This window comes from Paramormyrops kingsleyae, chromosome 18, assembly GCF_048594095.1.
Source record: "Paramormyrops kingsleyae isolate MSU_618 chromosome 18, PKINGS_0.4, whole genome shotgun sequence".
NCBI lineage: Eukaryota > Metazoa > Chordata > Actinopteri > Osteoglossiformes > Mormyridae > Paramormyrops > Paramormyrops kingsleyae.
The window spans coordinates 10,644,945-10,926,675 of NC_132814.1; the positions used below are offsets into that span (position 1 = coordinate 10,644,945).

The window sequence follows — 281,731 nt, forward strand, 5'->3', positions numbered from 1 at the left end:
GTGTGGAGTTTGCATGTTCTCCTCATGTCATCATGGGGTTTCCTCTATGTACTCTGGTTCCCCCTCCCCCCACAGTCCAAAAACATGCTGAGTTTGACTTACCAAATTGCCTGTAGGTGTAAGTGTACCCTGCAATAGGCTGGCAGGTTGTTCCCTGCCTTGCACACATAGGCTCTGGACCCCCTATGACCCTAATATAGGATTAATGGTTTCAAAAAATGGATGGATGGGTTGGGTAGCCCTGTATTATACAGGAAATTCCACTAAACAAAAACAAACAAAGATTTTAACTGGTAAAGGCTCAAAACAAGATATATAACTACCAATAAATAATTGAAGAAGGTAACCAGATAATCCATGTCAGGGAGGATATTTTAACCTAGGACAGGATTTGTAAACTATCATTTCAATTAAAAGGACCTGAATTTCTCTTAAGCGCTGAATTCTTGTTTTGTGCTGATTAGTCATGTCATGCATGTGTCACCGATGTTAATCTGAAACAGCTGGCTGAGTCTTTAAATCAATCAGTCAAAGCACAAGAGGAATTGAACTATTTAGCCAGGCACTGTAGTGCATGGTCCTTTATTTAACAATACAACAGGTATTATTGAAAAAAACATTCTCTAACAGCGTTTCCCAAACTGTGGGTCGTGGCCCCCTAGTGGGAAGTTAGGGTATTGAAGGTGGGCCGTCACATGTCGCTGCAGAGCTTTTGTAGGTCAATTAATGAGAAACTTGACAGCAAGCTAAACCACCAAAAAATAGATTGATGGCTGTCAATTAAACCAAAAAAGATTTAAAAAAATGAAAAGCAAACAGCAACTTTAAAACGAAAGGTTTGGAGAAAATGCCGTAAGCAGTGAGTATTTAACATTTGATTACATCACCAACCCTTTCATTAGGTAAGTGAGCATAATTATGAAAAAATAAAACGGTACTTTCATCACAGTATTGCAAATATACAAATAAAGTTGATATTTATATTCAGACTTTATTCTTTTCTGTGGCCATCAAACGTCTAGCTAACTGCAAGGCAAATGATCTTGCACCATCAGTTAGATACCATAGGCTGCAGGTGGAGACATCGCCCAATCTCTACCGATTTGTTAAAGAAAAAGTACTTGTGTTGTTACTATGCTATTGAAGACCGAATCAGGTTGACCATGAAAAATGTTACGATTAACGATCGCTGTCAATATAAATAGAGTAAAAAATACATAATTGCTTTATAATTGTAGTTGAGTATAGAAAGTAAAAGTTTCTAATATTGTTCATGCGCAGTAGAAGTAAAAAGTAGCCAAAAGGCTTAAGTACAGTAACGAACTTTCTAAACCGCCTTAAATATCGTATTTGTAAGTCATATAGTTTGAGAAACAAATTAAAATGATCAACATCAATATATAATTTTCTCAAAAATTCAGCACGGGCTGAACAGAATGCTAACCGATGACGTTTACACTAACATTAAACGTCATCAACCTTCGCCGACCGCACTCTCGCTGTAGGTACTCTCGCGCTTTGGAAACCACTTTTTGGCCGAGGTTGGCTTCCGTAGCTGAAGTGAAAGCGCAGCCGACCGAGAAAATGGCTACTACCAGCAGCGCTGACAAGGATTCGGTTCTTTCTAAAGCAGAGTACCTCAAGAGGTATTTGGGAGGTGATAACGATGGCAAACAGTCCAAAGACAAGAAGACGAAACGGAAGCGAATTAAACGCGTTGGAAAAGGGTGCGTGGTACATCAATACACTTCTTATTAAAATGAATGTAATGGAAAGTTTGACAGGTATTTGTTCGTCGCTGTTCCTAGAAAATTTCAAAATGAGAATTTCGTTTTAGGCTAAAAATAGTTGATGACGATGTGGACTGGAAGCAGCTGGTGAACATGGACGAAAAAGAAAACCATGATGAAGAAGACGATGAAGAAGAGGCGCCTGTGGTACTCCCACTTATCTGTTCTCTAATAGTATCCATCGTTTATTTTAGGTTAGATTTTGTTTGATAACTCATGCATTCAAAGTTTTGTAAAAGGCAAATGAATTGCATAATTGTGGATTAATTTATAGAGTGCGATGTCGTTAACAGGTAATCCCATTGCACCTACTCAGGTACATGAACTAACGAGCCATAGTCTGTTCCTTGGACTTAATTGCTCTTGTTGTATTTCAGTTATTGATCAATGTTTGTTACAGTTGCGCTAGTATCATGGACATATTTTGACGCACAGGTGGCAGAAGTTATAGATGAACGGCCGAATGAAATAAAGTGCTTGGAGGAGTTCAGGACTAGCAATAAGTGGCGCCTTCTGGGAGGTGAGAGGAGAAAATACTCCGAATCACTGTTAGCTTGTGCATTATCAGTTTAATGATAATGCTTTCTGCTTGTTATTGAAGTATGCATCTGAAAATATGATCCCATCATTTATAGATACAAATGAAGAATCCCAGGAATCTCAAGAGTCATTTGGCTCCTCTTCTGTGCCAAGGTAGTAAAAATTGCATGGACAGCTTTGGTGTGTAGTAATAATCTGAAAAATAACATAAGTAAATGAAATCCTCATGTTTCTCATTGCTTTATGCAGCTATTATCAGACAATTTTACACAAGTAACTGTGTTTAAATAGTGTGGTCAAATAGTGTGTTAACATGTGAAGTTGGGTTGGTCAAGCCACCGCATGATGCAGTCGTTTTGCTTTGCATGTAGATATAATGGATTCTGTTTATGTCAGACCGCCATGTATTTAACAACTACTAATTTTTGCCTGGCACTCATTTTCTGCACACTCGTCTACTGTTATAATAAGTACTTAATACCAAGGCATTACAGTGCCGTGTTTCAATTGTCATGTGTACATAGTACAGACACTCCTCTACTTACGAACTTTTAGACATACAAACGAAGAGGACTGTAAGTCCAAATTGTGTTCATTGGGCTCCCGTTTCCTGTCCGCAACATCAATTTTTTTTTCTGCGTGCCAATTCCGCCTAGTATGGCTACTCCCGCCGCGCAGCAGCATAGCATGCGTACTCCCAGCATCCTAGTTCTTTGTACTTGCGTATACCCTTAAAATGATGTTGAATAACGACTTACGAACATTTCAAGTTACGAACGGCTGTTTGGAACGTATCTCATTAGTAAGTAGAGGAGCATCTGTATATGAAACTCTTGCATGCCTGCAACCTTCAGACTACTGCCAATAAATGCATGACAGTAAGAACCATAACAAATAATACTGCCGTAGACTCCACATAAACACAATAAGACGGGCAAACTTTAGATTTGGTGTAATTTCTGAACTTTGCAGTTTAAGTTCTGAGTATTCCTAAATCTGCACTATATAGAAAGCAAAAGCCTTTTTGTGTTGTAACTGAACCTTTTTTGCTCTTTTTCTTTTTCAATGAATAAACAAAATAGCACAGAAGCAACATCTCAACAGAAAACCACAGCTTCAAAGGGAATGAGGAAGAAGGGTTCTTCAACTGCCACGACAACAAAAAGGGCTCGCCATGATTCTCCTGATGTTTCACCCAAGAGAAAAATGCGTCACGACTCTCCTGACCAATCGCCAGTGAGGAAAATGCGTCACGACTCACCTGACCAATCGCCAGTGAGGAAAATGCGTCACGATTCACCTGACCAATCGCCAGTGAGGAGAATGCGCCATGATTCACCTGACCAATCGCCAGTGAGGAAAATGCGCCATGATTCACCTGACCAATCGCCAGTGAGGAAAATGCGTCACGACTCACCTGACCAGTCGCCATTGAGGAAAAGTTCTTTGTCATCCTCTCATCCACAAAAGAAGCAAAGCAGTCCCCATTCCAGCTCACAGAAAAAACAAACAAAAGGTACTTGGTTTTGTCATTGTAAATTAGTGAATTTTGTTACATTTCCTCAAAAGGTACACGGCTAAACTCTTAACATGAGTGACACAACAGCAATATCAAATATCAAAGTACAGTGTGATTGGGACTGTGCTTAACGTGGTGGAATTTATCCATGGATAACAAAGTAATTCTTTCTCTTTTAAGGTTCTCCATCTAGAAGCAAGACTCGAGGTCATCCTGTCAGGCATGAGTCTGATTCTGATCTGTCCCCACCAAGACTCTCCGGAAAACACTCCCCAGATCTTTCTCCCCCACGGAAACAATCACAGCATCGAAAGAGGAGAGACTCCGATTCGGACCTCTCCCCTCCCAGAAGGGTTTCGCGCCACCCTTCAGAAACACCAGCGGCAAGTTTCATTCCTTCATACATTCGTTCAGTTGTTTGTTTATTATCTTTTTTGATTGGTGTTCTCTGTATTAATACTCAAATATCAATGAATTTCTCCTTTAAGATCTGGATGATACTCCAGGGTGGTATGACAGTAGTGCAATTATGAATGTAAAGGTGTTCTTGTCCATAACCCAGGGCCCGCAGATGCTTTCCGGAGGTACAGCAGGCCTGGTGTCAGTAGAGGTTCTGAGAAGGGAGCGAGAAGTGAACCGCAAGCTAGAGAGCAAGAACGTGTCTCTGGAAGGTTAGGGGCAGCACCCTCTGCGTACTGGCATAAACACACGGCTGTTATGCTTATGTTTGTCATGAGAGATGCCATAATAATGCCGAATTATTTTCAGATGAGTCTCGCAATGCACAGACCATCTTCAGAGACAAATCAGGGAAGAGACGGAATATTGATCAGGAGCGGGAAGAGCAGCAGAAGAAAGCTGGAGAGAAGGCTGAAAGGGACATGAAATATTTTGAGTGGGGGAAAGGGTAAGTATTTTGTTATTGGTGAATAAAGAGAGATGAATAAGTGGAGTTCTTGAGTCTTCCCTCACTGAAATGATCAAGGTAGGACCAAAATTATCCAGGATTTTTGATAAATGTCTTTATTTTTAAATTGGTACTCGGCAACAATCCGACAAGTGACAAGTAAAACATGAAATGATCCCACATAATCACATAGAAACTCCTTAATACCTCAAAGTGATTTGTTATGTAGAATGAATAATTTTTCTTAATGTGGTAGCTTGATGATTTTCAAAGAGCCAGTCTTATACTTTTCTGTTATTTTGAAAACTTCATTGGTGTAATTCTGTAGGTTTCGCCCAAGTCATTCAACACATTTAACTAACTGGCCCAGTTAAGCTGAGAAAATGAGTTTAAGTAAAAACCAGGGACGTATTCCACAAAGCAGAATTTCCCAGTTAGCAGGAAAGCTTAAGCCAAATGTGAAAACTGTCCAGTAGGAGGAGAGGTAATTAGTGACATTCCTAATGGACAGTTCTTACATTTGGCTTAAGTTATCTGGCTAATGAAGAAATCCTGCTTTGTGGAATTACCCCCCAGATTTCACATCGCACCAGATGAGACCATTAATCAACAAAGTTTATGAGCTACAGCTTAAAGTAAGGTTTTTAACCAGTGTCTGGTGTGTCCCATGAATATGCTCAAGTAAGCTGAGCGACGTTTGCGTGTTTGCGTGGCTGTATCTAGGGTGGCGCAGGGCCAAATGCAGCAGCAGAATGTGCAGGACGCACTGAAGGAGGTGGACAAACCACTGGCGCGGCACATCGACGACGAGGACCTAGACCGCATGCTGCGGGACCAGGAGCGGGAGGGGGACCCTATGGCCGCAATGCTGCGCAAGAAGAAGGAAAAAGACTCACAGCGCAAGGGAGTTAAAGGTCTGCAATGCCTGGCCTGCCTTTGTAGATTTAAAGGGCTATTACTGGAATATTGGTTCTGAAATCTGTTTTTTTTATTTATTTATTTTTAATTACATAGAGAAACCTCGTTACAAAGGACCAGCCCCTCCCCCGAACCGGTTTAACATTATGCCTGGGTATCGTTGGGATGGTGTGGACAGGTATGACCGTCCGATTTTTGCATCCTCCTCTCTGTTTTGTTTCGTTCTTGTTTATAGTGTAAGCCAGATGCATTTAGTAAATTTTTTTATAAATGAAGAATATTCGTGAATGAGATGTGAACTTTGAACAATTCGTACTGCAGGTCAAATGGGTTTGAGAAGCAGCGGTACAGCCGGATGGCGGAGCAGAAAGCTGTACAGGAGGTGGCGTATAAATGGAGCGTGGAGGATATGTGAGCCGGGTGGCACATCTCTGAGAACGCTCCGGAAAGATCATTTTGGTTATATACTGTACAAAAAAAAATCTGTTTTAAAATTTTAATGGACTCTAGCTTTTTTTTTTTTTTTTTTTTTTATATAAATAAAATCCAACAGTTTTCTGCCATCTTTTAATGTATAAGTATGGATTTTTTTTTGCTTCTGTATATTTCCTATGAAATCTGGAAGAGGCGGTTTACCTAATTTCTCATCATTTTCCCTGGTCGGATGATTCTGAAGGTACCGACGCAGTCGACACACTGGGAGGCTGATTGGCCTTAAAAAAAATCCGTGTTTAGGAGGGTTGGGGCTTCAGCGCCGACTCTGTGGTATTTCTGAGTGCAGACTCACCGATAAGCCTCTCGATGTACGGTGCTGAAATCCTGCTCTCCCTGGACGGCCACCATCTCCGGCCGCTTGCAGTTAGTCACCTTTTCTGCCCTCTTTGGCACAAATGTCAGCAAGTTTGTTGTATCACTCTCAAACTTTCCCTTGAAATAAGAAGTTAAGCATCATGTAGTCTAAGGGACAAATGAATTGGTCGGAACACTAGACAAAAATGTTTTTCTACTCAGTTGCAAGCATCTGTTTCCTCTTAATGTAACAGAATCGATATAAGGAAAGCGAAATCAACAAGTTTCAGGACACGGTAATCGATATAATTTGCTTATATAATGTATGCCGATATAGTTCTTCGTACTGCTTGGGTGGTTACAGATTACACCCGTCGTACAAAGCACCTTTGGTGAATGTGTTAATGGTGACTACAGTTATACAGTATCGGTCAAAAGTATCGACACCTACTGAAAATCTTTTTTTTTTCCTTTCCAACTAAATAATGACCCCCCAAGCACACCTTGAGGTTATGTAAGCACTTGTATCTTGTGAACCGGGAAAGAGATGGAGTGTTGTGATAGATGACCTGGCCCCCACAATCCCCCCCCCGATGTAAACCCTGGTTTGGGATAAGTTGGATCGGAGACTTGGTGAAGTAGCCAACTCATGCCAGGAACTTATGGAAACTCTTTCATGACTTGGAGATGCATTCCAGGTAGCTACATCTGGAAGCTGGTTGAGAGAATGCCATGAATCTGCAATGATGTCATTGAAGCCTAAGGGGGCTATTTTACAGAGACTAAAATTTGAGGTGTTGAACACTTCTATCGGTCATTGCAATGTTTAGTATGTGTTACTTCATTGCCTCGGGGTCTTACACTATATCATGAATAACAGCGAAAACAGAGACAGGTGAATTAAAGGCAGGTGTGTCCAGACCTTGGTACTGTATACGGTCATTAAGCATTTCATGTCAAATCTTATTAGGACAGCAGGTTGAAAACTAATGCTGAATATTGCTTCTGCATTAACAGAAAATGCCCTCACCACAGGCTTCGCGTGACCCGTGTCGTAGAGGTCGCCGTGTCGCACCCGCGTTTTGACACCCCAGTCTCTGAAGAAGTCCCTGTTGGATGTCTGTCCATTGAAGGGTCCCTGCAGCAGGTCCAGGTTGGACCCCCGGGTTTTAATAGGCTGCTGGCGGGCACTGACCAGTGGGAGGCGCTGAAAATCCAACTGTACAGAAAGATTTTATGAACAAATGTGCATTATTCTGGAGTGAGAGAGAGAGTGAAGTTTAGGTTGGTTAAGGAACAAAAACCAGTAAAAAAAAAAAATCAAGGTTTCTGTTCCAGTGATAATTCATGAGCTACTTCATTTTTGTGTCAACATTTTAAATTGGTATAAAACAAAATTAGAAATTGATGCTACTTACCTTGGTAACTGTGTCACCCTGGAACTCTGCATCACCATTAACCACCAGTTCTTCTTTGAGTTTGGCTGGCTCAGGTCTGAGGTGCTCAGAGGCATCCCAGCCAGGGTAGGAATCCATCTGTACTGTCCTGAAATCACTCCTTGAAAACAGATGGGGTGCTCTTAGACAAAACCCCTTTATTGCAGTCTTTAAATGGCCTTGATTTTGAAATGGATACCAGAAGTCAAATTTAAATACTTGTCAGAGGATATCATATCATATTTTTTTATTATTATTATTTATGAGTTATCTTTTGCCTTGAAAAACTGAATTCAAATCCGTAATATAAATAGTGGGCTTCATAAATTATCAAATGTGATTTTGTGATTTTGCTTATTCATTTTAAAGGCTATGTCTTTTTTTATTTTACTTGAACTTTTCACTTAACTTTTTCTTTAATTAGACCAGAGTTCTTCAACCCTGGACCTCAGTTTTAAATCTCGACCTTGTTTTCAGTTCTCGCAGATTCTGATTGGCCACAGAGGCTTCACACCCAGCTCACAGGTAAAGGAAGGCTGGGAAATCAGCAGGGCTCAGCCCTCGAGGACCGTGAGTCGCATAGCTCTGAATTAGACCATCGGAAAAAGTACTTAACTATTCATCTTAATTTAATCTGAGCATTTTCTTCAATAATTGAGAAATGCTTATCTAATAAAAAATATATATATATTATATAAAAAATAGAGCTGTGCAATAAATGGCTAAGCTAATTCAGCATTATAAAATGATACTGCTAAACCCTGTAAGCTACTAGCCTATACAGTACATAGCTTATCCATAAATATTATTTTATAACACTGTATCCCTGAGATGAGAGCTGAATGGTCTTACCTCAGCGCTAGATTGATGCCAAGGTTGTCAGGATGCTGCATGGCTGGTGATCTCCTTTGGGGCTTACAGTCTCTCTGGCGGAAATCACATCTGTACTTGGTCAGATGCTCCATAGGAATAGGAGCCTGCGTGGGCTCTGCTCTCGGCGCTGCTCTCTGCTTCCGCGCGGCTGCAGCCTCCACGTGCGGATGGGGTTTGTATTCCTCCTGGTGCGTCGTCACAAACTGTCTCTCTCCTGTAGTAGTAGTTCGTCTTACATTCCATTCACTTTTTATAAGTAAAAATCAAGCAAGAGCTCATAAGGAAGAAGTAGAACATGGAAGATTCTAACCTTCAAGTTTAAGACTCACAGGCATCTGCTTCTGCTCTTGTCTTTCTCCACTTTTCTGGACGAATTCTCTCCTCGATGTCGTTTCCATCTTCTCTCTTTTGTCTGGATAAAGTAATGAGCCTATGTGGGGAAAAAAAGTGATTCTGAACCTTGATTCCATCCATCCATCCATCCATCCATACATCCATCTCCTAACCTTACCCTACAATTTGAACCAGGAAAATCCAAAAAGCTGCTGTTGTGGTTTCCTATACTGGTTCACCTCCCCAACATTTCACATAATTCATATTCCATAATCCCCTTTCATTTTTTCCCCCAATATGTCTGAATGCGGAGCCACTCAAACACTTGCCTACTACAGCAGAAATTTCCCCTATCCTAGGAAAGGAGTTTGAGTACATCTTTTTGTGGCAGTGACAATTATCACCACCAGCGTTGACTCTCAGTCTCCGAGAAGGTGGTTCCTCCTCTGAAGTCACAGGCCACTTCGCTGTTGTATCCGTCGCTTTCATGGATGCTGGCATCCCCTGAAGAGATAAGAAGGTTATAATGAGAAAGAAACACAATGGCATTAGCATCAAAGACCGGATGTGAGGGTGGATTTAACTATGAGGATAAACAAACTGTAACTTACTTTCGCAATATTCTGTGACAGCAGAGGCTTGGTACAACAGTGGACATCTGAAATTAAATGATAAAAGAGGAAGGAGGTTTAGTATTTCTCATTCTATATGTCAACCTTCTATTGTCTGTATAATTTACTGTATAGTGGGGAAATATGCCAGTTGTGGATTTTATATACAGTACCAGTCAAAAGGCTGGACACACTTGCTTTTTATGCAGGCTGATTAGGTTAATAAGGTGAGGTTGAACAGGGAAATCTGCAAAATGTGTTGAATTCTGGCCGCCCAGGAACAGAATTGGGGAGCATTGCCTTCAAGGTAATGAAGTATATTACAGTGACCAAGAGAAGTGATCCATCCATCTATTTTCTATACCTACAGGGTGATGGGGGCCAAGAATCTACAGGCACAAGCCTGGGAATAACCCAGGATGGGGCACCAACCCATCACAGGGCACGAGGCTGGGAATAACCCAGGATGGGGCACCAACCCATCACAGGGCACGAGGCAGGGAACAACCCAGGATGGGGCACCAACCCATCACAGGGCACGAGGCAGGGAATAACCCAGGATGGGGCACCAACCCATCACAGGGCACGAGGCTGGGAATAACCCAGGATGGGGCACCAACCCATCACACGGCACGAGGCAGGGAATAACCCAGGATGGGACACTCACACAGTTCATCTTTACTGGAGTGTTGGGGCAACCCACAATGACACACGCGTGTAGGAAAACTATTTTTCAGTGAATAACATGTGCTTGGTGTGACAATACAGGCAGGATAAACACTAGGAGAGTAAAAGGTACATGTATTCCGGGTCTTTCAGTTCAGTACGCATATGTACCGAATGCAGCAGATTTGGAACCTCTGTGTGTTTGTGTGTCTCCCCCGAACAACATTCGGAAAGGGGTGGATGAAGCCGCACCATTACACATGCACACGTACGTCCTAATGTGAAGCTGGAAGGTGTTCATGTGAATACAAGTACAGCACAGGAATTTTTTTAAATGTTGCACCATAATTGATATTTATTTTATGTTTTGTATTTTTTCAGACAATATTTGTGTTGCACAGTTCTAATATCAAGGTGAAAGCTGGTAATACAGTACAGATCCGGTACAGTTAATTTACCATATTTACTTGAGAGAATATTTATTTTGATTTATTTTTAAGTAAACGTTAGTGTTTTATTAGAAGATTGCAGCAATATTGACAGAGACTTTTTATTTAAGAAAGACAGTCATTCTTTGTTCAGTAAACCACTGCTTAATTAAGAAACTGAGGTACGTACCGTACTGTTACACCCCTAAAAACATATAAGACAATCACCCTCTTTCAGCTGTTAGCAAAATTGCTTCAAGGAAGAATTAGTGTAAATGCCTGTACAGTCCTGTGCATGATGATGCCTATAAAAACATCACGTTACTACAGCAGTGTCTGAGGATTTCTCTGGATGATTTTCTTAGCTGTATAATGGTGCGTTGGGCGTTACCATGGGTGAGTAATTCAGGTCCAGTGAGTAAAAATCCAGACCAAGATTTTGTTTCAACCAACCAGTTGAGCATAAAGAGTCTCAGTCACAGGTGGATAAATGCTGGCTATGCCTTCAGTTGGTAGTGTACCGGGGGGGGGGGGGTTACCGTGGGGGGTTAACATGGGGGGTTACCGTGGGGCCAGGCAAAGCTGCACTTGTAGTCACTAATCAGCTGGTTGTCAAATCCCCAGCCAATCTGCACGTTTCCATTCAACTTTCTGCACCCCTGGTGTCGCTTATGTTTCCTATTACAAAATGCACAGCATTAAAATTACACATACCTCACTTTTAAAATACAATACAGATGGTTCTATTATACATAAACGGTACACATGTATGGACTTAAACTTAATACCATTCAGAGCACTACATGGACTGATAATACACAAGCTGTAAGCATACTGTAGCATAAAGTGCATTTTAGATTTTTAATTCTTAACCTTAACTTCAATTAACCATATAAGACAGAATTATAGCAAAATTATGTGATTTTATTTTCTTGTCAACACATATTTTGCATTTTATATCTGTAGATTTTATCAAATTATTCTTACCCACAGTCGCAGAGCTCACATATACAAGTAAAACTGGGAAAGTCCTTATTTTCCTGGTCCATTATTGAAAGTTTTCATTGGAATCCTCATTCAAATGTTTTTTCAAGAATAAGCAATGACCATAAATTCCAGTTTGCACAGTTTCTCAAGTCAAACAGAAAGAAGGCAGCTGCTGGGTTTGCTGTATACTTGTTGCTATGACACCATCTCTCACTAACACTCAGTGAGTCTTATTCAAAAGAGTTTGGAACAATCAGCTGTTATTAGTTCCAAGGGTGACAGTAGGTGGCCTCCTCATTTGTTTATCCACTGTCGATTCACTGGAACTGTTAAGCAATAAATTAAAGTATTAAAACATAACTGTATTTATGAAAGCCAGCTATTACATAATCAGCTTAATCCAGGCTGGTCATCTGGTATACTGGGCATTTTCCCAGTGAGCTACTGGTTTTGTGGCCTGGCAAAATTTTCATGGGGATCCCCCTGCTTGACAGAATTTATGGTGGGGGACTTCAAAGTCCAGGGTCAGTTTTTAATCATAGTTCAGCCCCGACTTGATCCATTTTTCATCCACTAAGAATTTCCAATGCAGAATTAGTCATTTTAAGAATGGCAGAATTTGCTTAAAATGTCTGCATAGCCTAATGTGCTTGAATTCTGTTTTATAGGCTTGGTCATCAGTACGGGAGCCCATTTTCTGATGCGGGTCTCAGGGAACCGATAATTCTACTGGAGGATCAGAGTCAAGAACAAAGACAGGGAATCATTTCTGAGAGAACTGTTCTCTCAAAAGTGAACTGCTGAAAATATTAGTACCCTAGCTGTATTCTGGCATTTAATCTGTTTATCCAAACAAACAATGCAGACTTTGTAAGACCTTGGATTTAGTAGGTACTTTTACTATAATTTAGTAGCAATGTAGAATTAGCTGTTTGCTATTTTGCAGGCATTATTCTTAATGCACCCTCTGCTCTTCAAATTGACCAGCAAAGTACTGCAGATATTTATTCATTTGTTTCACATCAGCACCTTGATGCTGCTCATTTCACTGAGTTTCCTTTAGATTTACTGACACAGCCATTTCTGAGCACCTAATCTACAGTATTATATAAACGATACTTTATCAATCCCTGTGCGGAAATTGTCTTTACACCTCCCTCAACTTGTTCTTTTTTTGTAGAGTAAGCTCTCCGTGAAGGGCAGCCACCCAGAGCAGCACCCAGGGAGCTGGGGGTTAGGGGCCTTGCTCAAGGACCCACAGACGTGCTGAGGCTGGGTTTGAACCCACAACCTTGTGATTGCATTTTCATCTGTAGTAGTGCCTTACATTGTAATAATGTGTAACACAAATAACACATTTGGTTCAAAGTGAGTGACACTGCTTATGCTGCACGACCCTGATCAAGATAAGCAGATAAGATGGAGGGACTGAGATAAAGTGCTCATTCAGTAGCTTAATCAAAGGAAAAAAAGTGGTTAATTAATTAAAAGCCTTGGTGACGAACTCTATGGAACACCGATACGAGGAACTAGTTTAGTGCTGCATCACACTGATTCACAGCTGTTCTACAATATTAAAATGCTTTTTTAAAAAATGTTTTTTAATGCTTCTTCTATTATTTGTCCTAGAATTCCACCCATGTTGTTATTAGACTGGATTCTTAACACTCATAAAAGGAATGAAGGTTAGATCTGACAAAATATATGCTGGCCTCGGTAAACACTGCATAATTAGTGTGCTCTGGCCACGTGCCTGTCACTTATTCATTAAAGCACTGTAGCAGAAGGCCACACACTTTGAAAGGTTAAATGTTCCCAACTTTTCCAAAATTCTTTCCTAGTGACCAAGAAACTGATGGTAACTTTTTTTGTAAACATTTTCTGAAATAAGTAGTTCAGAATAAATCTAGTGTCTGAAACTGATCAGAAGAATAAAAATGGCTAGTTCATGACAGCATGCCATGCGTTTCACTAGTGTGAGGAATCTACTTTCAAAGCTTCTCACTAATCTGGCCTCAGCAAATGATGTTTTATTATACAGCAAAATAATTCATGCGATACGGTGTCACCACACCCGGTAGTGAAAGGCAGACGAGACACAAAACGGACTTTGCCCCCTTTACAGCATGTGAGACCCTCACCAACCAGGTACTGGGGGGGGGACGCGATACAGGGCACAAGGCTGGAGTTTGTTTGTTTGTTTGTTCCCACATTGTTTTACCCTGCTTTGGGTGAATATTATAACAATGAACAATCCAACATTACATTTTTGAGGATTTGCAAACATTTTAAATCTTATTTGCAAACAATAGTTTACCGAAAGGGCCATTTTTTTTCCTAATACAGCTTGTTTACACAATACAGACTGTTTACACACATACTAGCATTCACTGCATGGTGTACCCCTGTCTTTTGCCCTGTGCTGCCTGAAATAGACTCTAGGTTACCAAGGTACTGACCATGGTAAGAGACTGAATGGATGGACGGACAGACGGATGAAGAGCAGTTTTATAAAAATGTTATATGAATTTAACTTTTAAAATATTAAAGCAGGATCATTTTTTTTCTAAATAAGTCCCACAGAAATTGTGAGGTCATTCTAAATGTTGTGGCAATTCATATGCAATGCATTACTATATAACCACCCATGAAATCACAATGGCAGAAGCAGCTGAAGTACTAACTGTTAAAATTATGTGTTTAAAGCACTACCATAAATTCAAATATTTTATACAATATAATCTGTTACATATATGCCCTGTGTTTAGGCAACTTTCCGAAAAACAGAGTATCTAACAAAAGAGATTTGTTATAACTGCAATAACTGTATTAAAGCAATAACATGGTATAGGTATATGATGGTATAGGATAGTATATAATGGTATAGGATAGTATAGTTATGAGTAAAGATTTGCTGACATTTTATTCTGAACTAATGTACTGTATACATTTTTACTTCTATATTTTTATGTGGGGTATTTTTACGTTTAGGTTAAAGCCAAAAACCAACACAGTAAGACACTTAGATGATATTTAAAATTAAGCAACAATAATGACACCAAAAATATTGAAATTTAAAATCCAGTAAAATGCAGGGACTTTCACTTCTAAACTGCTAGTCATAAAAATTGATTTGAGCCCAAGAACACTAAGCTGATAGCTGCCAGCCAAAATCAATATCCCTATAGACCTGGACCGGAGAGAGGGTACGAATCTGTTAGTCACTGTCCATCTGTCCACCTGTGCCCAGTCTGGCTTTAACTAACCTTTGGTCCATACAGTAGTTTGCTATTAACCAATTTGCTGTAGCAGGCTCTTTGAGCCAAAGCCACTTTCAGTGTTTATCACCTACACGGCTTGCGGTTTAGTAAGCTGACCTGCTGAAGAATTCAAGACGTCATTCTACAAATCCTCAGATGGTAAAGTAACAATATTAGAAGCAGCAGTTACATGGAAAACGAGATGAATCTGGCCAAGGACTGTACCAGTAGTTCATGACTTTTGGAAAAAGCATTTCTGTTTCGTGTCATATCTCACGTTGCTTCTGCAGGTTCTCCTCCTTACTCCAAAACAAGCATAAAGGAAGCAAACAGAAGCGCATCGAGCAGCAAGCACACACGAAAGACGGAGGCGATCAGGCTTCACAATGTTAAAAACTTACAGGTACACCAACCAAGGGCTGGCCCAGCCTATAGGAGCGCATGAAACAATTAGAATATGTGATATTATAGTTATTTACTTTGCTTTTAATGTTTCACTACTTTTCTTGTGAAACAGACACCAACTAGCCAGAAACCCTGTACTACTGAAAGGTTTTTAATATAAATGATCCACTGAGCACCACTGAGTGTATCTGTCTGGCAGCATCACAGCTTGGGTCAGATGCTGTGCTACCCATGGCCAGAAAGTTCAGTGTGGTGTGGGCAGATCAGCACAGTGCATCATCAAGATTGAGCAGCCAGTCATGGAGGACCTTCACAGCCAGCGCTGCAGAAGGAAGGCAGAACACCTAGAGCCAGCCCTGCACCTACTGTACCTACAACACCAGTGCTACCAAAACTCAAAGTATGCAGAGAACATAACGCATTGAATCACTGGCTTTTCCTCTCAACACATTTCCAGTGCAGAGTTCCCTTGTTAGTCCTTGTCTCCTATTGGACAGTCAGTGTCACGGCGCTCATAGAATTCAGCTTAAAATATCCATTGACCTTTAGCTTTTAAGCAGTCGGTCACAACATTTTTTTCTGTTTCCATTTGATAAACACAGTTCGTGCACAGACAAGACCTTAGCATTTTAAAATGCTTTCGGCAAAGGAATTTCCTGTGCAAATAAATTAGCTTTTACATTAAAAATGACGTCCGAACTTATATGCCTTCAGAAAGATCAAGACAATGAGGAGGAATAAATGTTATTTGACTGTGGGAAATGAAGCATAACAACTTAGTCATCATCTGATCCAGCAGCCTCGTTCAGTAAAGGTCATACAATGCTGAAGGAAGGCAGAGAAATCACTCCCACACAGCACGTTAATTAACATCATGGTGCCACAGCAGCCAGTGGGGTCACAACAACATACCTGGGGCAAGAACTGCAACCTAAACTAAATACAACACTCTAGCTAGCTTCTCACGGTGAACTTCCAAGGGAACCTATAATCATAGGCACACGAACAGAACTATGCAGTCATGACATTTTAATACATGTATAAACAGTACCAGGCAAAAGTATGGCCACGCCAAAGCGGCAACAAAGGAGACTGACAGTGACACATCACATGACCTGGTCACCTGACCTAAACACCTCTGAAATGGTTTTGGGGGAGTTTGGCCAGAGACTGAAGGAAAAGCGGCCAATGAGAGCTCAGCATATATGTGGGAACATGTTTTTACAGCTCATTGAAATACATCTTTACTTTGTACACGATATATTATTTACTTTCTTATCTTCAGAAATGTAAAGATCTTACAATCATACTAAAACCAGAACATATATATCAGCCTCAACGGCATCCATTGTAAATTCTAAATTTCAGAAAACAACTTAAAGTTGTTGCAATGAGAAATTGCATTTCTGTACTGTATAATGAAATCTGCGCACTCGAATATTTCGTTATTGTAGCTGTTATTCTGGTTTATTTAATTTAAAAGTCGGCGGGGCACAAATTTGGAAGTTTATTTGATATAATATTTTAGATTTGTCATAATCTAAAAGCACTAGATAACTTTGGATTCGGATACGATGCATTTTATTTAGTAATGCGACACAATTCCTATACTCCAAATAAACAGAATAAAATCATTAGCCACAAAGGAAAGACGCAGTTTGCAGCACTGTAAGGAACATGTTACATAATTAAATACAGATGTGAGCTGACGACCTTAAAATTTAAGCATGTTTTAGCCTCCACCCCCCATACGATTGGTTCAGATCCTGGGAGGATTCTGTCCGTGGAATAAACGAGGCGCGTTTCGCTGTGAATTAAGTCCTTTACTTTCGTTCCTTATTCCCCAATAAATGGCCACAGAGCGCGACAAAGCTGTTCTTCAAGCCATATTCAACCCAACGACGCCTTTCGGCGATGTTGTTGGTTTAAATGAAAAGGAGGATCTGACAGATGATGGTAAATTTCCGTTTTTGTTATTTAAATTAAATGAATACACATTGCTTTTAAAGTTATCCAGTCTTGTGTTGCCGGAAGTCCCTGCGGTGAGGGAGAGTCTCTGTTGTTATTATATCTTATTAATGTACACTCCTGGGCAAGAAAGAAAAAATAGGGCCAAAGCCAGAATTGCAATACATTGCGTTTTTTATGTTCCCATTGCAAACAGCCAGAAGATATTTTGGAAATTTTTGAACACCCAGGCGTGTTTTCATGATTTTATCTTTGCATACAAGAAGACTATGTAAGTGAATTCTCCTTGACAGTGATCAGTGAGGAGCGAATGCTGTTTTTTTAGTTCTTGTTAATTATCTAAACCGTTTTTGTATTCGGCCCTTCTCTTTGCCCAGGAGTGTGCCTTATTTTATTGCCAGTCTTCTTTGAAGTGTGTTATTTCCCAAGTTGTTCATATAGAAGCTTCCTGTGTCACGTTTCGTATAGTCTGCTGTTTGTTGCAGGTGTGGGACTTGCATATCCCCCGTGTCTGAATTACCCATAAAACTTGCTTGTCATTGTGTGTGTCTGGTTGAGTGTGTGCCCTGTGACGGACTGGCATCCCTTCCACGGTGACCCCAATCTCGTGCCATGTGTCGGCTGGGACAGGCTCCGACCCCCCAGCCTGTCTGACTCGGATAAGCAGCTGGAAGATGGAATGCTGTCGCATAACTTTTACCACTTTTATTTGTAAGCTATTAATAATTTTAACGATTAATAACTGAAAACACGTTCTTTTTACTCTTCCAAAGACGGTGCCTTTGACGCAAAGCTCCTGAGACAGGTGAAAGACCTGGAAATCCAAGGGGTGTCGGCTGCGGAGTCCGGCGACATGTCCAAGGCACTAGAACATTTTAACCAGGCAATCGGTTTGTTACCTCAGAGGGCCTCTGCATACAACAACAGAGCACAGGCCCGCAGACTCCAGGGGGACCCAGCAGGTATGTTGCTAGTTAGTCCTTAGGTGAATCTCAATACTAAGAACGCAAAGACCACACCTGTGGTTTGGCAAGACCGGTCTTGCGAACTTGTGTTCCAAGAACTGACTTGGGACACAGTGAATTATGGGATTGGTCTCATTGGGCGAGGATGCAAGTCATGTATCCTTGATATTTGGAGCGGAGACCGACATCCAGGGATTTTTACCATCCTCTGAACTTGTGTTCTTGGTATTGAACTGGTCTTCGGCAGTGGAAGATGACATACTGTAAAACGGGTACACGAGAACACAAGTACGGATATTTAGGTTCAGCCCTTGTTCAGTTTGTCTTCAGTTCCATATTGGTTCCAGCATATACTGTATTATGGCATGGTGCCTTAGTGGATAGTACTACAGCCTCACACCTCCTGGGCTGTGGGTTTGGACCCCATACCCTGACTTTGGTCATTTAAAAATGTAGCCTACATAGTTTTTCTAATGAATTTCTTTTCTCAGTAAAAACATTTTGCCAAGGATGTTTGTCTGCGTACAGACAGTTAGATCAACCCCTGAATTTATATACAGATGCTGGGTTACGATGGTCCATGTTACGGAATTTCGACTTTACGATGACTAAATGTTTTTCACTTTCAGTACATTATTCGATCAATTTCATTAAATATTCAACACATTATTATAAAATAGGCTTTGTGTTAATGATTTTACCCAACTGTAATAATTTACATAATTACATAGTTACATAATTTAATAATGTATTAAAATGCATTTTTACCTTACAATTTTTTCAACTTACGATAGGTTTATCGGAACGTAACCTTATCGTAACCTGGGCAGAGGCTGTATTTTTAAAAGAGTAACTAATGTTTTGATTCAAAGCATGGTATTAGGGTAATTTTTACGTCATTTACAGTTAAGGGCCATGACTGTATGCTTTGAAGTGTGGAGCACTGGGACGGATTGCGGTATTCCTTTCAGGAGCGATGGAGGACCTGCAGCAGGCCATTTGCTTAAGCGGGGGGGCCGGCCGAGCCGCCTGCCAGGCTCTGGTGCAGCGGGGGCTGCTGTTCCGTCTGACTGGCCGCAGCGAGGAAGCCAGGCTGGACTTCGAGCGGGCCGCCGCACTGGGAAGCGCATTCGCCCGGCAGCAGGCCATGCTTCTGAATCCGTACGCCGCGCTCTGCAATCGCATGCTGTCAGAGATGATATGCAAGCTGCGCAATCCAGATTGGCCCGAGCCACCGTCGCAGTAGGCATTTCAAATGCCGTCACCTTAAACATCTGGATATTTCCAGTCGCATTGAATGAATAAAGTGCGATTGTATTTTTGCGGTACACTTCAAGTGTAAAAGTCAGTCACGAGTCACCTGAAGCTTTCTTTTATTCGTTTTATTCTGCAAGCTTTCATATAAACTTAATAAAGCATGGCATTCAGAGCAGTCGACAGCTAATGTTTTTACCCTCAGTCCAAACACACAAACAGGGGTCATTTAAACATATCATAAACATATTTATTTTGTGAAGAGATGAATGGGTTGAATTGTGACCTCAGTTGTACCAATCAGACTGGTGTTTCTTGCGTACATTTTATTAAATTGAAATGAAAATGATTGAGAAAAACATAAAACCATTAACTGCTAAAAAAAAAAAATCTAGCAGTATAGACACACTGTTCTAAGGGGTTTGGAACAGCAGAAAGCCTGAGAAAATACTGTCCGCACCTTGTGTGCCCATGATAGTACTGTCCTCGGTGGGCTGTAATGAGATTACATCATTAACCTCTAATAATTCCACCACTGACCCTGACATCACAAAGTATCCCTTCTGTAATGAGTCACAGAAACTTACCAGAGATACACTGTTTTTCTTTATTTCAAGGCAGGCTTTGGTGCGGCTGGTCACATGGTACGTGAAGTAGTAGTAACCTTTGACCTTGCTAGTGAAAACTCCATTTGTCAGAGTGTTGCCTGCATTAATAGCCTTGTCAAATCTGATTGCCCCATGTTCCTTCCTGGACGGCCTGGATGATGTCTTTTTGTAGGAGAAGGCCGACCTCTCCAGCGATGCGATGCCAGTGGGCATTCCTTTCTCTCCCTTGGCGCCCGGCTGACCCGTTGGGCCCGGCAGGCCAGGTGACCCCGGCAGGCCTGTCCTTCCCGGAGGTCCCATCGGGCCGGGTTCTCCTTTCTGACCTTTCAGAATCCCGCTATTGTCTCCTGCATGTATTCAGCAAAAGCAGACAATGCAAAAACAATGATGGCTTCAGTGCCTATTGTGGCTCAAGACTCGTTTGGGTGAGGAGACCCAAAGAATGCAAAATAATTAATAACTATAAATAACATTTTCAACATATAATGCCTGACACATAAGGCTATATTATTTATATATACAGGAAAAAATTAAGAGACCACAGTAAAATTTTCAGTTTCACTCATTTCTCATTTTATGGGTATGCTTCTGTATAAATAATTAATAATAAACTTCAGTCTGACTCTTCCCTGCTTCTCATTGACGAAGGGCTTCTTCCTTGCTTTATGGGACTTCAGTCCTGGTTATAGGAGCCAGTTATGGATTGCCCTAGCAGTGCACTTCACACCTGCATTTAATGATTCCCAATCTTAATGAAGGTCACTTGAGGTCATCTTCCAATTTATGAGGCACTGCCGGATAAGTCGACGATCATCTCTGCTATTAAAAAGTCACTTCTGCCCTCTGCTGGTTTCTGGTCGTTCCCAGTGTCTCCTGCTTCACCTTATTCTTGTGTACTGCTGTCTTAGAAACTTTGAGCCTGGAAGCAGCCTTCCTCAGTATAACCTTCAGCCAGCAGAACCAGGATTAAACCAGGATTAAAAAATTCTTAAAAAAATATTGAGTGGTCTCAATTTTTTCCAGAGCTGTGCGTCACTAATTAATTAACACATATAAAACATAGAACAAAATATACAATACAATGTATATTATATAATAAACATAAAATATAGAACAAAATTCATATGTATGATAAAATCATATGTGTGTGTGTATATGTATGTATGTATGTATATACATACATACATATACATAGGCACACATACACAATACAGATGGTACTTAGCAAAAACCTACAGTATTGTTCATCTAATTAGAAAGCGTGAGGCGCCGTTACCATTGTCTCCCTTCTCTCCCTTCAGACCATCTTTCCCATCTGGTCCATGAGGCCCTGGAATACCAGGAACTCCAGGATACCCCCTGTAGGCATCGCAGGTCTCAGCGGCTGTCTGCACCGCCAGCGGTATCAGGACGCCAAGCAGAGCCACCGCCGTCACTGACATCTCTACAGAGGACACACCGGGGGAAAACCTCACAAGCACGCTTTATTTCAGGCGTCTCTACGTCTATGTGTGACTCACCATAGAAATAGACATACCTATTATATATTATTACAGTATGTATACGTGTATCTTTAATGGCTACATGTTTATTTTTCGTTGTATTAATACGTTTTAAATAGAAAGGACTTGCATAACGAAAAACAACGCAGAATTAAATCTATTCACGGTTTTATCTTACCAAGTCTTCCACAGGATCTGCTCTTCGGAAGAAATCTAATTTGACATCTGTCCTGGGATCTTAGCTGAAAGAATGAAAATGAGGAACATTACTGTTGCACAATAGAGAAACATAAGAAATTAGTGATTATGAAAAATACAATGATACTGGTCAAGCTTCCCTTTATATCATTTTGCTTTTCACAGCTATTTTCAATTCCGTTATTTTATTTTTCCAGGACAGGAAACAAGTGAAATGTACACTCACCTAAAGGATTATTAGGAACACCATACTAATACGGTGTTTGACCCCCTTTCGCCTTCAGAACTGCCTTAATTCTACGTGGCATTGATTCAACATGGTGCTGAAAGCATTCTTTAGAAATGTTGGCCCATATTGATAGGATAGCATCTTGCAGTTGATGGAGATTTGTGGGATGTACATCCAGGGCACGAAGCTCCTGTTCCACCACATCCCAAAGATGCTCTATTGGGTTGAGATCTGGTGACTGTGGGGGTCATTTTAGTACAGTGAACTCATTGTCATGTTCAAGAAACCAATTTGAAATGATTCGAGGTTTGTGACATGGTGCATTATCCTACTGGAAGTAGCCATCAGAGGATTGCTACATGGTGGTCATAAAGGGATGGACATGGTCAGAAACAATGCTCAGGTAGGCCGTGGCATTTAAACGATGCCCAATTGGCACTAAGGGGCCTAAAGTGTGCCAAGAAAACATCCCCCACACCATTACACCACCACCACCAGCCTGCACAGTGGTAACAAGGCATGATGGATCCATGTTCTCATTCTGTTTACGCCAAATTCTGACTCTACCATTTGAATGTCTCAACAGAAATCGAGACTCATCAGACCAGGCAACATTTTTCCAGTCTTCAACTGTCCAATTTTGGTGAGCTCGTGCAAATTGTAGCCTCTTTTTCCTATTTGTAGTGGAGATGAGTGGTACCCGGTGGGGTCTTCTGCTGTTGTAGCCCATCCGCCTCAAGGTTGTGCGTGTTGTGGCTTCACAAATGCTTTGCTGCATACCTCGGTTGTAACGAGTGGTTATTTCAGTCAAAGTTGCTCTTCTATCAGCTTGAATCAGTCGGCCCATTCTCCTCTGACCTCTAGCATCAACAAGGCATTTTCGCCCACAGGACTGCCGCATACTGGATGTTTTTCCCTTTGCACACCATTCTTTGTAAACCCTAGAAATGGTTGTGCGTGAAAATCCCAGTAACTGAGCAGATTGTGAAATACTCAGACCGGCCCATCTGGCACCAACAACCATGCCACGCTCAAAATTGCTTAAATCACCTTTCTTTCCCATTCTGACGTTCAGTTTGGAGTTCAGGAGATTGTCTTGACCAGGACCACACCCCTAAATGCATTGAAGCAACTGCCATGTGATTGGTTGATTAGATAATTGCATTAATGAGAAATTGAACAGGTGTTCCTAATAATCCTTTAGGTGAGTGTATGTTTTATTGCTGACGCTAGGAGGAATATGAACTATTTTGATTTTAAAATAATGTTTATACCAGTTTGTGTAGTCAGTTCTTTTTTTTTTTTTTTGTTTTTTTAAATGTTGTATTTGGTATACAGTACAGCCCAGAAGTATTTGTTAAGTGACACATTTTATTTTGGCTCTCTACACCATCACTATGGATGCAAAATAAAACACTCAATATGCACTTTAAATGCAGACTGTGAGCTTTAAATAAAGGCTATAGATAGTGCAGGATTTGAACCCGTTTTTATACATAGCTCCCTCCATTTTAAAGGACCAAAAGAATTTGGACAAATTAATATAGTCTTAAAGAAAATTGTCATGTTAGATACTTGTTGCAAATCCTCTGCAGTCCTTTTCAGCCCGACGTCTGGAGTCCACAGGCATCACTAGGCACTGGGTTTCTTCTCTGCCGATGTTCTGCAGCCCCCCCCCATCTCAAGTCTCAAGGCCTTTCACCTTTATTCTTGTCTTCAGCAAGAGATCAGGAATAATCAGTCTGTTTTAGGTCATTGTCCTTCTGCAGTGTAAAGTGCCATCCAATGGCTGAGAAGATACAATGTCTCTGTACCCCCCAGAATTAAACCTCTTCCTTTTATAGCGGCAAACAGCAAACTTACAGTCAGTCCTGCTATATTGTGACTAATGCATTCCTGTAAAACCTTGCATTCACTAAAATCTTACACTAAAATACACTTATCCAATAGGATGAGCAGGGTTAGTTAACTCCAAGTGAAATGAATTAAATAATAAAAACATCAGTGGCCAATAATGTCATTATATGCATTTTAAATAAAGAAATGACAATAATACATTAATAAATGATATGAAACATCTACGCTACACACTGAACCACCAAAACTTTCTCATAAGTTTCTGATGTTGTGGATTCTATCTTCTACCAATGTAGTCCAGACCTATCCACCTACATCTGTTACCTCTTCTCTACGTTCCCTTATTATTACTGTTTGGATAATTTGCTTTGTTTTTTCATGTTTCTGTCAGGGTCGGGGCCCATCTGTCCCTGTCCTACAGTACGTGCCCTGCAGGTGTCGCTGGTCATCCTGCTCCCCTCCCCCCTCTTGTAATCTTCCTGTTTTCTGGGCGACTGCGTAGCTCACAAAGTGAGCAGCTTGGAGGCTGTACCGTCCAGTGGTGGGTTTGGGGTTGGCCGAAGGTCCACTTCACTTGTCATTCAATGTTTATTGGGGTTTTGTTTCCTAGTGTTTATTAGTTAGTGTTTTCATATTTCTAGGTCTTCCGTGCTTCTGCTCTGTTATTATTTCTCTGTAGTCTTATGGTCCTAGTCTCTCTCTCACCTTAGTCTTTGCTAGGTCCCTTAGTTCTGTGTTCATTTAGTGTTACTGCTTCCCACCTGTTTCCTGATGTTCCTGCGCCTCCCTTGATTGGTTAAATGATTATGAGTTACACCTGTCCCTTGTTTTCTCTGGTTTTCTGTGTGTATTTTAGTGCATGACCTCACACTGCTTGTTAGCCGTCGTTGTTATGTACTCATGTTTCTGTGTGTCGTGGTCGTGGTCGTGGTCGTGGTCGTGGTCGTGGTCGTGTTTTGTTATATGGTGGTTCCTTTAGTTTTTTCCTTATTTTTCCTGTCCCTTTATGTTTGTGCTTTTCCCGAGTGTGTTCAGCTTTGTCGGTAGACCCCTGTCTCGGAGATTTCAGTGGATTGTCGCAGTTTTTCCTGCCTGCACCATGCTGCACTGAGACAGTTTTTCCGTAAGGTAAAGCATTCATACGCAGGTATGAATTTTAAGCATTCATCAGAATGACCCTGAACAGAAAAATAAAACTAGGAAAATAAAATAGAAAAAAAAACATAATGACACAAATATCAAAAATAAATGGGTCTCAAGGCTTTATTTTTTATGTATAGAGGTATTTCCATAGTCACCTAAAAATCATTAAAGGTACAAAGCAAATCACACGATGTAAGTTACTTGGCTTCTGGATTCTCACTAATATAGATGGTCCAGTTGAATTAAAGCACTTGGGTTATTTAAAAGCATGTCCCCCAGTAGATCTACGTCAACTATTTTCAGTGTGGGTATAGCAGGAACCCAGAGAAGACACTTTGCTTTCCTGCAGTGCCAGTTAAGCCGTTATATTCGTTCGTCTCCAGCCACACTGATTCGCCTGTCCTGAGATACACCACGAGGCCACCAGAGCTCACCTGGAAGGGGTTGTATGAATGATCGCAGAAGCTCGCTAGAAGCTCCTCATCTTTCTTTAGCAGGACACATAGGGACGAGCGAGCCGAGGTGTGGTAGACAAAGTAATACGAACCAGCTATGTGACAGGTAAACTTTCCGGTGGTTACGTTGAAATGTTTGTTGATGTTGGTAATCTCTGTGTCAAAGCGCACTGGGCTATTTCGAACTGGGTGTTCATAGGTGCGCCTGGTCATGCTAAAGGCAGACTGCAGGGTGCTGTCTTGGACACCGGACTCTCCCCTGTCTCCCAGTTGTCCCATTAGGCCAGGGACGCCCGGCAAGCCCTGTGGTCCACTGGGTCCAATCTTCCCAGGCTGTCCTTTGGCTCCCGCTTCCCCTTTGTCCCCCTTTGCTGCCATTAGGTCTGAGTTAACAGTCATACCTGAAAACAGAGAATCCTGCTCATTCTTAAATTGGCATTTAGAGAAATAACATTGAACAAATTCATGTTGCATTTAAAATGTTTAATTAAAATGTGGCCTTGAAAATCACAGTGCATAATTTTCTTATGCTTGTGAAGGAAGTCTTTTGAAAGTTCCTTTTGATGTTTGAAATTAAAACATCACGATAGGACTTATGTACCAGAACATTGTCTAAATTTTAAAGAAAATTACTCAATGCGTACAAAGCGTACAACACTTCAACATAGTTATATTACAAGCCAAAGAATTGTAATAAAAGATTAGTTTTTGTTAATATTAGACATATAACATGGTAAAGCTAATATTTTTAAAAAGTGCATAGGTTACATTTAACTCGCCACTTGGAAAAAGGCCTTTTCCCTTATAATCTATGTTCATGTGTCCTAATAAAAATGGCTTTGCCTGCTTGCCTGGTTTCCCCTTTTGTCCCATCTCTCCTTTTCTGCCGTCCCGTCCCGGGAATCCCGGAATCCCTGGTAGCCCTGGGTGGCCCGCAGATGGACATGTGTCTGTGGCAGCCAGGGTGACGAAAGCCGCAGCCAAGAGGCTCCCGAAAACGAAGCATGGGGAGAACATGGCGGAAGCTTCTGGAAGGGAGACGTGTACCGTTACAGAGAATGTACAGTATCACCAAAGGCAGCATTATTAAATATAAGCCAAAAAATGTCACCATTAAGTCAGGTGGCTCAGTCGTATAATTTAAGGAACATTTTTAAATAAAAGGTGAATGAAGTTCTGTAATGTACAAAAATGTATACTGTTATAACAAAAACAAATACAATTTACAATACATGCTGCTGAAATGAGAAATTGCAGCTTTGCTGATTTGTAAAATAAATGATAAATAATATGCATTGATATTCATGGTAGTGAACAACAGAGCCTACAACAGAGCTGACAGCTATAAAAAACACTAAAATCAAATAATGAAAAGTTTACTTACATTTGTTTTTCACAACATCGACTGATAAAGGGCAAATGAGAGCTTTAAGGAAGAGGAATATGACTAAAGAGGAACTACAAACAAGAAACTTTTATAAAGAGGAACCTTTAGGAGAAATTGTCATATTTTGCAACCCTGGCCAGTGTAATACATTTTATATTTTATGCATTGCATTACAAATCAAAATTAGCCAATCTTCCAGCTGCTACAGACTGTTGAATTATTATTATTATTATTGTTGTTGTTACATGGATTTAAATCAGATATGGTATAGTGGCTCAGTGCGGAGTACTCTGGCCTCACACTCGGATATCTTGTGTACAAATTCCATGTTCTCCCTGTATTGATGTTGAGTATTATTTTTTACCTACCAGTGTCCAAAAAACATGTGCTTCTGGAGCCTGTATCACAAAGCAGCTTCTGGAGCTGGATAACTTGTCGAATTTAAGTTTACGGCAGACTTCATCTTCATTCACTTACATTTAGTCCAGACTACCTTAAATCCAAGAAGTTATCTGGCTAAGCTTGAAACCCTGCTTTGTGGTACAGACCCCCAGTGAATTGGTGTTTCTGTACTCTATGTGTGAGGCCTTTCCACTGACTGGCCAGGTGCCCCTCTTTACTTGTGTTTCCTAAGATAAGCAAGATTCAGGTTTATGATCCTAAATTTGAATATAAAAGCTATACTGTAAGTCATATCTAAAGAGAGAATGTCCTCAGATCTGGTCCAAAATCCAGTTTGCTGTTATGTGCCACATGTATAGTTGTTCCTCACAAAGATTTCACCATATAATCACACACATTTGCACGCAACATATTTGCGCTTAGTAAGGTTAGTTAATCTGGTCAATGTCTCGGCAGTGTGAGCTCTTGGCTTGAGATTCTGGTTTTCTGATCCTATGTCTGATATGGGTTCTCTGATTTGGTTGTGTGATTGCATTTGTTAGGCTGGTCCTGACTTTTAACTGTCGATTTGTTTTCTGGATCCTTGTTTAATTCTGCATCTTGGATCCTAATTGATAATCACCTTGTTTAGTCGCTCGACTCTGTAGTTACATACCTCATAGTCAGCGTCCTCTGTCCTGTTAGCATTCACTATTCAGATGTCTGCCGGCTCAGTGTTTCCCAACCCAGTTCTCAGGGACCCCCAGACAGTCCAAGTTTTTACTCCCTCCCAGCTCCCTACTAGAAAGTCCACGTTTTTGCTACCAATAACAACAACGATAATAATCCATCCATCCATTATCTACCGCTTTTCCGGGTCGGGTCGCGGGGGCAGCAGTCTAAGCTGGGAAACCCAGACAATAATAATAATAATAATAATGGACTATCTGGTAGGGAGCTGGGAGGGAGCAAAAATGTGCATTGGGGGACAGTGGGGGCCCGACAGTGGGGGGCCCACCAAGGACCAGGTTGGGAAACAGTGGAGCAGTGACTGTGTGGGTGGGCAGTTTCAGGTGTGCCATTCTATCTGGGATAATAAAGTCTGATTTCTGTATTCTCTTTCCTTTTATTATGAAAAACGTTTTATGGGTGTGTAGCCAGTGTCACCTTGTTAGCACTTAATCTGGGTGTGGCACTAATCAAAAGAGTTACATTCCGCCTCGGTGAGAAGCACTGGAGAGTCTTATCCGTCACAGATTTCAAGCCCGAGTGCTGTGGTGCTTGTTGGATGAGCCCAAAATGCTGTAGACTTTGTTGAAGGTTAACTTTTAAGCTGTATGTTAAAGCTCTTTTTTCACGTGATGACATTAGCAGGCAATAATTAGAATGCATTACCATGCCAAGCTGAATTCTACATCACATTAAGTTAAAATTCAAAGTGGACTGTTTAAGTAAGCAATATATTCCATCTATATTATTTTGATATTTTCAGTTTAATTACAAAGTGATTATGTACCAATGAGTACTAGAGAAATGAATGTGTAAACAGGAATGTGATTTGTGTCATGGGTAACAAATATATGGCAGATCCTCTTAACTTAATTCAAGGTCACATAGGTTGATTATCCACTAAGTAACACAACAACCAGGGAGATGCTATGATGTTAGTAAAATATTTATTATATATAGATAGATTATCGATAAATTGTCTTTGGGAAGCATTAATGATGAAGTCAGGTGATCTAAATGGATCTAAATGGATTGCTAAGGGAGGTCAGTTGATATAATAAGAATGTGATAAATGTCAATCCTACATAAAATGCATTTTTAAAGTCATTTTTCACTTAAAAATCTTTGGAGATTGCTATTAATGAATAGCTCACTTTAAATGACTTTAGCTGAGAAAGGTTTCTTTACTACTGCAAGCAAGCACAAAGTACTTTTAAGTCTTGGGGGGAAGCGATGTATTGTTAAAGTAAAGTATACAGGTAAGTGAGCAGGTCTAGAAGTTGGATGGATGGATGGATGGATGTAAAAATAAGCCATACATAAATAAAAAAAAACATTTTTATGAAAACAATCTTTTATTGTGAATAAACTGCAAGAATAGTCTGGTACATGGCACAAGAACAAAATGTCAGACAGGAGTATTTCAGAATGCAAAATTTTAGAACAAAGTTTTCAGCTCTTAAGCATTATGTTGATGTCATTTGTGTAGATTGAGACAGATGACAAAAATATTATATGTTGTGATGATATGTAAATTTAACTATGTTTTTTTTTGTCACTTTGGAAAATCAGGAAGCCATTGAAGACAATAGACTCTACAGAAGGTTGAGTGTTTTCCTCTCTGAAGACCTCCATCCACACCTTCTCATCTTTGTCGAGCTGCAGCACCACTCCTCCCGACAGCACGTGCTTCTCATTCTTGGAGGCGTCACAATAGTCACAAAAGCCAAAGTTTTCTTCTTTCAAGGCATCACTCTTGAGTGATAAGCACAGGTTCTTCTCGCTCATAGAGTGGAAAACAAAATAGTACACCCCCGGCACCCGGCAGATGAACTTTCCCGTTTGATGATTAAAATCATCGTTGATGTTTACAGAGGTACGGGTGAATTTAACAGGCTTCCCGTATTCTGGGTTTTGCGGCTCGTAGACAGAGAATGCAGATTGTTTTAATGAGCCAGTACTGTCACCTAGAGAGCCTTTGAGGCCGGGGGGGCCAGGCAGGCCTGCCTGTCCCACCGCCCCGCTGTAGCCTTTCCCCCCCATCTCGCCGGGAAACCCCTTATGTCCGCTCTCCCCTTTCATGCCCTTCATAGATTCCATTAATGGAGCTAAAAAGAGACAACAATGTTACAGCTTCACTACTTAAATAAGAAACTAAATGAAATTAAAAATGATCTTGCTTTGGCATTTAAACATTTTTATACCACAGCACGTCAACTTGCACAGGCTCTCCTGGTTACGATGGTCCACGTTACGATATTTTGACTTTACGATGGATATGATTATTCAGTAAAATACCTGAGATACTCCACACTTCATTATAAAACAGGCTTTATGTTTGTCCAACTGTAGGCTTATGTAAGTGTTCTAAGCATGTTTAAGGTAGACTAGGCTACGATGTTTGTCCGGTTAGGTGTACTGTATTAAAATGCATATTTTTGGCGTACGATCAAAACGTAACCCCATCATAACCTGAGAGGCGTCTGTACATCTACAAGGTTTAATCATACAGCCGGAAATTCGCTGTTAGATGCCAGCCAGTTACCTGCATCCCCTTTCTCTCCCTTTTCCCCAGGTAGGCCGTCTCTCCCAGAAATGCCCTCCAGTCCAGGTTTACCGTCTTGTACGGTACAGCCGCCTCGACAGAGTTCAGGCATGAGCAGCAAGGCTGAGCCCAGCAAGAGATACCCAGCAGTGAGGGAGAACATCCTGAAGCTTCACGAGGGGGACTGTGGAAACGAACAACGAATTACTGAGATACTGTACATAGCATGCAGTGCTTTGGTTTGAGGGCTAATTTAAAACCAACACGATACCTGTAAAATCTTAAATTCTAATACCAATATTTCTGTGTTTACACAAAATATACCATCTGCTGAAACCATTATCTCAGCACCGTTTCTTTGGAAATTACAACCAATCCATACACAAATAGAAGCAAGCAATGATAGTGTTTACAATACTAACCGTTCTACTGCAATCTTTTTAAGTCAGTTGCTGTTTCACCTACCACGTTAAAAGAACCTCAGTTTGTCGGGTTTTTTTTCTTCTTTTTGTTTTCCCGTGAACTGAATCAATGCAGAAAGTTAGAGACAAGGAAAAGGATCCCACAGTCAAAAAAAAATGATTCAGCAGTTTCATTTCTGCTTTCATACTTTTTTGCATGCATTTATTTTGCGAAATCAAAAAATTGAGAAATGAGAAATGAAGAAGGCACCTGCAGAGGCCAACAGCATATGGTGAAATAGAGATTTTGAAGATGCAATTTTTTGCAAGGACGTGGGATTTAAAACCATAGCCTACATAGTTTTTTTCTTTTCTCAATACAAACATTTTGCCCTGGAATCCGACCCCTTGTCCGGACAGGCTGATGACACAAACGAGTCTTGCCACAGAGATATTTGTCCATGTACAGACAGGTTGATGAAACCTGGCCATAGGAGAAGACACTGTTACCCAAAGTGATGTATAATTGAGAGAGCAGGGTAAGCCAGTCCCTGAAGAAGTTGGGGTTAAGGGTCTTGCTGAAGGGTGCAATAAAGAAATCACTCTGCTGACCACAAGAACTGGTGCAGTGACCTTGCGATCGCAGGCTCAAAGTCCTAACCCACTGCACCAGGCTCCATCCCCCATACTGTAAATATAATATAATAATATAAGGTAATATATAATAGCATGTTCAATTATAAATGTGTAATGGCATGAAAGACTGATTGGTCCTTTGGTGCCACACTCTGCTGTATATAAAATCCATAAACAAAATCATACCCAGTATTTTTTTGATTCGCCACCTGTCAGGCAGTGGTGGAGGAAGTACTGAAGCTTAGTACTTAAGTAAAAGTACAAATATCCTGCAAAATATGTACTCAAGTAAAAGTAGAAGTGCTACATCAACAATCTTACTTACTGTAAGTGAAAGTACTAAGTACTTACTTTTAAATTTACTTTAAAGTATTTTTTTAAGTAAAAGTACACAATGGTTTGTCTCAACGTCTGGGGTGTGCCATTTTGTAAAAGAATAGTAGATATACTGACTTACACCTCTACCGATGTCATTGCTCATAATAATTACAAACAACTAAACAGTATATGTGTATTGGCTCTGGGTCCATGTTGAATGTCTTGTCTTCTTGAAATCAAGCCAGTCTACCAGCTCGTGCTGCTAACTGACGCGCGCTCTGACATCATTGGAGATAATAAAGCCACCTGATTGGTAGGAAATGGCAGACAACACCAGAACGCAATTGACTAACTATTTTTTCATGCAAGATTTTGAGGAAATTGTGTTCATAAAATGTAACGACTAACGGCATAAATTGTAGAAATGTAGTGTAGTAGAAAGTACAGATAACTGCCGCAAAATGTAATGGAGTAAAATAAAAAGTATGCATTATTATTTTTACTTAAGTAAAGTACAAATACGTAAAAATGTACTTAAGTACAGTAACGAAGTACAAATACTTCATTACATTCCACCACTGCTGTCAGGCAAATGGAATTTGCAGCATCTGCATAAACTGTATTCAAGAACTAACTGACAAAAGGTCAAGACAAGTTCGCTTTGGAGTTAAATTATGATATATGCAGCTAAAATGATTTTCTCACAATTTAAAGGTATAAAGAGCATTTATTTCATTTGGAAAAATGTACTGTATACAAATGAGAGAAAGGCTATGATTATAGGGGATACAACATACAGATAGAGTTTAGAATATATAACTCAAAATCAGGATGCATTTTAGTGGGTTATTTTGCATGTATATGATAAAGCAAAGGTTCAAGTGTGGTTTCATTAATTTCCGGCAACCTCCTTACAGTATCTATGTAAAGGGTACAGAAAAGTCACGGTATCAGGAGTAGGAGCTCAATAAGACTTAGTTGGGTACTGCTGAGCTATTTACAATCATCAACCTTCTATAACTACACACAAGCTAAAGATTTGAAAAAAGGTGACATTATCATGTATTATAAACAGGACAATCTATAAAGTAGACAGAGGCTACACTGGCACACAATACAGAATATATATCTCCCTTTAAAACAATCATTTTAAAATGGGAATTCAGTTTCTTCTATAGATTAATACAGTACATATACGATTCCTTTATACCAGGGTTATTCAAATCACGGTCCTCGAGGTCCGAGCACTGCTGGTTTTCCAGCCTTCCTTTACCTGTCAGTCAGGTGTGAAGCCTCTGACCAATCAGAATCAGTAATTATTAAACTAACTACCTGGGAGAACTGAAAACAAGGCCTGGATTTGGAATCGAGGTCCAGATTTCAAGAACCCTGCTTTATACAATCATTATAAAAATATTCACTAATGCATCGGCAACACTTTACTTGGTGGGGCACAAGTAACTTAGCAGCTCAGTTACTATTCACATAAATCACAAATTATTAACAAATATAGGAACTGCATTAAATACATGAACCATTATGATTGATTAATGATGAACAAACATTGAATCAGTATGAAACTTAGTTTCCAGTTAATTAATAGATTACGTAACAGTGTACTACTACACTCAGGTAAAATGTTGCCAATGCACCTAATATAACACAAATATTTTTCATTTAGGATGTTTCATACAGTATTATTTTCCATCATCTTTGTTGCATTGTTTTATTACACAACTTTGTGTAACTCCACCTGAACCACCTGTACTAAGTGTGTAGTATTTAGACGCAAAGTCCCAGCTCTCATGTGTCATTGTACATTGTTTAGGTCGCCTTCCTGGGGATATCCCCACAGTGCCAGTGAAATACAGCCCAGCCTTCAACAGACTTGTATCACTAAACAGACGAACCAAGATTCTCCACATACTTGCAATCCAATTAATTGACTTTATTTCATGTGTCATTGAAGCATTAAAGACTTATGCAAACTTTAAATACAGCACATTTATCTTATATACACACAAGTATTCAAAAACAGCTACTTACAATACTACTTTGATTAGGCAATTAAATACTGTCTGTCCATCCATCCTTTCTCTATTCTCGTTTGTCTTATGTTGAGTTACAGGGGCCCAGAGCCTATCCCGGAGTCTATCCTGGAGTCAATCCCAGAGCCTATCCTTGAGCCTATCCCAGAGCCTATCCCGGAGTCTATCACGGAGCCTATCCCAGAACCTATCCTGGAGTCTATCCCAGAGTCTATCCTGGAGTCTATCCCAGAGCCTATCCTTGAGCCTATCCCGGAGCCTATCCTGGAGCCTATCCCGGAGCTTATCCCGGAGTCTATCACGGAACCTATCCCAGAACCTATCCTGGAGTCTATCCCAGAGCCTATCCCGGTCCCTATGGGCACAAGGCACTGAATTTAGTACAAAGATTACAAATCTTTATGTTGCAAAGGAATATTATGCGACAATCAGATAAAACAATAGTTGTATAAACAGTTTTAATATTGTAGTCTCAAAGCCCAAAATGGTAAGATGTTTGAATCTTTCTCACTTTCCAGACTTTCTAATTCAGCATTTGTGTTTCCTGACCTTCGCCTTAGAACCAAGCAGTGAAACTAATGTTTGATGCTTCGCTTCTTCATTTTTGTCGTAGCCCATGCTAACCAGCGCTACCGGATCACTTTTCCTCTCTGCCTGGTAGAAGGGGCAGAGCTTCAGATGCTCAGCCATGGAGGGGGTGCATCTGAAGCTCCAGCTATCCACCCTGGAGAAGAGGCTGCTGAACTGCCAAACCTGGGGGGTTATAGAAGGACAGAAAAGATAAAGAAGTACAGTTAGAAAGTGCTAACCCAAGAGAAAGCTTAGCAGCACAAGGACCGCGCAGTGATATTCAAACTTCCGTCACACACACACCCATTATTTTTAATATCTCTGAAGGTTGCAGTTTCGAAATTGATCTGTCCCCAGCTCAACCCAAGGATAACCACAGTGCCACTTCTGCGCACTTACACAAGTCAATTATTTTGGTAGGAATTGATCAATTTTTGGGGAAGAATCCATTGCGTGGCCTGGATTCAATTATATTTCGGACTGGATTTGGTCCATTACTCTTATCTTATCTTTACCACATCTTCAGTCCTCTGGGCTTTCAAACAACTCGCGGTAAGACCTGTTCCAGGCAGGAGCTATTTATGTATACAGTACTGGAAAGATATTTAAACTGTAATCATGCACAGTTGCCTTCCGTCTAAGATGGCAAGGCAAAGCATAGTAAACTGGAAACTGAAAAGTGGCAGAAGAGCAAGTTGGGATTGAGTGATAATTCATTTCTCTGCAACTTCTGCCAACTACCAGCTTGGAGACTGATCGCCTTAAATAGCGGTGGCTGAGTTGATTGGGTAGTTGGCAGAGCTAAAGACATGGTCCATGGCAAGAGGATGTGTTCACATAGTGCGGTCACTGGGCTACATGCTTTCCTAATATTTTCTAGCTGACTGCTTTGCATTAAACTCTTTTTCTGGGGCATCGCAGCATTTTTATGTATTCATTTTTTGTAACACAATGCCACATACACTCACTGGCCACCAGAGGTGGAAATTTCAGGTCCAGAAAGTAAAAATCCAGACCATGATTTACTTTCAACCAACCAGTTGAGTACTCTGTGACTGTGACTCTTTATGCTCAACTGGAACTTAATAGGAACACTATTCTGATAATGGGAAGGACCCTGCTTTGCTTTTAGAACAGCCTGAAAACATGGATGCAACAAAGTGCTGGAAACATTCGTTAGAGATTCTGGTCCTTGTTGACATGATCACATCACATAATTGCTGCAGAATTGTTGGCTGCACATCTCCCATTCCACCACATTCCAGTGGTGCCCTTTTGAATGTGATCTGGTGGCTTTGCAGGCCATTGAAGGACCCACAACTCACTGCCACGTCCATGGAACCAGTCTGAAATGACTTGTGCTTTGTGACATGATGCATAATCCTGCTGGAAGATGGGCAAATTTAGGCCATAAAGGGATACACTTGGTCAGTAACAATATTCAGAGCATTAAAACAATGCTCAGATGGTATTAAGAAGCCTGTTTTGTGCCAAAAAAGACAAACACCACCAGACTTCAACTGTCCATTTTTGGTGAGTCTGTACCCACTGCTGCTTCAGTTTCCAGTTCTTAGCTGACAGGAGCTGGACCTGAAGTGGTCTTTGCTGTTGTAGCCCACAGAACAGCTGCTCCCTGGATATTTTGTTGTTGCTGTTCTTTATTGCACCGCTCTCTGTAAACTCTAGACACTGTAGGACTTCAAATGATCTGATGATTAGATGATCTCGTATGATCTCTAGGGTTGGGCATTTGAATCCTGGACCCGTCTACATGTGGAGTTTGTGGGTTCTGCCTGGACTCTGGTTCCTTCTCATGGTCCAAAGATACGCAATTAAGCAAGCAGGGATCTCAAAAACATGTGCTTATCTTAATTAGTATATCACACAATTAAAAGTGTTACCAAAATGTTACTGTTACTGTTAGTAGCTATTTGGATGTATTTTCCTTCAATATAAAAATATATTTAAAGCATTAAGATGAAACATAAAACTGAGTTTTCCATCAAAGCGCAGCTGTTTCACCATTGTACCAGAAACGTACCTTCTTTTTACACTTCCAGCAGGAGCCCCCGTGGGAATACGTCTTTTTCTCCCACTTCAAGGAAACCATCCCCCTCTCTGGGAGCAGGGTGGCACAAACGTCTCTCATGTGATGAGAGACCAAAGCCAGCTGGGATAAGGTGAAGCTGTCCAAAAAGGTCGCGATGTGCACGAGGACCTCGAAAGGAAGTCGGCTGAAGGCATCCAGATTCCGTGCTCGTTTTCGTTCGGTTCTGATGGCTGTCGCTCCCTCAAGGTGTGCCGTGCAGACGTCTGGTTTTAGAGTGAAGGTGCTCAGCTCCTCATTGTATGACACGGTAGCCCTTTGTGTAGAGGGCTGAAACCTCATCTGACTGTAGGTGCAGCCAAGGTAAGCTAGGGGGCATCGCTCCTCAAACCAGCCGTTTAGGCAGGACTGAATATCCGCGTGCACATTTTTGAAATGCGAAGAGAATTCATCCCGCCTAAAATAGTGACCGCAGAGAAAGGTGAAGGCAGAGCTGGCTTTGTTGTGCCTGTTGGTCACGCTTTCAGAATGAATCTGGAGATGTAGCTTCAATGTTCTGGCTGCAGTAACATCAGCCAGTGAGGCGTTTTTCTTGAATGGGGCCGAGAGGAAGTCGTACGTTTGCGTGCCAGAGTCGCAAAGAAGGGCGTCAGTCGAGGCAGCGTTAGAGACCAAGTGGCCTCTGAGTTCCTTTTCTAAACAACAGAGTAAAGTTGCTTGGATCTCATCCCATTTTGGAAGATCTCCCAGTGAGACTCCCAGATCAGATGTATCTACACATTTATTGTCTTTCTTCGTAACTGCAGGATTACGAATGCGTCCGTGTTTCGCTCTAAAGCTGGTGGGAACTTTGAAAGTCCGGACTGTTTTCATTTTCATTGGCTCCAGGGAACCATAAAAAAAACTCTTTCCTTTAGGATTACAAGGAAGAGCCTGGCTATATGATCTTGGCATGTTCACATCTTGTCTTGGGGTCTGATCATTATGAACATCGTTGGTCTTATTGCTGACATCAGTGCTATTTTCAGTCTTCTTGGTTTCCTCAGGTACCGTCTTACTCTGGCTTCCCGATTTTAATAGATTCCCCTCTTCGGAATGCTTTTCAGAACTTTCCAGAACTTTTCCAGTCTGCTTGCAGCCGCTCATTTCCATACTGAACATTTTCTCCCACATGTTAAATTTCTCCGGATTCACAATACTCGTATCTTTAGCTAAAGCCTCACGTTCTTCCTGGGTAAGTCCTTCCATTTCTTCTTCAATTATTCCATCATCCAGTGGCTTAAAATCATGCTCAGCCTTCGCGAAATCTGTACCCCCTACCGCCCCTTCCAACATGGGCGTTTCCTCCTTAGTCACCTCCACCAGCTCCGCAAAAAGGCTCTTCATCTTCAGTGAACTGAACAGATGTTTTTGGTCCCTGAGTGCCAGAGAGAGATCCAGCTGTTTGTCCGAGTAAGGCTCGTTAAGCATGTTGTCATATAAAACAAGCTCCGCCTCTTCAGCAGGCCAGCGGTTCCAGTCCATGGAGCAGTTCACTATGCTGGATGGACACTCCTTCAAGTGTTCACCAAGCTTGTAGCGGCACATGGTAAAGGGGCAGCCAAACTCTGCATTAAGACAAGGCACCACTTCATTGGGACATAATAGCTGGTGCTCCTCATCTTTGCACATGTGGAAAACAGCTCCACAGTACAGACGGCAGCTGATCACCAGACAGGACACAGAAACCTCAACACGAGCCTTGCAGTAGCGATTGAAGCATTTTTCACAGTGCTGGTGCTGTTTTACAGAAACCGTCCTATTCCTTCCCTATAAATAAGGGCAAATACACATACTTATACTTTCAAACAAAAATTACAATTTGAACAAAACAAATACTGAGCAGCCAGTTTTCTAAGCAGATTTCTTAAAGCATTTGGGCTTCTTTTGACTAAATAGGGAACAAAAATACACCCTTTCTATCTCATGTATTGATTTTAAATAGCTACAATTCACTAAATTAAAATGTTAAGAGTAATTCATATTTTAAGTATCCAAACCAAATAAATACAAATACATATGTCAGGAATTATAGTCAGAACTTGAATATAAAAGATCAAATGAAAAGGTCAACTTACCATGTTTCCAGAATTCTTTGTTTACTTAAAAATCATGTAGGATATCCTGGAAAACAATTGAAATTGTATCACTAACAATCACATCACCTGAAAATACCAAAACTATAGATTCCAAATTTAATTGTTTTCATTTTTCATTACCAGAATCCAATTCAGAGAGATTAATGCCTCCATCAGCATGTGCATATTGTCACATAATGACCATTATCTCACTTATTGGTATATACACCATATGTAATACTATTTAATCATGTAATACTATCTTATCAAATGTTGTCAGAATTTTTCACTTATGCACTAAGATATCATTCCAAATACCTTAAACGGCATTACAATAAAAGAACTACTGTAATCTTCCCTGATGATTATTACAGAATATTCATTATTAAGTTACTAAAATAAGTATCACATGTTTTATAACGGACCCTTGAGTTAACAACAGGGTACTTTGAATTATTTGTATTTAGAAATGTAGCCAAGAGAACTAATGCTGTGTCAGCCTTAGCTGGTGAAGAGAACCACATGATATTTCATATGCTGTGTCAGCCTTAGCTGGTGAAGAGAACCACATGATGTTTCATATGCTGTGTCAGCCTTAGCTGGTGAAGAGAACTACATGATATTTCATGATATTAATGAATTCTTTACTGGGTCTGTGTACCATCTCAGTAATTTCTCTGATGTGTAAGATGACAGTGAAGACACAGTAACTGCAGTGTCGCTGCTTACAGGCTGGGCTGGTGGTAAAAGCTGTATCAAGGGCTCACTGTGCCGTCACTTTGCACTAAAACATTAGGAAAGCGCATTTACAGTACATGCCAGGATCCTATACGCTGATTGCAGCTCTGTGTGAAACAGTCAGAGCATCCTGCTTGTCAGAACGTCGCAGACAAACAATACAGGCATCTGCCAGAATGTGACAGGACTTCTGTTGCTCTCTTTTTCTGTAAATTACTTGACTGTACTGTCAAATAGACCTCACTTTCTGACCTGCCCTGCGCTCTGCTCTTTGTTACATCTATCTAACCTAATTTATATCGATAATCAGCTCACGGGCAGCTGAGTCTTGTTGCTCATGACATGTAGAAGGCTCATTTAAGGACAGTTCTAAGCTGTGGCAGGCAGGGCACCAATATATGATGCCAAGCCTTTGAAAGAGCTACTGTCACAGCTGCAAATGGAAGACAGTCACCTTCTGTAACATCTAACGCAGCAGTCACCAAGCAGCCCATCACGATTGTGACAGATCGACATTTCTGGCTGGTACTCAGGTCGCAATTCTATGACCCAGTGTCCTCATTATGTGTGAAAAATTGCAGAAAAGTACTCACCCACATATCTACTTATTTCATGCTGATACTGATAAAACATTAATATAAATTTACCTCCAAGCCACCATACAATATAAGTATAATTTATCGCTATAATTCATCATATAGTCTTAATTTTCTAGGAATTTCACTAATAGTAGGATAAAGTGATATTTTCCCTTTGATGGCAGAATTACAAAGAAAAACAATTTGCGAACTTGCAGAGAAACAAACGAGATCTTGCAGGTTTTCTTGTATTTAATTTAAGGCCATGCTAAACCACGTCATATGTCAGTGCTAGATTGTTACAAATGAATCGTACAAGCGGAAGCAAATCCTCACGTGCAAAAACAATAATATAAGCAGATCACTTCAGCTTTGACTGAACTCCTGCATCGTGTAAGCTGTCCAGACATAACACACAACACACAACCAAATTCTAATTTTTGCAGAATACTTAACAGGATTTGTAAAATAACAAGTGACACAGCAGCAAGCGTGATAGCGAAATGGTACTCGGGTGAAGTTGTTTGATCAGATTGCGAAAAGATATCCTTACCGCTGAGTTAATGAGACATATCAGCTCTTCTATTGCTATTAGTTTGGCCGCCCAGAGTTTGCGCAACCTTGAAAATAGGGTGAAACGGTGATATAAATAGAGCTAGCAGGCAAACAGGATTGTGTGACACATCCCGTCTAAGGCACGGTTCAGGTTGCAACTCTAATAATTTCTGTATAATTCCATGTGCACAATTTCTATGCCACATTTTTTGAAGGCAGAAAAATAGTCATCAGACAGTTAGATTATAGAAATATGGATGGACGTATAACAATAAAATTTAAAGCCATTTGAGTTAGGATCTGACTTCAAGGCATTCTAATCAGTGTTGTTACCACTAAATGATTAAATTTCAGTTTTTTCTAGATTATTTTCAGAATTGTCAGAATTCATTTTTTATTTCACTAAAACACAGGCCCTGTTCATCAGGATGTAGCCCAGCCACGTGCCCTGTGCTGCCTGTGATTGGCTGCAGGGCCCCATGTGACTTTGACTAGGATAAGTGGATAGATAGATAGATAGATAGATAGATAGATAGATAGATAGATAGATCGATAGATAGATAGATAGATAGATAGATAGATGTCAGATTTTTTAGTTGCTCAAAAAGATTTGAAATTGTACAGATATGCTTATTTATTCCATTTTTTTTATGCTGGCTGTAAATATATGAAGTTTTAAACCTGTGTGTCTTTGATCTGTGTGTAATATTTATTTAAGTTGGCCTGGGCTGAACAGAAAATATTGAAGTATAAAGCCTCATTCTTTAAAAAGGGTCAAGTGTGGTTACAGTGTTACTTATATCCCAGCAACATCGATAAGGCTCGACCACACAATCAGATTCAGCTGTTCATCTCTTCATATTCTTGTCACATATATGGATCAGGGCCACAGGTTCAGTCTTCCTCTCAGTCTGGTAGAAAGAGCAGCGCTTTAGATGCTCTGACATGGACAGGGTCTCAGCGAAACTCCATTTATCCACCGTGGAGAAGAGGTTGCTGAACTGCCATACCTGAGCAGTGGTGATACGAAAGACAGAACAGTGTTAATAACTCACTTACATTAGAAAAATTCCAGTCAATCTTTTTGAAAAATTGGTTTAACTCCATTGCGATTTATGATAATATGCATTACATTACAGCAATCAAAGAATAAAGCCATTCTTATTTCATGGAGAGATTTTCCATTTATACAACAAAAGTATTGTCCTTCTCACTTGTGCGCCATTTTGGGCAAATAAAAAAGTGAAAATCTAAAGTAATGTAGCATTTTCTTTGTCACTAAACAATCTCCTTCTACTTTTTCGTTAAATATTTGCAGAATCCTATAGCTTGAGCTTTTCACCACTACGGTTAATGTTTCAATGATAAAGAAGAAAACATGTAATTTAAATGGTGTAATACTAAATATCGTGAAAAGCACAAAATCCATGCACTTGCCTTTCTGGACTTCCAGCGAGATCCGCCATGGGCGTAGGTCTTCTTTGTCCACTTCAGGAAAACCATCCCTCGCTCCTTTAGCAGAGTTGCACACATTTCTCGCATCGTCTGAGAAACAAGAGCCAGCTGAGACAAGCTGAAGCTATCGAGGAAACGCGCAATGTACAGCAGGATTTCAAAAGGCAGTCGGCTAAGCACATCTGTATTGCGTTCACGTTTCCTCTCAGGTACAACTGCTTTCATGCCCTGAGAGAGTGAAGGGGAGACCTCTGGCCTCAAAGATAAGGTACTGAGCTCGTCATTGTATGACACGGTAGCCCTTTGTGTAGAGGGTTGAAACCTCGTCTGACTGTAGGTGCAGCCAAGGTAAGCTAGGGGGCATCGCTCCTCAAACCAGCCGTTTAGGCAGGACTGAATGTCCACGTGCACGTTTTTGAAATGCGAAGTGAATTCATCGCGCCGGAAAGTGTGATTGCAGAGGAAGGTGAAGGCGGAGTTGGTTCTGTTGTGTCTGCCGGTCACACCATCAGTTTGAATCTGAACATAGAGGTTCAAAGTCTGATCAGGAATGATATCCGTTAGATAGGCATTGTGCTTAAACGGAGCAGACTGGAAGTGATAGGTTTGTGTAGCAAAGTCCACAAAAAGACCATCCGTCACCACAGTTTCGCATATTTTATGACCTCTAAGTTCTTTCTCTGTGGAGCACAATAATGTCATATGGAGTTCATCCATTATTGGAATGTCTTCTTCAGAAAATCCCAAATCTGACGTGTCCACACTTTTGTCCTCAGTCTTTGCTCTCACAGAAGGATCTTTCAGATGGATACGTTTCTCCTTGTAACTGGTGGGAACTTTGAAGGATCTAAGGGTTTGAACGGGTATGGGTTCAAGGCTGCCATAAACAAAATCTTTCTCTCTAGGGGTGCAAGCAGATATGTGGCCAAATCGGATTAACATGCGTCCATGATGCACAAGATACATATTATATTCTCTTGGATTTACCTCTTTTCCTAGCCTCTCCAGGACCCCTTCATGCCAAGGGGCAAATCCAGTCTTGCTAGCATCTGTAGTTTCTGTTTCCGGTTCATTTCTGTCCTGGCATGTTTCTTCAGCCTGTTGATGGCCACAGCTTCCCTGTTTTTTTTGTTGATTAGCGGGTGTTTGGCCATCAGCCTTGGCTTTGCCAGCTTGCATGCAGCCACCCTTCTCCTTACTGAACATTTTCTCTGCCAGCTTGTGACTCCTGACATCCATCCCGTCTGTATTCTTAGCCAGTGACATGCACTCCTCCTGTATGAGCTCTTGCATGTCTGACATTGTGCTGCTGCAGTCAGAAAGCCGCGTGGTACCTTCATCATCTGTAGGATCACCCACTGCGCCATCTGCGGAGTCCTCAGCTTCTTCAACGTCCTCCATCAACTCAGGGAAAAATGCTTTCATTTTGAGTTTATTACACACCAGCTTTTGGTCTCTTAGGGCCATGCGGAGGTCTAGCTGTTCAGCGGAGAATGGTTCTTTAACGGCATTCTTGTAAAACGCACCGTCTGTATCCGCAATAGGCCAGCGGTTCCAGTCCATGGAGCAGTTAATTACACTGGCAGGACACACCTTCAGGTGCTGGGCTAACTGCGATCGGAGCATGGTGATGGGGCAGCCGTAGGCCACGTTGAGGCAGGACACCTTCTCTTTGGGACATAGCAGCCGGTGCTCCTCCTCCTTACACATGTGAAAAGTGGCACCACACAGCAGGCGGCAGCTGATGACCACGCAGGACACGGAGATCTCAATGGGTGCTTTACAGTTTAATCGGAAGCATCTCTCACAATGCTGGTGCTCCCTCACCACGGGCCTCCGGTTCCTTCTCTTAGACAAAAAGAACCAGAAAATCAATTACTTTCGAACATTGAAATCTTTAGTTTTCTGCATAAATGCATCTAGAAACATTTCATAAGCAAGTGACATTTCTACTTGGAATTATGACATTGATATTGCAATTTGATAATTAGATAGATAGATAGATAGATAGATAGATAGATAGATAGATAGATAGATAGAGTAGATAGATAGAGTCACCCCAGTATTTTTTTTGATTCGACCACTACTCCACCTATTTGGCTGATCAATACCCTACTTAGTTATTTAATTAATGAAGTTAGTCAATTACTAGAGCTGGTGGTGAAATTTAATGAAAAAATGAAATGCTGTGGTGCCCCTGAGGAAAGGTTTGGGAACCAAAGCAGAATTCTTTTAGCAGTCTAAGTGATTGTTTAACTTTTTGGGTAACGGAAGAAATTCTTTTTCTGTTTTTAATAGTATTATTGTTAATTTGCATTTGTTCTAATGTTACATTATATAATTTTTTTCTGAGAAATTATACAGTTACTACCCAGATAAATAGCTTTAAACATTTTCTTCGACGGCCTAAGACTTTTACACAGTACTGTAGATAGATAGATCTACACTTCACTATCTACATGCTTATCTTGTCAGGATCAGTCCCTGCCCTGTCCTGTTTGCCATTTCCCTGTTTGGCCAGCAGGTGTCACTGGCCATCCTATTCCTAGTGTTTGAGTCCTTAATGTTTAGTAATTATGACCCTCACCTGTGCCTTGCTATTTATTATCCTAGTATTCACTTAAGTGTCAGTAACCCGCACCTGTTTCCTGTTTAATCCTGGTTATCAATCTTTATATGTGCCTGCCTTTGCTCTGTTTTTTGTTGGTCATTGTATGTGTTACCTGCCAGTCCTTCTGTGATTGTTGTAGATGTTTTGGTTCCTGGTCCCTCTGAATTTTCTCATCTGTAGTGCCAGCCTTTATTCATCCACGTTTAACCAACCTGCCATTGTTTTGACCCCTTGTGGTCCTTATGGTTTTGTGTGCATCTGAATGCAGTCTTAATAAAGTTCCCATTTGCTGTGGATCATCCTTCCTCCATGCCCCACCATGACACAGAGAGCCCGGGACCTATTACAGGCAGTCCAGGGAACGCCCCTGTAATTAGAGGGCTGACCTATATGTTTTTGGCTAATTATGCTCTACGCAGTTCTGCACAGTAAAGAAATTTGCCTATATGAACCAACTCTAAGTGCAGTATAGGTGAATAAAACAAAATAAAAATTATAACTGGTGTTCCACACTTGGTGGTCATGGTGGCTGTGTTGCCGGATGCCTTCAGGGTTGGGGGTTCGAATCGCTGCTCTGTGGAGAGTTGTTATGTTTCCCACATGTTGTGCCAGTTTATATGTATATATAACTAACAGCCTTGTCCCTCGTTCTGCCTGCGAGTAGCTGTGAATGGTCGAAACCTGGAGGCTGTATGGAGGATGTCTTACGCTTTGATGCCACATGGATAAAAAATGATGTAATGGAGTTTCACATTCATTCTGATACTATTCATTATGCTGTTTTTTATTCTACATTTGCTGTTTACAGTTAAATTAATAGCTTGTTACTGACCTAACAAACTGGTGAATTCTCATTAATTATACAATGAAATTATACCATGACTGCACCATGTGTACATACACTCATTGATACATACATACGTACAAACACAAATTGAACTTACCATATTTAATTTGATTTTAACAAAGGAATTTCCCTTAGCTCCTGAAAAAGATGCATGAGGTTTAAGAAAATTGATCTATGGTACAATCATTATCTCCCTCCATTATTTGTGTACTATTCTTCAAACACTTATGGCCAATTTGCAAATATTCATTACACAATTACACATTAACATTCATTAATTCTGATGTGTAATTATACTTATAATACATGAATTTATGCTAACCTGTTTTAAAATTTTATTTACACCTTCTGAAATCAAAAGCAGCAACAAAAAAAATCACAAACCTTTTTCTCATAGGTACAATACTAAGGCAACGTAAGTGAGTTCTCTCCGGTGGCACCCAAACACTGTCACTTCTGAACAGAGTATCTCTTTAAGACGACTTGTTGCGTTGAAGTTTTAAAAATAGAAAGTGCCTGATGTCAAGATAATATGACCCGCAAAAAGGTCAAGGAACAAACACCACAATTACCAATGAAAACAACCCACAATGCACAGAAAACAAACGTGTAGCTGAATAAATTACTAAAAGGAAAGATCAGCAAATCAGTCAGGATACAATAATTCAAAAATCATTTATATATTAATATAGTTATATAATTCGAAACCTAGACCTGTACGTGATCAAATGGGATTTCATTTGGACTTCCTTTTTGACAATCAATCAAATAATTGCGAAAATCAAACAACATTCATAAATGGAATCCAGTAATTATTTCACGCTGTTCTTCTTCTGTCCCCTAGATGACAGTATTATCCTTTAAAATCAGGTTCAATGAACCGTTTTCTAACCGTTAATAATAATTTAGCTGCAGGCAATTCTGGATGTCATTCTTATGTCCTCTAGTATCTCTTCATATCTCCTAACACCTGGGCTTAATATTGAATCATTCTGTCTTAATCTTTGTCCTACTGTATGTTAGCTCTCTGTTCCTAGCTCTTATGTTAAACGGGTTGGTGCCGACCCATGTCTTAAATCAGCCATATAATACCCTCAAAACAATTATTTATCAACCAATTTGTTTTTTACCTCTTGGTTACCTTGTTAGGCTTCCTTATCTATGAAAAGATTGGTTTTAATATTTTGGTGTGGCTTTCTGGACCTTTCTTTTAACAGCAGAGGCATACCTCTCGTTTTCAATAAAAAAAATAATGGTAAAATAAACCTCAAGAGAATTAAATAAATAAACTGAATCGGTCTTATTTTGCCTTACATGTAAGGGCTTGCCTTGCCTTGATTTGGTTTAATTTATTTTGTTTAAATAGAGATTTCTGACAAAGTCAAAAAGCCTTGATGCAGTACATAAATTTATGTGGTGCTTTTATGCATTGTAAACTTACAAACGGTTTGGTGCCGACCTTAACACGATAGCAAGGTTAATCATGATGGTCACTATATTTCATTTTATGTATTAATAAGTGCATGATAAAACCAGACCTTCACTGATGCTTCTGCTACATAACAGTATAAATTAATTCACAAGGGCGGTCGTGACATCCTTATTCTAAACCTTGCTACTGTATATGATTTTTAAACAATCATATGGTTACATAAATAATAAGTGCAAGAAAAGCAGAGCTGAAGTACCGAATGAATTGTTACAAGCTCCGAAAGATTTGTTTATCTGAGATGTTTTAACAACTATACTCTCAGGTACGTCTTTAGATCCTAGCAAAACTCCTGCCCAAACTGCAACAGAAACCAGGACATGTGCTGCGTGGGGCACAAGTACCATGTTATCATGCAGCCTTGAGGCTTCTTGACTTCAGCATTGTTCCTGGTTTTTGCTGTTGCTGCCTTGTGATTTGCTTCTGGTTGCTGATTGCCCTGCTTTGACTGTTTTGCCAGTTTTTCTGCTCCCGCTTTTTCACCTGCCCCTTCTGTATGTCCACCTTGAATTTCTGGAATCAGCCTTAGCCTGGACTTCACCTCACCCATGACCCCCCATCAGCTCTTCAACAAACTGACTAACAGGCATAATACATTTATTCATTAAAAAGTTGATAGACAGTGAAAATGATACAGCGCGCGCTCTGAGTCTGAGTCAATTATACACCTCTGTATTACAATTAAAATTAAAATTACTGTACGTATGGACTGTAGGCCTATGTATTCGAGCACCCCCGCAAATCCTTCAACGCCAGGTGCAGCCGAATAATAAAGAAATAAAGATTCCTATTTCGCAGAAATTCAGTTAACGCAGTACAGTCTGGAACGGATTAACCGCGATAAACGAGGGACGACTGTATGGACGATATGTTGATTTGTTCCCCAGGCCTAGCTGAACACCATGACCATGTTTAAACAGGTCTACAGCAACACCAACTATATGCAAACGCAGAGAAGTGTGAGTTCCATAAATCCACTACAGTAGAGCCTTGGAACTCGAACACCGCTTAACTCGACCAACCTAGACGTTAAACGGGTCTGTTTAATTTTTTTCGAACCTCGACTGAAATCTTGGAACTCGACTGTTCCTGCTAAAAGTTGTATGGGTCGAGACACGTTCAGCTCTACCAATTCCGACCGCGAATGGGTTTGTTGAGAAAAATCTAGCCACTACTTGACCGAAAACTCAGAAAATGACAAAACAAAACAGACCTGCTAAAACTCCTCCATCCCTCCTCCTCTCCACCTGCCCTTTCCAGTGTGCCATCAGCTGTTCATAAGTTGTCATAATTTTCATGTTTATTGCTTTTGTATGTATTTTAAATGTGCATGTTGGTTTTATATTGATTGTCAAAGCTTTTTATAGGTAGGTAGATAGGTTTAAACAGCGATAATTTTGGGGTCTGGAACGGATTAAATTCATTTACATTATTTCTCATAGGGAAATTTGACTTGGACCTCGACCAAATCGCAACTCAACTAGCCTTCTGGAACAAATTAAGTTTTTATTTGCATTTCTTTTCTAAGGTATCTGTTGCACAGGGGGTACAGATGGACATATACAGTAAAAGGTTAGAGCTTCCTATGCCTGTGACAGTAAAGAAGATGCAGCATTACTTGGATTTTGCAAATTTTTATCAGTGCTTCATCTGCAGCTTCAGCTGGGTAGCTGCCCCCCTTACAACAATGACTAGGTGACAACCAATGTCGCTAACGTGATCTGAGACGGCTCGTTCTGCATTCTCCCGACTTAAGGATTTATGCACTACAGCGTCTCTGCTCCTGTACAGTAGCCCAACCCAGAGCTGCTGCTTACTGAGGAAGTAGATGTATCTGAGGTAGATAGCAGGACGGTTCTGTCTCAGTGGCAGAGGAATCCTGTTAAGCTTCACCCATGTCCCTATTTTTCAGACAAACTCTCCTCATGATATAGTGAGTGGAGTTGCTAGCACTGGAGAAATTGAGGTATTAGCTTGAGGTTGCTACTCACCAATGTGTAGTGCTTACCGATCACAAGAACCTTGAATATATTAAAGGGCCAAAATTGCTCAGTCATAGACAGGCCAGATTGCTCTCTGCTTTACCTCATTTCAGTTTACAGTCACCTATCATCCTGGGCCCAAGAATGCAAAGGTCTACCAGAGAGTCTACCAGTGCACTGTCATGGTAATTCGCAGCTCCTGAGCAGGACCCAAGCCCTGACACCATTCTCTCTCCATGCTGTATGTTAACAAATACACAATGACACATTATGGAAGATACAGGATGCCCTGTGGGCAGAAACTAGCCCTCCATATACACCCCCAAATAAGCTGTTTGTCCCATCCTTCTACAGCTCTATTCAGGTGGTCCACGTGTCAACAGGAGCCATGAACTCATATCCAGGAAATCTTGGTCGACTATAGTGGATGACGTTCATGATTATGTTCTGTCCTGCCCAGTATGTGCCCAAACAAAGATTCCAAGGCAACGACCATCAGGTGAGTTGGAACCTCTACCAGTTCCCACTGACCCAAGTCTCATACAGCGTTGGACTTTATCGCAGATCTGCCTCCCTTACGGGGGCCCACAGTCATATTAGTTATAGTAAGAAATGCTGCCTCTTCCCTCCTCTGAGTGTCCCCTCAGCTATTCAACTGGCAGAATGCCTTTTTAATAAAGTTTTCCATTTCTTTGGCATTCCAGAGGATTTAATGTCATACCGAGGTTTACAGTTTACCTCTTGACTTTGGCGAGCATTTTGCACACGGCTGGGGGGTGACTGTGAGCCTAACATTGGCATACCATCCCCAGTCCAGTGGACAAATGGAGCAGTTTATCAGGAGACTGGCCATTGTCTCCGATGGTACTGTTCAGCTAACTAGTCTGATTGTAGCCAGCACCTTACCTGGACAGAACAAACTGTCTGGTAAAGACCTCCTTACATTTAACCCCTTTCCAATGCACATCAGGTTACCAACCCCCACTCTATGCTTGGGAGATCGAACCAACCAACAGAGAAGGGGTTTCGGTAGAGCGGACAATTCTGGAGGACTGCCCACGTGCAACTTCAATGCGACATAAAGACACAGAAGAAATTTGCTGACTGCCACTGCCATTCCATGTGTGGCTCTCCACCAAGGATATTAAGCCCAGTTCCCAGTACATTGGTCCCTTCAGGATTTTGTGGTGCATAATCCCAGTAACTTTCCCTCTGCAGCTACCTGCCAGGTACCAGATTTCAGAGGTGGTGACTTGAGTCACTGACTTGCGACTCGACTCAGACTCAAGTCATTAATTTGAGGGCAACAAACAGACTTGGACCCTATGACTCAACGAGATGCTATTCATTAAACCTAACAGCTTGATCCCTTCTGGATAATGTAATGTTAATTTTATAATTTCTGTGTATATTAATTCTCTGCTGTCTGCCTCTTCAATTGGCTGAATGCAAGGTCTCCTGAGATAGTTTGTTGGAAAGATGTGTCACTCCCTGCATGTACACGGATATAAACACTGTGTGAGGACAACTGTGAGTGGAGACTATGAAGTACTGAGGTAGTTTTTGCTGCAACAAGATTTAATCACTAAAGGACATAGGTAGGGACACAAGTTACATAACTCACACCTCAACTTGGACTCAAGTCACAAATTTGATGACTGGTCACAAATGACGGAAAGACTTGGACTCAACTTAGACTTAAGGGCAAATGACTTGAGACTTGACTTGGACTGCAATGTTTTGACTCGCCAAGGAATGACTTGTTCTCATCACTGCCAGATTGACCCTACATTCCATGTGTCCTCTAAAGCTGTAGATGTCAGTGGTGAACCTGGCTACTCTGTCCATGTCTTGTGGGCAGCTGTAAAATTTAATGGACTGTGTGGGCTATGACCCTGAGGAGAAATCTTGGCCTCCAGCAGGGGATATCCTGGACCCCTCACTCATAACCGATTTTTACTGGGACAACCCAGACCACAGAATTCTGGCTGTCCACTACAATGGAGCACCAAGGCATCAGGAGCCACGCATGGAGAAGGGGTTACAATCAGGTGTCAGACTCCAGGAGTCAAGCCAGATCTTCCATATAACCTTCTGCTCTGTCCGGATCACCTCCCTGTGTTAAGTAAAAATCACCTGGTTGCTATTTCCTGTCTCACTAATTATTTACCAGTCATTTTCAGGACCTCATTGTATTGTAAGGTCCATTCTATAGTGACCATTTTCCTAGTGAATTTGTGTTACTCATGTTATTAGACTCTTTACCAGATTACTTGACATTAAACCTTTGGATTTTGATTCTGTTCTTGGTTGTGTCTCCGTTTGGTTTACGGACTACTCTGGCCATTTTATGAATATTGGTTCTGGACATTGTTTTGGTGTATGGTAAAATAAAGCCATCGAGGATTGTTCTGCAGTTGGAACTCTGCCTCGTTCATCACAGATGCCAGTCCATCACAGCTCACCACACACACACACACACACACACACACACACACACACACAACAGCCACCGATCAGTGTGTTTTTTACCAGCTAGATTGCCCAGTAGAAGTAGACATGCAAACTCCATACACAAAAATACAACACTGGAGGTCTGAGCTGATAGCTCTGTGCAGTTCTACGTTTTGAACCATTTAAAATAGATTTCATTCATTTAACATTTTTAGCCTTAGAATCTTCAAGAAACACTATAGTCCACGATCATTAATGTTTGGAACAAAAACCAAAGAACTAACTTGACTATAGTGTGTGAACGTGTGTGTGCCAGAGTGTGCCCTCAGATGGACTGGCATGCCATGGCTAATGTTGCCTGCAATAGGATCCATTACCAACCACCAACCCTGTGCTGGATAGGTATGTAGATGGATTGATGGTGAGGTAGCTGCAATAGGCTTTATATTTAAAAAATGATTTTATTTAATTCCTTTTACTAAAATTTTCAGAAAAGGTTTCGTGCCGAAAATTGTTGAACTTCGCTACCCAAAGATCCAAATACTCTAACGGTGAAGCAGAGGATGCGGTAAACTTCTCTAATAGTCCGCTAGGAGTCACATGGCCACTGCTTAATCCGAGAGTTTTTACTCATTATGCCCTATAAAGCCGCAGAGGAGAATAACTGCCGGAAGTACTAAGAAAAGGGGGAGGTAAAGAAAAGTTCATACAGTTTATTGTAATTCTATTCAGCGGCAACATTTCCAGCGGTGCGAGCCAGGAGAAAAACAGCTGAATTTCTATTCTTCATGTAACAAAGAGTAAATTATTGGCGTCGTTTTGAAGGATTCTGGTTGTATTTCAGTTTACTCTGCTATAAGGAAAATGGGATTGCCAACACTGGAATTCAGCGATTCTTTCCTAGACAGTCCAGATTTCAGGGAACGTCTTAAGTGTCATGAAATTGAGCTCGACCTCACCAACAAATTCATTAAAGAACTGATAAAAGACGGGAATACGCTTATTGCGGCGCTGAAAAGTAAGTAGGTGCTTTTTAAATAGGACTGGTAACTAAGTAACTGGATTGCTGAAGGGCTATTGAATGTTGATGAAACTTTTGTTTAAGCCTTGCTCTTCATTGGGAATTCTTAAAATTGAATGTTTTGCAATGCAACGATGTATTGAAATGTATTGTGTTGTTATTTTAAACTTTCGAAATGTATTCGTTTACTTAATACATTTCTAAAATCAATGGAAAAAAGCAGCAAGCAGACATATTACGTTTATGTGGAAGATATGTAACACATCTCTGTCGTTTCAACCCCTATAACTTTTGAAAATCTGCGGTGATGGTGATTTTATTTAGCCATTGATGAATATAATGGCTGGTTTGTGCCGCATGGCTGCTTCTAATGACGGCTCACTAAGTCCGTTTTTCATATCACAGCGAAAATGATGGGGGTTTCATTTAAGTTACAGTGTGTGAATAATAGCTCTTAAGCACAATCGCTCGAAAGTACCTAACTATACTGCATAACCGGATGATTATGCAGTTACTAGTACGTAACACATATTATATATAAGTTATATATTTTCTCAGTAAAACCTTTATGTTCTCAGCGAAGATATGAAAGTCTTAAGTTCAATGCTCGGAAAAAAGCCATCTGTCTATTTTTTTAAGTAAATGGCTGATTTGGTAACCGGGGTATGGGTGAGCTCTGGTACAGTGAGGCTAGTCAGTGTGTGGAAATAAAAGCACGACAGTTAAAGCCGATAAAATATTTAACTTGGGGATAAGTGGAAATATGGGAAATGCATATATTTAAAGAAACATCTGGAATGGATTGAACATTTTTCGTCAATTATATGAAAAAATCTATTAAACGAATGGTTATAAATTTTTTTAGTAGTGTAAAATTACTCCATTGATTTTCATGAAATTTAAGAACGAACTATTGTTTGTATACAAACTTTGTACTGGCAACAACGTTGAATTTAGTCAAATAAAACGACAGAGCTCTTTTGTCTCTTAAATTGATTATACGTGGAAACATTCTAAGGAAACTGTACAACAAAAGGGTGTAAACAAAGGGTGGACTGCAGGTATTTGTACTTGTATTGGTGACATATTGAAGCCCATATTTGCTTCTTTTATTGGTTGGGAGAGAGATCAGTAACAGAATACCATTAAACATTCATATATACAGTACAGTACATCCATCGATCTTCTAAAAATTTATCCTAATCAGGGTCATGAGGCGCAACTGACAAAATATCACAAGCTGATCGTGAGATCCAATCCCAACATTATGCATGCAATTTGTGACACAGCATTGTCCGATAATATCTTTACCAGTGGATTTCCAGATCTTTCTCTTCATGAGTTATTGCTATGGGAAGTCATATTTCAAAGTCATCTCGTGTGCGCAGTGGCACTGGCACTGAAGGCTCTGCTTGGCAGAGCAGACACAGAGGACATCGTGATAAATGAGTGGGCCAGGTGCGGTGGTGACCATGTGATGTATCTGCATCACATGGTCCTTTTTGAATGGTTCTGCATTGCTTCGTTGACTTCCTCAGTCCTGAAAAGCTCCAGTGACATCTCAGCATCCTGTAAGGCATGAAACAACTGAGCGTTAAGGAAATCTCTCCCCTGGTTCATTAGCTTCAGATGTTCGCTTCAGCCTACCAACCTCTCCAACGGGAATGCCTTCACTATGGCTGCCCACCGCGAAATTCCTGAGTCCAGCTGGGAGGCCTTAGGTACAATTTACCTTCAGACTGTTCTGAATGTATCATTAAAAAAGCAATTAGACTGACACTGCCTTGAGACAGTACATGTAGTAAAGGTGGATCTCTAGAACAGAAATATTAATTTTAATGCTCTAAGAACATTTACTTTGGCCCCGTTATTCACTGTCAGTGCCGCTTAGCAACAAAGTTTGACATTGACACACTTGATGATTTTAAACATTTCAGGAAAAAGCTCCACTTGTTTCGTTATTGCTGAGTAGCACGCAGCACTACACAAATCATGGTTCTGAGACTTAAACATAGTAATGATTTCCAAAATAGTATTTTAATCAAAAGCTACAAGAGGAAGTGACATCATTTCCTGGTGCTCAATAGCCACCAATTTAATAAAGAAATATGAAGTGGTGGCAGGTGATCAGATTTTCAGACTGGCTTTTCTGAAGGATAAATTTGATATTTAAACCATTCATTGTCATATAATCAGGGAAAAGTCATTGTCACACAAATGTAACATCAAAATACTACATAATAATCATTTAAAAGTCAAACTGGAAAAAGCCTTGGCATATTTGGAGAGCAAAAATCATGATTGTCCTTTTGTTCATATATACAGTACATTAATTTAATTGCTTTGGATCCTGTTCTAGAATTCAGGCCTAGAATAATTCAGTTTGGCTACGCTTCAGTTCTGGTTTACAGCTTTTCTCGATTAAGGTTTTGACACATTTCTCAAATGACACTTGACATTTTTAGAACAATGTGTATAACCTCCACACCATGAAGTCACTCATGCTCAGCAGAACATTGTGTCTCATTGTTTTACTTAAACTGCAAACGTTTTACTGCATGTTTGCAAATGATCATGTACTGTACAAGTGTCCTTGTTTCGAAAAATATTCAGTTTCTTAAGGGGCTGCATGGGGGTGCAGTGGTTAGTATTGTTGCCTCACTCCTCTGAGACCAGGGTTCAAGTCTCCACCATGGCTCCATGTGTGTGGAGTGTGAATGTTCTCCCCGTGTCGTCGTGAGGTTTGCTCTGGGTACTCCAGTCCCCTCCACTGTACAATAACATGCCGAGGTTAACTGGAGTCACCAAACTGCCCGTAGGTGTGCATGTGTGAGTGAATGGTGTGTGAGTGTGCCCTGCGATGGGCTGCCCCCCCATCCTGGGTTGTTCTCTGCCTTGTGCCCACAGCCTATAGTATAGGCTCCATGACCCTGAATAGGACAAGCAGTTACAGAAAATACATGGATGAATCAGTTTCTTAAGTCTTGACAGATTATGTAGATTCCCGGTTCATTTTCACCCAAGACGATATAACTAAGTGACTGTCCTATAATCCACCACATGCATAAAAGCTCTTCAAACTTTCAGAATGATTCCAGAATATTCCTTAAATTTTGGTCATATGGCACTGTTGTATTTTTGGTTTTCACGGCACAAGACTTTGATGCCATTTTGTTCTTTTTATGTATAAACTCTTTTGAAAAATGCACTTAATAGTCCTAGTAATGTTATGTATGCTTCATGAAATGTGCCAAAGTAGTTGAGAGAAACTGTATCAGATGGCATTATTTTCTTGGACCCTTCGGAGACTCACCGTACTTTGCCGTCAGCTTTGTATGGCCTATAGGGTTGCCCTGATTTTCGCAGATGCATCCTCTGCATCGGTTGGCACTTTCAATCTGAAAAATAACTTGGTAGGTTTTGCCAAGCAGGGAGGTCCTCCACGGTAGATTTTGGATTTTGGGCCCCCTATGAAGTGTTGGGACCTTGAATCTACCTGGGTATCCATACCCCCGATGCCCCTGGGTGTAGCAGTGGGTAATACTTTTCTATACTTTACTTCCTGTCTCTCTATACTTCACAATACTTCACAATACTTCACTGTCATGTCTGTTATTTCCCGTGGGTTGTCCAAAGTATATAAAGGAGAACAACCCTCTGTATCACAGTTGTTGTAATTATTTGGGGGGTGGGGGGGGGGGTCCTCCGGCTTCTATTACAGTGAGATCCTGCTTCTTAGGGTGGACAGAAACTATCAGTGTTGACCTTACAGTTGAACTGAGACTCAAATTAGTCATTTATTCATAGGACCTGGCCCAGCCTTCTATTGTTGGAGCTACAGAGGTCTATGCAGGGTATTTGCCTCATCTCCTGTAGATTAGAGGACCGCATGAACAAATAGCGATACTGTGCCATGTCTGATGTATTATGTTTGTTTAGAGTCTCACAATTTCAGGCATTTGCAGTCGGATGGTTTTGTCAGTTTCTGTGAGGGCGCGGTCAGCTAAACCTCAGGAGGTAGCTTTAAGTCCAAAGGCCAAGTTATTAAGACAAAAACGTGTATGTAGTATTTAAATACTTCAGTTATTAAGACGTGTTCTCTGAAAGGTCTCATATCAATACTGACGAAAGAAAGAACTGATAATCCATTTTACTGTCAAGGTAAATCCATTCGATATATCTGGTATACCTCAAAATCATGGGATTGAATAGAAAAATAAGATTCCATATTATTAAAACAATAAATTAATTTATTAATTCAGTAAGTCAATAAGTTATACGTTTAAATATTCAAAAAATTGTAATTCACATTATAGAAATACCAACCCCCCCCCCCCCCCCACAGAAACAGAGTAACGCGCCCCCGCTGTATCTCAGATTTTTCCTCGATGCATCACAGTTCTCTGCATATCGCGCACCTTGCTTGAGAGAGAGATGTGTATATACTGTAAATACATATACATTACATATTATGTTACTCATATCCTTAGCCCGACATCCACATATCATATGTGTTTACAAAGTGTGTTTTAATAAGTTTACATGTGTTTAAAGCGTGTGGGAGAGGTATTGTAAGGCTTAAACTATAAAAAAATATATATATTTATATGTCATTATATATATATATATATGACACATGCTCTCTGAGCCCATGCTGCTGAGGCGGATCCGAGGGCAAACACAGGATACAGTAAATATTCCAGAACCGGGTCTGGAATGAACAGAGCAAACTGCTAGTACTAAACCCACATCCACTCTGACTCTATACAGGGCGCAAGACAGAGGTGCCGTTAATGACACTCTTCATTTTGTACTATACAGCATGTAGCGCTCATGAGACAACAAATGTGTCGTGTTACTATCCATCAATGTTACAATCAATCAAAATAATAAGGTAACAAAATTAGCCCTTTGAATTCACCCTTGTCCCCCCTGGTATTTCGTGCTTGATGTACACATTTCTGTACCTATTGGGGGGTGTTTTTTGGGCCTGGGGGGTTACAAGTGTTATTACTATGGAAATGTCTTCTCTGTACTTAGGGCATTGTAATACAAAATGTGATTACAAAAGGCAAAAAACTGCACTGTAAAAGAACAAAGGATATGGCCTGCAGTGTTATGGAAAAGGAAATTGAAGTTGGTGTAATTTAATTAAAATCCCTTTAATGGCAATAATAGAAAGATGCATGGTGCTTAGAAAGTATACTGCTGGCTATTCAGATAGTAATCTGATGATACAGAAACAGAAATGGGCACAAAAACAATATTTGATTGTATTCAGTTGGTCCTGGCCATTTCGTAACCTTGATATTTAAGGTCCCTATAGTCTGCTAACAAACACTTACCATCTGGAATGATCGTGTGCTGCAATAACATTGATTGTAGTGGTGAACTGTGCCTATTGTCCCAAAATCAGATTTTTTGAAGGGTAAATAGAAATGTAAAATACATATAAAAATACTGTATCAAAGTACACGCACATATGCAATAGGAAAAGCTTTTCCTATCATTGTTTATGTAGTTTTTCTAGTTTTTTTTTTTTTCTGTTTTTAAGGTAGAAATATTCACCAGTACTGGATGCATGGTTCTGTAATTTGGACTTCTTTGGAAAACAAGTGTTTTTAAGGTTTTGCAAGTTTTATGCATTCCATGGTATACTGTAAGTACATTACCAATTAGCAGAACTGTTGTCTACTGGCTTTATAATCTGAATTAAAGCTAAGATTGTCTACTCAAATTCATTTATTACACATTCATACTGTGTGACTGTGTAAGTGCTGTGATGGACTGGCATCCATTCCAGGGTGTAACCCTGCCTGCCTGAGGGCCCCCCTCCCCCCATACTGGAGAAACAATTGAAAGAGTAATGGATGGGTGGATAGGTGAATATTCACCAGTATAAATTGTATAAAAATACAAGTCTAGAAAATACCAGTATAAAAAAGGCCTATATATGTTTGTTTAGCACCTCTCTCAACACACCGTTCTATAGGATCATGCAGATTTTCTATGCTTCAGGATAACCGTAATGCTTTGTGGTGAAAAGCAACCAGTATTGTTTGTCAGCTATTAAATAAATCATATTGATGCTTGGTGACGACGTGGCTGAAATTTATTCAAAACTGAAATTAATAAGCACGTTGAACATGAGATTGTCTCTGCCTCCTTAGTTCATCCAGAAGGCAACTATTTGGCTCCGATTATGTAATTTACTGTATTTTGGATTATTTCTCAGAGATTTTCTTTCAGTTTATAGCGGGAAGCCTACAGCCTGCAAGTCACTGTGGTTCCATGCCCTGATTTTTTACTGATTGTTATGGGGATTTGTTCATAAATTTGAGGGAAATTCCACTATTCAGACACTTTGACGCATTGATTTTTTTTTTCCTGGAAAATGGTAGCTAAAGACTTCTGAGCACATAACTGATCTCAGCATCAACAATTTAAAGTAAGTCTAGCCTGAACCTGTTTAATGAGTAAGCACGCCTGGGCATCTTTCAGTCAAGTTTACTACGTACGACATAACACAGAAATAAGACAGCAAAAAGCAAGTATGTTTGATAGCTGGCTGACTATGGTCTCTTAATGGAAACTGCCAATAAAATACAAATCGTCCCCTCAAATACCATTTCACCAAAGGAAACCGTAAAATATAAAAATCAAATTGTAGTTGTAGCGTAGTACTTTATGCATTATTTAAACTCACATTGTTTTGATTTCTGCAGTGGCATTAGTCATAAACTGCTAATAAGAGACAGCAGCCCTAACATGTGTTTGCCTGTTTGCCATTTGGATGAATAACTGTTGCTCATTATGCTCGTGTAGCCTGAGTACAATGACGATGAAACATAAGCAAAGTACAAGAGCATGGGGGGGGGGGGAACTGTTAGTGTCTGTCTACCAAAATACTCATAGTGGACCAGGACTGAAGTCAAGATTCAAGCCATGTCAAGATTTATTATTATTATTATTATCATTATTGTTGTTGGTATTATGAATATATTATTATTATTATCAATAATAATAATAAATTATTATTATTATTATTATGTTTTAAAAACACTATTTTGGGCATTACATACATTGGTCACTACATATATAGCATTGACATCCACGCCACATATTAAAACTTATTACATAATAGACCTTGGGTTTGATGTTCTGTTGCTTGTATGTTATGCTATACCTCCATAATATTTGTTACATATCTTCATAGTAAAAGGTATTATGCTTCTGGTAAGTTTCAAGTTAATATTTCAACAGCTGCATGAAAGACACAATCGCACACTGATTTAGTGATGCCAGTTCCTGGTGCGGCATGTAAGTCAGGGATAAAAGGATTTAATAGAGTCATAGGCTTCCAAACTTGTTTGCTTAAATAATTTCTGACCTAAACCATCTCTCTTCCTCAGATCTTTCTGCAGCAGTACAGAAGTTTTCTCAGTCACTTCAAGAGTTCCAGTTCGAATGCATTGGGGATGCAGAAACGGATGATGAAATTAACATTGGTAAGAATAACAGGGCAAGAGTTTCGTAACGGGAAGATATCCACAGAATGCCATTTACTGGGATGCAGTTCATCCTATTCATTTATGATGATTCATGTGTGCCTCTCTGCAAGAATACAGTCAGACCTCAGACATTTACGAGGTTTGGTTCCAGAATCCGTCACAAATGAGGAGGATTTACGGATGTTTGGTACTAAAAATGTCACTAAAAATGGTAATATGTGCTTATTTCTATAGTTTAAACACTAAATATGACCCCAGTCATGCTCCCAAAACACTTTAATTTCATTTAAAAGGTAGCTTAATACATTACCTTTAAAAAAAAACAAATGTTTGATGTAAAAATAGAGTACAGTATTGCCTAACGGATATTTGTCACACTAGCACATTTACAGAACAGAATACTAATGTTACTGTTAGGATTGACTGAGGCCCGAGGCTTCAGGAACCGGAGAAGGCCATGGAGTTCCAAAACGTGCCAAAATTTATTGTCCTTGCTCACAAAAGTGCACAAATACAAAGTATTAACAACAACAACAAAAAAAGAAGTAATCACCAAAACGGGCTATACCCTGGCAGACCGTGGATCCATAACAACCTCCCTTTAGCCCATTCTCCAGGGTTTATATAGATTTCTTAACCCCTCCCCTTAGGACAACTAATCTAACAATTATCATCCTCAATACAATACATCCCACATACACAATTCTAAAATATACTATCCAAAACCACAATTTAATTCAAATTTATTCATAAAACCAACGCTTTTTTCATCATCCACCCCCAAATAATTAGTTGTGATGTTTCACTCCACGTGATATTTTCAGAAACGCTTAAGCATTATCCGTTTGCTTGGTGGTTAGTCACTGTTTTGTTTTACATATCAGTAGCAATCCTTGGGATAATCACTGTTTTGGGTGCCAAATGATTACTTTGATTTCAGTACTTTTTTAAATGCTGCCCATGGTAGTTTCACGTGGGAAGTTTGGTATCTTAAAGCTACAGTAGCTCTTATCCTGGCTGCTGTCGTGGGACTATTTGGTTAAACAAGTTAAATCACAGTTTAACTCATTTAGTCTTTCAAAAGTAGTCATGGCTGTGTAATTGTATATATGTGCCAATATGTCCTTATTAATTAAGCCATTTTGATTAGTATTTGAATTTTTTTATATTTGAGAACGTTTTGCAAGTGAAGTACTTAAACTGTATTATTATTATTATTATTATTATTATTATTAGTCTTTATGTTATTTTGTTGTGTTGGATTCAGTGCAATTAAATGAATAAAGAATGAAAGACTTGGATACCCTAATGGCCAAATATAAGCAGCTTTATCCCCAAGGAGGTGATTGACCTACAATATAAAGACTCAGATCTGAGATCAAGAAGGTTTCCTGAGCAGGAAGAGGATGAGGAAGGGTAGGAAATGAAGGCGAAGGGGGTTTTGGTTTGGGCAGATGACCAGGAAAATGTGGACATCGCATTAATCCAATAAACAGTATACTTTAATATTCAATGAGTAAATTATTTGAAATTAATAAATTGTACACTGAAAATAACTTTTTTATACAGTTATTTTTATTGTTTGATGTGATGGACTTTAATTGCTCTATATGCATGAAAATTATATTGCACAATGCATCTTATTAAAACTGTATCTGGGCAAATACATTTTTACTGAACTAGCACACTTGGCTAGTAGCAAAAAGTACTTAAGTTTTGCATCTGTGTTTCAGTATAAAAACCAGGAAATAATATGTAAATACACCAGCTACAAAAGTCTTGAGGAAATTAATGGATGTATTAACTTTATTTGTTTCCCCTTAATGTCTTCTTGGTATCACATACATGCTGTTTCATTTTCATTCTCTCACTATTCTGAGTGCTTACGGATATTTTGGAAAAACTATTCAAACCTAAGAAACATTACGATTCTTTTGCATCAAAGGTAATAAGACATGATCAATGTTAAGAGGAATTATATGATTTTAAACAGTCTATCAATACCATATACTGTAAGCTACAATGGTGTAATAGCCAGTCTATACCCTTCACTCACTCCTCTAATTGTGTGTGTGTGTGTGTGTGTATATATATATATATAATATAAAATATGTGTGTGTGTGTTCTAGTACCTTTTATAGTGTAACACTGTCTCTCATGATTCTTCATGAACATACATCCATGGAGAAAACTGAGACTACCCCCTATATTTTTAAACTAATCTGCATTTTTAAATTCTGGTTAAATCATGGTTCTGCTGGCTGAAGGCTAGGCTGAGCAGCAGGATGCTTCAAGGTTCACAATTCCTAAGACAGCAGTACACAAGAATCAGGTGAAGCAGGAGACACTGGGAACGACCAGAAGCCAGACAGATAAAGGGCAGAAGCCACATTATAATGGCAGAGATGAACGTTAACTGACAGTTTCTCATGAATCAGGATGACATCAAGTATATGTGTGTGTGTGTATGTGTGTGTGTATACTTTTATATATATATAATTGAGAAATGAGTGAAACAAAACATTTGCTGCATTTGCTGCTGTCTTCACTGCTGCTTTCCCTCCCACAGCCCAGTCTTTTAAGGAGTTTTCCCAGCTGTTAAACACAGTGGAGGAAGAGAGGAGGCGCCTGGTAAGCATCCACTTTCTCGTCATTTCTCTACCTTTTTATGACTCTTTTCTTTTCCTTGAGATATTAACATTATTGTCAGTCACTGGTTGTAACCTTGTGCTCCAGTTCCCCTCGAATGAGGGGAATCACTACAGAATCCCTGAGGTTGAGTATGAGGTGACCATCGGCTTACACCTCCCAAGCTTAGCTAATGGGTATTGTTGCTAAATATCGAGTAACGTGCTGATGACATGAAGAAAAATTAGCAGGAAAACCAATGGAATGCAATGGAATATTTGTCTTTTTCTGTTTCATCCACGTTCAACACTGGTCCTTTGTGGTGGGAATAAAGTGTTATTTATGTTGTGGTGAAGTGGCCAGAGCCAAGGATTAGTGATGTTCTTTGTTAATGATTATGAATAATGCAATGGGCTCCTTCCGGGGTGATTGTACCCGTATCCCTGTGCTTTTTATTACATTATTGCTGTGTAAATATCTGTAGAGATTATACATCCAGTCACCGGCCTCCTGCTGTCCAGGAATCTTTGCACTTTATGTAAATAAACTCACCGCTTTCAGTATTTCCCTCAGCCAGATCTATCAAATGCTTATTCATTTTGTAGAAACCCAAAACTGTGACAAACCATGCATTATATGATTGTGACATAGGTTATACACACAAATTTCAGAATTTCCCCCTAGGATCAATAAAATCAATCTTAACTTTAACCTTAGTCTTAAATGGATTGTAATTTATATTCAGATTAAAGAATCCGTGTCAGGAAATTGTATTTAGTTATAATACAAGCAGAAAAGACATCATAGCCTAGCAGGTCCAGAGGCCCCGGTGATTCACAGGGGCCCAAGGTGGAATTTTGCATGGGGGGGGGGGGGGGTTAAATTTTGTCAGGTGGCCCAGAATATCTAGCAACATCCCTGCATAAACCTAGTAGGGACAGCAACCAGTCTTCAAACCTGCATGACAAATACTGTAAATCTTTGATTTGCCACATGCACAAGTACAAGTTAAAGTACATTGGAATTCTTCTATTAACCTGCCCCATCTTGCTCTCCACGGCTGGGGGGTCATAGTGCGGCAGCCCAGGAGCTGGGGGGTTAAGGGCCTCGCTCAAGGGCCCACAGACATGTCACTGTTCAGCTGAGGTCGGGGCTTGAACTGGCGATCTTCTGATTATGGGAACTGAGACTTAGACCAGCGAGCTGCCCCACTGCCCTTTACATCTGAATGTAAGCATCGACATTTTAATAATTTCATTAACAAAAACAAACAAAGCTTTAGATAGAGTATGTACTGTATGTGTGTCTATGTATGTATGCATGTATGTACAGCCGTGGCCAAAAGTTTTGAGAATGACACAAATATTGATTTTCACAAAGTCTGCTGCATCAGATTTTATGATAGCAATTTGCATAAACTCCAGAATGTTATGAAGAGCAATCAGATGAATTGCAATTAATTGCAAAGTCCCTTTTTCCCTGAAATCCCAAAAAAAACATTTCCACTGCATTTCAGCCCTGCCACAAAAATTGACATCATTTCAGTGATTCTCTCGTTAATACTGGTGAGAGTTTTTGTGAGGAAAAGGCTGGAGATCACTCTGTCATGCTGATTGAGTTAGAATAGCAGACTGGATGCTTTAGAAGGAGGGTGGTGCTTGAAATCATTGTTCTTCCTCTGTTAACCATGGTTACCTGCAAGGAAACACATGCAGTCATCATTGCTTTGCACAAAAAGGGCTTCACAGGCAAGGATATTGCTGCTAGTAAGATTGTACCTACATCAACCATTTATCGGATCATCAAGAACTTCAAGGAGAGATGTTCAATTGTTGTGGAAAAGGCTTCAGGGCACCCAAGCAAGTCCAGCAAGTGCCAGGACCGTCTCCTAAAGCTGATTCATCTGCGGGATCGGGGCACCACCAGTGCAGAGCTTGCCCAGGAATGGCAGCAGGCAGGTGTGACTGCATCCGCACGCACAGTGAGGCAAAGACTTCTGGAGGATGGCTGGTGTCAAGAAGTGCAGAAGTCTTTTTCTCTGATGAATCCCCTTTGCGATTGTTTGGGGCATCCAGAAAAACGATTGTCCAGAGAAGAAAAGGTGAGCACTACCATGAGTCCTGTGTCATGCCAACAGTAAAGCATCCTGAGACCATTCATGTGTGGGGTTGCTTTTCAGCCAAGGGACAGGGCTCACTCACAATTTTGCCTAAGAACACAGCCATGAATAAAGAATGGTACCAAAACCAATCGCAACTTCTCCCAACAATCCAAGAACAGTTTGGTATCAAGCTGCCTTTTCCAGCGTGATTGAGCACTGTGCCATAAGGCAAAAGTGATAATTAAGTGGCCGGGAAACTCCCCAGACCTTAATCCCATTGAGAACTTGTGGTCGATCCCTAAGAGGTGGGTGGACAAACAAAAACCCACAAATTCTGACAAACTCCAAGCATTGATTATGCCAGAATGGGCTGTCGTCAGTCAGGATTTGGCCCAGTAGTTGATTGACAGCATGCCAGGGCGAGTTTCAGAGGCCTTGAAAAAGAAGGGCCAACACTGCAGATATTGACTTTGCATAAACTTAATGTAATTGTCAATAAAAGCCTTTGACACTTATGAAATGCTTGTAATTATACTTAAGTATACCATAGAAACATCTGACAAAAAGATCTACAAACACTGAAGCAGCAAACTTTGTAAAAACCAATAGTTGTGTCATTCGGCCACAACTGTGTGTGTGTGTGTGTGTGTGTGTGTGTGTGTGTGTGTGTGTTTGGATGGATGGATGTGTGTGTCTGTGGATATATTCAGCAGTGTTGGTGCAAACTTTCTGCTCGGCCTTCTCAGTGATATTGCTGTAATCCCGGATCTTATGTAAAAAGTACATTTTTAACATGTAATTATAGCTAATCTCTTGTTTAGACTGCTGTTCCTTCAAAGAGACATGTGGTTGTGGTGCAGAATAACCTGTGTATAATTTAGGAACTATGGGAAACCCTTTTGTATCACAAGCTTCTTTCGTAAGTCATTCGTAAACTGCCGAATGTTACAATGGGAAAATGATAAAAACATATCAGTATTACAACACCCAGATATGTAGATGGCATTATCTTGTTAAAATGAACTCTTGTAAGACAGACACCCACTAGTTTCGTCTGCTGTGCTTTGACTAATCTTAATTTATAAGATTATTTATAATAAATAGCACTCTAATGTGTAGAACTTGGTTTGCAATTGAGCGACCAATTTTCAAGTACTTTCCCGCTGATATTTCAGATTAGAGTTAAAAAATAACATCAAGGTTGCCTTTTTCAGACTTTCAGCCAAACAATGAAATTGAACAGTATGCTTCTGCTTATTCTGGTATAAGAGCAAATGGTGGAAGAACGAGAGGACACAGAGTCGAGCCTTGTGCAACTAATACTATGAAAAGTTAAAATGTCTATAACAGTCTGCTGAATGTTGAATGGGATTTATTTGGATTTCTGATCTGTTTATACAGGAGTTGAGGATTTTTAGCCTTTGAAAATCTGGGCCTACAGCACACATTCTATTTGATTATTCAGTTACGATTGTCTTTGCATAGGGCTGCAATGGTCATACGGCAGGGAGAAAGAAGGATCAGCCCCACACATCATTTGTATAATTTCAGTTTTGTAGCTGATTGCCTTATTTTGCTTTCATTTTTCTTGTCATCTTTAAAATTACCAAGAACTTTCAGTCTTGTATATGTTTACGTATATAAACTATGCGTATGTATGTCTATGTGCCCAGCGATGAGCTTCAATTTGGTCCCGAATGTTCACCTGTCTTGTTTACTGTGATGTCTGAATAGTTTTCAGGTTCTCCACAACCATGTGATGGATGGATGGATGGATGGATGGATGGATGGATGGATGGATGGATGGATGGATGGATGGATGGATGGATATTCATATAGTTCATGTCATCAGCTGGTTTTGGAAATTTCCAAATTTTTTAAACATTTATGTATTACCAAAATCAGTCTAATCAGCGTAGTGTAAGAGCCCAACCTTGCAGCTGACACAGGGTAAGTTTTCAAAAATTATTAACCTATCTGCTGTTTTCATCCTCTAAGATGTCACATTCTTATGATATATTCATTGTTTTAAAAGACTGAATGAGGTTAGGAATGACTGAAATCATAATAAACTTTATAAAACAGATCTGTTTCCATGGGTTACACCTTGTTATGCCTGCAAAGCTAGTTAGTTATGAATTTATTTAATTAAATTAGTTTAAACTAATTTCATTTAATAATCAGGAACTTTATTAGTGGGATCATAAATTCAGAATTATGCGCCATCCTCGCATTCTGTTGATGTTATGTGATGTGTAATTAGATTAAATTTAGAAACAGTCTAAGATAAGTTAATCCCATTGTCAGGGGGGTGTCTGTTATCAAAGATACAAGCTCAGATGTACCCCCAGATGGGGCTGAGCATTAGGTAGGTTCTCTGCTTTTTTTTTGAGGGGGGGTAGGGGGGTAGGGGGACGTCACAGACAAACATCCTGGAATTAAAGAGTAAATACAGACTTCCCTCTACTGCTCCTCTTTACCGTAACATCTGGACTCAGTTTTTCGGTAGAAAACAAACATAGAAGGGCCTAGACTGATAAGAGGCTTTCTTACCCCCTTCTCAGCCAGTACCACAGGACCGCGGCTTGCATTAAAGTACAATAGTGGTGGGGGGGATTATTAACAGATACTGAAAGTTAATCTCTACCATTAGCCTAGCAGGTACCCTTATTCTTTCACCACTCTTCGCCCTTTATTCTGTTCCGCACTGGCTCTAGGCCAGGCTTAATATTTATGCAAAGACGGGGTCCTGTTGTGTTGTGCTTCCTCGTTGACAGGGCACTGTAATCAGCAGAGGCCTTTGAAGTCTCTTTAGCTCTGCAGTGCTTGGAGGAGACAGAGAACGTTTCAGCTTTTGTTTTCTAATAGCATTTATGAATGGGCACCCACTAAATGCCAAAATAATTATTGTACAGTATTCAGATCCTCATTTAAGCTATTTCTTAGGATGGGCATGTTCCGTGCTTTTAGGTTATTAGGGTTTCAAAGACGACCTGTAAGGAATATATTTATTTTTGTATACTGTTCATATATTTTTAGCTTATAAAGACATAGTTTGCACTTCAAAATAAAGTTGTGGATCAGTAGAATCACACAGTGCTCTAGTGTTTCAACCCTCCCCCATTTTTTTTTTTCCTGCAATGCATCTGTGGAATGTGGCACCAGTCATTGCTGCACTGCTGCAGAGAAAGGAAGTGATTGTTTCCACGGTTAGCAGAGCTACGTTAATGAGCCTCAGGGGAAGGACTCCTCTGTAAAGCGCGGCCATTGGTGGTTTGCTGACCGCTCCATGGAGAGCAGTTCCACGTGCTGCTCCAACACTTCTTTGGTAGCACTTGATTAGCATTTTAATTATAGCAAATGTACTGGAGCCATACATCATGTTTACACATGACAAAATGCTAAGGTTTAAGTAAGCTCAAAACAGCTCCTATTTCTTGTCTTAAAACATAGTCATTATAATGATGGAATAAAACTTCTCCGTTTTTACATCCCTAACCAGGAGTTTACGTTGCGCGTGTAGCAGCTGTGACGCTTTTGTCGTTACATTTTTTTTTTTCTAAATTTTTTTTCTTTCATGGTCTCTCTTGATTTTGACTTTGCTGTAGTACCTATATAATTTTAGGCACTAATCCAGCGAATTCCTGCGAAAGGAGAAGTGTTCCCATGTGCTGGAGGGGAAAAGCATGACGTAAGTAGGGGTTCCTTCAAGACTGCAGTGTGAAAAAAGGAAGTTTTGCCCATTTCATTGTAAAAGTAGATACAAAGAAAGTCCTGCCAGCAAGAGATGACTGTTGTAGTTGTGCGTCAAAGGCGCTGACTGGAACCCAGCAAATCTGTGCTCACCTATTTCCATCTTAGTGACCCATGACAGAGCTGTTTTACAGTCTACAGTTAAATTGTTATTGTATTTAAGTGTTTTTCTAGGTCAAAGTATTTTTTTTCCCACAGCGAGGAGAAAAGAATATTAGGTTAATTTCAGTGGTAAAGGTCACACGTCATGCTTATAAATGACAAAACAAAGAGAAAAGTAGCCTCAAAACTGCTGTGTCTCTGGTCTGTTTGCCTTAAAACTGTTTTTTTTTTTCAATTACTGTCTTAGTTTGCAGTTCATTACGACTGTGTTTTTGCCAACTGAGTTTTAGCTTAGTTCTTTTCGATACTTTTCTGTTAAATCATTCTATTTAGGTAGGATCTATTTAGCATGTTTTTTTGCATGCTAAAGTATTTTTCATGAACAATATTAGCTGGGCCTCACTGGAATAGACACCTACATCACATTCTCTGGACAAAAACACATAGAATTGGTGTGGCATTGTGTGACCACAAGTTCAGTTTGATTCTTTTAAATTTACTGCCTTGACTATATTTGGAGGGGTGGAGGTGGACAGAGCTGTTCAAGGGCATTTGGAACTCATTTCTGGTAGCTCTCTAATGAGACTGTCACGTTCGGGCTTAAAGCGAGCAGGGAAGCAGGCGAAAGCAGCCAGGAAGTCAGGGTAACGGGGTTTATTCCACGCAGACTGACAGGTACGGACAATACAATGACTAATCTGGGGAAGACTGACTCAGACGAGGACTAAATACACAAGACAAGCTAGACTTAACAAGACACAGGCAATCACAATTAGGGCTGAACACGAGGTAACGAGGTGGGCGTGGCACACATCGGGAGCGGACGGAGCGGGGCGTGACATAACCCCCCCCCAAAGGCGCGCACACCGGGCGCGCCCGAGAGGAGGCGACGGACGAGACGGAACCGGGGAACAGGACCTGGAAGACAAAGCACAACATCAACCAAAAACAGGGAACAAGACAGAGACACAGAACAGGAACAGGGACGAGACGAAGGACAGAACCCGACAAAGAACAGGGAAAGCGGACAGGCAGACAAGGAAGGGAGACACAGAAGGGGAGAAAGGCGGAACAAAAGGGCCAGGAGTGAACGAAAGAGCCAGAGAGGGACGAGGAGCAGAGACAGGCGGGACAAACGGAAAGGGAGGAGGAACAAGGGGAGCACGAGGGAGCCCAAGCGGGCGACGGGCAGCGGCCGGAGGGGCCGCAGGGGAGAGGGAGAAGGGAGCAGGAGGGGACCACCCAGGGGCCAAGGGAACGGGACGAGGGAGTGACGGAGGGGACACGGAGGGAGCAGGAGGGAACACCAGTGAAGGCAGGCAGGAGGGGGAAGCCGCGGCAGGCGGAGGCGCAGCCGAAGCCGGGGAAGGCGCCGTCCGACGCCCAGCCGGAGCAGGGGGGCCCGGAGGCGACCGACATGGAGCCGGAGGCGCGACCGAGGACCGGCACCGCGGATCCAGGGGGGGACCCGAAGGCGACCGCCGACCCCGAGCCGGAGGAACCGCAGGCGGCCCCGGAGCCCCAGCCAAGGCGAGCGAGGGCGAGCCAGGGGGCAGGGAGGGCGGGAACCGGGCCCCACGCCTATGACCCCGTCCCTTTCGGGACACTGACAGGCGGGGTCCTGGGGGGCGTCGGCCTTGCCGGGGTAAGGGCGCGGGAGTCAGGAAGGAGGCAACCAGCGGGGCAGTCAGAGCCGCGGGCGTGGCCGCAGGCGGAGCAGCCGGTGCCGCGGGCGTGGCCGCAGGCGGAGCAGCCGGTGCCGCGGGCAAGACGGGAGAGGCGGCCTCAGGCGGGGCCGCGGGCAGGCGGCCAGCAGGGGGCGCCTCGGCGGGCTCCGCCAGCACGCAACCAGCGGGGAGCGCCACAGCGGGCGCCGCCATCACACGGCCATCAGGGGGCGCCACTGCGGCCACCACAGGCAGTTCAGGAGCCGGCAGGACAGGCGAGACAGGCAGTTCAGGAGCCGGCAGGACAGGCGAGACAGGCAGTTCAGGAGCCGGCAGGACAGGCGAGACAGGCAGTTCAGGAGCCCGCAGGACAGGCGAGACAGGCAGTTCAGGAGCCCGCAGGACAGGCGAGACAGGCAGTTCAGGAGCCGGCAGGACAGGCGAGACAGGCAGTTCAGGAGCCGGCAGGACGGGCGCCGCTGTCACGTGGTCAGCAGGGGGCGCCTCGGCGGGCGCCACCAGCACGCGGCCGGCAGGGGGCGCCTCGGCGGGCGGCACCAGCACGCGGCCGGCAGGGGGCGCCTCGGCGGGCGCGGCCTCCACGCGGCCGGCAGGGGGCGCCTCGGCGGGCGCGGCCTCCACGCGGCCGGCAGGGGGCGCCTCGGTGGTTAGTGCCGCAGGCAGAGCGGGGCCAGCCACAGGGACTGCAGGCAAACCAGGCAGGACAGGCGGGTCAAACAGGACAGGCGGGACCGCTGGCAAAGCGGCATTAGCTGCAGCTGGGAGGGCAGGCAGGACGGGCAGGTCGGGTGGTGCTGCTGGCATCGCGATAGCTGCAGCAGGCGGTGCTGCAGGCAGATCGGTGGCAGCAGCAGGCAGCGCAGCCGCGGGCAGATCGGCGGCGGCAGCAGGCAGCGCAGCCGCGGGCAGATCGGCGGCGGCAGCAGGCAGCGCAGCCGCGGGCAGATCGGCGGCGGCAGCAGGCAGCGCAACCAGCAGGTCCGGAGCCAGCAGCTCCGGCATGGATACGCCGGGGTCCATCCCTGGAAGGGCGGCATCAGCGGCGTTTTCCCAGGCGGGGAGAAGGGAGCATGCTCCCAAGAAGAGCGTCGCCGGCTGGGTTTTCCTCCCTTTTCTCCGGCCTCTCTTTTTGGAGCGGGAGAGAGCGGAGCCCTCTGGGACCCAGGGCAGCTCCCCAACGCTGGGGGGTTGAGCGGCAGAAGCCGCGTCACGCTCAGGTGTGCGCCGCTGAAGTGACGTCCTTCGCGGTGGGGTTGAGGCTGGAGTCCTTCCCGGCTTGCTAGCGACCGGGATCGAGGCAGGCGGTGAGTCGGGGGGCGGCTCCCAGGAGGTGTACCCCAAGGGGCCCAGCCAGACTGCCGCTCTCTCCCTCAGCTGCTCAAGGTGTTCTCCCACCTTGTCACGCAGCTGCTCCTCACCGATCTTGTGCCTCTGTCTCAGGAGCACCCAACATTTCTTCACCAGTGGGCGGGCTATCGGATCCCCTTGAAGCTCCAGCATGTTCGTCCACCAAACAATCTCTTCATCAAGGGGAAGCTTTTCCCAGGCAGCGCTGAGCGTGTTCGAGAGATTAGTCATTCTGTCACGTTCGGGCTTAAAGCGAGCAGGGAAGCCGGCGAAAGCAGCCAGGAAGTCAGGGTAACGGGGTTTATTCCACGCAGACTGACAGGTACGGACAATACAATGACTAATCTGGGGAAGACTGACTCAGACAAGGACTAAATACACAAGACAAGCTAGACTTAACAAGACACAGGCAATCACAATTAGGGCTGAACACGAGGTAACGAGGTGGGCGTGGCACACATCGGGAGCGGACGGAGCGGGGCGTGACAGAGACTTTGAGCTGGCCTTAATTTTCCTGGGAAAGTATATAAAAGGAATTGGTTTATATAATTGTATGTTTTTCTAATTGCTGTGCTGGCAGTAGAACTGCTGAGTGTTACATTACTAAGTAAATGGCACTTCCTTGGAATGTCTTCTGCGTGTAGAGCTGCTGGAATCCAGAGACGGTATGAGCTGGGCTGCTGCAAGTAAAAGTTTTTGTAAAACACTTTGTAAAATGTCTATAATTAAAAAAAAAAAAAAAACATTTTAAGTTTAAGCATTTGTGGAGCTCCCCAATGAAAACTGATCAAACAAATCAAGCAAAATCGTCATCTTGAGTCTTTCTGTCACGGCCATTGTCTGTACACAAGCACATGCATTTAATTTATATTAATATAATGCCAAACAGAAATCTGCAAATATTGCTGTATAATTAAATTCAACACTACTGTGTTAAAACTGATTAAAATAATAAAACAATATTAATATAGTTCATAATCCATTTTTATGTATGTTCCTCTAAAAGTAATGATATGGTAGCTATTTATACAGATTTTAGATGAGGTCTCCTTCATGTAAGGCCACTTTCTTCTCTCTGACTCTAGGTGACAGATCCTGTACTTCAGAACCAAATAAGTACAGAGCTCAGAACATCCCTGTTGGAGTGTTTGAGTAACACATAGCAGGAAGTGTAGTGTGCATGTTGTGAGTTATTTGTATATGTATATGTATGGTGCATCATATCTTTTACCATCAAGATAGTGTATATATACAGTGCCTGACAAAAGTCTTGTCACTTAACCAAGTTGTTGGAACGACAAATAATAACTTGACCTGTAGTTAATCAGTTGGAATCAGAAATGGCTTATAAGAAAGGCAAAGCCTTCTAGATTATGCTTATTATACCAAAATAAAGTTTTTCATCATTCATTGAGTTTTGTCATGTAATTAGGACAGAAAGGTCAACTTTTGCCTGGACAAAAGTCTTGTCATATACAAAAATAATGTAGAAATTATACATATACTTTATTTAGAATACACAAACATGCTACAATAACATCAGAACATAAAGTCATGGTGCCTTGGAAGAAAGAATTAATAACATGTATGACTTCCATGATCTTGGACGACCGCATCCATACGTCTTGGCAATGACTGAAATAACTTGTTGATGAAGTCATCTGGAATGGCAAAGAAAGCAGTCTTGCAGGACTCCCAGGGTTCGTCTAGATTCTTTGGTTTTGTCTTCCAAGCTTCCTCCTTCATCCTACCCCAGACATGCTCAATAATGTTCATGTTTGGTGACTGGGCTGGCCAATCCTGGAGCACCTTGATCCTTGTCAGTTTCAGGAACTTCAATGTGGAGGCTGAAGTATGAGAAGGAGCGCCATCCTGCTGCAGAATTTGCCCCCTCTTATGGTTTGGAATGTAATGGGCAGCAAGAATGTCTTGATACTTCAGGCTGTTGATGCTGCCATCCATTCTGCAGATCTCTCGAACACCCCATACTGGATGTAACCCCAAACCATAATTTTTCCTCCACCAAACTTGACTGTTTTCTGGGTGAATCCTGGGTCCATGCGGGTTCCAACAGGTCTCCTGCAGTATTTGCAGCATTTGGTATGCAGTTCAATGGATGATTTGTCAGAAAAATCAACCTTCTGCCACTTTGCCACTGTCCATCCTTGCTGCAAGCTGTGGGCCTTGGCAAATTCAACACAGTTTTTTTGTTGTGTTCTCATTAATGCTGGTTTCTGTGCACTAATTCGGCCATGGAGACCACTGCGTGCGAGAATTCGAGAAACTGTTCTTGTAGACACAGCGGTTTCTGGTGACCAGTTCTGATGTAGCTCTGCTGCAGTTGAAAAAGGGTTGGCCCTGGACTTTCAAAGCAACAAACGGTCCTCTCAAAGAGTTGTCTTACGTGGTCTGTCTGACCTGGGCTTGTCATGAACATCACCAGTTTCTTCTTATCTTTTTTTAATCCTCTCCACTTGACATTTGGATACATTAACGATGTCTGACACCTCAGCAGACTTGGTCTGTGGTTGAATCTTTGGCATGTTGTCAGAAGTCAGGTTGCACTTCAAGTGAAGGTCTGGTTTGCTGGGGTTCTTTTTATACACACCTGGGATTATGTTAATTACAGTATTTGTCACAGGTGAACCTCTAATCTGTGATTGGTTGAATCTTTAAAAGACATGACAAGACTTTTGCCCTTGCAAAAACAGGTGTTTATGGACTTCAACAAGCTGTGAACATCAGGACACTTTTTGACTGTTTCATTTTGCACCCAGTTATTAATGTGAAAGTCCTTGGCATTAAATTGATCCATTTATTGTAACAATTGATTGATTAGAAATAAAGTTATACAGTATGCCTTTTTAAGTTACTATGTCCTTATGTGACAAGACTTTTGTCAATGACTGTATATAGAAACCGAGAGAGAGAAAATGTCTTAGCAAACTAGATTCCTCTCAACGTAGAAATTCAGGGAAATATCTTTTGTCACCAGATCATTCAATTCCAAATAATATTTTGGAGTGTTTTTCAGCGAGCTTGGCCTCTGGATTACAGCTTTTTAAAAAGCAGCCCAAGATGATTGTGTTTCTATAACGAACGTAGAAAAAGCTAAATTATAGCTAAACATTTTCTAATTATCTTCCTAAACTTTATTTTTGTAAGTGAAAATATAGAATGATGATATTGTTTCAAGTGGATACGTTTATACAGGACATGGTGGTAAAGTTCCAATAGATTTAGCTCCTAATTCATGGTTAAAAACAAGCTTAAAAATAAGCCTCCTTTAAAATTTATTTTGACAAGTTCTTGGACTTCGGTTGGTTCAGAGTTACATGTTCTTACACACTAGAATCTACTTTCAGAAACACAAAACTGAATCTTTTGCATAAAGTGTTTTTCCTTAAAAGGTAACGAGTCAAGGAGCAGTGCCACTTATGTTACTCATAGAATGAAGTGAGTGTGTGATATGTACAGGAATACAGTACAGCTGCTGTTCGGTTATAGCTACATGCATCTTTGCGAAGGCTGTTACTCGTCCTAATCAGCTTAATCTTTTTGCTGGTGTTTTATCTCACTTGTTACTTTCCCACAGTTTTTTTCTTCTCATGCTTGTTAGACACGGTTGCAGCAGTAGCAGTGCTGTTTGTGACTGGATCCGGCCTTTGTGACACATCCAAATTGCCTCATTCTTCGACTGAGTGAAGGATGGTGTTAAAAAAGACAATTGAGACTCCAGAAGCAGTAGAAATGTTCCTGCTTTTCAGCCCATAGTACACTCAGACAAAGCATTACTTATAATGCCATTAAATACACTTTAATGTATTTACTTAAATATACTCTTTGTGTCAATTTAGCATTTTGTATTTATTAATGAACTAAAAGCAAATTTATTTTGCACAAAAAGCAAATTTATTTTGAGTGAGACCTTACTGGTAAGTTGAAGATTACTTGATGTCCTTTCTGAATTAATAAAGGATGTTACTCAAGATGCTGAGTATTAATTGTTTCTAGTACTGTTGCCATGAATTTGATACTAATATATATGTTTTAAATCTATTTGCTGAGTAAGTGCTTGTTTCTACACTATTTTTAGATAACGTTTATATCTATTTGGACAACATCAACTCCTGCTTGAGCAGAAATTACCTTTGTATTGTTGAGATCTAAACTCAAACAAAATGTTCTGGCTCTGAATAAAAGCAAGAGATCGAATTTGTTCTGTATCTAATACGTAGCTAACTACCTGACGGTGAGGATTAGCCTGATTGCGGTGCTTTTTTCTATGTCATGGGTCTCTCCTGACGTTAGTAGCTCTTTGCAGGCAGGCAGTGCCTCCAGCTATGAAGGTAGGTATTGCTGACAACTTTTTGTAATCAGGTTGTTGAAGGTTGGCTTCCTTAAGTGTCTTCTGGAAGTATAGCTACTGCTGTGTCTTCTTGACCAGGAGTTGGAGATTGCTGTCCAGGAGAGGTCCTCTTGAGTACCCAAGTTGAAACCTTCTCCACCATGTAGACTGGAGCAATCTTATTGCTACGTTTTCTAAAGACAATGATGAGCTTCTTGGTCTTAATGCCGTTGAGTGTCAAATTGTTCTCAGAGCACCATTTCGATAGGTGCTGTACCTCCTGCCTGTCAGTCAGCTCATCGCCGATCCTGTTTGCGGTATGGGTGGGTACACAGTCGTGGGTGTATAGGGCATAAAGAAGATGACTCAGCACACTGCCTTTGAGTACATTGGTGTTAAGTGTCAGGGCAGGGAATGGATGGAATCCTAGGCTAACTGTCTGAGGGAAGTTAATTTGAAAGTCAGAAATCCAGCTGAAGAGGAGGTGGATGAGGCCCAGGTCACGCAATTTAGAGAAAATTCTTTTGGGGATGATCTTGCTGAAAGCAAAGCTACAGTCAGTGAAAAGCACCAAATGCAAGTGTCCTGTTTGTCATGTTGGGTTGGAACAGTGTGAAGGGCATGGATCTGTGATATTGGTGTTGGTGTAGAGATGCTGGCATGATTGCCTTGATGTGCATTTGGAGCAGCCTCTCACAGACTTTCATGGTGATGAGGGTATGGGCAATTGGGAGCAAATCGTCCAGGCTACTGATGGCTGTATGTTTTGGCACTAATGCAATGAAGGCTATGACGTATTTTGGGACAATGGCTTGGGATAGAGACAGATTGAATTATTAGAGGCTGAATTATTAGTGAATTCCTCCAACTCGTCAGCTCTCTTTTTCACCCAATACCTGGGGCATAGGCCACTGTCAAGAGCTTCCCTGGCATCTCAGTCCTGGGTCAGTGTCTCTACTTGCCCTCAGGTGTGGCCCTTTCTCTTCGTATCTGCTTCTAGGTCAGGGCACCAGATGTTTCACAGCCAGCCTCTTTCCCTGGGGATCCCATGTGAGGATCTTTCCTGAAGCTGGCTCACGGAGGGTGTGGCCTATCCACATGTCCACCTCCAGTGTTGAAGGAGGATCTCTCCCTCTGAGGGTTCTTGTTTTGTTTGCCTCCACAGTTCTTGGTTGCTGATAGTGTCAGGCCAGTGAATCTGGGGCGTCCTTCTCAGACAAGTGTGGATAAAATAATGGATCTTGTTGGTGGTGTTAATCGTGGTCCTCCATGTCTCAGCTCTGTAGAGTAGGATTGACTTCACATTGGTACTGAAAACCCTGATCTTGGTGGTGATGGACAGGTCCCTGGATCCCCAGATATTCTTTATTTGGAGGAAAGCTGCCCTTGATTGCTGATCCTAACCTTAACATTGGTGTCCATCCTACCCATCTGGTCAACAATGCTGTCAAGGTAAGTAAAGCTCTCCACCTCTACTTGTGCTTCACCTTCCAGTGTGATAGGGGATGTGTTGGCAATGATTACCTTGAGGATCTTTCCTCTGTGGATGTTAAGTCCCAGGGTGGCTGTGTTTTCCATGACAATGCTGGTCTTTTCCTGCATCTGTTGTTGAGTGTGGGAGAGAAGAGCCAAATCATTTGCAGAGTAGAGGTCATCCAGCTGTGTTCAAGGTGTTCCACTGGATCCCATTTCGCCTCTGTGCTGTGGACTTCTTCATGATCCATAAGAAAGGTGATAACAAACAGCCCTGCCTACTTGCTGTTTGGATTCGGAAGGCGTCTGTGAGTTGACCTCCATGAGCTGTTCTGCAGGTCACCCCCCACCAGATGTTGGTGATCATCTTCAGCACCCCATTCTGTCTCCCAGTCCAAACTATCAAACACCTTCTTATCATTTGACATACAGGGGAGGGTTCTACTCCTGCGACTGCTCCAGGATGATGCACAGTGTTGCAATATGGTGAATGCAAGATCTATTTTCATGGAAGCCAGACTACTTATCCCAGAGCAGGGGTCCTGTGGCATCTGTCATCTTGTTGAAAACTCTGCCTGGGATGTTCCAAAGCTTTATCCCTGTGTAGCTTGAGCAGGGACTGAGGTTTCCTTTCTTTGGGATCTTGATGAGGTGACCCTGCAACTCGTCAGCACCGTCCCTGATAACCTGTCCAGGTGTTCCATCTGAGCCCACTGTATTCCTGCATTCACCCCCACGAAACATGCATCATATGTTATGTGTGCATAACGTGAATGCTCAGTTGTTAGCTGTGGACAGAACTCATACAGACAGAACATTGTCTTGGTTGCCTTTGTCAAATTAAGCAAAAAATCTAATTAGGTCTTCTAATATTGAGGCATCTTTGCTTGGGGTGGGGGGCGGGGTATTCCTGTTTTTGGAATCAGTGATTGGGTTGTGATTATTGATTGTTGAAGTGGTTCTTGATCCAAATGCTTGAAAGCATGTCTTGGCACATTTGATGCCTTTTTTCAGTTAGACCTGACAGCACAGTACACTGTACCAAGCCCTTAAGGCTGTGCTGTGAGTTCTTAGCAGATTCTGGACCTTATTAGTCTTCCATGGTTTCTGGTTGGGAGATCTCCAAATGCATTTGTTGATGGTGGCATTGTCGACACGTTTTTGTGTTTAAATATAAAACAGTACTATGGACGTGCACTCCTCAATGCCAGTGTGTACCTCATGTGTAAGCTATTGTGCAAATAAGTTCCAGTCCGTGAATTCTGACCAGTCCTGAAGATGTGAGGAGGCTCCTTCATGCCAGATCTTTCCTACCCTGACAGATCACTTTGCCTTGTTTTTGAGAGGCCTGTAGGCCAGGGTTAGGAACAAAAAGGAAGGTCAGACTGAACCAGGTGGGATGAGGATTAGACTTTCTATCTGTCTTTTGATGTTTGAATGAACCTGGATGAGTTGGGGAGTTTCTCTTTTTAAGAAACAAACTGCGTAACAGCACAGATCGTACATCTATCCTTGCATGTATTAGCATAATTAGTGTAATACCAAATGGCTCTGTTTTTGGTCCATGACTGTATTGTCTTGAAAAAGGTCATAGTTTGGTAAATTGGTAATTCTATGTTGGCTTGGACTCACAAAGGATGTAGCATAAGAGTTTATTAAAGATTAAGTCACAGAAGCTGTCTGAAGACATTCAAAAAGGATAAATGCAAAGTCATTGATTTGTAAAATGTGGATATAGCCCAGAGGTATAGTGCAGGGTAAGTTATCACAATGAGAAATGAGTTTCTGTTGGTTCTACTTATAAGTGTGGGCTTGGATGACACTTTTGTTTAGAAGATCTTAGATGATAAATATTGAAATGATCATGGTGATACTCTTCCTCACTCCTGAATGTATATAGCTTACAGCTATATCTATACAATTTTTGAAATGAATAACTTGTGGACACAAAAACACCTGAAAAAACATAGATGATTCTTTCAAAGAAACTACAGTACAGTCAGTCCTACTACAATCCAACTGATGCATTCCAGAAAATCCTCAGATTCACGAAAATCACATACTAAAGTGCACATATCCAATGCAAAAAAACAGGGTTAGGGGAATGCGACTCCGAAACTCGCAGTAAAACAGATTTGTGGTGTTATATCACACTTTGTAGCAGGGCTGAATTGGTATTTCTAAAATAATAGCTGTTTTATAGGGCTTATTGCTAATTTTATCACATGCACAGACAACCATAAATATTGTACTCAAGATGCACAATAACAGTAATTTTAAAGAATTGTTTGCCATTGTGAAACAGACATCTTTGGACATTTAAGCTATTGTAATATTAATGAGAGGATTCTCATTAATGTTACTATAATAGGACGGCTGTTTCTTTTTGTGTGCTGTTCATATTTCTTATTTATTACTATAACTTTTGCTGCTAAACAGAGAGCTGCTGTTGAACTGTTTTTCACTGTTTTTGTAATAGCGAAAATAAAGTTCTGTCTTATCTTAAAGATACAATATATACATTGATGAAGTAAATAAATTGCTGTCAGAGTGTGGCTGGGGTTGGGTACCTGATCTTGAATCTTATTGTGATGTCACAGAGGTGTCCTGGGTGTGTATCAGCAGGTTGTTTGAAGTCGTCAGATGTTCAGAGTGTAGGTAGAGCCACTATGAGCTGCCACAGAATGACACAGAGTAACACCAGTTGTTAACATAGATTGTGCTACTGTGTATTAGCCTTTATTATTATTACGTCCATATTGGTGCCAGATGGAATGGAATTTTCGTTTAGCTTTCTTACTCGTTGACAATATGCTCCTTATTTTTGGCATTTGCCATAACAAAGGTAGATTATTGTTTTGGTAGTCAACCCAAACCTCAAGGTCAGAATGTCTGGGCCAAGGCGGGCAATTTGTTGAAACTTCAGCATTGAAATTATTGGCATTTCTGACTTAACTCGGTAATCATGAGCACTTTTTCGCATTGGTATACATGCTGTTGAAATCATCGTGCATATTCTGAATCGATCTACAATACGCAGGACGTTGAATGTTTGAGATTCTGGTCTGACTGAGAACCCAGTCACTGTAATCTTTAGCCTGTTTAATAAGTAACAGCTAAAAGGTCTCTACTAAAAGGAAATCAGGTTGTCCAGTTCCATGAAAACTATTATTATTAGCACACCATGCAAAAGGATAGGCAGTCCTGTGTACGTTGCACTGGGGTAGATTCAAAATGGACATGATCTAATAATAGATAAAATAATGCATGTAGCACTTAATTCTTCTAATCCAACATCATGCTTTGGCTTTGTCATGCTTTAAATCTTTATCATCAATGATCCGTGGGTGATTGAATTGTAAATCTGTTTTCAACAGAACTGATCAATTTTTGAAGCAATGTGTATATTATAATTATCATTTGGGACTAATTAATCACATTGTCTGATGGTAGCAGTTCTTTGGAAGAGGTGCATAATTGCTTAATATAAAGGTTGACTCAATTTGCATTTTGGAGTAACTGACAGAAACCACAATGGCCATAGTTATGTTGCAAGTTGTTCCTCTGGAAATATGAGATGGATACATTTTTTCTTTTATAGTAATTTACAAATATGTCTTATATCAGACTTTTTTATGTGTTTGAAATAAGGAGAATACTCTGAAAGTATGGATATAGCATTACTAACATACATCCATCCATCCATCCATCCATCCATCCGTCCATCCATTTTCTGCCACTTATCTGGGTCCGGGTTGCATTACTAACAATTTAAATTGCATTGCTTTTCCTGAAGCAGTGAGCTGTGTTTCATTGGGGCGAGCGTGCAGCTTTGCTCGAAAATGCAGAGCCACTTATTTTATTTTTTCTTCATACCTTTCCACTGCATGCCAGATGTATGAGTTCTTGCCGTTTTACAGGAGTACTTTAAATGGCATTAAATTGCAATTAAGTGCAGTGGTCTAACCATTTACTTGTGCATAAAGGCTTTTTTTATTGAGACGATTTACTGCATTACGAGAATCTTTTTGTGTTTCCTGAGAAAACCGTAAAAATGTAAATCTATGTACACCAAGCCAATATGAGCATTTAAGCAGATAAATGATAAACATCATATAAGATATGACAGGGGGGCTGAAGCAGATTTCAAGGGGGGCAATTTCACTACCTGCCTACGTGCCTGATCGATTTCAGGTTGGGGGGGGGGGGCAGACCCATTATTTTACGTGCTGTAGTTTATATTTCTGCTGGGTATTATGTATTGGCATCCTGTGCAGGGTGCACCCCTGTCTCAGGCTGTTAAGAAAAGCCATTGGAAGATGGATGGATGTTTTGTAGATTCGTGAATCTGTGCACATCCTACAAACATTTTTTCTACTCCGTTTCAGATACAAAATGCAGATGACGTCTTGATCACGCCACTGGAGAAGTTTCGCAAAGAGCAAATCGGTGCGGCTAAAGTAAGTCAAAACCCTTGGTCGCACTTTGGGGTTAAGAGAGTGTAAATGTTACTTTTGTTTAGAAGAATCAGCATATATATGTATAAGGTACACTAAGTTAAAAGCTAAGCAAATTGCAGCTTTAAGGTAACTACAGTAAAATGGTGGTAGTGGGTATTTTATAGTGTCTGTTCCCTTACATCACCCAGCTTGGTGCCTGGTTAAACATACAGAGTATATTTTATTATTAATGGTTGTTTATGTACAGGCAGTCTCTGGGTTAAGAAGGTCTTACTTATGATCTGACTTATATACTGTACAAAGACTAATGGGTAATAAGCAACAAGCGTGGCTCATCAAGGAGGAGACGGGAGGTCAGGTGTGCAGGACGTGAAAACTATCTTCAGTTATCCCACAGAGCAATGCACAGCCATTCGACCTTCTGTTTATCCATTTTTATCCAGAATTTTGGACTTAAATATATGAAACCAAACTCTCTGTGAACACAAATCCTTCACGTGCCTTCAGAACAGCTACAATCATCGCACCATGCTAAATAAACTTCAGCCACGCTGAAAGCTCCTGCCTGTGAAGATCGCAGGCAGCCCTCTTGCAAAACACACAGCCACGGTTAATCTTACCAAAGAAATTCTGTGCTCGGTTTTCGTTAATAAACAGTGTCACTTGCCATCCATCTTCCACTTGTACGTCTATGTGCACTATTTTTTTTCCCCACCGTTTCTGAAATAACTCGTTAAAAATCAGTGACTTTGTCACTCGCAGGGACTTTTATTTCCACAACCTATTCCCTCGAAATAGTCACCCCCCCCCCCCCCCCACTCTGGATAAACATTTACTAAGCAGAGCAAGATAAAAAACCAGTAACCGGTGGGTTACCAGTGTTGCTCAATGCTGGGAATCCTTGGTGATTGCGGGAGACTGACCCCCACAGCCACTGCAGGGTCCAGTGTTGGGAAAAGTCGAAAGTCGGATGAGCTAACTCCGAAAGGATCCGAGAGTCTAAACATTCTGCCTTATTTGGGCTTTCTGGCTTCCTGCAGTGCAGCTGCTGCTGAGAGTGAGGTCATTTACTCTTTAGTCCTCTCCAGCCAAGTGAAACGCTCTTTTTTTAACTACGAATCCCGCTCCCACCTTTCCCATTGATGGACCATTAGGAATGCCTTAGTAGGATCTGCTAACAGTTGGTTGGCTTTCATGAGAACAATATCACTGAAGCGATTATACACCACGATCGAACGTCAAACTGCTGAAAAATGGAAAGGGCCTTTAAATAGCATGTATGAAATAAGATGCTTCCACAATTTTAATGTGTTCTTTCAGTGTCATTATTCTCCCAAGACCCGTATGTTATATTGTCATGCTATTTGTTAATGAACCACTTCCTAGTTAATCTTCATTAGTGAAATGAAGTCGCCAGTTTCATAACTAAACATTAGTGTGTCTGTGTTGTCCGTTGTGTTTGCGTGGGTCGGTCATGTATATATTACACAATATGATAAAAAACCTGTTATTTTGACGTTGTAGGGACTATTTTTCAGGACCCCACAAAGATCTGTGACTGCAATCAAGAAACTAAAAATGCCAAAAGTTTCATATTTAGTTTGGTTACTTATGGTTGAGGTTAGGGTTGGGTAGGGGTTAAGGTCGTCATGTTGGGATTAGAGTTTTTCCCATAGTTCCATAAGTGCGGCTTTGACCCGTGTCCTTGCTGACTCGGTTCTGCCTTTTATACGCCGCTCCCGTAAACTGAAAGCATTTCCCCCTCATTTACCTTCCTGGTTTTTATGACTACTGCAGCACTGATCATTCCTCATATATATGGCAACCTTTAGATCCCTCCCTCCCCCGACTAATTTAATTGGTAGCAGTTTTAACCAATTATTTTAGCATCCAGTCGGTGAAATTTATCATGCAGGAACCCCCCACCCCCACCCCACTTGGTGGCTTTTATCGTATCTAACGGGGGTCATGAGATCTGGCCAGTGTTTTTGGGAGGGGTCCTCTCCATTTGGGAACCACTAACTTACAGCAAAATCACAATTTCTTTTAACGTCTATTATGCCTTGGAGTCTGTCAGTTACTAGCATTGCTGATTGGCTCTGCATTGGAATAAAAATTTGTCTGATAATATCTGACAATCAGCTGCACCTTCAAAACCTCGATCACTTCAGTAACATATTCTTTCCAGCAGAGCAAGGGTGGTACTCATCCATTTAACCTATAAATAACCTTTCCTTCGTTAACCACAGTATATTTCTCACATATTTTCATAGGTGCCATAGTTAATTTCTCTTTCAGAAAAATCAACATTTAACTAAATTTAGTGTACTTGGGTAATTTACATAAACAGTTCTGAAAGCGGGCGAAAGATGATGAGTCTACCAAATGCTTTCTGAACTCACTGGAAGCTGACCAGTGAATCGGATAGTTGGCCCTTTTTTCTTAATTGTAAGTCCAGAAATTTTTCCCTTCTGAGGTCTTGATTTAAAAACAGCCCATAGTAAAATTTCTGGTCCTCTTTATGGCCTAACTTTTGGCCAGCCTGATGAATATGGTGTCTGATGTAGGTACAGGGTGAAAGATATTGCTTAGTAACTGAAAAGTGGACTCCAACCACCTGTTAAGAATTATCTGGAGCAAAGTTATCATCAATATAAATACGATACGAATCATTGTCAGCTGTCAGAGAAATGTCCTGTTTAATGATTGATCTTTTTAGAACTATTTGAAACTTTTCCCATTTGTGACATTATTGCAGCAAATTCTCCTGTGTGGTTGTGCTGACAGAATTGTAGGGTAGGGAAATTTATTTCAGTAGCTAGACATTCATAGAATATTTTCTGCTGTTTGGGAGTCTGGTCAAGGGATTCCTTCTGAATATTGGGGCAAGGTTATTAACTCTCCATTAAAGCAAAATGGCTTTCCTCTGCCTAAAAACCACAGCTCCGCATTAGAAGCAATTTTTCAGTGCAGTACAGTTTTTCTTTAATATAGAACAATTAAATAGTATATTGTATCTTGCCCAATTTTGGGACTATGATGTCATGTGGATGCTTAGCAACCACCTTGTGATGCCAGCATCTTCATCATTGTTGTTTCACTGTGGTCCACTCAGTATTATCTGTACATTAATGACTGCTTATACTTCCATGTACATTAATGACTGCTTATGCTTCCCTGTACATTAATGACTGCTTATACTTCCCTGTACATTAATGACTGCTTATAGGTTTCACTTCTCTAAACATGATTCTCAACCCTGCTTATGTTCAATTTTTGCAATCTATAATGCTAATATAAAGCTTTGGCTGAGAAATCCCATACAATAGAACTAATTCTTGAGAGGAAGACAGCTCTTTCTGCTTGTGATCTATATATTGAGATATTGTAATATTGATGTGAAGAAAAATATATTTGTGTCTTACCCTGCAAATATAATGTGTTATAAGTGAAGTCGATAGACAGTTTGGTTTTCCAAAAAACATAAACATAAAAACTAGAGTAAAATGTAATAATGTAAATGTTTTAGGTAAAAGGAATGCATTGCCTTCAAACAGTGCCGTGTCCTGTATACAACTTCCTAAGCATGCGATTTGGCTGGCTTTCACAGTGACTGAGAGTTTTAAGGTTGGGGATCACTGCGAGGGGTCATGGGAACGGTTTGTTAATGTCACAATAAGAAAACAAACAATCCAGATCTGCTTTCAGTGACAGCTACCGGAAGAAGGCTTGCATCTTCTAGAGGGTTTCAGCAGTGCACAGGAAGTGGCGCTCACTATTTCTGTACTGCTATAACGCGCGCCAGGTCTGCCTCTCAGACCTTGATTTTTGCTTCCCCGAGTTCCCGTTCTGTTTCTTTGCCTTTGAGACTTTGGGAGCTTTTGCACTTTTCTAGTTAATGCAGGTTTTTTGCAGACGTAGCCTGAGGTTATGCTGCACAGAGTGAAGATATTTTTATTTTTCCTTTTTTAAAAAAAAATGTATGCCTTGACTAGTATAATCAGCAAATGAATATACTAAACGTAATTTTTGCCACGATAATGAAACCAATAAAAGTAGATCTGGAGTTTTTATCTTCTTTTTTCCCCTTTTTTTATATTAAACAATTATAGTATGTTTTTCACTGTTTTTGTAATTGTGACAATAAAGATCTATCTTATCTTGTCTTACTTTCCTTATGCCAATAAAAAAAGCTTCAGCTGTCCAAAATTCCGAAAGCAGCGATTCTCAGCCAGCTTGGCCTCAGGACCTGCATGTTTCCCTGCCCATTAAGTCACGACCCAATAAAGTTGTCGGCCAGGAAGGTGGGGGTGGGGGAGGGGGTGGGTGGTAACAGTAAAAGTAACTTAAAAAAAAAAAAACACACACGACCCACTGAAAATGGTCCCGCTACTCACTGTTGGGTCACGACCCCCCCCCCCCAGTTGTCCTAAATGAGCATTCAGACTACGTCAGGGACTAAACAGTGGTTTGCTTTGACGTCATACCCAAGGAATTCTCAGGTCTTCGGCTCAGAAGGCTCGGGCAGACCCCCCCCCCCCCCCCACCCCAGGCTGTGGTGGGGTTTACGCCCACGGAGACTCTCCATATCCTGTTGCAATGATGCAAAAACCTCCTAGCTTCTGTGGTCAACTAAGGTATAGGTAGCTGTCAAGACCTATACCTAAGGTATAGGTAGCTCTCAAGACCTGATCCGCAATTTTCTGGATGCGTCTATCTATGTGTGTTATTGCTATTTTAGCCTTTAAAGATGGTGTGTGTACAGGTTGTGGTGTGCCCCTTAAACTGTAGTGATGTGTATACACTGCCATCTACAGGCCATAAGCCGCCGATATGTTATGATTATTGGTTTCAAATGAAGTGGAGCTGCTTTGATGACCAAAGGAATTATCATGGTATAATTTTATTTCTGGGATTATACTTTTATGTTTGGTTTGTTTACACGCTCTGTGTATTTTTTTATCTGACTTAAGATTACACATTTATCTAAGTAATTACAGTGCAGGAAATTCCAGTGCTTGTTTAAATTAACGTGATGTTGTTTATTTTTTGAAGGAAGGGAAGAAAAAATTTGACAAGGAAACTGAAAAATATTACTCAGTGTTGGAGAAGCATCTAAATTTGTCATCAAAAAAGAAAGAGGCCTTTTTACAGGAGGTAAGCTTTAGTTATGCTAATCTGTCTCTATTTATATAACGTTTTCAAACCAAAGTGTTGCAGATTTACCCCAGTAAATAGAGGTGTCTTTAATCAACTGTGCAGGTGGGTTTTCCTGTGTCCCATTAAACTAAGGTTTTAATTGCTTCGCAGGCAGATATGCAGATCGATAAAGAAAGACAAATCTTTTATGACGCCTCTCTTGAATACGTCTACAAAATTCAAGAAGTTCAAGAGAAGAAGAAATTTGAATTTGTAGAACCAGTAAGTTATGTTTTTGCTTATTTAAAATGTATTTTTGTTTATGTTCAAAAAAGAAATTATGTATGTATGTATATAGGGCTGTGAATCAATAAAAAATGTAACTAATCGCCTAATATTACAACTTATAATCATATAAATATTTATACATTGAATCCCCAAATTAATGTAGAATTAACATAAACATTGTCAGTGGACTTCATTGATTGTGAGGAACAGGAAAAGACTGAAGCGTTGGCTGTCATGGTGAATGGTAACGACGACTGAAAGTGTGCACACCGTGTGTGCTTGTTGATTCAGCTAATTATTTAGTCTGTACTCGTAATTACGGTTTACGTGTTTACATATGCTGCTCATTTCGTTACCTTCAGTCTACTAAGAACAATTTGATCATTGCAAAAGAGAAACTCTGTCATGCAAACTGCAGATAGACACCCAGCTGTGCCAGGTCTGTATTTGGGAATTATGGCACTCAAAGGAAACACAAGCAGGATGAGCTTTCGTGTTACAACAGGATTCCCACCTTAGGCATATTGATTTCAGGGAGGTGGATACCATGCTATTTTTGTCCAAAAATACCCTCCCTCCATCAAATGCATCAAAATACTGAATACCGGCGTATAATGTCTGTATGGTAAGACAGTAAGATTTAGCTGCTGCTCAAGTCTAATGCTGGTTGCTCGGTTGGTGTTAGGATGCTGGCAGTAAAATTTCCCAGCTGGGGTACTGGTGAGTAAAATATATGCGGAACAGGCAATAGAGGGCGGCGGTTTGCTAACCTGTTGGCACAGGGTTGTGGTAACACACTTCTTGCCACCACTGAACAGTAGAATGGCAGATTTCAAAGACATTGTGCATTATTTATGGGTATCAAAGAGCTGCTGTCGGTTTTCGGGAGATTCCTGGAACTTCCCGGAGAGGTTGGGTGTCTGCTGTAATGTTTGTAATATAACTATATGGAAAAAATACCTCTTAATCATTGAATTCAGGTGTTTCATTCAGACCCATTGCCAAAGGTGTATAAAATCAAGCACCTAGCCATGCAGTCTCGTTGGTTGCCAGGAGAACATTACCTGCCTGCTTCAGCATACCAAGACATATTGGACAAATCTATGCTTCCAACTTTGTGGGAACAGCTTGGGGAAGGGCCTTATTCCAGAATGACTGTGACCCAGTGCACAAAGCAAGGTCCATAAAGACATGGTTGGTTGAGAGAAAGAACTTGACCTACCCGTGCAGAGCCCTGACTTCAACCCCATCAAACACCTTTGGGATGAACTAGGATGGAGATCCAAAGAGAGCCAAGCCTTCACATTCAACATCAGTGCCTGACCTCACAAATGCTCTTCTGGATGAATGGGCAAGAATTCCCACAGACACACTCCAAAATCTTGTGGAACGTCTTTCCAGAAGAGTGGCAGCTGTTATGGCCCTCACTGCAGTCCTGATGCTCTCCACACATCACGATGGCCTAGGCTGCTGTTGACTTTGTCGTGTTTTTGTGATTTTTATTTTTATTTATTTGTATATCCATCCATCCACCCACTCACCCATCCATCCATCCATCCATCTCTTCATTCATCAATCTTCCAACCACGTATGCTGGTCAGAGTCATAGTGCTGGTGCAATGTCCAATTCTACATAAACAACTTATTTATTATGGATATTAATTATTGAATTATTAAAACTAAAACTAGCATTGTTACCCCAGTCAAATTAAGTGTTACCTTTATTATTCACATAATTTAAAAAATGCTGTTTTAAAAAATAAAACATAATAAAATGAAAAAAAAAACAATTCTACAAATATATTGGATTGTAGCTGTTGTTCCTTCTGACTTAGTCTGCTTGTTACATCCTGATTAATGTATGATTATTTTCCTCTTCCATTTCAGCTGCTAGCATTTCTCCAGGGTCTGTTCACCTTCTACCACGAAGGCTATGAGCTCGCACATGAGTTTGAGCCCTACAAGCAGCAGCTGCAGTTCAACTTACAAAATGTAAGAGTTTATTTCCAGTCTGCCGCAGTGACGCAATGGACTAGACCTCTCTACCTAGACCGTCTGCTAGTGATTCCCGGTCAGATTTTAAAGTCATACTGATACCATGAAGATTGGCATTCATAATATGTTCCCAGCTCTTATATTATCGGGCAGGTCTCTCTCCAGACGTAAATAGTTATATAGAAAGGTTTCATAGGCAACATTTTGGTTTTAAAAACGATTTTGAAAGGGGTGCTGTATTTTCAGCAGCATAGGTGAGTGTGGCCAATGCCATACCTATGTTTTTACTCATTTTTTAATCCAGTTGACTGTCAAATTACAGGTTCATCTACAGATAATGACTGGGTATTTCCACATCATGCCGGCCCCACCCAAGTACATAACATTTTTGCTAAACACATCTATGACTACAGGTTTAACAATGTCAAGTGCCCCCTTTACAGTCCCCCGATGAAAAGTAACTCAAAGTACCCGCTATCAACATTAAAAACACGTATTCCAGTCATTTTAAATTCTACCTTTGCCGTACATAAAATCACCTTTCTATAACTTCAGTAATTTTTCAGTGTCATAGTGCAGCAGATATCTAAACTTCCATTGTTCCCTTGTGCCTTTTTAAGACCAGAAACAACTTTGAGAGCACGAGGCAGGAAGTGGAGAAGTTAATGAAGAGGATACGGTCTGTGGATCAGGACTACAAAGCCCCGGGGCAGTGGACCATGGAGGGCTTTCTGTATATCCAAGAAAAACGTATGTTTTCTAGTTTTATTACCAAAATTAGTTTTGTTTTCCTTTCTTGCTCTTTTTTTAAATGATGTTGTTTTCTTTTGGCCATTACCTGCTGTGTGAAAACACTTTAAAGTGGTAAATTGCTTTGGGTCCCTAAAGTTTACTAACTTCTTTCGATTTGTTTTTACTGTCTAATTTTATTTTTCCTGAATGACAGTATCAAAGAGGCCGCTCCTTCGTAAAAGTAGAGAATTGTTACAGATAAACACGCTTATCCTGATCTTTGAGTTAATTATGCAGCTCATCTTGAAAGTTGCACCAGGATCTGGTGTTCCAGGAAAAAACAGAGATGTGTGCCGCTGTTGTGGTATCTTGCTGTATTTTTACACGAGTGATTCTCTTTTCCAGGCCCCTTGGGATGCACATGGACGGGGCACTACTGTACATATGACAAGTCGGCCAAGACATTCACCATGACAAACACAGAAAATAAATCTAGTGCCAAACAGGTACAGGGATATTTTAGCACATTTTGTACACTACTGTGATATAACACTGTGATTTTTCATTTTGGGTTTCTAAACTTTTGTTGTTTTCTCTTGTTGCGTTATCCGGTTATAAAAGCAAAATATCTCAAACGTCAAAAAAATGCTCTTTGGCATTTCAGATGAAATCCTAATGTTATGAACTGAAATAGAATACATTTAAGATGCTTTTCTGTCAAATTAGTGGTACTGTAGCTGTAGTCACAAAATCTTTCAGAAGGCATTAAAACCCCCTTTTCCGCTGTTGCTGGTGCATCAGAACGGCCTCGTTGTGAATTCGCCTGAGATGTTCAAGCTGAAATCCTGCATCCGGAGGAAGACCGATTCAATTGACAAGCGCTTCTGTTTTGACATTGAGGTGGTGGAGAGGTTTGTATTCACTCCGGTCCGTTCACCGTAATGCTGTTTTATGTATGACCAGTGCTGGGTTGTAACCATCCGTGTTTGTTCCTGGTTCTGCGGATCCCTTATTAAGCTCTTTAGTGTTCAAAGCTAGCAGACCTGAAACCATTTAGACATTTTCAAAGTTCTGTCTTATTGCTAAGGAATATCAAGAACTGATCTACTAAACTAAATAGAATAATAATTTAGTATGGCATTAAACTATGTAACGGCGTATAAATGTCCTGCATCATAATTCAAGGCCCTGTACGATTCCGTACTTTATACGTAATTACATACCGATGTGGATGAGCCTCTTACCCAGTGAAAAAGTGTCAGAAATGACTTCTAAACTTCTTATATAGACTCTGCCAGGATATCTCACGTTGTACAGATATTGCTAATGTCTGAAAAAACAACATCTTCATGCAACAATCAAATAGATGCATTAATAAAAATTTCTGGCGGCACTGACATTTATTAAAGGCACCAGTAATAGATGCAATCAGTGGATTTGATCTAGTTTCATTCTGTTTAAGCTACACTTTCTGAAATTCGGGTTTACCTGAAATCTGTAGTGAGAATGTCTCTAAAAGGGTTTTTATGTACTTTTCTGTACACGTGTCCGTTCCACAGTGTGGGATATTAAAACAGCAGCTTTATTTTCTGTGTGTACCCATTTCCCCCTCTCTTTGTTAATATAGAAATACCGTCTATCATGGAACTTTTTTCAGACCTCTTCAAATTTTCTATAAAGCCCGGTATGTTACCAGCATAATGTCTTTGTAGTGTAGTTGCATGATTTCGCTTATGTGCTCCTAACGATTTATACTTACTGATCTTAATGAAGAGAACTTTCCACTCCTTCTAGCCAATCACGCTCTACCTATCAGGGTAGATTTATTAAAATGCATGTAAAAATAATTTCACGGTAATTTTTTTTCCCCCACACGCACACTCATTACAGATGAGATGTTCATTACTATTAATCGAGTTTATACGATTATTTTATACGATTATTATAAAATAGCTGAGATACCACCTATAATTGGTATCAGAGTAAAATTTTTATTTACACTTGCATGTCATTCTGCTGTCCTGCAGCTTTGTATATGAAATATAACATTTATCTGGTCATTGATATTTCTACCAAAGACAATTAAACTCCTTTTTCTGCAGCAGATTCCAGCTTGATAGGGTTACATATAACAACTCCTGTCTCACAAATACTGCACTAAAAATCATATATATATGCATATATACATATATATATACACACACACACCATGAAAAATATTGCTGCACGTCTTGTATTGCTGAATTGTTTCACTTAATTCTAGAAAAGTTTTGTTCAGTGGTTTTGGAAGAAAAATTCAAAAATCATTAGTTATTCCGAAAAGCTAATCACATGGCAAAGGCACGGTGTAGAGTTCTTTAGTAGAGTTCTTTAGTGGCGCAGTGAGAATTCCACAGCTAACAATAAAGAACGTTATTCATTGTTATTAAAAAAAAAAAGATGTGTTTTGTCTGAGCGTCGCAGCTCTGCTATTCGCAGGTCTATGTCAGGTCTATGTTTACCCTCCAGTTCGCTGTAAAAAGATGTGTTTTGTCTGAGCAGGTCTGCTATTTGCGGGTCTATGTCAGGTCTATGTTTACTCTCCAGTTTGCTGTACTGAAAGGTATTTTTAGGAGCAGATTTTCAACTTACGTCATCATTCTATCAAAAAAAAGAAAATAGAAGAATTCTGCTTCTGTATACTTCACTTCCAAAGTGCGTTTAATCATATAACATGTTATATACCGACATTAGAAATTGTGGTATTGTGATGCTTCAATAAGGCCAGAATACAGATTGTATGTTAAGGTAACAAATGGTAAACTCTGTGGTGGAGACTGAAACCCCATTTGCCCTAAGCCGGTTAACGTTGAAGAATTGGAAGCGGTAACATATGCCAAATCCATCCATCTTGCAACTGCTTTTGCTGGTCATGGGGGCAGAGCCTGTCACATGTAGCACAAGGCTTGGCTGCTCTAAATTAAAACCTTAAGCCTTCCTATTTTGGTAGGTATGAGGATGTACTGGAGCTGTTTTTTGTCTGCATTTCCTTCAGGCATGGCATCATCACCTTACAGGCCCTGTCTGAGTCCAACAGGAGACTCTGGTTGGAGGCCATGGATGGCAAGGAGCCGGTAAGTATGCAGCTTATACAGCACAGCTCAGGCGAGTCAGTGAGGAAAGCAGGGGCATGCAAGCAGTCTAATGCAGACACTGTGCTAACGTCTTACTGCCTGGCATCAGTCTAGGGCAGTGTTTCCCAACCCAGTCCTCGGGGAACCCCCAGACAGTCCACGTTTTTGCTCCCTCCCAGCTCCCAGCCAATCAGGAACACCGAATAGCTGGTACAGGTGCGCTGGGAGCTGAGAGGAAGCAAAAACGTGGACTGGCTGGGGTTCCCTGAGGACTGGTCTATGGTGACCAGATGATCAGTGTCAGGCAGGACAGGATTTGCAAACTACCATTTCAAATAAAAGGACATGGATTTCACTTTAGCACTGACTTCTTGCCTTATGCTGATTGGTCAGTCTCCTATAATCATGCATGTGTCAGTAATGTTAATGTGAAACAGCTGGATGAGTCTTTCAATCAAGGAAACAAACCAGTCAAAGCACAAATAGAACTGAACCCCATTTAGCCGAGCACAGGAGCCTTTCGGTTTTAAAGTACAGACGCTCCTCTACTTGGAATGAGATACATGCCGAACGGCCGCTCGTAACTTGAAATTCGTTATTCAACATCATTTTAAGGGTAAACGCAAGTACAAATAACTAGGATGCTGGGAGTACACACGCTACGCTGCTGCGCGGCGGGAATAGAGGCCAGAAGTCGTACTAGGCGGAATTGGTGCGCAGAAAAAAAAGCTTGATGTTGCGGACAGGAAACGGGAGCCCAAGGAACACAATTTGGACTTACTGTACAGTCCTCTTCGTTTGTATGTCTGAAAGTTCGTAAGTAGAGGAGTGTCTGTAGTTTGTAAAACCTGACGTAGCTCGTAGTATCCCTCCAGATGTAGATTTGATCATCACCCTACATCAGTCACCATTGGTCACCAAATATTGGACTTTATATATGTACATCTGCTGCCTAACCCTACTTTTTGTCTTTATATTTAATGCTTTTATCCATGGCAACTTATAGTAGAGGGAAGGTTTTCTTTTTTATGTGTGCTTCTGCGCATTTGAACCTACAAACTTTGCACTGCCAGTGTAAAACTACTTGTTGAGCTAAATTACTTACTGCTTGCTGGTCTTTTCCTCTAGATATACACTCTGCCAGCTCTTCTCAGCAAGAAAGAAGAGAGTAAGTCTGCCTTTCGTATTATTGAACTGTAGCTTCTACTTTTCTGTACCAGGTACCAGTGCGGTAGCGATTCTCTGTGACAGTCCACTCAAGTGGCTGCCAAGGTACAATGTCAGAGATATCAAGGAACCATGAGCAAGAGGGACTGGAGTCATTTCACATTTTGGTGACCTAGTTTTCTTTGAACCCTAACCCTAACCCTAGTTTTCTTTGACTTTGCATGCAGTGTTCCTGAATGAGGCCGGCTTTAATTTTGTGAAGAAATGTATTCAGCTGGTGGAAACGAGGGGTAAGATGTTGCAATTTTATACAATTGCTTAATGTTAAATTCAGATACATAATAAGATTTTAATTACACATGCATCATTCGATTTGAAACTGAAGTAGTCTGTTGCGCTTTGGAATTCCAGTTCTAAAACAACATCCCATTTCTTTATACTGTGGATGTTTTCTAGCGATGGCAAAAACAACACTTTATGAACCATTTGCAGTATTTTTGGGCCCCACTAGATGGTGCTGTCTGTACAAAAAAATGGGCTCAAAGCATGTCCCAAAGCAGGCCATGAACACCATCTAGTGGGATCAAAAAATACCTCAGATGGATCATTAGGCATCGTTTTGGCCAGCAATAATATAATTTTTTTAACTTTCTGTGAAAGCTAATTTGACGACTTTCTGCTTTTCAACTACACATTTTTTTTTTTTTTTGCTTAATTGGTAGATGAAGCAAATTAATGTTGCATACTTTGTATATTTTCATTATTATCTCAGGACTTTAATGTAATGCTTGGACTGAAAAAAATAAAAATTGTGTTTAAAATTGTTCTTATCTGGGTGAGGCTTTGACAGAGATAAAGCATCAGAGTAAGATAGAGAAAGTGCAGTAGGAGACTTAGTGTGAGAACCAGCTTGTTATTGTACTGATGAATTCAGTCTGTTGTTAACATATAATAAACAGGGCTAAATGGTGTCTGTTCTTTTTTATAATATTCTGTCTGCTATCCGTGCATTAGAGGGTGACACAGGAGTAGATTTTCACTCCTGTTCCCACAAGAAAACTCCCGTCCCAGTAAAAATAAATAAATAATAAAAAATCCAGTCCCATCCCAATCCCGGAGGAATTAATCCCAGTCCCATCCCAATCCCAGTGGCGAGGTGGGGGATGATTTTAAGATTGCACATCTGAGGTATTTCTTAAGTACTTTGCACATCTTACATACAGCGTACACTGTTTGATTACTGTAACGCTCAACTCTAAGAAACTTCCTCAAAATATCTGTCTTGCCTGAAAACTTGCCTGAAAGTGAGATATTAGGATCATTGTTGTTAACTTCATTGCAACACTACCTTGTCTGATTCCGACAAAATCAAAGCCTGCGTCATGCATTGCACTGGTCAGGTGGTACTGGTACTGGGTACCTGTAGCCAACCAGCTACTAGTAGACAGGAGACTTAAAAAGTCAACAACACAGCTAGCATTGTGTTCAAAATAAAGAAAACAGCGTTAATTTACATTAGATCACCACATAAAAGCTGGCCAATCAGCATGATTCAGACCCCCCGCCGCTGCCATTGACGATTTTCCTGTCCCGTCCCGGACTTGTGACTAATAATGAAACTGACTCCCATTATGTGGGATTTCAGCCTCAACTGTGCATCATGTCGGCTGTGAATCTTGTATGTAAAACTGCATATGACATCATAAGTGCATAGTTAATTGTGTATATATTTGCTTTTTTTTTAAGGCATTAACACCTTGGGACTTTATCGAATAGGAGGAGTTAACTCTAAAGTGCAGCGACTGATGACATCATCATTTGGTATGAGTCCTTTAAGAGTGAAAAATTTGATTTCCGATTGCATTGTTGTATTTAACAGCAAACACTCAAAATTCGGATGAAAGAAACAAAGTTGTTTTTGCGCAGCAAACAAAGCCTCCACAGATATGGACCTGGATCCAGACACTTGGGACAATAAGACCATCACTAGTGGCCTAAAGAATTACCTCAGGTTTGTTTGTTCATCCCACCGACGTGTAGCAGCTACTCCTCCTGATTTTCTGGAAAGGTGATGGCCTTGTCAAAATATCCTCACTAGCTTAATTTCCTTGAGATGTAAAATTTGGTTTCATCATATTGGCCTACATTAGTATGGATATTCACATTTCCCTTGTTTTATTAATTTCTGTGCTAGTCAGTCATTATAATCGTTGTGAATGGGGTGACCAATCACTTACTGATTTCTTCTCCAGATGTCTGTCTGAGCCTTTGATGACGTACAGACTTCACAAAGACTTCATTATGGCTGTCAGTAAGTCAAGAACAGCTCTGTCTTTCTGCTCTCTCCTATTCCATTGGTCTTTGTTTACTAGCTAATTATCCTCCAGTGCTATAGTCTAAAAATATTACACTGCTTTGTCTTTCAGAGTCCGATGACCAGAACTACAGAGTCCAAGCAGTTCATGCCCTGGTCCACAAGTTGCCCGAGAAGAACAAAGAGATGCTGGATATTCTAATTAAACACCTGGTCAAGTCAGTATAATCACATATGTAAAGCATTAGCTAGCATATAAAATAAACCTGACTGGTAAAAATTATATAGGGGGTGGTGCCTTATACCACTGGGCCCAGGGCTTATAGCTCGAGAAACGTGGATGTGAATGGCGTGTGAGTGTGTCCTGCGATGGCCTGGTGACCCATCCTGGGTTATTCCCAGCCTCGTGCCCTGTGATGGGTTGGTGCCCCATCCTGGGTTATTCCCTGCCTCGTTCCCTGTGATGGGCTGGTGCCCCATCCTGGGTTATTCCCTGCCTCGTGCCCTGTGATGGCCTGGTGCCCCATCCTGGGTTATTCCCTGCCTCGTGCCATGTGATGGGCTGGTGCCCCATCCTGGGTTATTCCCTGCCTCGTGCCCTGTGATGGGTTGGTGCCCCATCCTGGGTTATTCCCTGCCTCGTGCCCTGCGATGGGCTGGTGCCCCATCCTGGGTTATTCCCAGCCTTTTACCCTGTGATGGGTTGGTGCCCCATCCTGGGTTATTCCCTTCCTCGTGCCCTGCAATGGGCTGGTGCCCCATCCTGGGTTATTCCCTGCCTCGTGCCCTGTGATGGCCTGGTGCCCCCATCCTGGGTTATTCCCTGCCTCGTGCCCATCACTTCTGGGATAGGCTTCAGATCCCCCTGATCTTGCATTGGATAGGCGGTTGCAGAAGATGGATGGAACAACAAGATGACAAATTATTAGAAATGATTTTCCCTTCCCATTGTACTTGCACACACCTAGTTCTAATTTGTAGCATTTTTCATAACTGTTGATTTTCTGGGAACCAGGTTGGTATTGTTTTGGCTACAAGCATAAATTTACCCTAATCTCATTCTACTGTGGAAACAGAAATTAACATTACCATAACTAATATTTAGTTAATTATGTCCTGATGTATGGTTATCATCTTCGAGCACTATAATATATTAAACAACGGTAACAGGGTTCTAATTACTATATAATTTTTTACATAAGTAGCATTATAGTCATACTGTTATTTTGAAAATTAGATTCATATTTAACAATATTAAACATCCTTCATTATGTTGCCCTTTACAGATTTTTGGTTGTATTTTTCACTTAATTCATATAATATACCTGGATTTTAAGTATTTTTACAAAAACTTGACAGCTGACACATTTTGCCTCAATAAGTATTTGTTCATTTAGCAAAACACTTAAAATTACCCTGATGTGCCACTCATTTTCATGCAAAATTTGAGTTAGTCAGATGATCTGGTTCATATGATCGCTTAAGCAATAATGCTTCACGTCCAGCCAGTTTCTGGTGAAATATTCTTTCAAAAAAACTGCTTGGTGATGCTGTGGTTCATTTTCAGAGGTGTATAATAGCATCGAATTTTGAAGGCTTGCTCGGCCATAGTCAGTAATTAGATAATAGAATGATATGCTGTCATACGGCAGTCATGAAGAATTTATGCCTCTGCTGCCTGCAAGACAACTACCTCCACCTCCGGCAACTACCCTCCAACCTGCCTGCCCTTGGCTCAACACGATGCCTCGCCATCCATCCTGCGGCTGTGCCTCTATTAATCCTGCCATCGTGCATCAAGCACCCCGTGCCTGCACCGGTCGGCCGCTGCATTGAGACATATATTTCAACCCCTGTATTAGCTTAGTCATATCATCTTGTTTGTTTGACTCATCTGCCGGCTCAGTATAATCACATATGTAAAGCATTAGCTAGCATATAAAATAAACCTGACTGGTAAACATTATATAGGGGGTGGTGCCTTATACCACTGGGCCCAGGGCTTATGGCTCGAGAAACGTGGATGTGAATGGCGTGTGAGTGTGTCCTGCGATGGCCTGGTGCCCCATCCTGGGTTATTCCCTGCCTCGTGCCCTGTGATGGCCTGGTGCCCCATCCTGGGTTATTCCCAGCCTTTTGCCCTGTGATGGCCTGGTGCCCCATCCTGGGTTATTCCCAGCCTTTTGCCCTGTGATGGCCTGGTGCCCCATCCTGGGTTATTCCCTGCCTTTTGCCCTGTGATGGGTTGGTGCCCCATCCTTGGGTTATTCCCTGCCTCGTGCCCTGTGATGGGCTGGTGCCCCATCCTGGGTTATTCCCTGCCTCGTGCCCTGTGATGGCCTGGTGCCCCATCCTGGGTTATTCCCAGCCTTTTGCCCTGTGATGGCCTGGTGCCCCATCCTGGGTTATTCCCTGCCTTTTGCCCTGTGATGGGTTGGTGCCCCATCCTTGGGTTATTCCCTGCCTCGTGCCCTGTGATGGGCTGGTGCCCCATCCTGGGTTATTCCCTGCCTCGTGCCCTGTGATGGCCTGGTGCCCCATCCTGGGTTATTCCCTGCCTCGTGCCCTGTGATGGGCTGGTGCTTAGTCATATCATCTTGTTTGTTTGACTCATCTGCCGGCTCCTGGAGGATGGGCTCCCCCTTTGGGTCTGGTTCCTCCCAAGGCTTCTTCCTCTTAGGGAGTTTTTCCTTGCCACCATTGCCTTTGGCTTACTCAATGGGGGGTCCTTACGTGGCCGAAATGTAAAGCGCATTGAGACAGTGTAATGTTGTGATAATGCGCTATATAAATAAAATTGAATTGAATTGAAATTCAGATTGATCCTAGAACAGGCCAACTGCTCCAGACTTATCCCTAAGACAAGAGTAACCGGAAAGAGGTGACAAAGGACAGTATTACCTTGATATGATATTGTTTCTGTGCTCAAAACACTTCTAATGAATGCAAAATGCTATGCCTAGTGCAAATGTTACAGGACTGGCCTCAACTTAGAATACTCTTTGCTTACGCCACCCCATCCGTGATGATAGTATCGTGGTGGAGTCCTGCATATTAGCAGCAGGAACTGAGATGTTTGTCAGTAAAGAAGAAACAAGAGATGGAGTCAAATTCCGGGAAATTCTTGCGGGGAAACTGCTTCATTCTGTAACAAACACAACCCTCCAACACGGATTCATGTTTCAACATTGCAAAAGTCAGGCATTTAAAGACAAAGAGTCCTGGATTCAGGATGTCTTTACAGGCCCAGATAAAGCCTGTGCTTGAAATTTGCAGAACGATTTGAAGATTGTGGCTCAATGACATTCCTCATGTAACCTGAGCAAACCTCCAGTTTTGAAACTGATTAATACATGTTGGGTAAGACAGACTGAAAATGATGCCAAAGTAATCTCTTAGTATTCCCTAAAGGGGTGATATCGGTTCATTGTTTTCGTAAATACATACATTCCTGTAATGCCCTAAAATATTTCAGGCTCAAACATTGTTGAATACATTGTGTAAGTCAACTGAAAAATAATATCATTTCAGTACATCACATCAGTCAAAAAATTCTCAATAATGCTTTCTCCACTAATGCTTTTATCCACTAGATGGCAGCATTTTGGTTTTTCTGCGAGGAAACACAGATAAGAATTGCACTGTACTTTAGTACATCTTGTACTTAATGCATATGACAATAAATCTTAACTCTTGTACCTAGAATGTGCACTTCAATGTACCTGCACTCCATTCAGGTTGTAACCCTACTTTGTGCTGGTTACCTGCCCCCCCAGTCCTGACCGTGATAAGCAGTGAGATGGATGGGTGGACAGACAGATTAAGTGTAAAAATTGTAAGAATGACTGTTAATCATTTTGGCAATATCTTCTTTTTTCATACGGCAGGGTGTCTACTCACAGTCAAATGAACCTGATGACGATTTCCAACTTGGGTGTGATTTTCGGTCCCACACTGATGCGCTCTCAGGAGGAGACGGTGGCAGCTATGATGAATATCAAGTTCCAGAACATAGTGGTGGAAATTTTGATTGAGAATTATGAGAAGGCAAGCGACCGATCATTTGATACTACTGCATGATTCGGGTACTTCTGCTGAAGCTATCCGGGACAGGACGATAATTTGTTTTTTCAAGTTGTTTTCAAAAACCGATATTTCATAATTAATACGTTAAGTGTGCCGTTACATTACCTGTGCCCCCTCAAGTAAAATGTTACCCTTATTTCTTGTAGACCATCTTGACTTAGTATCCCTTACACAGGAATCACATAGTGTTTAGTTTTTGACAAGACATGAAAGATATTTCTCAACAGATGCTAAGGTCTATTACTTGAATCCTGTGTTCACTTTGTCGCAGATCTTTCAGCAGCCTCCGGACCCCAACGTGCCCCTACCTCAACCTCAGTCCCGTTCGAGTTCTCGCCGAACCAAGGCCATCTGCCTGTCCACGGGCCCGCGGAAGCCAAGGGGCCTGTACACGCCGACGCTGTGCCTTGCCGACGCTGATAGTGAGTCAAGCTGCTTCGTTCTTCTGCTGAACGTTGTGTTTCAGAATGGACAAGCGGAAATTCCGGTTTTCTCCTTCTAAGAGGAATCGGGGTTGACGGTGCTCTTTCCTGACGCCCCCAGGTGATACGTTCAGCAGCAGCCCTAGCAGTACCCCTATGGGCAGCATCGAGTCGCTGTCCTCACACTCCTCAGAGCAGAACAGCTTCTCCAAACGGGGCCCCTCCAACCTGCCGAAGCATAAGTCCAAAGGCAGTCTGTGCTGGACTCCATCCCAGGTGTCCTCCAACGGGCCGAAGAGCTCCACCTACACCACCAGCCCGGACTCCAGCTCCAAGGAGGATGCAGCCAAGACAGATGGGGAGTCTGAGGACACCCAGAGTCTGTCCTCTGTTACCACGGCTGGGAGGCGCTCTCCTGCACTGGACCTGGCTGAGAAAGCCCCTCAGGACCTGCCAGACAGCAAAACCCCAGAACTGAACCGCTCAGCTGCACCGTCGCTCAGGTCGTTGCATATCTCTGAAGGTAACCTCCGCATTTCAGATTCTTGACCCCCTACTGCATGCCTGCGTACCTTTTGCCCCCATTCCCCAGGTTATCATAACAGCGCCATCGCTCATGATCTTCGCACAAAAACCAGACCCACATCTTCAGATCACTGCATAAATCTTATGATTGAACCAATAACTGTTTATGGTCAATGTGAAATCAGTTTATGGTCTATGTGAAATGTTTAGGGGGTTATGCTTTCCCATTGCATGGTTCTGTTTATACACTCTGGTTGACTGTAACTGCTTAACACTTTAGGGGGCACAAATAATGTAGTAATACACTCTTACTTAATGTATTAATTAACCAGTAACTAAGTCTTAGTTACATATTGATCCTATGTTCATTCACCATTAATCAACCATAACAGTTCATGTATTTCATTCAGTTACTGTATTTGTTTATGGTTTGTACTTGAGTAGTAACTGAGTTACTAAGGTACTTGTGCCCCCTCAAGTAAAGTGTTACCAAGTAAAGCATCAATACCAATTTTGCAGTCTTTAAAACCATTTTTTAAAAATCTTTACTCTTTGGTTTTGGTTTAATTTTAAGGAATCGGGAGGCACAATTGAAGGAAATTGCATTGCTTTGTGGTTAATTTTGTAAATATATATATATATAATTTTAAAAATGCACCAGTGATTTTTTTTTTCTTTTTTTCACTGCTGTTCCTAAACTGGACCATTCTTTCGTTCAGGTCAGAGAAGCCATAGTGGTTCCTTCCAGAGTCTGGCATCCTTGCACCAGACGGACACTCCAGCATCCCAGAGCAACCCAGACTTACCCCCCAAACTGACCTTGCGGCGCAGACCGGAAGCCTCCACCAGTAACGGCTATCAGAGGCCTGGATCAATGTAAGCAAATGCGGTATCACAGGGAATCTCTGACTCCCATCCGGCAGACGCCCACCTATTGCCATACCAAGCATTTTTCCTTCTGATTACTGTCCTGGCAGATCGCAAATCCCAGTTAATTGCTGTTTGAGTCAAATTAATGAAATGTTGCAATCGGCTAGCGGTCCCAGCCGATGTGGAGTCCTGGTCGGTCATGACCCCCTGTCAAAGGAGTCTGGCTGGCAAGTCGGCGCCCCCTCAGAATTCGGCACCCTAGGCAGCCGCCTATGTCGCCTATAGGAATGACTGGCCCTAATTGCAAATTTATAAATTTAATCAGTGTGCTGCTTGCTGTTGTCCAATAATACCACGTAGCTTAATTGATGAACCTGCACATCTGTTGAGCAGAGGTGGAAAGTTCAGGTTTAGAAAGTACCAATCCAGACCACGTTTTTTGTTTCAACCAGCCAGTTGAGCATGAAGAGTCAGTCATAGAGTATTCAGCTGTTTAGTTGAAACAAAATCTTGGTCTGGATTTGTACTTTCTGGACTTGAATTTCCACCTTTGTTGTTGAGAGCATTGTGTTGTAAATGATGGTGGCTTGGCCTGTTGACCTGTGTATGCTGTTGTCTTCCAGAGTTGCTGCAAAAGCAATGCTTTTCGAAAAGTCAACTTCCCCACAGCCCCCTGAAGCTGGCAGGTAGGTGGTATATTCACATCTGCCCTTCTGTTCACTGTCGTCTTTTTCATGATTTAAAACAAAGCATAATTACTTCAGCCGTGTTTATGAATTTCATTTTAACTCCAATTAATGTTTCTTTTTGTACGAAGAAATATGCAGTACTTTCCAAATACATCTGAAGCTTTCTTTTTAGTATAGCTATCACTGTGAAATGTAATTGTAGTACTCCAAAAGATGAAATACTAACATTCAAAATAAAATATTAAATTAGCATACTTGTATCTGTTAGTGCAGAGACCACAGATATGAATGGTTGCACTCATTTGTGCAGGTCTGTTATTAAAAGGAAGGTCTTGCACATTCCTGCAATCCTCTTTTCACTTCACACTTCAGGGATGCAAAGGCGATGTACTCCTGCAAGGCAGAACACAGCCATGAACTAAGCTTTCCCCAGGGGGCGCTATTCACAAACGGTATGTCACCACAATCTTCATCAGCTTCTTTGTTGTGGGAAGATTTACCAGATAAAGCTTTAATTATAAGTGCTCTGTGACCTATCTGAGCTGGGCGGAATATCCATAATTTAAATATCATTTTGTTAATATACCATGAGGTATCTTCTGAGTACATATAATATTAAATGAACTTAATATGAACGATATAATCTTTTGTCAACAAAATATAAAATTTGGCATGAGGTCAAAAAAAGTTATCTGGATAAACAATAGGATGGTTTATTGTCATTAATAAAACTATATTTCATTAGGTTTGAGGTCATGAAAGACAAAGTTTTTTTTTGTGATCAAATTTTTAACAATTTTAACATAGAACAAAACACAACAACCCCCTCCCCCATACCCTGCGACAGCACGTAAGCAAAAAGAAAAAAAAATCTGGGAAAATCAAGACGAAACAGAGTAAAAAAAACAAACAGTTTTATTTTTTTACAGTCATATATATTCAAAGACAAAGCAGAATGCAGTCCCAATTCGGTAGAGAATCTATATATATCACATCGCCCTTATAAGAACATCAGGATGAATGAAGATTTCATTGCATAGTATTCTCATTTCCCAGAGTCCAGTTAGAAATCCAATAAAAACAGAAATGTAGCATTTTTTTGTATAATCGTAATTGAAACATGCTTATTTCGGGTTTCACTGAAGTCTTATGCATTCATCATTAATGTCGTTACCTCTTGAATCTCAGTGCTTCTAGTGCATACAGTTTAGGAAAAGATGGGGAGTGGATCTCTGAACCATCATCTATTAGCTCTATATTCTTTGTTTTCTGTTCCTCTGGTGAAAACATAGAAAAAGCATTGAGTATTATGGAATTACATATTACATGCCGTCTCATTTGTTTGGTGAGTCGCATCATAGCTAACTTTGGTTCTTTCAAAATTTCTTATTTGAATAATTGCAATGAACAGTACAGCCAGAACATTTGTCTGCCATCAAAGAGATCATCGTCCTGTGAAATGCATACATTTTGATTTAATAGCATTATATCTTTGTTGTTTTATTTGTTTGTTTATTTCTGGCTGATTTCCATACAGTACATCCTTCTGTGGAACCTGGCTGGCTCCAAGCAACCTATGAAGGAAAAACGGGGCTCATCCCTGAGAATTATGTTGTCTACCTCTGACAAGTTCTGAAGACAGAGCCAGTACATTTCATGGTATCCATGTTATCAGTTCCCTGTAAACGAGCATTGCAAGATCAGCTTCACATTTGCACGACTGCTCTTGTGAAACAGTGCATAGCTAATATGCAATAAAAGTCAAAACCTCACCAGCAGAGTAAATTCATTTGCTAACAGTTTGTTTCAGATGGATATTTTAATTTATGAAACCATATGAAATTAAAGATTTGTTAATTATTGCAATGATTACATTTTTAAATGGAGATATTGTTAATATTATACACCTCAAATCTGACCTCAGATTTTCATGTATTTGACTGATTGTAGAAACATTTCGTATTCGATATATAAATATTTTCCACCTGAAAGAGATTAATTGTACAGTAAGCTATTACTGTAATTTTGTTTCATTCATGCATTCTTAGTGAGCCTTGTGAGACGTATGCGGTAGCCGCTAAAGATGGAAGCGCTTGCTGCTTCCTCTCGATCAGTCCATACACCTCTGACAAGGCTCCGAAATCACATTCATGTCGGGCACGAGCAACTTTGTCATCTGCATCACACCTATCCGTATAAATGAGTATTTGAGTGGAGATTCATTTTGTTGGGATGACATGCTGTAGAACAGGGTTATTCAACTCACGGTCCTCAAGGTCCGAGCACTGCTGGTTTTCCAGCCTTCCTTTACCTGTCAGTCAGGTGTGAAGCCTCTGACCAATCAGAATCAGTAATTATTAAACAACTACCTGGGAGAACTGAAAACACGGCCTGGATTTGGAATCGAGGTCCAGAGTTGAAGAACCCTGCTGTAGAATGTGTTTCTCAATGTTTTTGCACCACAACCCAATTTTTACCATGCCAGCTCAGTCGCAAACCTATATCAAGTATAGGTCTAAATGAACACTATGATCAAGCACGCAGTGCACTCTGCAATTTACAACAATCAATGCCTATCGCACAAATCTGATTGGATGTGCTGGTGAATTTTAAATTAAGCAATTATGGTTTGGCTCTTTGGATTGGTTGAGTGTTCACTAGTTTCGTGCTAAGCATTTGCAGAACCAAGACCCATTTTTATAGGCTAATTCTAGGATTGGGGCTGGGAAATCTGACCGTAGATCAGCATAGGAGCTTGCTGGTTTTAAAATGCTTACATTTCCAGCCTTGCCTCGCAACCCTGTCAGAACTTGCTGTGACCCAAATTTGGCTCACAACCCAGGGGTTGAGAATCGCTGCTGTAGTAGCTTTAAAAAGTTGGTGTGTGTGTCTGTGTTTCTGTGTGTGTCTGTGTGTCTGCGTTCACCATATACACAACAAAAATAGAACAGACTGAGATGTAGTGTAAAAAAATGGCAGATGTTACAGTGCACTTTTAACAAACACTGAGGTACGCCGTATATCCAGATTTTTTTCATCCCTTCGTGTGTTCTGTGCTCAGAAACATGACCAATAGTTAAATCCCTATGGTGACTAAATGTACCATATAAATGAAAGGTTAATATTTAAGTGATTTTTTTTTTGTGTTGCCAAGTAAAGTTCAAACGTTCCTGTATAAACATGCTATCAATACAGTATTTTTTTCCAGATTTTTTCAGCTGAAGGGCATTATTGTGCATTATCCTTGTTCGGTTCATCACTGATCATTTTATGTTGTTATACCTGCCAGAGGCCTGTTGAATTGGATTAATGGACATCAATTCAGTGTACAGAACGCATATATTGTTAACATCCCTGCTACATGTGTTGTATCGTTTTTCTTCTTTCTTTGTTCAGTAACTTTATTTTAGTAGTGCACTGGTGCGCTACATTGTGCATATGGCATCATAGCAAGTAGCATATAATGTAATAAATATTGATCATTAAATACTGAATATGTAGTTTAGCTGTAAAATGTATGTAAGTGTAGGTAGTAAACTGAAGCAGGTGGTATACCAGCCTACGTATCAGTATGTAAAATGTTTTCTATTTATATATTTCTTTCTTTTATCAACATGTACCCATTTTGAAGAGGTATAGAAATCTTGCTTTTTTGTTTTACAAGTATTAATAAACTGTCCATGGTGATTTTATTATTTTAAAAACTGGTATTATTGTAAAAATGTAATAATTGTTGTGATTGTTAGATGTCATAATAATGTTAATATTTTTACTGCATGTTCAACCCCCCATAAATTTTTGGCAAACAGTCCTCAGTGTACTAAGTATAAAAGAGATAAGATGTCACATGGTCTGCTTTCTGTTATTCCTTTATTTAAAATGAACTTTCACAAACCCAAGGAAGACCAAGAATCCACCACTGCATCTGGCATCCAGATCTTGCTTATTAAGACCCAGTGAGAATGTACAATAAACTTTATGAATGATGTACAGTACCTCATCGGTTCAGCTTGGTGGCGTGTGACAAAAATGTGACAGTTTTAAGGAAGTCAGTCAAACAGTACTCTTAGAAAATGTGAATAAACAAATTGATAAATATAATTAATAGTAAAAACAAAAAACATGCATCTTGCAACTGCAAAAATATGCTAATTTACTTTTACAAACTAATTTTCATCAGTCGACTGACTGTCCAGAATACTTTCATTGTAAAGTCTTTCTCCTGAAATATGTCTTGAATAGCCACACAGCACAAAGTATTCATTTTCATGACTTTTGTTATATCTTATTCCATTATAGCAGGGGTAGCATCAATCTTGCACCACAAAAATGTACATTTCTGTGGTAAGAAAATAAAAAAATCATTTATGTACCTTTTATAATACAGAACATATTAAATTAACATTGTAATCCTCAAACTCAAAACCCAAAATTTTAAGTATATTCAAAGAATTGTTTTTGAATTTCTAAAATCTTAGTTTAAAAATTACATGAACATGCCACAATGTTAAAGTTGTGTTTTCATGTGGTGTTTTCAAATGACAATTTTCACAGAAGGACTTCACTGAAAGTGTAGTTAAATGTACTTTATATAGAATCATTAGAATTTAACGATGTCTGCAATGAATTTGAGTTTTATATATTTGCATGCACTTCTTTTTGGGTTCTTCCTTTACATATTTTAAAAAGAAAATGGACCAGAGTTTTAAAAATGGTTTCAAGACATCTGTACTCTCTCCATCTAGGGTGTAGATTTGGGTTTAGATGGTTAGAACATATCATTGCCAATATTATGGTAGTGCCGTGTGTTTAGGGGGCCGGGGGTGTCTGAGACTGATTTGGTCCCTACCGGTGTTGAAACCAAACCTACTGACTTGTTCATATTAAACATTTAAATACTTTAAGTTTTGTTTGCTAACATAGCTGCATTTTGTAAATGCCCCTGGAACACAGAAAGGGAGTGTGATGCATATTTAAAAGCCTCTTAGATGACCCTAAACATTCTGAAGGAGCGACCCAAACTGCTGATCTCCATGCTGCACCCTGTACTGTATATAACAGACAGTCTACCTGTTACCAGTAATATTTGACATCTTCTTTTTTCATGACTCTTTCAGCTTCTTTAAACTTTGCATTAGAATCCTCCCCCATACATGAGATTCACCCGGGAGCTACAGTCCTACATAAATTTACCTTTCCTGGTTAAATTTCTTAAGGTGCTATTAAAGAAATTTTATATTTCTATTTTTAAATAGCATTCTTCAGATGTTCTAGTTTGGCTAGAAAATAGTTCCTACAATAAACTGCTCACTACAAAGTCTGTGTATTATCTTGAGTTACCAGGTCATGATTTCCGGTAAGAGACATTGCTGTTGTATCTTCTGAAAGTATTTCTGGCGCTTTAATCACCACAGAAAGATGCCAGTCAGTCCCATTATTTTCGAGAAGAGCCTGACATTTCCGCTGCTCATATCTCCACAACTGGGCAGCTCCCAGCAGAACAGCCTAGATGGACAGATAGCACTAAGTCCACTATAAAACATATCTTATTTTCAGTATTGGGGTGAACTGCCCTTTTAAATATCAGCAAATTACATAACCTGTGGTGTTAGTTAGTGGTCTGTTTCTGGTGAGGCATATTATTTACTTTTATAACTATTGATGAAACACATTTGTATACATCTGTCTTGCCAGAAACTAACCCTAAGCAGCACATCACTAAACTGTTTAACCAACTGAATATTTACTTTAGGCCAGATGTCAACTTTCTTAAACCTAATAAAAGATTAAAAATGACTATTAACCCAAAACTTGTAAACATGAAACTGTAAAGCTTGGTTCATAACCTATACAGACAGATTTTTTTTTCCCCAAAATATACTTTCCACATTAAAATATTCAGTGAGTAGTTAAAGCAATTTACATAGTATCTGCCTCTTTTGAACAGATAAAGTGAGGAAGGATACATGATAAGTGACCTTTGCTTTTATACTAATACTTTTTTTATACCTATACTTTGGAATACATAATATTACAGGAACAGTGTCTGGTCAAATTTCACATTATTATTCAAAACAAAAAGCTTTTTTCAACCTTAAATTTCAGTAAAAATGAAATGCAGGAAAATAAGTAAATATATCCCAGTGGAAGGAAGACTAGGAACCAACCCTCAGTGGTATTTGGAAGTTTAGCAGAATGCAGGCCACCCTGTGCCATGCTGGTCTCCATACGAAGGAAGTTCTGCATACTGAAGATGCTCAGAAATTTTTGGGCACAGTAGACAGTTTCTCTTCCAGTCTTCTAATAATGTTCTCGAAGTCTCTCGTGCTGTACGGCTTCTCTTCTAGGAGCTCGTAACGTAAACTGCAGATGTCCTGTTTGATCTCTTTGAGTTCTCCTGTTAAAAAAAAAAAAAAAAAAGTTCAGCAATTTAGGAATGTCGGACAGAATTTGTGTGTTGTATAACATAAAATTAAGAATGTCCATTGAAAACTATAAAATGCATACCTTCATTTACATCATCACTTTCTTTATCAGTTTGTGCCTTGAGAACGTATCGTTTTATGAGACGCGTCATTATCTTCTGTGGAACAAAAAGCATTTTCCAATTACATTTGTATAATATTACAATCTTGACATTAGCGTTATCTATGAAATATTTTTACCATACAGTGCAAACTGGTTGAGCTTGAAAAATGTCACAAGGCTGAATCTATGTAAATAATTCCTTGTACAGTTTAGCAATTGCCCTGAATCAGAATTCATACTAAACTGGAAGATAAGACTAGTTTTTGAATTGTGTGTACAAATGAGTTGTGTGAATACATGGCTTCATTCTCACATAATGAATGTCTTCCTTTGTTTCTCAGCACTCAATGGAAGACATTCCATAGAAAGCTATGGTACAGAACCAAAAGTGGGCTATTTTGCTATTGATCACCTGTGTTACAATCTACAGGCCCTCAGTTAATATTCTGGTTAAGGTGAATTCATGAACATGGCAAATATAACATGATCCTATAAATGCAAAAAATAAAAATAAAATTCACATAAAAGATTATATTTACCTGATACCGGTTTAGAGATGGAGAGGCTCCATCGTTTTTTTTACCTTGCTGGATTACACAAGGAAAACATTCAGAACTATCACAGAAGATTTTTTTTTCCACTGAGATCCCAACAGTGAATATCATGAACTTTCACATTCACAATTCTCATCTTTCAAAAATGTTATGTATTTCAAGAATAGGCCTTCTGAGTACATTATAGGCTTTCTGAGTACTTTATAGGCTTTCTGAGTACATTATAGGCTTTCTGAGTACTTCATAGGCTTTCTGAGTACTTCATAGGCTTTCTATCTCTGCCTTGTGCCTCATACCGCCTTGGATAGGCTACAGAATATACTAATAATATTTGGATTGTATTGTATTTTATCAGAAACTGCATGCAGATTAAAAGAGGAAGTGGAATTATGTGACATCCACTAATGGAAGGACATCAGCACTTTGTACACAGGAACATTTCTCAGATATAAACAGACTTGGCTAAAATAGCATAACAATGGTTCTGGATGCCTTATGAATGTAAATGGACTGTCTGAAAGTTGACTTAATGTGATAAGAGGCACTTTGTGCTGACGTACTTTTTACTTTCTGCATTACATGTAACACTATGGCCAATGTATCATTGCCTAATGATTTGAAGACCGTTTCCCCTTATTCTTAAACCTATATGTTTTACTTAAGTTCTCTATACTAAAACGAAACAGTTGTGGAACATTTTAGGGACCAGGGGCCTATATCACGAAGCAGGACTTGTTGAGCTGGATAACTTGTTGGATTTAAGGTAGTCTGGGCTAAATATAAGTGAATGAAGATAAAGTCCATTTAGTCCAGACCACCTTAAATCTGAAAAGTTATCTAGCTAAGCAAGAAACCCTGTGAAACAGGGTTTCTTGCTTAGGGTTTCTAAGCTTTGTGAAACAGACCCCAGATAGCAGTCAAATCTGGAAAATAAAATTGTAGCATCTAGAGATTGAACTCACCTTATTTAGCTCTGCATCAACTTTCTCCTCCTCTTCATGTTCATGCAACAAGAGATCCTTCACCCACAGAAAGAGGCTAATCACAGATTTAGGGCTGGGGATCAGGTTAAAGGGCACAGGAATGGTCCTGCCCTCCTCAAAGTACGAGAACCAAAGCTTAGATCTGGCAAATTTCCACTCCACATCAGCATCACCCTACATTCAGCATCGGTGGAAGAGATGGGTACATGTATGGTTCAAATATTTCTATGCAAACATGAAATAATTGGTGTGCTGAAGATTTATTATAGATTTATTATAAAGGCATTTATTTTGCAGAAAGTGAACTGTATTGAACCAATTACGATATAAAGTTTAAGAAGGCTGTAGTATGGTTTTGAAAATGGCGAAGGTATTAGAACTTCTACATGCTCCATAGACACACTGTCAGTGGTACCTATGGCCAGAGCACCAAGAGACTCTTTTATCTCCAGCCTTAGGCCCTCTATGCTCCTGCTCCATGGCTCATTCTGTCACTCTCCAGGTCTCTTGGATTGACTCCCCTGGCTTCTTTCCAGCGTCACCACTTACTCCCGGCTTCTTCCACTCTTTACCTACTTCCCTCTATATGCTGGTCTCTTGACTCGTTCCTTAGTCTTACACCTGGATTTGCCCAGTGCTGCCCCATGTCTGTCTTTGCCCCTTGCTTTGTTTTTTTACGACCTGTTACCTGTTTAAATTGGTCAGCGTAAGGTGTGCTTTCAGCACTGGCAGGGACCGAACGAGCCCAGAGCCCCCCACCCCCCTAAACTCCCTCAGTACTAGGAAGCGCATGTCCAAACTATCTGTAGCCAAATATACACCCTTGGGTCTGCAGATAATTAAATTTACACAGGATAAATTTACTGTCTGTTTTCTTGTATGTTCAATTTGAAGGTTATTACTGTATGTATAGTAAAATGAAGGGTGCCTCCCTGGAATCTATATTAAATATAACACAGATTGTCTTATAAGGTGTATGTACAATGACAAATCTCTTGGAATTAAATTTCAAATAAAAAATAAAGAGATAAGTGTATGTCACCTCAATTTCCTGGAAGGAGCTGTTGATCATGGCTATGAGCATGTTGAGCAGAACGACGACCATGGTAACGTTGTAAACTCCATAGAGGATGTAGCCGGTGTTTTCAATGAACTTGTGTCCATTATTGACAACGACAGATTTCACTTCAGAAAGTCCAAATATTGCCCAAAACAACGTTTTAAAGCTTTCTTCGACTCTGCAGCAGAAAAGAAGATTCACATTTCTACATGTTTTCTAAATCATTTACAGTATGCTTCATTACAATACTACAGCAACTTCACTTCTTCATTTAATATCTGGTATAGAATAAGGTTTAGCACAACACAACACTTTTGAGGATAGGAGCTTAAAAGACGGATGGATGTTTACATGGATATAGTTTAGTACCTTGGGTTTAAGAGGAATATCAGCCATTGAAGTGATTTGAAATGTTATCAAAAAGAATTCTAAACATGAAGCTGATGTCTGAATGTAACAGCAACCCTAGTGTCCATAAAGTAAAGCAGTTAAATTAAATGTTTTGCCTACAACCAGGCATAAAAACATTCAGTAAAACATACCAAACTGTGCATAAAATCAAGCACCTAGCCATGCAGTCAGGTTTACAAACACTTGTGAAAACATGGGCGGTTCTAAAGAGCTCAGTGAATTTAAGCCAGGTACTGTCATAGGATGCCACCTTTGCAATAAGTCGGTTCATGAAATTTCTTCGCTGCTAGATGTTCTACAGTCAACTATTAGTCAGGGCTACTCAAGTCATAGTAATCAAGGGCGAAGCACTGCTGATTTTCCAGCCATCCCAGAAGAGTGGCAGCTGCATATTGATGCCCATGGATTTAGAATTGGACGTCATAAAAGTTCCTGTAGGTATAAGTGTCCCAGTACTTTTGTCCATATAGTACACGTTCAGCGCTGGTTTGGAGGACACCAAACATGTTTACGGCAGCCTCTCACAGGATACCTCGCAGTAATCTCAATTAATAAACTTCCAATGGGTAATTCTGGTGTTTAAGGAAGCTGTGTGTTCCATTACGTACATTGACTTTTATATTGGCTATATAAAGACAGAGATTGAATTTTTTTAGAAATGAAATGTAATGTCATATTATGGGAACGCGTTTTTGTACGATTAGATACCTGATTAAGTAAGAATAGTTTTGCATTCCAATATGGGAGTGTATTATGAACTGATTATTGATGATTGACTTTTTTTTAACTTCTATTCCTTACTCACGTTGTGAAGGCATCATTCTGCTTAGCTCCCAGGTAGTATGAGTAGAGATTAAACATTCCGATCATGAAGGCTAAAAATACCAGGATGAAAATGACCATGAACTTAAAGATATCTTTTACTGTTCGTCCAAGTGATATCTGCAAAGGCCCCAAGCTCTCATTCGCTGGCAGGATATACGCGATACGAGAGAAGCTCAGGACAACAGCAACTGCGTACAGGGCCTCTGAAACGATCTGCGGGTCGGAGGGAAGCCACTCGTTGCGTGCTGCAAAGAAAAACACACAATTTTAGCCATTTCGTTGTGATGCAAATTTCAAAGAGACGTTTCTGTATAATTTGCCTCTTATAACCAAAATTAGATTTTAAGATGTTGTTGCCGTACCGCATGCTAGCATGGCTTAGCGTGTGGAACAGTTTAGATTGATTAATCTCTTCCAGATGTTCAGTCTATCAACAACAAATACTCACTGTGTACAGAGTATAAAATAAATTTAAGCTGAAGCCCACTGTACGTTTCAGTTCATAAAAAATGTTTTTGTCATTAGTATGATTATTCAAGAGAAATATTTCTAATAAGGAACTGGATAGTTTGTTGGTTGGGCAAAGAATGTGTTTTTTACAAAATAATTTATTAGAAGAAAATTTAAATAATTGTCAGTGTTCAGTGTATATTTTAGGGATGTGAATATTTTTTAAAAGCTAATATCCTACCAAATAAGATGAAAGATGGTGAAATATGTTCTATCTGCATATAAATAATGATGTCATGGTAAGTAATGCTAGTTGTATCACACATCCCAGATAAGTATGCCTGAACTTTCTTTCCTGTATTTTGTGAACTGTTGTGTAAAAGCTACCATCCCATAGCAAAAAACGGTCATGCCATTTTCTGTGGCATAGACATGCCTTCTGTAAAAATAGTTTAGATATTATATATTCTTCATTTGACATTAATGAGATGCACATACATGTGTCAGGTTAGAGGTACTTGAAACAATTCAACTATTAATGCTTTATCAACTCGAGATATATCTCTAGAAAATCGTTTCACTCACCTAACCTGTAGTATTCGATTTCAAAGGGCAGTGTTATGTTGGACAGGTCTGTGTAGTGCCTGTCAACATAGCCCTGCGCTACACACGCATGCCAGAATGCCATAAACCTTGCAATGAATGATGCCACAAATATTGCCAACATTCCAAAATCTAGAAGGTTCCATGGTTCCAGGACGTATTCCCGTGGGCCCTGTGACCAAATCTCTTTGCATTCTGCCCAGATCATGCCTAAATAAAGGAATATTGATTAATATACATTTTTTTTACACATTTTAAAAATTTTATAGCGTCTTCTACAGTACAGCAATGCCATCTTTATGTGTTTAAGGTACTAGCTCATTTTAAGAGGAAAATAAATAATAATTGTAATAACTCTCCTTAAATATTTATCACAAGTATGTTACATTTTATATTAAAAACTGCTGCAGAAGGGCTATCAGACAAATCCATAACTGCTTCATGCCAGTTGTCAAACCACTTCCCAGGCTAGTCATTAAATTTAAGACTTCTAAATTCTAGTAATGAATTCTAGTAAGACATTGAAACCACCACTGATATCAATGAATTACTTAATTTGTATAATGTTTATGCTGGTCTTGTTGGTCTATAAATAAAACACACTATACACTATATTCCGATATAATTCCAGGTGAACATCTAGTATTGTAGTGTTAGATAGAAGTGCTAAATCGTCTAGTGCTGGTGCACATGCTGCTGTATTTTGGTTTTTACATATGACCTTTCGCTCCACCAAACTGAAACTCCATCACAGTCAGACCCGCACATGTATCAGTTTGTGATCTGCTGAATGTGCAAAGTATACAGCTCTAATATATTATTGGCTTTCTTATGTTAGCCTGATGTTCAGGTCAAAATAAGGGAACAACTAAGTGTCTATATGGGGTACTTTGTCTTTGTGATTCACCAGCAAGTCTTGCCATAAATTCTACAAGTTGCAAGAACTGTCCGAGGAGGACGCATCACTCTTTCACTGCTCAGGAATGTCTCATAAATGAACTTGGGAGTTGGTGACCAGACAGTGCTCGTCATACCACAACTTAGACAGAAGAACTACATTGTGAGAAGCAACCATTTCAGCACGTAAGCTCTTTTTTTTTCACTTGTTGAGATCATCCCACCCTCTGAGTCACTGAGATCTTTTCTTTTAGCCATGGTAATGAAATTAAAGGGCAACAAGGTCTGCCCATTAGTTTTATATATAAACCTTAAACATTAATGCCTTATGTTTAACTTAGGGAACACTGCCATGGAATTACCTAATTCTATCTATTCAGTTTTGTCCTCAATTTTGGTGGTTATACAAATAAATGGATACTCATGTTTCATTACATTTTACACTTGCTGTCGCTGCACTTACAGTTTTTATCAGGCGTAGCTGGTCATGCAATGACTTGTTACTTGTTACAATAAAAGTTACATTCAATATAACTGACCAAATGGATAAACGTAAAAATGTAAAATAAAAAAAAAATAATTAGAATTATGCACAGAGACTTCTCTACTTACGAACGAGTTACGTTACAAACGGCCGTTCGTAATTTGAAATGTTCGTAAGTTGTTATTCAACATCATTTTAAGGGTAAACGCAAGTACAAAGAACTAGGATGCTGGGAGTTTGCACGCTACGCTGCTGTGCGGCGGGAGTAGCGGCCAGAAGTCGTACTAGGTGGAACTGGCGTGTATAATTGTTGTTGCGGACAGGAAACAGGAGCCTAACAAACACAATTTGGATTTACAGTCCTCTTCGGTCGTATGCCTGAAAATTTGTAAGTTGAAAGTTCGTAAGTAGAGGAGCGTCTTTATATATAAAAATATAAGTTGACATTTATTCTGTTGTTGTGACAACTTCGTGATAAGCAGAAGATCATTGAGGAGTGTGATATGGAAGAGGTATGACATGCCAAAAACAGGTCTGGGAGAAGGGTACCTGACCTATGACCCAGGAAATAATGAGTGTTTCCATCCAAGTGAAGGAGGTGGTCTTCATGCGAAACAGCTGCTTTGGGTGGTCCTGAACTGTTGTGTTGGGGAGCAGATCTGTCCCCTCAAAGCGGTCTGCGGCATTAAACACCAGGAGGCCGAGGAAAATGGTGAAGGAGGCTGCGTGGCTGACAAATTTCATAAAGGGGCCACGCATGACCTTTCCCAACTTAGAGATAAAGCACACAGCAAATAAACAATTCATCATTGTTAAATCAAGATACATTTTTTTCATATTTCATATTTTCATTTAATTCATTGATTTAAAGTGTATGAACTAAAAAAATGTACCAAGTAAATGTACCAAATCTAAATAAAGAATGCAATTTACTGACAAAACATGTTTTTTTTACTACTCATCATCATGGACTAGAGAAAAATATTGTGCTAGCTAATGTCTCATGGAGAATTACCTTACTGCAGGGTGCAATCAGGTAAAGCAGGGCCAGGAAAGGTAGGCCGACGGCTACAATGAGGGCAACCAGGAATTTGACAGCCATGGTTTGCTGCCGAAGTACTGATAGGTTCTCATACCAAATCGACACAAGTTGCTGTTGGCAGTTGGGATGGGCAACAAACTATTCAAAAGGAAACAACACAGGAAATCAAGATTATTGCTTTCTGAATATTAATGTAACATGTTTTTCTTTATGTTAATTAGTTGTATATGCAGATACAGTATTGATTTTATTGATATACTGTGTTGGAATCTTTATTGTAATACAACTGAAATAACATGTAACTATATAATTATCAGGTCAATGTATAGGCAGGTAGTCCATACTGTATTTAAGATTTTGACCTTTTTTTCCAGATTGACTGTTTGCAAGGACTGAAGTCATTTGCAAAGGCGCTTACCTTTTTCACTTCATATTTTATAGCCAGTTTTAATCGTAGAAGGCTGGGTCGACCAGGTAAATCTGGGCTTTCACCTGTGTCAACATCACCATTCAGTATGGCTTCTACTTCTTCTGTGTTTCGACACAAATCCAAAAGACCCACAACAAAATCTTTACACTGCAAAGATAATTTCTTGTAATCGTTCTGAAAAATAGAAATTTGTCCAGTTAAAATTTGCTTTAATAAAATAATTATTTTGCAAAATAACAATGGTGCCTGATTACACTGTACAGGTACAATGACAGCTAATGACTGTTAGTGACTATGCTAACATATATGTTAGGGATTTGTCAGAAACTCTTTTCAGAAATCCTAATTTCTGAAAAGTAAAGCATTACACACAAAGTTTCTCACAAACCTAGAGAAATTATGTTTATAAGACTAAAGTGCGTTGTCCATATCTTAGGAAAACCCTTACAGCAGTGTTTCCAAACCCAGTCCTTGGGAAACAGTACATGTTTTTGCTCCCTCCCAGCTCCCAGCCAATCAGGAACGCCAAATACCTGGTACAGGTGCACTGGGAGCTGAGAGGAAGCAAAAACGTGGACTATCTGGGGTTCTCCGAGGACTGGGTTGGGAAACACTGCCTTACAGAATATACTCCTTTATAGAATATACTGTAATGACTAGTATTTATTATAAAGATACATGTTTATTTTGTTCTCATGCTCTTATAATAGTTAAAAGTTATTGAGGCAGAAGTGTTGTATTTCCGCCGTATTTCTTGAAATGAAGAAAAGCTTGCTTGTACACTGCAATGAAGTACCTGCTTGCTAAACTGACAATGGGTAATGCTACTGGGTACAGCTGGGGGGTCATGTGGGGGTTATGAGACAGCTATATTGCAATGAAAAAATTAAAAACAAATCGAGTTATGGAATAAGAGAGGGGGAAACAGTAATGTAGACTGGGCTCGCTTCTGGAGAAACCTGGAGAATGACTTTGGTAGGATCATACCAATGAGTCAATAAGTGCCTTCAGACCTAGTAAGAGACAAAGTCTGCTGTCCAAGGACACAGAGGAAGGTATTTGGAGTTAGTCCAGTGAGTAGCTGTTAAGGAGATTCTCACAGCAACTCTCCTTTTTTACCAGATAGGAAGGTGAATCTGGTGTGGTGTTTGTGCAGGATTTGAGGATAACAATGCATGATATTCTGACATTGACCTGGCAAATGCGCTTTCCTCTATACTCGTTCATCCTGATTCACTGTATTGTCTTGCGTTTACATTTCAGGGTTAGCAATGGACCTCTGCTGTCATGCTGCAGGAATATACGGAGTCTCTGTCTTTATTTTCAAGAGCTGTCTAAGAATTTGGAGTTTGTCCTTTCAAAGGGGGGGGAGCACATTGGTCCAATATGTCCAGGAAACGCTACAAGATTTATTGATCTATATAGCTAATAATGGCCACAGGGCCACAAAAGGAAAATTACGACTCTGGTAAAACAGGAAGTTACCTATTTAGGACACATTTTGACTCCTGAGGGAAGAAGCATACATCCAAAACAAACTAAAGCTATTAAACAAATTCCAAAATCTAAAAAAAAAAAACAGCAATTGCTATCACATATGGGAACTGTGGGTTATTATAAAGCCCATGGATTTTGCAGAGAGCACTCAACCCTTTTGAGAGATAATACATAGGAAGGGGCTAAATTTGACGGATGATTCGACAAGGACTAAGGAAGCTGAGAAGACCTTTGGAGATTTGAACTGCACACTTTTTGGAGCTCACACACTGGGCATTCCGATTAATGTCAGCAGTACTAGTACAGAAATATGGGGATGAATGTAGGTCTACAGCTTTTTACTCAAAACACTTAGATTCAGTTCCCCAGGTAGATGGGCCTGTTCAGTTCCTCAGGTGGATTGGCCTGTTCAGTTCCCCAGGTGGATGGGCCCGTTCCACATCTTCCTCATCACCAACACAGAGACCGACTCGGGGGGCGACGGCGGCCAGGATGAGAAATAGATGACATCATAACAGACAGGGTGCAGGGCCCACTTCTGGTAACAACGCAGACCAGGATGAGAAGTAGATGGCATCGTGATGGAATCCCTGGTGATATAACACCCTGACATCTCTCAAAGCATTGTAATCTTTGGGATCACAACTAAATGCAGAGATTCTGTGTAAGGAAAACAGCTTCAAACTTTGTGAAGGAAGCCCACCCTAGCCATGGCTTCTAGGCACATTAAAATGTGAACACTGTTGTTCTGGTTTTAGCCGCGCTTTGGCTAAGATTACAAAAAAATTATCAAAAAACTGAGAGAAGTCTGTGAACCATATAATGTTGTGTGTACCAAGCTTAACACAACAGCTTTCACTACTTAGATTAAATTATAGGGGACCTGGGTAACATGATGGCTAATTGGGATTTACTGTTGCTTCATAAATCCAGGGGTGTGTGGTTTTAAATCCCACCCCGGTTTCTGTGGATTACTGCAGGGATATTGTGAGGAGTCATTAAACAATCGAGGCAACTAAGACTACATCTTCATTGGCAGCTGGTAGCTCTGTGCTATAGAGATGAAAGTAGCAGGGTCAAAAAATAGCTATTTTCACCATGGCGTAGCTTTGACCATTGTCGTTAATCTTTTTAAAGAAAGTTTAAGGGTTAGACTATAAATGTTATTTATGAGTCTTTGTTTAATCTTGAAGTTTGAAATGCACGTCTCAGCAGTCATGTGGTTCCAGTATAATGCAGATGGGGGGCATGGGAAAGAGTCACTGTACAGTGAAATATAATAATATTAGTGTCTGCAGCTGGGGGAGTGGAGATACTTTCTGTAAGTTTACAGAAGTAATAGATATGCAGCTGCCTAAATGCCCAACCATTTTATCTCTAGTTCCTGTAAAAAAGAAAAACAAAAACCTAGTATACTCTATTACACTATTATATATAATATATTATATATATAATTGCAGTTATAGATCAGACTATTTTTGACTTGAACATATAATAAAGGACCTGTAAGATTTATGTTACCAACATACGCTTCATTCTTATGTGGTACATTTGATACAATGATGCTATATTTATGGCCAGTTCCTCAAAACTGCATGTGAGCAGAAAGACCTCATTTGTCTCATGATCAGTAGTTTGAGGAAAGTGCAAAAACAGAATTTAAAAGGAAGGAAATGAAATTCATATTCATAAAACAGGATGTAGATTTTGTACTTGAGCGTATTAAAATAGTATCATCAGGTGATTAATATACCTGCAGAATATTTTAACAGCAGTGGGATCAGTTACCACAGTACCATAATGTTGTTATACACTAATTTATGGTGTGCTGTCCAGTGTATGTTTCTATGTGTCTCCAAAACGTAATAAAAACCTGTTATTTTGACCATGTGGGGACATTTTTTCAGGAAATCTCCCACATAACAAGATGAGTCTAAACCAAATTCCAGCTAAATGCTGTTCAGCAATCGCCACAGATCCATAAACCGGATCTGGCCTCGTGTCTTTTTGCACATCAGACCAATACTGGTCCAAAACCAGTTTCTGGATTGGAAACAGATAAGGACCATATATGGGTCAGATTTACATTGAATGTCACCAAATCTGGCCCGTATCTGCACCAGAGTCAAAAATGAAATTCAGAGCTGTTATGAATGGGGTCAGTGAATGGCTCAGTGGGCTAAGTCTTTGTACCTGTAATCAGAAGTTTGCTGGTTTGAGTTCCAGCCTTAGCAGATTGCTCTGTGCATTAGCTGACCCTGTGTTGGAACCCCTAAGGCACAGAAAGTAGGATGGTGTCAAATATCACTTATTTGTTTGTTAAATGTGGCTCATACTCAAGTTTACCAGACTGACCGCTGACCAGTTTTGCCCCAGGATCGCACTTTCACATATGTGGGTGGTGATTGGCTCAGTGGACTAAGTCTCCCTGCTCATAAGCAGGAGGTCCCTGGTTTGAGCCCCAGGCCTGGTGGAACAGTTACAGGGCTGTGGGCCCTTGAGCAAAGGCCCACATTGTTAACGCTTAATGTAAATCTGGCCCACATGCTTGCTGAGGCTGTGCTCTGATGGTGAAGTAATAGAGAAGTATAGCTGTATAAAAAGAAGTTTAAATTCTGAGACCTTAATAAGCACTTTTATTTCCTTTAAAAGGGGGGTTGGACCCTCTTCCACTCTAGAGTTGCCCACGGGGAGAGGCGCCGAGCGGGGGTTGGCATACTTATTGCCCCCTGGCTTGGCACCTGTACATTGGGGTTTACCGCAGTAGACGAGAGGGTAGCCTCCCTTCGCCTTCGGGTGGGGGGACGGGTCCTGACTGTTGTTTGCGCTTATGCGCCAAACGGCAGTTCAGAATACCCACCCGCTTTGGAGTCCTTGGAAGGGGTGCTGGAGAGCACTACTCCTGGGGACTCTCTTGTTCTGCTGGGGGACTATGAAAGTGAGACCTGGAGTGGTGTGATTGGGAGGAACACCCCCCCCCCCCGATCTGAACCCGCGCGGTGCTTTGTTATTGGACTTCTGTACTCGTCACAGATTGTCCACAATGAACATGATGTTCAGGCATAAGGGTGTCCATATGTGCTCCAGGACACCCTAGGCCGCAGTTCAATGATCGACTTTATGGTCGTGTCATCGGACTTGCGGCCGCATGTATTGGGCACTCGGGTGAAGAGAGGGGCGGAGCTGTGAACTGATCACTACCTGGTGGTGGGTTGGTTCCGCTGGTGGGGTGCCTGTCGCGGCGGCAATCCCCGAACCCGTTGGTGGACACCGGTGCTGAGGGATGCCGTCAAGCTGAAGAAGGAGTTCTATTGGGCCTTTTTGGCCAGTGGGACTCCAGAGGCAGCTGACAGGTACTGGCAGGCCAAGCGGGATGCGGCTTCGGCGGTCTCTGAGGCAAAAACTCGGGTGTGGGAGGAGTTTGGCGAGGCCATGGAGAACGACTTCTGGACGGCTTCGAGGAGATTCTGGTCCACCATCCAGCGGCTCAGGGCGGGAAAGCAGTGCAGCATCAACACTGCTGACCTCAACTCGGGACATTTTGGATCGGCGGAAGGAGTACTTCGAAGACCTCCTCAATCCCACCGACACGCCTTCCAATGAGGAAGCAGAGTCTGGGACTTGGGGGTGGACTCCCCTATCTCTGGGGCGGAGGTCGCTGAGGTGGTTAAAAAGCTCCTCAGTGACCGGGCCCCGGGGGTGGATGAGATCTGACCGGAGTCCTTTAAGGCTCTGGATGCTGTGGGGCCGTCCTGGTTGACATGCATCTGTAGCATCGCGTGGACATCGGGGGCAGTGCTTCTGGACTGGCAGACCGGGGTGGTGGTCCCCCTGTTTAAGAAGGGGGACCGGAGGGTGTGCTCCACCTATAGGGGGATCACACTCCTCAGCCTCCCTGGTAAGGTCTATTCGGGGTTCTGGAGAGGAGGGTCCGTCGGATTGTCGAACCTCGGATTCAGGAGGAGCAGTGTGGTTTTTGCCCTGGCCGTGGAACAGTGGACCAACTCTATACTCTCCACAGGGTTTTGGAGGGTTCATGGGAGTTTGCCCAACCAGTCTACATGTGTTTTGTGGACTTGGATTCTGGGATGAGAATCAGCACCTCCAAATCCGAGACCATGGTCCTCAGCCGGAAAAGGGTGGAATGCACTCTCCGGGTCGGGGAGGGGGTCCTCCCCCAAGTGGAGGAGTTTAAGTATCTCGGGGTCTTGTTCACGAATGAGGGAAGGATGGAGCGGGAGATCAACAGGCGGATCGGTGCGGCGTCAGCAGTGATGCGGGCGCTGCATCGGTCTGTCATGGTGAAGAAAGAGCTGAGCCAATAGGCAAAGCTCTCGATTTACCAGTCGATCTACGTTCCTACCCTCTATGTCTCTATGTCTATGTCGGCTGGCCTGGGAACACCTCAGAATTCCCCCGGAGGAGCTGGACGAAGTGGCCGGGGAGAGGGAAGTCTGGGTTTCCCTCCATAGACTGCTGCCCCCACAACCGACCTTGGATAAGCAGTAGATAATGGATGGATGGACAAACTCTTCACTTATTCCTTCTTGCTCTCCATAGCTCATCTTGCTATGTGGGGCAATCGTCCCTCAGACTCTCAGCGCATCAGCTGCGCATTTGTTAAGTGACTGATCACACGCTGGTCATCATATGGTCAGGCGAATGCACGCTGGATTGTCAGAGTGTATACAGACCAACTGTAATCGTTCAGAACTCTGGACAGATTCTGGTGCAGACTCTCCTACCCCAATGTCACTGGCGCCCAGTTTTAAGGAGATGCAGGAAGATCTGGCCCAGAATCAGTTGCTATGTGGGCTGTGAATGCAATCAAAAAACTAAAAATGCCGAAAGTCTTGTATTTTGTTTGGTTACTTATGGTTAAGGTTAGGGCTGGGTAGGGGTTAAGCTTGTCATTGTTGGGATTTGGGTTTTGCCCATAGAAATGAATGGATGGTGTGTGTATATGTGTGTGGGGTTTTATTCCCGGCTGGAATAAAGAGCATTTTTGTAATAAACTGCTTTTGAGAATTCTTGCCACAACAACTCCAGGTCCAGCCATTAAGCCCACAATTACATTATTTAAATAACTAATAGTTTATATGATGTTTACTATAAGTTGAAATGAAATGAAATGGTCAGAGTAGAAGGATGAAGATCAGTTTAATAACTGATACTTTATTGATCTGCAAGGAGAAATTCCCTTTATGCCTCCCCCAATGTGGTCTGTGTAGGTGAGAGCAAGCAGGCTTCAATAAGCACCTGGGGAGCTGGGGGGGGGGGTTAAGGGCCTCACTCATGGACCCTCAGATACAGCAAGGCCAGGCTTGGACCCATGACTTTCTGATCACAGGCACAGAGGTTTAGCCCACTGGGCCACACACAGCCCCCCAAGGAAGTAAGATCGATGTATTTTCTTGATGCTGAAGTGAAACTGTTTAACCAAAATAGGAAGATTTTCTTACCTTGAATTCCTTCTCTATATTGGCTAAGACAGCCAGTTCATTGCTTAGCTCCAGGGCTGACAACACGGCATCCTCACTTGATAGCGAAAGGTAGGCGGGGCTTGCCAGACCTTTGTAAGCATTAATTCGTGACCGTGAGTGACTGAACGAGTCATATTTCCTATGGTAGTTGCAGGTTTTGCATTGGCAGAAGTAGTCATGGGGGCGATTGATCTGCGCGCCCTTTCTGAGAAGGATATGGACAATCTCATACTCTTGGCAATGAGAGGCCAGAATGATAGGCGTTATGTCATGGGAAAATCGAGTCCCATCCTCATCGTAAGCAAAGAAGTCATCGTGCATTTCTGCCTGGCTGGGACTGGCAGTCAGTCTCCAGGAATCAGCGAAGGCTTTGTGTCCTAAAATGGCCTCCACAATTCGCACATACCCTTTACTAATTGCCAGTAACAGAGCATCCCCTATCCGGGCTAAGTTGTCCTTCTTCAGTAGTAGTTCCGTAACTTCCAAATGTTCATTGGCCACAGCAAGCTGCAATGCATTCTGGCCCATGTAGTCCACACAATTGACATTGAGATCTGGCAGTTCCTCCAGCATCTTGCGTATTACAGGAATATTTCCATACTCTGCCGCCTCCAGGAAGTGCTCCTCTGTCATGGAGAGGTTGTTGTAGTGTTCATTAAAAATGTAGGCAGGCCCACGTCTAACCTTGGCCAGAGACTGCCTGGAGAGGATCTGTCTGTCACTGTTGGTGGGGAGAAAAGAATCATTTGGGCACCTACAGCAGTGTTTCCCAGTCCAGTCCTCAGGGACCCATGGTCGGTTCATGTTTTTGCTCCCTCCCAGCTCCCTGCCACACTCAACATTCTTACCGGGAGCTGGGAGAGAGCAAAAACATGGATTGTCTGTGGATCCCCGAGGACCGGCCTGGGACACACAAACATTGACATACAGTATTGAATTATGTATGTGAATGAAGTTATTTCTGTTTAACTTTGTTAAAACAAATAACACCATCCATACCTATTGTATTTTAACACTCCTGCAACCAAGAAATTTTCAGTTCTGCATATTTTAAACCCAACAATACATTTCTGTAGTCTGCAACTGTACTGTTTGCCTATTCTCAAATTGTATTTTTTTGTATGTAAGGTCATCTGTAGTCAGTACTGCCATAAAATGTACTAACATAAGGTAGTGAAATAGCTCTGTAAAGTATACTGTATACAGAAAAAATGAGTTCAAAATGAAATAAAGAACATTTATCTTATCATTTTTAAGTATCACAATACTACTACATCTATTATATAACTATATCCTATTACATCAGTATTATTATGCAAATGACAATGTATTAAAACAGACATAGCCTATAGGCCAAGTAAAAAACGTTGTGGTAATATAGAAATGCCGAAATTATTCCCGACAAACTCTTCAGCTACTCTGGAGTGATCGCAGTGCCGCTGTTAATAATGTAGCGGTAATTGTAGAATAAGAGGGACTTCCGCGTACTCAGGTTTTCTCACTATCAATCATATTAAACATATTTTCTTAACTTAAAATTTTTAATACGTGAATTACAAGTAGCCTATGTTCCGAATACACGGTGCTTTGAAATCTCTGCAAATCTTTTAATACTCAATAATCTAATGGTCTATTTTAGGTCTAATATTATTTTGTTTTCAATTTCAGTTAAAATAGTGAGGGTGTTTTATTACGATAAATATCATTTTAGCATGATAAATAAAACGATTTATTTTTAACCATTTGCATTTCTTGTCTTCACTGACCTTAGCCATAGCATAGGGGAAAAAACACATTTAGAATCTCCATTATTACATTATACAACATTTTTTTAAAAGCCAAATCAGTGAAAACGATTTTTTTTTTTTAAAGTAGTATATGTCTTTATAGCCAGCATTAAAGCTGACAGCACAGAACTCCGCTGTATATTCTAAGCTGGTACATTGTAAATAAGTCACTGAAAGTCAATGTAAATAACAGGAAATCTAAACGAAAGGTTCAAAAATGAATGAACTATTTTAATAACAACGTAAAATTTCAGTCTGTCAAAATGTAACAGATGATTAAAGGTAAGAAGGTGGGAAAAACGATTCCGTACATAAAACCTCATAAACATCATCACCGTTTTCTTATATAATTATATTGCGTAAGAATTGAAGTAACAGCATATGTATACATGATTGTTGTAAGATTGGTCAAAATTTTTCTAATGGCGTAAATATTCTCACACAGTAAAATGATTATGGAAAAATAGGAAACATACTCATACTCAGAGTTAATAAATAGGCGAAATAATTACTCACCGGTGATAGACTCGGTATTTGCCACAGTTTTCTTCCATAAAGTCTGGTCCCATTGGTCCCTGTGATTGTATCGTATTCCTTTTGCTTGTATTCCCAGTTACTGGAAAGCAGTTTTCGTTCGGTTTTATTTTTAAATAAGCAATTCAGTCTCGACATGTGGGGTAAGCAAAAAAAACGAACATTTCCAATGAGCAGCACCAGCTTCTCTGCTCCAATATTTGTTTTAGGTTTCAAACCGATAGACGGGACTAGTGAGAGCCGCTTCCTTTCATATGTCGTAGAAACGAATATTTTATTACCGAGAGCTTAACTCAGAAGTATACCTCATATATTGTTTATGTATTTTCTTTATTATTTAGCGAAGCACTTTTCTATTTATTTACGATTCAAGTTTCTATTTTAACTTCACAAGCTATGAAACGTCTTAGTCAGCGATGTGAAATCCATCGTTATAGAAAATAGTGTTAGACAAACACACAATTGCTGCTTGTGTCAGCTCCCTTTGTCACAAACCTCCAGCTACATATAGAAATTTGACTCAAACTACAGTATCTTGTGTCTTTAATTATAGCACCAACCCCCTGTCTACATGAAACACGGACAGACAAACGAATCACATTTGAAATCGTTTGTAAGAACTATAGAACAGTAAATTTAAAAATCCCTCTCTGGCAGTTCTGCATCGTCAGTGAGGGAATGTATTATTTTTTACAAAGATGACCGATAAGTGCTCAGATCTAATGAATCTTCCGTAGGAAAAAATTTATCTGTGGTTGCCATTTATGCAAATTTCCTTCCTTCCATCCATCCATTCATCCACGGGGTTCTAGCGCTTCTAGAGCCTTCCCTTTCCAGGCAGCATGAGACACCAAAGGGGGGGTATGAGGCAGGGGATACCAATCCATCATACATTTAAAGTGTTTCATTGACAACTTTATTGCACAGTACAGTAATACATCTGCATTAAATTTTTTATGAAAGAATACATTTTTTTCTGGCATACAAACTAAATGACAAAGGAAATACATACTTGACTGCTTTTAAAATAACATTTAAACGGTTTATTTTGACTGTTTTCAATATCCATTCATGACGGATTACTTGTCCAGGAGCTTTATCGTCATATAAGATCGGAAGTTTTCATCGGAAACTGTAGCAGTGACCCACCTTAATCACTCCTTTACTTCTCAACCTGCCTTTTCTCCCCCTTCCTGTTCCTCTTATCATGGGATACAAATGCTACCTAAAATTTCTTCCACCTTCTACCAAAGTTCTGTTTTCCCTTGTCCTATTCACTATTATTCACTATAATTCACTTTCTTGCTTGCCAATTCAGCCCTCTCCTCCTTTAATCATCACTGTCAGCTTCCCCAGACTCTCTCATTTCTCCATCTTCTAGACCACCCATCTATCACAGCCTCCAGTCGACACACACTGGAGGACGACAGCTGTAGTGGGATGGAGCTCAAATCCTTTCGCAGAACCAGGTCTGTTCATTACCTTACTATTAGAATCTTACGACTTTCAAAGAAAACTGTGGAATAAAGGCAGATTAGTCTTAGGAAAGCAGTCATTTCCAGTTTAACTTTACTCACCTGCATGTAATGATTTGTATGGAAGTTTTCTTATACGTTTGAATTTCAGCATCTTATCAAATAGCCCAGGGGCCTCAGATCACGTTAATGTGCCTCTGGATGCAGGTAGGCCCAGGAATGTTTTATATACTGCAGAATATCCTCCTGAGAAAATGTTATGGAGTAATTTGTTATAAAATATATAGCATTCTCAAAATGAGAAAAAAGCTTTTATATATAATATAAAAAACTGTTGTGATACACATATATATAATCACACTCTGAGCTGTTTACCTAAATGCCTGTTACTGGAACGTGCAAGCGGACCAGAGTACCCAGTAAGCATGCAAACTGCACACACAGAGCCAGGCTTTGCGATTCCTCCTAGAGGCGTTTAAATAGATTGCCTTATTATGGAGCCATGGCAAAAAGCCCAGAAAGGAACCAGCTAAAGGTCATGAAGATGGTTGCATGCACATTGCCATAGTGAAATCCAAATTTATAATACCTATGAACACAAAGAACTACTGTTTGCAAATAGCTGACACTGTTTATACACATGGGTAATAAATTATGACAGAAGATTCAAACAGCCACAAACAGGCTGAAGTTTACTGACTTGCTCCATCGTTTTGAATGTCCATATCCACATGGGATTACCAGGTCAGGTCAGGTCCACTTGGGGACAGAGGTGGACATTTCAGGTCCAGAGAGTAAAAGTCCAGACCAAGATTTTGGTTCATCAAACCAGTTGAGTACTCTGTGACTGTTTATACTCAAATGGTTGGCCGAAACAAAACTTTGGTCCGGACTTTTACTCTCTTGACCTGAATTACCCAGCTCTGGTAGGGGAGTCTGCCCTGGTACAGAGTGTTGCCGCACCCACCACACAACAAGATACCTCAGAATCCCGGTTGGCGACCCCCCCAAGCCAACACATGGTCCAGTCCCATCCTCCGGAAATGGCCATCCATCTGCCGCAGCCAGGTGTTACGTGGGCGTCCCCTTGGCCTGGTCCAGCTGCTCGGGTCCTCAGCGTTGAGGATCCTGTGAGCCGGATCACCCTCAGGGAAACACGCCACATGGCCGTAATGCCATAACTGACGCTCCCTCACAATGCAGGTAATGTGCCTCTTTCTGGACTCCTCTAGTAACCACTCATTCGACACAAAGCCAAATCAGCGATACCCAAGGATTCTCCGAAGAGACACAGTACCAAAGGAGTCCAGTCTTCATATCAGCTCACTGGACAGCGTCCATGTCTCACAGCCATACAGCAAGACAGGGAGCAGCAGGACTCTAAAGACTCGGACCTTGGATCTTACATTGATATCCAGTTCACCACACACCCCTTTCCAGCGACCTCATGACCCCCCCATGCTCTCCCAGTCTGTCTACTGACTTCATAGGTGTGACTTCATACTTAAGTACACCATAAGGTCTTAAATAAATTTTCATTTATCACAGGCCACAGTTGTAAATAAGAAACTTGTTCTTAATCTGTCTTGCCTGGTTAAGTAAAGGTAAATAATAATAACATAGGTAAAGGTATTTTTTGCCTCGCATTAATGAGAACAAGTTATTTTGTGAGTCATTCATCACCATATTGAGGAAGTTGAAAAATACTGAAAAATACTCACTATGTTCTGAAGTATTAAAATTATTGAGAACTGGTGTCAGTGAAATCTCGGTTGTACCCTTGGTGAAGTTGGACTGAAAAAAACAAAATTTATTTTGTGTTTCCCTTATTTTTGAAATATATACAGTACTGTGCAAAAGTTGTAGGCAGTCAAAGAAAATGATATTTAAACAACCTTCATGTTGCTATAAATGATATGTGTGTCAAAGTTTGTTAGCTCAGCCATTTCTAAACCTCTTCTAAAGTCAGTACAGCAAGCGTTTCATACGATGTTTTGTTTTTTTTTACTTGACCACTTTTAGCACATCCCATATAGCTAATCAATACCTCATTCACTTTTTAAAAGTAATACATTTAATTGACTTTGTGGTGAAATGTACTGCATACATGGAGCGGTGTACATCTAGCCAATCCAGCAGGATACCAGTAACTTTTTGAAGAATGCAAAAAATTATTGCTTGTTTTTATTGTAACTCTTCATTTGCATAGTATGGTCTGAGCAAATATGCACTTACTACCCAGAAAAACAGCTTTAAACATTTTCTTTGATTACCAAAGATGTATGCACAGTGCTGTATGTTTTCTGATATATTTTCTGATTTATTCCCCTAAAGAGTGACCTTATGCAGATGGAACCAGGGTTATATGAATCATGACATAGTCAAGTGACAGAAAGCAGACACTGAATTCCTTTGGGTCTTAAGCTGGAACTTGCTGTGAACTTGAGTTCCATTCTTGTAATCTCGTGATGATGCGTGGGAAAATATTGCAATAGTGCTACTTCCTGGGTAAGATTGTGCAAAGAACCAAGCATCTTTGGTAGTTTGACATATATACCTGTAATTACTTCCAAACACAAAAGGAAAGCCAGCTCTCTATTTTCCAAGACTGATAACATGACGTCACATTCAACTGCATAGGATTTTTTAGGCCTTGGTTATTTTTTACCCTCTTAACTCAGATGTGGATGGGAGACAAAAGACAGATCTGAGTCATGTTAGATTAAATCTTGTGTACAGGTTAATTACTACAGTCACGTGCCACATAACGTTTCAGTCAACGACAAACCACATATGCAACCGTGGTTCAACAAGGCTGTAATGAAGCATACAGCCATCGTAACGCCACAGCACAATGCATTACGCACATGTTTGTGGTGATACTGGTGCAAAGAAACCTACTGCGCTGCCAGTGTTATAAAAGTATAGTATGATAATGATAATAAACCAATATGTTACTGATTTATTTGGTATCTGTATTTTTTATTGTTATTTTGGAGTGTACTCTTTCTACTTAGAAAAAAGTTTACTGTAAAACAGTGCATTTTTCAGAACATATCCCCCTCGTTAAGCAACTCCTGACTGTATAGCCAAGCAAGTGTGCCTGTGTAATTTTTTCCAAATCAATATCAATTTGCTAAAGGGAGCAACACTAGGTCGTAGTTATGACACTAGCTATAAAACTGTAGAGGCTGTTGACATAGCAGATCTGCTGAGGTAAGTCAAAGACAGGTCATGGGAAGGCAAATGTTTTTGTTTATTTTTTTATTACTTAACATAGATGACCATCACAGCTGCAGACAGGTTATTTCTGTCCCACTTCCGGAGCTAGGATATATACTCCGCCAAGGTCCCAAGCTGGGTTCCTTGGGGATTTCTCATGATCTCACTGCTACACAGTGTGACGCTTACAATAAAATACCCCTTATCACCCACTCCAGCTGATCTTAAACCTCTTACAAATACAGATTAAATTTCAATATCCTTTGTGCATTATCATCATCCTTGGGGAAATTATGGTAGTCACTGGATTTTCTGCTGAAAAATGAGTAAGATCAAAGTGGTGCATGACTGAGTCATGGTGGTCCAGACATTGGCCCAACGACAGAATCCAACTGGGCTGAAGGCACTGAAAACATGTATATCTGTCTGTGTGCACTTCTGAAAAAGTTATCTTACATTTGCTGTACCAGCTCTAGGAGTCACAAGACATTTCTTATTTATATGTGTTCCTTTGTATAGTATAATGACAATAAAGTTGTACTGGACTGGATTGGATTGAACTGAATTGAATTGAATTGAATTAACTGAACCAAACTGAATTTTTAATTAAACTGAATTTAACTGAATTCAAATCAAATAGAATTAAATCTTTAAATTTGGTTGTTGATTTTTAATTCTTTGACTATGCCTAATTAATTTAGGTTCATTGTTCATCAGGCCCTGTCGGTCTGAGCTCTGGCAAGCCTGTAATGCTCCACCCAGTGTCCTGAAGCAAAGGTCCACCGGCTCCGACAAGACTGGACCCAAATCACCTGATCACCACATCAAAAGGGACACCTCACCCCCACTGGGCGGCCAGAACCCCGCAGCCAAATTCCAGCAACAAGGCCTGGCTGCGTCAAGACACAGATGCATCCTACACTCGCTAACTCACACTAACACAGGAGGTATACATTAGGGACACATACACCCATGTTTGGTCTCGTTTGAATGGTCACAGTACGACGGGCACAATACTCTCAACCTTAAAGTGGCATGTTTTCACATAAGAGAAATATAGAAAATAAGACTAAACCCACCAAAGTGGAGGATCTTATCACCTGGTAGAACAAAGGAATTGGCACATTCCTCCTAAAGCAATTTGATTGGCTGAGGGTCTAAGAATTGATAAGATCAACAGTTCTCCAGGACACACACACAAGATCAGAGCAGGCCCTAAAATAATCAATCACAACCTTTGATACAGTCTGTCACTTGGTTTGGAATACTTAAGGAAGAGCTCCGGAGTAGCACGGGGAATCACTCTGTAATCAGAGCTCCCACATAGTGCTGTATGAATCTTCATCTGTAATCAGATATTTTCTGCAGTTACTATGTGTCCACTCAGCTGAGGTATGGAATTGTTGTATACTTTTAATTGGATTATCTAGTTTAGGAATTGTGGCCACATGTTAAAATTATTGGAATGCTATATTTGGTTAAAGTGGTGTAATGTATATTAATTGTGAATAACCTGTGTTTGATTACTTCTTGGCTGTCTGACTTTGCTGAACCTCTGCATGTTCCTCAGAGACTGGGGTTATTCTAACACTCTCTTGCAGCCTCTGAATCGACCCCGTTTCTCCGAGACCCGATGCGGCTGCCCAAGTTGAGTTACGGTGTATGCCGGCTCAGCCTCTGAGGTGCGCACACGCTGGGTTACGGTAAAAGACCGGCTCAGCCTCTGAGGCGCGCACAAGCTGGGTTACGGCAGGTCCGGCCCAGCCTCTGAGGTGCGCACAAGCTGAGTTACAGCACAAAGTCCGGCTCAGCCTCTGAGGTACGCACACGCTGGGTTACGGTAATAGACCGGCCCAGCCTCTGAGGCGTGCACACGCTGAGTTACGGCACCAAATCCGGCCCAGCCTCTGAGGCGTGCACACGCTGAGTTACGGCACCAAATCCGGCCCAGCCTCTGAGGCGTGCACACGCTGAGTTACGGTAATAGACCGGCCCAGCCTCTGAGGCGTGCACACGCTGAGTTACGGTAATAGACCGGCCCAGCCTCTGAGGCGTGCACACGCTGAGTTCCGACACAAAGTCCGGCTCAGCCTCTGAGGCGTGCACACGCTGAGTTACGGTAATAGACCGGCCCAGCCTCTGAGGCGTGCACACGCTGGGTTACGGTAATAGACCGGCCCAGCCTCTCTGTCCTCTCATTGCATGCAGACAGTCTGGCCTAATTATGAGCAGCATTGGTGATCATTCAACACCCTCCGAAGTGGCAGCACTTCCTGATGGCTGGCATTTATGGTCTGTTTCTGAAGAATCATAAGACTGTTACACAAACACAAATTTCAATGACTTGCATTTTTCCTGTGGGAAAAAAAAAAAGATTTTTTTAAACGTCTCAGTGGCTGATGTGGATCAAATACCTGATATCTGAAATGTCTGGACTCACAATTTATCACATGGGTGAAGAAATAGTTTATTAATACTATAAAATCTCATCTACTCAATTTGAATTTCATCTCCATCTATTTTTAAAATACATTTTATACCATTTATTTCTGTTGTTTTAGAAGATATAATCCAAGCAGCAAAAATGCTCTAAATGTATGTGCATATATATGTGCAGATATATTACATACATAAATACACCAAAAGAAGCATTTTGCAGATGGACAGATTCACCAAACATTTAGAATCAATAAATGATGATATATTTAACAGCATTATGAGATCCATGTATTTTAACAAAGATTTATTAAAAACTTATTAGAAGAAGGTTCTAGAGACAACATTAGTAAAAAAAAAATCTTCCTATTAGCAGAAATGGGAACAGGTCCAATGAAGTTGACTCCCTTTGGCCTGTGACATTACAATGAAGTACTCTCTTGAAATAATGAAGTACTCTCTCGAAATAATGAAGTACTCCCTCAAAATTCCATCAAACGTACCCACCCATGAGTTTTACATAATTAAACAGACCCATGTTGTGAGTAAACGTGTTTTCTGTCTACAGAGTGACACTATGACATCAACATAAAATTACTGTTTCCATTAAATACAAAATCCATAGTATATTTGGTAAATATCACTACTATTTATAGAAGCATGCTTTCATGACAAAAACAGTTAAGTGAATGTTTTCTGGAAATGTGCAAAACCAGCACTGTATAAAAAAAATTAAAACATGAATTTGTAGTAACATTGTTTAACTCCAGTTCTCCCACAACTAAAGTCAACAATAACTGAGAAGTAGAAAATTCATAGTCTTAATGCATAATGTTCATTGCGTTTCACCTTGGCAGCTGTGGATTTATTTAATTTCTTATAAAATCCAAAATGTGCAAAAAACAGTCACATATTACATGGGATTCTGCTGTTTTGCATCCAATTAAGTATAACAAATGGTTTATTCATACTATGCCTGGCTTTGAGGAAACTGCACTAGCTACTGATAGCAATTAGTGTTGTCACCTTGTAAACATCCAACTGTAATTAGTATACTTAGTATTATTCTTAGCAATTTTTAACATACAGAAACCGTTACACCTTAAAAGACAGGAATGTAAACACTGTAATAGATGGTGCATTTATAACACTATATCCAGACTCTAAACACTTAAACATTGAATGCAGCCATCTTGTGAGAAAAGTTCATATAACGCTACCGACATAGAGTGCCAACTACGAAGTACACGATCTGTGCTTCAACACAATGAAAGAGACAAATCCGCACATTGATTTGTTAGCTTATGAGATCAATAAATATTTGTTGTTGTTCTATTTCACTATGGAAAAAAAAAACGTCTTTGGAAAGCAAGATAAAAATCCTGAGGATAATATGTTGTTATAAAACTAACATCGAAGCTCAGCTAATTAACTATTATATCATCTTTCAATTCTCTCACAGGCCTCTGCATAGTCTTTCTGTAAATACAGAGCTGCACACATCTGCACAGCCATGAAAGTCATGTGAATACAATTTCACTGAGCAAATAAAGCTCTTTTCACCTTTTTCCTCACCATAAAGGAAAACTCTCTGAAAGACTGTTTTATTTGTCAAAAACATGGAGCTAAGGTAGCAATAAGTGACAGATCTCTGAAGCAGCAGGTTACCAGAGGAAGGTTTTAAAGACATCCACCAATATCTACCCACCAGTCAATGTAAATGCTAAATACGGAAAGGTGAATGAGACAAGAACACACGAAAGAATTAGAAAAATAATAATAAAATTCTTTTAGGAGAACATGACAAACATTAAGTAACATGCAAAATTAACAGAGATAAAATGAGATGAACATAAAAATGTCTGAAGAATTAATGAGGGCTTCATAATAAGAGTCAATATTCCAGTCACAGAAAGTCACAGAAATTGTTACATTTTAAAAATGCAACAAGAATATGATCGTATATCATTAATAAGCAATAACATGAGACATGGGAACTAAGAACTGCGGCAGCAGACGTAAAATAAAACCCAAAGCCTATATCCCAACCAAACTCTCTGGCAGTAGACAGAGAGATATTAAAAAAGAAAAATGAAAAGAGATTAAGTAAAAGTTTGTGTTCTGTAGAACCTACTAGTACTAAGTTATATTATCTAAGGTGAGTAAACATAAACACTTATGATCCACACTCCACAATTGATCTGCAGTTATGTTTCTCATTTTGCTATAATTTGCTTTCAACTGCAAATGCAAAATGTCTTCGGGTGTTGGGGCATGGGGAGGGGGGGATTTCGCGCTCTTCAGAGGTGCTGTGGCAGCAATCTGGTGAAGATGTGGGTTTAGCCATAAATGGATGTGGGGAACTGGAGGCCAGTTCATACCTCTCTCTATAGCCATGTTAGGAAGCTCTCCTTATCGCACTTGGCGGCAGCCAGCACCGACTCCATGTCACTAAGTATGTCAGAGTTGAGCGCCTCCTGCAGGCTGGGCATGAGCTCTTCGCTCTCCATCGCCATGCTCTCACTCTCCAGGGTGCCGAAATCCACGCTGGTGCCAGGGATGGTATCCAGATAGTCGGGAAAAACGCTGTGTTGTGTTGCCGTGGGAGTTACAGCAGCAGAGTCACCTGTAGCAGACCAAAAGAATCACTAAAAGCCCTGTGGTACTATCTTTAGAGTGTTTTCCCTAAAAAAAACTGCAATAGGAATTTCACAAGGAACACAACTTACTGACCTACTAAGGTTTCTGAAAATATAATTGTTTTTAGTTAAGACACATGTCCCATGCATGTTATCTTAAGTGAATAATTCCCAAGTATGCTATAGTATAGTAGTAAGGTTACATGACATAATTGTAAATGTCAATAAACCTTTTGAGAGAATAATGCAGCACGTGGTATGATATGACTGATGCCTCTTGTGCAGATCAGAGATGCCCCATCGACTATTATTCTTCATGGTGGGAAACATACCTGTCTCCATCTCTTCCACACTGTTGAGGAGGTCGTCCGGGGTGCGGGGGACACTGTAACTGCTGACGCTCAAACCGCTGTCTGTGCTCTCATCCCTGGAGTGGTAGGTGCCACTACAGAGACACACACAATCGTCTTTAAGGAAGACAGCAAAGATGGAATGGCAAACATGGCCAGCCAGGAACTGCTGCCAGACAGCTGGCTGTAATGTCTCAAGATGATATGGACACATAAAAGAAACATGGCTACAGAAGCTCAGAGGTTCAGAAAGCGAACTCCATAAATCCCAGCTTCATTGTGTTGAATATGTCTTTAGCAGACCTTCACCACTCTTCCTCACAGTGAGAATCAAGCCAACTTTTTTCCACATTACTTAGACTGACTTGTGCATAAAAGTATTTACTTGTGTATAAAAGAATTTTTTAAAAAGTGCAGAAAAAAAATGTCCATAATTACATCTGAAGAAATGGGACACTGGAATACCAGTAGAGAACACTGTTACGCATTCTGTTAAAAGATCCACAACGGCCAACAGCATTTATTTAGTGCACATAAATCCAACTTCCATAACTGTTTACTCAATGCAAGATATAGGTGAGCCCAAAGTCTGTCCCAGGAACCTCAAGGCTTGAGACAAGGTACACCCTGAACATAATGTCAGTCCAATGAGTAGCACACACTAGGGGGGGAAACACCAGTGTCACAATGAGAGATTTACAGACACCATTGTAGCATATTTTTGGACTGCCAAAGGCATGCAGCCCATGGCAAGAATCAGGCCCACAACCGTGAGGGTGCAAGCCCACAATATTGCCTGCTGAATTAAGGTGAATTAGCAGTTTTCTCGCCAAAAATAAGTGGTTCAAGACATTTAGCCTGATATCTGACTTCCAGTCTCCTGAGTTTCTTCACTTCCCTACAAATGTTTCACTACAGATACGACCCACGCCTTCATCCCTTCTCTTCTTCCAAGCTTCTGTGCATAACATGGCTGAAACAAAGACTCACCTGTTAAGAAATGGATCCGAGCCGTTAGTGGTCATGGTCCTAGCATCCTGCGACACGCCTGAGGAGGAACCTGCATTTGGGGCGCTGCCGTCCTGCTCCAGGCCCGCTGCAAGATGGTTCTGGTTCCTCAATGCTGAAGGTTCCTGGAAGTGCAACCACACATGAAGAAAGCGAAAAAGGAGAGATCCGCTGACACAAAGTATTGGGGTGAAAACGGGCGGAAAATAAGACAAAATTATGCCGATCGTTACGAATGAGAAGTATGTGATCTTTGAAGGGTGATGGTAGTTTAGTTTTTAATATCATGAAAAATCTGGATGTAAATGTGTTTTTTGCTTTTGTGCAGTTTTTAACTAGAATTCATTTATTTGCAAAGAGCAACTTACACAAAGTGTTGAAGACATTTAAATGTAGAATTTAAGACCCCACTAGATGGTGCTCTTAGTTTGCTATGCTTTCAGCCCTTTTTTGAACAGAGAGCACCATCTAGTGGGGTTCGAAAAATATAGCAAATGGTTCATGAAGTGTTATTTTGGTGACATCACTAATAATCTGGGTTCACCACCTTCATAAAACAAACACAGGAAGATAAAAAAATGGAAAGCTAAGCTCTGACCTGTGTCTGTGCCTGACGCAGCAGTTCTTGGTGCTCATGCCTCAGTCTCTCCTTCATCTGCATCTGCTGAATCCTCACCTGACTCATCCCACTGCTCTGACTCTTGCTGGTTAGCTTCTCGGGGGTACTCTGGCTGACCCTCTGTGAGCTCAGCACTGAAACACAGAGGGAGCCATGTGGCATGTGAGATATTGTCATTTTCAAGCGTCATCTTGTAGCAAATGACTCACTCAGTAGTTTTGTGGTACAATCAGTCCTGCTACAATGCGTGATTTTACCCCACAAATCTGTTCTAGCGATACATACCTTAGTACCCAAGTTCAATACAACTGGGAATCGCATTTCTGTTTGTGAGATTTTTTAGTCTGAGAGAAAAGCACTACACGAACTACAGTGCAATATGATCTTAGCCAGAAGCACTACTTGCACACAAAAACAGCTATCCAAGTCAACGACAGTGAAATGATCTAACCAGTTTTCAAATCTAAAAGAATCAAAAAATTTTGTACATCCATGCATTGCACAGGTCAAAGTCTTGACAAATAATTGTTAAAAAAAAACACATCGCAACCTTTTTAGCTCACTTACACTTGCTATTTGTAGACTGTGTCTGTGCCCTGCCTTCAGTGTCCCTCCGCACACTGCAATCCATTGTATTTGTGCCGTATGCATGCATGGTGGCTGTGGCTCACTACTCACGACTAATGATGGCCAAAACAACGCTTCATGAACCATTTGCTGTATTTTCTGATCCCACTTGGTGGTGCTCTCTGTTCAAAAAAAGGCTCAAAGCATGTCCCAAAGCAAACCATCCAGAGAAGTCAGAAAATACAGCAAATGCTTCATGAAGCATTATTTTGGACATCACTACTTTCGGCTCGCTGCAATCGGCAAGTTTGTGAGTTCGGCACGTTCGGTTGAAGAGGTTACTGGGAAATTCTTGTGAGACTTATAAGACCCATAGGAGATGTTTATGATATAATCTATTAATGTATTATCATTCTTTATTTAAAATGTATATAATTACATTATTACCCATTTGCTTTTCTTTTTATTATTTCATTCATTCTTTGTTTGCTGTAGGTTGCTAAGTTTTGGAGTCACATTCCCCTAACCCGATTTTTCCCATTGGATTTGTGTAGTTTAGTAGGTGATTTTAGTGAATGTGACATTTTTCAGGAACGCATTATTCGCATTGCAGTAGGACTGACTGTGTATATGGCTTATTTCATACATAAAGAACAACTCACTTAGAAACATCCTGGTGAATGACGATTCCAGCAAAACCTGTTAAAACACTTATACCTAGTATCTAGTGTGCATCACTGATTACTGTTATATTCAAGAAAATAAAGCAAAATACTCCACTAGAGAAATCTTTTAGTCGCTGTTATATAAAATGCTTTATATTGATAATCTAAAAATCTAAAAAATCGTTTTTGTGAAATCACCTCCAATAAAGAATAATTAGGCCTATATTACTGATATTATAGTAATATTTACTTTATTTAAATTCTTAAGAAATGTTAAAGATATATAAAAACAAATATAACACACAAATTTTCTATATTTCATAAGTACAAGGCTCTTTCCAAAGGGTCAGACACAAGAATATCATTACAGGGTAACATGATACTGTAGGTGATATTACTTTAATGTTTCAACATATTTTGTTAATTAAAGAACAGTGTCCTCAATTCTAAGTAGACATACTTCGGTACCTTGAGAAAACTGCATTGTTTTTCAGGTTAAGCTCAAAAGCAACAATATCATAAAATGTACAATTACAAAAACACAGCAAGATATCAAATACAAATGGATAATAATGATACCCCCAGGAAATTGGCAATCAATAAGTTTGTTATGAGATACATATTAATAATACATATATATATATATACATGAAAACAAAAATATAGTTCGGAGATATTCAGTTGTGACATTAAGGAATGCAGTAACTCATTATTTGACTGTTAATGTAATTAGCTAATATTAATTACCCATGAATAAAATGTCTTTACTGTGCATGCAAGAATTCGATATAATTAAAATGTGATTATTTCCTCATTAGTAAAGCCATTTCCCAGTATTGCTCAGCTATGAAAATCACACAATTAACTGTTTTACCCAGTCTAGTATACACTCGCTCTCTCTCACTGAAATAGTATTGAACAAAATCAAATGTTATACTTGATCTATGTAAATACTCATCTAATTCTCAGCAACAGTTTTTAGAACCTGTACAATGAATATTTACATTCATGACAACATAGACACCCCCTTAATTATCCAGGACTGATCCACCCCCCTCCCCGCCAATAAGTGAGGGGCATACTCATTTTTATGAAGCTATGATTTTTTTAGGATTTTTTTTTTTTTAATTAAAGACCACAGTGAAAAGCTTGTCTGTGGTGGAATAGAAAACATTTTTTAAAACAGTTAACAAAATTCAACAACAAAACTAAAAAAGACAAATTAGTACAAAAACAAAACAATATTTAAAAAAAAAACAACACTGTAATGAGTCATTTAACATTAAGGAAAAACACAAAGAGAAGATGCAATGACGAAAATTGGTCCTTGCACTTGATTGGATGAGCCGGGTGTCAATCATTGTGCTGCAAAAGCAGGAAGAAACAGAATGTGTGCTTGATGCTGATGTAACAGTGATCCATGTTAACCTAGCAGCGTGCATTATGCGCAGCTTTCGGAAAATAAAATCTTAGTTGACATCCTTTCCACTGCTATAAAATATAATATATAATCATTTTAGTTACTCATATTAGATAGATAAATGGTTAAAAAAAAAACTTTTTAAATACATGAAAAAAAAATCTGTATTTTTCCACCCTAGACTATGAGCAAAAGCAGGGAAATAAATAAATACTTCACCATAAACTAATGCTTCCAATAAGAATATCCAATAGAGAAAAAAACTCAAAACCCCAATACAAGGAGTAAGCGGTATGAGAGGAAGTGTCATAAACACAGACTGTAATGCAGCTGTACATTTTAAGGTACCTTCATAAATCCTTAAAAACCAAGGATTTTGACAGTTAAAAGCTGCGGAATGATTGACACCCGATTCATTCAATCAGTTTCCTGCTTGGAGAATTGTTTTCCCCCAAGGATAATTTGCTTCCATAAATGTTATAATGACTGCCAATATTGTATGTCAAAAGTCAGCATTTTCTAATTGGCCAAAGCAATTAATAATAATTATTATTATTATATTTTTACTACTACTACTACTACTACGGTGACATTGCACTTGACAGGGCACAAATAATACAATATTTTGCTATTACTTTGGGGGCTTAATGGTTAGGGAAGCGCACTCGTAATTGAAAGATTGCAGGTTCGGATCCCCGACCAGCAAGGCACCACTGAGGTACATATGGGTTAAATGCAGAGGACACATTTCATTGTTGTGCTGCGTGTATCAACAATGACAACTAATCACTTAATTCTAAGTAACCACAAATTAAATCTTAGTTACATATTGATCTCATGTTAATTCATCATTAATGAATCATTATGCGTGTTTTATTTCAAGCAGTTTCTACATTTGTTACTATATCTTAGTTCTGTAGACCTTTGTGAACTACTGAAGGAACATTTAATGAATTACACTTACAAATTACATTTGTTAATTACATTTGTTAATTACATTTGTTAACAATTTGTACTTCAGTAATAACTGAATTATTACTAAGTATTCGTGTCCCATCAAGTAAAGCATTACCACTACTACTACAATTGTGGAATCATGCAGCCTACTTCTTGGAATAATTTTGCAGCATAGTTTGCTTGTGGTGTGCATACGTACTAGATGATTATGGTGCAGGTTCATCACATGCTGGTGCAATCTTCAAAAGAAGCTATATGACTGCTTTGGGCTTTTAATGCAGAATTTAAATGCACATGGACCTAGTTGATATATGTACACCATTTTTATATCAGCCCTTTCCGTTATTATGTATGCAGAACAAAAGAACCAAAAATGCAAGATACAGCTGAAAATATTTGGTCAAAATGTAACTGCTTTTTCTTAATTCATTTTATGGTCAACATTTCAAACACACACACACATACACATGAAGGACAACGTACACCAAGGTAAAGGCTATGAAAATCATTTGGCTTTATAGTACAGAGAGCAGCAGTTTTTGGCCTATACTCATAGTGCAATATCACTGACCACCTCCAGAGGTCAGCATAAGACCATGTGCAGAGATTTCTGCTATAGCACTACAGATGCATTCCGATTAATATTTGCATTATACTAAACAACACAAAAATAACAGGGCTTATAATTTTTTTAAAAAAGGGTTACAACAGACCACCCAAAACTTAGCCAAACAATTAACCATTGCATTCTAAAAATGTTACAAGATGGATTCAATGAATTCAGAAATGAGTTTTAAGATGAATTTCATAAGGCTGATTTATATAGATAAACTCATATCATCCCTTGGCCTTGCCACGTTCAGAATATATTCTTGACATATTACATGGGAATGTGTACATTCTCCTTGTACCAGTGTTTTTTTTTGTGATTATATCTTCTCAAAAAATGCTGTGCTGAGGTACACTGACAGTTCCTTCATATTAAACAAAGTACTTGTGTGTGTTTTGTGCTGTAATACTTTAGCAGACGTACAGCAGGGGGTGACCAACCAACAACATTTCCTGATTGACCAGCCTTCAATCCAAACCCTACAAAAGCTGCACCTTGTGGCTAAACAAATATCCTTCAGGTTCCACTTAATCCTTTCTATGTTTCTGTCTTTGTAGCCTCATCTTCCCCTGCCCCCATGCAGATTTTATTTTGTCGGAAGGAAAAGTCTGGAACAGTTTAAGAACTAGGAAACAGCAGAAAAACCTTGGAAAAGGCTCAGTCCTGCCTGACTCGGGCCTCCGTCCACAGCCACACACGGGGAACCAGTTACTCAGCAGCATTTCCAGCACTTCCATTTCCCTTCAGTCAAATGCACTCCCATTGTTAAAGTTTGATTAATACTGTACATTTGCCAGTAACTGAGGGCTATGAACGAGCTGGATGGTTATATTTAGAGACAGTCGCATCAAAGTTCATTTAATATTAAACACAATTATCTATTACATATACATCTCAATACCTAATTGACTTTTTAAACTAAATTAATTAACTAACTGAGCTGGTGGTGAAGTTTAACAAAAACATGGAACGGCTGAGGTACCCCTGAGGAGAGGTTTGGGAACTGAAGCGGAGTTCATCTAGACACCCAGCAGGATGTCAGTGATTTTTCAGAAAACAGAAGACATCCTTGTTAGTTTTTGTTAATTTGCATATTTTTTAATATTAAATTGTTTTTTTTTTCTAATCAAATGCGCACTTACTACCCAGATAAATAGCTTTAAACATTTCATTTCACTGCCTAAGACTTTTGTACAGTACTTTATATCTAATGTTTAATATAACATGTTAAATTAATATAACATATTAAACCAGAAATAACATAAATATTGAAAACCACAATAAATCCAACATTCAGGGCAAAAAAATTCACAGCTAGAAGTGAATTTACGTGAAACAATTTTTATTTCGAGTGATTTTCTACTCTCATATAAATGAAAAGTCAATTTATAGTCACAGGAAGAACCCAGGACTATGGAGACATCAGATGATGAGAATGATTATCTAATGCATCTGTTCCATATTGTATCAATTTCATTTTTATTTCAACTGGATGTTTTTTAATGTTTAGTGTGTGAAAATGAAATCCATGCCTCAGTTTTGTTCCTTGAAAACATTTTTTGTTCTACTGGGGTCTGTTTTTCTTTCCATGTGGCTCATATGATAAAAGGTTATGTATATAAAACAGAAATGTCAGGCTAATTTTTAAACCCCTTTACAAAACTATTATTTTTTTATGGGAGGTTGGTTTTACTTTATGTTTGGATGCAGTCATTATTTTGACAGTATAATTTAAGGATATTAATGGTTGAGCAAAATGCAGTTATTAAGTTTAACTGAGGAGGATATCACGATCAACTTTTAAAATAGTGATGTTTCCCATTTTCTCGCTATTATTTATATAATTTTAAGTTACGTTTCCTTATTCCATGTTGGTGCAAAACACAGGCAATATGCAAAATTGGTATTTCTGATGAAACATGCTAATCCTCATTCCCTGGTCTGAAGCCGCTGTGCACCTGCATGTGTAAGATGCCATAAGACTTAATTCATCTACAAGACTTAAATCAGGGTTCCCAACTATTTTTTCCCGCGGGGCAAATTCCACCAGCAACATAAAGCCAAGGTGCACTGCCTTCAATGTAATTTGTCAGGGGTGGGGGGTCTCAATTCAGTTGCAGTTCAATCTACCAATTGGTGACCACTGCTTTAAAATCATGGTTACTTTAGTGCTGCCAAAAGATATCTATTCACCTTTCTTGATCTTCAGTCAATGTTTGTGATTCTGCTCTCATTTTTTGAGTATAACTTCCGCAAAGTAGGTGGGAACATTTTCTAAAGTCCAAAGACTAACGCTTTCTAAGGTTTGACACTTCCTAACGATTAAGACTTACAGTATTAGAGTCCTAATGCTTTAGCGGTTGTTCTGTTTTAATTGTACTTTGAATGGTCATATACATACTAAGCATTATTCTTATATAGGTTATACACACTGGCAACAGATGTCAGTAAAATGTAGAAATGTAATATTCTTTAAAGAATTTTATTTTGCTTTTTGTGGACAGCAATGTTGACCCCCAGACTCAGTTTAAAAGGATCAGTGCAATAAATGGTTAATTTAGCTGCCAGATTAAAACAGTTCAGGCTTCAGCAATTTGACCTGTTTAACTAAGGCAGTGGGTAAACATCAAAACTCAGCAGGGGGCTTCAGTGCTACGGCAATCCAGAAAATATGCAAAGGTACCCAAGCCGATTTCCAGCTGAATACACAGAAGAAACAGACGTAACCTGATGGGAAATACTTTTTAGGTTTTTACTAGAAAGATTTTAGTATGAAGGCAAGAATTTGTCAAATCAGGGTAATCCTTTGGAATTGAGTGTTCAATAAATGAAAAGAATAAAACAATGAATTTGTATGTATCGCCAAGGCCATTTAGTTACAAAGACCAAAGTTACACTATTTCCAACCAAACCAATAGTAATTATCTGCGCATCCAGGAACACATCAAATGATGCAAACTCTGCGGCTACTGACCTGAAAATATACAAATCTAGACTAGAAATTGAAAGCAATTTGACAGAGTATTGTGTAGCTTCCAAACAATGTTCTTAAGAGTTTTGTATAGCAAGACAACATTTTTTTTCCCTCGCTAATTCATGCATTTTTTAAATGATTTTTAAATTATCTTTTTAAATTTAAATAAAAGGTACCATGAAGAACAGGGTGTTATATTTTTATGTTATATATGTTAGCCTGTTTCTTTCAATAACATTTGGAGAGCACAGTCTCACGGCTTAACATTTTCGCTAGAAAACCTAGGAAAAGCTTGGAAAATAATATACTTTAGCCATAACACTTATGATTGGGTAGGCCATAGTGGGTATAATGTTATCATTATTAACAATAATGCTGGGTGAAAAATATATTATAAATTGATAACGTGCACCGTATAGAAGAGGCCGAACCAAAGCCATTCAGTGTCATTTTTACCTTAGCATTCATTAGTCAAGGGTCCATTCAGTCATTCGCTTATTTGACGTTATTTTCACATTCCACTTGGGACTTTATGGAAAGCAATTTTTAAAAGATGAATTCGTCAGAGGTCTGAAAATGGAATTCAGCTCACCGATTCGTGAGTCAAGTCGTGGGTCCAACCAGGACGTGCTCTTGTTTTTGTGGTTGATGTAATATATCTCTCCCTCTGGGGTAATAGCCTGTTCCCAACCCTCAGGAAGCGGCCCTGAGACAGAAGTTAGCAGTCAGCTTACTTTCAACAGACAAAGCTTTAAACCAGCACAGCAGGCCCGATCATTACTGCATAGCACTCCGGCAAATATTTTTGTCATTATCATCATCCAGTGACACAGTGTAGCACAATGTTGGTGTTGTCATCTAGGACAGACATACCACAACTTCAAACGTTGTAACATCTGGTCCCACCCAAGCCCAATAAAGGCAGTTGGTGAACATTGCCTTTCACAATGTTCTTAATTTTTACACTGAGAAATATTTAATACCACTACATCAAATAAGTGAAGGACAAAATAATGCTTCATAAACCATTTGCTGTGTTTTCTGACCCCACTTGATGATGTCGTTGGTTTTTGTCAGGGCATGCTTTATACCCTTTTTGGAGAGAGAGCACCACCTACTGGGGTCAAAAAATACAGCAGATGGTTCATGAAGCATCATTTTTTCCATCACTAAATGGAACATATGCAAACACTATCTGGAGTTAAGTTTAAATGAGTAAGCGAGCACTTTACTGCACACTAACTGGGAAACTAAATGGAAAAAACAATGAAGCACAGCACGGCTACTTTAAATCTCGCTCTATCTGCTCCCTTAGCCAAATAGCCAACCAAAAGCGTGCAAATGGAGCTATTTAAATTTAGTGAGAGATCAACCAAGTACAGATCCATCCATATTTTAACCCCATAGAAACATGTAGAGCAAAGGCTGACCTCTAAGCCCAGCCCCGAATGGCGGAATAAGTGTGCTAGCCAGTGAACCATGCCCAACTGTCAATGTGCACGATATGGCGACACAACACGTCACTGATGAGATGGATGATGACTTGTGCTTGGCGCTAGTGGCTTACCAGTGGCTGAGCTCACGACGGGCAAAGGAGCGGCCTGGTTTATCGGTAACATTGCCTTTCGGGGGTCCTGCCAGGTGGTAGTTTTATCCAAGTGGCTGAAATTAATTAGAAAAAGAGTATGTTACGTGTTTAGGGTGCAGACAGCTGTAGGTAACAGACTTCTGTAGGGTGGTAACTGGTAATACCAGTTCAGTGTCTAAAACTTTTTGGTTTCAATATTCCCTTTCTAAATACAGCAACATATTCAGAGAGAAAAAAAAAGACTAGAAAATTAATTTGAAAATTGAGGAACAAAACGTAAAAAAAAAATACAAAATGCCCTTTCAATTAATATTTCCTTAAGCAATGAGACAGTAGACATGTTTGATCGTGCCGACTTATGCTATTGCCATAAATCTGTCGCTCCATTATTCTCTTTGGCTCACAAACTCCTGTCACAAGAATCTTTGAATGTGAGGCATTCGATATAAATAGAGATGCGCAGTATTTCAATGAAATGTACTTATAATATGCATTTAATTACTTTTGAGTAGAAATAAATCATGTAATTTGTAATAAAATACTTTGAGAGGTTGTATTTTATGTATTTACAATACTTCATAAAATATGTCTATTTATTTTCTATCATTTTAAGAACTGTCACCACCAGGCTTACAGACTTTTAAATATAGCCTATCCCCGTCTTTGGCTAGATACAATTAAATCACATGACATCCTGATGGGTCTTGCACGCTCTTTATGAACTTAATTTTCTCATAACCAGTAAGAGAAATGAAGCAGCTTTGGTGCTCATTGTAAAATGCCTAAACGTACAGTCTGTAGTAAAATATACTATCAGATATTGCTCACTGAATATCATTATAGTACAGACAAATAGAACAATTAGCAAACAGCAATGCTGCGCTCTAGAATTTGTGAATTAACTTGCTGGCCTGTTAGTTGCATTCTAGTTAATTTCAGGCATGCTCAGGCATCTTCTGGTTTTTCATATATGGAACCCTTCACTACTTTTCTAGAAGTGAAGTGAATTTGGTCATCATCAGGGAATTAATTCCATGCTTTGTCTATGTATTTATAATTGTATGCTTTGTCTGTATTTATTCAATTCAATAAATTTTATACAGCGCCAATGACAACAGAGTTTACATAGGTGTATATACTGTATATATATATATATATAATGTGTGTGCGAGAGAGAAAATATATAGATATATAAATATATCTTTAACTGAACAGTCCAATTTGAACAATCTACATATCTTTCAAAACTATTTAATTGCAAGTATTGCTTTAAAGCATAGCAATTCCCATATTAATTAAAAGCACAAAAGTACTTAGTGAAATTCACTTGTATTTAATTTTTTTATTTATGAACCATTCATTTTTCAGTTGTTGCAATACAGACACTGAACCATTTGGAAGAATACAAACAGTAGTATCTCTACTCGCTACTCATTTGTTGTTCAATTTGTGTATTTGTGTTTCCTATCAAATATGTTTACATGCATACATGTCGTCCTGGATTTAACAGATGCATGATACCTTTTACAACAATCTTCCTGTATTACTTAGGTTACCCCAAACACCACTCATGCTTACCAAACCCCTATAACCAAACTTTGAAAGGAATAAATGCTTTTTCCATTATGGCATATAAAAATGAAAATAATAATTTCACAATTATCGCTAGTAATTTTTAAAGGTTTTCAGTCTCAATGGCAAATACATTCAAACAAGTATTTTACCCACTATGCAGATTAATGCTTCTCAATCTGGTCCTTGGGGACCTCCAGACAGTCCACGTTTTCGCTCCCTCCCAGCTTCCTGCCAGACAGTCCACGTTTTCGCTCCCTCCCAGCTTCCTGCCAGACAGTCCACGTTTTCGCTCCCTCCCAGCTTCCTGCCAGATAGTCCACGTTTTTGCTCCCTCCCAGCTTCCTGCCAGACAGTACACGTTTTCGCTCCCTCCCAGCTTCCTGCCAGACAGTCCAGGTTTTCGCTCCCTCCCAGCTTCCTGCCAGACAGTCCAGGTCTTTGCTCCCTCCCAGCTTCCTGCCAGACAGTCCGCGTTTTTGCTCCCTCCCAGCTTCCTGCCAGACAGTCCAAGTTTTTGCTCCCTCTCAGCTTCCTGCCAGACAGTCCACGTTTTTGCTCCCTCCCAGTTTCCTGCCAGACAGTCCAAGTTTTTGCTCCCTCCCAGCTTCCTGCCAGACAGTCCACGTTTTTGCTCCCTCCCAGTTTCCTGCCAGACAGTTCACGTTTTTGCTCCCTCTCAGCTTCCTGCCAGACAGTCCATGTTTTTGCTCCCTCTCAGCTCCCTCCCAGACAATCCACATTTGGGATTGGGAAACACTCATGTAGAATAAAGTTTATATCTTATTTTTAACAAGGGATTAATGTTTATTAATGTTCCGAGAATTCAGAAGCCTTTCCTCACTTGACAATAGTGGGGAATAGAAATAAAACCAAAGTGCAATATTATGGGTGGGAGACCTGAGCCCCTCCAGGATCCCCCTGAATGCAGTTATTAACAAAATGTTAAGTACTAATGGATAATTTACATGAGCAGTACCTGAAAGTCATGCAATGCCATTCCACTTTATGGTGAACTTACTCAACAAAGGACTTTCTGGACTTTCTCTATGGCAATTCTGGTATCTATTTAGTGCTTTCCTGAACTGTCATAGCTCTTTTTTGCGAAAAGAACTGACTTTGTTTGGTGGCCAGGGGTGAATCCTGCCAAAGGCATGATGGATAATTGCACAAGGCAGCATCTTGAGGGGAAGCTCCGCCCCCACATCTGAGACCCTGGGGGTGATGCCTGCCAAAGGCATGATGGGTAATTGCACAAGGCAGCATCTTGAGAGGAAGTTCCGCCCCCACATCCAAGACCCTGGGGGTGAAGCTTGCCTTCCACTGGCACTGCTGGTGGCCTTAGTCACAGGACAGTAATGGTGGCCTGGTTCACTTTAGCAGATATTGATACATTGCATGCAGCTTGTGGGACTAGAGGTGTGGAAGAGCAAAGCTCTAGGATTTCTAGGTTTATGGTAGGAGTGGTGAAATTAACATGGCAGTATAGTATATCTGCCTACAAGACAGCGGTCGCTGCTACATACGGATTAACATGGCAGTATAGTACATCTGCTTTCAAGACAGCGGTCGCTGCTACATACAGATTAACATGGCAGTATAGTACATCTGCTTTCAAGACAGCGGCCACTGCTACATACAGATTAACATGGCAGTATAGTACATCTGCCTACAAGACAGCGGTCGCTGTTACATACGGATTAACATGGCAGTATAGTACATCTGCTTTCAAGACAGCAGTCGCTGCTACATACAGATTAACATGGCAGTATAGTACATCTGCCTACAAGACAGCGGTCGCTGTTACATACGGATTAATATGGCAGTATAGTACATGCGCCTACAAGACAGTGGTTGCTGCTACATGCAAATTAATATGCCAGTATAGTATATCTGCCTTCAAGACAGAGGTGGCAGCTACGTATTGTTACATGCGTATTTGTACATACAGTGCTACATGCGTGTTTTCTCAATGATGATCCCACAATCCGCAGAGTAATCGCCTTCATTTGACCATAAAAATTAAGGAATTAAATACAGTTGACTCACATACACTTAACTTTGTGAAAACCAGTAGGACCAATGAAAACACTTTTTTCAAACATTCAGAACATTCAGCACATCCTCCAGTTCCAAGCACACCGATAAAATGATCGTATTAAACAGCAGTTTTCAAGGATTCTGGCAGAAATGCTACAATCAGCAGGAATGAGCCAAACTGGAACAGCTTACAGTAGGAGGACAGTATGTGAAGGAACAGCCTGAGAGCAGTCAGAACAGCCCAATCATCCACTGCACGATGAGCGACAGCAGGGATGAAGGAAAATTACAGGCATGCACCTGTGAGCCCATTATAACAGGGGGTGCTAATCACCTTGCAAAGCCACACACATCAATGATGGGGGGACTGTCTTTTGTATTGTAATTAAATGGAAAGAGAATCGTATTTACATGAATAATATACCTTGACTCACATTACTCCTTCAATCAGTGCTGGTTTTTGTGTGTGATGGATTTATTACAGTAAACCTCTCTATTCAGTCTTTTCCGTACCTTCACAGCTTACATGATGTAGGAACCTGGTTTTTTGTGTGGTCAGGAAACCAAAGAGTTTAATAACAGCCAATCAACTCCAAATGAAATGTTATTACATATACTGTAAGAAAGGGAGTACACACAATACCCCATAATGCAAGAAATTTAAAAAGCAGTCAATTTATGTAACAATCTGAGATTATGTGAAATGTAAGCAGCTTATTTTGCTTTCTGAAATTTTTGGGGGAAAAAAAACACAAAAATACAATGAAATATCTGGATTTTGCTTTACAGTAATTATTGGGAAGCTATTGCTACTTCAGCTTCTTAAGAGCCTTCAAGAAGAATGTTACATAATTTCACATTCAAAAATGAATTCACATTTTACAATGAACGCTGACATGGGTCCAACAATCTATTAAAATATATAAGTATTTCATACTGTATTCTAGTATGTTTTTATAGATAAAAACAAAACAGGGCTTTTAAAGAAATGTCCATGTATGAAGAAAAGGGATGTCAAAAAGTGATTCCACTTTTGTCACTAGTTCAGAACAAGTTTATGCTGTTGCATGTGAAATCGCTGTTCATGAGCTGTGGCTACACAAGACGATCTTTCCTATTTTGGAACATTTCTCCTTTTTTTTTTAGATTTTAAGTACTACAAAATAATGCATACATACAACTTAAAAATACACCTACAATACTCGTACATTACTAACACATTTTCATTATACTATTTAATTTCATTCTTTACCCATTTAACAATGTTTATAGTGTTTTAAACATATATTAAATAATGCTTAATTTAGTAAGTGTTGCAAACTTTTTACAACAACCAAATGCACCAAACAATATGATTTAATTTACCAGCACACACAAGAACTTCTCCTTAACTCAAAAAGCAGTTACAAATGTATATTTTCTATGTGCCGTACAATAGCGCACTTTGCAATTCATTCACTGCTCAAAAGCAGAGCGCTAACAGTAGCAGTCTTTGAGAGATGCTTTGTGAGGATGCCAGAAGTTGGAATGCTGGGTGGGGTAACTTGTCAACACTGCTGATCCTGTGCTGCTACTTGATGCCGTCAATTGCTGTTGACAAAGGGAAAGAATTTACAGCCACCTGCAGCTCGCTATGGCATCACATAATCACATCAAAGCAAACAACAGGGGACGACCTGGAATTAAGGCCAAGACAAAGTGGATACTGTCTACAGTTTAATGTTGCTTTGTAACCATGGAGGTTTAAAATTTCCCTAGCCTAAGTAATCTATAGCTCTCCCTTACTAATTTATGCATTTTGAGTAACCTTATTTTTGACACAAAAAAGACAATTCTGATAGTCATTCATTTTTATCATCGCAACGGCACTACTGACAAGGCAAATGAAAAATGTCAGTGAATGTACTTAACGTAGAAGATCTGGATTAACGATATTAACATCAACTCCATCCTAACAAGAATTAAAATGACCGAACAAGGCATGCTTTTGCACTAGGATTCCAATTCCTGTCCTGTGTCTTTGCCATGAAAGGGAGTCAAAACCATTTTTCGCTGATCTAACACACAGAGGCACATAGAACAAAAGTGATTCCTTCCTGACCAAAGACGGTAAACTGCCCTGCAGTCCCCCAGCTCCAAGAAAAGACACAAACTCTGCAAACACCCCACGGCTTGTTACAAAATATCATATTTGTTAGAGGTGGATTGTTTCTTTTAAATTAGTTGCTGTCATGTTTAGGCCATTCTAAGAGTTAAAAAATTCTCCGGAGCTGTTTGAAGAATTCCTGTGCTTCCAAATAATGAGTTATATTACATCAAACAATAGCTTATCGCCATATCCAATTGCGTATACTGTTGCTGACCACAGCAGTAAAAAAATATACACATTCTAATGGATGTTAAAGCTGATCAGAAAAAGTCTAATCAAAGCATGAAGCAGCATTTTAATCAGTCCAGCCAATGTGTTTGCTACCATCTCCAATAGTACTTCAGTATTTGTCTTATTAAAGTATAAAAAAATAAATTAAAAAAAGCAATTTTACCCAGAATATATAGTTTCACATGAATATATAAATTACACTGGGCCACATTTAATTTGTCGATAAATTGTTTGTTTATTATGCATTGTTATATGGAATACTAAGTTACAATATAATCTATATATTCATTTAGCAAAACTCTTATTCAATGCACACTGCAACTGAGAAACCGGGGTCCGCTATAGTCCTTGCTTTAAGGTATCTAACCTGCCTATTTCCCAAATCTCTACCTAGAACCTCTCTGAATTACCCTGATTAAATGTAAAATCCAAAGCGGTTTCAGCAACAGGTTTCACAAAGGCCGAGGGATTGATTGGCAGAGAAGTTCCGAAATTTATCAGAAGAAAATTGAGTTATAATTCTTTGACTAATACACATATATTAAATTAAAAAGTGAGTTGTGTCAATGAAAAAATTTAGTTTACCATTATGCAAGAAATGAGACTTTTGACACACCGGCTACAAAAATCTACAGCAAGTATTCGTCTGTGTACATACGATTCCTGATTGTCAAATTTTGTTTTACATAAGCAACCCACCCCCCTCCCAAAAAACATTTCCCTAATTGTTCACTTTGCAATTTTCACTTGTAAATAGAGTAAATTATGGCTGTTAACATTTAGGTTGATTCTGGGACAGTCCTATACAGTATATGGTAAATCTGACTGACTGACTTTGGTTCTTATCAGAGTGAAGTTCTGGAGGCAAATTTTGCTACAATGAAAAGAAATTTCTAAAACCTCTGAGGAAACTCTGTTCTTGATGCCTATCATCCTGGAAAGGTAGACAGCAATATCCAAGGCTCTGGGGTTCCACCAAACCAAAGTGCAAGACAAACCACATGTCCAAATGTCGGAAGTTTTGAATAGTGAATCTTTCCAGGACTGACTGTCCTCCCAAATTTTTCCAAGCGCAAGGTGCAAGGTTGTCCATGAAGCAACCTAGAACAGGGTCCCTCACCTTAACAACATTAACAGGTCAATGTTCATATGATTTCCAGAGACACATATAGCAAAGTGACTTAGAAGGCAGAGTACCAAGGCAGTAATGACCACTCACAATGAAGAACCTGAATGATTACCTCAGTTTTACCAAAAACAGGATGATCGCCAAAAGTTTTTAGCCAACTCGGGCCAAAAAACAAAAAAAAAACAAAAACATGTATTTCTCAGTAAGAACCTCAAAAACTGTCAAGAATAATGGTGGCAGCATCACAGTTTGGAGAAGCAAGTACTAAATATGACATTCTTGAATTTAACTTGAATTCAACTCCATATTTTTGGCAGCAAAATCACAGTTAGGCATACGCATTCTTGATTAAGAATCAAGCATTCTTGACTGCATTCTTCCTTGATTAAAGTAATTTTCTGACACACAACATGAGCAAAATGAAGTATTTACCACGAAAATGCTCCCATCTCCTCCGGCACATAATACACCCCCACTCTTGCCTAATTCTGACCTCCAGAGAATGCAAAAGGACAGAATGGAGAGAACATCCATTCATCCATATTCCAGGATCTGTCATGTAAGCCAGACCTGCATGGAGTTCACAGTACAACTGGGAGGGGATGTCAATGCATTCTAGGGCACAAGCACAAACACAATTTAGTTGGTAAATTAAAGACATTACTCAAAGGAAAGCTAAAAATGTGGGGCAAACATACAAACTTAACTCAATCAAACCAAAGTAGGAATCATGAGCACTACCCAGAATGTGTGAGGCCACCAAACTACCCACTAAGCCACCACCCCACCCAGTCATATAAACTTTTAATAAATAAATATCACTGTTGATGATAAAACTTGTTTGACATATTGGCACAGTCATGGCCAACTTGTTTGAAAATCACTATGGCAACACCGAGCTGGTTATTCCAGAACCGGCCTGTTTGTATTCAGCCTGGAACCCACTAGCTGCCTGAACAAGATTCTCACAAAACCCTTTTCAAAAAACTTATTTAGGAATAAAATAAAGGCATAAAGTTGGTGTGGTTGCTCTATTGTGATGCATATGTACCCCCCTTGCAAAAAGAAAAATCATACAGTAGCGAGGGCTGTGACCACGAGTGAAACATTTGAACCCTTATTCATTGGCATGGATGCGTGTCGGACCCTAGGCTGCAGAACCCTGTTTACTGGTAGGATCTTTTAAGATCAGATCACCATAAATCGTAAACCAACATGTACATTCCTATCCAGATGAAGTGAAGCAAATGCGTCCTGGTTCCTATGAAAACCTACTGTCCTACAGAATGAGCTCCCCACCAACTGAAAAATGATCCTGTACCGAAACGGAGACTAGACTTTCAAAAATCCAAATGGCAGTAGGACGGGTTCCTAGCTTGAAATGTACATTTGAGATTCCATAATTAATGCTATTATACCATAACAATCAGTGCAAGGAATGCTTTTCATATTAAAACTTCAAGCACCAAATGTGATCAAATATTGTAATTATTTTCTTTTTAAATTGGTAAAAACAAGATCATAATAATGGTCCATAAGGACTTCGTCCTTTGGACCCTTAATATAACAAGTTGGTTTGGTTCAAGACAAATACTTGTGCCCCTCACAACATACCAGACAAGGTGGAAGAGGAAACACAGATTTGGCTTTTGTTCCCGTCTCAGTAACTCCAAGCAGTGGTGCTGAGCTTAATTAAAACACCTTACAAACGGTTACAAGAACATGGGCATGGAAACACGAGGGGATGGAAACCTGTGAAACGTTCCTTAAAACTTTGCCACTTCAATCAGCTCAATCCAGTGCGATTAAGTGTCATGAAAACTGCATTTTAAATAGCAGAAAATTTAACTTCTGCTTGCCAATTAGTACTGAAAAAATCTTTCACAAAAAGCATTTATCGAATGCATTGTTTTTCCTTGGAAATGTATCCCCCCAAATAAAGGCCTTATTCAGATGTACATTATACACACAGTGCTGACCGTCAACCCATTAATCAGCTATCTAGAGTGCCATCTTCTGACAGGACATCCCCCCATCACCCTCCAACCCTGGCAGGCTTCATCCCTAATGAATCCAAAAAGACTTAAGTGTCTTATTCTACATTGTATATGTCTGGTTTGTCTAGTGGAGGGATTCTGAATCACCACAATGCAAACACAAAAAAATTGTCAGGACTGCAAAGTTCTTGTTATTGTCACAATCTTACCTGCACCTTGTAGGTTTGCCTTTTGGTTGCATGCAATTACATCTACCAATCACTCCACAGCTTCAGCAAATCTATAAATACGAGAGCCGCCCTGAACACTCAATTAGCTACTTGAATGAACGCTCCCTGTATCAACAACAATGTACTATTTTCATATACAGTACTGTGGAAAAATGTTGAGAGAAACTCTAACATGAATCAGATTTTCTTTTTTTTTTGCTACTTACTATCAATCAATACCAGATTTTCCAGTGGTGCAGAGAAACAATGTTTTTGCGCGGCAGTTGAGACCTGCTTTTCCAGAGCTGTGAATAAACACTGCCAAGCTGCCAAGCTAGAACAAGAAAACATATGTGCTTAAAGAATTTTAGTGGTCTTAGCAGGTAAAACCTGTTTACGTTTCCTGTACTACGTTCACATCAACATTTATTAATCCAATCATAAGTAAGAATAAGCAAAATAAAACAAAAAACCAAATAAGAGCATAGAAAACAACTGTAAACTGTAAATAACTAAACTATACCTGCTCAAGTTCATCTTAATGTTTATGTTCAGGTAAATTTTAAGTATATAAAAAATTAGACTGTGGGGCGGCGTGGTGGTGCAGTGGTTAGCACTGTTACCTCACACCTCTGGGACCTGGGTTCGAGTCTCCGCTTGGGTCACATGTGTGTGGAGTTTGCATGTTCTCCCCATGTCGTTGTGGGGTTTCCGGTTTCCCCCCCACAGTCCAAAGACATGCTGAGGCTGATTGGAGTTGCTAAATTGCTCATAGGTGTGCATGTGTGAGTGAATGGTGTGTGAGTGTGCCCTGTGATGGGCTGGCCCCCCGTCCAGGGTTGTTCTCTGCCTCGTGCCCATTGCTTCCGGGATAGGCTCCGAACCCCCCACGACCCAGTAGGATAAGCGGTTGGACAATGGATGGATGGATGAAAAATTAGAATGTAATCTTTTGCTAGGTGCAAGGTGTCAATCCAATAAAAGTAGCTAACAAGGATGAAGTATACAATTCTAATTTTCAGTGTAAAATGTGGAAATTCAAATCCCAAATGTTTGTAATTCGAGGGATAAGTGTAATCAAAGACAATGTCTAATTACATGCTGAGGTACTTTTGATATTGTGCATGAATAACATACCCTAATTACCATGAACCGAACCAAAACAAAAATAAAAAATGAGTAAGTGTAGCTATATGTGGAGATAAGTAATACTATTGTTCAAATAAGCCGCTTTTGATTTTGGAAACCGACTGTCCAATTAGGATGCATTACCAGTAAGGATGGGAATTGACCTCCTGATCTGAAGAGTTCATCTTGCTTAAAATGTTTGTTGATTTTAACACGATTTTAGGTGTACATTTAAAGACTGCGTCTTCTTACATTAAAAAGCCTTTGAGTTCTTCTCAAAACATCATATTAAAACATCAACATAAAACTGTTCAGTACAAACTCCAGTGCCTACAGCAGTAGCAGCTTTTAAGCAATTAAAGGTTCAGAACTAAACATGCAGCAAGTGATATATACGGCAAAATTACCAGTATTGTGTTGTAAAGGATTTTAGGTACTGTGAATTACATAATCTGATTACAAGAAAAAAAAAAACAAATATTTGCAATTAGAGTAAATAACATTCAAAAACACTTCTGATCAGATTACTTGAAAGAATTACCGTTTTAAAGGTTTACATTTTTAATTAGGCGTGCATGAATGTGAATAAATCTGTTACTGTCTCTGCAGCGGACTGCTGATCAAACCATTTTGATATACACTGATCTCTCATCCATTCTAAAGCACAATACAGTGTCTTTGGATATTTGCAAGATGGGGACATCTGCATTTGACCACTGGATGTACTGAAAGACCAAGAGTTCAAGAGGTTTATCCGTCACGTACACAGTTGCACACCTACAACATGTAGTGAAATGTAACCCTGGTTACTGCAAGCAGCTGTAACATTGCAATACAGCGAAGATTCAACATATAATTTAAATAGGGAGGCATATTTTGCATGACCTTTCTTGCTAGGTAGTTAATGTTAGCTAGCCATCTGAGTTCTGTCAGCTGTATCTAGCTGGCTGAAAATAGCTAGCTAGCTATTTGGTTAAATGTAGCCCATGTTTCTAGCGAGCATTAGTCATTTACCAGCATGTAGGGCTGGGTCATATGGCAAAGTATTTTATCATAATAATTTCTGTCATACAAGGTTACCTGGCTAGCATGAGATTTTCAATTTGAGGCAACTCTGCACACAGGTTTACATGCTTTTACATACATGTAACAGTTTTTTTTAACCTTGTAAAACTACCACAACGCTTTTGATGTAGCTAATTTTAAGTTTATAATGAAATAATATAGATTTGCTGTAAGATTTCCTGTGTGAGCAAGAGATTCTGAAAGCATGATGTGTGAGAGTTGGCAACCCTGCTCATCAGTCGATGTCGATAATTATCACAAAATAGTTCAAATTATTTCATTTCTCCAGTGCTCAGTTTTTCTTTTAAAATCCCTTAGGATTAATCTTAAAACAGATTCCAAACAGTTTGTTGCTGATTTTTTCTCTGTCTACTACACTGCTTGTTTCAAAGAATGGGACTGACAATCCATCCTGTATTGAGAAATAAAGAGCTGTGCAATTTGTCCTGTATTTCGTGATCTCACCCCAACCCTGTTCATGGTCCGACTGAATAATGGAAATCAAAATTGTCAGTGTCTATGACTGTAAGCCATTGCATGTTCCACTGAATAGCAATGCATGGTGTGATTGAATAACTTTGCAATGTTTCCAGTTTTATTTGGCACAAGTTTTCGGCAGAGTTTACAATACAAGTCTCTTGTCAGACTACATTGCCAAAGTACCACCACACAACCGACATCTTTTTTGCCTTGTTTATCCACAATATCTCCTTTTAAGATGTTGTGGCTGCTACACTGTCACCATCTTAACCCACACTTGAAGTTTCCTCTGAGGAAGAGCTCATCTCTCCAATGACTCACATGTTTGTTTCACTGAAACCGTAACACCTGCCTTGCGCCACTAACTCAGTCAATTTAGCTAGAGGTTTGTTAGCCATTGGTTGTCTGTTCCCAACACTATTGTATGATTGGTAGGAATTACTTCTGTTTCTGTGATGTGATTTTGTGCTATCAGTCAATGTCCCTTATTGACAGTTTTATTGAAGTGTCTCATTTTCTTATTGTTTCTATTTTATATGACAATAAGTCGATAAATCATTTATACTGCTCAGCCATATTATGAAACGAATAACACCAATTAGATCAAGTCATTGTATAGAAGAAATCTAACTAATCAAATTAGATTACACATTTCAAGTAATACAAAGAATGACACTACTGATAACATTTTTAGTTAATTTTATATAACTTGAAATCTATACATACGAGTATTACTTTTCTGAAGTAATCTACCCAACACTGAAAATTGCCACCTTTACAGCATGTTAATGAAAACAAGCTGGGTATGAAAATGAATCTGAACCGACGATTGAGACTGTTAACTGAAAAATGTCTTACTATATGTTTAGTTTTTAAAAATAAACTAAAGTGAAATTCTCTACAGAATATCAATGGTGATAGACTGAAATCTGCTTAGCTTTCTCAAAAAGGACTCAAAGCACGCCCCAAAGCAAGCCAAGAGCACTATCTAATGGGGTCAAAAAAATACAGCATATGGTTCGTGAAGCTTCATTTGGCCATCACTAGTTAAATCCAATCATGGAACGCCAAGTTATCAATGTTGATCTGCAACTTTTTTCTCCTCGCCAAAACCACAGATAGGTTACCTATAACTTCCAATTAAAATCTTGCACCACTCGATTCAGTTCTAAAGAACACTTCATTGAAATCAATGTCTAGATGATGCACCCATAAAAATCACAAGCTGTGATTAAAGCTTCTCAAACACTGGCTGTCAGTGTCGAGTACAGAATCATAGCTTGATCCAGCTCCTGTGTTATTAGTTAACACTAATGTACATGGACAGCATGCAAAAAAAGAAAACCCCTTTGGGACGTATTCATTGAGATAGACTGAGTTCTATGATGCGACCTCTTTGTGGTCCACTGTGATTGTTACATTATTGTGTCACAAACAATGCACCAAATTCTCAATAATATGCACACTGCAATGCCGAGTTTATGCACACAATGAAATTCTGAATCAAGAATTTTAACTAAATCCTTTGAAATGAAGCCATATAAATCAAGGATAAACACCTTACAAGGCTGTCGGCACCACAAAAAAAAATGGATAATGGATCAGGTGGACCTCACACAGGAGAGACAACGATAATTATTTCAACATGGTGGACCTCACAGAGGGGAGACAACGATCATTATTTCAACATGGCTCAGCCAAGATTTAAATTAGTACTGCTCATGTAACAACTGCTAATGTATTTAAAATGATCCAACTGATTTCTAAATATAAAATAACTACAGCACATAAGAAAAATGCATGATGGGTATACACCCTATTTAATTCCCAAAGCAGGTGATTGAGCAAGATAGGAAACACCCTGATGTGTAAAGAAGTTTACACCCCTAAGCCAGTATCAGCTTTCAGTCATTATCACTGCCATGTGTAGAATTATTGGTACAGCTACAAACGTTGCATTACTGAAAGTGAGCAGATAATCCATGTCAGGCAGGACACTTTGAGCTGGGACAGGTTTATAAACTATCATTTCAATTAAAAGGACCTGGATTTCACTTTAGATCTTGCTGCATGCTGATTGGTCAGTCTCCTATAATCACGCATATGTCACTAAGGGTGTTTTTCCACCGCACCAGGTACCATACTTTTGGTACTTTGAGAAAGTACCAAAAGTACAATACTTCAAGGTGTTTGTTTTCCGCTGGTGTAAAAACTGGTACTGACGCCAAATGACATCACAACTCGAGGCCGGGTACTTTGTACTGAATTCAAAAAATGGCTGTAGTATATTATACGGCTTGGCAGTGTGCAATATTAATACCAACATTGCATGTTATGCACATATAATTCTTGCATCTCTAGTCAGCTAAATTAAAATAAGGCTTTTTCTTATTTGCAATTCAGTACGGACATTATAGCGCAGGGGGGTAAAGTTTGGCTAAAATGTTTTTACTCTGTTTTTCTGTCATAGGGGAAAAAAACCTTAGCAAGCTTTGTAATTTTAATTATTATTCCTTTTATACATTCTTATATGTTTAAAAACTCACGCTCTAACAAACTATGTTTCTCAGAAAAGAGCTAGATGCCTAAATTTTGCTGTAACTGTCACCTGTACAATGATAGTGAAGGAATTCTATTCTATTCTAATAGCTGAATCATCTGAAAAGGTATTATTTTAAGAGATAGCTTATGATACAATGAAAATCCTACAAAAGACTTTTTGAAACAATGAGCTCTGGTTCAATTGTGCAAAAATCTCCCTCATGTCATGTCCAGAAGCTGAGGCCACAAAACATATTTCAAGCACACAATTACAGACTATGATGGTCCGTGTTACAATATTTCGACTTTATAATGGGTAAATATTTTTTACTTTTAGTAGATTATTCAATAAATTGCATAAGATATTACACACTATTATAAAACAGGCTTTGTGTTAATGATTTTGCCCAACTGTAGGCTACTGTAAGTGTTCTAAGCATGTTTAAGGTAGGCTAGGCTAGGCTATGATGTTTGTTAGGTTAGGTGTTCTGTATTAAAATGCATTCTCGCCTTATAAAATTTTCGCCTTACGATAGGTTTATCGTAAGCTAACCCCATCGTAACTTAACCCCATCGTAACCAGCAGAGAGGCTTTATTATACTTTGTCCACTAGTTCTTCATTGTTTTCTTGACGATCAAAGAGAAAGCATCTCTTATATGAAGTTACATTCATATATTGATATGAAGTATGTGTGAGATTTGCGGTGACGTGATAAAAGGCAAACACATCCATACACACCGAGTTATGTTGGATCACTACTTGAAGACTGCTTGAAGCAGACTTACTTCAGAAAGTACCGCTGTCCGGAGGAGGTCTTTGCCATCTCCCACCCTGGCGGGAGAGGCACATCATCGGGGATTTCATAGGAGGATTGGCGATGGTGCTGCGAGGAGGATGCAGGAGGTGCAGTGCCAGCCAAGGCTGCAGGAGACAAGGAGCCAAGCTGGAGCGATGCTGGGGAAGAGTGAGCCCGTATGTGCTGTGGCGTGAGAGCACCAGAGGTGCCGGCGTCCGTGCTCACCTGGAAAGGAAGACCGTTCACCTTTGTTAGGCTGAATGTTCTACCTAAAAATCATATAGAATTATGTATATTATACATTCATGGCTATTGATAAGACATTTATGCTACTTCCATATAGTATAAAAAACAACAACTTAATACACAATGAAACAAACGTACATGTTATTCAGTGCTACGGAATAAAATCACAAGGGAGCATTTACTGTTCATTTCCATTCAAGTAACATCTAAATAATGAAGCTAGGAATATGGTAATACTGTTTTGGCCTGCATCGCCTTTACCTCGGAATGATTACGGATCTCCCAAATGAGAATAAAAAAAAAAAAATTGCATATCTTGATCCCATTTGACAGAGACTCTTGAATACTTAAAATTATATGTAAAATTGGGCAGAGGGATCCAGAATTTCTAGGTATACCGAGATTTTGGGAAATATACATATATATCGGGAAATGTCAGTTCATCTTAAAGACAAAATCTTCATGATTTAAAAACAAATCTACCAACACTGGCAGTAGAGTAAGTTGTCCTACAGTATTAACCACTCCATATTTACTGAGATCAGCCAGACACAAGGTTGCCAACTGAGGTTAGTTGGAGTGAGATTTTCACTTCGCGCACACATACACTCATTTACATGTAAGTTACAGTTTTAGTACCTTGTAAATAGTTTGTAGGATTTTTGATGTAGCTAATTTTACGTTTGCAATGGAATAATATAGATTTGCCTTAAGACTTCTTACGTAAGCGTGATAGTCTGAAAGCGTTAGTGTCACGCCAGATGCGTGAGAGCTGGCAACCCTGCAGACAATAGTATTTCATAAAGCAGACACCCCAGACTAAACCGTTTATAGGCTACAATTAATCAGATAAAAAAAAAGTTGGTTCGGAAACTATCTACGAAAATGTTTTGTCATATGTAAACACACATTCTTAAAGACAATTTCCCCGGTCCCTCAATAGTCCAAGCATTCACAAATTAAAGGCCAGTGTTACCTATAATATTTCTTTGGCCTAAGTACAATTTTCCACCATGTAATGGTCAGCTCATCGAAGTATATAGTCCATTGGTAATATTTGAATCTCGATCTTCTACTATGTAATTGGAAAACATCGGATTCATGGAGTATAATTTTAATATCAGATTGGTTTCTTTAAAGTAAGCTGAATAGTTTTGTAGCAAAGTTCATGTTCAAATGCTTCTATATTACACAACACACGATATAATTCAAAACAACGCTCGCCTAGAGATTGCTCATTTTGATCTTTTGTATTTCTTCTGCTCATTATCGCAGTGTTGGCTTCAATCTCATGAATAAAATCACAAACGTTACAGATAAATTGTCAAAAATAAATGAAGGGGGAGGGAATGGTCTCTGAAGTGCAGAGGCGGTGGGGGGAGATGTTGAAGCTTACTTGTCTGGAGTGAGACTTTGGATCTGGTTGTTGGAAGAAGGACTCTGGAAGCTTTCTCATCCTCATGGGTAACGTAGGGGGGACGCTCGCATTTTTCGGGTTCATTACAGCATTGAAAAGCGCTTCCAAATCGGTCTCGGAATCGCCCCGGACGTGGACGATTTGATGACCGACTGGAGGGTTATGTTGGCCCGGATCCATCGTCTCCGAAAGAATTATTCCGTGCGAAAAAGATTAAAAGTCAATCCAGATATTTCGGAAACCGACGCACTGAATGTGATTAAACGCAAAACTCAAGTAGAACATACAAAAATTCTCCCAAAATCCTTGATTTTTCTTTTTGTTTGATTGTTGCAGTGCGCTATATAATATAAACAAACTTATACTTTTTTTAACTATCTAAAAGGAACGTCAAAAAGAAGCAATTTACATCTACAATAACGGTCGTGTTTAATACGTGCAATAGGCTATAAAAATACAACTACAAGCGAATAAAAACTAGCTTTAAAGCATGTTTATTTACTATAAATAAACTTACATTTTAAAATCTATTTTCCCAGTCTCAGACACGCTCAAATTTCCTTCCACGAGATCGGCCTACTTTTCCATGCATAGCAAATCAGCCCTTTTTCATCATGCTAAGTTTTGTTACACTTTGTTCTAAACTTTCGCTGGGACATCAAACTTTTATGACTCATGTGATCCTTGACTCAGAGCAGGCGGAGCTTTGTGTCGTTATTCGGAGAGGGAAGGGGAGCTTAAAGCTGCAAGATTCCCATTTGTGTTAGAACCTGCAACTTTCGCAAGATCGGTGTTTTTAGGGAGAAGAATCTGGTTCCATCTCCTACCCTAGCATGCTGGTAGACATGTAAATAAGCCAGGATTTCCTGAAGACCCACAGAAACCTCTGAACACTCAGGATATCCGAGTAAGATGCAGCCTGTGTAATTCCGAATTGTTGCCTCTTGTAAGTGCTAAAACTCGTATGCAGTTCTGTCGCATGTGAAAACATTTGTCTACAACAAACAAAACAATGTGGATAATTAGTGCCGGTTACTGGCTAAGGGCAAGACGGGCAACTGGCCAGGGTGGCATCTTCTGGGCACGCACCAAAGGCCCCCCTTCTCCCCCGGTACACAGCTTCTACCAAAAGTTTGATGGCCGAAGGTAGTGACGCTTGGGCGGGCACCACATGGACTGCGACTATCACTCCTCACAATCAGAGAGTATTTGTCGTTAAATAGTTTATTTTAGTGCAATAGTGGTCTGAACAATAAAACATTATAAAAACCTAGAATTTACCTACAATGGATAAAACACTCGAAAACTAGAGCTAGATCACGTGCTCTATTATTATTAGGCTATACACATCTTTAATACTATGTAACTGTGACGACAAAAAAAAAAGAAATTACGATAAGAAAAAAATGACTTCTGCCATTGCATCTGTAGTTTTATGCTGCCTGTTACTGTAGGCCAGTGGCATTTACATATTTTATAATTTGACATTCCATTAATCTCAGGTTTTAAAAAGCCCAACTCCAAAGGAATGGTACAGAACATGCACGTGCCGCTTCAGAGGGTCGACAATTAAATAGACAAAATTCTGCTCTTCTCTAGTTCTTGAAGGGTAGCACAAGCCAGATTGATCCTGAAAGGAATTCAAAATATTTCATATTACTCTTGCATGCATATTTGACTGGAAAAATGGCACAATAAAAGTGCACTGTACAACAAAAGTGATAGGGGGAATGCAACAAAATCGCTGTCGATTCATTTTACACTTCAAATAGGTTGTGTAACAGTACGTAAAGTCAAAATATTTTTCTGAACAGCAATAAGAAAGACAAAATAACATATAGAATGATAAACGTCACTTACACAGGCAGTTACTTTCAACACAGTTGAAACGACGGTGATTTCTTTAGTATCCGGATCTTTCCGAACACTGGGGGGAAAGATAAACTTCATGCACTCCAATGTCAATATGATTTCTGCAAAACACTTTACACTAAACAGCGATTCAGTATGAAGGAAGGTGCTGCTGCCTTGTTAGCAATCTGATGGAAAACAGGAAACCTTCAGTTTACTAAAGGGTTTACTGTCATATTCAAGGTATAATCTTACCATCAAATTATTATTATTATTACTACTGTTATATTCATTCTTATTATTAATGATACTTTTATTTTGGAAGCCATATATTGCATCAGGCAAGTCACCTCTATAAACATCTCATGTCGTACACAAATATAAAGTTAGTAAAGCTAAAACTACGAACAGGTGATTCTGTATGAGGTGCTTAAGAATGGTCATGCACTTCAAGGTAGTACTTTTACAAAATTTTAATCCTTCAAAATTTAATTTGGTTGGCATGGAACCAATTCAGTTACATATTATGATCACATTATATTAATTATAAGTTTGTTATCATATTTAGATATATATACAGAAGTTGGTGTTATAACAACATCACTGCTATACCCAGTAGCATACCTAGAAATTCTGGGCCCCCTAATAAAATGTCACCTTGGGGCCCCTTCCCAATTTTACATATAATTTTAAGTATTGAAGAGTGCTGTGCCCCCTGATTCTGCCGGGGTATCCATTCCCTTCTCACACCCCAGGCTATGCCTCAAGAGCAAATGAAAATCAGGTAAGATGTCAGATTGAGCTGTGATTAGCCAGCAGATGGCGATATACATTTCTCTTTAATCACGAAAGCTAAAAAAAAAAATAAAAGTCTGTTGTATTTCAACAAAGCCATCTGATCTTAACCCTTTAATCATCTATCCATTTTCTGTAACCACTTGCCCTTATCAGGGTCACGGGGGGTCTGGAGCCTATGCCGGAGCAATGGGCACTCACACATGGCAATGGCAATGGGCACCCCCCCGTGCAATCTTCAGGTAAAAAAATAAAAATAAAAAATCAGGTACATTCAACACTATACCACTGCATACTGTAATTTGTACTCACCTAACTAGATCTTTGTATATCAATCTGGTTGTCTCAATGTAAGGACCGATGACATCCTCATACTGGCAAAGCTCACCACCTAAGCAGATGTGCTTGAAGAGTCTGAACAGAAATTCTACACGATTTTCCAGGCTGATTATTTCATAATTTTCAGAATCCTCTATAAGAAGCATCTTTGAAAAATAGAAAAGGACCAAAGTACAAATTTAAAAAATTAAAGGTGTTTAAGAAAAAAGAAAAAAAAAAAAACACACGCAAGTAGACAATTGTTACTTACTATAGTTCTTACTTATAATGATGAGAACTTACTTTTTTCAGCTCATCAAAGTCAGTGTAGTGTTCATGTAAACATTTTACGATATGACCATTAGGGTGTAATATTCCACTATTGTATAAGGGGTCAAAAATATCCATTGAAACCTTTGTGCATGGAATGATTTCCACATTTACACTGGCAACATCTCTTTCTGCAAAAAGACAAGTATGAAATAATGTTACATGGCTATAATAGGCCTACCTAATACCTAATTAAGACAGTGTGCAGTGTTTAGTGTTTTTCCTTTATGAATATTATACAAAGCAACAAATTGCCATACTGTACTTACTATATAAAATACTTAAGATATACTGTCAGAATTCATGTCATTTGTTTTAGGTTGCTTGGAACCAATTAACAGGAAGCTTAAAACAGGAGGTTGAATTTAACAAATGTTTTCAGCATCAGAATATAAAATGTGCTACTTACCAAAAGGTTTCCACAATTCCAAAGGATCAATCACCTTCAAATTGGAGATAACATTTGGATCTCTGAAGAAATCCTATACAAATGTGCGTTAAAGATGTAGACATTGTTGTCTGGATAACAAATAAAATCTGTAACTTAATGTAAATGTACTTACTGATACAAAATCATGTTTCCTGTAAGGGTGAAACAACTGGTCAAACGTAAATGCTTGCGCAGAGATTCTCCCCAGCATAGACCTATAAGAATTACAGCATTAATTAAAAACAATTAAAATAAAGTTTTGTATTACCTACTACATGAAGGAATTTTACAAAACGAAAAACCATTTCATGAAGAACTCTGTGGTTTGTCTGTCCTGGGTGAAAGCAAAGACTTTGGAAGGAAGCAGACTGAAGGTGAACTGCTGTTTCAGCGCTTGCTCTCCCACGGCCATGTTTGAAGGAAAATATGTAACCATGGTAACAAAGGGACACGGACACACGCGCGCATTGCAGACTTGCACTAAAACCACGTCAGTGACAGATGGACGGTCACGCCTAGTACGAAGCGAGTCCTTTGGGCTTTATTTTCGAGTTTTGGTATAATGAATTACTTTTTATACGTGGTATATTAAGGATTGCCTACTCTTACGCACCTGGTCTGACACGCTTTCAGACTCTCATGCTCACGCAAGACATCTTACGGCAAATCTATATTATTCCATTTTAGACCTAAAGTTAGGTGCATCAAAAGCGTCGGGGTAGTTTGCAAAGCCTACAGACTATTTCCAGGATAATAAATTGTTACTTACAAGTAAGTGCATGTTCAGACTCTTATCGAATTGAAAATCTCACTCCAGCCAGCTGACCAAAGTTGGCAGCTTTATATATTACCATGACCATTCACGCTGCACGCCTAACCTGCTCCGAGCAGGTTTAAATTCTGACTTTCGGATTAAAATATGCGTAAATCCCGCCCATTTACCGAACACGTAGCCTATATGAGAGATTCCCTTTGAGTAAATATTAGGGATGGGCGATAACTAATTTTCTTTTAGATACCAATTCAAGTAGATACCGGGGGTGCTGACGATAAAGCCCCCCCCCCCCCCCCATTATTTATTATTAGGTGTTTGTTTCTCAGCTGTTCCTTGTTGTGGCTATATTTAGGTCCACGTGTGTGAAATGACAATAAAGTCATTTGACATCTTGGTATGACTCACTCAAGCTATTAGAGGAACAAAAAGAAGTGCAAAAGCAAGAGCATATAATATAGGGTGACCAGATAATCCATGTCAGGGAGGACACTCTGAGCTAGGACAGGAATTGTATTTTACCATTTCAATTAAAAGGACCTGGATTTCACTTCAGCACTGAGCTCTTGCTGTGTGCTGATTGGTCATTCTCCTATAATCATGCATGTGTCACTAATGTTAATGTGAAACAGCTGGATGTGTCTTTCAGTCAAGGAAACAAACCAGTCAAAGCACAAGAAGAGCTGAACTATTTAGCGGAGCACAGGAGCCTTTCAATTTGAAAGTAGTTTGTAAAACCTGAAGTAGCTCAAAGTGTCCTCCCTGACATGGATTATCTGGTCACCCTAATATAATATAACCCAGGGGTCTCCAACTCCGGTCCTGGAGAGTTACTATCCAGTAGGTTTTCTATCCTACTTGGTTTCTGATGAGCCACACCTGTTCCTGGTATTTACCTGAGAACAGGTGTGACTCATCAGAAGCCAGGTATGATAGAAAACCAACTGGACGGTAACTCTCCAGGACCAGAGTTGGAGACCCCTGATATAACCAAATCTTGATACACATGATAATCAGGTTATACCTTTGCAATTCTCCTGGTCTCTCCCCTGATTAAGCAGACCTCATCTTCTTCCTTTAATGAGAATGTCAATTTAGATGTTAAACAGTATCAGGCAAAATTGGACGAATGCTCAATCACCTACAGAAGCAGGAGGATCTGTTTTTTTTTTTATTAAATAAACTGTTCTCCAAAGACAGTGACTGCTGCAGCTGGAATTCTGCACACCTGGAAAGGCCTGTAAGTCGTGACAGGTGATGTGTTGGCAGAGGTGGGCATTTCAGGTCCAGAACGTAAAAGTCAAGATTTTGTTTCAACCATCCAGATGAGTATAAACTGTCACAATCCCATAGTACTAAAATCAGAGTATCCATTTGTTAGTACAAATTGTCCATAAGTCGTATGTTCGTAACCTGGAGCATAAAACACATCCTCTGTAGGCGCTCGCGCTCGCTGGACCCTTTCCACACACTCGCGTCTGCCCAGCACTCGCTCGCTCTACAGGTTAGGCTTTTCACTTCGTTGATTGGTCACGTTGAATGCTGTGATTGGCTGTTTGTTCTGGAAGAAGTAGAAGATGACGATCATCGAGCAGTTTCAGTCTATATCATGATGTCGGAGCAATGGTATCTTACACTAAGTTAACATCTTTCAGAGATGGTAATCGGAGTCATACATAATTAAACGCCACACATTATCAACCTTGTGGTGGTGCTCTTTTGCACAATACTTTGTCAGACATTTTTGAATTGTTGCATTCTTCGGTTTCACAACGAACTCTGAAACCAAATGCTTTTTTTTTTCTTTTTTTGCAGATGAAACATTGCTTTACCCGTTGTCTTAAAGAAATCTCCTGAAGCTCTTTGTCAAGAAATGTCACCAAATGTGAATATGAATAATGATTGTGAACTTTGGATGGTGTAAGGTGTCTAAGGTTTTTTGTTAATCTACAGATTAATAACGTATAAAGACGGACAGAGAATTCAGAATTGGTAGTGGAAAAACGTCAGATTTTCTCTCTTTTTTTTTTTTAATAAAGTATGCATACTGAAACTGCTAAGATGTGTACTTTCCTCAGGGGTGACAAGTCAACCGAATCGGCCCAGTTAACATGAATCGAAAGCCAAATTTTAAGTTCTGACAGTAAGCCTCTCTAAAGGAGTCCCCCTACAGGAAGATCGCATCACTGCATTCGGACCGGAAAATCCGAATAAGGAGCGAACTGCAGCCTTGTGATACCTCGGGGGTAATTAATGGGGAAAAAACCTTAAGTTCCTTTTTTTAATCTTCTTTATTTATGAAAATTCTTCACCTTAACCTTTTAAATTATTGCTTCATTAGGCAGATAATTCTCCGTCATGCCAATCTGCAGTAGTCACCCTGCATTATTTAAAAATTGTTCAAATGCACTTCCGTTCTTTCTCTTTAAGGGAAGTACCTGCCTTACTGGTGGAAAGTCCCCGATAGCGCTCACGACGAAACCTAAGATTGTTTCTCATTTTTCCCTTTTAGGGGGGAGGGGGAATTTCTCTCGCTGACGCTTCTAGCTCGTACGTTGTGGAGCAGACAGCTTCACCTGCTGCCAGGTATGTAAGTCCATCCAAACCGCGTTATATATAACCGTATTATCTACGTATTATTTAATTTATACTGCGGGATTTTGACGGTTATTAATCTGAAGGGACAACGTAAGGAACTAAGTGTGACTAGATCATGACGCAGCCTGATTGGCGGTGACTAAAAGCGCTTCGTACGAAGTCTGCGTCTTTATAAGGGTGACTGAGACCGCGAGCCCCATTTCTGCTTCGAAGGCCACTTCCGGTCGGGGCCATTTTCTCGTGAAATTCTTAGTAGGAGAATCTGAGGGCGAGTCAGACTGCCGGACCGGGGTAAGCTGACATCTCACCGCGACACCGATTTATAGTACTCGCTGATTAAGTCATTTTGCTGTGTTCTATTGCGTGGCCGTTTCTAAGCTGTGTTGCGCTCGGTGTGTATAAAACCAGCCGCCGGTGTGATGGCGGAGCCATTGTCTGTCCGTCCTGTCTGACACCGCGACGACGTGACTGACTCCATTACGTTTAAACATTATCTGAATTACTATCCTGCACCGTGTAAAATAGCCGAAAGCACGTCTTTATGAAAACAACACTAAAAGCTTACGGTATTGTCTGGTTTAGTTTTCGGATTTTGTGCAGCTGTCTGGCGTTTTTGAGGCAGTTCTGGTATATCTTGGCTGTCATAGGACACCCTCTGCATCAGGTCTTACTTGTACATTGTAAATTAAGGGTAATTTCTTTTTACCTATTTACTTACTTAATGACTGACTTATTTATTGTCGGGTATATTGTTTGCTTAGCTGTTTAATGATTAATAATTGCCACGTCATGTGAAAGAGAACTAGATACCAAGCATCACTTTTTTTTAAAATCTGAGGTATGGAAGACACACCCACTTACTAGGACTGTATGTTCTTTGGGCGTTGTCGATGTCCAGTACTGGATTTCTGGAACGGGTATTGTACAGTTTTAGTACATTTAGACCACTGTTTCCCAACCAGATCCTTGGTGGGCCAGCAGACAGTCCACGTTTTTGCTCCCTCCCTGTCTGTGGGTCTCAGAGGACTGCATTGGAAAACATTGATTTAGATTTAAACAAACTTTTCGGTCACTAACAAGTTTCTATTTTTTTTTTTCTTTCCAACAGGTCAAGAGTGATTAACAGCTGCCACTATCTGAAATTCATATATATATATTTTTTTAAGTTGGTTTATTAATTCTGTCATGGATACCTAAATACCTCAATGGGATGTCCATTTCAGGGAGAGAGGTTTGAATCAAATTCTGGAACTTCCATTTTCTTAAACACACCCTGAATTATCTTTACTAAAGCATAATTTCATTCACAAAGAAAGTACCCATGTGGAAAAAACTGAAAAACACCTGTCTTTGTATAATGGTACTTACCAAGAGAAATGGAGCGACTCGTATTGATGACGATGCAGGGTGATTTTAAAATCTTCCATTGGTCATTTTTTTTCTAGTTACTTTGGAAGTTTAAAAATGTTATTTCCCATCTCAGCACAGACCATAAAAAAGAGTGGCAGGAGAAACTGAGTTGAAGGTGTTCATACCATTTTCTTGAATGGCATGGTTATGGCTAAGTGTTCCCTTTGCTGGTTTCAGAGCAATAAAGAGAAATTTAATTGATGAAACTGGAGCTGATTTATACATTTCTTATTCATTTTTGTCTTAGAAATACAAGTACATTTTGTATTTTTTATTCTCAGTCATTTGGAATATTAATTCAAACCTCTCTCCTTGAAATGGACATCCCTTTTTCTTCTTCCACAATGGAAATTTTACAAAACAGCAGTTTTTTAAGGGCGTTGTGCAGCAACAGTGGACCGGCAGATTTGCTGTATGACAACACCTCTGAACTATTCCGAATCTCCACATTTGCGAAATTCCCACCCACTGTGGCTGTGACGGAGAGGAGTCTTGCACGTGCTGGGTTTTATTACACGGGTGTTGGGGACCGCGTTCAATGCTTTCGTTGTAATGCGACGGCAGAGAACTGGCAGGCAGGAGAGTGCCCGACAGAGAGACACAGGCAGATTTCCCCAACCTGTACATTCATCCAGAGCCTGCCATCTACTTCCAGCCTCTTGTCATCTTCCCACTCTGCATTTTCCCCCCTGCGACACTTAACAGCTTTGCAGGTGTCTGCCTCTGTGACCACCCCTGCAGCCACATACCCAGGCCAGACGGAAGAACAGGTCGGATTCTTGGGCTTCCCAACAAGTCCTTTAAGCTCCCGTGGCTTGGAAGATGCGTCGCATCAGCGTCCGGCTGCCTGTCACAATGCAGGCATGTGCCGCGAACAGGAACGTCTGGACTCTTTCCAGAACTGGTCTTATACGGCCGTTACCCCAGCTGATCTGGCTAAAGCTGGCTTTTACTACATGGGTCAGGCTGATTGTGTGGCCTGTTTTTGTTGCGGCGGGCAGCTCAGCAACTGGGAACCAGGTGACCGGGCAGTGCTGGAGCACCAGAGGCACTACCCAAACTGCCGATTCGTAAGAGGAGAAAGAACAGAAAATGTGCCAATCGCTGTCGGTGGACTGGTCAATGTTTCTAATCCATTGATGCAGCAGTGTGAGGAAAGATTATTGACATTCGTTAATTGGCCTTCTAGAATACCAGTGCGACCGGACCAGCTAGCCAAGGCTGGTTTTTATTACGTAGGTAAGGGCTCGTCTCTTTTGCCTCACTCATTAAGGTAGAGCGTAATTTCATTAAATAATTTTTTAAGGAAGGGGAAGGGAAAATATAGCTGTGAAGACAGTTTGAATGTTTTTTTTTTTTTCCTGTTTTACAGGTCGCAATGATGATGTGAAGTGTTTTTGCTGTGATGGCGGACTTAGATGCTGGGAATCTGGTGACGATCCCTGGGTGGAACATGCCAAGTGGTTTCCAAGGTTTGGAATGTGTATTTTCAGAAGTGCTGTGAATGATATGAAATCCAGTTTTGTTTTATTTTGTACAATGCCTTCACCCCTCTGCCCTCTGCGGGATGTTTTTACAGGTGTGAGTATCTTCTGCAGGAGAAGGGCCAAGAATTTGTTCATCAAATTCAAGCTCGATTTCCACGGCTGTTTGAGCAGGTAGTTGCAGGTAGAGCACTTGCATATCAATGTGTTAAAAATATCACGAACACCATGAACAACAGTTTCTGTTCTTTTCAGCTCTTGACGAATGGTGACAGTTCTTCCCGGGAATTTGTTGATCCCCCAGGTATGTAAAATGTTCATTGTGTTTATTGTACATTTGATAAAATAATCATTGACTGTCTGCACTTTTTGTCAGTCAAGACAAAAGGAATTTCTCCTGACTCACACAGAAAGCAAAAATGACCTTTTACTCATTCAAGGGGTGCTTTTCAAGAATGTAATTTTAATATTCTGTTAAACCTTTGTAGTGCTATTACAGTAAATGGTGTTATTTTAGAGAAACCTTCACTATTTATCATCACTTAGAACAAACAGAAGTTTCCAACAACTGTAGTTTTTGTACAAATTTTTGTATGTATTTTGTGTGTGTGTGTGTGTGATATAATGTGAATATATATGTCTTATATTCCTTACAAGGGATTTGTAGTTGCACAGATTGACCAAATCTTGCTGTTTATGAATCGTGAATTTGGAAATGGTCATATTAGCTTTCTTATTAATTAATTAATGAAGGTGACAGGCCATCCAACTTTCACCTTATTCTTGGAAGTTGTGAATTTTTGGTGATACATCAGACTCACCATGAATTTAATTGCAGTAATAAATGCTAACACTTTGTTTCAGGTTGAGCTTGTATTTTCACGCTTAACTTGCCAGTTTTATTGGAGGAACACTAATATTGCTTGTGTGCAGTAATTGTGTAAATGTCGCTGGAGGAGCTGTTCACTTTGAGTAGCAAATTATGTGCTGTGTGTCTTCAGTGGTCCATCTTGGTCCAGGAGAAGAACGGTCAGAAGATGCAGTCATGATGAACACGCCTGTGGTGATGTCCGCCTTGGAGATGGGGTTTGAGCGGAGTCTGGTTAAACAAACTGTACAGAGTAAGATTCTTACTAGTGGGGAGAACTACAAGACTGTTCAAGAGCTGGTGTCAGACCTACTGAGTGCTGAAGATGAGAAGAGAGAGGAGGAAAAGGAGAGGTTTGCAGAGGAGATGGCCTCAGGTACGATGATCGCTTGTAGAAAAGAGACATACTGAGCCATGTTTGGTGCTGATAAAGGGAGGAACTTGCAGTGCTCACAAAAAGTAGTGATGCTTGGTCAATTGGTTTTATAACAAAAATCAATGCTGACAAAAATGTTTCATACAACCAGAAGTTTTAAGCAAAGTCTTCATTTGTAGTAGTAATAAATTGAAACCCAAATTTATAGTTGTAAAAGAGCTGTTCTGAGTTCAAAAGTTCATTGACGAGTCATTTGGTATTTTGTAATTTGTAAAGCCTTTGCAATAACATAAAATGGCCAACGTGTGTTTAGTATCCCTTTGGGAGCCAGTGACTGTGATTGCACATAATAGCAAAATGGCAAAAAACATGAGTCAGTCAATAAAATTGACACTTAAGAAAATGTCTATGTTGAAGATATGTGCAGATATGTTAAACATTGCTTCTAATTGGACTTTTGTTATGAAACCAAATTAACCAATGAATTTGCAACATTTTTCCAGAACTAAGTGAGCACCCCAGCACTTTGTGTGAGCACTGTATGAGCTGTGGAATTTCCTGAAATGTTTCTAATATTCTGTGGCTTCCCGAAAGCAGGATTGAGCTGATTTAAAAAAAAAAAAATGCTTTTTAAAAGATGTCATGTATTTACATTGTTTCCAGATGGCTTCACTTTTTTGAAAAAGCACCACATCGCCCTTACTCAGCGTTTGAAGAGCGTTCAAAGCTTGATGGACCACCTTCTGGAGCAGTCTGTCATCCTCCAGAGGGAATACGACACCATTGCCAGTTGCACGTCAGTCAAACAACAGACCAGTCAGCTAATTGACTTGGTGCTGTCCAAAGGCAATGCAGCAGCTGAAGTGTTCCGAAACTGGATCAAAAAGAACGACGTATACCTCTTAAGAGAACTAATGGGTATTTAATTTTTTCAGCTTTCACAAAAAACAATTATTAAATCTTGACCACATCACTGTGAATACATTTTGATGGAAACTGATAATCGGTCGTCAGGTAGGCACACTATAATGTGGATTTCAAGTGAAGATCTGGCAGCAACAGTTGATGTTCCAGAGACTTTGACGACTTCTACTCCATCCTGGCTCCAAACAAAAAAAGAAAAGAAAAATCTTGCTCTCCTGAATACTATTGTGTAATTGTTCTTCTCACTGCAATTTCAGCCCAGTCAAATGAAGCTGCGTCACCGAGTCAAGATCTTTCAGGTACGTACAGACTTTAACGTTATCATGCAAGGTTCTGATTAAAATGTCCAAAAATGCATATTAGAGAGGTGGTGCGATTCCCTGTTCTTTTCTTAACAGATTTGCCTATGGAGGAACAGTTAAGACGACTGCAAGAGGAGCGTACTTGTAAAGTGTGCATGGACAAGGAGGTCAACATTGTCTTCATCCCCTGTGGACATCTGGTGGTGTGCAAAGAATGTGCGCCATCGTTACGCAAGTGCCCCATTTGCAGAGGGCTCGTTAAGGGCACTGTTAGAACCTTCCTTTCCTAATCTCTTAAGGCCTGTTATCAAAATTAGCGCATGTAGAGGTAGAACTGATTTTATGATAATCTTGATAATCCTGAGTGTGCTGTGCTCTTTTCCCTGTTATCCTACTGATGCTTATTTGACCTCTGCATGTCTCCTCTTTTGCATACTAAATATGATTTTCTCAACTCCTATATGCACGTTTTCCTAAACGCATTTAAACTTTAAGCAATTTTTTTTTGTTTCCTGGCAAAACAAACTCTGCTGTAACATTGTGACTAAATATGATTGAATGTGCAACAGTCTTCCTAAAAAAAGTGAACTATTTAATTGGTGTGTTGTAATTATTGGGACGTGTTGATTTGTCTTGTAATACTGACAGAAGATTAATTGCCAGGAAACAAAAGGTGTAATACAAACCTGCTTCTTCAAAGAAGTTTAGTTGTAATTAGTGCAAAGTGTGTTTTATTTGTTTGAAAAAACAAACCTGATTACATCCTTCAGTGCTTTTTGATTCAAAATATATAATGTTATAAAACTGTTCAAAATTGTTAACAAATTGTTATACCTGGGCCAACAGCAGATGGAAATTTTGTTGTGAAAGTAAAGGTAGGTATAGAACTGCAGTTGCCATACAGAACGTTGCTTGTGATTGACCTTCCGGATTTGCTTTTTAATCTATACCATAAATCTAAACTATATACTGTACGTACTTAGGGGAATATTAGATTAATAGAAACACAAGTCTCAAGTCATTGTTTCAAATATGTAACAAAAAAAACTAGTGTAAATCACAGATGGGGGGAAAAAATGCATACATATAGTGTATAATCAGATTACTCAAATCATACAAATCTTTTGTCCAGTATGTCTTTATACAGTGCTTTAGGAGGAATCTCTTTATTTCTTTGCTGTTGATGTAGTAGTTTACATCTTAAAATACACCATGATGCAGCCACCTTCTGAAAGCCTTCCCCAGCAGCACAAGGAGAAGGTCTGGCCTCGTCTTGGGTGGCAAGTCAGCAGCGTAATACATACTTTATTAGTTGACTTAATTTTCCATTTATATGAAATCCTATATAGAAAAGAAGTGTTCCTGTAGATCATTGGCTTTGCTCCCGTCCAGATTTTAAGGGCAACTTAATACCTGAATTATAATAGAAGATGTTGATTTTCAATTTAAATGGCATGTTAAATTTTACATATGAAACAACTGAGTTTTGGTAAAACATGCTTAATTTCCGGACAAGCGTACCATCTTTAGCAACACTTGCATTAATGATTGACTGGCTTCAAAAAATATTCTCATTAAGTCATGAATATGGGCTTGAATATCTAGTGGTAACACCAAGGATAAATATTCTTAAGTGCAATAGCAACACTCTGGAATGTTAAGACCGCAAGTTGTATATGTTGTGAAATGTATTGAATTTATTTGCAAGTAAGAGGGCAAAGTCCTACACCACCTCATCAGTCATGCTTCCTTCATTTTGGGGTGGGGTGTTTACCTATGTATCCAGTGTATTCTCTATTTATCTGTAGAAATAATAGCAATCCTTGAAAAATTATACCTGTTCCTTGTATACTTCACAGATAAGTAAAATTTATGAGTGTCGGAACGAGTAAGTAGTAGGAAAATTACTAATGCTAGACTGGTGTATTTAACATTCTAAATATATTGCAATAGTTTGATGTATACCTAGGGGGAAGAACCATTAAGAGTTTTAATGACCAGTCCCCTAAAATTTCATAGGTAGCCACACCAAAGAGGATATTGTTTTTTCTAGTTTTCTAATTTTAGGCAAGCTGTAGTTTCCTTAACTATCTACCAAAGAGGACATTCTGGATAATATATGCTTCTGGCTGATATCCAACGTTGTATTTCACTTAATCAGTTTGATATAATGCAATGATTGTCTTTTTTTGGGTTGCACAGACAACTATATTAGAATAGCGGTGAACATTGCTACCCTGGCTTAACCAAAGGGTAGCAGAAGATATGACCTTCTTGGATGAATATAAAATCCCCGTATTTCATTGAAAGGTTCCAGATATTAAAAAAAAAAGTATATAATGTTTCAGTGTACTACTACATTTTTGGCTGTTTTACGTGTGTATGAATTAAATATGTCTGTTTCTATTATATACATTGCATGTATAAAAATAGAAAGCAAAGCCAGAAAGCTTTCACTACTAGAAAAGTATTTGGATTGTGGGCATGAGTTATATAAAATATTTCTGAATACATTCTGCAATTAAAAAATCTAGTGCATCCCCATTTCTAGATTATTTTGCAAAATAATAAAAAATGACAAATGGACCATACTGAACGGATTTATAATGTACAACTCTTTAAAGGACTTTTCTGCGGAAAATATTTTTGGGAACAGTAAGTAAGTTGTATAATTTACAGTGCCTGCCTAACTGGGGAAAAATCCTGAAGGGACAATCTCTAGGTTGGAGACTGTATTCTTTGCCTTTGTGTTTGTTATACATACTATCTTTCAAACATTTGGAATCACTCAAAAATTCACATTTTTTATGAAAACTCAGAGAGGGTGCAAAATGAATAGAAAATATAGTCAAGACCATTGTTAGAAATACTGATTTGCGCTTGAAAAGATTTTGTGTTTCAGGCTTGGCTTTCCTCAAAGACTCCTCCACCTACAGCAGCCACGACCTTGCAGACCTCAGGCATTCTAGCTGTCAGTTTGTTGAAATAATCAGTAGATATTTAGCTGCTGTGCTTCCTGAAGCACCACCTGCAAGAGATTTTCTTGATGGGCATTTTTTTAATCTTACCATGTCTCCTACAACAGCCCAATAGGGTTCAGACCCAGTAACTGCGCTGGCTGCTCCATTAGACAGAATACCAGCTTTCTGCCACTTCCCTAAATAGGTCTTACATAATTTGGAGCAGTGCTTTAAGTGATTGTTGTAGGATGAAATTGCAAAATAGAACTATGGCCTTCCTTGTTTAATATTCCTTTTACCCTGTACCAAAGCACGCTCAGACCATCACATCTCCTCCACCATGCTTGACCAGTGGTGTCAGACACTCCTCCAGCATCTTTTCATTTCTTCTCCACCTCACAGATGTTCTCTGTGATCCAAAGAGCTCAAATTTAGATTTGTCTTTTAGCCAATTTTAATATTTTCCTTTTATTGGGCTCAGATGTAGCCTTTTCTTTGCAACTGTCCAGAAGGCCAACATCGGGGAGTCACCGTGTTTCGTGGGGACCTGTGAGATGTCTGTTTCACCAACTAGAGGCTGATGTTTTTTTCCTGTACAGTTGTGCATCAGGCCTCTCACTTCCATCCCGCTTAATACCCAGATAAATAGCTTTAAACTATTCTTTTGACTGCCTAAGCCTTCTGCACAGTGAATATCCATCCTTTCTTTAAACAGTGCTGGATGATGCAAGTTTGAAACGTCTCTTACAATGCGTAGAATTTCCAACAATTCCCAGGTTGGCCTTTCCACCCAATGTGGGCGTACACAGAGCAGCTCTTGGGTGGAATTCCTGTTTGAGATTCCCAAACCATATCCTTCCAGTTACAGCTGTATCCATGAAAATCACAGACAGGACAGCGGACAAGACAACCCTTGACGCTATGCACTAAACGACCTTGACTTTGTGTCAAGTTCATACAAGGACCAAACACCATGCAGTAGCGCTCTTGGGACCCAGCATTCACACTCTTTGTATCGATTTTTAAAAATCGACCAATTCAGAGCTACTCCACTTGCCTTCCATGCAGTGTCTGAGAGACGTGTCCACCACATCACCCCAACAGCAACCAATGGTTTTAGGGCACTGGCTGTCCTCTAGCCATAACTCTTTGAAGATATTTGAGGCCTTGAACGTGGTCCATTAACATTCAGTGTCCCTGGCCTCACCTGGCACATGCGAGGAGTTACAGTTATCATAGAGGTACAATTTGAATTCATCTTGTGCAGAAGCTATAGGTATATGATCCAAACAAACCATAACTGCTCATCTGAGTCTCCTTGGTCCTCATCCCCATTTACTGAATACAACCAACTACCAGGTGGTGATCAGTCGGCAGTTCTAACACTCATCGCCTGAGTGTCCAAAACTCTCTAGTCTCATGATACAACTGCAGAGCTTGTCATTGACCTTTAAGGTGGTGCCACACTTCAAATGACGTCCAGAGAAAATGAATGAATGAAACACGTCGTCGAGGATAATCTGTAGCATATTTAGAATGACACTCCTTTGTTTGTTCCATGTCATGCCACAACACTAGAGGGCACAATGTTCTCAGCGCAGCAGTCCCACAAACAAAAAGTAAAATTATTATAGTGAGTTTGTGAGTCATTTTAACGGAGATAACTGCTCTTTTAAAATGGAAGTTGCTCACTTCATTAGCAGCCATTATTAGCCTAACCTGCAGTATCTCTCTGTCTAACAACGGCACAGACATGCAGCTGGTAACCGCATAACTACTCTTGCTGACCAACCCTGCAGTGTCACATTATGTCAGCTAATTGTGAACAGTGTGTGGGATCTGGGCAAATGAAAAAGCCTCGGAGGACCGTACACGGGCAGTATGCCGAAACGGTGATCTCCGCTCATACAACGTCATATTGCTAAAACGGCAACGATTCCGTTGATTTTGTTTGAAGTACGCAGCCACCTTATGGCCCATAGTGTTCTAGAGTGGTTCTGTACATGTTACAGATATTCTGTATTTTGTACAGAAGTTCAATGACAGTTCACCGCTTACATTCAGGAGGCCATCTCCAAAAAGAATAAACATTAATTATGCAAGAAAAAGGTTTCAACTGTACCACGATACGATATTCAAATTGAAGAGGGTATGAATGTTCATAATCATGATTCAATATTTTATCGATATATCGCCCAGCCCTACCTCCAGTCATAACGTACTTCTGTATTTATTCATCCTACACAATTCTGTTTTCACAAGGTGTATAGTCTTTGCACTTTGTCTTGAGAATATGTATCTATGCACTTAATGTTATTTCACTGCTGTATGCGAACAAATTTCTTTCTGAAATCAATAAATACCATCATTTCACCCACTTCATCAAGGGCCCAATCAGCTGTTTGGTAATCGATGCCAGTAAAGTATCAATAATAAAATCAACAGTAATACGTTTTAATGTATTTCAAATATATTTTTAAAATTCAGTACTATTTCTTGCATATAAGGTCAATTTTGAAACATTTTCAGTTTCAGTTCATGACAGAGGTAGTATTTTATGAAAACTTAGTATCATATTTTTCATAGTTCATGAAAATAAAAATTTTAAAAACTACATATGTTTTTATAAATAGTAAATACATTGAGTGAGTCTCTGTAAAAATAAATATGTTCTAGATATCCAGATCCTGAAGATTTCCCCAGCTTGGACCTACTTTAACCTTGACATGTAGTTTTACGTACAGTTTCATTACCGATTCCATTTCCTTCTTCACAATCTGAGCTACCTGAAGCAGAAAAGAAAAACCTTTCAATACACAAAACCCCTTACAGTAATAAAACTTACCTCTGTACAATAACGTTCCCTTTTGTCACTTGTAAATGGTAGTAAGTCATTAATAAAAAGAAAACTGTGTTATAACTTGTTTAAAATTGTCTATTAATAATTTACAAAGTGTTGCAACCTAATTAATAACCAGATAATAAACCATTCATAAACTCCTTATATGGGTAGCCTTATTGTAAAGTGGCACCCAAAACTCATGCAGGGAATATACAACAAGCCTAGTTTTAGCTTCAGATACACTTTATATATTTACATTGCATATATTAGCAGAGTTTTATCCAATGGGACATTGAGAATGTTTTGGCCCTTGCGCAAGGGCCCAATGGTGAAATCACTCTATCCACCACAGGCTTTAAAACAGAACAAACTCATAACCCACAGAGTCACATTTTCATATTCGGGTGGATTTTCCATATTCACGAATAAAGCAGAACACAAACTATTTCTTGGTGTGTGCCAGTGTACCTGAATGACATCCTCTTCCGAAACCTCGTAGATGAGCTCATCGTGCAGCTGCAGGATGAAGAAGCCCCCCCGATAGGGTGTAGGCGGAGCTCGGCCTTGTCTGCTGCCTGGAACATGACAAGACTCAAGCAACTGAAGTGACATGGGTATATACATATTTATTTTCCAATCTACATTACATTCACTCTTTATTTTTCTGCATATTTGACTAAAGTATTGTATATATTGTATTTTTTTCTTGTTTTCTATTGCTTAATATTACTGCTGTTGCTTAAGGACTTTTCTGCATTCTACTTATGTCTGTTGCACTGTCCATTTCACTGCTGTAAAATGTAAATTTCCCACCTGTGGGACTGATAAAGGCTAATAAATCTTATCTAGAAAGGTGAGGAAAACATATGCGAGGTTGATACATTACTGACACACACATAACCGAAATAGCAGACTTAGCTCCCTGTCACCTCTTTTTGGTGCGTGCTGGTGTGACCTCGGCGCACTGCGAAAGGTCCCCTCCAGATGGCGCTGTATGTTTACAGTGGCTGACTTCACAATGTCAGCAGCAGAGCCCTGAACCGTGGTGTTGACCGCCTGTCGCTCCGCCTACAAAGAGAAGAAAGCGTGCCTCCAACAAAAAGCTTCGGACACAAAACCTATTTTCAGGTTTAGTTATTTGGCGTAAATACTTACATGAGACCTAAGGTACACATTTGAGTCTTTTATTGCTGGCAGAAATCTCTTCCTGCCAAGTATCGTCTGAATGTAGCCGTTTTTCTCGCAGTTCTTCACAGTGTTTCGCAAGAAGGCCTGTATTCCTTAAGTAGGAAAATTGAGATTTCAGTATAGCCGCGTGTTTGATGTCGCCATTAGGCCTTACCTGTTAGGCCTTACCTGTTAGGCCTTACCTGTTAGGCCTTACCTGTACTAACTTTTGAAAATCAGAATTTGGACCATCCCATGGAAAAATTAAAAAGGTCAAATAAATAAATTAAAAAGTTACAAGTTTTTCAGTTATGCCGAATGCCCAGTTTACCTGTGTATCTGGACTTGAATGATTCTATGTAACAAGCAGCATCATTTTCATTGATGTCCATTTGTTCTCCCAGTGATTTTGCTCCCATGCCATAGATTATTCCGTAACAAATCTATGGAGGGAAAAAAAAAAAAAAGACAGACAGTTAGTGTTTCTTTAAGGATACACAAAAAGAAGATGATTCTGGGGAACTCGCCTGCTTTGCTTGTTGTCGAAGGGTATCGGTGACACATTCTGGGTCTATCATTTTCCACTCGGCAGCAATGCTTTTGAAGACATCCGCTCCACTGTTTAATACCTGGATGAGGCGTCGGTCGCGGGAAAGATGAGCCAAAATGCGCAGCTCCAGCTGCGAGTAGTCAGCAGCCAAGATCAGCCCGCCTAAAACACAGCGATAACTAATTATTGCATACCACTGCATCTGTTCCACCTGCTTATCCAGCTCTGGGTCACAGTAAGCTTATTCCAGGAAGCATAGGGCACAAGGCAGGGGAGTCCCCAGGACAGGATGCCAGCTCATTGCGAAAAGGTTAGGATATTATCAGTAATCAACAATATCAGACAAGTAACCCATTGTCAACATCTAACAGTCTGTCAGTGAGGTAGGCTTTTAGTCTACACACACAAAGCAAGATCAAGATTAATGATGTAGCTTTCAGTTAAGCCTTCTAGCCTAAGCAGAAGAAAAAAAAACAGACCGCTATTGTTTTTCCTCGTATGGTACATGAAGGTATCAGTGTAAGTAAACGTCGGTCATTATGGTGGTACACAACTAGGGCTTACCCTGAGTCGGTGAACCACTACTTCAGACAGTTTTAGGCAGTCTGTGACACACAGTTTAAGTCATGACTAAATCTAGAGCCTTAAAAACGATGATCAGCAGCACAAATCAACCACCAGGAACAGCATCTGATCAGCTGCATGTAGGAGGCATTTGGTCTTGTTCGCATGTCCTTTTGTCATCCTCATTGTTCAAAAAACCCTTGTTCTGCATCCTGGCTGCTGCGAGGCAGCCTGACGCTCTGCCACGGTACCCTAACTTACCCATAAAGGGCACGAAGGCGTGCCGCATGCTGACGGAAAAGGGCATCTCCCCTTCACCAGCTTTGGCTGGGGGCACCACTGACTGGTGAGAAAATTCTGACCCTCTACTCCTTTAAGAGAGCACAAGATGAAAGATTTTGTTAGATACGAGTATATATGGGTATATATCCCTGCATTTCTTTTGCGGCTTCAGCTTGTAGGTTTACCGTGACATTTCTGCCATTGTACTGCACTGAGGTGGAGCAATGTCCGCTGCAATGGCTGGGATCTGAATTTCAAAATCCTTTGGCACATTCTGAATATTGGGCTCAACAAAGCTCACTCTGCCTGCGGTGGTGAAACAATTATAATAATCATTTTGCATTCTGACTAGAGAGTTTTACTGTTTATTTACTGTTAACGAGACTTTTAAGAATGTTGTGATTATACCTGTAGCTGTGTGAGTCTGAGAGATGGGATATATTCTGTCCATTTCCAGAGCATCGTGCCAGCGTTTCTGTCTTTGCAAGGGAAAGACCACTTTACTTAAAGCGTTTGTGATTCTTCTCCACTCAAGAATCACACCAGGCAGAGGGTGGAGAGATCTCAGCTTCTCCAAAACATTCTGAAGGAAAAAAGGGAAAGTTAACAATTAATTGCTAAATGACTGCTGTAAGAGAGACTGCCAAACCTTGCACCAGGCACTGCATGGATGGTCAACTAAATATTTCTGAAAGATAATTTCTGTGCCTTATAAAGCATTATATTTTTGAATACAGGCAAACTGCTTACAATGATTTTTTTTTTACTGATTGTAATATGTACTGATATGCACTTTTTCTCATACTTAAATCTGTTTTGATTATTTTTGTTATGTTCTATGTTGTTTGTGAATGTATGCATTAATACTGCCAGGACAAATTGGTACATACAGGAATACCTGACTAATAAAGTGAATCCTGATACTTATTTATACGGATCTCCAAGTTCTTATAATGTACATTTGAGACATAAGACAATAAAACATAAAAGCAGAGTATAAGTCATATTATTCTAACCCTTTGAAAGGAAATTCCATCAGTTTTTGAGGTTAAGGAAAAATACTATCCCAAATCACAGTCATTATATGCATTGATTTAGAGCTTATGGTTTGGCCCTGTAAATTTTCAAAGGAAGATTTAAGCATCAATTTTCAAATGGAATTTCCACTTGAAATACTTTGATGATATGAATATAGATGACAAAGAAAATTAAAAGTTCTGTGTGTGTGCAAAACAGCTGTTAGAAGGCATTCAAAAATGCTAGTGATTTAGTTAAGCTATTTTAGTCCAAAAGAAAGAAATAATCCGTGTGTAAAATAAACTTTGTATTAATTCTCCAAAGAACACACCATAAAAATGGTATGCATTCATTATGAGTATTATTTATCACTGTGGTCAGTTGCTATTGAAACATGCTGCTTCAAATAGGGCCAGGAAAAGAGACTGGATAAATGGGAAAAATATTAAGTTAGTGAATTTTGCAGATAAATGATATTTCTGAGAAGCCCAGTGATCATGAGCATAATATAATATAATTCTTGTTAGTTTTTGCAGAAAACGCATTTAAAAATCTTAAAATACATCTGTAGTTCTGGAACATTGTCATCCCAAAATAGCATATAAGGTTAGAAACATCAACAAAAGGACAAAAACATAACATTTATTATGGCTATTTCTGCACCTAATGTACTTTATAAAATAATATTTTGGTATCTCTGGAAATTGGAAACCCCATGGCAGCTTCAGTTTTATATATTGCGCAGAACGATGGCTTTAGTGTATATACCTCAAAATAACAAACATAATAATTTATTGATCCCGGTTGGGTAAATTACCCTTACGCCTCCCCCACCTTGCTCTCTGTAGGTGAGAACAAGCTGACTGCAAATGGCAGCCACCTACTGCAGCTGGGGGGGGGTAAGGGCCTTGCTCACAGACCTGCAGATGTGCCGAGGCTGAGCTTGAACCGGCAGCCTTCTGAATCCAGGCACAGAGGCTTAGCCCACCCTGAGCCCCACCCTGCCCCTAAATCACTGCCTCTTGAATGGCATGCTACCTCGTCCATGCCTCAGCATTCGCTCTCGTGAGAAATCTCCGTCCTGTCCTGCCTCAGCATTCGCTCTCGCGGGATGTCTCCATCCTGTCCTGCCTCGTCCCTGCCTCGTCCCTGCCTCAGCATTCGCTCTCGTGGGACGTCTCCATCCTGTCCTGCCTCGTCTCTGCCTCAGCATTCGCTCTCGCGGGAAGTCTCCATCCTGTCCTGCCTCGTCTCTGCCTCAGCATTCGCTCTCGCGGGAAGTCTCCATCCTGCCCTGCCTCGTCCCTGCCTCAGCATTCGCTCTCGCGGGACGTCTCCATCCTGTCCTGGGTCTTCCCTGCCTCTGGATACTCAAACTCCAGTTGTCACCGTTTACATGCAAATTCACTGACATCTAGATACAGTACTTTTTGGGGGGTGTCTTTGGGTGTATAAAGGGGATAAAGAACTGCACTTAATTTGTATTTCAGCTGCCATTCAGTATCCAGTGTATTTCTACATTTTATTACATTACATAATTTTTGCTGTTCAATAAACCCTCGTTTTGCTGAAACGAGACTCTGCAAGTGGACTCCTTAGACAGTCATTACCTTTGTGGTACTGAACTCCTTGGTTAATCTACCCCTCTTCCCCATAGTCGCACGCCTGTTGTAGCCCAAGGTTTTCTTATTCTTCTGCATATTCAGGTCTCCATTTGGTGGAAGCTTTAATTCCAAAAACAAAACCTGATGGAAACGTGCAAAAAAAACAAACTTTTTTTAACATAAAACTTAGAAAACATGAGCAGAGTAACTGTGAAAATAAATTAGCTGCTTACTGCAAAGTTTAATACCACTTAGTTAAATTCCACGTCTAAGCTACAGTTATATGGTGCTTGCTAACCTCAGCGATGTCTTCAGGGTTGGTGAGCGAGATCCTGTGCCCAGCTAGCTGGTAGGCCTGCGATTCCAGAGTGCTGAGCTTGGCTTGCATCACGTGTCTCTGCGTATCGCACTCCGAAGTGCTGAAGCCAAGGCCATTCAGCTCAAGCAGCACAAGGCAGTACTGTGTGGGCATCTCCACCGAACGGAAGATACCTATCAAAGACATTCACAGCACCCGTGACCTACTGAAGACCCCCCGAGTAAGGAAAAAGAACAGGCACCCCCACCATTTAGGCGGCAAATCCGTTTTCGGAATCTCTTTCAGTGTGTACGACTGTGGTGCGCTATAAACGTTGAGCTAAAAATTTTTGCTTACTACAGCAAAACATTTTTCTATATCATTTATATTTTACCACGACATATTCTCTTAGCAGATATTGCTATTCAGTGTGATCTAAAACAGAACCATAAACCATCGAAGTAGCTAAGGTTGATCACCTTAAAGCTTAAGATTGTCGAGTCACATTTCATTGACAACTATACTACCAGCTATCTATAACTTCTCTTATTGTCTATTGATAGTTATAAACAAGTAAAGAACCTCAACCCAGTTGTACCCCTTTCTGCAGAACATGTGAAATGCACAAAAAGACAAAGTTGCTACCTAGCAGGTTCTCTTTTTCAAGGAGGGCACAGAGCTGGGTCATGATGTCGTACACAAGCACAGACTCGATGGCCGCTCTGTAGCGCCCCGAGTGGCTGCTGTCTGCACACATTCCCAGACTCTGCACCCCCAGGCCTGGGCTGATGCCGTCCAGAAGCAGGAGCTCCTGTGGGCTGAAGTGAGTGACCATGTTGTGAAGGGTGCGTTCCTTAGAATTAGGGTCCATGAGCCAGCAAGCAACCTACACATTGCATCGTGTTGGAAGGAAAACACAAAGTCACCGCTTATGGTTTTCGAATAATATTTCCAACAACTTTTAGGTAGAGGACCACAGACAGGGCTGTAGGACGATTGTTCATGGAGTATGACAGAAGGATGGTCGTGAGTGCCATTTTAAAATGAAAATGGGCTTTGGGTTCAGGCGAAATTTGTGTGGTTCTTTGAGAATCAACGTCTCTCTCACCTTGGGATCTTCAAAGTTGCCCTCAAACGATAACCCACAGGCAAGAAGCAGTGTCTTATAAAGCGCAATAAAGTTGTATGTAATAATCGCATCATCTGCCTGGTTACTTCGTTTTAGACATGCCTGAACCTGCTCTAGTCTTTCTCTAATGGCCAAATTCTCATCCACGGGGGGAGGGGCCAAACTTGCACTGATACCTGTTCCAGAAAAAAACAAACATGCAAAACAAAATAAGTACACACAAAACTACTGGAAATTAATTACTACAAGTGAAACTTTCTGACATGCCTGTATTTGCCTGCTCCTCTTGTAGTGAGATGTAATATGCATCTTTTCCACCCCAACACACAGATATTCCAATAACAGCCAGACTTTCATTTCCTTTAACAGGAAATTCATTTCTCGTAATGTTTTTCTGAATAGGTGTCTCTATAAGAGAAAATATTATACATCCATAAAATGCACTTAACATTAAAAAAATCTAAATTTAAGAAAAATATAAAGACATCAGATATGAATTTCTGTAAACATGATAATCTTGCCTTTTTTCATCTTTCCACCTATAGTAGAACTAGGTGACAACATGTGCCCTCTCTTCTCACATGCAACGGCAACTGAAAACCTGCTCTTTGTTTTCCACTCTTTAATGAAGGTCTTGAAGAGGCTGAGGTTACTGGTCACATCAATGATAGAGAAGGACTCCATGCTGCTTGGAATGCATTCCTGAAGTGATGCATCCTGGGAAAGCTGCAGGGAAAAACTCCTGTTGATGAGAGACGTGTCAGGTTCTAAATCTGCATCGGAGCCCGGATCTCTTTGGGGGACTTGCTGAACCTTAGAATGTAGGACCAGTGGCAATTGGGCAGTGGATGAGTTCAGTTCTACTCGGGGAATAACAGGTTCCCTACTCGACGTAGGATGGATACGAGCAACCTGACGTCTTGAGGAACCTTTTGGTGTCTCCTTTTCAAATGGAGATTGGCAGACCCTTGTCTTGATGTGGCCAAGTGGTAATTCACACGGGGTCCCACTTATAATATCCGTTTCTACGTTAGAATCCTTTGCCTGAGCTGCCCTTTCAACGCTTTGTTCAGTGGCTTCACAGCCCTTTTCACCATTTGCCTCTTGTGAAGCTACACATTGATCCGTCATACTGGTCCATTTATCAAAAATATCCTGCATTCCTGGACTTAAACTAAACGTGGGATGCAACAAAGACCGATCTCTTAAGGCATCTGACTCCATCACCCCATCATTTCTGAAATCCGGCACTGCTTTGGCTCGCACGGTTATTGACTGTTCACTGCATTTGAATACATTGTTCAATTTGTCGAGATACAGCTCCCCAGTCTGCAGGGAATCCCCCCATTCAGATAAATTGAATGACGATTCACCCCATTGAATAGCCTCTTGGTTATCCGAGGGCATTTCTTGACTCTGTTGCTTTTGTTCAAACAAATTATCAGCAATTCCCCCAATGCAGTCCTTTGCCTGTTCTTCCTCAACCAGGCCATCTAGCACCAAACTGTCATACAAGCTATCAAAAAGGAAGCTGCTGCTTCCGTTGAAGCTATCCTCACTTTTCGAAGACGGACGATTTCTCTCGGATTCACGGTTTTCATCTAAACATATGCTAAATTTAATGGCATCAGATTCTTCCACTAAGTCATTGGAAGACAGCCCACTGTAATTAAGAATATTTTCCATTTGGCTGTCAGTCATGGAGATGTTATATCTGGGTAGAGCGTCACTGGCTGAGTTACACTGTTGGGGATCATTTTTCGAGCTGCATTTGGGAAGCACTGCTGTTGCACTGGCTATATTCCCAGTGGACTTTAAATGTTCACAACCAGAGAGATTTTCTCTCAAGTCCCGAGCGTGAGGATGATCATTTCCTGCCAATTGCGTATTCTTGATGTTGAAATAGGGATCTTGCTGAATTAATATTCGCTCCATCTGTGTGTCCAGCTCAAAACTGTCCCCAAAGTCATTCGCATCGTCTCTATAAAGGTCAGGGGACTGACATTTCTCTTCAGCTTCTAAAGACACATCATAATTTTTCTCACTCAATGTTAGAGTTCCGGCATTGTTTCCAATAACCCCTGTATCTTCTCCATTTGCTCTTTCATACAGTGTTGAATTGCAGTCAATTTTACTATTACAATGTTTCAGTTTTTGCCTACATTTTTTCCCACTGACAACAGAGACATTTTTGTGTGACTCCAGCAAAGCAGGCCGGCCATCCATTCCTCCGAGACGTTTCCGCTTGAGCATTCCATTAGAAGTCAATAACCGACTTGCTTCCTCATCTCTATCATCTTGGTGAGGATCCTGTAGCGAGCAAAGCATTTTCAGATCTGTATGTTCAGGGGATGGTGACTGATTCTTCTCAGGATTCTTTTCAGGAGAAGCTGGCAAGAAGTCCTCGTTCTTATAGCTGGTCGTAGAACCTTGAGGAAGGATGGCAGGGAGATCGGCGACCTTACCGCGTCCTGGGGTTTCTGCTGCGTGCCTCTCCATCTTTCTACGTTTGGATACGTGACCTACAGCAAGCTTACTGGGTGTGACACTTCGCACATCAGCAGCTCCGTCTTTCCTTAAGTTATGACTTGAGTCAGGACAAGGTGGGACTTTTGGTCGACCGTCAGTTACTTCATCTTTAGCATCAATTCTGTTTGCTTTTATGGATTTCAGGACTTTCACCAAAGCATTAGACTGCATATGTGGATCACTGAGCCCCTGGTCCATGGGATCTGCATTTCCTAATGCTGAATTTAATGGAGCAGATGTGACAGAATCTTTCACGTAATCCATCGTTGTATTTTCCTTTTTTAGTGACCCATTCCCTTCTTGACGTGTGCCCACACGGGCAGGAATGTCCTGCCTCCTGTCACATGACTCCTCAGATGAAGGTGTTTGCTCGACATCTTTTGAACACGAGTCAGGGCTCCAGTGCACCCCGAGACGGGCCAGGTCCTGCTGGAGAAGCAATCTGGCCTCAGCCACTATCTCCAGCGCTGCCTCTGTCTCAGTCAGGCCCCTTTTTCCACTGACCCAAACGCAGCGAGTGGCTCTACGCTCTTGCACGTCCTGCTCGCTTTCATCCACCGCTTGTCGAGAGCTGTGCACAGAGAGGAAGCACAATGTTTAGCATCACTGAGGTCAAGAAAGAGGCACAAATATACACAACACAATCTCTGTGCATGTGACAAGTCCAGACAACCACGATGTGCAATCAGACCTGCCAAAAGTGTTGTGCTAGTTTGCTGGAAGACTGGCTAATTTTTTAGGGGAGTTGCCAGGTTGCTGCTTCTGAAATTTCCAAATATTTCCTACTTTTGACGATTTTTCTTTCAAACCGGTTGATTTTTCAGCCGATTATTTAAAGTTTAACCGAGATGAATGCGGGAGAATCACTGTAAATACACAAGACTCCCCTGAAATGTGTGAGACTTGGCAGCTCTGTGCAATACTGAACCCACGCTAGTTCTTACAGTTTACAGACAAATAATAATTTCCTCTGAAATCAAACCTTTTAAATGGGACGGTCTTCCTCAGGGCCTTTTCCACATCAGCAGCGCTAGCCCTGGCTATCTCGGACACGGTGACAAAGCCAGCGCTATAGAGCACTCGAGCACGCTGTGCATTCAGCAGCGATATCCTCACCAAGTCGCACAGCTCTCTCTGCACACCAAAGCTCAGGCGGCTCTGGAACTGCGAGAGAAGAATCTCCAAGTTGTGCCACCCAAGCCGGTTGCAGAAAACGGTCACCATACCTGTAAAGATGCACATCCCTCCATAGTGAAAAGCTGGCCAGTAATGATAAGTTATTTCATTAAAAATAATATAAAATTTATAATTCATAATATTTATAAAATAATGGATGTCTAGCTGGTTGTTTTTATTTTCTTCTTAGGCTAAATATGACACGCCACTTAGACATTATACCGGGATATCCACATAAATTTACATTGTCAGCAAATCAGTGTATGGAAAAAATTATTCTAGTTTATACCTAAAAGAACAAATTGTCATCATATTATAATTTCATTTTGATAGGCAAAGAGAATGCTGTATGATGGATATTAACTTTACATTTGCGAAAAAAACTAACATTTTAATAGTAGTTTACATAACAATAAGGAACATTTTTTAAGCCAGGATTTTCTACAAATTATTTTGTACGCACTAAAATCTTCCTGCACTAATTTTAATGTTTAATATATGGTCTTAAGAGGTTTTGCACTGTGTGTGCACTTGTATTGGTATTCCTGTTTTTTTTGCACAGTATTGTGTGCTCGATCTGTGTGACTTGTCATTTTTGTCCCATACTTGATGCTTGGCACTGGGCCACAAACAGCTCTGTTACGTTCGTACGTATTGGGAAAGTGAGTTCTGACTCTGATTGCGATTGTGATTCTGATGAAACTTTGGAAAAGCTACCAGCGTAAGAGGATGCTGCCTGTTGCAGAGACTGGAGCTGTCCTCTGCTGCATCCGTACTTCCGTGCGATGTTTCCGAGGGGAATCTCATCGATGAGGTCTAACAGAACAAGGGTGGTGAAGAAACTGTAAAGGAAAACAGAAGCGCATTCACAGACTGCTTCAAGACATGACAGCAATGCAAAGAACCATTAAGCATCATGCAAGAAAACTGCAACTAGTACAAAAAACATACTTCAGATAAAGACAGAATTTTTCTCTTAAATCTTAGCGATGCCCATTGACTTCCATGCATAATATAAAATAAAAAATGACCGTTTATGAATAGCCATCTGCCTGTGCTGCTTCTCAGTTTTGGCCGTGATTTTTCCTCCGACAGAACGCGCGAGAATGCTCTCCTGGATTCCCACCATTTCAGCCACACGCTTCATTGAAGTAGGCAAACTCTCCCAAAGACAGTAGAACTGATACCAGTTTATTGTCGTCCACTCTGCATATACTGGGGTGATCTGTGCCATGAACAACACAACATAGAAGGGCAGTTTAATAAATATTATCATTGGTATGTTTCACTACAGGCAATTCTTCGGCGACCGTCACTCTTACCAGGTATAGAATATGGAGGTCGTTTTCAAGGACAAAGCCCTTCATTGCCCGCTGCAGATCAGCAAATATTCCTAAGGCCTCCGGGGGAGACAAGGAGGAGGAAAGGGTTGCAGCACCCAGATGAGTGGGCCGGAATTTTTTAACTGAAGAGAAATGAAAATGAAAATGGACATTACAGATGTAAGCAAATTAACAGGCAAAAGTGTTATGGATTTCTGACATTGAATTTAAAAAAAAGAAAAAAACAGCAACAGGCCGTCCCCAGATGTTGAACGTCCGACTTACAGATAACTCCTACTTATGAATACACTGGCATTTTCTATTAAAAATTTAGGTTAAATACAATGGTTCATAATAACTAATGAATGCACTACTTTGTGAAAACATTGCATGGCTTCAGTGATTCGTCGGCAGTACAGCACCATATGCAATTACTTTTATTATTACTGTGTTATAATAACAATAATAATTAGTATTATTACTACTTCTACTATTATTATTATTATTATTATTGTTATGCACTGTATTATTTTTCTGACAAATCTGACTTAAAGACAGACTTGGGGAACAGATCTCGTTCTTAACCTGGGGACAGTGCTAGTGTGACCCTCATAAGTCAGCAGACCTTTGTGATCTCCGTCGCCATCTTCCTGTAGCTGAATGAACTCATTCTCCATCAGCCAATCCACACAGGCCTCGATGGCTCCCCGGGACTCAGGTAGCTTCTTTGCCGCACTGCTCTCTCCTGGCTCTGCCCCGCCCACATTCTCAGCGCATAGGCTGGTGGCCAGCAAGGTGCAGGAGGCATATGACATCACATCCTCCGGAGTGCTGGCCACTCCCCCAACAATAATCTGAAGTCAACGTAGGAACACTACAATCAGTATCTGTTAAACTAACAAAAAAAATAGCATAAACAAGACATAAGCAAATATTTACAGTACTGTGCAAAGGTCTTAGGCAAAGAAAATGATGTTCAAATCATCCTTATGTTGGTGTAAAAATATGATGCCTGTCAAAGTGTGTCAGGTTAGACACATCTACTAAAATCACCCTAGTATCTGCAGGAACTACTCGAAAGAGTAATTTAACAAATCAAATTAGTTAATTAATTGAGCTATAGGTGAAATGTAACAAATACATGGAATGAGGAATTGGAATATTTTCAAATATTGAAATTTGATTTTGTTGTAATAAACAATGTCGTATTTATGAAACAAATAAGGAGTTCAACATAAATTTCTTAGAAACCCGTCTAGGAGTGATTTAAACAGCAAGGATGAAAAGGATTATGATTGTCTCGGAGAACGCATGTAGCACTCATGCAAAAGCAGCAGAGGTAAACTTTAAACTGATTTTTAAACATATACTAGATAATGGGGAACAGAAGAAATCCATAATGTTTTACTGTGTTACTGTGTTGCGGCCATGAGCACCAGTACCTCCAGTATAGCTCTGATCATGCTAGTGGTGACCCCCTCTCCCTCCTTTTTGACCAGACAGCTGCTTATTGGTTTCAGGGAGCCCTGAATTAAACCGATTCCCTTCAGCCGCTCCGACTCCTTGCACACCAGGAGGCTCTCCCCTACAGAAACATACAGTATTTTTTTAAATAAATAAAATAAAATGAATATTATAGTATTCAAGGCTTTAAACCCACACCAGGAGGCCCCTCCCCTACAGAAACACACAGCACTCACGGCTTCCCCCCAGCACCCGAGGAGCAAGTCTGTGAGACCCCTAGACGAGCTGAGCAGACACCATGCTAACGTACCCTTTGTATCTACCCCTTTGCGTCCGGCTCGCCCTGACATCTGCTTGTAGGTGAGGATGTCCAGCAGGTGACCGTTGAAGACAGGGGTCCTTATAATGACTCGCCGGGCAGGCAGGTTAACTCCAGAAGACAAGGTAGAGGTGGCTGCTAGAATTTTAATGCAGCCCTGCCGGAAAGCGCCCTCCAGAATGTCCCGCTCCTCAAATGTCAGTCCTAGAATTTTATCGAAACCCGGGTTTCATTAAATCATAGTCTCCAAAATAATAATTTATAGCCCAGTTTTGCACTGTGGGAAACAGCTTACCTGCATGGTGGAATGCAACCCTCCATGGAACAGTACGTTGCAGTACCGGGTCCAGTCCAGCAGGGGACCGTTTAAGCTGGGCCAACACATCCTGCAGTCCCTCACGATTCCAGGACAGCGGCAAGGAATTAGGATTCAGCTGTACCTCTTTAGATCCTGTTGCCAAAACACAAAATAAACACAGTAGCATTCACGGTGCTTATTAAAGCACCCTTATTTAAAAAAAAAAAAAACACACACACACACACACACAATACATAGTATAATAAACAATTTCTATGAATGAATAAAAAGCTCATTACCTTCAGTAACCTGCGCAGTTCTGCGCTGCAGATTAAAAAACTCACAGGCTATGCTGTCAGCCAACTTTTCACACCAGTTTTTAGACGGACAAAACAGTAGAACAGAGTTGCCATCCTGAATCGTTTCAAAACACAGGCTGACAATATGATCGTCGTCTCCCTATGACAGAAAAAAAATTTGTTCTTAAAATATTAAATAAAACTGTAAATGGGAACATGCAACACAGAATATGTTGTTATTCTAATTGTGTTTGTGTGTCTGTTCCTTCACACCTTCACTTGCAAAGTGGGTTTGAAATCCCGGACCAAATTCAATGAACCATCATATATCTTATTGCCAATCTTCAGCTGTTCCATCAGGGGTACCGGTCGATAATCAGTGTGATACAAATCTGCATTCAGCCAACGGGCCAACAAGTCCAGATTGGGCAGAGTGGCGCTCATCCCCACAATCTGGATCCCTTCACTGAACACTGGAGCATCCTCTGGAGAGTCCCTAACCCCGGACGAAAGAATTCACATCACATTTATTTATTTAGTAGACACTGTTACACAAAGTGACATATGAGGGAGAGAGCAGAGTCAGCCGTCCCTGAAGCAGCAGGGATTAAGGACAGGTCAATAACACTGCCAGACACAGGATTTGAGCAGACGACCCTCTGATCACGACCCTAGAGTCCTAACACACCAAGGAATATTTATGGATAGCGTGTATACAGTAGCAAGGACAGGAGCCGTATGACAGCTACAAACCTCGCGAATGATTTCTGCGAGATGTAGAGTATCTTGGTGAGCAGCAGCTCCAACAAATATCCCCGACCGGAATCCCCGAGCATGTGTAGCTCATCTACTACTATTATTCCTTAAAAAAATAAAAACAAGTCATTTGACCAGGAACGGAGAACATACATGTCACACAATAAAAATAAATTAGCAAAATTATTACCGAGAAGATCTAGTTTGTTCTCTTCGATCAGCCTGTTTATCAGTCCGTTGGCTTTTTCGATGGTGCACACAGCAACGTCAAGTGCAGAGAAACCACTAGCTGGGGAGGTATTGCCCATGTAGCCTTCTACTCTGATCCCTGCTTCCTGGAACACGTTCTACTCAAAAACATTACAAAACAGCTTTTCACAAAGCAAACAACTACTCTCTTATATATATATATAAATCAATTCATAAACACATCTGGTGAATGATGAAAATCCTAGATATTATTCATTTTAGACACTCTTAATATCTCCATCCGATTTCTGCACTGGGTTGGAGAAACACTAAATGCACCAACCTGGAGGTAATGCATTTTTTCTTTTGCCACTGACACAAAGGGCAGAATGAAGAGGGCCTTCCTCTTACTTTCCAGCAGCCTTTTCAACATTAATAACTCGGCCACTAACGTTTTACCAGCACTGGTAGGAGCTGTGATAAAGAAGAGAAAAGAATATAAGTTTATGTTTATAAATTCATATAAGAGCAAGAAAAGAAAATGAGATACTTACCAGAGTACACCAAATTCTTTCCTTCTAAGACCTTTCCGAGAGTGAGGCACTCGGCCTGCCACTCGAACATCCTAGTCACCCCTAAACACTGGTACTTCTCAAGCACAGGTTTTGGGAGACCCCAGCTGGACAAAAGCAGCTTATCAGACTTATCAGGAGGAACATTCATATGAATGCCCTGTCCTAAAAATCAGAAGATAAAACTCTGTAAAAATACTAAACATAATGATTATAAAGAATATCCATGTGCATAGATAACATGAACCCACAGTACATAAAGCCTATTCCAATGACACTTCTTTACCTGGATCAACTAGGGTCTCGCCGAGCAAACTGAACTCAGGTGGTGGAGTTAACACCGAGGCCGAGAGGTTTCCAGAAGAGCGCTTCTGCTCAGGATCCTTCTTCTCATGAGTGACACTCAGACACGTAGGGCTGAAAAGGATGAAGTCCCTTGAATTGCCCGGAGCAGGTGCCTGCAGATAGCCATTATTGGGATGAGACAATTTATTCCTAAGTCTGTCAACAGAAGCTGGAGCAAAAAAACATTTTGTTTCCTTGACGGGATTTATTTGTGAGATAAGCCACGGAGTCAGGCCTCGACAAAGATATTTCGTTGTCAGATCTAATTGAGCCAATATTCAAAGTTCTTCAACTCCCACAATGTGAATTTGTAGGTAGAGCATTTGCACTGAGTAGATGTTGTGATGCATCCTTATAAGCAAATGCCATTCCAGGATGTGTAAACTCTGATTTTCTTAAAACCAAAGCCAGACTTACATTTGTGGATCCAGTTTCCTTTACTCTTTGCATATCTGGATTTTGAAGATCCTGCTGTGCGATCCGTGTGAAGTCAGTCCTTTTCTCACATAACGCCTTGCCACATGCAGACAGATTGCTCAGATTTTCCCGGCACTTGGGCTGTATGTTCACTCTGTTCTTAGATGCCTGATATGGGGCCACAGCACCAGGGACTCCCCCTTCCTCTGTGGCCAAAGTGGGGGCTCCAGCAGACTTCTTCTGTCTGTTTGGCTTGAAAAGGGTGCATTGAATTTATACAAATCATACAAAGAAACGTGGTGTACAGGCTAACACTTAGGATATGTGTCTTACCATACTGATTGTTTTGGCATGATCTCTTTCGACCAGAATCTCGGTCACCTTAGCCGTTGTCTCTGGAAAGTGGCTTGAATCTCTTGATGTAAGTGGAGTAACAACAATTAGCTAACACTACTGTGTTCTGATTGGTCATACTTAGTGTGACGGAATTATATAATTTAAGATTTTTAAAACAAGCCTATGATAAAAATACATTTTTTAACCATATTAGAATAATAATAAAAAAACAATAAATGCAGCTTGGAATGATATTTAAAATTGTATATATTATATATAATACTGCAACAATATAAAAACAACATTAAAAATACTGATTACGCATTCCAAAGTAGACTAGCTTGGTATTAAATAGTTAAACACTTACTTGTTTTTCTTGAGTATCTGATGTTGTCCCAGGTAAAACTTTTTTTTCGGGTCTTGAATGCATTTATTCATTTTCCTTTTTTATACTATTTACAAGTTGCGCAAAACTGCCTTTTTTAATAAAATGAGTCTTTACTGTTTAAAACATAGTTTTCTACCTGTGTGTTTTCTTTCCAAGTTGCATAAATCCCACTGCCATTTCAATCACAACAAAGAAAATCTTAAATCGGCCTTTACAGATCGTATTTACAACAGTAATACAACAATATAATATAATAACAACTGATGCATTCACATATTACAAAACTGAAATATTGCCATGTTAAACATGATCAGCAAAATAAAAAGACCTTCAATACCAAAAAGGCCAAATACGACAATAAAAACATTAAGCTCACGTTTGAAATGACCGCTAGTGCATCACAAAAGTCTTCCGACTGACTACACGTCTGTAGATCAACTATAGTTCCTAACCTGCAATTGGCTGGAACAATTCTGTTGCTTTTCAGATGAGAGAGGAATATTCTAGGAGTGTTAATATAGTAGCGGTGTCATGCACAGCCCTCTAGAAAGAGCGAGTAAAAGAGTGCAGGAGATGAGGAGTAGGACAAAACGTTTTTGGGTAAACGATCCGTTCTGGTGGCATGTAACACTGCTGTGTCCTATCAAGAAGATGTAAAATAAATACTATATTTAATACTGTATTACACAATCAGTTGTTTTAATCCGTTCATGGATTTGTGGACTTCATGTGTATTATTTTAAAGAAATTCCTAACAGTTTAAAGGTGAGTAAACATTAATTGTTTTAGTGCTGGCTTAAATGACGGCAAATAACAAGTACAGAATCACTATACAAAGTGATTGTTTGTATTATTTCTTTAGTTCTTTTATGTGTATACTTTGAATACAAAAAATTAAATTAATGCGTCCTGCGTTACTTTACGTTCATAGGTGAGATTACATCATCAGGAAATCCAAATGCGCATCCTCTGTTTCTTTTCCCCAGAAAACGGTACCCTGGATTAATGTAACTGTGAATGTTAAAATCTTCTTAATTAAAAAAAAAATGCTTAACCTGATCATTTGATTATTCAGACATATTGCAGATATATTGGCAGTGATTAGATTTTATTCTGTATAGCAAGGCATATCCTACACACTGTTTTTCAGAAGGAAAAAAACTAAATAGATTGCGCTAAATCTTCCTTTGCGTACAGTTCTAACACATTTCGAAATGATTAACAATACTTGGCTGTTGTAGTCATTAGTTTTATTTAGTTGACATATATATTTATACTTTTAGTAGCTGAGATGAACTTCAGTTATTTATGATAATGAAATGCCGATAGCATAACATATACTGATGGCGTTGGAGATGCGCAGTATTTCTTAGATTGAACAGCTCCTACGCAAGGGTTATATTTTACTCTAATTAATTGTATAATCAGACAGTACGTTAAGCTATTACTGTGCTGCTTATTATAGGTGATTCTTAACGTTTATTAATTTATTTCTCGCAAACCTCTGAGTTTAGGCTTTCATGTAAGGGACCGTCGTAAAAGTTCACTCTCAAAAGACGACACTGGTCAGTGTTGTAATGAAACTGCGTATCAATTGGAATCGAGAGTAAATATAAGTATTTTATTACATATTCATGATTTTTCTTAGGTTTGTATTTCACAAACGTATTTCAAAATAAACATTAAATAAGGAAACAATTATGATGTTAGCTTAGTTAAAAGATCCTGAATTTAAGAAATTTTAAATGTAATAATTTTCTCACCTACATTAGAAAATGTAGATATCCTCTTACCAATACAGTCTACATTTACGTGTAGAACTTATAGTTAGACGCTGGTAACTATGTTAACATTTAAGTCAAACCCAAAAAAATGTTCGTTGTAATTTTTAGTTTTTGTATTTAACCCACATTACTTCCCTTTAAAATATCTGTATTGTTGTTGTTGTTTTATTTATGTATTTATAGTATTATAAATCCCAGTATAATTGAGTTTTTTGATGAACAAAAACGTAACTTGAATCATTAAAATTCAGCCATTTACTTGTGTTATTGACAGCTGGATTACTTCTCGGGTAAAACGTCTAAAAACATTTGCCTAAAGCTCATGTGTCAGTAAAAGGAATCCATGTAACCGAATTTCTGGTACATTTCTGATACAGTTATATAGTTTCAACAAATCAAGCTGTAAATAATAGAAATATTGCATTCTGGTTCTCCCTTTTCCGTATAATGTACAGGCTTGGATGTTGTGGCTCAAGCACGTTATCCCTGCGCTGAATAGTTCTGGTTGAGGAACCTGCCTTATACAGCTGGTCAGTTTGTATAGGAAAGAGGAAGTGGATTTACTTTACAGTTTAAACAAGCCTGAAGTCTGAATACTGAACACATTACTTAGTAGTTTCATATGTTGTGTACTAAAGGCAGCTTAACTATAGCCTGCACCAAACCAGGTTCACTCCTGTTTTGTTTTCTTGACTTTATTCAGACTGAGAAGAGATATGGACAAGATCCTGGAGACAGTTATGATGTCACCACATTCCAGATTGGTGAAGCAGGGCATTTTGAGGAGAGTGGTTGAGTCAGCCTCACAGCCCCTGGACAGCTCTCAGTGTATGGCCATTTTCCAGGTGTCCACTAAGCTCTTCCTCACTGGAAACTCTCAGTTCAAGCGAGATGCTGGTTTGGAAGTCCTTGAGGCCTATGCTCAGCACCACAAATTGGAGTTTGAGGAGTTCTTCAATGTGAGATTTGTCTTGAACCTCCTACGGGAAGGTTATGGGCCAGTAGGAAGGCAGAGCCCTCTAATATTCCACTACCTTCAAGTGGGGCTGCTTCTTGTGGCAAATACTCCTTCAACTCTGAACTTGTTCCACATGGTACAGATTGAGATTCTGCGTATTGTGTGTGAGAGGCCCGGTCCGGAAGTGTGTGAGCAGCTAGCGCGCCTGCTGAACACTTGCCCTCAGTGCGCACCTAGTGGAAACCTACAGACTGTGTTCTGTCAGCAACTTATGCAAACCATTCATCACTTCCAGTGCCAGAGCCAGAATGATGATGGCATTGTTACCTTCCTAGAACGTGTCACCAAGACAAGTAGCATGCTGCAGATAGTCTGGAGGACCAACATGGCCACTATTCTGCCCTCTCTCAAGGAGCTCTTCATTATAATCTCTACACCTAGAGGTTTGTGGGACAAACAGGCAGGATCTTCTGCCTGGTCTTATTGTGATGTTATCATTCTCATTGTTGCAGTACTGTATACATTGCAGAAGCATGCACTTTCTAGATTTGCCTAAAAAAGAAAAGCTGTACAGACGCTCCTCTACTTATGAATGAGATACGTCCCGAGCGGCCGTTTGTAATTTGAAATGTTCGTAAGTCGTTATCTAACATCATTTTAAGGGTATACGCAAGTACAAAGAACTAGGATGCTGGAAGTTCACATGCTACCCCATCACAGCGGCCAGAAGTCATGCTAGGCGGAATTGGCGCGCAGAAAAAAAAATTGATGTTGCAGACAGGAAACAGGAGCCCAATGATCATAATTTGGACTTACTGTCCTCTTCGTTCGTATGTCTGAAAGTTTCGTAAGTTGAAAGTTTGTAAGTAGAAGAGCGTCTGTATTTTGGACAAACCACTACTTTCCCACCAGATATGATAATGATACGATGACTTCGCAGATGTGTCATTTACCTTGATAACTGTCATTTCAAATCTAGTCCTAGGTCTGTGTTGCTGTATATTGCATGTATTTCCTATGAAACACATTGACAGTCAAAAGCACTGCGGGCAAGAGTTGAGTTTGTAAATTTGATGTTGACAGTTGGCAATCTTGATGGGGCCAATACCACTGAGTTGAGTAAAAGTTCCACTTAAACATCCAGCAGTATATGGGTAATAACCAGAGGCTGCTTTGATGTTAGTCCACTTAGTAGCTAAATCTAGCCCTCAAGATGTTGCAACTCTTTACATTTTGTTATTATAAACCAGAAGAAGAGGATACTGTTACCTCAAACACCCTGGCCAGTGTGGTGCAATACATACCCTTGGAACTAATGGAAGGAACAGTACGCAATCTCACCAATGATAAGAACATCTCTGATGCCCAGATGATGACAGCCATCTGCAGGTAGGGTGTACTGAGAAAGCATGGTGCTGACATAAAGCAGACAGCGACTGTAGGTTCCTTCAGTCTCAGATGAAATAGGGTTTTTTTTTTTGTAACTATGGGTGATGGTTGTTTTGTGTAACCATGTTTTGGGCTCTGAGAAATCACAAGGGAGGTCTACATGCATATGATTCCAACCACCAAGGGACCACATTGAATTGAAATATTGAATGGCGGGCTGCTTACAGTTATTGCTGTTAAAGATACAATTTAAAGTTAATGTTTAGCACACTGTAGAAATATTAGCTTACATTTGTTCAAGGTGGCTCATCACAAAAACCCCAATATAAGGGTGAGGACACATCACAGAATTGCAGAGTTGGGTAATTCAGGTCTAGAGAGTAAAAGTTCAGACCGGGACTTTGTTTCCACCAACCAGTTGAGTCATCTGTGACTGTGACTCTTTATGCTTAACTGGTTGGTTGAAACAAAATCCCGGTCTGGACTTTTACTCTCTGGACCTGAATTGCCCAACTCTGCAGAATTGTTAGCATTAGACAGATATCCTTACATAGTTACCATATATAATTTACTAATAGAATTTTCATTGCTGGTGTTTGTGGTAGCTAATAAGCTTTGTTAATGGTAAACGCAAGTGTCAGAAGTGCTGGCTAGTAAATCAACCGAATATGTATTTTACTTTTTCATACTTATGCAGTATGTGAGTTTCCTGTAAATTCATGTAAATTAGTTTTCCTAGCTAGCTACATAAAATTCAGCATCACTTCATAAAACTGTGCTACTGACCATAAAACCATTAAATGGATTTTATTCATTACGGTTAACTGCTAACTTTATTTCAGTAGACTCTTTTTGCTAGATCTTACGTTGTACCTTCCCCCAACTGTCACCATCCACAGTAAAATTTCTTTAACATGGTTAATTAATAGGAATCTGATGTGTTTACTTAGGAGAGAAGTGATTATAAAAATAAGGGTTAAAAAAATCTAAGGTACCATTTAATTATATTCCAACTGCCAATCGATAGATGTCAATTATACGTTGTAGTTGCCTGATTTGGTAAGTTGTTTACTAGTTGAACATATAGTGTAAGTTACATTGGTTGGGTGGAGCTCAGTACTATATTATACAGATGATATTTCATTATCATAAATAACTGAAGTTCAGCTCAGCTACCAAAAGTATATAAATATTTATGTCAATGAAATAGAAGTAATGTCCACAACAATGTTTGTGAGTTGGTTGACTTGTAATACAGACTTGAGTGGGTACTATTGGCATGAACAATTATCATTATTTTCTTTTGTCATTGGTACAGAATGATGGACTGGTTGTCTTGGCCATTCTCCAGAAATATAGACAAGTGGGTTATCGCTTTGATGAAAGGAGTTGCATCAGTGAAAAAGTGTGTGATCTTGGTTGAGGTGACACTTGCTAAGATTGAGGAGGTGAATAAATTTTTCATTGTATTAGTAAGTTGGTAGCATTTTACATGACAGGGCACAAACAGTTACTATTGAAGTACAAAATATAAACAAATCTTAAACAAATATGTGTCACAATTCATTAAAAATGAACAAACATGATTAATATTTCACATGTATTACTCATTACTTGTTCCTTCAGTAGTTCACAAAGGATTCACAGAATTAACAGATATAGTAATGAATTTAGTAACTGCTTGGGATAAAAGATGCATCATGATTCATTAATGATGAACAAACAGGAGATCACTATTTAACTTGTCTTATTCATGAGTTGTTCCTTCAGGAGTTCCTGCAGCACTTTACAAAGTTGTACAGAATTAACAGATATAGTAACAAATATAGTGACTGCTTGGGATAATTCATGCGTCACAATTCACTAATGATGAATTAACATCAGAATGCAACTAAGTAAGTTTGTGGTTAATTAATACATAAGTAACAGCATGATACTATATTATTTGTGCCCCATCAGGTAAAGTGTTACCAATGAGTCTATACCTAAGAATACCCAACGTTTCATGCCTCACTCTCATAATGAACACCTAGTATTCTAGTATGACATAATTTTGCCTTTATAGGTATTCCAGAAGTTATTTTACCCCATTGTGCGAGAAGCGGCACTGTCCGTGTTATCTTATTTGCTGCTCAGTTTTCAACACTCCCCTGAAGCATTTCACTTGGTAAGTAGGCCTACAACAATACTCTGCATAGATATGTTTCACTTGGTAAGTAGGCCTACAACAATACTCTGCATAGATATGTTTCACTTGGTAAGTAGGCCTACAACAATACTCTGCATAGATATGTTTCACTTGGTAAGTAGGCCTACAACAATACTCTGCATAGATATGTTTCACTTGGTAAGTAGGCCTACAACAATACTCTGCATAGATATGTTTCACTTGGTAAGTAGGCCTACAACAATACTCTGCATAGATACATGCATGTTTGGTTGTGTAACTTAAGATGCGTTGCTTAGAAATCTACATGTATGAGTTACATGAAATGGGACAAGATATTAAAATGAAACCAGCTACTAAAAATTGAACCTATTCTGTATTTGAAATATACTCTAAGTTTGATAATTCCATAATATCAATGACAAAGATGATAATTTATCCTGTCCACAGCTGTTCCCCTATATTATCAAATAAATTATGACAAAATTTGTGCAAACATTATGAACACTGTACAGTACTGTAGAGGAATTCATAGACTCAGATTTGCTAGTGTAGTAAATCTATGGCATCTATAGCAGAGTGCGTCTGCTTTGCTCCCCAGCTACTGCCCGAAATCCCGCCTCTCATTGGCCGCCTCGCAGCTGAGGAGTCAGCCTCGGCCCAGCTTTGCCTGCAGCAGCTTGTGGAGCTGGTGCACTGCCTTGTCATCCGTTTCACTGGATTCCCAGACATCTACCAGCCCGTTCTTGAGATCATCAAGGTTGGATTTCCATGGATTTTGCCTAATACCATAATACATTTTACATATTTTCAACGGCGCACTACAAAAATCAATCATGCCGTAAAAAAAAACCTCTTTTGGCATGTCTTGCAGGACATTGCTGTGCCCAGTGAGGACCGGATTAAGCAGATATTGAAACAAGGGGCTTGGACTCCTCAAAAACCGAATCAAGTGGCCCTCTGTCACAGGCTGACACCAAAATCTGAGACAGGCAAAACTGGACTGATCAATCTGGGTAACACCTGCTACATGAGCAGCGTCATTCAGGCTCTCTTTATGTCTCCTGAGTAAGCATTGCCATACAAAAGCCAAATCAGTCACTCACACTTAGTTTGACAATTCCACAAAATCTCTAAGTTCTGTATCTCATACTATTTTTTATGTTGGATGTTCTGCAAGTAGAGTACTGCAGTAACTTGTTCCTGGTTTTCTGGTGAATTAATAATATACACTATATGGCCAGAAGTATGTGGGCACCTTAAATAGAGAAACTGCCTAAGTCACACCTATTGCTGACATACAGGTGTGTAATTAAGCACACAGTCACACAATCTCCTGCAAAAAAAACTCTGTCCGCAGAATGACTGGCTCTACAGAAGGTGTTAGTGACTTTCCATTTGCCACCATTGGAGGACGCCGTCTGTCCAATAAGTCACTTTGCCACATTTTTGCCCTGCTAGTGCTGCCCTGGTCAGTGTGAAGCGATCGTGGTGGTAAAATTGTTTGGGGGCAAGTTCAGCTGTGAGGTGGGGGCCACACAAGCTCACAGAGAGGGACCTGATCACCCAACATCAATACCAAACCTGAATGGCAGCAAATCCCACCAGCAATGTTCCAGCATCTAATGGAAAACCATCCCAGAAGAGTACAGGCTATTATAGCAACTGAGGGTTAGCCGGCTTCATATTAATACCCTTTGATTCAGAGAGAGATGTTGGACAAGCTGGTGTCCATATACCTTTGGCCATTTAGAGTATGTTACAAACTTATAAATAAGCAGCAAAATTGTAAAAAGTTAACATTGAAATCATGAGATCAGGTCAATTATTTACTGGAATTCATTTGAAACAATCCTATCCTGGGAGAAAGAATCATGTTTAAGTTTGTTTTTAAAAAATTATATTTGGCATTTAGTTGAAGATGAAGCTGGCTGTTGAACTTCAGAATGTCTCAGTTCAGAGTTGTGCTAATATTTATATTTTTGTTTTGAATTTTTGTTACCATTGGGACTTTAGTAAAGATAAAAATATACCTGCTGCAGGATAAAATAAGTAACTCCTGTTTGGAATAATTGCTTTGCTGAAAATAAAGTACAAGGTCAGTATGGTAGAGTCAGGCAGTTTGGCACTGCACTGAATGTTTGTTTCTACACATTGGATCCTAATGTCTCATTAGTTCAAATCATCCAAATATTTTAAAATGGTGAAGACGTTAAATGCAACTTAGTAATGAAATTAAGGACAAGTGTTTGAGATTAGAATGGCATTGCATGGAATATAAATGATTAAAAAAAAATCTGTTGAGAATGTATTTTAAAACATGGCTTCTTATCTCTCGATATTGTAAAAACAAAAGACAGGTATCTAAGATCTGTGTGTCGTTGTTGTTATACAGTATTGTAGGGTTAGTTGTGTTAGGGTCTTACAATTAAGGGCAGAAAGTAGGCTAAAGAGATTAAAACCAAGATAAAGGCCATTTAAAAAGAATGGGGGAATTTTCAATTACAAAATTAGAAAAATTTGTTTTTATTTTAAAAGTTATTCTTTTATAAAACAGTATTTTACTGACTGGTGAAAACCATTCTGGTGTCATACAGGAAAAATTTCCAGACATCATAGTGCTGAGGACATTGGTCACAGTATTACACAAAAATGCATGAAATATCTTACCAGTCAAATGTAAAGATAATTCACAGATAAATGAAGAGTAGCATATTCAGTATGTACAGTATACCATAATACAGTGCACCCTTTCCATATTTTTCAAGACAACTGAAAGTGAAGAGATTCAGTAAAAAGAATGACTGAATGGCTGCAGTTAACCAACATTCTCTGCAGGAGGAACTACACCGAGGAACCACACATGAGAAACAGAGGGTAGAGAGAGACATCTCATGGTGAATGCATCTCCAGGCAGTATTGACTTCCTGACCAAAGAGGGAGATATGTGATGTAGGTTTTGTTGAGTGACTTGATGGAAATGGGTACTGTGTCTTTAAGAACTCTGAAAGCCAGTGCCAAGGATTTGAAAAATGCACCTTGCACCATGTAACATGTCCCAACATTTACATTTTATTTATTTTATTTGGCAAACACTTTTATCCAAATCGACACACAAGCAAGGCAAATAGCACATTGCAAATATACCTGCTGTCAAGGAGTCGACGAGTCATAAGTGTGGCTTGGCTGAGCTTCCAGTAATTGCCCAGGATCAGGTGTAAACAGTAATAGAGCAGGAGCAACTTCTAATAGAGCAGGAACCTAATAAGGTTGCTGTACATTGAGCAGGAAGTTCCATACAACAATAGGATCATTCAGGGAACACAGAGGTATCCGGATAGTGGTGAAACTCCTGGAACAGATGGATCTTGGGGCATTTCTTGAAAGTTGAAAGGGAGTCTGATGACCAGATGGGGTTCGACAGCTCATTCCACCATCAGGGAACCACATGAGAGACATCTAAGTGGGACTTCTTGCATGATGGAGGGATCTCCATGCAGCATTGGTTTGCTGACTGAAAAGGGTGAGATGGAGCATAGATTTTGACGGAGATGGGTTTCTGTCCTTTAATGGTTTTGTAAGCCATTCAATAGGGATCTATTGCCAATGAAGAAAGACAAGGAGAGCATTTAGGTTGTGTGGATACATGATGTGCTGCCACATTTTGAATCATTTGACAGCACAAGCTGATAATCATGCTAGTCAAGAGTCATCACAGTAGTGGGAAGAGAAGCCATGTGACTGAAAGACTGAACCTAGAGAGATTATGTCAAAAGAGAAGAGGAGGGGACCAAGGACGGAGTTTTGGGGGACCCCAGTTATTACCCAATGTGACTTGGACACCTCTGTACCCCAAGGCACTTGGACTAATCTGCCTGATAGGTTTAAGTCGTACCAGCCCAGAGCAGTCCCCACGATGCCAAGGAGGGCAGTCAAATGTCCAGGTCTGAAGCCAGAACGGAAGCTGTTTTGTTTGAGAAAGTCAGAGACTTGTTCGAGTTGATAATTCTCACTCTGTGATGGGTTAAGTATGGGGTTTTTAAGCAGCGGGTTTACACAACGGTTTTTTCTGTATCAGCGGATGTGCAACTGTAATTATATCACACTTTGCACAATATATTCTTGAATTCTTACAAGCTGGGGAGATGGTACTGCCATCTTTCAAAAATAACAGCCAGCCACCAATTTTATGAATTTGGTCAGTCAACGCGATCAGGCCATGATGCTCCCTAATGCTATCTGGGATCAAATTGGACCCTGTGCCCATACTTATCAGCTAAAGCGGATCAGAGTGAAGACATTCCAACCTACCAGGAACCCTTTAGACTTCACGCCAATCATTGAAGGAGGATTCATGGAATGTCGATAGTGTAGGTTACATCTTTTTTAAATCTTTAATTAAAGCGCTCTAAGAGATGTGGGGAGCAATGTAATGTCTTTTTAAATATATTTGTGGAGCAAATATTTGATTATGTCAGAGACCTATTGAGAATTTCCAGACAATTTAATTTGTGGAACAATCAAATGTTTGATTATGTCAGAGACCTATTGTGAATTTCCAAACAGTTTAACTTGTGGAATTATCTAATGTCTGATCATTTTAATGTCCTTGCAAGTCCTTGAGATATTCTACAGTATGGTTTTGGTATGCTACAGTATGGTTTAAGTATGCTACAGTATGGTTTCAGTATGCTGCAAGATGGCATAGTGTCCAAATCGAAATTAGGCAAAACTGCCTGCCAGCTCTTTCTCTTTCTCTCTTCTTTTGGCTTAATTTGTGTGACAAAAAATCAGTACGTAGGAAGACAAATTACACAGGGGTCATTAGGTAATTCCAACTTCATGGCAGCATCTGTAATATCAGAAGAATTAGGGCTGACTTTATGGCCAAGTAATCATCACTGAGCTGCAAGATGCTGGTGGCTGTGTCCTGATAGCACACTAGCAACTTTCACAGCCTCTGGTACAGCCTACTGAAAAATATCATCATCGAAATGCAGAGAAATGAGATCAGCTAATGGAACACTGGACTGCCAATCCATCCAGATGGCATGGTTTCAACCTTAAATACTTCTATAAAAATACAACTGCATTCTCAGTGAAGCAATTCTGGACCACCTCAAACGAGCTTCTTTTTTCACAAACTCAGAAAAGTCCTCCAGAGTAGCACCATGTACCACATTGACATCTAGTGCCTCCTGGGGATCCACTGCAGCATTTCACAATAAAACCGGCAGTGCAAAGTCGACTAAAGGTCGGGATCAAATGTCGAGGATATCCGTACGGTTGAAGCTTGCCTGATCTGTGGAATTCTCGGTGGAACCACGCAATGATCAAGCTTAGTATAGGGCACTGAAGCAGCAGCACTTCAAGAATCAAAGAAATGTGTATTTGTCACTCACACAGGTGATGTGTTGAATCAGAGCAGCAATAATATTATGGCAGGTGCTATTTGCACCCAGATGTATGTAGCAGCCAGATGCTATTTGCACCCAGGTATCAGTAGCAAGCAATGCTATTTATACTCGGGGTGGATAGCCAATGTGGCTATTTGCACCCAGATGTATGTAGCAGCCAGATGCTATTTGCACCCAAGTGTCAGCAGGCGAAACAATGCTATATTATCATTATTAGTGCTATGGACTGCTATTGTTTTTCTCTTCTATTATTATTACCCAGATGCAAATAGACACTCCGTAATTTTATCCATCCATCCATCCATCCCTCTTCCAGTTGCCTATCTTGCACAGTATCTTCTTATATATTTGGACGTTTAGCTTTATAAATACTTTCAACTGTATAGTATTTACATCTCCTTATACTCTGTAATATAGGAAAAAAATGTACCTTTCTTCAATATTTAATAATTTCTAGTGATCATGGGTTTCTCTCACTGTCTGGTAAGATTGCATACTTTATTCAACCATATTATTTAGAAGTACGCCAGAAAAAGATTTCACCATCAGCCTGGATCAATGCCACCTGACCAATGTTTTCCTGACTGTAAACCATGTGACTCTTTTTAAAGGAAAAACATAACAATTACAATATAATTTTTGAAATAGATTTAGAATAATACTTTGAATGAATCATGGTCTAATGTTTTCACATGATTCAGTTGTCTATAGTTTCTCAATTATCAAATTAGAGGAAATTTTATTAGAACAAATACATGCAACATTCCACCATAATATTTTAATGGTGCAGTGCCTTCGATTAATTTCACTCAAGCATAATTATATATGCCAGACCAAGGCCTTTAAATGCTGCAGTACCTTTTAGTGAAATACAGTGTTTTCAGAGTAAAAGGTATACATTTAAGAATCATGGTAAAGATTAATTGTTTATGTTAAATACACAACAATGCAGTAACTAAAACAAATAGACAAGAAAGCCTTAGAACAGAAAACAGAAAAATAAGTTGCCCATTAAAAAAACAAGTTGTTTGCTTATATCCGGTGTTCCTACATTTAACATGAAGCTATGCTATAAAATCATACTGAAATTAGTGAAACGATCTTTTTCATGCTTACATGCATTCACAAGTCAGTTGTGTGAATTTAAGATGACTCCCTATCTATGCGTTAGCTTCCGACATGCTGTCATGGCTCTGAAGAACTGCGATCTCCTTCCAGTCATGGGAGAATTGCAGAGGCTATTTGCTTTTCTGCAGCACAGTCAGGTGAGATTTACCAAATAATGGGATTACAATACAGTTGACAAAGTACGTTGCGATACTTTGTAATTATTCACAACATTCCCATAATTGCAGTTAAGCTTTTGTCAACGATGTCTGTTAGGCTTGTTGCATTGTTTGAAGAATAAATGAAGTAGTATTAGTGGACACTAGCTCTGCTATTCGCAGATAGCTCTGCTTGTCGAACTCTACAAAACTAGGAGAGTGTCTGCCAGCTGAACCCAGCTGAACCTTTTTAAAATGTTAATGAGGAAAACATGCTGGTCAGGGTCCAATCAACATTATTTCCTGAGGTTGTTATTGGCCTTCGGATCAATCAAAATGAAAAATTCCAATGATCAAACAAAGCTATCCTCCTGCGATCATACTGCTGCATGTTAATCGCTCTTTTTTCTTTCGTTTAATTTTATGTTACAGCGTCCAGCCATTTCTCCTGACAAATTTTTGTATGTATCTACCCCTGCCTGGTTCACCCCTGGCAGCCAGCAGGACTGTTCTGAGTACCTCAAGTACTTGCTTGACAGGTGAGGCAGTATTGCTCAGTACTCCATAGTACTCATGAACACTTATATCCTTATCCCTCTCACTTACTAGTTTTATATGACGTGAAGGTAGTTTTTCTTTCTCTCAGCTTAACAGTTTGACTTTATTTCAGTGTGAGCAGCAGGTGAATCTTCAAATGCTTAAAAACTGAAACATTATCAGACTTAATTTTTTGTCTTTTAGACTCCATGAAGAGGAAAATAAAAGTGCACAAATCGTCAGAGGAAGACCTTCTGAAACGTCTGGCAGTGGGTCATTAATCAAGAAGCTGTTTGGTGGGAAGCTGGTGACCCATATCCGCTGCTTACGCTGTCAGAACGTCTCACAGAGGGAGGAAGACTTCAGTGACCTGTCCCTGGCATTTCCACCACCTAGCTATCACGTGGAAGCCTTCACCATTAGCCCTTTTCCTGTAGTGGAAGGGGCCGAACCACCATTACAGTCTCAACGCAGAGTTCCCTCATCCCCCAAAGGAGACAGAAGGGCAGGCATGTTGGATGTCGGGGGCGTTCCCGTGGAGACAATCGGCTGTGTAAACAATGCGGAGTCTCCGCACTTGAGTGAAGAGCCTGAATGTTCATCTGCTGCCTCAGAAGATGACTGTATGCATTCAGACACTTCCTTCTCAGTCCCTGATCTGATCAACTTCTTCTTGATGTCAGAAATAATGGCGGGAGAGAATCAGTACCACTGCCAGATCTGTGACTCCTTGCAGAATGCAGAGAAGGCCGTGGAGCTGACCAGAGTTCCCCATTATCTCATCTTGACGCTGCTGAGATTCTCATTTGATTCGGCGACTAAGAAGCGAAAGAAGATCCTTGACAATGTGTTTATCCCAATAGTTTTGAAAATGCCCGTCAGAAATCCTTCTAGGCAGGTGGAGTCCATTGGAGCCGGGCAGGTGGCAGACACTACAGAAGACAGTTTGTACACCTCAGTGCATTTTGACCTTGTCAGTGTGGTGGTGCATTCTGGGTCATCGTCTGACAGTGGGCATTACTACTGCTACGCAAGGGAATGGAGCAGCAGAGGAGCTGGTGAGGTATCTCCCAAGCAAGATGCCTCGGCTGATGACTCTGGGGTGGAAGATCACTGGTTTCTGTTCAATGACACTAGGGTCTCCTACTCCAGCTTTGGATCAGTGAGCAATGTGACCACTCACTTCCCTAAAGACACAGCATACATGATGCTGTACCAGAAGCGGGCCACTCGGCGTAGAGAGCCTGAAGACCAGAATGTTTCTGCTGCGTTGAAAGAAGGAGAGCCTCTTGTCAAGGACCTGATTGAGGCAGTTAGAAAAGATAACAAGCTTTACACTCAGGTGAACTGCTTATGATTGTCTGTTACACTTGCAGGAAATCTTGTAGCAACAGCAGACATACTTAAAGATCTCTGTTGTACATCCCAGATAAGTATAGTGGCAGTAATAACAGTTTGTCAGACACATTAGTGTCTGTAGGGTTCACATGTCAGTTTTTGTCGTATGTCAGTCTTTGTCGCATGTCTGTCTTTGTCGCATGTCTGTCTTGGTCTCATGTCTGTCTTTGTCTCATGTCAGTCTTTGTCGCATGTCAGTCTTTGTCGCATGTCTGTCTTGGTCGCATGTCAGTCTTTGTCGCATGTCTGTCTTGGTTTCATGTCTGTCTTTGTCGCATGTGTTTTGTCCGGTTTCCTGCCATGGTCCAAAAACACACGATTAAGTTAACAGGCAACCGCGAATGTGTGTGAGTGGTTATATAACGGGCCCCCTCCTTCCTGTTAACTTCCCTTCGGGGGGAAGTGTTTGGCTCAGCGGGCTAAGCCTCTGTGCCTATGATTGGCAGGGCACTGGTGCAAGACCCATAACCCCCCCAGCTGAATGGGTGCCGCTGCAGCTGGCTGCTCTTCGCTGCCGAGCTTGCTCTCACCTGCATGTGTGCCATGGAGAGCAAGAGGGGGTGGGCGAGAAGAGAATTTCCCCACCAAGATCAATAAAGTGTCATTATTATTATTTTGAGGTTATGCAGTTGGTGGGTCGGTGGATGGATGGATGTATGGATGGATGGCTGACATCACTAATGTCCCTATTCCACTTCAGGAACAGGAGAGGGGAGTGAAACACAGGGCTGCTCTTTCCCCCTCGGCAGCACAGCCTGTGGTTTGGCTTAGAAAGACCCCGACTCAGGACCATGGGTAGGTCAGCTGCTCTCCGACCTTTAAGAGGCTCTGTGGTAAATAGTTGTCAGACTTAAAATGTCCCCGTGTATATAATTACACATTGCTTAATTTCTCATACTTTCAGCAGAAGTGCGAGGAAACAGAAGCCTAACGATGATGTGCCATCGATTTAAAAACCCTTTTCTGGACATTTAACATTGAAGAGAGGCCATCCCTGGGAATAGGGTCTGTCATTGCTAAGAGTGCCTTCCCCTTAGACCAGGGGTGTCCAATCTTATCCGCAAAGGGCCGCTGTGTGTGCGGGTTTTCGCTGCAACTTCCTAATTAGATTACTAATTAGAGGACTGATTGGCTGAAAAGTCCTCACACCTGGGTTTGAACAGCTGACCTACAGGTTATCCCAAAAACCAGCATATACACCGGCCCTTTGCGGATAAGATTGGACACCCCTGCCTTAGACTGATGTAATGAGTGGCAGGTTCTTTATTGCAAAGCTGTGAAGCCTAGATTAATATTGCTTTGAAACTTTACTTTGCTACTGTGATTTTTTTTTTATGTAATGCAAATATAAATCCACATTTGCTAGTAACATGGCTTATGTACTGTTATTTATGATATAAAAAAATTACCCATTGAAATAAAACTTCAATTGTCTTGTACCTATAATTAAAACCTATGAATAGCATTCTTTTTAAATTATTGATAAATTAGCAAAATGCTTAGTCATTGTAGGACGAAAAGCTAAAAGCATACTATGTATAGCATGTACACGTCCGTTGCAACTACTATTAAATGGTACTTTGACATGACTGCCTGTACAAACATACATATGGGCATAACATTTAAATATATTCAATTCCTAATATGTTTGCGTCTACTTCATTCATAAACTGAAACTATATTGAATATAAGCAGTAAATGTATAGCTGAATACACTGGTAAAGAAGCAAATAAAATAGTACAGTATTATTGAATTTGAACTGTTGTTCTGTGAATAAAAGTATTGTACAGAATGCATGCAAGTATTCCATGTAATTGAAGAGATTTTATTTTATTACGATGCAACACAGATACTGCAATACTTAAAATTTGTTCATAGACAACATTGTAATAGTGTATCTAGCATAAAGAAGCCTTAGTTACATAGTAGATTACAAATATCAATGTTTAATACCGTGGATATAGGTCTACCTACCTTTACCGAAATTACCAGTTTCTGTCACATAAAGCCAGAAATTAAGATAAACCACATCAGACATTTTTCCATCTTTAATGTGACCTTGCAACCAACAAAATTCAAGAAAAAAGTGAAAAATAATAAGAAGGACTAATAAGTAACATGTTTTTGTTTGTTATACAGTGACATTAAGGACCAGATATGATTTATCTTGATTTCTGGCTTTACAACAAAAGAACTTACACTTTCAATAAGGTTATGTAGTGTTTTTATAACTACTGTAGTTTGACTGTATCCCAGAAAAAAAGACATTTTTATAAGTAACAACCATTTACTGAATGAATTATTTAACTGGGTAAGTACAATGCTACAATGTAACTACAAGATTAGGATAACTGAGATGCGGGGCGTACAGTACCTTCACTCAGTGGCTAATTTAGAGGCTCCACCTAGTTAGCAGCTGGTGAGCCCAACTTTTGCCTCTAGAATCAATAGTAGACTGGCAGTGCATTCAGAGAAGCCTTTCTGCTCAGCACTTGTGTATTAGCTGCACTTGTGGCCCTCCTGTTGGCTCTACGTCTGGCCGTTGTCCTCTGACCTTTCTCACTAGTCAGATGTTCTTACCCACGGAACCACCGGCGACACAGATTCATTCTCTGAAAATCCTAGACGCAGTAGTTTGCTAAAATCGCAGGATGGCTGATTCTGAGGTGCTGGTACCACCACCTAAAATCAAACCATGCTTAAAATGACCTGGATCAGGGGTGGGGAACCTGATCCATGGAGAGCCGCTGTGGGGGCGGGTTTTTGGGACGACCTCTCAGGCAGCCAATAATAAAGCAGAGGTTCTCAACCCCCAGTCCTGGGAACCCGCTGTTATTGGCTGATTAAGAGGTCATCCCAAAAACCACAAAGGCCGTTTGAATTAACAAGCAGGTATTCCTGATAAACCGCATCATTTAATATTCATAATTTTATTTGCCTTCATTGTAACTAAGTATTAAAAAGTTATAAATAATGGGCGAAAGCGATCTCAGCCCGCCATGATGTCTTGAATGTACCTGAACCTAATTACAGTGAAATACAAATAATGCTCTCAATTGTTGTATCCTCCACTTCAAATAAGCCAATTAAGATAAGCCAGTGTTTCCCAACCCGGTCCGCTTTTAATTAATTAATTAAAAGTTAACTATAAATCATTATCATTATAAAGTGTTTTCTTAGCATTATATTGCTTTGGACATTAAAGTCATTCATGTTTTTTTCAGTCAAGGTGACTCAGTGGGCAGCACTGTGACTTCAAGCCTCTAGGGTTGTGGGCAGGGTTCGATTTCTTTCCCTATATATGTGGAGTTTGTATGGTTTTGTCCCAAAGACATGCAAGTGAATTGCTGCCCATGAGCCATGGGTCCCAGCAAAGGCTATGGTGTGGAGACCCTGTGTATCCTCTATGCATATAGAAAATCTTTTCATTTCATGAATTGTTGCATTGAAAGTCACTGAAAGCAAACACATTTAGAAAATGTATGAAAATGTAAGAATCATAAAAGAGACCTTGGCTTTAACTGTAATATTAGCCATTGTGAATACGCTTGCCTTCCTGGTGACAGTAATTTTAATGATTGTGATTAATCCAGAAGAAGGCGATTGCTCCATTAAGCGTACTTTACAAGCTGGTGAATCTCAGAGTAGGAAATTTTATTTATTCTGTTTGAGTTTGTGACTTTGGAATAAAAATAACAAATGGACAAAGATGTGTTTGTTTCATTTGTAATCCTGAAAAAATTGGTGAGATTCTGGGTACATGTTGGGGGGGGAGAAAGTTTTTTGAGTTAATAAAAAAGATTTTTGCTTCAGCACAAAACATGTTATGGTCAGAACTGAAGGGCATGCATCAGTCATAGAGCACCTCGCCTACTGTAATGCAGGATAGAGTAAGCAAGCATCCTTTCTGAATCAGATGCTGGAACATAAAACAGCACGAAAGAAAAGCTGGATTGCGCCAAACATCGATTCTTCAAGTAAACTGAAACTGCGAAGCCCATTTATGTTTCAACCTTACAATGACCTAAGTAGTGGTACAAAGGGCTGGTTAAATACAGCAAAAAGGCACACATCCAGGAAAGGCTGAGCCATGAGCCCTGACCTTAGTCTGACCACAAACCTGTTGAACAGCTTCAGAAGAAATGACAGTAGTTGAATCATATTTTCACATTTAATTTTTCAATCATTTTTAGATGAAAATACATGAGGTTTTTTTTTTTACTTTGCCTTGAATTTTGGGTTGCTTGTTAAATTTTAAAGGTATGTAAACTGTCTATGTGCACTAAACTTCACACATTCCAGTCTGTATCTGGTGTTAAATGTATAATGTCTTATTTTAATATACAAGTCTGAACAAGAGCAATTAAATACTTTTTCAGTTAGTGCACAAAAAAGAAAGGGTCTGTGGTGACAGACCAGTCCCAAAGTCATAGGTATCTATACCTATGGACATAGATCTATACCATAGGACATAGAATCTATCTATTCCCTGTCTGGTGAATACAATTAGTCATAAATCTATCGCAAGCATTTTTATATGTAAATTACCAGACAGTCAAAGATGCAAGAAAATCATTAAAAAAAAAGAGAGACCCATCTTAACAGACGTGATAAACTTCAACATGTAAAATACCCAGACCACCGCAGATAGAATAGTTACAGTGCGGGTGTTTTACAGACATTGACCTGAAGGAAATCAGCAAAGCTAAGTTAGCCTATCTGCACGGCTAAATGTGTATGTACCGTCTCTCGTAGGACGTGACAATATGTAACCTGTGATGCCCCCAGACTCCCACCATGTGACCTCTGCTGTAGACTTACTGGATAAGAGGCGATGACATCTGATAGCCTTTGCCATTTATTCAATATAAGATATAAAGTTGGGTATTAATATTTCATTATGCACTGAAAAATAACCTGGTTTAATTATAGCTTTGTGAGGCATATGGCTTTTCAACTTATGATAAAACATAAGTCATAAAACAAGAGTTTTAGTGTCCAATGTTTAAAAAGTACTAAAATTAGACAGAATTATTTCAACTTCGTTGATACTTTTACTTAGAAATACCAATCAGTATTCTTAGCACAACACTGGAATTATTTAACTAGTAATAACTAAATCAAAACAAGAAACTAAACACATTAAGACTGAAGCAAAGTTTCCTTTATTTTACATTTCTTAGCAAAATTGTTTATGTAATACACTTTTACAGTCGACATGAGTGAGAAAATCTAGGAAATGGGATCACATCTTTAATATTGTTCACTCCTAGAACACACTGCAAGTAGCGTTCAAAGCCCATTCCAAACCCACCGTGAGGAACTGAGCCAAACTGTCTCAATTCCAAGTACCTGGGAAGAAAAACAGCACAAGGGCATTCATTAAAAAAGGACAACGAATGCAAAATCTTGGGCCAATTTTATCGATCATTCTTACCACTGATATGGCTCCTCCATGTCAGCACTGCAGAATAACAAAAGTTATTATTGTAGCAAAGAAAAGTTGAAGTCGTAAAGAAATACAGAAAAAAGTATAAAGAACCGAGCATCTCTGCTAGGAGGCTTACTTTGCTAGCCGTGTCCTCAGGAGCTCCTCGCGCTCCTCTCGGAGAGTGCCCCCGCACAGCTCCCCCACCCCCGGCACCAGCAGGTCGACAGCGGCCACCTGGACGGTCACGCCGGAAAACAGAGCGGAGGAAACGAAAATAAAAGCAGCTTAACCGAGAGCACAAGAAGCGCGTGGTCTGACAAAACGAAGAAGTAACGCAGGATAAACTACCTGCATTGAAACTAAAGCAGCTCAGAACAGGGTGTACCAACACGAAGCTTCCAGTGAAGGGAAACTCACCCTGTCTGAAATAACTACAGTGTAACGGTACGTACCCCACCTTCTGCATAAATCTACAAAAGTTAATTTGCATTGGAACTGGAACTGATTTGTGAGGCCTACTTTTAGAGGACAGGTGGCTAGGAAAAAAACTTGTAAACGCCTTATTTTATTAAAGGCTGCTCGGTTTGTCATTGTCATTGCGGGGTCCCTTACAGTGTGGCAGGGATCGTCATTGTTATCCCGGGCGTAGAAAGGCTTCAGCTCATAGGGGTAGTTGATGACGAACACTGGGACGTCACCACAGTGCTTGACCAGGTAGTGCTCGTGCTCTTTTTGCAAATCGCAGCCCCACTGTGAGAGACATAGACCGAGGGACACAGACCGAGAGACAGTTCAGCAAACAAGACTTTAATACACAAACCCAAAACACGCCTATCTTTTTTTTTTATTACAATGAAATGAAACAGATTAATTTCCAGTATAACTGATTTTTTTTCTGTAACATTATGATACCAAAAACAGCCATCAACAGAAGCAATTGCAATACCTGCCTCTGTTTTGAAAACAAAGTTCTCAGAACTACGGTTCAGCAGGTCTATGGCTTCACTGTAAGTGATCCTAAAACAGAAACAAATAGTACAAGGCAACTAAGGTACTGCATCATCAAAAGCTATGCGGTACAAAAAAGCATTATTACAGAATGCCATAAATGATACTATGTACTTACACCTTGAATTTATTCTTCAGCATGACATGTAGACTGTCCTACAGAGGGAAAACAAAATGTTACAAATAAAATATGATATTGACAGAACAAACAAAGTATCCGGCTGAATTTCCTTACCCAATGTCCAGGTGCAACATACTTGTGAAACAGGTGTACATCATCTGCACATTTATCAAGAACTCTCTCTGTGGTCGATTTAAACAGATTCTCCATAACCTGTAATGGGAGTAAACAAATAATAAAATTTTGGAAATGATATTTCTTGCAGGGTACACCTACTGTTTGAAATTAAATACTATCATGGGATAAGACTCAAAACTAATGCATATCACTTCTGCCTTGCCCAGTCACATAAAAGAAAGAATATTATCTAAGTCTGAAGGGCCAAAAATGTTTAATAAGACTAATTCCTCTGCAAATGCCAAATACTCGGTTTATTCTCAAAACACAAACAAGCCAAGCCCAAACAGGCTTGCCATTAGTATATTAAAGGAAGTCCTGGAGTTGAACAATGGACCATTTGGATACGTCTTGTTCCCAGTCATGTAGTTTTCACTGGCAGCACACTGCAGTTTGCACTCCAGCTAAGCTATCAAATTATTCTTGTTCGAGACCCAATAAATAATGCAAACTACTCTAAGCCAAGTACTGGGAACCTATTTTTAAGCTCACTACATAAACTTCATTTGTATTTGCTCAGGAATTTGGGCAAAATATATTCACTATATCTATTCCACTGGAATCTTTATCAAGACAATATATTATTAACTGCTTATGTGCTACAGTAAAAGCAAATTCTGTTTCACACTCGAGAAGCATGTACAAATAAAATCTGAATTCCTTGATAAAACAAATATAAATTAGAAAGAAAAACAGCCCTACATTTGTTTAATGTGATTTGTGGTTCTGAATTCATTTAATCAATCCTAGGCAACTAATGCAGTTCCCATATGAAACAAACAAGAAGCAAACAGACTGACTGCAGCAGAGCTGAAATCGACTGCCGCAAAAAGGTCAAATTAGCATGCAGTTTGCTTGGCCCACTGAAGCCCTTAAAATTGGACCATTGTAACCTTAGGAAAGCAAAGGGCAGAACATCTGCACTAAAAAGTACACGTTTTACCATCATGATGTCCTCCAGCGACTCCGTGAAAGCGATCTCAGCTTCCACCATGTAAAACTCTGCCAGGTGGTGTCTGCTTTGAGAGTTTTCTGCTCGGAAAGTCGGGCCGAACGTGTAAACACGTGAAAAAGCCCTTAAAAGGAAAAAAACATACATCCACATTAATATTTATGGTCAGTCTCACAACAGCCACTCTCTGTGGGCATTTAATTCTTCCTGAAATGAAGCTGATTTCCCCGTAAGAATGGATCTTTAGTTCCAGCTCTGTCACCCCTTTAACGTTCAGTTCTTCACACTGAGGGGGTGACACTGTCCGGGGAAAGCATCAGGCCAGTGGAATTGTTAAACCACTCTATCCATCTCTCTCATATGTGAAGATATTAACTGAGGCATCGAGTTCCTGAGTTTTTAACCTTAGCAGGTCCTGACATCTTCCGTGATCCCGGCTGCAGGACATTTTTGTCCCGAGACATGTCTGCAGTAGATTTTACTTCTCATGATCCCCTCTGTCATCATCCATATCCCAAGTCACATGGCTCTGTAGGAACTTGACAGCGCTGTTATTAATTGAGCAGGATAAACCGCTGAGTCTCATCAGATACAGAGGGAAACACGTCTTCAAATGTTTACTTCTGCTTCAGCGAAATCTTGTCTAAAAGCCTGTAAAATTAGGTACTGCTCTCAATGTTGGTGTCAATTTCAGGGTAAAAATTAAATGAATAACTGACTCTGCTACTTCCCCTTCAATAACATTCAGCAAAATGTGCAGGACCACAGCTAATCTTACCCATCCAATCCTGTCTGCTTCGGGACCACAGCTAATCTTACCCATCCAATCCTGTCTGCTTCGGGACCACAGCTAATCTTACCCATCCAATCCTGTCTGCTTCGGGACCACAGCTAATCTTACCCATCCAATCCTGTCTGCTTCGGGACCACAGCTAATCTTACCCATCCAATCCTGTCTGCTTCGGGACCACAGCTAATCTTACCCATCCAATCCTGTCTGCTTCGGGACCACAGCTAATCTTACCCATCCAATCCTGTCTGCTTCAGGACCACAGCTAATCTTACCCATCCAATCCTGTCTGCTTCAGGACCACAGCTAATCTTACCCATTCAATCCTGTCTGCTTCAGGACCGCAGCTAATCTTACCCATCCAATCCTGTCTGCTTCAGGACCACAGCTAATCTTACCCATCCAATCCTGTCTGCTTTGGGACCACAGCTAATCTTACCCATCCAATCCTGTCTGCTTCAACCACCTATGCCATTACACTGACATTTTAATGTGCCAACATGATCTCTTTGTGTAGTTAGTAGAAAATTTGTATCAAGGAATTAAATGAAAATGTTTACAACCTGAAATAAATAAACTTTCTATGCAATTCATGCATTTATATAAATAATATATAATAATATATATGTAATATGTAATTTTGAATTTTCATTAAAAAGTCTTAATTAAAAAACTGATTCAACAAACTGTTTAGGGTATGCTGAATGAAAAAAGTAAAGTCACCCATTCATATTCCTGAGGGGCAGGGGCAGAAAATCCCAGCGAATGTGAAAATTCACAAATAATACTTGGACCTGTCATTAAAAATGCAAAATAAACAGCACAGAAATGTTTAAAAGATACAGCAAGAACTGTGAGTTTCCTCAGTCACAGAGGCGGCTAACACTTGACACTAGTGCTGGGCGATAAAATTATCTCGATTTTTTATCGATAAAAAATGAGGATGATCACAATGATACACACATAAAACTCGATCAACCAAGTTTGCTCCGTTTTAGAGAATGCGCTGAGACAGACAACTCGATGGCCTATCGAGCAGAGGTATACTGAATGCCAGCACAACAGCCAATCACCGACGACGTTGTAATTTTGTAAAATTGGCTGCACGGTCTGTCTCAAGTCGTCTTGCTCTCGCGAGCATTTTGTATCATGTGACATGGTGACGTGTGGCGACGGACAAAAATATCTAACCATGATTTGGCATTTTTTTGAATAAGTGTTTTTGTTTGGTTTAGATACTTTTCTACCTCAGAATTTTAAAAAGTTTTTAAGAGACCAAAAATAGAGGAAGGTACTTCTTGCAGTCAGTTCTGTCCTGCTTCATTTTATGCTGCCGTATTTGCAATATTATACAGTTTTGCACATTGTTACATTATTATATGGTTTTGTTCATTTGAGCTATGTTTCTTTGAATACTTGATAATCAATAACCTTCTATAATTTTAAGGGAATTTTGTATGTAAACAGTAAAATTCCTTGGAAAATAAGTATTTGTTTACTAATATTGTTTATTTCAATGTATTCATTCTATTTGTCAGAATAAGATTATTTTTATTATTATTTTGATTATTACATGGAATAGCATTGTGAAACTGTAATATTGATAATTATCGATATCGGTCAATACAGGAAAAAAATATCGTGATAATTTTTTTTTGCCATATCGCCCAGCTCTACGTGACACTGATCGACAAGACAAACAAATATTGAATAACACTAATATTTACAGTAGCTGTCGAAAGGCGTCTACAAAGGAGAGCGATCGTGTCACGTCACATGACCTGGTCACCTGACCTAAACAGAGTCAAAATGGCTTTGGAGGAGTTTGACCAGAGAGTGAAGGAAAAGCGGCCAATGAGAACTCAGCATATATGGGGCACCTCCTTCAGGACATCCCAGGAGGCCACCTCATGAGACTGGTTTAAATAGGCAATTATTTGGGGGTCTATAACACATGATATTCATTTACAATTTCTAATTGGGTAATTCAACTTGGACCTCGACCAACTCACACCTCGACCAGCCTTCTGGACTAAATTAAGTCCATGTTCCAAGGTACAGCTGTACACACTATTCAGATTGACTGCTGACACCTATGGGCAGACTCCTGCAATTACACACAGATCTTGCAACATTCTTCTCTACTTAAGCTGCCCACCTATCCATACATACATCTGGCCTCATGCATTCATCACTGACGGCACTTCTGCCTCCCAGAATAACAAGCTGACTCACCCAGTCATGACCTCTAGATGAAGCTGTCCAGAAACAGTCAGGAAAGTCGGGACGGAGAAGAAGTGCAGCTGAGTTTCTTCCGGGTTTTTATCCTGACCTGAGGGCTAGAGGTCAGAGTTTATGTTACTAAATATCAAATACAATCAGTATTTGTGTTATAGGGAAGTCATGTGTACACAGCAGAACACATGAAGCAAGACCGGCTGTAATCGCCAGGAACGTATGAAAGCGACAAATGTACGTGGCCAGATCAAAATGCACAGGGGGAGTTTGTGTTGTGTTGTTAGAAACAGACCAATAAGGATATCAATAAATAAATGAACTTACTCACTTCAACCTTAAAGAGTTCACCAGCTCCTTCACAGTCATTTGAAGTGATGATTGGTGTATGAATATGCAAAAATCCATTCTCCTAAAAAAAAAAATACCTTGTGTTAAATAAGAAAGCATGTTAAACGGATGGATGGATCATAATAATCGCAGTACTTAAATAATACAAGAATACAGTTTTACATCATTACAATGTAACTCACAACTTAATTATGATTCAAGAGGTTTTGACAGAGTATAATAATCCATCCATTTTTGTAGCTGCTTAGCTAATTAGAATTACAGTAAACGGCAGTCTATTTCAGGAGAACAGTAGTCTATTTCAGGAGAACAACAGTCTATTTCAGGAGAACAGCAGTCTATTTCAGGAGTGCTAGGCAGAGCACATCATGGGTAGTTTAGCGATCAGAGACAAACTCCCAATTCACTAAAACAGGCAAATGCTGTTGGGATTGGGAAACACTGGCTAAGTAAGTAAGTAAGTAAGTGAACTTTATTGTCATTCACACCATACAACAGTCCAACAACGGATGTATAGCTGAACAAAATTGTGTATCTCCAGGCTCAATGTGCAGACATAAAAGGACAAGAGCACTTAGACAACATATGGATATTACATCAAAATTCCACTTTTTATGCAGAAGTAAGACTGTAAGACAGCATAAGGCAGCACAGGAGAGACACTAAATATACAAAACAATAGACATATGCAGAAATGTAGAACCAGTCAGTGCTGAATATGATGAAAAGAAAAAGAAAAATATTGCACATGATTTCACAGTGATTGTAAAATACTACCTCACATTTTACACAGTACCAACAGAATACAGCATTTCCACTGACACTGCTGATGGTGAATAGATCCTCACCTTAAAAAATGCCTGAACGGCAGAGGTGGCCTCACTCCGTATCCTCAGCAAAGAGCTGAATGTGTTTGTTTTACAGCGCAAATGGGGAAACTGCCTGATGTACTCCATATCATGTCTTTCCTTCACTTTAAATGGAAAATCCTGAAAAAAGACAGTTCAATTCCTCACAAATATGTCAGATTTATTTTCGTGTAGGGCAATCATTTATGAATCCTGGGAAAACAGTTTCACCAAAATCTTCAACAGACTCCGTGAGTCTTTTATAAACACTGATAATCTCATCTTATTTCAGTATGTCTCAGAAATATATGCTATGAAATGTTCACATTGGTTCAGTACCTAAGTGTACCTAAGTGTTTAATTTTGTGATTATTTTAAGACAGGGTCATTTTCAGTTTTAATCATATATTTGGTGATACTGCAATTAAACAAAGTCTGCGTTAATCAGAACAATTTGTGAGTAAGGCTGTGTCTTATGTCATAATGTCCCCAACATAAGACAAATTAAACTTACCAAAGGATTACATTGCCCAACTACCTGGATCTGTCGTGCCTGCAGTTCAACATTCTGCTTTTTGTGAGAACTTCTTGTCAAACTTCCAGAGATTTGCACAGAACTTCCAAATGTAAGATTCCTCATTTTTAGAAAGACAAAAAATTTTATCTATGTACAAATTATCCAACAAGCAAGTGGTTAGATAAAAATTATGTACTGGCAATTTCATCCACAAAGCCACATCACAGTAAATTCCACATTCCACAGTCCATGCAATAAGATTCTAAAATTCATCATTGAATTACAATTTAGTACAATGATATTTTGCAATAAAAAGGAGGATAGGCCTAACTGAGTTTTTACAAGAAAAAATGGCAGTTTGACCAATTTGGAAGTACAGTACCACACCCTTTTCCTTATAGAAAGAAAAATTTCAGGGCTTGTTGAAAGATGACAGCCACGATGACCAGATACTGAGACTTCATCTTAAACTTTGGACTATTTTTTTTCCTAAATTCCAGATGTCACCCAACTTGTGGCTTTTATGAAATAACTGAAAAGCATAAGAATGTTTAAAGCAATGCATTTCCATATTTTGAGCATGCCCCATAGGTTTTCAACCCATTTGCTAATTCTCATAACTTGAGACATCTCAATAATCCCAAACTAATCATTCTGAAAAGGCGTACTTGTCATTCAGTTCTGGATCAGCGACCACTTGGAGACTCTTCTTTGTGCTGCCGTCATTGACATCAAGGAAGAGAACATTCTTCTGTGCTCGAACAGATCGGACCCAGCCCTTGGATGGGGTTAAGATAAACAGGCAGCAAATCTGCATATAAACCCTTTCTTTAACATTTAAATTGTTAATTTCCTTAATTTTATTATTTTAGATTTTACTTTAAATTAACGCAGGACCACAGGTGTCAGAGGGGCGTGGATATCCTGGCTGATTCGAGGGGGTCCGCAATACACAAAAAGTGACATCACTGCCCTGCAAATTCTACCGTGGGGGACCCCACCCCCAAGCCAAGCTGACGTCAGGGAGCCCAGAATTTCCAGCTATGCCCCTGTTTATGACTGTCTACAAGAGAACCAAGAAACCCTATTGTAAAATAAGCAGGTAGATGTGTTATTCAAGCGATCACAGTAAAACACATTTATATTACATGCATTGCCTTTGTTTCAATATTTCAAATACTACGGGGCTTAGTGCACAGCCCAAAAGACACCCCCTCCCCAGTCAGTTCTAATTGATGCATGCATTTTAGCTCCATCCAGAATTTTATAGTCCAACAAATTAATGCATATCTCTTCATTAAAATATTTTTTTCAGGTAGAATTAAAAAGCTTTGATCACACTGTTCTTTTCATAAAAGCTTTAACTATATAAAGTGATTAAAGGCCTGCCTCTTTTCCTTAATAGTTTATTAGTATGTTGTACCGGCTGCCAACTCCAGCTTGTGAACCAATTAGTACCATAACAGAATATTTACTTATCATGTTAAATAACGTGTACTATAACACAATTATACATCAACAAAAACAATAAATGACATGCACTACCTGTATTTTTACATGTTCTCCGACTTCATCTCCAGAAAGCGCTTCGCAGATTCTCAGTTTCCTAAACGCTGTATGACAGCAATATTTGAAGTTGAAGACTATTGAGCCAGGGACACATGACCTTCGCCGGAGAATATTTACAGACCGAACTTGTAACATCGTTTATACTTGCTAGCCACTTTGTTGTTTGATAGATATTATTTCAAGTGCAATAAAAAAATATATATTAGTCTCTAGCACTGGCTATCGTACAAATAAAAAATCTTGAGTTGATCCATCTGTAAACTGATCACGCGTTACCTACTGCGCGAAAGCCGTACACTTCCTGTTTGACATATACCGTAATACACTGTGTTGAAGGACACCACTATTAAACATAGGAAAGAAATAGGAAACTTTCCTACGATCAGTATCCTCAAAAACCCTACATCCTGTTTTCATTGGCTGATTTCATGTAAAGTATGGACAGTGCCTCATTTTACAAACACTCGAATCAATGTGATTTACTTTATTTTCGCCATATAGTTGATTTTCTCTTGGAAAGTATTGAGCTTATAGGTACAACGCATGTCCTATACATTTGACCATTGATTCTCCTATTTAAGTTTTCCCATCATCCACAGTTTTCTCCTACGGATGAGCGTAAAGACACATACTGTACTTCATTCTTCTGCTTCTTGGAGTTATGGGTGGTCGGCAACCAGCTTACAGGTGTATTACCGCCATCTACTGGACCCGAGTCACGACTTTTTTTAAACTGAAGAAGGCACACTGGTCTTCTACTTTTAAATTGGTAACATTATTCAAAATCTGCTCGGAAAATACGCATCAGGTTCCCTAATTGCGTTTGGATTAGATAAAAAGAAAGTGCAAACCAGGTAGAAGGAAGTGTTGTATTGCAAAGCTGTGTGACAGCTGAATGCATCGTTGAAGGTGAAATCTGCCTTCATTCAGTGACTGATTAATTCACAAGAACTCCAGCCACCTTTAAGCAAACCCAATACTTTTACTTGTATATCCTGGTAAATTTATATCACTCTTTTTTCCACTGCATCTTCTGACAGTGCATTCTTCGTCTAAGCATAGGGATCGCAAGAGTAAAAAAAAAGGGGGGGTTTTTGAGCTGGGTTGCCAACTCTCACGAGTCTGCCGTAGCATTCACGCATGAAATCTTACGGTAAAGATATATTTTTTCATTATAAACCTAAAATTAGCTATACCAAAAACCTTGGACTTTTGCAATCAGTAGAGACTATTTACAAGGTAATAAAACTGTTACGTGCACGCTTGTCTTGCGGCGGTTTACGCTGATTGGCCCATTTTCGTATCATGGTCGATTCCTGTGATTGGACAACAGGTCCTCTCAAAAATTTAAAACACACTAACCCGGAAGCAGTTTTTAGTTTTACTGCATTTGCAAAAAGTTGTGTTATTTTAGTTATCAAAATAATCTCAAACATCGGGGTGTCCTGTTTTTCCTTTCATTTCTTAGTATTTTTCTGGTTAAAATGACTTTTTTAAAATTGACTTTTCTAAAATGCTATATTTTGTCACTTCAAGATTCGTGTGTTTCGTACCCATGTTGTCAAAACTGTGCATCCAAATTACACAGAAACCAGACGGAGCAAAGGTAAGTAAAGCTATGAATGTAGTAACATTTGTAAACGTTTATTTCTCATTTGTTTTTGTATTTTGTCTGAAAGTCCGCCTTTATTACTATGGCTTAGTTGTTAATGGCAAACACGTGTCTTGTAGGTTCAGATTTATTCAAAACTGAATTCATTGTTGTAATTAGTTTATTTTATGTATTACACTAATGTACATAGAATATTTTAGCACGTGGACTACAATGATGTATATTTACTGTGATGAATATCTTCATTCTCTTTTTTTTTTTTTGTTATAACAGATACAGATGCCCAAAATGTGGATTTGCATGTGAGATCAAAAATGTCAGTCACAGATATAAGTTATCACTTAAAGTTGCAAGAGACTGTGACATATTTGGATTGACTCTTTTTGGTAGCTGTTTAAATCCTCACTTTGGTGCTTCTGCAGTTTGTCTGCAAAGGTAAAGCTGTATTCTCAACTCATTTACAATACATCCATCTATCTTCCATCTGCCGTACAGGGTTGTGTCGATGGGGGGGGGGGGGGGGCACAGGGCATAAGGCAGGGTTGCACCGTGGATGGGACGCCATTATGCTATTGAAAGATGCACACTTGCACACTATGGGACACAACACCAGGGGTGGGAACTGAAAGAAAGAAAGGTATTGGAGGATAATGTTAATAGGTTTTTTGTGTCTGTAGACTCGTGGAGGAATCAAAGGCAGAATGTTCACAAACTGATGTGCAACAATTACTTACCAAGGCAGTGGATGACTGCTTTGTGGGAAGGTGCTTTTTATTTGGCATAAAGGTACAAGTGCTTAAAATTGGTTACAAAGAATCTGTATCTGCACATCTTTATTTTATATTAAGTACAATTGTAAATGTTCTTTCTCCAAACAGATGCCTGACTTTGACGTAGATGGATCCACTTCTACTAGTAATAGCTTTTCTTCCTCATTGAAAAGAATAAAGATCTCTGGAAGCTTCATTGCCAGCCGAATGATTTTGCCAAATTCAGCTGTTATCAGTTGCCCTGTTGTAACCTATTTTAAGAAGCTTCTTCAGGCAGCTCACCTTTCAGAATTCAGTGTCTCACAGCAACCTAGGAAATTATTAGATACCCAACAACATGATAATAGTACAATCCTTAATAGCTGTGAATGTACTTTGGCCTCACATGGAGGATCACACTCACAGCGCACCAGTGGAACCCACGATGACCCAGGATATTTCCAGCAGTCACTTGGAATAATAACATTTTTTACAGAACGTTCTTACTCTGAGCCAAATGGAAGTGCTGTGGTTGATTCACCTAAACAAAGAACAGAAGAGCAATCCAGCACTGAAATGCCTAATCCATTTTGTTCTTGCTTCTGTTCCTCAGACACGCAGGGGAAATGTACACGTAAAGAGACATTATGCAACTGTAACTTTGCAGTTTTGAAAGAGGATGGTAATGTATCAGTTTTTTTATGGGAGGATAAATCTTTCTCAGATGTCTCGGGTGAATTTATTTCTAAAGCAGGCAGGAGTTCAGAAGCATTGACTGAAAACAATGTCTGTGCTTTAGACAAAGAAGATGCTAAGCTAACGAGTACAATTCATGTTTGTGAATTGCATGTGCCAGCAGTGTCTCACAATGAAAATCCTTCAGATTACTCATGTAATTCGAAATGTGATGTTTTGTCCAACAGTAAAGAGAATATAAGTAAAGAGTCTATTGATAAAGTGAAGTCACTAATTCAGCATTCATCACTAACCCAAGAGAGGAACAAAAATGAGTTGACAAGCATGCCAAATGCTCAGGCAGAGAAGAGTGTTGCACATCTTAGTTACTGGGATACATTTGAGAGTGAATATATAAGTAATGTTAAAGATTACACTGACAAGTCCACTAATATGGATGACAGAGCAAAAAGACAGACCAATTATTTTACTAGTAATTGCTCAATTCAAAAAGAACCAGACTGTAACAATTTCACTATCTGTGACTGGAAATGCAAAACAGAAGTGAGTCAACAAAGAAGCATCTCTTGGCTTGAAGACGTTCCTAATTTCTCACTTGACCTGTTTACTGGCTATGAAGAGAGCCACGTTCATGGAGGGGAACAAAGCAAAGGGGAAAGCTGCAGGAATTGCCTATTTGTGAAACACAGCTGTAATGGAACTTTAAGGGAAAATCCAATGAAAATGAAACACAACTGCAATTCGAGTGTATCTGAGCCAGACTTATCAAACTCACTCGAGTTTGTTCCTTTTTATCAATCAACCCCTATTTCAAAGAATCCTCAATTTCCAAAGACTATTCAGTATAAGAACAAAAACCAGGTGCAAAGAGACCATCTATTGACCAAATTCCACCTGAAGAGGCATTATGATGATTGTAAAACACAGGACACAGATAAACTTCTAAGTACACCGACAAGTGACTCTCAGAATCTCCTTCCCCCCTCCATGCACAAGATTCCACATTTGTCTGTACATGAGAGGTTAATGGGAGGCATAAAATGTGCATGTAGCCATGAGAATGGCTACACAAGAGTGCATCTGAGAAATCTGGATGGGAATTATCAAGGAAAATCCGACCCTGCTCACAAAAAGATGAATAAGACTGAAGCAAAATCAAACCATTCACATTCTCTCTCAAGGTCAGAGAAGTGGGATTGTTCAGAGACTGTAAATGTGAAAAGATCCCATGAATGCACCAATCTTAAGCATACTCCATATACTGCTGATATTTCCAGCTTCACTGCTGAGAATAGCAGTATGTTATGTAACTGGTCTGCAGACCTTTTTGCTGACTGATGTAAAATTTGCTTACCCTGTGAAACAATACATTAGGCCATAATGGTATGCTTGTAAGCTATCATGTAAAGTACATCATAATGTGCCTCTTTTGCCAGTAATATGCTGCGTGATGTTTGTAAGAACTCATTTTTACATAGTGATCATATTATTTAAAATGGTTCCAATTCCCTACTAATTTATAATTTTACTAGGTAATGCACAAGGATTTTTTAAAAACTTACATTTTCTTACTTATAAAGAAAAAGATTATAGATTATTTGAATGTTGATTGGCTAAATATGTAAATTAAGTGTTTGAGTTAATACATTTTCAGCTGACCTGAGAACATTTACATATTATTACTCGTATCAGTTAATACACACTTGACCCATAGATTTGTTCTCAATTTCTAAGCAATTAGACTATCTGCTGCACTTGGTGAACTGACAGCAAAATTGGAGCTTCTTCGGTCCTGCTAGTGTGAGTACTGTCATTCTTTGTGGATGTTATTTTTGCTCTACATGTAGAGAAATCTCTTGTGTACGTACTTATGTTTTATATTGAAAGATGATAAAATCTACCTTCTTCGATTTAACTATGGTGTGCGAGTATCTGATTGAAAGAATCCTTTCCATATTTAAGTAAAATATCTATATAACCTCATGAGGGAAAATCTTTTACATTTACAGTAAAAGGCTGAAGCTAATTTGGTGACCCTCCATCATGTTTTTGTAACTACAATTATCAAAATTATTGCATTTCCTCTCACATTAATTTTACTCCTTTGTTGTGTGCTGTGCATAACATAAAATTTCAACTATATTCAGTTGTTATGCAAATCCAAATCTATTTCACATTTTGCAGACACATTGTATGGGTGATGATCTGGGGGTGTTCCACAAAGCAGGATTTCTTTCTTAGCCGGATAACATGTTGGTTGTAAGGTAGCCTGGGCTAAATGGACTTTGTTCACTTACTTTTATCTCAGAGCACCTTAAATTCGACAAGTTATCCAGCTAAGCAAGAAGCCCTGCTTAATCAGACACCCTCTGGAATTGGTGAAATTTTTAGAGAAATCACATTAAAATAGAAGCAGTGTAGCTTAGTGGAAAGTTTCCATGGAAATGTTAACATGGGAATTTTGGGGTTTTATAATGCACTGCGAACTGGTGGTCATTTTGTAGAGCGCAATTTTGTAGCTATTTTTGGTTTTTATTTTCTACCTCTTACATTTGTACATATTTGAGTCTCATCTAATGAGGTGAAAGGCCAAGCTATAAATCCATCTTTTTGTTTTAAAAAAATAAAATTAAACTAAAATTGAATACACAGTGGGACCCCTGTATCTGCAGTTTCAGTTTACCGCAGTGCAAAATAAAAATCGGAAAATTCCAGAAATAGTTTGTAATTTTCAGCCTGTGTGCTGAGCTAGTGCAGGCTGAGACATGGTGAAATCCACCAGCCCAGTCGCACCCAGTAAACACCTAACTCCCATTGTCTCCATACCCAAACTTTCCCCACAGACTCCTACTTTATAATCAATAGCAATCATCAGTAAATTACCATATGCTACATTTTGAGTATTTGTTTTTTGGTAATCCAACCCACTATTATGACAGACTGTTTGTAATTATTAGTAACAGAGTGCATTGTAGAATTTTAAACTGCTTGTTTTAATTGTTCTCTCCTCCAAGCATGAATGAAATCCCATACAGACCATATCATGTTGGTCTGGCTAATAAAGAATAATTGACATAATTGTTATGTTTCCCTATTTGACAGTTATTAGACTAGATGGGCGTCATTCTGTCTCATTTCCTTGGCTCCTCAGCCGTTCTTCAGAGTCTGTAAAAAAAAAAAAAAAAAGTATGCACTGTTTTTCCAGCCTTTCATATCTATTACATTAAAACAGTTTCTCGGTCACTACACTCCTGGAATGTAACTAAAGCTCCTGCTTAGCTTTGGACAACAGATTCACTCAAACTGCCTTTCAGCACCATTCAAGTCTTTAATATTAATATTTAATATTGAAGTCCCTTCTTTCAGCTATGACAATTAATATTAATAATTAACACTGAAATCTCTTCTTTCAGCTATGAGAATTGAACTAGAAAGATTTCACTCAAAAGCAAAATAATACATGAAAGAAAACTTAGATGTTATATGCAGTATATCTACAGACAGGCACACAGGTAGATTTACAAAATAAATTGAGGATGCTACCACATTGCCTTTTCATTTCTTAAACAATCATTTCTTCAACTAATATGGCACCAACAATAAATCCATCAGTATTTCTTCAACTAACCCTTCCTTTAGTGGATTTTCAGCTCTCATTTCAGTAACAGCAAAGGCCCCCTATTGATCTTTGTGAAAAGTACACTTGTAAGTACCCTTTCTTCTACAGATAACAGAACTCAAGTATGACAGTCAGTAATTATTTGAACGCATTCCACAGCTGTGTCCCTAAAGAGAAGTATTTGAAGCTTGTCTATACATTTTTTGTTGAATAAAGTCCTGAAAAGATATTTATTTTATGTCTACTCAGGTTTGAAAAACAAAATATATATGCTTATGCTGTGAAGTTAAATCAGCGCCTGCTGTATTTCATCTTCTACCTCCTCATATATAATAAATTTAAATTTCTGTGATTTTGAGGCACATTTGTGGTCATTCTGGCGCCATCTACGACCAAATCCCCCTCTTGACAGGGTCAACAGGTTTTTGGCGAAAATACCTTGGTACGCAATTCCAGCTGTACCAATGACCCTTGTAAAAAGTCTGCTTGCTGCAATTCGTAGGGTGTGTTCAGTAAGGCTTTCTTTTGTGCAGGTCTTTCAAAGAGCTTGTTGACACGATGCTGTCTGAGATTCCCATAAACTGTGCAGTTATGAAACCTGATCTTTGACTTCTTTGACTGTGTGTGGCGGCAAGAAACACAAACATCTTCTTCTTGGCAAATCTGCAACTTATTCCAGACTCTTAATCTTTGTCATGATTGCCCCGTCTGTGTTTATCAGTATTTTCAACTGTATTTTGTACCATTGCCTAATCTGTCTAGATCAACTGTCACCTGGTTTAAATTGAGACGTCTTTGATGACAAAAGGAATTTATGTGAATACAACCTTATATACAGTATATTATCCAGAAACTCAAAACTCAGTTCCTGGAGACTAATAAAATTAACTAATTATTCAGTTAACTATACATGAGGCCTATAAATATGTTTATATTAAACTCCGGAATGTGCACTTTAATCATGTCTGAATTGTTTGATTTGAAATTTTAAACTGTGGAGAAGGGGGGTAAATCAAGGAAAAATGTGTCTTTGCCCCAAACATCATCGAGGGCACTACATAAAATAAACTATTCTTATTAAATATTCTTTTAATAAGTAAAAAATACAGTAAACACCCCGTAACATGCAGTTAGGAATTGAATGCAGTGACAGGAAAATATATGTTGCTAATTTACGTTTCTGAAATAGATTAATGAATATTTCTGCTTTATTGGATAACTCTAATAAGTCTTCAAGGTCAAGGCCAGTGCACATTAGACAAAACCACTGCGCAGCCCAGCTAGGAATGTCACTCTCTAGCTGGGCTGTGAATCAGATACAGAAATGAAGGTCTCACATGTAGTATACAAACATACTGTGCAGCTCTAATATACTGTTGCACATAACTGCCAGACTGGTTATATTAAAATGGAAAAGAAATACACAAATAAAGGATTACAGTAATATTTAAAAAAGCCCTTTTTATACAGATCCTTCAAGAACTGACTGTTAAAGAATGCAAATAATACTGTCAATATAATACGTATGTACTTAAATTACAAAGCCTGAAAGAAATAATACTTTCAACTATAAAAAAGATGAACTAAGCCTTCATAACTTCATAATTACACAGGAAAAAAAATACTGAATAGCCAATACTAAATAAATTTTCCAGTTCAAAATATCCAGGACAAACATTAAAATGTGGAAAGAAATTTCATGCGTGCTGCATGCCTCGTAAACGTCCTTCGACGTATTGCAAAGCTGACTGATGTACTGGGTGGTGGATTTTACATAGATCAAACTGTCCAGTTTAAGATGGAGAAAGGGTAATGCTTCACATTGACTGCACCTTCATAATGCATTCATAGAACATTCAGTGCACCTTCATAATGCCTTCATAATGCATTCATAGAATATTCATAAGCAGCATGTAAGTATACCTTCCTACATCCTAACATACCTTAGCAGCTTAATATACATTAATAACAAACATAGTTGTATAATCGTAAAACACTTAATGTATATTTAAACTGTTATAGTTATGGTATGTTTGGATGTTAGGGTATACTAACATACTGCTTATGAATGTTCTTTGAATGCATTATGAAGGTGCAGCTGATGTAAAGTGTTACCAGAAAAAATCCTGTAGAAATATTTAAGTCAACGTTACTTCACAGATTTGACTTTATTGATCAGCAATGAAAGCAAAAGACTTGCGAAAAGCCTTCTTTGTCTCGGATTATCTGAAGATCAAAGTCCCTATATAAGTGGAAAAGAAAAATGTGTAAAATGCTGTGTAACCTAAAAACAGGCAAAACCTTTTGTTAATACTTATTTACACAAATCAGAGATTATTTGCAGATCCTTTACTTCCACTGCCACTAGAGTCAGTCTTCCTGCTTCTGAGATTGTATCCTTTACTCAAAGCCATAACCCTAACCCAGCAGACCTGTAGGGGGAGGAAGTGTCCAATAACCCATGAAAACATAAAAAAGGAGAAATCGCCTTTCACCAATTTACTCTTCAAATAACTAAGTGAAGATAATTAACTGCTTTGTATGAATTCAAGATAAATCAATAATATTACAGTGGCCATTACCAGTATGTTTTAATTGAATTTTGGTTCCTAATACACAAGTGTGTAAACTGATGAGGATGACATACTGTACCACTGAGATGTATGTTGTTACATTTGTATTCATACTATTAATACAACATAATAGCAATACTTAAGGCAACCCGTTCAGTGGTGTAAAGGAGCCTGATGGTTAAATGACCCTTTGGTCACATTATGACCATTTCACAATTCATGATAGAAACTAAAATAATGATTTTTAAAAATTGTACTGTTAACACAGATCATTGTTTAGTGGGCATGATATTTGCTTTCAACAGCTAAGTTAAGAAAAAAAAATGCTGAAACTTTATATCAAGAGCTTGATGTTAAGAATTTACGCATCATATTCCACGACTTAGGGGAAATGGGTCTGTTTAATAGTTCAGCAGAGAGCAGTGTGTGTACGTTCTGCTCCTGGAGAATGTAGGTACTGTGAGACATTCACTACCAACAGTACATTTATCCATAGTGAAAAATAGTGTTTCCCCTTTTTTGGTAGTGTCACTATATATATACATGCACACATGTATGTGTATATGCAGGCAGTTCGACTGATGTACGTAGTCCGTCCCACGAATCCTTATACACAACAAAAGTCTCCTACTGTAAGTCAGATTTACCTTCCCAAACCATTCAAGACAATTTAGAGCAAAAAAACACTTAAGCCAGAAAAATACTAGTAACACATTCTAAATAACACATTAAATAAATGAAAAGGTAAAGTGTACATTTACGTACACGCGGATGTCGCCTTTTTGCATTAGTGCTTCCGTAAACTATCTCCAGATATTTTTTGCCCAAGTCTGGATTTACTTAAAATTGGCTTTACGCAAGTCGAGAGCTGCCTATGTTTCTATGTGTGTGTACACACACACACACACATAAACACACACATACACACACGTACACATATATATGTGCTGTGCTTTTGCAGTTTCATCTAGAATTGAAGGCAAATCCATCCAAACCAAGTTACTTTATAAGTAGCAATTTAAAAATCTAAAAATCTATCAGGGACACAAAATGTGCGATCGCTCCACACCACCATGTTTCACTTAAGGGGAAAGGAAAGAATGAAGTTCATCACTGAAGTGAGACAGGCCACCTGCGTTTATGGCAGAATCGTACCGATTGCTAAACTGCTAACGAAAGCTACAGCAGTTCAAGTAGCTTATGCTTCTGCCCTCCCCAGGCATAACAGATACGTCGTTGTTAACCAGCACATTCTGTTTGGCCTCTTGTATCAGTTCACAGGCCAAGTCCAGGAACAGCTTCTCCACATTGTCTGCCTCTTTCGCTGACGTCTCCAGGTAATGCATGTTTTGCGCCTCTGCAAACTCTTCTGCTCTCTGTCGGGAAACTTCCCGTTTGTCAGCCAAGTCAATTTTATTCCCTGTAAAAACAAAACATATTCAGTTACAGGAGGTCAATTATTAAATTACTCAATTAAATTATTAAAGGAGGTTTATAAAAAGCTAGGATTCAACAAATGTATCAGTTAGCTAGTATTCAAGCTAGTTAGCAGGTTGTCCAAATTAAATTAGATCTCTGATCACACTTCTTTAAAAATTCCTTTGAGTTTATCAAACAAGCAGTGATGTTGCAATGCTATAACAATAGTGCTACAACACTGAGTAATATAGATTTGATAAAAGCATGTTTTAATGTAATTTGTGTTTTTTTTCTTTCCTATCCCTTTAAATGTTTTAGTGCCATAATTTTGCCTGCTGTGTCACCGAAGGTCAGTGATCAAGTGCAGTGCTGACAAACCCAGATTATCTACTATACTTCTCAGGTCATTTGGTAGGAAAAAAATGTACATACAGTTTGTTTGCATTAAATGTAGTTTATTGTCAGTTAATCTTTAATTGTCAGGAAATCTAAATACATGACAGCATATACTGATCCTCCAATATTTTAGTTTCATAGTACAGGGATTATTTAAAGGGATTTCTTTATGGTAATTATAATACTTTCAAGTCTTCACATGAACATCGGCTTACACAGAACAATTTTTGACATGAGATATTTTGTAGTATTAGAGATTGATAGTTTTCAATATCTATTAACTCTATCTGAAGCCAACAGACTGGCCATAGTAAGAGCATGATTTCAAAATATCTTCTATATGGTCTAACTATAATGAGCTGGTTCAGTACAGAAACCACTGATCAGTTATAACTTTAATTTCTGTATTAAAAGGCACATGTAGTGCTTCCTATGGAGGAGTATAAGACAAGTCTTACACACTACCAGCATTCCCAATAGCATGCATGTGCACAGACCAGACAGCAAAAACCAAGAGGTAGGAATCAAAAACAGAATTAAAGGCAACGGCTTTTGATGAAATGAGGCAGTAAATACACCAACAAAAATGAGTTATCTGGAATTTAAGTATTATAGCCGTTGTGCCAGTTTTTAATCACCATCCTGACCATACCCCAACGCTCATCCAGAAAACATGAAATTCTAAAGCTCTCCTAACCCTAACTGTCAATGTCCATAACCACCTATTACTCCAGAACCCTCTGAATGCATGCTGACACTATACAAGGCTAGCAGAACAGCCTAGTGCTACAGGCTATAGTGATTTCTGCATGTAATTTGAACTGCGCAAACATTCTGTACGTTCATATTACTTACAAACCATATCGCTTAAGTTCTGAACAGAGATAAAGAGATAGAGGCATGTTCCTGATACATATTTTAAAAAACATAACTCACCAACTAAGACTGTGATGACTTTGTTGTTGGCGTACTGCTCGATCTCCCTCAGCCACTCCGGAAGGCACCGGAAGGAGTCCTCACAGGTGATGTCATAAGTAAGGATAAGCGCATTGGCGCTGCGGTAGTAGCTTTGGGTGATGGATCTGAACCTCTCCTGTCCTGCCGTGTCCCAGATTTGCAACTGTGGAATGTTGTTTAAAAACGCCAGTGAAAACATGCAAAAATAGGAGCAAATTCACATTAACGCACATTCACATACACATTTAGTATTAACAAAAGACCCTCCTATCTGCAATTTCACGAGCGAATTAAAGTCAAAATAAGTGCTGCAGGCAGGAGAATTTAGCATTACAGCAAACTTAAACCAAATATGGAGGCTAGATGGCTACTGGTTGTTGCAGTAACTGCACCACAGATACATCATTCAGCATTTTAATTTCAGCATCACACAACTCATGTTCGCTAAGCAATTTTGGTGGCTCGAGAAAACATGCTCTCACCTTTACTTTCTGCCCTCTAATTTCCACTGTCTTAATCATGAAGTCTACGCCAATGGTTGCTCCTTGTCCAGGTGGAAAGAGACCCTGAAATGTGATACACCAGAATGACAGGGGGGTGGGGGAGATAGGAAAATACAATATTAGTGAATAACATCAATGCAGTGACAATAAAAATACATCTTAGCCCTGCCCCATCAGACTGATTTATCCCAATTTACATCGGTTATTCTACTGGGTCTCATACAGTACCAGTCTAAAGAATGGACACACCTACTGAAAATCATTTGTTGTTCAACAAGTGACCCTAAGCACACCTTGAGGTTATGTAAGTACTATATTATCTTCTGAGCAGGGAAAGACATGGGGTGCTGTGACAGATGACCTGGACCCCACAATCCCCCCCCAACCTAAACCCAATAGAGCTGGTTTGGGATGAGTTGTGTCAGAGAGTAAGAGTAAGGTAGCCAACTGGTGCCCAGAAACTTGTGGAAACTCTTTCAGGACCATTGGAGAAGCATTCCAGGTGGCTACATCTGGAAGCTGGTTGTGAGAAGAGATTGTAATGCTGTCATCAAAGCAAAAGGGGGTTGTTTTTAAGAAGCAAAAATTTGCGGTGTCGAACACTTCTATCATTCATTGCAATGTTTAGCAAGTGTTAATTCAATGCCTTAGGGTCTTACACCAGAATGTGAATAATATAGCTAAAACAGAGACAAATGCATTAAAAGCAGGTGGGTATAAACCAGGTAGTGAGTGAGCAAGTGCAATTCTCCTGTCTCTCATGGATAAATAATTGGTTTAATAATTTCATATTATTAAACCAAAATAACACCACCAGGGATACAACAAAAGAATGAATAAATGAATGATAGTGAATCAGTGATTCACTAGCTAATCTAGGTTTTAGGCCATATTCTGCTTTGAGAACCTGAGCAACTATGGACATTCATGTGTAAAAAAAAAAAGCTCAAATCAAAAATTGTCACCATGGAAATTACAGGGCAGCATCATTGACTAACATTCAATAATAAATGAGCTGAGTTCCACTCAAAAAATGAAAGGCTTTGGGGTTGTGGAGTGTTACCTCTTTGGTGGGGAAGGACGCTGATCGGAAATATTGCATTGTTTTATGCTTAAGAAATTAACAGCATACTATCACCGATTTCTGCGTGTGATGTCAGTGCACTCCGCCTCCACATATAACAGGGCCACAGTAGGTCTCTGTGTTCTTATTAGATGTGGTACCTCAGAGTTTACACATTTAAGCACTGGCCTTATCTCCAGATACAAGGAGGGTTCTGGAACCAGACTTCTTTGATCCGGGGGGGGGGGGGGGGGGGGTCTCTCCATGCCAATGTGGGCATAACTGAAGTCCCAGGCTGAGGGGTGCATATCTGGAGTTTTTTCCTCAGTGGACATGAAGGGTGACTCATTGAAAAGGAAAGGAAAGGAAAACTGACCGTGTGTATGTTCTAAACAGCAATTGGAAGTACCCGGCCTTCTTGGAGAACCTGGGTGATTTCCTTGAACGGGATTTCAATGCTCATGTGAGGAATCACAAAGAAAACTGTAGCGGTATGATTAGAAAGCCTGACCTCCAGACTCTAAACTCCAGAGGCATCATGTCCTTGGACGGATTGTCCATAACAAAAATCTATGTTTGAAATGATGCTCATATGTGAACACAGTACCAAAACTACTTCAGCCAAAGGTCAAATGTTTAACTCTGTAGTCAAGCTGATGTGTTTTGTACATGTGGGTGAACGGGGGGGGGCGGTGGGGGGCAGAGCTCTCGACCAATCACCTCTCAGTGATGAGTTGGGTTTGATGCACTGGGAAGAGGCTTCTGTGCATGATAAAATCAACTCGCGCCTCCAGAAAAACTTCTCCTGTGCGCTGAGTGACATCAGGGAAATGCAGTCTGAATGGACTATGTTCAATGTGAGAATCACTGCAGCGGCTACAAATAGCTGTGGTCAGAAGGCAGTCGATACTTGTCACAGTAGTAACTGTAGGACGCTTTGGTGAACACCTATGGTGAGGGATGCTGTCAAGCTGAAGCAGAATGCTTGCATCACGGTCATCAAGGCAGTTGAAAGGTCCAATCAGAAAGATGACAGGGAAAGCTGCTGGGGAGATGAAAGCTTGTGCATGACAGGAGTCTGCAATGGTCATGTAGAGACTCTTGGTTGTCAGCTGGAGAAATGCTGACCAATGCTGGAGATATTCCCAAGCAGTGGAAAGAACACTTTGAAGAACACCCTAAACCAGTGTGGAAACTTTCACTGCAGGTGAAGTCACTATGGTTGTCCGTGGCCTGAGTAGTGGAAAAGCTGTAGAGGTAGATGAAATACATCCAGTGATGTTGAAAGCACTGGATGTTGTAATGGTTGACACGCCCCTTCATTGTTTCACAGAATGTGGGTGAAAGTAGCTCTGGACTGGCAAACAGGTGTGGCAGTCCCTGTGCTTAGCCAGAGTACTTTTAATATAAGGGGATTATACTTCTCAGACATTTCAGGGTACTGCAGTAGAAAATTCTGGAGGAACAATGACGATTCTGCCCTGGCTGTGGAACAGTTGGACCAACCTTTTCCACTCGCATAGCAGTGTGACGATTCATGGGAATACGCCAGCAGTCTAAATGTGCTTCGAGGAGAAGGCATATGACTGCTTGCACTGTCACATGCTAGGGGGGGCATTTGTTTCAGAAATATGGGGCATCCAGGACACCACTTCATGGTACTTAGTCTGTGTATGAGTGCAGTAAGAATTGTATCTAAACCATAGCAGAAATAATTACGCTGTACAGAGTGGATGCTAGCCTCAGGGTGGAGTATGTCTTGTTGCCACTTCTGCTTGTGATTTCCATGGACAGGATATCGAGTCACAGTCATGACTGGAAGGGCATCCAGTATCGGAGGCTGGAAGTGACAACGTTGCAGACGATTTTGTGCTTTTGACCTCATCCAGCACACCTTCCCTACTCCTTCCACATCCCCAACCGCTACAATCTCTAACCCCCCGACACACTCTCCCCGCCTCTCCGAAAAAATCTTTATTAAGAGACCAATTTTGTGTGACTTGTCTAAATGTAATCAGGGTCACCAGATCTGTGCCAGTGGCTGTTCTTTCATGTGACACCACTGTGACACAATTTTGGTGATATTTGTCTCAGAATGAAATAGGTCCCAGATCACCTATATGATGCTCCTGGCAAAAAGATCCATCAAATACTTTTAGGAGTTACTGTTTTCAAAAGACCAAGTGTCATCAACAGTCACCCTTTCCTGCTGTCTCAATTTTAGTACAGTTTGTCTCAAAATCAGTCCTATCTTCACCCATACAATATGTCTGCAAAGTTCAAAAAAAGTTCTGCCAAATTCTTTAAATATCTCATCAAAGAGAGAAGTGTCTGTTTCAGTGGCAGCAAACCAATCCTAAAACCATATGTATACCCGATCGTGGGAATACAATAATATTTAAACACTGAAAATTTAAAAATATTAATGGAACTGCTATTACTATTTTTCATAACAGTAAATCACGTACACTTAATGTTATCACAGAACATGTGATTCATGATGTGGTGAGTCCATGTTAGCAGGACGGGCGTTTCATTAGTTTGGTGAAAAGGACTTTTTCCCTCTGGTCTTCCATAAGTTCCATCTATTTTGAAAACACTGTATCCATCCATCCGTCCATCCAACTCCAAGTCAGGATTGCAAGAGGGCCTGAAGCCTTCCCTGCACGGCACAGATGGCACTCCATCCCAGAGCAAACACGCACACACAGTGACACAGTCACACACTGCAGGCAATTCCCAACCATTAAGATGTAGAGTATCAGTGCTACCCAAAGAGCCCCCAGGCTGCCAAATATTAAAATATTCAATAACTCAAAACAAAATCTGGTAACAAATGGGCCGGTGTGCTTCAGCAAGGATAATATACATCTTTAAATTTTGCTGGGTTTCAGAAGTGAAATGTGGTCAGATGCGGTTGGGATCCCAAAAAAATAACAATAATACTGAGAAATCTCATCAAATCGAGCCACATATCCAGCTTACAGCTTAGCCAGTGCAGCGCAGAGGAAAGCCCAGAGCCCATCACATGAAATACGAGGCACAGGAATGGGAACAGCCTGGATGGGAAGCTAGGCCATCACAAGGTATGTGCATGCACACACAGAGGCAGACACACACGCAGACACCCATAGACGCAGACGCACAAAAATACACACATGCAGATACACCCAGACACAGCCGCACAGCCGCAAAAAGACACACAGGCAGACGCACAAAGACAGGACACAGACACCCATAGACGTAGAATCGCAGATGCAGACGCAAACACAGAGAGACGCAGACACCCATAGACACAGACGCAGACACCCATAGACACAGCAGCACAGACGCACAAAGACACACATAGACGCGACATACCTAGATGTAGAATCACAGACGCAGGTGCAGACACCCATAGATGCAGATGCACAGACACAAACACAGAAACAGACACTAAAAGTAATTTACACCTCAACTGAGGATACTATGATTTCTTGGGCCACAAATTGCCTTACCAACCTGCTGCCCTTTGACCATATCAGTAATCACATACATGATGTGTATTTCACCCAAAGGGACAACACTGTCAAGCATGCTGTTTATTCTTTACCCCACAGACCTCAGATACAATTGATAATCTCAGATGATTCTGAACCTGCGCGATTCATCAGTGAAAGAAGCACCGAACTGGAGATGGCGTAAGAAGGCATTTATTGCTGGAAAGACAAAGGAACTGGTGGCAGACATCAGGCAGAGCCCAGCTGGGCCGTGCTCAGGCGTCCAACAGCATATGATTACCCTGCCAGCCATGGGATTTGAACCCACAACCAGCTGAGCCACATGCTACGTCATCAATGCTAGGCTGGACTGGCGTGACAAAATGGAAGGAGTCTGCATGAACGTGCAGAATATGTTACTGACTCCCTGGACTCTAGCAATGCATCATTCAGAGACAACTCTCCAAAAATCTCCCATACCACACTGCTACCAGTCCTCTCAAGATCTATTTCTTACCAAAAGCTCTCTCTCCTAATTTCTATTTCCACAAATATACAACCACTGGCTCTCTTTCATCCCAATGCCATTAAAACAGACAGTTCTCAATGCTTTTCTAGAAGCTCACTCAAGACTTTAATATACTTCAAAATTACAAACTGGGATCTGTTTCCCCTTCTGTCCAAATGTCTACAGTGTCTTAAACTACAGAACTCATTAAAACTACAATACCAAGCACAACATTCCAGAGAGGCTCCTTAGAGACCCAGCGTGTTGCCATTCTGCTACAGTAGTGTCTCTTTCCTTATTCTGCTGTACCTATATATACACACTTATCTCCAATGACAGAATTACATTCCAGTCAACTCCTCTGTGAGAAATGAACCTTGATATCACTGCAACAATTTAAACTTTAAAACAACTATAGCATTAAACCTCTGGCCCACCTTCTTTAAACAAATAACAGCGGCTTCTTCCAATACTACTACTGGGGGAGAAACGGTACGTACCTCGGTTTTGAAGTTACGGTTTGGTACGTTTTTGGTACAACGGGGGTAAAATAAACAAAACTATAATAAATTGCTTCTTTTGTTCTTTATTACACAGTGATTTACTGCACAAAGAATGACTGTCTTTCTTAAATAAAAAGTCTCTGTCAATACTGCTGCAACCTACTACTAAAAAGCTAATATTTACTTGAAAGTCAATCAAAATAAATATTCTATCATGTAAATAAAAATAAAATAACTATCCATTAAGGTACACATTTACAAAATTAACTGTACCTGATCTGTACTGTATTCGCATTACCAGCTTTCACCTTCATATCAGAACTGTGCAACACAAATATCGTCTCAAAAAAGACAAAGCATAACAAAATAAATATCCATTTTGGTGCCTCATTTTAAACAATCCCTGTGCTGTACTTGTATTCACATTAACACCTTCCAGCTTCACATTAGGACGTACGCATGCATGTGTAATGGTGCGGCTTCATCCAACCCTTTCCGAATGTTGCTCAGGGGAGACACACAAACACAGAAAAGGTTCTAAATCTGCTGCATTCGTTCGGTACATATGCGTACCGAACTGGAAGCTCCGTACCAAAATTTTTCAGTACGTACCGTTACACTCATAACTACTACATCTAACAGATTCAGTGATTCATTACAACACTGAATCCAGCTGTTGTTCTAGGTTCTGCTCATTGTTTCTTCAGAAACGCAAACTCCTGTCAAGTAAGGGCCTCGTCGTTCTCCACACCCAATCACAGTCAACACAGGGTGTCTAACTGTTCCAGATATAAAATAAATAAATTTCTCTTTTTGGCTTTGACCCCTATGCGTGGGAATAACCCCACACAGAGAACTGCTACATCCCACTGGCTTTTCAGCAAAGGGATCAAAAGTTCAGCCCAAAATTGCAGGACATTTCATTGGTCAGGTCTTTGGGAACATGGCAGATTTGACTCAGACTCTTAATGAGGCACAGAAGGGCACCATTTGCCACTGAAATCTGTTTGTGTATTTAAATGAATTCAATGTCACGTGTTGGGGTAACCGCCAGAAGATTCCCCTGCCTAAAGCCCTAAGCACCAACCCCCCCCCCCACCCGCCACCCCAAACCCTGTCCTAGACGGCAGTTTGAAGGTGGACAGCATAACCCTCTGTGCTTATCCCTATAATCTTCTTGGGCATCTCTTAGGCTATGTAGTTTGTTACCAGCAATACATTTTCACAGCAAATGAAGCAGTACTTCTATCTGAAGTATTTGCCCCCCACTCAAAATATAACTTCTAGCAGATCTGCAACAATTAGGCTTGTGCTGAGATTCATGCTGTCACGCATCCCCGTGGGATATCTCTTCCAGATGAGTCAGGCTCCATATCGGTGCAGTAGACTGCTGTCTCTCACAGCCCCGGCCTCTCGCTCCTGTACTTCTTCAACGTTGCTCCTTCATTCCACATTTATTTTTTTCCCCACGTTCCTTTATGTATGTTGTTGCATATAATCTTTTACTTTCTTAAAGAATTGATATTGAATTAATCTTTTGGTTCTGTTGCAACCACTGGAACGAGTGTCATCTAAGTGGTGTGACTTTGCTACTGTTTCACTGGCCAAATCACCCTCATCCTACTGCCTGCATTTTCTGTTCATTAGCATACAATTTTTAATTCTTATTTTCTTCCTGTTATGTTTCAACATGCATGACTTTATAATATATACTTATCCCATTGCCTTAGCTTCCATTTGGAGTCACTTGAGTTCTTTGTGTACTAGGAGCAAGCATAGCACGTCAAATTTTTTGTATGCATGAATACTAACGAAACCTGATTCTGATTCTTTTGCAAGGTGCAAAGTGCAGAGGATGAAGAAAACTAAACCACCTATCCACTTGACACTTATAACATTCTCTAACCATTTTTTTATTCGATGCCAAACAGCATTCTTGGTAAAACCTTGCAGCTAGGTTTAAATTTGTGAGTGAAAATGCCATTAAACTGCATATAGATTAGTTTTGCTTCACCACCAAGACACCTTCTTATGGAAAAGTATGTTTTTTTACAGTAATGTTTACAGAAATGTTACAAATAAGAAGGCCTCCATTTTTATCGTCAATGTACTTAATAACTATGCATGATAAAGGATAAATGGATGTCAGATGACTATTCAATAATGTTCGTAATGGCTAAAAAAACAAAGCTTAGGTAAAACTTGTAGGACATAACATTACACTAAATCAGCCACTAATGGTCATTATAAGAATTTCCAAAAAATACTAGTATTAGTAACACGACATCTCAGCATACGGTCAGATTAAAATAATTATACTCTTATCGGTTATAAAACAGCATTAAATGGCTTTAAAATAATAAAAGTTAAAAACTGACCTGAGTGAATCGACGCACTAAACAGGTTTTCCCAACTCCGGCATTTCCGATTAAAACTATTTTAAAAAGGTGATCATAATCTTCCATGCTCATCAGCACAGCTGCAAGACACGAGAAAATATTCGCAATTATACGCTATTCCAGTCATGTATAATCCGTCTTCGATCCATTTCATTATTACCTTTATATATCAAACCTACTGCATTACTGTATTGTAATGCCTTGCTGTTACTTAGGAGATGGATGTAAAAAAAAAAAAGGAACACTGCTCAGAATTCCATATATTCCCCCTAGATACACCGACAGAGAATTTAATGACCTTCGTGCTAAGGCATCATTTACCAGTTTCAAGAAAACAGATTTACTAAACATTTGCAAAGGAGCATGAGCTTACGCCACTGCACATAGAGTACATATAAATACATATTTCAAGGAATTGAATTATTGAATTTTAAATCAAAATGATCAACTGTAATATGCTTATGCATTTCTTAATAAATATAGTTAAATATACATTTTTTTAATTAATCAGAGTATTGTAGTCTTTGCATGAGTTTTCCGTTACAAAAGAAACTAGCTGTAATGATTTTTTTATTATTTGTCAAAGCTTCCACACCTATCCTTATCTTTCTCTCATGGGAACACGTTAATACAAATCTTAGATAAAACATGACTACATTCAACTTACCAAAACAGGGATCTCCCCCACAAAAGTTATTTTGATTTCATTAATCTGTTTTATAGCTTGGTAGATTATTGAAAGCAAGTCAAATCTTGCAGCTCGGTTTTGTTGCAGTGTTGCACAAGGTTTAGAACCAGAGGAGTTTCTTTTGCATTTTTAACAATGACATCACTCATTTTCTATTGGAGGAAGACTGCCATAGCAAGACACTGACTTGTGTTGGATTATGGGATTTGTAGTTCATTTGTCTCAAGCTCATTTGTAATCATACAGTTACGTACTACGTTCCCCAACAGCCACGGATACTTCATCGCCCTAAATACCGAGAGGGGGTGAGCCTTCTCAAGGCGTAATATTTATTCAACAAATACAAAGAGTCCTACTTTGATTTTGTCAGTAAATCATGGTCATTTGTAGCGTGTGTAGTGAACTTGTTTTCGCGGCATTAATTCTTAGTTGCGATAACAAGACGTTCTGTTGATCTCCTTAAATGATACTCTGCAGTATCTTATAACTAGGTTCTAAATCATCTACATGTCATTGTGCAATGCAAATGCTTTGCACAATTAATACTTTCTAATTCCAACTAACAACTATCATGTTCGGCTCAGTTTTTAATTTATTGTGCTATTTATGCCAGTATCTGAAGTGATCAAGTAAAGCGATTCATTGATGCATTCCTTTAGCATACAAATATCTGTTAGTTTTCTACAATTAACATCTCCAATGCACCATCGGTGACAGATTGTGGTATGGCTGCACATAACTTAAGAATTTACCCAAATAAAAGGACCCTTATTAAAAGGGGAGACGATTTATTTTAAAAGACACACAATGAGACAATATTGTACAGTTCAAAGAAATATAGTCAATAGAACACCCAAAAAACTAATAAACTCATTCCGTATTGTGGCAGCTAGTCAGGGCAACAATGGACGTTTATGACTAATTGTAAAGGTAGAACAGAGTTGGAAGTAGTGCATTTGGGGAAAACTTCCCTTTCATTCACCCATCCATTTTCTGAAGCCCATTGTCCTATTCAGGGTCACGTAGGTTAGGGTTGTCCCAGAGGTGTGAGGCAACAGTGCTACCCATGCTGCCCCAACTTCCCTTTTAGTTTGAGATCATTATAAACATAATATCTATTCAAGTACATTTAAGATAATAAAAGATTCATCTTGAACATCTTTTTCAGATAGTCATTTTTTTGGTTCCCTTCCTTGCTCACCAGCTCTCCTGAAAAAGGGCTAGTTGTTCCTGGCATGCTGAAGTAGGTAAGCTGAAGCAAGTTTTAGAGCTTTACAGGTGTAGTGGACTAATAGCATATTGAACCTGCTACCTGTTCCATATAATCGGTACTGAAGCAGCTCTGCACCTCAACACTGGTATCATGTATACAACCCAAAGTGATCTCCAAAAGTCTGATTGTTTTAAGTAATGTTGTACTACCTTATCCTCATTACTCAAGCTAGGTAAGTTTCAACAAGCTAAGAAAATGAACTTGATTTGGTTACGAGTGTGTTTTCTGTAATAACACCCATCAGTGCATACTGGTTTGTTACCTCAAAGCATTTTATTCAGATGCTTTGGAGTGACAGCATGGAATGGTTCTCTTTAACAGTGACACATTCAAATTAGGTTAATAGATGCATTCTAGTTGAAACATTTCATATATACTGCTCCGTGATGCTCCATCTTCTTGTGGTCATTTTGGCATGAAGTAATGTGTATGTCAATTTCTATGAAGCTTTCTTTGGCATTGAACTCTGTCTACCCTCAATCAATTCTTACAGTTTCAGTGAAATTTGCTGATTCTTTTTAAAATTAGTTTCAATGTGTGTAAAGAAAAAAATAATTCTGGGTGTTAGATGGCTAACTGTTGCTCCAATATACATAAGCTCAATAAGCATAAGTGGGGGTGAAGGACTGGAACATATCCCAGGAAGCACACTGCACAAAACTGAGGAGACACACTGGATAGGTCTGCCTTCCTTGCTGATTCCTCATGTTCATCTACAAACAGATGATGCAGTAAATGGCACGTCTTTGCTATCACTCGGGAAGGCCATGTTTGATCAACATCTTAAATAGGCCTACAATTCAATACTTTTAAACATGAATTTGAAATACACTGCTAATCGAATAATCTATTATAATTAAAAGAGGTTATTCAATGCCAGCCCTTTTTAAGTGTTCCGAAAATCTGAAAACGTATTTCAAAAGATCCCGATTTCCGTGTTTACTTAACGTATTGTGAAAGACTAACGGAATACGGAAGGCTTCTCGTTTAACATTAACCTCTTCGCTCCGGTTTGCTACAACAAAAAAAAATTTAATGCTGCAATGCGAACAGTGTTCATTATAACACTGAAACCAAACAAAATACGAGTGCAACTGAAAAACGATTGTTATAATGTCTTTGGGTTTATAGCATACGCATCTCTAACCAAACCCCATGTTACCCCCCAGTTACCCCCCCCCCCACGTGGAACGTTCCCTCTCGTATGAATAAACCCCGTCTGCGCAGCCCCACTGGCCAACCCAATGTGACCAATCACACGTCGCGCACGTCAGCGCGTGGACAAATAATTTTGTATGACGTTGCAGTTAGTTTAGCATCGGCGGCCATTTTCTTGGTCGGAAATTTAGCGAAGTGAAAAGCTTACCGAGAAAAACCATCGGTCTTCAACGGTCCATTTAGGTGAAAATATCAAAAGGGTCGAATGTTTGAAAAGACTGTGTGAAAAGTGTTGCTTTATTGTAAAATTGGAGTCGAAGCTGATTGTAAACACGAAGTAAAGATGTCTGACGACGCGGCGAGGGAAGATGCCTGTAGAGAGTATCAGTCCTCCCTGGAAGATTTGACTTTCAACAGCAAGCCCCACATCAACATGCTGACCATACTTGCCGAGGAGAATCTGCATTTCGCCAAGGATATCGTCGCTATAATTGAAGCACAAATTGCCAAGGTTTTTATGAAAATAGAATTTTTAATTTCAGCAGTCTTACTACCGATATAGAAACAGCTTGTAGTGACGCGTATGTTAAAGCTTAGAAGACAATATGGCGACCTCATTGTGTAATTCCTGTTTTCCAGTTGACAAAATTAGTCGATCTCTTTAGCGAAATGTCTGACTGGTAATTTAGTAGGTACTCATTCTAACTTTCCAAGTTAACTTTTCCATGTTCAGTTAGACAGCTGGCTTATTTGGATGAATGGTTGGTTGGCTTGTTAGTTTGCTAACTATGATAGCTATATCTAGTCTTGAACCTAGCTGGCTAGCTATTTCAAACACCTACTAAAATGTTAACCAAGTAGCGCCAATTGACTCAATGTTAATTCGTCGGCCAGTATCTAAATATGGTTTCTCAGTTCCTGTGTCTCTTTCCTCTGCAATGAACAGTGGACCAATATGGCGACAACTGTAGCTGGCTGGCTAGGTTACAGAAGTAGCAAGCTAGCTATCGGTAACTCGGCCATTTTTAAGTTGACATTCTGTAACACGTGGGTACGAGCCTACTTTATAGTGAACTTTGGTACTCGCTTCTTTTACTAAAGTGAACGCTAGCTGCGTGTGTCTGGCCAGCAAAAGTACAATTGTAACACGGCCGAATTGGCGATATTGCTGCTATATATTTTTTAATTTGTTAAGGTAGTTGCAATGCATTTACCTTACTAAACAAAGTAGCCAAGTTTAATGAAAAAGTCAGGCCAGTGAGGTTCATGCTCCAGTTAGTCAAGTTTATAATTTAATCAATTCCGGTTTAGTGTTCAAGCTAAGATTTCACAGGTGCACCAAAGGTTAAAGTGGCTTAAGAAAAGCAAATTGGTGTTTGAAACTGTCGAGTGATGGTTATTCGTAGTGATTATGAATTCTGAAATGTGAATGGATGGTATTTAATGTGACAATAAAAAATATTAAATATTGTTTTGTCTTTTTTATTTCCCAGTGTAATTTATTGATTAAAAAACGCGGTTTGTTTGTGATCTGTGACTGTAACTCCTCTTAAATCTAGGTAACTTTTTTGGCAAACGTTTTTGGAATGTGGATTCCGTATTGCCACAAAATTCACCTCATTTTGCTGATGAAATGGGGTATTTAACTGTGGCCATGTGGACCGCTGTATCTTTTTTTTTTTGCCTCTGTCATATACTTAATTTAAGAGTAATTTTGTAGCCCAAATATAATTTGTAGTTTGGCTGCTTTATTAAAAGATATCTGGTTCAGACTATCTATGGACTTAATTCTTTTTGGTTATGGTAGAAATGCACCCATAATGTTCACTTGGAAACCTTTGGTTCATAATTACTGAAATGCTTTGCAGTTTCTCTCCAACTACTACTTAAAGGTTCTCTCATTTTTTGAAGATCCATAATGTATAAAATGTAAAATGTTCTCCTTCCAGTCACCCCCCTTTTTTTCTTCAAAAATGACTTGTCTGGGAATTTTTGAATGACACTGAGGAAATGTGGACTTTCAAGATTTGGATTCCCTGCTTTTTCCCCCTAAACAAGAAGTTCTCTGATTTGGAGAGCTCTGAAGATGATAGCTGGATTTTTTATATGCTTGTTAATTTTTCCCGTGTATATCTTTTACTTTTTGTGAATGTTTCTTTACTGGTTCAACTGGTTAATGAAAACGTCGTCTTGAATTTTCAGGGATTTAAGCTCAATATTTGCATGCAGAGAATTTGGTATTTTCCTGCTAAACCGGTACATGTGAGCCAGTTGCTGGTTTTAAGGATTGATCTTTTGTTAAAATTATTGGAGCTTAAGAATACATGCTGAAATGTACATGTATCTGCCTGTCTTCTAAACTGTTAAGTTTTCTGTTACTCTAGGCACCTGCCCCTGAGAAGCTTCCAGTTTTGTACTTAGTGGATTCCATCGTGAAGAACGTTGGAGGCGAATATCTTGCTGTGTTCGCTAAAAACATAGTAAACTCATTTATATTGGTTTTTGAAAAGGTACTTTCTATGTTAATACAACTACTGCTTGGGTGATTTTATGTGCTCTGTCTGTTGTAATTGATTTTATAGCTCAAAACAGGTTTGTGGTTTGTATACTTGTCTAATTTGCCATTGTGAGACATTTTAATTTGACACATTTAGTCAAATTCCTATATTCGTGTTAAGGTAGAATGCAGGTATTAGCAGTATAAATGTTGGGATACTTAAGAGTATACTTTCAGACCTTATGAATTTGTGTATTTTATGAAGAATCTGTGAATTTGTTTGAAACTGACAAATGTAGCAAAGAAAAACCAGACTTTGCACAAAGATTACTCTTGTCATTTTAGGTGGATGAAAACACTAGAAAAAGTCTTTTCAAACTGCGTTCCACCTGGGATGAAATTTTCCCTTTGAAGAAACTTTATGCGTTAGATGTCCGAGTGAATGGAGTTGATCCTGCGTGGCCAATAAAACCTTTGCCACCTAATGTGAATGCCAGCATTCATGTGAATCCAAAATTTCTGAAGCCGGTAAGTAGTATGAGAGTAGTGCAGTGTTTATTTTAGAAAAGTCATCAGGTTTTTTTTTCTCCAAAATTCAATTACCTTTGTGTCTAGTTAATCAAAATTCGACTTGGATGTAAGTTGTTTTCTTATTGGTATTTATGGTGGTAGCAGTTCTTCAGCATTAATCTATGAGTTTGAGGTTGATCATAAAATAACTCCTTATATTCAAGTACTTTTTTTTTTTTTTTTGCGCTTAGTCTGAGGAAGTAACTGTACCAAGCGGAAATACCCAACAACCTCCAAACCAGTCGGTAGTGAATGAGAAGAGTTTGACACAAGAACAAGCAATTCGGCAGCAATTGCTTGCAAAGCAAAAGCAGTTGCTTGAACTCCAGCAGAAGAAGATAGAGTTGGAACTTGAACAAACAAAAGCCCAGTTGGTGAGTTGGTTAATTTTCATGGTTAACAATTTTGTACATACTGCCTGCAGTAAATAATACTGACATCCAAAAAGTGTCTCAACAGTTCTAGAAAAACTGTTTTTGGTCCAAGTAGCAATATTTTGCAGAGAATACATGGATAATACTCTCGTTGGCTCTTATGTGTTACTTTTCTTGTGAAATAACATGAATTGTTGGAGAAGGATTAATCTTTTTTTCCTCACGTTATTGAGAAATTTGTTCAGCAATTAGTTAACAGGCTATAGATAATTTTTGCTAAAGAAATTCAGGTTCTTAAGGTCATAATCATTGATTTGTCTAGTAATATATCTTTGGAAATTACTTTCTTGTAAATATTACTGTTTTATGCACAATAAAACATTGCTGCTTTTTTTTTTTTTCTTTTTGACCAAGCCATTTTGTCATGTTTCTTTAACTACCATATTAGGTATGCGAGCATACTGACATTTTAGAATACAACAACTTAACATGTAAATGCTCGGTGGGGCAGTTGGCGTTTCGGCATTTCTATCATGTTACTGTGCCTGTCACAAAACAGTGGCCACAGAAATCTAGGGTGACCAGTTTTAAGTAGTGATGAATATAGCATGGTGCTAATGCTGGGCACATTCACTATGCTTATGTAGGCCCCTGTTGGCACAATAGAAGTAAAGAAGTTAGCTTACTTTTGTGTCAAAGCACTGTCCATAGAAAAACTAGGTGCATTTAACTTGGAATAAAGCAATTTTATAGTTGACTGACATTTTTTGTTATCTGTAAATAGAAGCACATTTAATGTTACAAATATAAAGCATTGCAAGGTCTATATAAATTGAAAAAACTTTTTGTATATGAAGTGATTTGTATAGTTTACTGGCCAAAATGTCATAGTTAATGTTTTTTGTTTCCCTAGTTATTTAGAACTGTTAATTGGCTTTTTTTGTTACGATAGGCTGCTAATCAGTTGGTAGCTGCAACAAATCCACCTGTTAATCCTGCGAACCAACTTGGTATCGGAGCGAGAAACACTCCAATTCCTCCCATGCAGTTTGGTAAACCCTGGCATGTCATGCAACCAGAGAGCAAGATTTCTACAAGAGATCCTCGCCTGAATCGAATGGGACCAACAACACAGCTTGTTAAGGAGCAAGTGCTAAATAAAAAGGATGGACACTTAATGGCATCAAGTGTACATCCATCAGAAAAGAAAACAAATGTGCCAGCTGAGAAAACTAAATTTGAAAAGTTGAAAATACCTAAAAAAGAATCTCATGACGAAAAGGCAAAATCTAAATCCCCTTCTCCACTAAATAAATTTCAAGGGAAGCCTAAAAATTCTGAAATGGAAAATATAAAGACAGGAGAAGTAAACAAGAGAGATCCAAGATTAAGGAAACACCTTCATGATAAGCCTGATGTGAAAGATGATGAATGCAAGGATAAGAAGCGATTCTCAGACAAAAAAGAACGTGACGATTCCACTCCAGGAGCAAGATCAATAGGCGGAAGAAATAAACTACTCAATGGTTCTACAAACAAGTATGAGAGAAATGAAACACTTGAAAAATTGGACTCCAAAACAAACAAAGCGAGTATGAGGAGACGATCGCGTTCACGGTCTCGTTCTCCATTGTCACATTCCCCTAAGAGGAAGGACAGGCGGTCGCCGAAGAGGAGGATGAGGAGTGTCTCGTCATCTCCTCCGAAATCTGGCAAAGGAAGGCAGTTGGGCGGAAAACATTTGCATCCCGACGAATTTTCACAGCATTCAAATATAAGGGAAGAGCGAGCTATTCCCAAAAAGAATGTCAATGAACCAAGACGACAAAAGAGATTACTGGAGGAAAGGCCTGTTGAATCAAGGGACTCTCATTCGCCTCGGTTACCCAATGAACCGAAGGAAAATGCCAGTAAAAGATGGAAAAGTGGATGGGAAGAAAACAAACAGTGAGTGTTTTTGCCTTAACATTTCAAATGATTTGATTAATCACTTTATTTGGAGTGTGGAAACTGGTTATCCAATTTGTCTCGTTAATTGTAAAATGTACAAATTACGAGTTCATCTTGTGGTGCATTGACTTGTGGCTACAGTAGCATTGTCTTGGAATAAGTTTGAGTTTCTCAGTTATTAATAATACTGTGTTTTCCCTCCTGAAGTCTAAAGCAGCCTGATGAAAACCTGGTACAGGGCAAGTCAGGGCAGGGGTTACAACGACACAAACAATCGTGGTCCAGCAACCAAAGAATGCCTGTTTCTCGCATACCTAAACAGCATCGTTTGAGCGTTGATGCCAACCTGCAAATACCTGATGTGCTGAACTCTGCCAGTAAACGAGACCTTTTAAAAAAGGTATTTGTACAATTCTGAAGCTTTTTTTTTTGTAATACTCTGACAGTCTCTGTGAACTTAGTAGCATTTTTTGATTACTGCAAGGTAGAAAAATGGTAATGAGTTTCATAACCCATATATTATGCTATATAAGTTTTCACATTGTTAAATTTTCAGAAAGGTCAGTTGCCAAACACCTGTTAGGAAAATATACAGTTAAAACATTTTGAGGCTGTTATCTCTCTGCTTTTGAAGAGTTATTGCATTTTGTGCATTTTATGACTCGTAGTCACCGTTTCTTACAAGTGTGAAGTTTTTTATTCTGCTTTTTTGATTTTTGTTTTCTGTTGATCACCTCTAACCCACTTAATGCATCCATGTTAAATGTTTAGGGAACAGAATCCAAATGACCTCAATATACTTTATTACTTTAATTCTGCTCATAATAAAGTAGTTTTAATATTCTGTTTTGCTTAAGGCAGCAGGTGGTTTAAAATGCACATTTTAAGTTATAGTGGTCTGAATTGGTACCTCTGTGATATTACCAGGTGTATGAATAGGTCGAAGGGATAAAAGCTGCCATTTTTGAGAACAAGGTATTATGGTTTTATAAAGTTAGCTACAGTGTAGCTAACAGTGTTGTTGATACAATGTGAAACTCTTGTTTTTGTCATCTAGGCTAGTAAAAGGCTGGCCGATGGGGAGATATCCCATGATGACTTCCTCAATGTGGCCCACCAAATCAAACAGCTTTTTCAGTATCAAGAGGAAAAGCAAAGATCAGACTCATGGGATGGGTCAAGTGAGGATGCACAGTTTGGGACCAGGAAAAAACCTTTATTGGCCACACCATCTACACAGCAGGGGAGTCTGTCGGATGCTGAAAAGTCTTACTATGAACATAAAGCTAAGCTGAGAAGAACACAAGTCCAACACCAAGGTAATTTTTGGGTTGAAATTAACCAGAGCAGTATCAAATAATGCCAAGCCGTTCTGTAAAAAGAACGGCAACATTTAGAAAATGGCATTTTATGCATTGTATGGTGTTTAGTAGTTAAGGATATAATGACAACACCAATAATTTTAATCTTTTATTGTTAGGAGGTAGAGACCATCACTCACCATACAGTGAGCGAATGCAACATGGGAGACCTATGTATGAGGATGATGAGCAAATGAAAGTTGACCCTGAGTTTCAGAAGCGATATGGAGCAATGCCTGAAGGTATAAAGGTGGAAGATTCTGTAAAACCCGTATGTTTGAAACATGAGGATTTCACAAAAGAGAGGCCCTCTTCTGATCAAAGCTCTTCGTTCAAGAATTCTCCGAGTCCTGTGAACTTTGATGGACTTTCTGGAAAATCTCCTGTATCCGGATTTGATTGTTCAGCTAACATTGATATAGAGGGTCACCAAATGCCTGTAAGAGAATCCAGCCCCAATCAAAGATTTGGCATTCCCTCTAGCTGTGAGCATTCTGTTGCAGGATCTGATAGTGAAGTTCAGCTGAGTATGGAAGTTTCCTCTGGTCATCATGATGCTTCTGGACAAGGAAGGAGTGGACAGCCAGGCCCGTTACTTTGCGAATCTCCAGGACAGACACCACCTCATGTTTTGGAAGGCCCTCATTCACAGAGTGGTCTGTCAAGATATGATGGTCCAAAAATAGCACAGAGGTTTGATGGCCAGCAGCCTTTGATATTTGAGGGAAATACAAATCAGCCTATACTAGATGGACCAGCAAGACCTCATCTACAAGGGAGATTTGATAATTCTGGACCAGGAAGATTTGATGGCTCTTCCAGATTTGATGGGACACAAGGTTCTGGACGATTTGATGGTGCACCGATGCATAAAGGTCCAGATAGATTTGATAGCTCCAATCGATATGATACCCCCGCAGTATTGCCAGGTCCACAAAGGTTTGGTGAACCCCAAGGGTTAGGAAGATTTAACGGGCCACATCTTCAGCAGGGAGCAGGTAGATTTGAAGGTCCAGTTGGACAGCAAGCTCCAGCCAGGTTTGATGGCCAAAGTTCTGTCATGTTTGATGGTCCACAGATGCAAACTAATAGGTTTGATGGGCCTTTGAGGTTTGAAGGTCCTCACATGCAGCAGGGCCCTGGGAGGTATGAAGGACGTTTTGCTGGCCCACAGGCCCAACAAGGACCATCTAGATATGAAGGGCCTTCCAGCCAGCAGGGGCGAATGAGGTTTGATGGTCCTGTCAATCAGCCAGGTGCTATACGGTTTGAACATGGTCAAGGACAAATTGGACCTATGAGATATGATGGACAGCAGCAAGGCATGGCAAGATTTGACTGTGCGCCCAGTCAACAAGGCGCTCCCAGGTATTGTGGTCCACTGAATCTGCAAAGCCAGATGAGACCACTCTGCCCATCCATGTTTGATAATGCCCAGGGTCAAAACCAGCTGTCGAATCCTGGGCCACAGTCAAACTTCAACATGCCCAACAACAGATTTGCAGAGCCTCTAAATGTTTTTGGAGCTGCATCGCAGTCTTTTCAAGGACAGCAGAATTTGTCACAAGGACATAATTTTAATGTTCAAGCAGCAGCTGGAACGCCGGGTTTCTCCAACTCATTTGTCAGACCTGTTTCATCTTACTATAATCCTGGTGCTCCAGCTGGAAACATGGGCACCGCCGTTCCTGGTGGAAACATTCAGCAGCCAGTAAGTGGATCTGACTTTTAATCCTGCTCATACATATGTCCCTCTTTTAATGTTAAGGCTATTGATTTTTAATCTGGTGTAGTCTAGTTAAACTTATTTTTTATTTTATTTTTTTGTAATGCAGCTTACCTTTCCACTAACTCAGTGTATCAAAGGAACAAAATTTAGCAACATCCTGCTCTTTAAATAGGTTGGATAAGGTATACAAGTGTGGACTGGATAATGATGATAGATTTATTTGGCAAAATTGAATCATAATCATATGCATTGATAGTATGAAATCAGTAATCTTGTTGTAATGGTCAGTCTCAGTGGAAATTGTCAAAAGCATGCATTAGTTACAATTCAGCATGTAATTATTCTTTCAAGTGAGAATTTCATAGCTAAAAAACCATAAGTGATTATATATACACACCCAATAAGTAATATAATCAATAATTCCTATAGATGTTTATCTGTGGAAGTCTTGATTACTTATGAAATTAATTTTCAGATGAACATGCTGCCTGGCCTGAAACCCCAGATACCTGCCCCATACAGTCAAGGACAACCCTATGGACAGCTACAACAAACTCCTGTGCCTTTCGGTCAAACAGGTAATGAGTATGACTATCCTATGTCTGCGCAGTACATATGTGTCTGTTTTTGGGATTTGTCTGGTAACTTTAAAGATGAATATATCCATTTCCATGCAGGAGGCAGCCTGAATTCATGGCGTATGTTTTGAGAATATCACCTTTAAATGTATTTTTGTGGTCTATCTTGTAACTCTGCTAGGTTCACAGTTTCCACCTGAAAGTCACTTTGGTCAGGTAGATGTCAATGATCTTCTTTCGAAGCTCATTTCCACTGGGATAATAAAGCCTGCTCAAACGGATTCCACTACAACTGGTACATGCTTTAATTTTTCCATTAAAAGTACATTAAATGCAAGTAATGTATTTAATGCGTTTGGCTTGTAAATGTGTAGATTCTGCTGTTTGTTACATGGAGTGTTTTTATTTCAGGGATGAATACTCCACCTCAAAGCCAGCCGGCTGTGGAAGAGGAGGAGGAGGAGGAGCAGGATGACGATCAGAATGTTCCGGACCTTACTGCGTTTGCCATAGAAGACATGAAACAGTGCGGTCTTACTTTGTAACATTCTGCTTCTCTGAAATATTAGCAAAATCTAAAAAAAATAAAAAATACATCTGTAGTAGCAATGGTGGTGTTGTACAGTAGCATGGATTAAACTTTTTAAATATTTCCATACAATAAGTATTTGACATAGTTTTAACTTAATTCTGATTTTCTTCCTTAACAGGAGATATGACAGTGTTATTACCAAACTGTACACTGGGATACAGTGTTATTCCTGTGGGATGCGATTCACTGCCTCTCAGACTGATGTCTATGCGGATCATTTGGACTGGCACTACAGACAAAACCGATTAGAGAAGGACATCAGTAAGAAGGTCACACACAGGAGGTGGTACTACAGCTTAATGGTAAGCATGATCTCCTGTGACACAATTACAATGCAGATAACGGCTGTTTTGCAAAGACTTCATTAACTTATTGGTTAACTTGTTTACAGGACTGGATTGAATTTGAAGAAATAGCTGATCTTGAGGAAAGAGCAAAGAGCCAGTTCTTTGAGAAGGTTCACGAGGAGGTCGAAAAGAAAACCCAAGAAGCTGCAAAAGAGAAAGAGTTCCTGAGTGTCAAAGCTGCTCCAGATGTTGTTGGTGAGGTAAGTTCACACGCTGCTAAAAAAGGTGATTTTGTGGCATTTGACCTGTTTGGGTCTGTTTTTCATGTTTTATAAGTGTACAAAGTCTGGTTACTTGGGGTTGTGCGCAAAGGTTTCAATACTGATCTAATTTTCCTTTGAAGACCTGTGAAATCTGCCAGGAGCAGTTTGAGATGTACTGGGAGGAGGAAGAGGAGGAATGGCATTTGAAAAATGCGATCCGTGTCGATGAAAAGGTACGTAGGTTCTTAAATTTTAATTTCAGTGTATTCTGAGGATTGCTACAGCAAATGTAATTAAAATATTGTTAAAATGTACTTTTCCTTGTAGTGGTATACTGTAGCCCAGATTTCAAAAGTGATGGTTTCCTACCGAGGACTTAAGTCGCTATTTAGTCCTTTTGTGAATATAACTCAGGAGCAGAGTAAATGCTTATCAGAGCGATTCGATTGAGGGCGACGTAGGATGCTACTCAGTCCACTTTTTTGTTTTTTTGTGTTTTACTTTAGACTTATCATCCTTCATGTTATGAAGACTACAAAAATGTAAGTATGTTTCTGCTCATAAGTAAAGCGTCTTTAGCCATGTTTGAAAATTTGTGATCACAAAAGTATATATTTTCTAATTTTCCCATATTTCCTCAGACATCTTCGTTTGTTGATTGCACTCCATCTCCCAACAAAGCCCTTATGGAGAACCCTTTAGATGTGTTTATCAAAGAAGAAAATGACCCATCTTCATGTTCCAGTATTAAACAAGAACCCGACATGCAGAGCAGCTGCACTGATGCAAATGCCGAAGAGGCATTTCAGGTTAAGTTAGAGGCAGAGTCACAAGCCAGTGCAATTATTTTTTAATAGTGCTGCTTCCCCCCTTTTTTATTTTTGAGACAGTACTGTAATTTCATTTTGTAAAGAGATTTTTATATTGGTGAGCTGAGGCAGGGACCTCAACTATGCATACATTAAATACATTTTTGTATTTGAAATTGCCTGCACATTCAGGTGTTTTGCTGTGAGAATGCCCATGAAAATGTATCTTGAAAAACATGTATGTATAAGATTTAATTTATAAATAAAGCTATTTTTGCTATTCTTTGTGTAATATTGGTAAAAGGGTATACTACCACCAATGTAAAAGGGTATACTACCATACTACCACCAATGTTTCCTTTTACTTTTTCCTCCTCCACCAGATATTGTTGCAACTCTTAAAGCCAGTCACTTGTTCAGTTAATACTTACAGAGATTTATTCCAAATTCTTCAAGAATAGAGAATGGTAAGGTAAGGTATGATCCAGCAAACAAGTCCTAGCTTTGAATTGCAGTACAAAGGAGGCCCTAACTCATCAATAAACATTTTGATTTTTCTGTGGTGTTGGTTTCTAATAGTGTTCGGAATTCTTCTCCCTTTTTCTTTTTCAGAGATTTCATGCAAGTGGTATTTGCGTTATATTGCTGAATATTCAATAAAATATATAAAAATTAGTTTGTGTGTGAAATGTAATTGTGTGATTTACTGCTTCTTTGCTTTTCCATTCTTGTATTCTTACATTTGTCACGTGTATATAAATAAAGATGTGAAATAATGAACTTGAGTTTGCATTTAAATTCTTGTAATTTAATATTAACTGTACTTATAACTATCATATATTGCAGGACATTAAGGGCAATTTGCCTCAAATGCTTGTGTATATAATTACTGCTTTTATTTACAATACTTTTTAAATGCCAATAAAATAACTTTAAACAAATTTCACAATCTAAGGGTGTTTCTTTCCAAATGTTCTTTCAATAGAGATCATTTAACATTCAGGCTTTAAGCAAAGATTCAGCTGTAAAGAACTAAATGTTAATTCACTTCAGTAGAGCTATTAACGGTATAGATCATTAAATGTTAAAAATCAACCGATTATTTTGGTGACTGAAGCGTGATAAATCATCCAGTTTACAGTATCAGACACAGTCCAAGCATTACTGAGAAACATCTTTTCCATTAATAAAGCCGGTGAGAAATGATAAAAACTTTATTGTACACATACAAAGCATCATTTCCATGGGGCATCCAATCAATCACCAACATCCATAAGAAGTGTTACAGCACCGCTTTGCTATATTAGTATGGCTGTAATTAGGTCAATAGATGTGCGAAGTACACTTAAGTCAACAGGAAGGCAGCGAATATATTTAAACATTGATTTTATTTCACACAAATATTTTTTACATTTATTAAGCATAAAGTAGCTATTTGGGAAGTAGAATCAGTGAAACATCTACTTGGCACCTTACATATAGTTAAGGCTCACATTTTGTGTAGCATGTGGGACTGAAATGTCCAGGAACATCATGAACTACTCCGCAAAGTCCTGAAGAAGCAGTAAGCGGTCAGGGAACAGCAAGTGGCAGCAATGGAGCGAAAGAGTGACTGCGGGAACAGGCAGTGGTGCAGGGTTACAATCGCGAACAGTCTTGCCAAAGAGTTCTTGACCAGAAATGCAGCTAACTTTCCAGAATGCTCCCGAACGTGGGGCAGAAAGAAACACCACAGGGACCTAGTGTCCTCCACAGCCCAACCAGCGGCGCCTGATCACCCATGTGTTTCACTGAACACTGACATCACTATCTTACCAAAAAACAAAAAAAAAAAAATCACATGTACAGTCATGTATGCATACTAAAATGTCAATAATTTGTTATTAGCATCCAACAGTGAAAATATGCCAGCATTTCACTTTTGGAAAGTGTTAAGTAGGATAAATATCTGAATGAAATCTTGCATTGATACACCTCTAGCATTGATTAGGTCAGCATTTTGTAACAATTGGCAATAAGGCAAATGAAATTCAGAGGTCTAATAATCTTGCCCTACTTACCACCCGCTGGTTAAACTCACTCCTTATAATAATGCTTTAAGATGATGGTATTTGCATTTTAATATGTAACTATTGACCATACTGTATCATACCTCCAAGGTCTGGAGTTAAAATCCCCCCCCTCTGCTATGCATGACTGGACTTTGAATGCTCTTTTTGGGGTTCCTTTGGGTTTCAGGGTGTTTTTTTATGTAATTAAATTTAGATATGAAGTGGGAGGTTATGTTTTGAGCTCTGATTTTCTTTTCTTTTGACATTTGAAACCTTAAATTTGTGAGGTGTTCTTCCAGTGTTACCAGTTTGGCGGTTTTTAAGCTCTCCTAAGTTTTAGATCTGAAAGTGGGGTGACACCTGCAATCTAAGAAGGAAAATTAAGCTCTATCAATAAAATGAACCCAGCATCCAGTCATTTATTGGTTTATACAGATGCCATTGATTTTAAAACCATTTTTGAAGGAACAAAATAGTTCTAAGGCACATAAGCAACATCAGTTAACAATGAAAGAGGTCTGGCAGTATCTACATTATATTGATAAATACAAAAACTGAAGATAAACTAAACAATGGTGCAAAATTTGTATTATGCAAATACTTTTCTCACATTCAGTCTTCACGGTCGTTGTTTTTTCTGGTCCTTAAATATGTGTCACCATTTGATGATTGAGTCCTACTTCCAGAGACGGTAAAAACCTAAGGCAATTGCTAAGCAGGAGAACACTGAAGCTAAAAGAACAGAGAGAAAATGTACATATAGTGAAACAAAAATTTAGAAAAGAAAATATCACGCAACATAAATACTTGGACAATTGTATATCTTTACTAAGTAGTCAGCCATTTTTAACCCCAAAAACCCCCAAAAAATAAGCAGACAGGCTTTCAAAAGTTCAGCAATTATTGCTTACCTGCAAGATACCGAATAGTGTCAAGCTTAAGAGACTCTAGGAGTGTTTTCAATGAGGCCACCTCTAAGTCAATTTTCCTAGTTGTTTCCATTGTGCCACGGTCAATGTCCGCATTCTGGAAATATTTATAAGAAAATATTAATTTTAAAATCAAGAATGCGTTCCCATATTTAAATCACAATCAATGACAGAATAAAAAGCTCTTTCAGAGTCAGTGAAATGCAATTATCAAACCTTTTTGTGGAATTCTGTACTAACTTCCATAAGCTTCTTATCTTGCTCGGTAAACTGAAAAAGATCATGTAAAATATAAGGCAAAATACAGACAAAACATCTACTGGTTTAGTATGATAATGCAATACGTAAATGTACTGTAAAGGGAGCAGTTTACGGAAATGTAATATTCACCATGTCTGTAACTCTGCTTCTTTCCAGATTTATGTCCAGTTTCGCATCAGCTCTGATTTTTTGACTCTCTTCCTGTAAAATATACAAATTCATTTTTAAAAACAAATGCACAATAAAATCCTTGCGTGTGTTTACAAAGCCGCCTTTGTCGGCCGTAGGACTGACTGGCTCAGTATGTATGCTTGTATATATGCACAGAGCAAAGGTTTGGGGCTGTCCTAGCAGGCGCTGAATTGTGTGGTAACTCACTGTTAGTAGATACTCATGGTTAATTAAGTGCCAAGATTAACTTACTATGAGCCTTCTCTTGATTTGTTCAAGTTCCGTTTTCATTTTCTGAAAAGGAAAAATAATTCACATTAATTAAATCAAAGCACAGAAGTAAACATCCATCCATTCATCAATCTTCATTCCATTTCTCCTGGTGAAGATCAGGGTTCAAAGTAAATATCCACCTATCAGTCTTACAACTGCTTTTCATGTTACTGTAGTTACTGTCAGGTTTCTCATTACTAGTTATAATAATGAAACAGAAGAACACATGAAAGAACAGCTGCTGGTTATTCTGCTGCTTGAAACGGATTAGAAAGGCAATTAAGGCGTTACTCTGATATGTTTTATTTACCTCATTTTCGGAACGTAGGTTAGCAAACTCACTCTTCTCCAGAATCACCATGTCCTTTCTTATAGAGTCAAGATGAGCCATGATCTGCTGAAGAGCTATTTCCTACACATGAAAAAGTATAAACATCTTACTTTCTGCACCGCACAGTTTATCTGACATTCATATAAAGCACGTGGTGATTTGAATCTTATAAGAAATATACCTGATGGGTGCCAGTCACCATGTCCCTGTACACAATGTCCATATTGGCGGTAGTAAGTGTCACCAGTGCCGTCACAATCACTTCCGCTTGTCCTTTTTCAAACCCTAAAGCAGAATATTTAAAGAATCAGAGAGACGCAACATATTTTTGAACTTCAATATAATCGAGTTATAATACGGATTTTAGGGTAAAGCATTGCGATACCGAAAATACTGTTACTACAGTAAAATCCCGTTATAATGGACTCTCTTACAACGAAATATTGTCTATAACGGACGAGGCCCGCTGGTCCCGGTGTTCCGGGCAATTCAGTTTCCCTATGTTTCCCCTGTCGCGCTGATTTGTACACGGTTTCGCTGTTGTTTTCATGTCTTTTTACGAAGCTCTTGAGGTAAACAAGCCATATATTTTAAAACATCACACGCCTTTAAGATGTTTTTTGTTTTTATAGATAGTAAATGAAAGTATTTAATTCGCTGGACAGACATATTTCTTGATGAAAACGGTATAGTATTGCTTATAAGACTATATTATGCGTGACGATCTACTGTATTCACATGTAATAATGTACCTGAGTGATTTTCAGACATTTCACATACCCCTTTGCTTAATATTAGGGGAAACATTATTTCCTGATAGACAGGGGAAACATAGGGAAACCGAATTGCCCGGAACACCGGTGATATCCAGCGCAGATACGTACGTAGTCGGGATTATTAATACTGACGCATCTGGTCAGGTAAAGTTGGATTACTACATGTACAATATAATAATCTATACCACAAGTGTGTCTGCTGGGGTGTGGCATGAGTAAATGTTGTCCTGTAGTTGTGTTCTGGGCATACAACAACTCTGGATATAACGGACTGTTTCGCCAGATCCCTTAAAGTCCGTTATAACGGGATTTTACTGTATCAGCATTAAAATATATTGGCACGAAAGGGCCACAATACAGTATGAGCACTGATACGGAGTTTCCAAAGTATCAGCTGGTGAAGCCTAAAGACTAGTTGAAATGTGTTTTTTTGTGCCGTACTCATTTAAAACGTAATTTTGTTTGTTGAATGAAGGACAAAGCAAAGACTCTTACCGTTAGCTTCCAGTTCTTTTACTAGAGCGTGGGTGTCGAACGTCAATTTCCGCTGCTCCAAAGGAGTCAGCTCAACTTTCCTCATATCATAGGTGCTGAGAGCTGCAACTCTGTGAAACCCTGATGCAAAAATGAAGGCGACATAAGCACATAGGCCTTACACACAAAGTAGACGTTTGTCACAAAAGATAAACAGCTACGCTGAAAGAGAAGCCTGGCAGACCTGCATAGTACCCATGTGAAGAACAGGACTATTGGACAAATGAGTGGAAGGTGTGGTTCTTCAGCCACAATGCCAGATGTCACCTTATAACAAAAAACGTATACCAACTGAAAAGAATGATCCTGGAAGCATTACGTTTGGGGAGGTTTTGCTGCCTCAGGGCCTGAGCAACTAGCCATCATACAGCTGTCCATAAATCCCACATGGTAGCATACAGTATGTGAGAAGGATGCCATTTCATCTGTTCAAAGGCTTTTAAGCTGAACTGTAAATGGACAATGACCATCGGGGGTGCCGTAATTTTCAAACATAATTGGACTGGTCTGGGTTCAAAATTATACGATTTCATGGGGCCCAAAATCTCTTGCAGCACCCCTGATGACGCTAAACACTGAAGCAATTTCTGAAAAATAAAAGTGGTTTGAAAATAAGTACTGGGGTATTATTTATCAAGTGGGCTGCGTACATGAGCACAGCACGAGCAATCAAATATCATTATCAACTATGTGGTGTTATTTTCGCAAAGGGAGCTGTTCGAGTTAGGCATGTAGGCCTACTTATTTTTCCACAGAAAAATAATTGCAGTGCACATAGCACAGACAAAATGTTCTGCTTCATCAAGATATTGTACAAATATCCAGTACAATAGTTAAACATTATATGAACGAATACAGTGCTTTTTTTAAAAATAAAAACCAAGCCGAAGTGCATGGCGAAGTATAAGAGTGTTTACAATCTAACGGTTTGGGAGCGGAAATTGCGGAAAACGTAACACTCTGCACGGCGAATCCAAGACCATCAGTGACACCTACCGGAGCAATACGGCAACGCACAATATCAGCGTACGAAACCAAGGTTACCAGGCACACGTCAGTAGTCAGGGCATGACCGGCCACCCAGCATTCCCGGCGTTTCTCCGGCGGCACGATATGTATGTGGGCCGACAAAATGTACTGTGCCTCCCATGTCGCCCGGCAAGAAGTTATTAGGCGTGACCACCCTCATTTACGTTGGGGTCGCTGGGGACCCCAAAGTCTTGGGCCGAATTTAAATCCCAGATCAGCGCTGGTGGTGATGAAAAGGCAGCCGACAAAAAAATGCAACATTAACACGATATTTGCGTAGTCACAAAGGACAACTGCTTGATCGGGGCTTAAATCGATCCAGTCCAGTCCGTCCAGATAACTGTCGTCACTAAGGTTCCAGCATTTGTTAGATAAGGTTAAACAACTATAAAGTTCTAGGCATTGTTGTCTTAAAATTATTTTAAGTTATTAGTGTAAGGGTGGATACAAAACCAATGTCCCTACCTTTCACATTATTCAGCCTTGCATGGTTTATGATCGAGGATTTGTTTAAGAAAGTTCTTCTTGGACTAAATAAACTTAGACTGCGTATACACCTCATGGTTGCAGAAGCCATATAGCACACATAACTACTCCGATTTCAGGAATGATCGCATTAATTGTTCTTGCCCGAACTGCTTTGCCAAAGTTATACAAAAAACATACAGATTCATCCGGGTCCTTCACAAGAACATGCTGCTGGTCTTGTCTTTAGGAGTCATTTGCGCAGCAGGCGACCTGCGTGGGTTGTTGCTATGCTATGAAATCGTTTTACATTGTGTTTAAATAACAGCTTCCAGATCTAAAACATACGAATATCACTGTCACTGACACTATATGGGCTTATCTCAATGGGGGAACGCACTTCGCTGGGCATGGAAGGATGGAAACCCGATCGAAATCCTTAGAGATTATACACAATGTTTCATTTACAAACGCGTAAAAAACTTAAAGCCTTTTGGCCCTATTGGCTCTCCATAGATGCGGGCTGTATGCAGGGCATCTTCCTATTCGGAAAACGATGCTGCTTGACGTTTATTTTAGTTAGATTCGTTCTTTTTTCTCTCCCACGAATATGGCGGTTCAGAAAAAGGAGTTTTGTAGTTGGTTCTCTGCCTTGGCAATTGGAGTTTCCCTTCTAAAATGTCTGTTGATAAATACATAGTAAGTTACCGAGGTACAGACGTGAATTTTAACCTGAACCCGCAAGATGCATATGCCAACATACAAAAACTAATATAACAATTTAAATTAAAAAAGCAAAAATAAATACACATAATTTCTCATGGCGGGCTGTACTTTTCTGCTCTCTATGACAGTTTGTCTAAGTACATGTGTGTTGGATGTTTTTCCATGATCAGTTTTTGTACTTTTCAGTCATTCCACTGATTTCGAGGTGCACAGAAACTGGCTTGCTATCACCCACAGTTTACCTGTTTCAAAGTGGTATTTTGAGGTATGTGAGTTTGACTTTATAGTACTGGATTCTAAAACGAAAAACGTAACATTTTTCTATTATTCTGATGTATCCTATGCAAGTCCTAAACTGCATTCAAATAGTAACCATATCTAAATCTCAATCAGTAATAAAGAAATTAATAGGTATTCAGATATCCCTGGACGACCCCCATCTTACAATATATCTACTGCTTGTCAGTATATAATATATAATATATGTTTGTCAGTAAATTTGGTTTTATCATGTATATTTGAATAAAGATCTTCATTCATTCATTTTTTCAGGAATACTCAGAGTGGACGCTTGATTACCCTCCTTTGTTTGCCTGGTTTGAATATGGACTGTCTCATATAGCAAAATATTTTGACAATAAGATGCTGGTTTTACAGAATCTGAACCATGCAAGTCCAGCTACGGTTCTTTTCCAAAGGTTGTCTGTCATTTTTACTGATCTTGTCTTTATTTATGCTGTAAAAGAGTGAGTATTTTCAGTATTCAATTCCAAAAGTTTCCTATCTTTACTGGTCTGGTTGCAAAGTAGTGTAAGAGAATACTTTTCAAGTCGCAAATGTTAATAGTAAGAGATTTTATTAAGTAGCTATTTAATCCAAAATATTTGTTAGTGATTAGTGCAATGCTCAGCAAAATTTGCAGTACAATTTACTTGTTAAAAATAGTTTAAGATTCCTTCATTAAAATTAAATATGCAGTTCAGTATGAAAACCCAGGAAATATTTTAAAAGTAGCAACGTAAAGAATCAGAATTTGCATGGCAAATTTTAACTCTTATTGCGGATGTTTTATAAATTTGATAACGAAAATTATACAGTTTTGGGAGAATGCACTCATCTTTGTGTTTCTCAGGTGCTGTAAATGTGTGCAAGATAAAAAAGGGACCAAGATCACATTGGAGAATCCCCGCTTCGTCCTGGCAGTGCTGCTGCTGTGGAACTTTGGACTTCTGATTGTTGATCGTATCCTTAGGCTGTATATGGGCTTTTCTTTAATTTTTTTTTTTACAGATTTAATTAGTTACACTGTAGCATTTTCTGAGTTCTCAACATGAGAGCAGATCTGTAATGTGAAATTGCCGGCTGCAATTTGCAGCTGTTTTTCTTAACGCTTTTAGATATCCATTTTCAGTACAATGGATTTCTGTTTGGTATTCTGCTTCTTTCAGTGGCAAGACACTTTCAGGTATAAAAGCTGATTTATTCTTAAAATGAAACAGACCCATGATTTAAAAATTGAATTTTAGATACAAAAATGTCTTATGTAATAATATTAATACAATGCTAAAAATATTATAAGCATTATAACATAATGTAAGAAGTTATATTTACATGAAACATATTTTGCTTTTTATTGTTTTTAACAGGGAAGACACCTGGAAGGAGCCTTTCTATTTTCTGTGCTCCTAAATCTGAAGCACATTTATCTGTACATCGCACCTGCATATGGCATCTATTTACTGAGATCCTTTTGCTTCATTCAGGACAGTCCAGGTGATATATTAAAATATGAATATTTGAAATTAAAAGTAAATGTGAAAAGCTGTAGTACAAAAAACACCCCAATTCTTCATTGTGATAAGTCTTTATAGAATAGTTTTTTTTTTAAATTGTGGAGCATTATCATTTCTTCTTTTTTTAGACAGATCTATAAAATGGAGGAATTTCAGCATTGTTCGATTACTGGAATTGGCAGTGATTGTATGTTCAGTGTTTGCGGTTTCTTTTGGGCCATTTATTGCTTTGGTAAGTGTTCAGTTATACATATTTTGAATATACTGAGACAGCCTTAATAAAACATAATCATAAGTGTCTTAAGTATTTCAAATAATTTATTGTATTTTTACATTGTTTAACTTTCTTATTCCAAGGTATTGTATTAATATGGATTATATCCCAAATATTTACACACAACTTTATTTCTTACATAAAAAAATCCTTTAAATCAGGGCTCTTCGATTCTGGCCAGTTTTCCCAGGTAGTTGCTTTAATAATTACTGATTCTGATTGGCCAGAGACTTCACACCTGTCTTACAGGTAAAGTAAGGTTGGAAAATCAGCAGGGCTCGGCCTTTGATTTGAACAGCCCTGCTTTAAATAAAACCTTTAACGTTTGCTTTAATGACCATCTTTTTCTAGGGCCAGTTTCCTCAAGTTGTGTCCAGACTCTTTCCCTTTAAACGGGGGCTGTGTCACGCCTACTGGGCACCCAACTTCTGGGCTCTGTATAACGCTGCCGATAAAGCTCTCGCCATCTTGGGTAGGGACCTTTCATTATCAATATAATAACTAAACTGGAGAAATAAAATACCAGCATGCAATGCATTCACTGATTTTTTTTTATTGTTCTTTTTATTGCAGGTGTGAAATTGAAACTGCTTGATATGCAGAGGCTTCCCAAAGCCTCAATGACAGGAGGCCTTGTGCAGGAGTTTCGCCACTCAGTACTGCCCTCTGTGTCCCCTTTAGCTACACTGATATGTACCCTGATATCAGTACTTGTAAGTCACTTATTTATTTTAGCCTGTTAGCGTATTGTATTCATTTTATTCCTGTATCCTTATATTTTATATATAGATGTGTTTAAGTGTAATATATGTATTTGCAAATAATTTTGTCACTAAATTTGAAATGCCTGTTTCCAAAAGCCTGCCATTCTGCACATCTGGCTCAGGCCAACAGGGGCCCGGGCATTCCTGCGATGCATTATCATCTGTGCCATGGGATCCTTCATGTTTGGTTGGCATGTGCATGAAAAAGCTATCCTGATGGCAGTACTCCCCTTAAGGTATCTGACATATACCATGCAGCCTTGGTTTCAGTTTGAATCCAATAATTTTCTTAGAACAGATGATGTTGTTTTTTACAGTTTGTTAGCAGTGGAAAACCAAAGGGATGCAGGAATATTCCTAATCTTAGCGACAACAGCTAATTTCTCTCTGTTTCCGCTACTGTTTACTACCCCAGGTAAGTGTTTTTCCTCACTAAATATTTACCTAATTTCCTCCTAATTGCAAAATTTAATGCAAGTTTTGGGATCTATACAAATGTAAATAATGTGTATGATCTATGCATATAAGAAAATTAATCAATATGCTGCAATCTTGTTTTGCAGAATTGCCCATCAAAATTCTTCTCATGCTGCTTTTTACGATATACAGCTTCACTTCACTGAGAATGCTGTTCAGGTTAGTAAACTGTTCTGACTTCATTGGTTTTGGAGGGGGGGACAATTTGCATTATGACTAAGCCATGCTCCACATTCATTTCTGTTGTAAAAAGCATTCATTAAAGTGATCATATAAAAATTGCGTTGGTGATTATTTTATGACGTTTTCTTTTCCAGAGCAACAGGACCCTTGATCAATAGTGTGGAATCTGCGTACCTCATTGGCTTTGTTCCTCTTGAGATTTTGTGTGAGTTTGTCTATCCTTTAACGCTCTGGCAGCAGACCTTGCCATTCATCCCACTGATGCTCACCTCTCTGTACTGTGCACTTGGAGTCACATACTCCTTCCTGAGGCTCTATGTCTCATTGTTCAGTGGACAAGATTTTACCTCCAAAGCAAAGACCTAAGGAGCTTTTGCTGAATGGGAAAATGCACAATAAATGGTTGTATAGTTACAATGATTTCAGGGTGTTATTGCTGATATTGTCAAATTTTCTTCTAATTAGGTATAATTAAATGTTTCGCTAGCTATATGGACCAAAATATAGTATCTGATCAAAGAGTATGGTACAATCTTCTGTTTTGAATTTATTCTTGATATCTGGATGTCTGGTTCTATAAGTACCACTTCATTTGTGGTTGAGCTCTTAATTTGTGAAAATGTCACAGACCGAAAACTAGCACTGAAGTCACATTACTCTCATTTAATCAGGATTAAAACATTACATCAAACATTACATCTATTTCTGTAGCAGACACTCTAATCCAAAGTGATGTACAGTGTATATATATATATATATATATATATATACACACACACACGCACACACCATATTTCACACTCTCTGTAGTATAGGATAGTGCATGCGATGAGTCATTTTATCAGTTATGCCCTGATGTTACATGAGCATCTACAAATTAATGAATTGCAGGGTTTCATATTTCCGTGTCATCGTAATGGGTATAGTGTTATCAAAATTGAATTCCAGCGGCCTTAAATTTCTGGATTCTTTCGATTAATATAGTACAAGAATTACCGTATTGTACCACGAGCCGGGCTTAAGTGAAATGGTGACCGTGCTTTTTCGGTGTATGCACCTAAGCTCTGGAACACCCTTCCGTTGGAGATTAGGTCCTCTCCATCGATCTCTCTTTTAAAATTGCGTTTGAAACCTATTTTTATAGATTGTTGACAATTATTATTTTAATATTTTCTGGTTGTATTGTGTATATTGTATTGTGATTATGGGGTTGTGTTGTTTATGTTTTTTTTTATAATTTTGTACACCATTTTGGAATACTTGGGTTGTTTAAATGTGCTTTAGAAATAATTACATAACATGAATTAATATGAAAAGTTTACAAGTATTTATTACGCAGAAACAGAGCGGAACTGATATGTAAATAGCGTGATTATCCAGCCGGAGCGCAGCGAACTCCTTCCGGGGCGGCCTCGCACTGTTGCCCTTGGTTCCTGTTTGTTAAAGGTGACATGAGAGCGTCGCTTCCGAAAGCGGGGGAGATTTTGTAGCTTCGGGGTTATTTTGTAATATTGTGCAGTTGTTTCCAATATGGGGCTGCTTCCAGAGGAAGCTAAATGTCTTCCCCCTCCCGGCATAGTGAACAGAAATTCGGTTTGGTTCGGGATTATGGGCTGGTGCACAGCCATGATCCAGAATGCCCTGAACCGCAGACCGCCTCTGAAATCTGGTGAGTATCTTGCCAGCTAAAGCAAAGGAGAAAAACTAATTGCAGGTAATGTCAGATATGGACGGGCGAGACGGTGTGAGCGGTCAGAACTGCAGGTCAGGGTGCTGCTCCTTTCGCACGACTTCACAAATAATCTTTACTTATAATAGGTGCCTACGTAACTAAGGTGCTTGGACCCTAATTTTAGCCCTCTTTGAATTGGAAAAAATACATTTCTGCTGTGTGACCGTGACATTCGCATTGTCATCTGATATAGGGAAACGCATATAAACGACATCGTAAGGTAACAATGAACAAAACGTTGCCTAATATTGGTGAATAACTAATAAACTGATGGCACGAAAATATTAAAATCAACCAATGGCGCCATCGGTCAATGGCTGTGTTTTTATATGTTTAATTATATTCCCAATTATTTCGAGTGCATATTTCGGTTGGACATGCATTATAGGGAGGCTAGTTGGTTGCTCAGTTTCTGTAATACATTTCCAATATGTGGTGTTCTTTGCACACGGGCAACTGCATTTTTAAGTTTGATACGACATTTATGAACTTCAGTACGGCTACATCATGTCTGTCGCTGAACATGTCTTCGAGCTTTAGAGCCAATTTTGCACGTTTGTTTACATACCATTTTCTAAACTTAAAAACGTGTTCTAAACTGAATTACTTAAGTTTGCCACATTTCTAGTGACAATATGGAAATATATTGAAAATCTAAATAAAATGTATAATTAAATGAAAGAAACATTAGGCCAAACACAGCTGAATACCCATACTGGTGTTTGGTTTTCGGTCTCATTAGCTTTCATAAAAAGTGAACATCTTTGGAATGATTTCCTTTGTAAACATGGGTCAAGTTGCCAGAGGACTAAGAGTGGCAGTAAGGAGAATGGATGTGTGGTTGGAGATGGAAAGAAGAAAAGTAACACTGGATTAGGGCTGGACAATATCATATCGATAGTATATCGGCCAGCCCTACACTGGATATCGCAGTCCAGAGATGGGCCAACCTCACAACGTGCGCAGCATTATTCGGTGGTAGTTTGCTGTTGCATCGTCGCAAGAAATGCACCAGTAATATTTGTTGTATGGTGTAATGTGGCATATTACCACTCGGGACATGCTAGGACGTCTCCACTTTTCTTGCCAGCATGAGCCCTTTTCCGAAACCTAAAATTGTGCATGGAGGTACGACCATCAGCGGCATGACCACAGGTCCATACTGGATGCCTAAATATTAGGCTTAATGCTGGAAAAAGTTACTTTTCCTGATCTGTCGCCAGAGAAGCCTTTTGATGCATTATGGATGCAAAACACACCGCTGAGGCGAAACATTATGACGACCCCAACGTGAAGCGAATTTGTCTCATAACAATGGCAGGTGTCAAGGTCTGGGATATATTAGACAGCAAGTTAACATTCAGCATTCATAGTCTATGTTGAATACATAAGGAATGGGCAGGGATAATAGAAAATGTGATTTAAGATGCATTTAACATTTATTTTTTTCTGGGTATTTGTTTTTAGATGTGGCTTGGAGAATTTTTGTCTGGCAATTTCACTTAATTTTCCAAATAGAGTATTAATAATAATACGTTAATAAAATATTAGTAATGAGTTCTTGCCACTATATGAGCTATAGACTGGCTATAAAAGGTAAATATTGAGTTCATGCAATCTTAACAGCCTCCAACCCCTTACTTTTCCTGGGAAATAGTTATTCAGATGCATTAAAACAATATAATATGGTAGAGACTAAAAATAAGGTTAACTGGGAAATGTGGTGGTTTAATGCAGAATTTTGGCATTTTAAAATTCATCACTTAAATAATCCTTGTAAACTTTAGGTTTGTTGGTAAGATTTTGTGTAGAGAAAAAAACATGAGTAACTTGAACATTCTGATCAAAGTTTACGTTTTACGTTTAAAATATGTTGTATTTTCTGTTGCAGGAGTTCATCGGCAGGCCCTTCTTATCAGCATTGGCTGGTTTCTTGGGTATCACCTCACAAAATATGAATCCTACACCTATGCCAAGTTGGACAGAGACATGCAACAATACATTTCCCAGCATCCCAGTGATTTTCAGGAGAAAGGTAATTCGTTCAAGTGTTGCATGTATAAAGTCATGTCTGAGTAGGTTTTATTGACTTAAGTTCTGAGTCAGTCTTTTGAGGCATAGATGGAAGATCAGTGTGTGCAACTTGATCAAGCTGCAGTAGTAACAGTATCAGAAACTGAGTAAAATACTGGTGCCTTTTTGACTGTTGCTTTTTCGTTCCTGTTCATGCTTGCTACCATTTTAGAGAAACCAACGTTCTCAGAAGTTTTGGAGGACTTTCATCCCATTCGCTGAATTTCAGAAGTCCAGCTGAATGCCAGAAGATATCTCCATTAGCTTTAAACTACTATCAATATTAAAGACTATAAAACACTCGGATTTGTCTGGAAATTCTGTTTCATGTCTCTGCTTCTCTTTATTCTGAATTAGTTTTCTTATGATACCCTAAAGAGATTGCTGGAGGACAGCTGAGAGACAAGGCACTTGTCTGCATGTGTGCTTAGTTTCTTCACTACAAACGATTGGTGTTTCGCAGCCAAACAGTTAAATAACAGGAAGAGCAGGCACTCGATTTTAAACTATTTTTGCAATAATTGCTTGGACAGAACTGGACAAACATTAGTGGGAATGTCTTCTAAATTCGTATAGGTTTTTCGTAATGCAGCAGTTGGTGGTTCATTTCTGATGAAATGCTCACTGTAAGTTGGTTGAGTAGCACTGTGGTCAGCTTGGGACAGTTCAGAGAACTGCCATTCAATACAGCAATTGTCTGTCACTGCTGCTGGAACAAATTTAAATATGCAATGTTTAGTGACACTTTAACTTCACCTTTATGATGCATTCATAAAACATTCAGTGCGCCTTCATAATGGTTTTATAATGCATTTGTACATCATTCAGTGTACCTTCATAATGCATTCATAGAACATTTTTAACATCCTAACATGCCTCTATACCTTAACAAACATAATTGTATAATCATATAATGTTTGTTATTGTATATAGCTGATATTGCATATAAAGCTGATAGGATGTTAAGGTATACTTACATGATGCTTATGAATGAATGAAAATGTTATGAAGGTACACTGAATGTTCTATTTATGCATAATGAATGGATTATGAAGGTATGGTTAATGTAAAGCCACGTGTGATAGATTTCCTCTCGTTTAGGACATTTTTAGAATAGGATTCTGCATTTTATGAGCCAGATGGCTTTGAACTTCAACATTTTATCTACTCCTAAAATAATTTTGTGTTATTTGGGAATTGCGTTTGCTAAATCAGTATTTTTTTATTAGCAATTCAAAGGATTTGATGGCTGCTGTAATACCCATAATTGGGAAGTTTGAGTTGCAGCCGCATGTTTTCCATGTGCTGTGTGGCTTGCCTTCCTCCACCCAAGGCATCTCTGAATCACTTATAGCGTGTGTGTACTGGCCTCCGGTGCAGGGTGTCCTCTGCCTTGGGCCATCTGCTTCCAGGGTAACACCATGCGGAACAAGGTAGAGGATGGGTGTATTTCACCATTGCAGCACATTCATTGCCGTGTGATGCGTAGCCTAATACTGACCATGTGGTGGGACTCATTTGAATTGTGTATTTGTTTCTGTGTTGGGAACATTTTGTTCCTGTTATGTTCTTAAGGGTTTATAAATGTTCTGTCTCTCCAAGGCTTAAGTGTGAGATATAAAATAATCAGCTTCATCACACATATGCCAGGCCTAAATATACTACAAACATCTGTCTTAAGATAATGTTTTACTCTGTGCCCACGCAGTGCCCACCAGAATGGTTGGCACTCTTAGTAAATAAAAGCAAAATGGGCTGTGAAAAGTAAAATAAAGGAATAATACCATAAAATTAACATGTTTTCTCAAATATATGTGTGGCACAATTATTGGCACCCCTAGAATGTCACATGAGTAAAATCAAACTGAAGTATATTCCCAATCATATTTTACATTTTTATGCTCATCTGAGTGATTAGGAACACTTAAGTGGTCAGTCATGACTTTGTGTTTCCCTGGGGTAGAAATATGAGGTGACGCACAGGCCAAATTTCCTTAATCCTAAACCACAATGGGAAAGACCAGAGAACACAACAGTGATGTGTGATGATGCAAATCAGGCTATAAAAATATTACTAAACAACTGGAGATGTTAAGAATCAGCCTGGATCAGTATAGACACTCCCTGCACAGAGAGGAGGGTGGTAGGAGTGGCCAAAGAATCTCAAATAATCACAGCTGGAGAATTGCAGATGGTACTTGTGTCTTGCAGTCAGAAACTCTCCAAAACTACAATCAGATGCCACCTACATAGCCACAAGTTGTTTGGGAGGGTTTGCCAGAGAACAGTCTGTGCTGACATCAAAGAAAGTCAAGCAGCTACAGTTTGGCAAACATTCCTGGAACTGTGGTCAGATGAGATGAAAACAGCTTTTCAGTAACAAATTCCAGAGGCAGGTCTGATGTAGACATGATGATAGGCATGGAGAAAATGACACCACTGTGCTGCTCGATCTTCGATGCTGTGGTGCTGGTTTTCTGCCCTAGGCTCATGTCACCATGGGCTCCAACAAGTATGGGGAGATGTTATCTCAATACCCAACTTCCTCCGCCAGGAAGCTTGTATTGGCTGCAGTTGGACATTCCATCAGGATGACAACCCAAAGCACACCTCAACGTCAATGCAAAAAAAAAATCAAGTTTTTGCCATGGCCAACCCAGTCCCCTAACTGAAAACCTCAGTTTTATAAAAAATCTGTGAATGCAATCAAAAAAGTTGCAAAAAATGCAAAAAAAAAAAAAAGTCTTGTATTTAGTTTGGTTACTTACAGTTAAGGTTAGGCCTGGGTTGGGGTTAAGGTCGTCATGAATGAGATTAGGGTTATGCCGACAGAAATGAATAGAAAGTCCCCATGAGGATATGAATACATGGACTGTGGGGGGTATATTTATGCAAAATAAGAGAATTATTCATAATTCTCCCAGCTATTAAGATATATATTTTAAAAGGTCTCTTTTAGGAATGTAATGCACCTGCTAAGCTTCAATTAAATAAGGATTAGAGAGTAATGTACTAACTGCAGTAGACAGACAAACCAAGATAATGATCAGAGGCTCCTTCCTCACATTACCCTCCTCAGTTCATTGATGATTACTTGGGAGTGAAGTGACAGCACATCGATGCGGAAGCATAGGGTGGCGGGAGGCAGAGTTGCAGAGCTGATTTATAGTGTCTTTTAAAAGGATTTGACAGGTCATATGTAGCAGCTGTCCAGCATGGTAATTAATAGAGTATTACACAATCCAACTATTACATTTCTGTGACATAAGTTATTCTAATACTTTTTAACATAGTCAATCACTTTCAAAATGGCTTTTCTGATAATTAGAATTATAGAGTCAGTGTGGCTACAACTCACACTGGTCCTAGAGATCATAGACAATGGCTTGGGGTTCTGTTACCCCATAATAAATTCAGCTACATTATTTGTGGCTAAATGGTATCACAAAGACAGCTAACTCAAGAATAAGAAAGGAATGAAAGATGTGCGACACAAGTGTCCATCCAGAATCCACCACGCACCAGCAGGGGGCGATACACACCACATAGGCAGCCAGTAACCATGGTTTCCTCATGTACTGCTAACAGGTCGTAGCTGCCAGCTGTTAATTTCCCCAACCGGGGGGTGGGACTGACTTCTGCAGTGCTGCTCCAAGCCTTTGTTGGAGAGCAGGTCAAGGAGAGAAC

General features: G+C 39.7%; 22 protein-coding genes and 2 long non-coding RNA genes across 47 annotated transcripts; 10 read left to right on the forward strand and 14 right to left on the reverse strand.

Moving 5' to 3' along the window:
* The first annotated feature begins 1,505 nt into the window (after positions 1–1,505).
* Positions 1,506–6,213, forward strand: bud13 (BUD13 homolog). The gene is made up of 11 exons (XM_023800423.2): positions 1,506–1,727; positions 1,838–1,937; positions 2,226–2,310; positions 2,426–2,483; positions 3,413–3,846; positions 4,030–4,232; positions 4,412–4,520; positions 4,618–4,756; positions 5,480–5,670; positions 5,771–5,852; positions 5,996–6,213. The coding sequence occupies exons 1-11, from the start codon at positions 1,585–1,587 to the stop codon at positions 6,087–6,089; spliced, it is 1,638 nt and encodes a 545-aa protein (XP_023656191.2). The 5' UTR covers positions 1,506–1,584; the 3' UTR covers positions 6,090–6,213.
* A 62-nt stretch (positions 6,214–6,275) lies between these two features.
* Positions 6,276–9,199, reverse strand: LOC111837942 (uncharacterized). 2 transcript variants are annotated; one of them, XM_023800425.2, is made up of 5 exons: positions 9,083–9,199; positions 8,752–8,986; positions 7,882–8,020; positions 7,494–7,682; positions 6,276–6,601 (listed from the first exon to the last, which is right to left on the reverse strand). In XM_023800425.2, exons 1-5 carry the CDS (start codon positions 9,168–9,170, stop codon positions 6,458–6,460), a joined length of 795 nt encoding a protein of 264 aa, XP_023656193.1. In that variant the 5' UTR covers positions 9,171–9,199; the 3' UTR covers positions 6,276–6,457. The 2 variants fall into 2 exon arrangements, with proteins under 2 accessions (XP_023656193.1, XP_072558380.1); XM_072702279.1 differs by having other exon boundaries at positions 6,502–7,682.
* An 8,007-nt stretch (positions 9,200–17,206) lies between these two features.
* On the forward strand, positions 17,207–19,827 carry ttc36 (tetratricopeptide repeat domain 36). The gene is made up of 3 exons (XM_023800573.2): positions 17,207–17,418; positions 18,204–18,392; positions 19,367–19,827. The coding sequence occupies exons 1-3, from the start codon at positions 17,313–17,315 to the stop codon at positions 19,639–19,641; spliced, it is 570 nt and encodes a 189-aa protein (XP_023656341.2). The 5' UTR covers positions 17,207–17,312; the 3' UTR covers positions 19,642–19,827.
* c1qb (complement component 1, q subcomponent, B chain) lies at positions 19,752–22,092 on the reverse strand. Its single transcript, XM_023800572.2, has 3 exons — positions 21,938–22,092; positions 21,534–21,701; positions 19,752–20,604 (listed from the first exon to the last, which is right to left on the reverse strand). The coding sequence occupies exons 2-3, from the start codon at positions 21,697–21,699 to the stop codon at positions 20,063–20,065; spliced, it is 708 nt and encodes a 235-aa protein (XP_023656340.2). The 5' UTR covers positions 21,700–21,701; positions 21,938–22,092; the 3' UTR covers positions 19,752–20,062.
* A 3,189-nt stretch (positions 22,093–25,281) lies between these two features.
* Positions 25,282–27,151, reverse strand: c1qc (complement component 1, q subcomponent, C chain). 2 transcript variants are annotated; one of them, XM_023800569.2, is made up of 3 exons: positions 27,026–27,151; positions 26,493–26,669; positions 25,282–26,042 (listed from the first exon to the last, which is right to left on the reverse strand). In XM_023800569.2, exons 2-3 carry the CDS (start codon positions 26,656–26,658, stop codon positions 25,486–25,488), a joined length of 723 nt encoding a protein of 240 aa, XP_023656337.1. In that variant the 5' UTR covers positions 26,659–26,669; positions 27,026–27,151; the 3' UTR covers positions 25,282–25,485. The 2 variants fall into 2 exon arrangements, with proteins under 2 accessions (XP_023656337.1, XP_023656338.1); XM_023800570.2 differs by having other exon boundaries at positions 26,493–26,666; positions 27,026–27,113.
* A 2,323-nt stretch (positions 27,152–29,474) lies between these two features.
* c1qa (complement component 1, q subcomponent, A chain) lies at positions 29,475–31,301 on the reverse strand. 2 transcript variants are annotated; one of them, XM_023800449.2, is made up of 3 exons: positions 31,149–31,301; positions 30,684–30,867; positions 29,475–30,246 (listed from the first exon to the last, which is right to left on the reverse strand). In XM_023800449.2, exons 2-3 carry the CDS (start codon positions 30,844–30,846, stop codon positions 29,675–29,677), a joined length of 735 nt encoding a protein of 244 aa, XP_023656217.2. In that variant the 5' UTR covers positions 30,847–30,867; positions 31,149–31,301; the 3' UTR covers positions 29,475–29,674. The 2 variants fall into 2 exon arrangements, with proteins under 2 accessions (XP_023656217.2, XP_023656219.2); XM_023800451.2 differs by having other exon boundaries at positions 31,106–31,269.
* A 1,444-nt stretch (positions 31,302–32,745) lies between these two features.
* LOC111838024 (F-box only protein 40-like) lies at positions 32,746–40,768 on the reverse strand. Of its 2 annotated transcripts, none has more exons than XM_023800574.2 (4): positions 40,690–40,768; positions 38,821–38,866; positions 36,698–38,512; positions 32,746–34,839 (listed from the first exon to the last, which is right to left on the reverse strand). In XM_023800574.2, the coding sequence occupies exons 2-4, from the start codon at positions 38,821–38,823 to the stop codon at positions 34,615–34,617; spliced, it is 2,043 nt and encodes a 680-aa protein (XP_023656342.2). In that variant the 5' UTR covers positions 38,824–38,866; positions 40,690–40,768; the 3' UTR covers positions 32,746–34,614. The 2 variants fall into 2 exon arrangements, with proteins under 2 accessions (XP_023656342.2, XP_072558030.1); XM_072701929.1 differs by having other exon boundaries at positions 36,698–38,310; positions 40,690–40,767.
* Positions 35,018–51,373, forward strand: LOC111838026 (uncharacterized). Of its 3 annotated transcripts, XR_011983462.1 has the most exons (4): positions 35,018–35,208; positions 49,189–49,316; positions 49,430–49,574; positions 50,046–51,373. It is a non-coding gene; the product is annotated as an uncharacterized lncRNA (long non-coding RNA). The 3 variants fall into 3 exon arrangements; XR_002836789.2 differs by lacking the exon at positions 35,018–35,208 and having other exon boundaries at positions 47,722–49,316; XR_002836788.2 differs by lacking the exon at positions 35,018–35,208 and having other exon boundaries at positions 47,722–49,260.
* LOC111838025 (F-box only protein 40) lies at positions 40,371–46,070 on the reverse strand. Of its 3 annotated transcripts, XM_023800576.2 has the most exons (5): positions 45,989–46,070; positions 45,702–45,742; positions 43,134–43,994; positions 42,129–42,236; positions 40,371–41,701 (listed from the first exon to the last, which is right to left on the reverse strand). In XM_023800576.2, exons 2-5 carry the CDS (start codon positions 45,702–45,704, stop codon positions 41,540–41,542), a joined length of 1,134 nt encoding a protein of 377 aa, XP_023656344.2. In that variant the 5' UTR covers positions 45,705–45,742; positions 45,989–46,070; the 3' UTR covers positions 40,371–41,539. The 3 variants fall into 3 exon arrangements, with proteins under 3 accessions (XP_023656344.2, XP_023656343.2, XP_072558031.1); XM_023800575.2 differs by having other exon boundaries at positions 42,129–43,994; XM_072701930.1 differs by having other exon boundaries at positions 42,129–43,989; positions 45,989–46,060.
* An 823-nt stretch (positions 51,374–52,196) lies between the features above and the next one.
* Positions 52,197–107,296, forward strand: arhgap42a (Rho GTPase activating protein 42a). Of its 2 annotated transcripts, XM_023800459.2 has the most exons (25): positions 52,197–52,547; positions 59,963–60,058; positions 62,631–62,692; positions 81,890–81,961; positions 87,017–87,118; positions 87,272–87,382; positions 89,276–89,380; positions 90,004–90,133; positions 90,521–90,621; positions 90,917–91,026; positions 91,743–91,799; positions 93,150–93,228; positions 94,357–94,396; positions 94,623–94,685; positions 96,142–96,216; positions 96,322–96,406; positions 96,648–96,706; positions 96,822–96,927; positions 100,597–100,756; positions 101,067–101,217; positions 101,339–101,740; positions 102,462–102,618; positions 103,236–103,298; positions 103,674–103,753; positions 104,839–107,296. In XM_023800459.2, the coding sequence occupies exons 1-25, from the start codon at positions 52,394–52,396 to the stop codon at positions 104,925–104,927; spliced, it is 2,709 nt and encodes a 902-aa protein (XP_023656227.1). In that variant the 5' UTR covers positions 52,197–52,393; the 3' UTR covers positions 104,928–107,296. The 2 variants fall into 2 exon arrangements, with proteins under 2 accessions (XP_023656227.1, XP_023656228.1); XM_023800460.2 differs by lacking the exon at positions 91,743–91,799.
* LOC111837965 (uncharacterized) lies at positions 53,504–83,217 on the reverse strand. The gene is made up of 3 exons (XR_002836776.2): positions 82,582–83,217; positions 80,072–80,175; positions 53,504–54,119 (listed from the first exon to the last, which is right to left on the reverse strand). It is a non-coding gene; the product is annotated as an uncharacterized lncRNA (long non-coding RNA).
* On the reverse strand, positions 107,153–127,658 carry LOC111837964 (short transient receptor potential channel 6). The gene is made up of 12 exons (XM_023800461.2): positions 126,852–127,658; positions 124,528–125,269; positions 117,557–117,742; positions 117,112–117,276; positions 116,651–116,867; positions 114,698–114,925; positions 113,643–113,907; positions 112,409–112,604; positions 111,346–111,540; positions 110,369–110,416; positions 109,809–109,884; positions 107,153–109,698 (listed from the first exon to the last, which is right to left on the reverse strand). Exons 1-12 carry the CDS (start codon positions 126,902–126,904, stop codon positions 109,559–109,561), a joined length of 2,511 nt encoding a protein of 836 aa, XP_023656229.1. The 5' UTR covers positions 126,905–127,658; the 3' UTR covers positions 107,153–109,558.
* Positions 127,659–134,245: 6,587 nt separating this feature from the next.
* LOC111838004 (transcriptional coactivator YAP1-like) lies at positions 134,246–165,523 on the reverse strand. 2 transcript variants are annotated; one of them, XM_023800541.2, is made up of 9 exons: positions 164,919–165,523; positions 164,381–164,584; positions 162,728–162,963; positions 147,379–147,473; positions 146,404–146,517; positions 138,598–138,752; positions 137,982–138,124; positions 136,974–137,086; positions 134,246–136,628 (listed from the first exon to the last, which is right to left on the reverse strand). In XM_023800541.2, exons 2-9 carry the CDS (start codon positions 164,579–164,581, stop codon positions 136,390–136,392), a joined length of 1,296 nt encoding a protein of 431 aa, XP_023656309.1. In that variant the 5' UTR covers positions 164,582–164,584; positions 164,919–165,523; the 3' UTR covers positions 134,246–136,389. The 2 variants fall into 2 exon arrangements, with proteins under 2 accessions (XP_023656309.1, XP_023656308.1); XM_023800540.2 differs by having other exon boundaries at positions 164,381–165,523.
* Positions 165,524–165,604: 81 nt separating this feature from the next.
* Positions 165,605–169,385, reverse strand: cfap300 (cilia and flagella associated protein 300). 3 transcript variants are annotated; one of them, XM_023800544.2, is made up of 7 exons: positions 169,306–169,385; positions 168,259–168,340; positions 168,105–168,177; positions 167,669–167,826; positions 167,360–167,532; positions 166,262–166,328; positions 165,605–166,031 (listed from the first exon to the last, which is right to left on the reverse strand). In XM_023800544.2, exons 2-7 carry the CDS (start codon positions 168,334–168,336, stop codon positions 165,900–165,902), a joined length of 681 nt encoding a protein of 226 aa, XP_023656312.1. In that variant the 5' UTR covers positions 168,337–168,340; positions 169,306–169,385; the 3' UTR covers positions 165,605–165,899. The 3 variants fall into 3 exon arrangements, with proteins under 3 accessions (XP_023656312.1, XP_023656311.1, XP_023656310.1); XM_023800543.2 differs by lacking the exon at positions 169,306–169,385 and adding an exon at positions 168,895–169,009; XM_023800542.2 differs by lacking the exon at positions 169,306–169,385 and adding an exon at positions 168,428–168,716.
* A 466-nt stretch (positions 169,386–169,851) lies between these two features.
* birc2 (baculoviral IAP repeat containing 2) lies at positions 169,852–179,450 on the forward strand. 4 transcript variants are annotated; one of them, XM_023800648.2, is made up of 10 exons: positions 169,852–170,137; positions 171,410–171,483; positions 172,604–174,144; positions 174,278–174,377; positions 174,485–174,563; positions 174,645–174,693; positions 175,391–175,633; positions 176,297–176,551; positions 176,815–176,856; positions 176,956–179,450. In XM_023800648.2, the coding sequence occupies exons 3-10, from the start codon at positions 173,106–173,108 to the stop codon at positions 177,147–177,149; spliced, it is 2,001 nt and encodes a 666-aa protein (XP_023656416.1). In that variant the 5' UTR covers positions 169,852–170,137; positions 171,410–171,483; positions 172,604–173,105; the 3' UTR covers positions 177,150–179,450. The 4 variants fall into 4 exon arrangements, with proteins under 4 accessions (XP_023656416.1, XP_023656415.1, XP_072558391.1 ...); XM_023800647.2 differs by lacking the exon at positions 169,852–170,137 and adding an exon at positions 171,022–171,143; XM_072702290.1 differs by lacking the exon at positions 169,852–170,137 and having other exon boundaries at positions 171,327–171,483.
* Positions 179,451–182,259: 2,809 nt separating this feature from the next.
* polq (polymerase (DNA directed), theta) lies at positions 182,260–200,075 on the reverse strand. Of its 3 annotated transcripts, XM_023800644.2 has the most exons (33): positions 199,662–200,075; positions 199,292–199,373; positions 198,959–199,210; positions 198,483–198,654; positions 198,179–198,361; positions 197,968–198,098; positions 197,626–197,782; positions 197,433–197,541; positions 196,953–197,175; positions 196,680–196,839; positions 196,378–196,533; positions 196,074–196,286; positions 195,742–195,884; positions 194,925–195,153; positions 194,300–194,442; positions 194,009–194,202; positions 193,695–193,819; positions 192,784–193,027; positions 189,794–192,372; positions 189,540–189,680; positions 189,252–189,448; positions 188,789–189,029; positions 188,144–188,337; positions 187,852–187,986; positions 185,633–185,807; positions 185,410–185,530; positions 185,204–185,313; positions 184,356–184,540; positions 184,160–184,271; positions 183,817–183,941; positions 183,591–183,729; positions 183,130–183,236; positions 182,260–182,605 (listed from the first exon to the last, which is right to left on the reverse strand). In XM_023800644.2, exons 1-33 carry the CDS (start codon positions 199,730–199,732, stop codon positions 182,492–182,494), a joined length of 7,662 nt encoding a protein of 2,553 aa, XP_023656412.2. In that variant the 5' UTR covers positions 199,733–200,075; the 3' UTR covers positions 182,260–182,491. The 3 variants fall into 3 exon arrangements, 2 of the variants coding, with proteins under 2 accessions (XP_023656412.2, XP_023656414.2); XR_011983557.1 differs by lacking the exons at positions 182,260–182,605; positions 183,130–183,236; positions 183,591–183,729; ... (3 more) ...; positions 185,204–185,313; positions 185,410–185,530 and adding exons at positions 187,280–187,372; positions 187,540–187,604 and having other exon boundaries at positions 185,670–185,807; XM_023800646.2 differs by lacking the exons at positions 182,260–182,605; positions 183,130–183,236; positions 183,591–183,729; ... (4 more) ...; positions 185,410–185,530; positions 185,633–185,807 and adding an exon at positions 187,384–187,604.
* A 70-nt stretch (positions 200,076–200,145) lies between these two features.
* LOC111838071 (ubiquitin carboxyl-terminal hydrolase 35) lies at positions 200,146–216,390 on the forward strand. 3 transcript variants are annotated; one of them, XM_072702159.1, is made up of 12 exons: positions 200,146–200,447; positions 202,170–202,867; positions 203,675–203,813; positions 205,132–205,261; positions 205,879–205,980; positions 206,582–206,740; positions 206,855–207,048; positions 212,569–212,662; positions 213,095–213,201; positions 213,404–214,541; positions 215,298–215,392; positions 215,502–216,390. In XM_072702159.1, exons 2-12 carry the CDS (start codon positions 202,183–202,185, stop codon positions 215,548–215,550), a joined length of 2,892 nt encoding a protein of 963 aa, XP_072558260.1. In that variant the 5' UTR covers positions 200,146–200,447; positions 202,170–202,182; the 3' UTR covers positions 215,551–216,390. The 3 variants fall into 3 exon arrangements, with proteins under 3 accessions (XP_072558260.1, XP_072558262.1, XP_072558261.1); XM_072702161.1 differs by having other exon boundaries at positions 215,505–216,390; XM_072702160.1 differs by having other exon boundaries at positions 203,678–203,813.
* Positions 216,391–219,740: 3,350 nt separating this feature from the next.
* Positions 219,741–229,744, reverse strand: nars2 (asparaginyl-tRNA synthetase 2, mitochondrial). 3 transcript variants are annotated; one of them, XM_023800658.2, is made up of 14 exons: positions 228,574–229,744; positions 227,697–227,806; positions 227,026–227,146; positions 226,512–226,652; positions 225,644–225,724; positions 225,313–225,416; positions 222,279–222,411; positions 221,273–221,371; positions 221,156–221,193; positions 220,980–221,046; positions 220,642–220,779; positions 220,166–220,263; positions 220,036–220,062; positions 219,741–219,950 (listed from the first exon to the last, which is right to left on the reverse strand). In XM_023800658.2, exons 1-14 carry the CDS (start codon positions 228,730–228,732, stop codon positions 219,806–219,808), a joined length of 1,461 nt encoding a protein of 486 aa, XP_023656426.2. In that variant the 5' UTR covers positions 228,733–229,744; the 3' UTR covers positions 219,741–219,805. The 3 variants fall into 3 exon arrangements, with proteins under 3 accessions (XP_023656426.2, XP_023656428.2, XP_023656427.2); XM_023800660.2 differs by lacking the exons at positions 226,512–226,652; positions 227,026–227,146; positions 227,697–227,806; positions 228,574–229,744 and having other exon boundaries at positions 225,640–225,658; XM_023800659.2 differs by lacking the exons at positions 225,313–225,416; positions 225,644–225,724; positions 226,512–226,652; ... (1 more) ...; positions 227,697–227,806; positions 228,574–229,744 and adding an exon at positions 222,692–225,310.
* A 209-nt stretch (positions 229,745–229,953) lies between these two features.
* Positions 229,954–233,569, forward strand: ddias (DNA damage-induced apoptosis suppressor). The gene is made up of 4 exons (XM_023800426.1): positions 229,954–230,203; positions 230,483–230,644; positions 230,887–230,995; positions 231,088–233,569. The coding sequence occupies exons 1-4, from the start codon at positions 230,082–230,084 to the stop codon at positions 232,990–232,992; spliced, it is 2,298 nt and encodes a 765-aa protein (XP_023656194.1). The 5' UTR covers positions 229,954–230,081; the 3' UTR covers positions 232,993–233,569.
* Positions 233,570–236,463: 2,894 nt separating this feature from the next.
* Positions 236,464–249,877, reverse strand: rab30 (RAB30, member RAS oncogene family). Its single transcript, XM_023800595.2, has 5 exons — positions 249,741–249,877; positions 249,053–249,153; positions 241,101–241,184; positions 240,598–240,781; positions 236,464–239,266 (listed from the first exon to the last, which is right to left on the reverse strand). Exons 2-5 carry the CDS (start codon positions 249,143–249,145, stop codon positions 239,016–239,018), a joined length of 612 nt encoding a protein of 203 aa, XP_023656363.1. The 5' UTR covers positions 249,146–249,153; positions 249,741–249,877; the 3' UTR covers positions 236,464–239,015.
* Positions 249,878–252,318: 2,441 nt separating this feature from the next.
* On the forward strand, positions 252,319–263,982 carry pcf11 (PCF11 cleavage and polyadenylation factor subunit). Of its 2 annotated transcripts, none has more exons than XM_023800629.1 (16): positions 252,319–252,703; positions 254,577–254,702; positions 255,035–255,217; positions 255,451–255,633; positions 256,682–257,580; positions 257,791–257,983; positions 258,641–258,902; positions 259,064–260,655; positions 261,149–261,251; positions 261,433–261,546; positions 261,663–261,777; positions 261,962–262,145; positions 262,235–262,390; positions 262,534–262,626; positions 262,900–262,935; positions 263,035–263,982. In XM_023800629.1, exons 1-16 carry the CDS (start codon positions 252,536–252,538, stop codon positions 263,245–263,247), a joined length of 4,620 nt encoding a protein of 1,539 aa, XP_023656397.1. In that variant the 5' UTR covers positions 252,319–252,535; the 3' UTR covers positions 263,248–263,982. The 2 variants fall into 2 exon arrangements, with proteins under 2 accessions (XP_023656397.1, XP_023656395.1); XM_023800627.2 differs by having other exon boundaries at positions 252,320–252,703; positions 256,586–257,580.
* Positions 263,983–264,398: 416 nt separating this feature from the next.
* ccdc90b (coiled-coil domain containing 90B) lies at positions 264,399–270,276 on the reverse strand. Of its 2 annotated transcripts, XR_002836799.2 has the most exons (10): positions 270,023–270,276; positions 268,490–268,609; positions 267,400–267,503; positions 267,198–267,299; positions 266,867–266,908; positions 266,573–266,644; positions 266,399–266,452; positions 266,165–266,279; positions 265,864–265,985; positions 264,399–264,814 (listed from the first exon to the last, which is right to left on the reverse strand). XR_002836799.2 is itself a non-coding variant. In XM_023800631.2 (9 exons), the coding sequence occupies exons 1-9, from the start codon at positions 270,132–270,134 to the stop codon at positions 265,930–265,932; spliced, it is 777 nt and encodes a 258-aa protein (XP_023656399.1). In that variant the 5' UTR covers positions 270,135–270,275; the 3' UTR covers positions 264,399–265,929. The 2 variants fall into 2 exon arrangements, 1 of the variants encoding a protein (XP_023656399.1); XM_023800631.2 differs by having other exon boundaries at positions 264,399–265,985; positions 270,023–270,275.
* Positions 270,277–270,315: 39 nt separating this feature from the next.
* alg8 (ALG8 alpha-1,3-glucosyltransferase) lies at positions 270,316–274,761 on the forward strand. The gene is made up of 13 exons (XM_023800630.2): positions 270,316–270,721; positions 270,935–271,013; positions 271,301–271,494; positions 271,881–271,990; positions 272,146–272,213; positions 272,395–272,521; positions 272,670–272,773; positions 273,167–273,287; positions 273,389–273,528; positions 273,676–273,815; positions 273,897–273,994; positions 274,143–274,215; positions 274,374–274,761. The coding sequence occupies exons 1-13, from the start codon at positions 270,633–270,635 to the stop codon at positions 274,603–274,605; spliced, it is 1,575 nt and encodes a 524-aa protein (XP_023656398.1). The 5' UTR covers positions 270,316–270,632; the 3' UTR covers positions 274,606–274,761.
* An 868-nt stretch (positions 274,762–275,629) lies between these two features.
* On the forward strand, positions 275,630–278,350 carry ndufc2 (NADH:ubiquinone oxidoreductase subunit C2). The gene is made up of 3 exons (XM_023800633.2): positions 275,630–275,908; positions 277,863–278,006; positions 278,217–278,350. Exons 1-3 carry the CDS (start codon positions 275,770–275,772, stop codon positions 278,264–278,266), a joined length of 333 nt encoding a protein of 110 aa, XP_023656401.1. The 5' UTR covers positions 275,630–275,769; the 3' UTR covers positions 278,267–278,350.
* Positions 278,351–281,731: the final 3,381 nt, after the last annotated feature.

What these genes read in the sequence shown, in the direction of transcription:
- c1qa (XM_023800449.2), bottom strand. Translation starts at nt 30,846, where the DNA reads ATGTTCTCCCTCACTGCTGGGTATCTCTTGCTGGGCTCAGCCTTGCTG. An exon ending in GGGAGAGAAAGGGGATGCAG is followed by an intron (nt 30,247 to 30,683) that starts GTAACTGGCTGG and finishes GTCTCTTTTTAG; the next exon opens with CTCCATTAATGGAATCTATG.
- ndufc2 (XM_023800633.2), top strand. Translation starts at nt 275,770, where the DNA reads ATGGGGCTGCTTCCAGAGGAAGCTAAATGTCTTCCCCCTCCCGGCATA. An exon ending in CAGACCGCCTCTGAAATCTG is followed by an intron (nt 275,909 to 277,862) that starts GTGAGTATCTTG and finishes TTTCTGTTGCAG; the next exon opens with GAGTTCATCGGCAGGCCCTT. An exon ending in CAGTGATTTTCAGGAGAAAG is followed by an intron (nt 278,007 to 278,216) that starts GTAATTCGTTCA and finishes CTACCATTTTAG; the next exon opens with AGAAACCAACGTTCTCAGAA.
- pcf11 (XM_023800627.2), top strand. Translation starts at nt 252,536, where the DNA reads ATGTCTGACGACGCGGCGAGGGAAGATGCCTGTAGAGAGTATCAGTCC. An exon ending in ATCCAAAATTTCTGAAGCCG is followed by an intron (nt 255,218 to 255,450) that starts GTAAGTAGTATG and finishes TTTTGCGCTTAG; the next exon opens with TCTGAGGAAGTAACTGTACC. An exon ending in AACGGATTCCACTACAACTG is followed by an intron (nt 261,547 to 261,662) that starts GTACATGCTTTA and finishes TTTTTATTTCAG; the next exon opens with GGATGAATACTCCACCTCAA.
- nars2 (XM_023800658.2), bottom strand. Translation starts at nt 228,732, where the DNA reads ATGTTACAAGTTCGGTCTGTAAATATTCTCCGGCGAAGGTCATGTGTC. An exon ending in ATGACGATCCCTGCCACACT is followed by an intron (nt 220,264 to 220,641) that starts GTAAGGGACCCC and finishes GTGACCGTCCAG; the next exon opens with GTGGCCGCTGTCGACCTGCT. An exon ending in ATGGAGGAGCCATATCAGTG is followed by an intron (nt 219,951 to 220,035) that starts GTAAGAATGATC and finishes TTTTCTTCCCAG; the next exon opens with GTACTTGGAATTGAGACAGT.
- LOC111837964 (XM_023800461.2), bottom strand. Translation starts at nt 126,904, where the DNA reads ATGGGACCAGACTTTATGGAAGAAAACTGTGGCAAATACCGAGTCTAT. An exon ending in AAATACCGAGTCTATCACCG is followed by an intron (nt 125,270 to 126,851) that starts GTGAGTAATTAT and finishes CCCCACCAACAG; the next exon opens with TGACAGACAGATCCTCTCCA. An exon ending in AATCGAATACTACAGGTTAG is followed by an intron (nt 113,908 to 114,697) that starts GTGAGTGAAACG and finishes TTTTCTTTGCAG; the next exon opens with CACGCAACGAGTGGCTTCCC.
- cfap300 (XM_023800542.2), bottom strand. Translation starts at nt 168,561, where the DNA reads ATGGTTACATATTTTCCTTCAAACATGGCCGTGGGAGAGCAAGCGCTG. An exon ending in GGAAACATGATTTTGTATCA is followed by an intron (nt 168,178 to 168,258) that starts GTAAGTACATTT and finishes ACATTTGTATAG; the next exon opens with GATTTCTTCAGAGATCCAAA. An exon ending in GGAATTGTGGAAACCTTTTG is followed by an intron (nt 167,827 to 168,104) that starts GTAAGTAGCACA and finishes GTCTTTTTGCAG; the next exon opens with AAAGAGATGTTGCCAGTGTA.
- arhgap42a (XM_023800459.2), top strand. Translation starts at nt 52,394, where the DNA reads ATGGGATTGCCAACACTGGAATTCAGCGATTCTTTCCTAGACAGTCCA. An exon ending in TATCAGAGGCCTGGATCAAT is followed by an intron (nt 102,619 to 103,235) that starts GTAAGCAAATGC and finishes GTTGTCTTCCAG; the next exon opens with AGTTGCTGCAAAAGCAATGC. An exon ending in CAGCCCCCTGAAGCTGGCAG is followed by an intron (nt 103,299 to 103,673) that starts GTAGGTGGTATA and finishes TTCACACTTCAG; the next exon opens with GGATGCAAAGGCGATGTACT.
- bud13 (XM_023800423.2), top strand. Translation starts at nt 1,585, where the DNA reads ATGGCTACTACCAGCAGCGCTGACAAGGATTCGGTTCTTTCTAAAGCA. An exon ending in ACCCTTCAGAAACACCAGCG is followed by an intron (nt 4,233 to 4,411) that starts GCAAGTTTCATT and finishes TCCATAACCCAG; the next exon opens with GGCCCGCAGATGCTTTCCGG. An exon ending in ACAGCGCAAGGGAGTTAAAG is followed by an intron (nt 5,671 to 5,770) that starts GTCTGCAATGCC and finishes TTAATTACATAG; the next exon opens with AGAAACCTCGTTACAAAGGA.
- LOC111838071 (XM_072702159.1), top strand. Translation starts at nt 202,183, where the DNA reads ATGGACAAGATCCTGGAGACAGTTATGATGTCACCACATTCCAGATTG. An exon ending in ATGATGACAGCCATCTGCAG is followed by an intron (nt 203,814 to 205,131) that starts GTAGGGTGTACT and finishes TCATTGGTACAG; the next exon opens with AATGATGGACTGGTTGTCTT. An exon ending in CCCCTGAAGCATTTCACTTG is followed by an intron (nt 205,981 to 206,581) that starts GTAAGTAGGCCT and finishes TTTGCTCCCCAG; the next exon opens with CTACTGCCCGAAATCCCGCC.
- LOC111838004 (XM_023800541.2), bottom strand. Translation starts at nt 164,581, where the DNA reads ATGGATCCGGGCCAACATAACCCTCCAGTCGGTCATCAAATCGTCCAC. An exon ending in TGCGTCAGGCACAGACACAG is followed by an intron (nt 138,125 to 138,597) that starts GTCAGAGCTTAG and finishes TTGCACTTCCAG; the next exon opens with GAACCTTCAGCATTGAGGAA. An exon ending in TGTGGAAGAGATGGAGACAG is followed by an intron (nt 136,629 to 136,973) that starts GTATGTTTCCCA and finishes GGTCTGCTACAG; the next exon opens with GTGACTCTGCTGCTGTAACT.
- alg8 (XM_023800630.2), top strand. Translation starts at nt 270,633, where the DNA reads ATGGCGGTTCAGAAAAAGGAGTTTTGTAGTTGGTTCTCTGCCTTGGCA. An exon ending in TTGGGCCATTTATTGCTTTG is followed by an intron (nt 272,774 to 273,166) that starts GTAAGTGTTCAG and finishes ATCTTTTTCTAG; the next exon opens with GGCCAGTTTCCTCAAGTTGT. An exon ending in ATGGCAGTACTCCCCTTAAG is followed by an intron (nt 273,816 to 273,896) that starts GTATCTGACATA and finishes TGTTTTTTACAG; the next exon opens with TTTGTTAGCAGTGGAAAACC.
- ttc36 (XM_023800573.2), top strand. Translation starts at nt 17,313, where the DNA reads ATGGCCACAGAGCGCGACAAAGCTGTTCTTCAAGCCATATTCAACCCA. An exon ending in GGAGGATCTGACAGATGATG is followed by an intron (nt 17,419 to 18,203) that starts GTAAATTTCCGT and finishes ACTCTTCCAAAG; the next exon opens with ACGGTGCCTTTGACGCAAAG. An exon ending in ACTCCAGGGGGACCCAGCAG is followed by an intron (nt 18,393 to 19,366) that starts GTATGTTGCTAG and finishes TATTCCTTTCAG; the next exon opens with GAGCGATGGAGGACCTGCAG.
- LOC111837942 (XM_072702279.1), bottom strand. Translation starts at nt 9,170, where the DNA reads ATGGAAACGACATCGAGGAGAGAATTCGTCCAGAAAAGTGGAGAAAGA. An exon ending in TGTGAGTCTTAAACTTGAAG is followed by an intron (nt 8,987 to 9,082) that starts GTTAGAATCTTC and finishes CTACTACTACAG; the next exon opens with GAGAGAGACAGTTTGTGACG. An exon ending in AGGGTGACACAGTTACCAAG is followed by an intron (nt 7,683 to 7,881) that starts GTAAGTAGCATC and finishes CTTTCTGTACAG; the next exon opens with TTGGATTTTCAGCGCCTCCC.
- c1qb (XM_023800572.2), bottom strand. Translation starts at nt 21,699, where the DNA reads ATGTCAGTGACGGCGGTGGCTCTGCTTGGCGTCCTGATACCGCTGGCG. An exon ending in GGGAGAGAAGGGAGACAATG is followed by an intron (nt 20,605 to 21,533) that starts GTAACGGCGCCT and finishes GAATACATGCAG; the next exon opens with GAGACAATAGCGGGATTCTG.
- rab30 (XM_023800595.2), bottom strand. Translation starts at nt 249,145, where the DNA reads ATGAGCATGGAAGATTATGATCACCTTTTTAAAATAGTTTTAATCGGA. An exon ending in TAGTGCGTCGATTCACTCAG is followed by an intron (nt 241,185 to 249,052) that starts GTCAGTTTTTAA and finishes ATCACATTTCAG; the next exon opens with GGTCTCTTTCCACCTGGACA. An exon ending in TTAGAGGGCAGAAAGTAAAG is followed by an intron (nt 240,782 to 241,100) that starts GTGAGAGCATGT and finishes AACATTCCACAG; the next exon opens with TTGCAAATCTGGGACACGGC.
- ddias (XM_023800426.1), top strand. Translation starts at nt 230,082, where the DNA reads ATGACTTTTTTAAAATTGACTTTTCTAAAATGCTATATTTTGTCACTT. An exon ending in TCTGCAGTTTGTCTGCAAAG is followed by an intron (nt 230,645 to 230,886) that starts GTAAAGCTGTAT and finishes TTGTGTCTGTAG; the next exon opens with ACTCGTGGAGGAATCAAAGG. An exon ending in GCTTTTTATTTGGCATAAAG is followed by an intron (nt 230,996 to 231,087) that starts GTACAAGTGCTT and finishes TTCTCCAAACAG; the next exon opens with ATGCCTGACTTTGACGTAGA.
- LOC111838025 (XM_023800575.2), bottom strand. An exon ending in CTCGCTGGAAGTCCAGAAAG is followed by an intron (nt 41,702 to 42,128) that starts GCAAGTGCATGG and finishes ACCACTGCTCAG; the next exon opens with GTATGGCAGTTCAGCAACCT.
- LOC111838024 (XM_023800574.2), bottom strand. An exon ending in GCTGGAAGTGTAAAAAGAAG is followed by an intron (nt 34,840 to 36,697) that starts GTACGTTTCTGG and finishes ATAACCCCCCAG; the next exon opens with GTTTGGCAGTTCAGCAGCCT.
- ccdc90b (XM_023800631.2), bottom strand. Translation starts at nt 270,134, where the DNA reads ATGGCTTCTGCAACCATGAGGTGTATACGCAGTCTAAGTTTATTTAGT. An exon ending in GTACAGAATTCCACAAAAAG is followed by an intron (nt 266,280 to 266,398) that starts GTTTGATAATTG and finishes AAATATTTCCAG; the next exon opens with AATGCGGACATTGACCGTGG. An exon ending in CACTATTCGGTATCTTGCAG is followed by an intron (nt 265,986 to 266,164) that starts GTAAGCAATAAT and finishes CTGTTCTTTTAG; the next exon opens with CTTCAGTGTTCTCCTGCTTA.
- polq (XM_023800644.2), bottom strand. Translation starts at nt 199,732, where the DNA reads ATGAATAAATGCATTCAAGACCCGAAAAAAAAGTTTTACCTGGGACAA. An exon ending in CGAGACCCTAGTTGATCCAG is followed by an intron (nt 198,362 to 198,482) that starts GTAAAGAAGTGT and finishes TCTGATTTTTAG; the next exon opens with GACAGGGCATTCATATGAAT. An exon ending in GCAACTTTGAAGATCCCAAG is followed by an intron (nt 189,030 to 189,251) that starts GTGAGAGAGACG and finishes TGCAATGTGTAG; the next exon opens with GTTGCTTGCTGGCTCATGGA.
- birc2 (XM_023800648.2), top strand. Translation starts at nt 173,106, where the DNA reads ATGAAACTGGAGCTGATTTATACATTTCTTATTCATTTTTGTCTTAGA. An exon ending in CATGCCAAGTGGTTTCCAAG is followed by an intron (nt 174,378 to 174,484) that starts GTTTGGAATGTG and finishes ATGTTTTTACAG; the next exon opens with GTGTGAGTATCTTCTGCAGG. An exon ending in ACCGAGTCAAGATCTTTCAG is followed by an intron (nt 176,857 to 176,955) that starts GTACGTACAGAC and finishes TTTTCTTAACAG; the next exon opens with ATTTGCCTATGGAGGAACAG.
- c1qc (XM_023800569.2), bottom strand. Translation starts at nt 26,658, where the DNA reads ATGTTCTCCCCATGCTTCGTTTTCGGGAGCCTCTTGGCTGCGGCTTTC. An exon ending in GGGACAAAAGGGGAAACCAG is followed by an intron (nt 26,043 to 26,492) that starts GCAAGCAGGCAA and finishes CTCTGTTTTCAG; the next exon opens with GTATGACTGTTAACTCAGAC.